Genomic DNA, 243793 nt, shown 5'->3' on the forward strand with positions numbered 1-243793 from the left:
TTGGAGGAGAGGCCTTTGGGAGGTGATTAGGTCAGGAATCTCTCCCTGGTGGTCTACTGGTTTGAATTCAGTGCTCTCACCGCTATGGCCCAGGTTTGATTCCCAGTCAGGAAAGCCTTTCTTCTTTCTCTGCTCCTGCCACCTACTGATCTTCCCAGCATGACCATACCACCCTTTAGCTTCCCTGGGGTGCAACCATACCATCCTCTAACTTCCCTGGTGGCTCAGACAGTAAAGAATCTGCATGCAACTCAGGAGACTAGAGTTCAATCCCTGGGTTGGGAAGATCCCCTGGAGAAGGAGATGGCATCCCACTCTAGTATTCTTGGCTGGAGAATTTCATGGACAGAGGAGCCTGGAGGGCTATAGTCTATGGGGTCACAAAGAGTTGGACATGACTGAGTGACAAACACTTTCACTTTCACTTAAATCAGAAAGGCAGAATCTTCATGAATGGAATTTTTTTCCTGCTGTCCTTAATCTCCACTTATAGTCTGGGTAATGACTATGAAACTAGTTGGAGCTTGAAGGCCATCCTCTCAGGAGGCAGGAGGGAAAGGCACCATTATAGCTAGAAGACTGAGCTCATCCCCAAAGTGTGAGGCAAGTGGAGACTATAGGAATCCTGATGAGATGGTTGGATGGTATCACTGGACATGAGTTTGAGCACACTCTAGGACATGGTGAAGGACAGGGAAGCCTGACCTGCTGCAGTCCATGGGGTTGCAAAGAGTCGGACACAACTGAGCAACTGATCAACAACTCATATCAGCGGACTGGTCCATTGAACAGAAGAGAGAGCCAGAAGCCACAGATGACGAGGACAAGGATCCTGTTCTCCTGGCCCTCCATTCCTGAAACATGGGCAGACACAACTCTAAAAGATGCCTCATGGGCCGAGCTTCCCCAGGGCATTAAATCACAAGTACAGCTTCTGCAGTTGAAGCTGTATTTTGTCACTGGGTCTTGGAATATCCTGGATGTCAGGGAAACTCCCAACGCCTTCTCAGCCAAGAGCAACAAAATGTTCCACTGCTCTTGAACTTCTTGAAACCCTAAGTGCATAGGGTGGTTACCTTCCCAGATGACAGGTCCTCTTTTGTCAAGTTATTTTATCCAGCTTTCAACCAGGCTCCTTCCAGGATTTATTTTCTCTACTCATACAGTGTTATGGACTGAATGTTTGTGTTTTCCTTAAAGTTCATGTGACAAAACACTAACTCCAATGTGATGGTATGTGCAGATGGATCCTTTAGGAGATAATTAGGTTTAGATGAAGTCATGAGGGTAGGGTTCTCATGATGGGATTAGTGACTTCTGTAAGAAGAGGAGGAGACACCAGAGCTCTTTGTCTACCGTGTATTGTAAATACACAGTGAGAAGACAGCCTCTGCAAGCCAAGGAGAGGGTTCTCACCAGGAACAGAATCAGTTGGAACCTTGATCTTGGACTTCCTAGCCTCCAGAAGTATGAGAAATAAATATCTTTGGTTTGAGCCACTCAGTCTATGATATTCAATTATAGCACCCCAGGCAGACTAATGGCTTCCCCGGTGGCTCAGCAGTAAAACTTCCACCTGCAATGCAGGAGCAGCAGGACACTTAGGTTTGATCCCTGCGTTGGAAAGATCGCCTGGAGAAGGAAATGGCAACCCGCTCCAGTATTCTTGCCTGGAGAATCCCAGGGACAAAGAAGCCTGGGGGGCTACAGTCCATGGGGTTGCAAAGAGTCAGACACGACTGAAGCGACTGAGCACACAAGTACAAACGGACTAATAAATACAGTTACAGAAGTAGGTCAGGTAACTCGTGACAATATATTGGTATCTGTTACATTCCTTTTATTTTCACAGATCCATTGAAAATTCTTTTGAGACTAGAAAGAGATATGTGAAGAGCTCTCGAAAGATTCCCTCAGCTCTTAGAAATCAATGCTCTAAGCACTGTGAGGACTGATTTGGGTGAGCTCATGCTCACTAATTTTTCTGGTTCAGAGAGTATATAAGAGGATCTTTGAGAACTAAGCAGAAAAGAATTGTACCAAACTGGATTAACTGGGGCTCCTCAAGTGAGGGCAAGCCCAGAACACCTGCCAACAGTTAAAGATTGTGACCTACAGTCATTGTAACAAATTGCGTAAGACTGATTTGGCAGAATTCCAGGTAACACCTCACTGAGAACTGCTACCAGGAAATTGCTAACAAAATGCCAAGAAAAAGTGGCTGTGAGTTGCAAGTTGCAGTCTCTTTCCTCCAATGTAAGAAATTTATTTTTTATTCCCATACGTGTGTGCTATCTTGGATTTAGAGGTTCAATTTTTTTATCTGTTTGGTAGAATTCTCTCAGAATAAATGTTAAAATCCTTTGCCTCGGAAAGTATATATAAACATATCACCTCCTGAGGAAGGGCATTGAGGGGAGCATGCAAGGAACAGGCTATAATGGGAAAACAAGTATGAACTCACATTCCCACAGACTTTGCAGTTTTAAAACAATTGGCTTTAAGTTTTGTGTTGTTTCCTTTGCCTCAACTTCCTCCTCATATCAGTAAACCCCAATCAGGGTTCTCAAGTGATGGACGGTCAACATGTCAGCATCTATTTGACACCCAAAGAATCTCTCTTGATGTTTTCGTGGTGAGTCCATCCTGGACCTTAGTGTTTCCGGAAGCAGAGGAGATCAGCAGCCACACAGAACATCAGGGGACGTAGTGATGCACAAGCTGTGCATGAAGCATCTTTCATAAATCATCTGCACTGAGTTTCCTGTTCCTGTAGTGCAGGAAGTACTGGTTCCACAGGCCCCTGTGCACTCAGAGATAAGGAAGGTTCCGCACTGCTCAGGATTTTAGAAAGACCATTGGAATTTTGCACGAGAAGAGGAGTAGGCGGTCCTAAACCTACCAGACAAGAAGCGGTTCTTCAGATGTCATCACCCACTGGAACTCCCTATCAGGACCTGGGAAACATGGATAGCTGGGATTCCTCCCCGGGCTTGTGGTGTGTTTGTATAGATAACTGACATCGATGTGCCTATCTGGCCATTGCTGTGGAATTTCATTCATGGGAGCAGTGCCCACACTAAATGAAGCAGATCAAACTGTGTTTGGTTTATTCTGCAGATAAGAAAGCAGGCTTAGATTTGACAGCTCAGCATCTAGTTAGAGGATCAAATGAATCAGTAGATAAATTATTAATCATTTTTCTTTCTGTGACTTGAAACACATTCCCACCCTGAAGCGAGGAAGGATATAAGCAATAAGGTAAAGCATGATGATAAGAGTTGGAATGACTGCATTCTGGGAACCTTTTTTTTTTTTTTTGAGAGTTATTGTGGGGGCAGGGCTGGGAGGATGGGTGGGGACAGGACTGAATACCTACATTATGAAAAGATGACAGAAAACGTCTCAAATGGGATATTCAGAAAATTAAAGTGCCTCTATAACAATGTTCAATAAATATAAAAGCAGAAAATGAGGGTTAAACATATCATAAAGCATGCAATGATGACTTCACTGTAGAAACTGTGTGTTTGTCAACGTGGCTTGAAGGGAAACACAAGAAATGAAAGTAGCTATATTCTTGGAGGATAGTGAGTCCCACAGGACTGTCATACTCAGGAGATACAACTGTTGAAACAGCGGACAATGCAACTTCTGCTTTCTTTGCAATCTCTTTGGATTGTACACTGAGTGTGTTCTGATGTTATGGAATCATTTAGCAATCTGCTGTACAACATTATACCAAGACACATCAATACTGTGTTGTTGTTCACTTAAATTTCTGAAGATGGTAAATCTCATGTTAAGTGCTCTCCTCTGTCTATGGGGTTCTCCAAGCAAAAATACTGGAGTGGGTTGCCATGCCTCCTTCAGGGGATCTTCCCAATCCAGGGATCAAACCCCCACCTCTTATATCTCCTGCATTGGCAGATGGGTTCTTTACCACTACCACATAAAATTAATTAAAAAAAAATAAAATAAATTGAAGGAATACCTGGGAAGCAAGCTGGTTTTCTTGCTTTGCTTCTGGAACTTTTTCATATTGGGAATATCAGCATATTTCCCTCAGCCACACAGCACCCCGCTCCAGGATTCCTGTATCCCAAACACTTCCCTGAAGTGGGTAAAGGAGGTATTTAAATGTTAGCTTTTTAAAAATATTTTCCCACTGATGGACTCAAGGTTTGAGGGGCCTTCTTTGGTCATAGAAATGTGTTCTCACTTCCGCATCCTGTATGGATCTACTAATAAAGGCTATTTTTCTACTCCTTAAGTGTCAAATCAATGCTGCTGAGCCAATTAAATCATATCCACAGCTGAGATTAAATCTCTCAGAGTAATGCATGGTTTCTTTCCATTTCTCTGCTGCCACAGTGTGTCCTTACAGCACAACCTGTACCTTTGGAATAAGTCTGGGGTTTCTCTGGTGGCTCAGTGGTAAAGAATCCTCCTGCCAATGCAGGAGACACAGGCTTGATCCTTGATCCGGGAAGATCCCACATGCTGTGGAACAACTAAGCCCATGTGTCCCAACTACTGATCCTGTGATCTGAAGCCCGGGAGCCACAACTACTGAAGTCCGTGTGCCCATGCTCTGCAACAAGGGAAACCACCACATTGAGAAGACTGCATGCTGCAACGAAGAGTAGCTACCGCTTGCCACAACTAGAGAAAACCTGCACAGCAATGAAGACCCAGCACAGCCAAACATAAATAAATAAATAATTTTAAAAAATATGTTTGACTACTCCTCCCTAAACCTAGTCCAAGTCACCATCATTCATCCCCTGAACTGCTGCAATGGCTCCTAATTGGTCTCCCTGCTTCCACACTTGCCCTGGAGGATAGTCTATGTCTGCAGAAACATACAAAGATATTTTGACCTCTTACTATTACCCTGCTAAAGGCAGGAGAGACCTTGAGAAAATGGATATCTGGAGATTTTGATGCGGACTTGTGATTTCTAAAATGTGTTTGTGTTTGAATATATGTACGTATTGTATGCATGCATGGATTTGGACAAATACACACATTTCCTGGTTCTATCTGCTGAAAGAACCTTAGGAGCAACGACACTCCCAGTAGCAAAATGATCACATTTCCCAGCTAGAACTGGACTTCTGACACCACCTCCATGCAAAGGAATCAGGGCTCAGAGAAATGATTGTTTACTGGGCTGGGTAAGGGAAATACAAGATACAAGTTTTCGCTTCACATGAAAGATTAAGGAAATGTTGCCTCAAAAATGACAAAGACTTGTCACAAGAACAAAGTGAAAAATTTGAAGGAACTTTCCCTGGGACAATTTGAGAAATAGTAAAATAATTCAGAGCTGTAATTAACCATAAACCATTAAACAATAGGAATCCACAAGTCCATACTGATGATAAATCATGAATCAAGGAATAAAGGAGAAGGGGAGTTTTACTAACAGTAGAATGCTGTAAATGTATGGTGAGTTCTAGATATGGAAAACCATCATTTTGAAAACATTGCAGTAAAAAGAAATTCAGACAAGGATCATCAAGAAAGGATAAATCTAGGGAATAAATTTTGATAAGGATACAACCATGGCTGATTCATGTCAATGTATGGCAAAACCCACTAAATATTGTAAAGTGATTAGCCTGCAGTTAAAATAAATAAATTAATTTTTTTAAAGGATCAGTATATCTTCATGATTGCTTGTTAATAGCAAGGAGAAAATGTAACTATACAATGGAAAACTGGATAACACCTTGACTGAGTGATTAAAATTAATATCATGAACAAAGCAGATGGACATTGAGTGTCTTTAAATAGGATATTCTGAGAAGAGCCAGCATTCGTTCTGTGACATTCCTGACAAGAATGCTTAACCTGAATCTAATAATGAGGAAATGTTAGACAAACCTCAAAATGGGGATTGATCTATTAAAAAGGGGTGGTTGGGGTAGGGATGAGGACACAGGTTGGGAGAATGCCTGCTTGCAACCTGTCAGTAGTCATAAAAGCAGAACAAAGGCTGAAGAAGTATTACAAATCAAAGGAATTAAGATGCGAAAACTGAGTACATATGTGATCCTAGACTGGATCCTGTATTGGAAGAGAAAATATGCAATAAGATGTTATCACTGACTTTACTAATGCAATTGGAATACAGATGGTAGTTAGGATAAATGTACTATATTAGTGCTAAACGTTACTTAAGTTGATAACTATTTTGTTGTTCAGTTCAGTTGAGTTCAGTTGCTCAAGTCATGTCCGATTCTTTGCGACCCCATGGACTGCAGCACGTCAGGCCTCCCTGTCCATCACCAACTCCTGGAGTTTACTCAAACTCATGTCTATTGAGTCAGTGATGCCATCCAACCATCTCATTCTCTGCCATCCCCTTCTCCTCCTGCCTTCAATCTTTCCCAGCATCAAGGTCTTTTCTGTATGGAGAATTAGTCAAGGTTCTTCAGAGAAAAAAACTAATAGGAGATACATAGCTGATAGATTGATAGATAGATAAGGGATTTATTCACACAATTATGAAAGCTGGCAATTCCCAAGAGCAAGTCAGCAAGCTAAAAACCCAGAAGAGCTGATGGGGTAGTTCCAATCCAAAGGTTTAAGGCCCAGGAAGAACCAATGGTTCAGTTTGAGTCTGAAAGCAGGAAAATGTTCGTTTAAAGTCCATCAGGCAGGAAAAATCTCTCTTACTCTGGGGAGAGTCAGCCATTTTCTTTTCTATAGTGGCCTTAACTGATTGGATGAGGCCCACCAACACTAGAGAGGGCCATTTGCTTTATGCCATCTATTGACTTAAATATTAATCTCATGCAAAACACTCTCACAGAAACACCCAGAATCATGTTTGATCAAATATCTGAGCACCCCATGACTGAGTCAAGTTGACACCTAAAATTAGTCCTCACAACAGGAAATAGCCGTTTTGTTAGGAAATACACATTGCAGCATTCTAAAGCCATGATGTATGAAATTTTCTCTCAAATACTTCAAATAAAAAATGTTTTTGAGAAGAAGAGAGATAATCAATAATAAAGGAAGGAAATTGAGCAAAATGTCAATAATAAATGAGTGAAATGCATATTCCTTGAACTTCTTAACCTAAATTTCCTGTAAATTTGAAATTGTGTCCAAAATAGTTTCCCCTGCACTCAGGATGAATCTTACTTTCCTTACTTGGCCTGCTGGGCAGGAAGCAGCTCCTAGAAGCTCCTAGAGGAGTCCAAGTCAGAAAGAGAAAAATATTGCCTATTAACTCATATATATGGAATCTAGAAAATGGCACAGATGAACCTCTTTGCAGGGCAGGAATAGAGATGCAGACATAGAGAACTGATTTGTGGACACAGCAGGGGAAAGAGAAGGTGGGGCGAATTGAGAGAGAAGCACTGAAACATATATACATTGCCATGTGTAAAATCAATAGCTAGCAGGAAGCTGCCGTAGGGAGCTCAGCTCGGTACTGTGATGAGCTAGAGGGGTGGGATGGGGTGGGGGTGGAAGGAGGTTCAAGAGGGTGGGGATATATGTAGACTTATAGCTGATTCACATTGTTGTACAGCAGAAGCTATTGTAAACACATTGTAAAGCAATCATCCTCCAATTAAAAATTTTAATTAAAAAAAAAAAGAGTTCAAGTGCATTCTCTCCATAGAACTTCACACTTGCACACTCTTCACACGGCCACGCCCTCTCATGGCTCAGGTGTTTTTATCAGATGTCACTTCCTAGCATACCTCTTCCTGAAGGACAATAGTCATGTTGCACTATTTCACTTTTCTCTCTGAACCGAACCATGGTTACTCACTCCTTTACTTGTTTATTACACCTCACTGGGACATACATTTGAGAAGGGCAATGGCCTCGTGCATCTGTTTACTCCTCTAACTCTGATATCTAAAACACTGCCCAGCATATGGTAAATTATGTGTAAGTTATATGCCTAGCATATGGTAACTGTTCCTAAAAAAGTTTTGAGTAAATGAATAAATGTTTAAGTCCCTATAGCACCCAAAGCTTTAAAAGTAAAATTCTTAACTTATTAGTGATTTGCTTTTCATTCATATTACATAGGCTTTTCTAGTTTGTGACAAGAATTTCAATGGTAAATATTACAATGTTACAGATGAGTATCAAATATAGATTGTTATAACAGAGAAGTTAAGAGCAATTCTAGTGGATAAAGAGAAAGATTTTTAAAGTTATTCTTTCCATCCAAAAATTAAATTAGGCTGACCTAATTAATGTAAAAAATCCAATAGGTATAGTAGTAGTAAGAAAACCTTTTGGTAACAGGTCCTTCAATTCCAAATATCTAGTATAATACCTGGAAACTAGTAAAGTGCCAATAAATTTTTAACAATGCAAGAAATAACCTGTCAATAGTTTATAGACAGATCGCTCCAGGGAAACTGGGGAGAGGGGGCTGATGTCACACGTTCGAACATTAAAACAGGTCCTTTATTTTTAACCAGAAAAAGAGCTCATGATTGTCAGAGGTAAGGTCTCCTCAAAGGAGTAGACATTGTTAGAAATAACAATGACAGCATTTGCCTCAGGATAGGTACCAACTTTTAACATTTTGATTAATTTGGGAGGGTTTTGGGTTTTTTTCCCATACCTATGGTTCAATTGATGACTCATACTTCTCAAGAAGCCGTGTGTTTCTGTAGAAGGCATTCACTCCATACATTCCCTAGGGTTAGATCAGATCAGATCAGTCGCTCAGTCGTGTCCGACTCTTTGCAACCCCAAGAATCGCAGCACGCCAGGCCTCCCTGTCCATCACCAACTCCCAGAGTTCACTCAGACTCACGTCCATCGAGTCAGTGATGCCATCCAGCCATCTCATCCTCTGTTGTCCCCTTATCCTCCTGCCCCCAATCCCTCCCAGCATCAGAGTCTTTTCCAATGAGTCAACTCTTCGCATGAGGTGGCCAGAGTACTGGAGTTTCAGCTTTAGCATCATTTCTTCCAAAGAAATCCCAGGGCTGATCTCCTACAGAATGGACTGGTTGGATCTCCTTGCAGTCCAAGGGACTCTCAAGAGTCTTCTCCAACACCACAGTTCAAAAGCATCAATTCTTTGGCGCTCAGCCTTCTTCACAGTCCAACTCTCACATCCATACATGACCACAGGAAAAACCATAGCCTTGACTAGATGGATCTTTGTTGGCAAAGTAATGTCTCTGCTTTTCAATATGCTATCTAGGTTGGTCATAACTTTGCTTCCAAGGAGTAAGCGTCTTTTAATTTCATGGCTGCAGTCACCATCTGTAGTGATTTTGGAGCCCAGAAAAATAAAGTCTGACACTGTTTCCACTGTTTCCCCATCTATTTCCCATGAAGTGATGGGACCGGATGCAATGATCTTCATTTTCTGAATGTTGAGCTTTAAGCCAACTTTTTCACTCTCCACTTTCACTTTCATCAAGAGGCTTTTGAGTTCCTCTTCACTTTATGCCATAAGGGTGATGTCATCTGCATATCTGAGGTTATTGATATTTCTCCCGGCAATCTTGATTCCAGTTTGTGTTTCTTCCAGTCCAGCATCTCTCATGATGTACTCTGCATATAAGTTAAATAAGCAGGGTGACAATATATAGCCTTGACGAACTCCTTTTCCTATTTGGAACCAGTCTGTTGTTCCATGTCCAGTTCTAACTGTTGCTTCCTGGCCTGCATACAAATTTCTCAAGAGGCAGATCAGGTGGTCTGGTATTCCCATCTCTTTCAGAATTTTCCACAGTTTATTGTGATCCACACAGTCAAAGGCTTTGGCATAGTCAATAAAACAGAAATAGATGTTTTTTCTGGAACTCTCTTGCTTTTTCCATGATCCAGTGGATGTTGGCAATTTGATGTCTGGTTCCTCTGCCTTTTCTAAAACCAGCTTGAACATCAGGAAGTTCATGGTTCACATATTGCTGAAGCCTGGCTTGGAGAATTTTGAGCATTACTTTACTAGCGTGTGAGATGAGTGCAATTGTGTGGTAGTTTGAGCATTCTTTGGCATTGCCTTTTTTTGGGATTGGAATGAAAACTGACCTTTTCCAGTCCTGTGGCCACTGCTGAGTTTCCGAAATTTGCTGGCATATTGAGTGCAGCACTTTCACAGCTTTTCAGGATTTGGAATAGCTCAACTGGAATTCCATCACCTCTACTAGCTTTGTTCATAGTGGTGCTTTCTAAGGCCCACTTGACTTCACATTCCAGGATGTCTGGCTCTAGGTGAGTGATCACACCGTCATGATTATCTGGGTCGTGAAGATCTTTTTTGTACAGTTCTGTGTATTCTTGCCATCTCTTCTTAATATCTTCTGCTTCTGTTAGGTCCATACCATTTCTGTCCTTTATCGAGCTCATTTTTGCATGAAATGTTCCTTTGGTATCTCTGATTTTCTTGAAGAGATCCCTAGTCTTTCCCATTCTGTTGTTTTCCTCTATTTCTTTGCATTGATCACTGAAGAAGGCTTTCTTATCTCTTCTTGCTATTCTTTGGAACTCTGCATTCAGATGTTTATATCTTTCTTTTCTCCTTTGCTTTTTGCTTCTCTTCTTTTCACAGCTATTTGTAAGGCCTCCCCAAAACAGCCATTTTGCTTTTTTGCATTTCTTTTCCATGGGGATGGTCTTGATCCCTGTCTCCTGTACAATGTCACAAACCTCATTCCATAGTTCATCAGGCACTCTATCTATCAGATCTAGGCCCTTAAATCTATTTCTCACTTCCACTGTATAATTAGAAGGGATTTGATTTAGGTCATACCTGAATGGTCTCGTGGTTTTCCCTACTTTCTTCAATTTAAGTCTGAATTTGGCAATAAGGAGTTCATGGTCTGAGCCACAGTCAGCTCCTGGTCTTGTTTTTGCTGACTGTATAGAGCTTCTCCATCTTTGGCTGCAAAGAATATAATCAATCTGATTTCGGTGTTGACCATCTGGTGATGTCCATGTACAGAGTCTTCTCTTGTTTGTTGGAAGAGGGTGTTTGTTATGACCAGTGCATTTTCTTGGCAAAACTCTATTAGTCTTTGCCCTGCTTCATTCCGTATTCCAAGGCCAAATTTGCCTGTTACTCCAGGTGTTTCTTGACTTCCTACTTTTGCATTCCAGTTCCCTATAATGAAAAGGACGCTATTATAACAAAACCCTCTTCTACCCATCAAAAATAAAAGCAAAATTCCAAGTTCAGCACGCTCTAATTAGCAGGCTGTGAGGCGTTTCGGCGCTGACAACGGGCACTGTGCTGTGTAGTGAACACCTAGTGATGAGCCAGTTTGCACCTTCTTACGAGTCTTAACATGGCAGCAGTTGTACCAATATAAAGGGGTTCTCACTGTTTTTACAAAAAGTCTAGACTTTTCCAAGTTCCATGCATTTAGGTAAAAGTGTAGCTTCTGGGAGGTCTTCTTTAGTTTCTATGTCCTGCGTATTTCACTCCCCTGCTACTCACTTTGCAGCATCCCATACTGTCTCCATGGCAAGGACAACATTTACTTACCTGTAACTAAGCTATTTCATAGTTAGTTTTAAAACTTGAAATTATCATTGGATCATGATTTTGTGAGGAAACAAATATACTAATCTTGGTCTTTTCAATAATGGGATGTCTAACATTTCCTAAGCTTAAGAAAACACTGAATTGTCAAGCTAATCTTTCTTTTTTTAAAAAATTATGATATAATTTGTATGGAGTAAAACTTGCCTTTTTAATGTATAAAACCATGAATTTTAACAAATGTATGTATTAATAGTTGTATAACTATTACCATAAACCATGGGCTTCCTAGGTGGCACAGTGGTAAAGAATCTACCTGCCAATGCAGGAGATTCAAGAGACAAAGCTTCGATCCCTGGGTCCAGAAGATTCCCTGCAATCGGAAATGGCAACCATTTCCAGTGTTCTTGCTGGGAAAATTCCACGGTCAGAGGAGCCTGGCAGGCTAGAGTCCATAAGGTCACAACAGATCAAATGCAACTGAGAAAAGTGAGCACCAGCAGCACCACAATAAAGGTATAGAACCATTCAGTTACCTCCCAAAACTCCTTCATGGCCCTTTGAAGTTAGGCCTTCCCTTCACTCCTAGCTCTGGGCAACCGAGTTGATCAAATCTAATCTTTGTACCGATATATGAATACATTCAGGCTTCCCCCGTGGCTGTAAAGAATCCGCCTGCAATGCAGTAGCTGCATGAGACATGGGTTTGATCCCTGGGTCAGAAAGATTCCCTGGAGGAGGGCATGGCAACCCACTCCAGTATTCTTGCCTGGAGAATCCCCATGGACAGAGGAGCCTGGCGGGCTCCAGTCCACGGGGTCGCAAAGAGTTGGACACGACTGAGCAACTTAGCACACACTCACGCATGAATACATACATCATACCTCACTCTTTCACCCTAACAGAAGTAAGACTTTATTAGAAGGAATTCAAGGGTCAAAATGAAATTTCATCTGCAGAAAGTGAGAAAAGGCAAGTTATGTTCTCATCATATGTTATGTTTATTTTCTCTCTATTCTCAATATGCAGAACTCAGTTAATAAAAAAAAGGATAATTTATATGTCATGATAGATAAGCAAAAAAAAAAAAAAAACCATTTTGGTGCCCGTGGTGAGCAAATGTCATTTCCATAACAGTATCTAAATTATTAATTAGCTTATATTAACCTTCTGAAGTGATTGATACTAATTAAGAAACCATTCTCTTAATCAGGGTATATGAAAATGGTCTCAATTTGAGTCCTGACTAATTGCTAGTAGCTGCCAAGAATTGTAGGTTACAAAGAATTCTGAGGCTTAATAGGAAATTTTAATATGAAACATCTAAGTCTTAGAGATTATTAAACATTATAGATATATTATCTTAATCCTACCAAGAAGCCCAGGAGAATGTTCCTATTGTTATCCCTATGCCATGAGAGGGGAAACTGAGTTTAGAGCGATTAAATAACTTAAGTTCTAACAGGGGAGAAGTGATGAAGGTGGGATTTGAATCCATTTAGTCAAATTCCAAAGGTTAATATTTATCAACTTTGCCACTTTGCACCCAAGAAATTAATCACAGAATGCATGTGTATGTCTGGAAGATCATACATTTTTCTAAGGAAGTGAATCTGGAATGAAATTTGAAGTATGTATTGAACAGAGATAGAGGGGAAGCCACAGAACAAGGAATAGCTTTAGGGGCAGAAAGTAGAGCAGGTGCAAGGGCCCAGTAGGTGGAGGAACAAGGAACACTGGGGAAACTGATGTGCCAGTCTGCCTGAGCAGAGCACAGAGGAAGAGACCAGAAGAGAGGTCTGCACACTAGGGCAGTACGGCAGTGAGAATGACCTTGACCTTCCTTCCAAGGGCATTGGGAAACTCCTGCATCATTTTAAGCTGTCTGGTGGTACAGTGACCTTCTGGCTTTCAGAAGGTCACTCTGCCTGCGGGAGAAAGGCTTATTCACATGGGTAAGAGAGATAGAAGAGCATTGCAAGCCATCCAGTCCAAGACAGAGGCTGTGTTAACCAGGTCTTTTCACTTTCTATATTCTGATACTTGGGCATCTGGTGCTGGTTGACCCTGGGGGACTGCCCTTCCCAGGATTAGCTAATCCCTAGAGATTGTCAACAACTAGCCTTCAAGCATAGCTTTATATGAAAACCAAACTGTTCAGAGCCAAATTGCCTTTTTTTTTTTTTTTGACAGAAAATAATTGTTACTTTTTTTTTTTTATTTTATTTTATTTTTAAACTTTACATAACTGTATTAGTTTTGCCAAATATCAAAATGAATCCACCACAGGTATACATGTGTTCCCCATCCTAAACCCTCCTCCCTCTTCCCTCCCCATTCCATCCCTCTGGGTCGTCCCAGTGCACCAGCCCCAAGCATCCAGTATCGTGCATCGAACCTGGACTGGCAACTCGTTTCATACATGATATTTTACATATTTCAATGCCATTCTCCCAAATCTTCCCACCCTCTCCCTCTCCCACAGAGTCCATAAGACTGTTCTATACATCAGTGTCTCTTTTGCTGTCTCGTACACAGGGTTATTGTTACCATCTTTCTAAATTCCATATATATGCGTTAGTATACTGTATTGGTGTTTTTCTTTCTGGCTTACTTCACTCTGTATAATAGGCTCCAGTTTCATCCACCTCATTAGAACTGATTCAAATGTCTTCTTTTTAATGGCTGAGTAATACTCCATTGTGTATATGTACCACAGCTTTCTTATCCATTCATCTGCTGATGGACATCTAGGTTGCTTCCATGTCCTGGCTATTATAAACAGTGCTGCGATGAACATTGGGGTACTCGTGTCTCTTTCCCTTCTGGTTTCCTCAGTGTGTATGCCCAGCAGTGGGATTGCTGGATCATAAGGCAGGTCTATTTCCAGTTTTTTAAGGAATCTCCACACTGTTCTCCATAGTGGCTGTACTAGTTTGCATTCCCACCAACAGTGTAAGAGGGTTCCCTTTTCTCCACACCCTCTCCAGCATTTATTACTTGTAGACTTTTGGATCGCAGCCATTCTGACTGGTGTGAAATGGTACCTCATAGTGGTTTTGATTTGCATTTCTCTGATAATGAGTGATGTTGAGCATCTTTTCATGTGTTTGTTAGCCATCTGTATGTCTTCTTTGGAGAAATGTCTATTTAAAAATATGGAACGCTTCACGAATTTGCATGTCATCCTTGCGCAGGGGCCATGCTAATCTTCTCTGTATCGTTCCAATTTTAGTATATGTGCTGCCGAAGCGAGCACCAAATTGCCTTTAAAAAAAAAAAAAAATCAAGCTCTTAGAGTCTGGGCCAGCATCCACCTACCCTAGTCACCCCAAGGCCAGGTACCGTACAACCAGACAACCCCAGGGCCCACTGAGATTCTGCAACTAGCTAATCCTAAACTTGCTAACCCTGCTTTGCCCATTCCTTCCAGTGGAAATCACAATAAAGGCTTCCACCATGTTCTATCCTCCCTCCTTTGCCTCCTGACAAACCCTGGAGCTTAGCTGTGTGGCCTCCCCATGCAGTGGTATGCCCCTCTTCTGTGAGTATAGCAAGCTAATCTTTTCTGGCAATTGTCTCCTGATCCTTTGGCCTTGCTGAACCTTAATAACAGTAAAACTACATTTTAAAACAGTGGCATATTAGAGAAGAGGACACATCTGAGAGTATTACAGATCAATTGGACATTGATGTGATTGCTTGTATATTCCAGACAGTAGATGTCAAGAAGGAAATCAAGATTTCTCACCTGCAGGCAAAGAGAAATAATAGTAAACGCTTACACAGCATTTGTGTTATTCCAGGCCCTGTTCATTTAATTCTCTTTAAAATTTTATTATTCCCATTTCACACAAGCTGAATCAGAGACATAGAGAAGTTATGTAATCTGTGGTGGCAGAGACTAGCCAACTAATATCCATCTCCTCTCTTTTGCTTCCTGGTTAGGCAGCTGGGCTACATTTTTCAGCCTCTTTTGAGGCTAGGTGTGGCCAAGTGTCTGAGTTCTGGCTGTGAGAGCATGGCTGGGGAATGGTGCACAGCACTTCTGGGCCTGGCTCATTAAATTCTCCCATGTACCATCCATCCTTCTTGTGTAATGAATGGGTTCTGGAAGCTTCCTGTTGAAGATGGTGAAGCCATAAGTTAGATGGCACTTTGGGCCCTAAATCGAGGAACAACAGATTTTCTTCTGTAAAATACCAAACAGTGAATACCTTCGAGGACCAAGAAGCACAGAACTGCAGATATTATGTAGCTATTTATGTCTACAAACAGTTAAAATGGGGTAATTTAAAAACATGATTTACTCATGCTGATGTATGGCAGAGGCCAACACAAAATATTGTGAAGCAATTTTCCTTCAGTCTAAAATAAATAAGATTGGAAAATAATAAAGGAAAATGTAAGAACTATTCTTAGCTAATTTGTTGTACAAAACATGTGCAGCAGGCCAAATTCAGTCACAGACTTTAGTTTACCAAGCTTACCCTAAATCGTTGCTTAAAGGAAAGCCACTTACTAATCTGGAAAACTTGCTATGAGTTTAAAATAGACTACTTGTGCATGCAGCCCCTGAAACTTGGGGGCTGTTTGTTCCAGCAGTTATCCTCCCATAACTTATCCAAGGCCACAGAACTAGGAAGTAGCAAAGCACAGATTTGAACTTGCTGACATTGCTGCCTCTTGAGAAAAAGGACAAGCCTGACTACTGACATCCATCAAGAACTGGAAAGGAGCTGAGGAGACTCACATGCTTCATACTGTCAACCCTGTTCTAAATCTTGAGTCAGACAGAAATGCACAGAGACAAGCAGTGAGAGTTATATGTTACACAACTGTGCCTTGAAAACCCACCACAGGCTTCCCTGGTGGCTTAGATGGTAAAGGATCTGCCTGCAATGCAAGAGACCAGAGTTGGATCCCTGAGGCAAGAAGATCCCATGGAGAAGGGAATGGCAACCACTCCAATATTCTTGCCTAGAGAATTCCATGGACAGAGGAGCCTGGTGGGCTGTAGTTCATCACAAAGAGTCAGACACAATTAAGTAACTAACACTTTCACTCTTCACCCAACTTAACAGAGATCTTGCTTGATGGTGGCAAGGATGATGGCTTGTTTCTATTCCTTCTAAGACTAGGACTAATATTTTGAATCTCACAAATACCCGACAAGTGCTGTTTCTTCAAACTCCGACTCTCTCCCTGCCACCTTCTCAGGAGGGTCCCCCAGTACAGAGTCTACCAAATCTGGAAGCAATGCTATACTTTTCTTGGGAGGAGGTGAGATGGCAAGAAGTATAAGGGTTGGCTCTGGGCCTTCTATACTTTCCAAGGTTTACATTCCTTAGAGATTTTTGATATCTTATTTAATATGACTAAAAAAAAAATTAAGAAATTTTTTTTCCTGGAACTTTACAGAAAATAAAAATGAAAAGGGAGCATTCTGGTATAACTTATCCTAAACATGTCCATGTCCAAAATGTTGAATGGTGCATAGTGGACCTAAACAATTGGCAAGTCTTCCTGGTATAAGTTTGGAAAGAAAGAAACAGGCATTCCAAAATACCACTCCTGCTCATTCTTGCCATCTTTCCCCACCAAGCAGGATTTGTTTACACTGGAGTTTATAGTTACCGGTTGGCCTCAAAATAGATATTTTAATTCTGAGATCTCACTCATGGATAAAGAATGCAAAAAGGAGGTTTCTGTGGTGATGTTTGCATTTTAAAATTAAGGGTGCAGTTAATTAATCTCTCCTGTCCATCTCAGGAAAAAGAGAATGATTAATATGAAAAAAGAGGTTGTTGGAAAAGAGTTAATAAGTATTTATTTTGGAATCTTCCTTAGATTCTGCTTTTTCCTTACACACTGCTTTTTTTTTTTCTTAGACTTTTACTTTCAAAGATGAAAGATGTTATTTTTTTTTATCCTGGACCCCCAATGTTATAAAGAGAAACAAATGATGATCTATATTTGCTCTATTTGTGAATTCTCCATTATTGGTTCTTGTGGTTTGGTTCTCTTACATCAAACTCTAGAAATGCAATACACAGTAAATTGTCTTATATAATGCAACCAGAACTAGTAGTTGATTGCTTGATTTTAAAAAGTCAAAGGAGTACATGACTGATGCTGAGATGTTCTCTCATTAGTCATCGCCAGGCCACGATGCTTGGGGCTGGTGCACTGGGACGACCCAGAGGGATGGTATGGGGAGGGAGGAGTGAGGAAAGTTCAGGAAGGGGAACACATGTATACCTGTGGTGGATTCATTTTGATATATGGCAAAGCCAATACAATATTGTAAAGTTAAAAAATAAAATTAAATTAAAAAGTCAAAGGATTATAAAAGTTAATAATTATACCTTTAAATATTTCCTTTTAACTTAGTTAAAAATGCTCATACATTTATCTTCTTTTAGCATATGGAAATGTACCATCTTTCTTTTGAGTATGAGTCTGTTGTTGGAAATCTAATCAGGTAGCTTAAATAAAACCCAACCATAATAAACTAAAATTCCAACTTTATTTAAAGAGGAGTGAGAATTCAAAGACATTCAAGAATCAGTTGGAGGGCAGAATCATTTTTAGTTTTTATTTTCTTTTTTGACTCTTTTATAGTTGTATCAACCACACATAATTCAATGACAAATTTTAGTGACTCATTTTTTTTAAGTCTTTCTAAAGCATTTAACTTTGTCATCATAAGTACTCTCCCTTTTTGTACTCATACTTCATAGTTTTATGGACATTTAAATTATACAACTTCAATAATCCACAAAACTTGCATAAACTGGTTTGGGATTAAATTCAACTGCATGTAATTCAACTGGTAACAGCAAAAATGCTCAGATATATTGGGAACAGCTTTGAGCATTCAGCTTGGTTTGTGAAGAGAGTAAAGAAATGTTACTTTTATGATTTTATAGGTAGAGGTCAATTTGAAGACCTTTGAATATGTATGTAAAGTAATGTTTGCCTGTTTGTAAATTTTACAAATCTATGTTATCACACTGAATAAACATAGTAATAGGGAGACTGCATGGATGACAATAATGTGATAGATTTGGTAGTGATCTTGGTGTCTAACTTGGATGTGAACTTCATCATTTTAGTAACAGCAGACATAAAGTAGTAAAAAAGTAGTTACTGGCATCTTTTTTTTTTTTCAGGACTATAATTTTTTTTTTTTTTTGTCTTCACCTTGCAGCTGTGGAATCTTCGTTCCCTGACTAGGGATCTAACCTGGGCCCTTGGCAGTGAAACTGCAGAGTCCAATCCACTGGATCACCAGGGAATTTCCTGGCATCACTTAAGTAGTAGTAATCTTCTTAACACACTATGGGTGAATTTATGTGTCAGCAACTATAATTAGAATAGACTTCTAGAAACTGTCAAATGCTTTGAAAAATCATTTCAGATATAAAACTCAAAATGTTTGATTCTGTGATATTGAGGATGAGAATTTTAGAATAAATACGTACATTTCTGTCTGATGAATTTCTATTTATTTCCCCCAGCTTCAAACAGACCAGTGGTTCTTAATTGGGGCAGTATCACATGCATAAACACCCAGCGCCTTTTAGAAATATATGAAGACTTGTCCATTACTGCTATAATTGCAGGATATCATGACCGCAGTGTAACACTGACGTTTAGTAGACCAGCTTCTGGGATGCTGAGGTCCCAGCAGTGTGTAGGACAGTTCTGGACAACTTGCTAATGTTCCTCCAGAGGAGATACTCATTTTTTTTCTTTATCCCAGAGGAGACATTCATGAAAGTGAAAGGTCTATTTAGATTTATGATTTATATGAATCTAGAATCTGTTTTATTTTAAAGACAAATTGGGGATGGAATAGATCTTTAATAAGTCGTTTCTGCTATAAGATGTGCTTCTAAAAATTATCATGCTATGCAAAATCATGCCAAAAAACACAGGGCTTATGAGAAAAATGCAGTTAGGGATACTATACTCAACACATAAATAAAAAGATGGAATCCCAATAAAAATAGCAGCATAGTTTTATACATGGTAAATGGTTAAGAAATATACAAGAACTACAATAAGTACTGGCGGGGGAAAGCCCCTAAAGTTCACTAGTGGAAGTGGGCAACAGAGGAGTCGACCTTTGTGAGTAATTGTGAAGTGGTGGAGGGTTATCTGAAACTGGATGGAAAGCCGTAGCCCCATTCACTACGTGTCCAGGTGTGATGAAATGAAGTAGCTGATCTGTGTCTGGTGTGTTAATTTGTATGTGTGTGTACTCCTGAACATGGATCATTCAGAAGTGCACTTCTCTGGGTCTGCCAAGTGTTTCTCGCAGAAAATGTCCTGCATAATCAGCAAATGTATTATGTTTAGATTGTTCCTTAATATATCAATTGCTTTGGAACAAATTTTAAAGCAAATGTTAGAGGAGAACTATGACTTGTTCTGGGAAGGCAGCTACCGTCAAGAAAAATGTTGGTTTTGTTTTGTTTGGAATTTTCCAAGATTTGTTCACCACTTCAGAACATCATATCCTTTGGGCAATAAGACTTGTGGTCCGTGAACTCCCAACATGATGCACTGGTATGAGCCTGCATTGGCAGCTGTCATATTACTGGTGATCTGTGTAGAGGTGCAGGTACCAAACAATGTCATTAGATCTTCTACTGTAACCTTTAACTGGAATAAAGAGCATTTATCTAATGAATAAATAAAGAAAATTGCCTTAGAGATTACATTTCTGTCATTTCTCCCTTTACATACAGCTAGAATATTATATTGAAAAATTTGAAATGTTATGTAAAAGCCAATTATGTTATATAAAAGGGGCGTGATAAAACATGTATCAGGAAATGAGAGTGGCACTGGGTTTAATAGGACTGTGAACCCCTGATATAGAGAAACTTTAAAAAAAAAAAGGGAAGGTGGCATATTTAGAGTATCCATGAATAGATGAGAGGATTAAATGGGATATTCTTGAACATATGATAGGTTTAAATAAATGATTGGTGGTATTAGTACTATTTTTGATACCGTATTAGAAGACCCACATATCCAGTCACTCCTTGAATCTTTCCTTATGGATGCCCCACAGGGACCCCAAACTCAGGAGACCAGGGTCACCAAACTCGCTAACTGCCCATTACTCCCCCAAACCTGCTCCCATCTGGATTTAGCCTTGTAGTGAAAAGTCTTCATGTTTAACCCAGTAGTAGCCAGCTAGCCATGGAGCATTATATGTGACTCTTCTCTTTTCTGAGAGGCCTATATCCAATAAACCCCCTTTCCCGTAAATTCTAGTCCCTCTGCATATTTCAAACCTATCTGCTTTTCTCTATCCTGACTACTACCACAGTATTTCAGGCTACCCTCATCTCCTATGGAAATAGCCTCCGAGCTAAGCTCAGTTTCCTCTCTTACCTCCTCAGATCTCTCCTCTCTTCACCATCATCCAAGAGAAACACAACAAGACATATATGCAATTTTCAATTTTCTGGACCAACATTTAGAAAAGGAAATGTGAGCCATCAATTTTAATAACAATTTATTTAACTTACGATATCCAAATGCTAATCATGTCAACTGTAAAAGACATGTGGCCTCCTTTTGCCATGTCTTCAAAGTCTGGCATGTACTTTATATTTATAGCACTTATCACTTTGGACCAGCCACATCTCAAGTACAATTTGAGACGATGTTATGCTATGCTACGAGACTCAGTATATACTCTCTGGTAACCAGGTCTGACAATGTGACTAGGCTTGAGTTGAATTGGGAAATACACTACAATCCATCCCTTTACACCTTGGAGAAGGAAATGGGAACATACTCCAGTGTTCTTGTCTGAAAAATCCCATGGACAAGGGAGCCTGGTGGGGTACAGTTCATGGGTCACAAAGAGTCGGACATGACTGAGCAACTGAGCACATCCTTTTACAAATAGGGTTCCATAAGAAGAGTAAGTCCTGATGCCCTAAGACATCCTATGTCATGAATTAACTTCTCTCCTATGAGAGTCCTCAAACTTCCTCTTTCTAGCTCTCCAAACACATACACCTTGAGGGATTTCATCCAGTTCAGGGCTCAGCTACCATTAAGTGACAAGAAGGGACAAATCAGCCTCCAGTTTGGGCCTTTCCTGAGACCACATTCTTTATGAACTGTAGTGTGAAGCTCATTTCCTTACCCGCGTCTCCTAATATAGTATAAATCCAGGCTTTTTCTTGGTTAGCAAGACCACCTCTTTCCACTGCCCTGGTTAAAACTCTGGTCATCTTTAGGTCCTCCATCTCTCTCTCCCCCTGACACCAAATCAGTCACTAGTTATGATCAATTCCTTTTCATTAAGCAAAACTGTCCCTTCTACCCCCCATGACCCCATTGTCTGTCTGGATTGTTGCTGCCCTATTTCCATGGAAACAACATGACTTCATAATTCTCCCAGTTGGTCTGCTTGCCTCCACTCCCTCTCAACTTGATTCTCTTCCTTGCTGCCACATTGATATTTTTCTAAATAATAACAATGACACTAACAATGGCAACGCCACTTTCTTGCTTCGATCTTCCCTTGGCTGCACTCCTCATTGCTTTCAGGGCCAGATCTGAGCTCCTTGGGCTGGATTAGGATCTTGGGTTTTGACCTGCTTTTCCAGCTTAACTACGTCCACCCTGTCATAGACCCAGGCAGCCAGCTACATCTGGCTTTTCCTCCATTCAGTCTTACACAACATGATCACGATTATCTAACATGCCGCTTTGCACTTTATTTTTATGCCCCACCTCTACTGGAATGTAAACTCCATGAAGGCAAGGACCTGCTGTGTTTTGCGTAGTACCGTGCACCTAGCACACAGAACAGTGTCCCAGGGTCCATGGTGAAGTTTATCTATTGAATAAGTCAATAAATTGTTAGGATGAGACCTGGGGCCTGGGACCGTTTGCTCCAGTGCTTGCACCTAAGCAAACGTCTCCTTGAGCAATGAAATGCAATGAAGTTATAAAGGACTAAAAATAACTGCGCAGACAGTTGGGACAAATTATGGAGAACAAGGTGCAAAAAGACCAAGAAGCCCAACGGCCACTTCTGAAGAGCTGGGACAAAAGCAGGGAGTTGGGAGCCAAAGCAGAGTACTGGGCATACCCTCTGTACATGACCACGGAAAGGGCGGGCAAACCAACTAAGCCACCACTCCAGCCCGACCCCCGGACCCACACCTACCCTCACCTCGTACAAGGTACCAGCTTGCTCCCCCTCAGCAAGCGGACAAGCAAAGGCACCTGTTGGTTCTTCTCACTTCTCTGTGCTGCAGCAGGCATCCCCAGTGAAACCTTGCCAGGATTTCTTGTCTGAACTCAGCAATTTCTATTGATTAAGAAGGCCAAGAACCCTGGTTGGTAATGCTCCAGGACCACCTCTGCAAAGAAGCCTGCTCCATCCCTCCTTCCATTCTCAGCAGGGTGGTTGCTCCTTTGCAATTGCAAAATACATCAAATGTACCATTATTTTAGCACTAATAGCATACTGCACACATTTACTCACATATCATCTCTTTATTTGATCTCCTTGATGGCAGGAATACTCTTATCCACCCTAAATGCACATTATAGCACCCAGTTCATAGTAGGGATTCAAAAACTGTTTTATGAGCAAGTGAATACATGCAGTGAATCAGAGGAAGAAGCAGAGCATTTGATTTGACCTGGGATCACACACATATGCACACACAAGTGAGGAGTAAAACACACAAATCACCCTATGCAATTAAATGTTTCAAGGATTCTTCTCTGTGAGAGATGGATATGAGGCTGGCCATGGTGGCCTTTAAATCACCTTTGTAAAACATAGTTTTAAAGAGACGGCCTGGCTCATAAAACATCATAGGTAAGTTGTAAATCCACCAATTTGAGATTTCTGGAATGGAAATACCCATAGATTTTGACCTTTAATGAGCTACTTCCATTATTTAAGATTCTACTCTTTTGTAATAAAAGAACTGTGATTTGTGGATATTATATGGTGTATTGGTTTCAGTTGGCTTTTACCTTCAGTCATTTCAGCAAAAATCAGGAGGTTTCCCAGGTAGTAGAATTTCAGACATGTATGCATGCTGAGAGGGAAGCAGAGGGGAAATGATGATTTGATTTCTTCACGACTCTTTTCAGACACCCATTGCCATGTCCAGGTTCTAAGGACTCCATTTCTAGAACTCACACTGTGCTGATCACTCTCTGTTCTAATCAGGTGACATGCTGAAGCCAACGACTGCCTTCTCACTTGTTCAAGGCATTCATATTCTGCACAGCCTGGGATGGGCAGAGCCTAGGAGTGAAAAGCACAGATGGCATGTTGGTAGCATCAACATTTCTCCAGCAACAAAATTGGGAAATCAAAATGTCAAACAACACATAAAAACTAGACACCTCAAGCATGTAATCGTATATTTATTTCTCTTTTTAAAGAACACTCCTTAATGTAATTCAATATACAAACTTGGTTTCACAGAATTATAATCCACTATATAGCACAAAGATAACCCAGATTTTGTGTGTGTGTGTGTGTGTGCACACACGTGTTTGTGTGTGCCCATGTATTGTACCCCTTCCCTTCCTTCCACTCTTCGCAACCTATAAACAAAGGCTCTGCCCATCGTCAACGCTAACCAAAGCCCATTCTGAATGTTATATACAAAAGACAGCATCCTCCCACAAGTTCTTTTCCCTGGTAAGCTTCTTTTCCATTCCCCCTGAGATAGCCAGGGGTCTGACACTCTTCCCTTCTGCAGTAGGGTCAAGTGGCTTCCCCCAGAGCTGATGTCAACCCTGTTACCGTGCAGACTGGCTGACAGGAAAGGCTGGGGAGCAGGTCCCCATGCCCTTCCCCGCTTCCACACCCACCTCTCAGTCCAAGCGCGACCCCTCCGTAGTAGCCTTAGTTCCAGTCACCATCTCGTGCAGCAAGAACCAAGGAGATTGCTAAGCCCAGGTCTTCTCCACGGGCAGCGCACAGCACTGCCTGCCAAGCCACCGGGCCGGCCGATAACCAAGCTCAACACAGTCCTGTGTGCTCTGTCACTTTAATTTTTAAAGACACCCTAGCATAGGTCTGTGGCAACCTAGTGTCCAACTGAGTTACATCAAATTGTACCAGTGATGCACTTGTACATATTTACATGGGGCGGAATGTTTTCCCATATTTTTAGTTGAGTATATAGATCAACATGTTCACATAAGACCAAATACTTTTAATATTATTTATAACTGATTTATAAAGCTTTGAAAAAACTCACAATAGCACATTGTTTACTTTAATGCTTTACGGTACTATCAGTTTAAAATCACAATCAGCACTTAAGTTATAGTCAATCCAGCAAACAAGAGACAAAAAAATTTACAAGAGTTAAGAACTGACTGATACATCCTTTATCTTTTTTTTTTTTTAACTAATGCATAAGTGCAGAATAAGATACTCTAGTTTAAATATCTTGTTTACAATATACATTTTTTGTTCTAGTTACGCAACAGTAAACCCCATGCTTCACATAGAAAAGCAATCCACAACATTAAGAAAAAATGTACAATTTATGAAACAAAGTAAATAAATATTAGTATTACAGAATCAGAGCTGTACATAAAAGCTGTTCAGTTTTAATCATATAAAAATATGTTTTAGTGCAACCTCACATATATATTGATGCTGTTTTGCTTTACATCATTTAGATCCAAGTGTCCAAAAAAGGAAAGAAATTACATTTATTACAAAGCAGATACACAAATTCTAAAATATGTACAAATTACTGCTAAAAAATGCTTATAAGAATATAAGCAAAGTAAAGAAAAGGCACAAACATCTGTACAATTTTAAAAGTACCAGACCCAATAGGTTAATTTCAAATTTTGTTTTGGTCAGGCTCATGATGACTTGTTAATTTACCTAATTCTTTTGATATAACAAAAGTATATATAATAGCAAACTACCAGTAACTTAGGACAGGCATGCTATAAACTTGATTACCTCTATTTCTAGAAAAACGAAAACAAAAACAAATGGGAAAATGTGGAAATGAAAGTCTCCATGCATCTTAGATCAATGTAGTTGACTCTTTTCTGAAGCCGGTTCCTTGCCTGCCTCTGTGCTTGAAGGTAATTCCTTGCTCTCTTGAAAGCCCGACTGTTGGTCATCCAGACAACTCTTGCTGTAAAACGTGGAGTGGGCGAATGCAGTCTGGGATGTACCAAAATTGTCCTTTTCGCCATCATGCAAGTCAGGGTGGGTAGCTGAGGTACAGGGCTGACCTGGCTCAGGTCCACTAAAGTGTCTAATGCTAGCCTGTGCACTTTCCAAGGGTTTCTGATGAGGCGCCTGCCCCCGAGCTGACTGATCTGCCCCAAGCAGAGCGGCCTCTTCTGTGGCAATCCGGAGGGAGGCGATGGCTTTTGTGCAAGTCTGTATGTTTTCCTCCTGTTCCCGCTCTGTGGCATTCAGGCTGTCTTCTGAAGTGCTCTGTTTCATCAGGAGCCGTGGAGAGGAGGGCGTGCTAGGTGGACCAGATGACTGGGCAGCGTAAGGCGACCGCTTCCCGTGCTGCTTCGAGACTGCGTAGGGATCCTTGGCGAAGGAGTCCCCTGAGGCTCCCCTCTTCTCCTCGGAGCCCTCCATTGGCAGAGGCAATGTAGGTGGAGGGTGTAAACCGGAAAGGGCCGGCGGTATGGAGTGAACCATTTGGATCCCACCAACTGGCACCATGGGGATAGGAGCTCGCACTTGTTGCTGAGAGTGGAGTGGAAGATGACTGAAGACATAGTCATTAGGACCCTCAGGGAAAAGGCTGGAGCCTGGATGTTCATAAGCACCTTCTTGGTCTCCATAGAGACTGAAGTAAGGAACCTGAGGTAATCCTCTTCTTAAATTCTACATCGGGGAAACAGAGAGACAACACTTAGGACCCAGCATGCTTCACGTTTAGGTCAAGCTGTTTCATTCATTCACTCACTCACTCACTCACTCATTCCTTTAAAACACGTGAAGACTCCCTAATCTTTCTATCACTCTTTGATTTCTCAAGACAAAAGAGGTTTGCTCCACAGTCTTTTAGGATTCTTGAATGAAGCAGGTAGGTCTGTGAAAGTTGCTTTTGTTGTTAAACAGGAATGTGATAAAACCTGCAGTGTGTTTTCCACTAGGTACAGAGACACGGTCCAGCTCTGGTGGGTTTTTTTTTTTTTTTGTAAGACAGAATGAAAAGAAAATAATGGATAATTACCAGAAAAACTTTACTGAGCCAAAAAACACTAATAACAAGTTTTTAAATCCAAAAGAAAGTTAAACGATTACCATCTGTTTATATACTGGGCAGATTTTTAATATTTTTCTTAAGTGTTGATGAATATAAATGGAGTGACAAGCTTGAAAATTAGCTCTCTTTTTTTTCTTTTTTAGTTTTCTACAGAACAGATGACAAAATGGTGGTGATACACAAACTGGTCCCTCCAATATGCAAGACACTGCTCTAAAGAAATAGATTTCTGCTCAGGAGGCATCGAGGCAGAAGATCAGCACCCGCATCGCCATCAAACTGTAATTCAAGGCCAGATTTTGTATGGAAACTATGCATCAACGTAGTTAATGTTAAGTATTTCAAATAGTTATAATTTATAATAGACTATGTGGCTGGGAACCAGAAATAACTGTATTTTAATTTTTCTGTGTGATTATTTCCACTTAAAAATCTTCTTGGTAATTAATAAATTAGGACATTTAAGGTTTGGGGCCAGAAATCCAGATTTCATGGTCCCAGTCCTGAAAACGGAGAACCCATTTTGTATAATTGTTTCTATAGCAAAACCTACCCTAACTCTGAGATTATCGGGTTTAAATGAGATGACGAAGCTTCAATTAATTGAGATTCATCCTTTTAATGCATGCATGGTTAGTCACTCAGTCATGTCTGACTCTTTGTGACCCCATGGACTGTAGCCCGCTAGGCTCCTCTGTCCATGGGATTCTCTAAGCAAGAATACTAGAGTGGGTTGCCATTTCCTTCTCTAGAGGATTTTCCCAACCCAGGGATTGAACCTGTGTCTCCTGCATTGCAGGCAGATTCTTTACCACTGTGCCATCATTCTAAGAATGTTTCAGGTCAAAAATGCAAGGTGTGCTCTATACCATTAATGATTCATCCAGTTCTAATTAGATTGTGAGACCAAGTTAGGAATGATAAATTATCCATCATTTCTGCTACTCTGTACCATTCTTGGCCCTTACCCTGTTCTAGGCTTCACCTTATTCAAGCCAAAGACAAATGACTTGTGCTGAAAGTGCAGGAGAAATCATGTAAACATCAATCCTCATAAGCTAAGGACCTCACAAGCTAGGTAAGGGGAGAATTCTATGGTATGAGAAAGAAATCATTAAATACGACTAAAAAAATCCCTCTTGTATTTATCTGCTCTGGTTTAAAAAAGGCATGTTTACTTCATCCAACACTAGGTAAGGTGGAAGATCATAATGCCTACAATAACCACCTGTGAATGTAACCAAATGAATCTTCTTTGGATCACAATGATCACAGATGTAAAGTTTGAAATAAAACATAGCTTGGCTCTTTTTCCATCTTGCCTCTGGTTGCTATTCTGTGATGTCCATGGTATATACCTAATCAGAATGGGGGTTTGTGAGGCAGCCAAAGACAGAGCTGTCCTATTTCATAAGATCTCTGACTCAAGTCCAACAAAGCAAGTGATGAAGTGTCCTCTAAAAATAGGATGTATTCAATCTGTTCAAAAGCCAATAGAATTTTGTGTTAAGAATACAAGTGTTATATTCAGACTTTTACTGACCAGACATTAAATGATTACAACCACAGAAGCAAGTGTACAGTTCCTATCACGTAACCACTTCCATGGCTCCAGATACTGCCAAGCCTTTCACATACTCTTTGTCCTCAGACTCACCCCTTCTTCACCCTCCAAATAACTCTCCAAAAGATTTTTCTACTCAAATTTTTACTTCATTTGCAACCTTATCTTGTTTTACAATTTGAGCCTTACCATTTTAATATGAATAAACTCCCATCTTACTTAAAAATCTTGGCACAGAAATATGAATAACGAATGCCTGTGTGGGTTGTGCTAAGTGTATGCATATGTGTGTGTATATCTATCTGTATCCTATGTACCAGATATTTACCCCAACTTAGCTTTTCAACAGTGTCAGTAGGTCCTCTGGAAGCAAAGGATAAGAAGGAGGTAGAGGTACAGGAGTTCTGGCTGGGGTTGGTAATGGGGGAGCGGGGATATAAGGTATGTGACGCTAACAGGAAGAGGAAGCAAGGGGTCAGCTGGAACTGATCCAGGCTCAGCCACCGATAGAGGTTGCAGGGGAGAATGTGGCCTTGGCTTGAAAACGGAGATCTATCCTGAAGGTTCGAACATCAGGAGGCTGTTAGCTCACTACATTCCTTACAGCTGAATAGTAAGTTCCTTCAAGGACAGAAGTCTACTTGGCCCACCTTCCTGGCTGCCACAAACAGATGAAAAAACTGCCCAAGAGGTTAAGTGACTTGCCCAAGACCACACAGAGAGCAAGGGATGGAACCAAGTCATGGCACTTGTTCTCGACAGTGTTCACGGACGCTCTGCACTGAGGACCAGGACACACTTTCTTTGTCTCCTTGCTATTTATCTACCAAAACTTTAAAAATGGAAAGGAACAATTCTTGTTTAAAAAGGATGAGGCCAGAAACCATACATTTTTTCCGTCATCATCATTGAGCCACATATGATTAAACCCTCAAAAAATATTTACTGAATGAATGAATAAAAGACTTTTCTCTCTTCCTCTTCCTTCCTTTCTTCCTTCTGTCCTTCTTCCCTCCCTCCTTTCTTCCGTCTCTTTATTTCTTCTTTGCTTTTCTCTTTATCTATCCATCCGTCTACCTATCTACCTACCTACCTAGCATCTATTTTAAAATGAAAACTAACCAGAGGACATTAGAGCAGAAATAGCAGGGTTCTAGAATATCAGTGACTGCATATCATCTCCTCCAAACTTGCTCCCTGGAACCTACCACTACAGGCTGAACCAGATCACGAGTGTGCCATGCTTGGCTACAAGGTCCTTTCAATGCCAGAGTCACTGCCCTGTGAGCTCTTGGTCAATGTTAAACCACAGATGTTGCTAACAGAATTTCTATCAAAAATAATTATCTTTAGGGTTATTCCAATTTAATATGTTCATACATAAGACGGCTGGATAGCATCATCTGCTCAGTGAACATGAGAGTTCGAGCAAACTCTGGGAGATAGTGAAGGACAGGGAAACCTGGCATGCTGCAATCCATGGGGTCACAGAGAGCTGGACACGACTTAGTGACTGAAGAAGAACAACATACATTCTTCAGAGAGAGGGAAGCACTCATCTACTACAGCAATCAGGAGAAGTACTCCTTAAAGGATCACGGATTCTTTTTCACAATGAGAATCTTGTCCATACATCATAGAAAGACAAAAATTCTCTGCTGCCCCTCAAAAACAGAGTGCTAAAGCATCAAATGGGAAGCGTCAGAGACCAAGTGTCCCTGCTTTAGGAAGGATTCCAAGGGCTGTTCTTTCCTATCACATGAGCAAAGTAGCATGTTAAGAACTGTCTACAGAGAATTAAACTGGGTAATAGAGCAAAAGCTCAACACTTGGGCTTCATAAATGGTGAAGTTCAACAATTTTATTAAATATCCAGGTGAACTGGTATGAAAAAAAAATACAAATTCAATCACTAATAAAACCAATCTCTTTTCAACAACAACTTTCTGGGCAGAGATCCAAAAATTAGATGAAGTCTTTAAGTCCACTTCTTTGCTTCCTTTGCCCAAAGTGACTGTGAGTTGCTATTATTTTTTAATAACAATACTGTATTGGCACCAAAGCATTATTTTTTATGCCTACAGATGACTGGATATACTCCAACATCTCCCAGATATCAGAGTTTTGACCCACTAGGCCAATTAGAATGGGGGAGCCTCAGCTCACACACTCCACAGCACCATTGGGTCTAACCAGAGATCAAACTGGCAACATCCATTCGATCATAGAAAAAACAAGGGAATTCCAGAAAAACATCTACTTCTGCTTCATTGACTATGCTAAAGCCTTGACCGTGTGGATGACAACAAACTGTGGACAATTCTTCAAGAGATGGGAGTACCAGGCCACCTTACCTGCCTCCTGAGAAATCTGTATGCAGATTAAGAAGCAACAGTTAGAACCAGACATGGAACAATGGACTTGTTTAAGTTGGGAAAGGAGTACGTCAAGGCTGTAATTTTTACTCTGCTTATTTAACATATATGCAGAGTATATCATGTGAAATGCCAGGCTGGATGAATCACAGGCTGGAATCAAGACTGCCAGGAGAAATATCACCAGTCTCAAATATGCACATGACACCACCTTAATGACAGAAAGCAAAGAGGAACTAAAGAGCCTCTTGATGAAGGTGAAAGAGGAGAGTGAAAAAGCTGGCTTAATACTCAACATTAAGAAAACTAAGGTCATGGCATCCAGTCCCATCACTTCATGGCAAATAGATGGGGAAAAAATGGAAACAGTGACAGACTTTATTTTCGTGGGCTCCAAAATCACTGTGGATGGTGACTACAGTTATGAAATTAAAATACGCTTGCTCCTTGGAAGAAAAGCTATGACAAACCTAGAAAGATTATTAAAAAGCAGGGACATCACTTTGCCAACAAAGGTTCATCTAGTCAAATCTATGGTTTCTCAAGTAGTCATGTACAGATGTGAGAGGTGAACCATATAGAAGGCTGAGCACCAAAGAACTAATGCTTTTGAACTGTGGTGCCTGAGAAGACTCTTGAGAGTCCCTTGGACTGCAAGGAGATCAAACCAGTCAATGAAATCAACCCTGAATATTCACTGGAGGGACTGATACTGAAGCCAAAGCTCCAATCCTTTGGCCACCTGTTGCAAAGAGCTGACTCATTGGAAAAGACCCTGATGCTGGGAACAGCTAAGGGCAGGAGGAGAAGGGGATAACAGAGGATGACATGGCATCATCGACTCAATGGATATGAGTCTGAGTAAACTCTGGAGATAGTGAAGGACAGGGAAGCCTGGTGTGCTGCAATCCATGGGGCCATAACGAGTCAGACACGACTTAGTGACCGAACAACAAATACCAGAAAAAGCATTTTCCACCCCAGATGTGGTATTCTGGTATGAAAGGGATTTCTCACTCTATCCTGCAATAGCATGAACTTCAGAAGAGCCCTCCTTTCTTCTTGGTACCACTAAGACACAAAAACCTGTGGAAATGCCCCTCTTTTTCTTAGCTGGCTAATTTATTAGCTCAGCAGCGAGGTTATGTCTTGATTGCTATGCATGTTTCTACAGTCATTGCACCCTGAAGACTATGCTGGTGGCAGGCTTGTAAACAGAGGGTCTTGGGGCCTGGGGAGTAGAATGCAGCAGGGAGTTTTCCTAAAGCTCAAAAATGTGAATCTAAGCGTCTAATTCAGGGTGGTGAAAAGAAGATGAGAGAGGGGAAGCTGATCACCAGGGCCGTGATAAGACGGCAGAGTTCATAGCTGGTAGTGCTTCCTTTGGCTGTGAAGGGCAGTGATGACCCACATGATGGAAATCCAGAGCAAAGACAGAATGGCCACGAATAGAGCCCAGGAAACAAAAGGCACATTTAAAGCAGCCAAACTCCAAAGGTATCCTTCCTCTGTCTATGCTAGGTATGCTAGGTGCCTGCTTCTTTCGTTTTTGTTTTTGTTTTTTTTTTAATTTTACACAAGTTGAAAAAGACATCAAGAGCTATCATGTTGGTGAAGTGAGGCAGGGCTGGTCCTCTTCTATGGATGTGCATTAAGCCCTACTGCCCACATTTCATTCATGATTGCTACTGTTGTTACCTTAATCTATAATGAGGGCGTCTACAGAAATCTCCTCTGATGCTTTCTCCCTTACCTCTTCCGACTGCCCACTCTGTGAGCTCACAATATCACTGAACAAGGGCTCTTGGTAACAGGAGGTGGTGGGACCAGCAAGAAAAGCATGCATGTTCATGCCTTTCATTTATACCACAGGGTTCACTCTCCCCTTTCCTGGTCCCTTACTGGTTTCACACATCACTATCAGCAAAGTAATTAGTTCATTTAAATTTTTTTTTTGATTAAAAGTCAATGCTAATGCCTGAATCAGAATTTTCACCTGGTAGAGAGTTAGATAAATGATACCTAAATATCCCTCAGAGTGTCTGTCTAGGCAGTCATGTCATTCCAAAGACTTTTTACCTTTTCCACTCATGCCAAGGTTTCAACTCCTGCCTATATATAATGAGTTAAGCTTAGAAAGCATTCGGAAAGATCTCACCTGTCATTACCAGATTGAAATGCTCTTCTCTGATGCAATACTACACTTGGGGTAATGCCATAGCCATGTGATTGACAACAGCATGTGATAAAAATGCCTTCCTGCTATTTTCAGTAACCAAGTTCACTCCTCCCCACGAGAGATACCCATGTCATAATAAATTTCACACCCGTGTGTCATCAAGAGGCTCCAATGAACTTGGGCTTATATATTAGAAAGAGAAAGCTAAGAATACTTACAGGAGGCCCCAATACAATTGGCTCTGCTTGCAAATACTGCCCCATGGACAACGGTGGGTTGTGGTATAAAGCCCTTCTGGGAGATGGTGCTCTTATGGTGGTCATGTATCTTCTCTCTCTCCTGGGAGAGAGGTCCCTCCTGGCCATGATTTCTTTCCCAGGTGACACTGGCCTCCTTGGGGACAGATGCCTTCTTGGCGAAACATCTCTCTGTGACATCTCTCTTCTCAAGGCAGCTTCCTTTCTTGGTGAAAGATGTCGCATGGGTGACAGATCTCTCCTAGGTGACAAATGTCTTCTGGGTGACAAATCCCCTTTGGGTATCAGACACCTCTTTGGTGAATTATCTCGACAGGGTGAAGAATCATATCCTGGAGAGGAATGGCGGCTGGAGGGTGAGAAGTCCCGTGGGGAGGAGCCCGGCTCTGAAGACAGCATGCAGTCTTCATCCATACAACTGGGGATGTCTAACCTGTCTTTGTCTGGTTCTGAGTCTGTACTTTTGCTCTGGAATAACCTCTGGTATTCTGTCATCTGAGTATCTTCACATGAGTCACTTGGTGTCATCAGCTGAGTAACCTGAATACTTGGCAACGTAACCAAATAGCTGATCAATGAAGAATGCCCCAGGGAGCTATCGGGAGGAACCCCGTGGGGCACAGCGCCAACATTCACTGGCAAGGAGGAGAATCTAGGAGGCTGGGGACTGGTGCTTCTTGATCTTGTTTTTGGTGTCAAATCTCCTTGGTCATCAAAGTCTTCATCGTCTTCGTCGTCATCGTCATTATCATCTCCATCTTCACCATCTGATTCTTCAGCATCTGAGAACTGATGATCAGTTGAAATGCTGGACATGCTGTGCTTCTCACTTGCCTTGTGCAAATCTTCCATCGTTTCTGAAGCAATTGAACAAAGAGAGTGAACATCAAGATTCAAACAAGAAGGTTAGAAGCTCATTCAGATGCCATCTCTTTGCAAAAGCTTTCCTCAATCCTCCAGCCCCTAGAGGTGGTCATCTCTGAACTCCTATAACATGAGCACTTACCTCTGTGACACTGGTTGGTTCTTATCTTTTTATGTAGCTATCTGGTTTCATTCCCACCTACAATATGGCCTCCAGAGTAGGAATTTTTAGCTCAGGCATCACACCACTCATATAAAACCCTCAATAAGTAGGTACATAATGTTGTTAATGATGATATTAGAGGAAAAAGAAAAGCAAGAACCTGTCTCTACAAGTCAGGAAGTCCAGCTGATCCCCAGATTTTCTACTGAGGTTATTGATGGACATTTTTTTTCTACTAGATTTCCTCTTGATCAAAAAAATAAGACATTAAAATGCTTTGCAAATTTCCCAAAAAGTATCATCATAAGATTTAAATCACCATTACAACTTAAGTGCAATTAGATCTCCTTTATGGTTCTGTTCTAATAATGATAAAATTATTTTCACAGTAAGGCATTTCTACTTCTTCAGCCAAAACTGAAATGCATTTCTTTTCATTAAGTCTCAAGCAATTCAATGCGTCAGACTTCTCTTCTATGTTTAGTATTTAGTAAAATGAAACGTGATCAGTTTTTTTTTTTAATACCTATATTTATTTTACCACTTTGGCCACAAAGCTCCAGCATGCACAGTAAAGAGGTCAGTCGACTCAAGTGTGAATACCTGCTTCCTCGGTTTCAGTGTCATCGACTGATGTCATTGAGACCCCCAACTCCAGGCATTTCTTCATGTGTGCTTTAGATTTCATATGCTTCGTTAGGTTTCCTAGAAAATACAGCACCCCCCCCCCAAAAAAAAAAGAGCAATTAATTGGTTACCAAAATGTGATGACTGCCCCAAAATTCAGTGTGAAATGAACTAACTTGAGATAACACAAATCTGTTCCCACCCCCTGCTCCTTGCCTCCAACTTAAGAGGAACAATTTGGCTTCTGAAGATATGAACCCCTGACAGCTTCAGCCCAGTCTCAGGCTGTCTTTTTTCTAGACCTGTGGAAGTCTAGGCTCATATTATTTCAAGTGTAGACTCAAGTACGACTGAGAATCCCAGACTTTTCTGGCTGAGAGAGGACCTAATACCTTTGGCCCAATTGGGTCTGCCTTCTTGGGCTCCACATAAACAGGGTGACGCAAGCTGGGTCACACATCTCTGAGCAATTTCAGAATAAACTATTGTAATCAACATAGTCCCTGGACCCCAGACCTTCTGTCATCAATCAGATATAGATTAAACTGGCAGGATGCTCACGTGTCAGAAGAAAAAATTATCGCAAACTGATGTTGGGGCCAATCCTGTAAATAAATTCAAAGATCCAGACAAATACTTAGCTAACTACTTATTGGGAACATTAATCTTAGTATTTAGCTTCTATCTATCTGACATATATCAGCAGAGTTTATGACAGCAACTTCTAAAGTTCCAGAGCAGCAAAATTCCTTTCTTATTTACCTTGAAACTCCCACTGTTCTAAGAACAAAGAATGTATTATGATGGTGATATAGCTTCCCAGGTTGCTAGTGATAAAGAACATGCCTGCCGATGCAGGATATAACAGACTTGGGTTTGATCCCTGAGTGGGAAAGATCCCCTGGAGTAGGAAATGGCAACCCACGCCAATATTTTTGCCTGGAAGATCCCATGAACAGAGGAGCCTGGTGGGCTACAGTCCATTGGGTTTGGCTACAGTCCAAACATGACTGAAGCGACATAACACAAGCCCAAACTCTTGCATCTTCCATACACAGATAGTTATATATAACTGTCCCTTATGTATAGTATAAATGGTATAGTATGATGCCCTCTGTATCTGTAGGTTCAGAGTTCATAGATAAGGAGGGCTGATTGTATAATACATGCACCTAATTACGTATGTATGTGTGTTTCTATGTGCGCGTGCTCAGTCGCTAAATTGTGTTCAACTCTTTGCGACCCCATGGATTGCAGCCCTCCAAGCTCCTCTGTCCATGGGATTTCCCAGGCAAAAATACTGGAGTGGGTTGCCATGTTCTCCTCCAGGGGATCTTCCCAAACCAGGGATTGAACCCAGGTCTTCCACATTGCAGGGGAATTCTTTACCATGTGAGCCACCAGGGAAGCCCCCAAAATACTGGAGTGTGTAGCCTATCCCCTCTCCAGGGGAACTTCCTGACCCAGGACTCAAACTGGGGTCTCCTGCATTACAGGCAGAGTCTTTATCAGCTGAGCTACCTGGAAAGCCCATTCCACATCATATATAGAACTAATCAAAAGAAATTCAGGAACTAATTCAGCTATAAGGGCCATGTTATCTTTGTTCTGAGACACTGCTTTAGTCACATAGCAGCAAATGCTTTAAGACTAGGCTCACTGAATCCAGGCGGAAACTCCAGCCTGCTAAAATAGTTTGTTCTTCTTGCAGGAGTTTTTGGCTTACCATTAATGTAATATATGAGCCACAACTCTAAACTGGGCATGGTTGTTTATTATTTTGTTTATATTACTTTATTTTTTAATTAGGGAAAGTGAAGTCGCTTAGTTGTGTCTGACTCTTTGCGACCCTACGGACTGTAGCCCCCCAGGCTCCTCTGTCCATGGGTTTTTCCAGGCAAGAATACTGGAGTGGGTTGCCATTTCCTTCTCCAGGGAATTTTCCTGACCCCAGGGATTGAACTCGGGTCTCCTGCATTTCAGGCAAACTCTTTACCATCTGAGCCACCAAGGAATCCTTAACATGTGGCTTATTTCTTATATACCTACAAATTTAATGTGCTCAATTTGTAACTCCAAACATGGAAATATTTCCTGGCCCATATTGCTCTTACATACCAAAAAATTATACCTCTAATTTTTCTAAAGATCTCAAAAATTCTTATAGACAAATTATCATGAATTTCCCTGGTAGTTCAGCTGGTTAAGAATCCACTTGCAATGGAGGAGAACCTGATTCGATTCCTGGGTAGGGAGGTTCTCCTGGAGAAGGGATAGGTTACCCACTCCAGTATTCTTGGGCTTCCCTGGTGGCTCGGATGGTAAAGAATCCGCCTGTAATGAAGAAGACCTGGGTTGGGAAGATCCCCCGGAGGAGGGCATGGCACCCCACTCCAGTATTCTTGCCTGGAGAATCCCCATGGACAAGAGTCTGGTGGGCTACAGTCCATGGGGTCGCAAAGAGCTGGACACAACTAAGCACAGCACATGATTATCAAGAATTTAAAAATCTGTAAATTAATAGAAATCATCTGCTTCTGTAAGGGTGCAAATAATCTGTGTATGTGGATAGATGTGGAAGTTAGTTACGTCCAGATAGTCTATTTAGATCTTCATTTGTGTTTCTTCTCTTATATTTTTCTTTCTTCCTGTTTCAAGTAAGCACTCAGGCTTTGGGCTCTCATCCTCAGGGTAGGTTTATAGTTAGAAATCCGGCTCAGAAATGACCCTGCCCTGACTTTGGCTTATTGAAGTCTTGAACGTCTGAAGAATTAGAGCAAAGAGAAAGCAGCAAAATGGCAGGAAAGGGTGTCTGGAGAAGTGACACAGGCAAAGAGGAGGTACCAGTCCTGCAAGAGCACTGATTCTGTACTCAGATGATATGAGAAGAGGCAGTTGGCTGGAAGTGAACACCGGCGAGGGGTTTCCCAGGATGATTTGCTCTTTTCAAGATCCTAAGACATTTGTATTTTTCCAAAGGGTGACAAGGAAACTCCGATAATGATCAAGACTAAATTATTGTCTGCTAAAACTCCAAGACAATAGCTCAGAGCCAAATATAGCATGATAGAAATATCTAGCCATGTGACATTTCCGCAGGTACAGTTTCAGGAGGCTATACCCACAGTCAACTCACACGGCCAGGAAATATCAGTTGTAATGACTGGTGGATCAGCTTTATTTCTTAAAACCAAAGTTTATATATTTTTATGCCCTTGGGAGTCTCTTACTGAAGTTCTACATAAAAGGCTTGATTGTGCAAAAGTGGATGGTGTTTAAAGGACCTCATATTTATCTCCTTTGAAATGCAAATGAACATTACCTCCCCCTTTTTGTGGCTTCAAAGAGGCATAATTGTAATATAAATATCTTTTTAATAAAGAAAAAACAGATATGCTCAGAGGCAACATATTTACATTTCTGACAAACCAATAAAGACAATTTTGGATTTGGGGTATAAAAGAAAGTAGGTACACATTTCCCTACCAAAGATAGTTTTATTTGATATTTATTTTTCTTGATGGGTAGTGGAGCAGATTAATTAGTATGCAAATTAAAGTTAAAACATCAGAAAATGTTTGTGTAAGGTTAGTGGTGGGGTGTCTATAGGGTTCCGTTAGTACTTCTACGTGTGTGCATGCGTGTGTGTGTGCTCAGTCATGTCTGGCTCTGCGACCCCATGCACTGTAGCCCATCAGGCTTCTCTGTCCATGGGATTTTCCTGGCAAGAATACTGAAGTGGGATACCATTTCCTCCTCTAGGGGATCTTCCCGATCTGGGGATTGAACCCATGTCTCCTGCATACTTTGACAGTAAGTAGTAGAATATACTTCTATAGAAGTCAATTCATCTCTATTCCACAACTGTTTGTATTCTGAAAACACTGAGTTTATGAATATTTTAATTTTACAAAATGATAGAAATATGACTGAAGCAACATTTTTTTTTTTTAATTTTATTTTATTTTTAAACTTTACATAACTGTATTAGGCTGGTGCACTGGGACGACCCAGAGGGATGGAATGGGGAGGGAGGAGGGAGGAGGGTTCAGGATGGGGAACACATGTATACCTGTGGCGGATTCATTTTGAAGCAACATTTTTGTATAAAATATTTTCAGGTAAGACTATCTGTTAAAAACAGACTTATTTTTTAAAGACAGAATATCATTTCAAGGCAAGTCTTAGTTTTATGAGATTAATAGCTGTGGCCTGAGAGTAAGAAATTGTCTCTGAGCTCATAAATACACAGAACACAAGCGATCAAATTTCTATACATAATTAATGCAAGTGTGGATGGAGGGGCCCACCCGGGACTCTGTGGGTCTCTACATTATTAATAATCTTGAAACTGACCATGGGCACATGTTTTCTTCCCAGCTGCTGCCTTGCTTTTCTAATGCCCCGGAATGGGTTGTCTCCCTGCAGAATTTCAATACTGGTGAAAAGATTCTCTAGACCACATAACATTTCTAACAAGAAGTAATAGCTATGCAGGCAATTCTTAGCCACTTCCTTCGAGACTACTAGCCTGGACCTAAGTCTATAGCTCTTACTTCAGTCATAAAAGGAGCCTCACTGTCTCATACATCCTCAGACCACTTACAGAAAGAAAACACATTTCATGAGTGTCACAGTTTCACAAAGAAAACCATCTAATTGTCTATGACAGTTACAAAACAGTATTCAGAATCTGGAACAGCCATTAAAAAAAAGTTTTCCCTCTTAAAAAAAAAATCAGACCTGTACCTTTTGTTTTGAAGGCGAAGTTACATAACTTGCATACATAAGGCCGGACATCAGTATGCGTGCGGATATGCTTTTTGAGCATGCTCGGTTTCTTACAGCGAATCCCACATTCTTCACAAATGTACTTTCCACGTCCACGTCCTCTGACATATACATAATCTTCATTTGATTTATATCTGTTAAAAGAGGGAAAATCCAGTGTGTTTCCAAATACTTTACATGATTCCAAATACTAACATGTTTCCAAATACATGTTATATATAAAATCAAAAGCTAATCACTTGCAAGACAAAATTTTAGATGGGTCTTTTACAATTATTCAACTTTATTTCTACAGACCCAGTGAAATCTATGCAGTACCTGAAAGAACTTGTTAACAGATTAGGCATTGTAAATAAAAGGGAATTTTTTTCTATGTGGAGTTCAAAATGGAGTTGGCTCTTCCATGAAATGTGCCTATATGAACTCTGTATAGAAGTTCAAATGGGCTTATATAAGCCGCAAAGAGTTGCAGCACTGTGCGCCTTACTGCTTTCAGATTTGGATACCAAGAAACATCCAAAAAGTTATACTAGCATACTTAAATCATCACATATCACTTGTTAACATTACATCATCTAAGATGTGCATTCACAACACATATACCCCTCTAAATTGCTAGAATAAATATAACTGATTATAGAATTCTTCACTGCAAGTTTCTACTCTATTTTTACAATCCTGGCACGAGAGTCAGAAATTTCTAGCTTACACAGGCTGAGCTGAGCTCACCAACTGTTGCCTACAGATTTGATCTGTTCTTCCCAAGGACCGTAATTCTGTACTGAAGTGAAGTCTAAATTTCAAGTGGCTTCTGGAAGGTACTGTTACATAATGAAAACTAGAGATTCTATTTTTCAATCAAATTTGCCTTTGTTTCTGGAAGGGTTTATAGAGAGGTTTGAAAGGATGTCTGAGGTCATCCAATGTAATTAAATCAGTAAGATGAACAAAGTCTTAGGTATTCACTGTAATAATCCTTGGAAGAAACCTACCCAGTGATCACCATTGGTCACATTTTTTCAGAATTTAAGGAAACATGACCCATCATAGAGTATAGCAGCATTCTACTGAATAACTCTGTGAATACAATTATCTCTTAAATCTCAGGCTAGAATTATGGGTCTACTGCCAAAGATATTTCTTTTGAGGATTCTTTTTATAACTTCCAAAGGTAAAGTGACCTACAAACACCCTAACTCAGTGTGGGCTAACTTAAAGGCCTTAGATTTAGTCTTTTTTTTTTCTTTTTCTTTTGTTTGTTTTTAAGTATTCTAAGAGCATTGCAAACTCCTCTATTTTGTTCCAGCTAATCCATTATCAGAAATAAAAGAAAATTCACTTTCATTCGTCCAAACCACTGAAGGATTTTTAGGATAGAAAATCCATCCTATCAGCTCTGCTATGGATACTATTTGATCTTAACATTATCTATTTTTCAGTCAGTATCAATCCAGGTGAGAATTGAGTAGTCAAAAATATGAATAGTCAATTTTATGTACTTTTTAGTCCTTTAAATCTTTCCCCGTTTACAAAGAATTTCCAAAGTCAACTTTTTCTTCAAAACTATTTTGAACTTTATCTTTTATCTTATTGTCTTTTGTAATAAAGGAGAAAGGAACCTAAGCTTGCACAATATGTCACCTTTTAATACCAATATTCTCTGCCCCAAACTGGATGAAACTACCTAAGGACTACAGAATAAAACAAATAATTTCATAGACAGCAATTCTTCTTCAGGAAAGGGTACTTCAAGCTTTCTGTGGTGCATCATTGTACTTGATGCATTTTATTTTCAAATAATACTATTTTAAATTCCTTAGCTGATTAACTTGCTTCCAGAATGAAAATTAAGTTCTGTATAAAATATAAATGTATTAGAAAAATCTGTACAAATAAAGTATTTACCCTTCAAAAGTTTTACAGACCCATAAATCTACTTGATACAAGAATTAATGGATTTTTGAAAAAATATGGCAACCTACTCTAGTATCCTTGCCTAAGAAATCCCATGGACAGAGGTGCATGGTGGGCTACAGTCCATGCGGTCACAAAGAGCTGGACATGACTTAGCAACTAAACAACAACAGAAATGAAATTACTAGGTCTATGAATTAGACAATACAGGAAACATATACACTTAAAAATTTGGTCAGTAATTTTTTTTTTTGGAACTTATCACTTTGCAATGGCAAAATAAGAGGTTTTAACACATTTCTTGGAATAAACAACTGGTTACCACCAGGCAGAAGTTGGATCACAGATTAAGGAATGAATGAGATATATAGTCCATAAAGAGACAGTGAAAGGAAGAGGAAATGAAATATTGGCACAATCCTTTTGGATCATCAAAACACAGTAATAAAATGTTCACATATGCTTTTCATTTGCATCTTTTGTTAGTGGAGAGGAGCTCCCCAAAGCACGCAGAGCTGTGAAGGTCTTGCTTATCTAGCACACATGCACTGCTCTGAAGAAGACTGCTAGACTCTGTCACAGGAACTTCTTGGTCTCTGAAGAAAGATATTATCTGTTTCTCTTGTTTGTGTTAAAAGATGAGGAATGTCAAAAAATACTGAGACAAGCTTCATGACGACAAACAACTGTGGTTTCAGTGGTGACAATACTCAGGCATCCACCTAAAGGGGGCCAACCCTATGAGGGAACCAGCTTCCATAATCTATCTCCAAATGGTAAATCTATGTGAGAAACTGATATCTTGTATTACCAAGGTTGGCTGTGATGGACCACGCATAAGCGTGGCCGAGAGGAGCCACCCCACGCCCCGGGTCAGGGGCGGCGGCCGAGAGGAGCTACCCCACGCCCAAGGTCAGGGGCGGCGGCCGAGAGGAGCAATCCCATGTCCAAGGAGCTGTGGCTGTGCCAGCGCAGGAGGGCTGAGAGGAGCTACTCCACATTCAAGGGCAGGAGGGGCAGCCGTGAGGAGATGCCCCTCGTCCAAGGTAAGGAGCAGCCGTAAAGAGATACCCCACGTCTAAGGTAAGAGAAACCCAAATAAATGGTAGGGTTTACGAGAGGGCATCAGAGGACAGACACACTGAAACCATAATCACAGAAAACTAGTCAGTCTGATCACACGGACCACAGCCTTGTCTAACTCAATGAAACTAAGCCATGCCCTGTGGGGCCACCCAAGACCGGCGGCTCATGGTGGAGAGGTCTGACAGAATGTGGTCCACTGGACAAGGGAATAACAAACCACTTAAGTATTCTTGCCTTGAGAACCACATGAACAGTATGAAAAGGCAAAACGATAGGATATTGAAAGAGGAACTTCCCAGGTCAGTAGGTGCCCAATATGCTACTGGAGATCAGTGGAGAAATAACTCCAGAAAGAATGAAGGGATGGAGCCAAACCAAAAACAATACCCAGCTGTGGATGTGACTGGTGATAGAAGCAAGGTCCGATGCTGTAAAGAGCAATATTGCATAGGAACCTGGAATGTCAGGTCCATGAATCAAGGCAAATTGGAAGTGGTCAAACAGGAGATGGCAAGAGTGAATGTCGACATTCTAGGAATCAGTGAACTGAAATGGACTGGAATGGGTGAATTTAACTCAGATGACCATTATATCTACTACTGCGGGCAGGAATCCCTCAGAAGAAATGGAGTAGCCATCATGGTCAACAAAAGAGTCCAAAATGCAGTACTTGGATGCAATCTCAAAAACGACAGAATGATCTCTGTTCTTTTCCAAGACAAAGCATTCAAAATCACAGTAATCCAAGTCTATGCCCCAACCAGTAACGCTGAAGAAGCTGAAGTTGAATGGTTCTATGAAGACCTACAAGACCTTTTAGAACTATCACCCAAAAAAGATGTCCTTTTCATTATAGGGGACTGGAATGCAAAAGTAGGAAGTCAAGAAACACCTGGGGTAACAGGCAAATTTGGCCTTGGAATATGGAATGAAGCAGGGCAAAGACTAATAGAGTTTTGCCAAGAAAATGCACTGGCCATAGCAAACACTCTTCCAACAACACAAGAGAAGACTCTACACATGGACAGCACCAGATGGTCAACACCGAAATCAGATTGATTATATTCTTTGCAGCCAAAGATGGAGAAGCTCTATACCGTCAGCAAAAACAAGACCGGGAGCTGACTGTGGCTCAGACCATGAACTCCTTATTGCCAAATTCAGACTTAAATTGAAGAAAGTAGGGAAAACCACTAGACCATTCATGTATGACCTAAATCAAATTCCTTATGATTATACAGTGGAAGTGAGAAATAGATTTAAGGGACTAGATATGATACATAGACTGCCTGATGAACTATGGACAGAGGTTTGTGACACTGTACAGGAGACAGGGATCAAGACCATCCCCATGGAAAAGAAATGCAAAAAAGCAAAATGGCTGTCTGGGGAGGCCTTACAAATAGCTGTGAAAAGAAGAGAAGCTAAAAGCAAAGAAGAAAAGGAAAGATATAAGCATCGGAATGCAGGTCCAAAGAATAGCAAGGAGAGAGAAGAAAGCCTTCTTCAGCAATCAATGCAAAGAAATAGAGGAAAACAACAGAATGGGAAAGACTAGAGATCTCTTCAAGAAAATTAGAGATACCAAGGGAACATTTCATGCAAAGATGGGCTCAATAAAGGACAGAAATGGTATGGACCTAACAGAAGCAGAAGATAATTAAGAAGAGGTGGCAAGAATACACAGAAGAACTGTACAAAAAAGATCTTCATGACCAAGATAATCACGATGGTGTGATCACTGACCTAGAGCCAGACATCCTGGAATGTGAAGTCAAGTGGGCCTTAGAAAGCATCACTATGAACAAAGCTAGTGGAGGTGATGGAACTCCAGTTGAGCTATTTCAAATCCTGAAAGATGATGCTGTGAAAGTGCTGCACTCAATATGCCAGCAAATTTGGAAAACTCAGCAGTGGCCACAGGACTGGAAAAGGTCAGTTTTCATTCCAATCCCAAAGAAAGGCAATGCCAAAGAATGCTCAAACTACTGCACAGTTGCACTCATCTGACATGCTAGTAAAGTAATGCTCAAAATTCTCCAAGCCAGGCTTCAGCAATACTTGAACCGTGAACTTCCAGATGTTCAAGCTGGTTTTAGAAAAGGCAGAGGAACCAGAGATCAAATTGCCAACATCTGCTGGATCATGGAAAAAGCAAGAGAGTTCCAGAAAAACATCTATTTCTGCTGTATTGACTATGCCAAAGCCTTTGACTGTGTGGATCACAATAAACTGTGGAAGACTCTGAAAAAGATGGGAATACCAGACCACCTGACCTGCCTCTTGAGAAACCTATATGCAGGTCAGGAAGCAACAGTTAGAACTGGACATGGAACAACAGACTGGTTCCAAATAGGAAAAGGAGTACATCAAGGCTGTATATTGTTCTCCTGCTTATTTAACTTATATGCAGAGTACATCATGAGAAACGCTGGGCTGGAAGAAGCACCAGCTGGAATCAAGATTGCCGGGAGAAATATCAATAACCTCAGATATGCAGATGACACCACCCTTATGGCAGAAAATGAAGAGGAACTATAAAGTCTCTTGATGAAAGTGAAAGAGGAGAGTGAAAAAGTTAGCTTAAAGCTCAGCATTCAGAAAACTAAGATCATGGCATCTGGTCCCATCACTTCATGGGAAATAGATAGGGAAACCATGGAAACAGTGTCAGACTTTATTTTTTTGGGCTCCAAAATCACTGCAGATGGTGATTGCAGCCATGAAATTAAAAGATGCTTACTCTTTTGGAAGGAAAGTTATGACCAATCTAGATAGCATATTCAAAAGCAGAGACATTACTTTGCCAACAAAGGTCCATCTAGTCAAGGCTATGGTTTTTCCAGTGGTCCTGTATGGATGTGAGAGTTGGACTGTGAAGAAAGCTGAGCACCAAAGAATCGATGCTTTTCAACTGTGGTGTTGGAGAAGAGTCCCTTGGACTGCAAGGAGATCCAACCAGTCCATTCTGAAGATCAGTCCTGGGTGTTCATTGGAAGGACTGATGCTAAAGCTGAAACTCCAGTACTTTGGCCACCTCATGCGAAGAGTTGACTCATTGGAAAAGACTCTGATGCTGGGAGGGATTTGGGACAGGAGGAGATGGGGATGACAGAGGATGAGATGGCTGGATGGCATCACCGACTCAATGGAAGTGAGTTTGAGTGAACTCCGGAAGTTGGTGATGGCCAGGGAGGCCTGGTGTGCTGCGCTTCATGGGGTCACAAAGAGTCAGTCACGACCCAGCTACTGAAGTGAACTGAACTAACAATTTAGGGTCAAACAGATAACATTACTTTGTCCTTTAAATATAACTAGAATAAATTCAAGCTCATGGAAAGTTGTAAATCAGATCTGTTGTAGAGATAAGGTAATTACATTACAATCCCCAAATGTGGTTGCTGTCCTTTAAATTTTTAAAATTTTAAAGCAAATATCTGGGCTTTTTCTCCAATGTGACTGGATTGAAGATACTTTTCTATCAAAATCTAAAACTTCACATTACACACATGTGTAATTTTTCTTAACTAGCTAGATAACAAAGTCATTGAACCTTATCATTTGAGTTTCTGCAACTCAGAATTCTTAAAAAGAAATTCCTAAAGACAGAGAAACTATCACAGATCAGAGGAGGCTGGGGAAACATGACAACTAAATGCAAGACGGTGCTCTGGCTTGGGTCCTGGAAGAGAAAGAGGGTAGTGCAGGAACTGGTGAAATCCCATACATCTGGAGCTCAGGTAATAATAAAAGCAATGAAACCAACTAGATTCCAGGTGCATACATGAGTGTGCAAGATTGCATTTTTGTAATGCAAAATAAAAATACGTCCATTAGTAACACAAGTGCTTGTAAAAATAATACTAAAGAATGAATAAACTTAGATGACATCAAAAGTCCAGCAATTTAAATTAAGGTATGAAAATTTAAGGCAGAGGTTTAAACCATATACAATAAGACATTTTTATTAAAAGCAAGTCATGAAAGCATGGGCATAAACTCATTCTCTGTTACCAAACAGACTTCAGAAATGTGTATAGAAAAAGAATTTGCTTTATGCTTCGGACCAGAGGAGATACGATATTTTCCACACAGACACTCAGGACCATTAACTCTGATGTCTAATAGCATAGTTGACATTTGCACTTATGTTTCCTTACCCTCCTTCAAAGATTTTAATTCGAATAGGCTCAGTTTGCTTGGATCCAATATCCTTATCTCCATGAATATCTCCTTTCCCTCTTTCCTTTAAGATACTTCCCACTAGTTTCCTTTCTAGTTTGCTGCCAAATAAAAAGGACGCATCAGGTTTCATCTGCAGGAAAAAAGAGAGAATCATTTTGTATGCATTCCCTAAAACACAGAGGAAGCCCACATATTCCACTCTTTCATGGTCTCTGAAAATTAACCTGAATTCCATACTAAAAGGCCATAGGGTGGCTACATAAAAGAAGGGACAACTGGGGATAAAATCAAAAAAGAATGACAGTTTCTACAGAATAAATTCAACATTCTTTTAAAAACAAGACCCCATTAGCACATATACTGTGCAACACTAATAAAAATGTTAAAAACAAGTGCTGTATTTTGGAAGTAGCAATTCAAGCAATCTCTATGCATTTCAAAAATATTCTCAAAAGTTATTAAAAAGAAATGGTAACTGAAATATACTGTATATTTTATATATTTTATATTTATAAATCCTCCATTTACTTTTTTATTAGCATAAATTCCAAAATGGCCCTTATTAATATTTTTATAATTTTACATGTAAGGCAATAATCGTTCATGCAGAAGCAAACCCACTAATCCTTGGAAAAATGAGTTGAGAGAAAAAATATGTATTATAAATATAAAATAAATTTTAGTAAAAAGTATAGTCAATGGGAACAACTCCTTCCTCAGAAGTTTGCAGAGTTCAGTTCTTACATCCTGTAGTCTCCTTTGTCGACTGAAAAAAGATGCATAACATGAGAGTTGTGAGTTGAGTCTAATTTGAGGCAAAATGAGGAAGAGTTGACTCATTGGAAACGATTAGGATGCTGGGAGGGATTGGGGGCAGGAGGAGAAGGGGACGACAGAGGATGAGATGGCTGGATGGCATCACTGACTCGATGGACATGAGTTTGAGTGAACTCCGGGAGTTGGTGATGGCCAGGGAGGCCTGGCGTGCTGCGATTCATGGGGTCACAAAGAGTCAGACATGACTGAGCGACTGAACTGACTGACTGACTGAGAACTGCAACCCGGGAGACAGCACTTTAGATAGCCCTGAGAAACTGCTCCAAAGAGTTAGTGTATGTGTGTGTTAGTTGCTCAGTTGTGTCCAACTCTTTGCGAACCCATGGACTGTAGCCCACCAGTCTTCTTTGTCCATGGCATTCTCCAGGCAAGAATATAGGAGTGGGTTGCCATTCCCTTCTCCAGGGGCTCTTCAGCCCAGGGATCAAACCCGGGTCTCCTGCATTGCAGGTGATTCTTTACCGCCTGAGACACCAGGGAAGCCCCAGTGGTAGTGGGGGAAGGTCAATATATGAGATTTTGGTGAAGGGGGAGTTCAGTGCCATCAAGCACTCTTCTTACAAAAGATTTTCTGCCAGTCACGAGGAGCTGATGTCACTATGAAGGGATTTAGTACTTTTCTAGAAATGAGGAGATGCAAGGATTGGAAACTACTCATTGGCAAAGACCCTGATACCAGAAAGATTGAAGGCCGGAGAAGGGGGCGACAGAGGACGAGATGGTTGGATAGCATCATTGAGTCAATGGACAAGTTTAAACAAACTCCAGGAGATACTGAAGGTCAGGAAAGCCTGGTGTGCTGCAGTCCATGGGGTTGCAGGGAGTCGGACACAACTGAGTGACTGAACAATAAGGACTGGAATCATGGAATCAGTTCCTGAAAAATATCTAACTATGTAAAGACCTGTTCCACCAGTTTCCCTGGAGTACAGAGTGCCTCACTCTCTACCCTGAATACCCTTCAGGGCATGTCGAAGGTCAACAGCTATAGAAGCACAGGTTCAGATGCAGTCTCTGCAGAGGCAGATGGTAAATGCCCTTGGCAAGCACCAATTTGTAATTGACACCTTCCCGATCTTTCCTCTCTAGTGCTCACTCCTTGTTCTATGTCCTCACTTCACAATTTCCTGAATTCCTCACATCAACAAAAAGTCGATTTCCTAGGTCACTAACCCAGGTCGTTTGGAAAGGGGAGGAACTCTAAGGAATTAGCCCCTGAGGTGGGATTTCACAGCACCTAGCCAGAGAGATACTTTGTGCTTGGCACAGTCCTAAGACCCTCATAACTAAGTTCACGTCAGTGATTAAGGCCTGTCTGCGGAGGATTCTGCCCACCTTGGCCTTCACTTTACTTGTATCTTTTTGGTCGTATATTCTTTACTAGGTTATTCTGCTCAGCAATCAAATCCACAACACAGAACACTTTCAGAAACAAAGTTTGTTACCTGAGCAAACTGCTTCCAAGCACTTGACGATGTCAGTTTGCCAGTTCCAGGCCGGTGCATAGCAGCCAGAGTATAAATTTCTGCAGTGATTTTTTGCTTGGACCTCAGAAGAGCCAGGGTGGTCTTGGTGTTCAATCCGGATGGGTTTGGGTTACAGGAACTAATGCACCATGAAGCATAAACCGAGGATTTGAAGGTGGCCTGCTGCACATAATTGGGTTTTGTATAATTCAAGAAGCACCAACTCACAGTCGTTGTTGTCCGCAGACTGGGGAACTGAAGAATCTGCTGGAAATCTACCATGTCCGTGAAAAGAAGAGTTGAATTCGCCACTTTCCCACTTGGGCCTAAGGCCCTGTGGACCAGCACACCAGCAGGCAGCTTCTGGCCCTTTCCTTGCTCTTCGAGCTGACTGTCCCCAGGTGGTAAGGAGGAGGTCTGAGGGCTCATGCTCATATCAGAGGCTGTCTCATCAATGTCCAACTCATCTGAGGACTCTTTGCTTTCCGACTGCCCACTGGATGACTTCTGCCCCAGGGGGGATGCTCGGGAGCCTGGCATGACAGGCTCCCTTGAGGGCACACTGGAAGAGGGATGGTCTTGAGATGAGGAGGGGGACAGCGAGGAGAAGGAAGATGACCCTGACGCCAAGCCATCCTTTGGCTCAGAAGCACAGCCCTGTCGAACCAGCTGGGGTTTCTGGGGGCGGGAGAGATCCTTCTTGATGTCTGAGTTGGTCAGCTCCACGGCGCTGAGCTCCTCCACGATCTGTCCATACATCTTTTCTTCCTTGACTCTTTTCTGCTGCTTTGTCTCCATGAAGAGTTCTAAGCTGCTGGCTGGAGAAAGCATACGTTTGCTGCCTCCCAGGGTGGCCACGCTGTCAGAGGTGGAAGGTAAACATAAGGGGATTGAGGACTCCAAGCCAAGGGGTAAAGTCTGAGGTACTTTCCAGATGGGGTATTTTTCCAAGCCTGCATGCTGCCCCAACACCTGGGCGATGTTAAATCCTATCCCTTGCATGGCCGCGTTGGTTACCAGGGTTCTTTGGGTCACATTCTCGTCGACTTTGCATATGACAATGGCAGGGCTGTTCTGCCCAAGCATCTGAGAAATGCTTGTGTACATGACACTCCCATAGGATGGGACGTGCGTCTGGATCCTAACAGGAACCACCGTTCCCGGCAAGGACTGCAAGGGCCCAGCGCTCGCTGAGGCGAAATCTTCCTGAAGAACCTGCTCAGAGGGAGTATCTGTTGACTTGGTGCTCTCCCCAGAGGGAAACTTTGGAAGGAGGTTCTTTGAGGGTAGCCCTGATGTTCCTGAATAACCTGGGTAGGTTTGATCTTTCGTGTGTGCGTAATCAGCGGATTTCTTTCCAGTGTGTTCAGCCAAGGGCTCCAAGGGGTAGCTGGGGTGAACTTCTGCCTGGAAAGAAGGCTTGCCATAGCTCTTCGGTGCGTGCTGAGCAAGGGGATGGGGGAAGTGCGCCTGCCACCAGGGGGGCTGTTGGGCTGGTAAGTGAACCATACAGACGGTAGGATACTGGAACTGAAACAAGGCGCTCTGGATTGGAGAAAACGGGAGAGCCTCCTGATTGGGAAACAAATGTGACTGTTCAGACAAGTGCTTGCTTGCAATATAGGATGTCGGTTGTATCAAGGGATTTCTCAGAGATTCCTGACTATCCAGGTGCAGGATCTGCTGCTGGGCCAGGTGGAGGGGGCCTGAGCTCAGCTGGGGGCAGGGACCCACAACTTGCTTCCCTGGGTCCTCGGCCGGGAGGGGAGGGAGCACGGAGCATGCGGCGTGGGGCCACGTGGACCTGAGGCTGGCGTGTAGATGCTCCAGCTGCTCCTGCTTGACACCCAGATCCGCGCCGGCCTCCCCCTGGGAGATCTCGGGAGAGCCGCTGAAGGACGCCTGGCGCACCAGAAAGCACTTCTTCCTCTCCCGGGATGGGGACAGCGCAGAGGCGGCCGACGCCCCGGCTGCGGGCGCGTGGGACAGGTTCCCATAATCAAATGACTTGCTCCGAATTTCTGGGACCTCCGTGGGGTGAGGACAAGGCATCTGCTCGGATGAGCAGCGTCGCATCTCCTTTTGGTGATGGTGGTGGCCGGGGACTGACAATGAGTAGGAACCAGCGGGGACGGTCAAGAACTCCGAATGCTTTCCGAACTCATCCGGCTTGGAAGCCACAAGCTTCATGGTCTCCTCTCGATCAAAAGACATGGAGAAGCTGGAGCTGTGGGACAGGTTACTCTCTTGACTGGGGCTGCGGGAGAGGCCGGTGCCCGTGGACTCGAAGCTGGATTCCCCGGAGGAGTGCTCCATGTCCGCGAGTCGCAGACGCTTCTTTTTGGGCGGCAGCTTCTCGGCCGGGAGCTGGGAGAGGGTCTCGCTTCTCTGGGGCCACTGGAACTCCTCCACCGGCTTCTCTGGCTCTTTGCTCTGCGTTTCCTTCTCTTTCTCCGGCTTGTCCGGCTCCTCGGTCACACGGATCTCCGGCACCTGGATGTTGTGCTGGCGCACCAGCCGGGGCGGCGCGTGGTAGGGCGGCGGCGGCGGCGGGACTTGCGGCGCGGGGGACGGTTTCCCTGCGCCCTCTGCGCCCTCCCCGGGCGGGGCCCACTCCGGGCTCACCGGGGCTTCGGAGATCTCGCTGTCGCACGTCTCGGAGGGTGATGAGGCTTTCTCCTGGGCGCTGGCCGCGAGTTCAGCGGACTCGGACCGCTCGAAGGAATTGGGGCGGCTCAGCGAGTTGGTGTGCTGAATCACAGAGATCACATTTCCAGGAGGCTTCCTGCCCGCTCCATCCGATTGCTTGTCTGGATCAGCCGCCAAGGGTGACTCCTCCAACCCAAGAGAGGGACTCCCAGATTGCAGCGGGGGTCGACACAGGTCAAAGCGCTCCGAGTGCCCATGAGAAGGGTTTTCCTGTCCAGCCAGGCCAAACCCACTCCTCGCGCCTTCCTGCATCTGCAGCTTGGACTCGTAATCTGCAGTCGCGATGCCCAAGGGCGTGCTGCTGCAGATCATGGGGGTGTCCTCCTCGTCCCCCACACTCTTTTCTTTCCGGCGTTTTCGAGTTTCGCAAGTGGTTCCAAACATGGTTGGCATGCCCTGGGATGGGGCCGAGGGATCCATGAAATACTCCCCGCCATGTTTCAAGGGGCTGATGCAGGAAACATCCCTGTAGCTTTGCTTCGTCGTCTCAGAGTCCTCCCACTTCTTATAGGGTTTGCGGCAGATGTCATAGTCATAGCCGACCCTGTCCCCAGGAATCAATTTCTTTTCCTTCAAAGACGGACCTGTGATGCTTTTGGACATCCTGCCATGGTGGTCTCCTTCCAGGTGCCCCTCCTGGACTGAAGGCAGCTCAAAAGCCGCTTGTCTCCTTAACATGCGCTGAGGTGGTATGCCTACTGTTCCTGGGTAGAACACATCATCGGAGCCAGTCATCCGCTCATCAAATGAGTGACTTCCTCTCAAAGAAGGAGGAAGACTTAAGTTAGTTGCTGAAGAAGTTGGCATTGAGTTGCTTCGAATAAGGGGTGAAGAGTCAACTGGAGCTTCGAGGAGAACTGGGTTGCCACCTTGGAAATTGGCTGGATAAAGTTTTCCTTCATTCCTGATAGATGATGGAATCGTCTGGGATTGTCTTGACTCACTGTTGAATTTGGTGGATTTTAGCATGCCTGTCTGACTGGGGTCAATTTCCGCCTTGCTTGGGATCAGCTGTGAAACAGGATCTTCAAACATCTTGACATCTAACCTGGTGTTGACGTGAGGTAATGAGTCCATGGTGCCCTTCCTACCCATTGTGGCGCGCTCCTGACTTGTGGTTGTAACACTGAGTGTATTTCTCGGACTAAGCCGACAGTATTTTCCAAAGATGATTTCTTCATAAGACTTCGCGTTTGTGTTTGGAGGGCTGATCTGCTGCTCTGCACTTTCTGAGCGGGAAAAGTAACCAGAGTCAGTGCTTCCTTTACTGTGCGGGCTCAGAAGGTTCAGAGATGGCTCAGAATCTTGTCCTTTTTTCTCTGACAGTCTTAGTGCAAGTTTCTGTTTAACTGTGTGCGAGTCATCAGCCTTAGTACTTAAAGTCGGATTTGGTAACATATCAGAACCAATATACTGAGAGCTTTCATTAGGTAAAGGAATTCCGCTTTTGGGGATAATCAAAATCGGCACCTTCATTGGACCTCCCAGCGATTCTTCCAATGACCCGTGATAGCCACCTCTGCTGGCCATTTCCAATGGAATGGGTGGGCCAGGACTCATTTTGTCAGAAGCCTCAACAAACAAAGAACTTTCCTCATCTGTGTCTGTACTCTGTTCACCGTCCGAATGTATTTCTGCTTCTACATCAATAAAACCGGCCTCTAGATCCAATTTTGATACAGCTGACTCTGTGAAAGGGACTAATCCTGCCTTAATCGCATGGGCATGTGACTTCCTGTGCTTGTACAAATTGCTCTTCGTCTTAAAAGAGAAACCACAAGGTATACATGGATATGGCCGCTCACCAGTATGGGACCTGATGTGTTTTTTCAGTACGCTGGGTTTGGCACATGCCCTGCTGCAGTAAGGGCAAATGTACTTGCCGGGCTTTTTGGGTTTGTGCTCTTTTTTGTGAGCATCTTCGGACTGTTCGATACTTTTCTGGGAGTATTGGCTATAAGCAGGGTTCAGACTTGAAATCTTTTTTCTAGGATAACCACCACTGTGGCTGTGTATAGGAAAGGAAAATAGGTCCTCAGAGGCAACAGATGGCAAAGGGCCAGGGAAAAGCCACGGAGGGCCTTCGAGGCTCTGGTGTGGCTTGTTGCTGTGCATGACCCCCTGTGGCAATGAGTGCTGAGGGAAAGAGAGTGAATGTTGGCATGAATAAGGACTTGGACGGTGTGGTGGGTATTGCTTCTCTGTCACTTGCTGGACCACTTCGCTAGGTGAGGCCAGTTTCCCAGAACCAAAGAGTTGTGCTGATGCTGTGTTTCCGATATGCTCAGGATCAATTTGTGGTTGCCGCTGTCCTTCTTGACTGCCAAAAGTGCTCATCTTAATAACAGCTGATTGTTCCTGTCTCCATCTACCTGATGCTTTATCAGTTTCTCCAGACCTTGAGGTAGCTTTTTGTCCTAGAGCTGTGTCCCCAGTGTCCATTTTGTCACACAAGGTCTCAAGTGCTAGTTTGCTTGAAAGCCGTGCAGACTCATGGAGTGTCTTCAAACTTTCCCTTTCAAAGCTTGCTTGCTTCCATGTTCCAGGGTGTCTGCAAACTTGCTGAGTTCTCCTTCTCTTTAGAACCTTCCACACCCACCCCGTAGTCTGTGGGCATTTGATGGTAATGTCCTTGGACTGGGGCTATAACACAGTTCTCTCCATTGTAGAAATGTCCATCCAAAAGCTAAGTGCAAATCTATAAAGATTTCTTATGGCATTTGAATATTTTCAACTAGGATGAAATTGGGATGATGAATAGTCTAGGAGAAATTTTGCCCATCAACTAGAGCAAAGTTCAACCGTCAGTTTCACTAAGACAAAATGGTCTGAAAGAAAACAGAATAAAACACAAAGAGATTGTCAATAACAGATATCAAGTAAGAAACTAAAACCAACCCTAAATATACAGCCTGAAATTAAATACAGTGAAAATATGTTTATTCCAAGAAATCCTTTTTATATCTGTTACACTAATTCCACAATTAAAGGTTATTAATTACAAATTTAATATTGTCATAAGCATAAATCTCCTAACTTTTGGTCACCTTTTTAAACCCTCCTTAATCTTGATAAAATAAGAGCATTTAAGGGAAAACTTTTGATATGTACTACTTATAAAATCATAAAAATTTTAAAAGTCTTCATTAAAATAAATTTAGAGCTGTTGCTAACCAAGTTTTATGACTTACATGCTAAGTGTACTACATATTTCTCTATTTAGATATGTTAAATGTATAATATGATATAATTTACAAGTATATAATAAATGTTAACATAAAATGTTATATGTATTATATATAATGTTAACATAAAATATAAGTATATTTTATAGCTTAAAAACATTGATTAGACTAAGGCTGGCTGCAAGAATTAAAGATTGTCACAGAGCTTTGGAAAAGGCAGAAAAGTGCATCTAAATAAAATAGTTATAAAATCTTCATAATATGGATGACAAAATATATTTTGGGGAAAGTTAAAAAATATAATGTTTACCTGAATGGTTTAGAGTTCTCATGGGCATGATTGTCTTGTCGCTTCCTGGGTAGAAAATAAATACAGTTAGGAAATATTGTTCCATTAAGCTACAACATTGCCAATTACAAATGTCAATTTAAAATTCATTATATGTAGATCTCACAATGTTATGAGATGTAATGTAAGGAGACGGCAAGAGTAAACACTGACATTTTAGGAATCAGTGAACTAAAATGGATGGGAATCAGCAAATTTAATTCAGATCACCATTATATCTACTACTGTGGGCAAGAATTCCATAGAAGAAATGGAGTAGCCCTCAGAGTCAACAAGAGTCCAAAATGCAGTTCAGTTCAGTTCAGTCACTCAGTCGTGTACACCTCTCCATGACACTATGGACTGCAGCATGCCAGGCCTCCCTGTCTATCACCAATTCCCAGAGTTTACTCAAACTCATGTCCATCAAGTCAGTGATGCCATCCAGCCATCTTTCCCAGCATCAGGGTCTTTTCAAATGAGTCAGTTCTTCGCATCAGGTGGCCAAAGTATTGGAGTTACAGCTTCAGCATCAGTCTTTCCAATGAATATTCAGGACTGATTTCCTTTAGGATGGACTGGTTGGATCTCCTTGCAGTCCAAGGGACTCTCAAGAGTCTTCTCCAACACCACAGTTCAAAAGCATCAATTCTTCGCTGCTTAGCTTTCTTTAGAGTCCAACTCTCATATCCACACTGCTACTGGAAAAACCATAGCTTTGACTAGATGGACCTTTGTTGGCAAAGTTATGTCTCTGCAGTCTTAAAATGAAAGAATGATCTTGGTTCATTTCCAAGGTAAACCATTTGATATTATAGTAATCGAAGTCTATGCCCAACCACTAACGCCAAAGAAGCTGAAGTTGAATGGTTCTGTGAAGACCTCTTGAGAAATTTGTATGCAGGTCAGGAAGCAACAGTTAGAACTGGACATGGAACAACAGACTGGTTCCAAATAGGAAAAGGAGTTCGTCAAGGCTGTATATTGTCACCCTGCTTATTTAACTTATATGCGGAGTACATCATGAGAAACGCTGGACTGGAAGAACACAAGCTGGAATCAAGATTGCCGGGAGAAATATCAATAACCTCAGATATGCAGATGACACCACTCTTATGGCAGAAAGTGAAGAGGACCTCAAAAGCCTCTTGATGAAAGTGAAAGTGGAGAGTGAAAAAGTTGGCTTAAAGTTCAACATTCAGAAAACGAAGATCATGGCATCCGGTCCCATCACTTCATGGGAAATAGATGGGGAAACAGTGGAAACAGTGTCAGACTTTATTTTTCTGGGCTCCAAAATCACTGCAGATGGTGACTGCAGCCATGAAATTAAAAGACGCTTACTCCTTGGAAGGAAAGTTATGACCAACCTAGATAGCATATTCAAAAGCAGAGATATTACTTTGCCAACAAAGGTTTGTCTAGTCAAGGCTATGGTTTTCCCAGTGGTCATGTATGGATGTGAGAGTTGGACTGTGAAGAAGGCTGAGTGCCAAAGAATTGATGCTTTTGAACTGTGGTGTTGGAAAAGACTCTTGAGAGTCCCTTGGACTGCAAGGAGATCCAACCAGTCCATTCTGAAGGAGATCAGCCCTGGGATTCCTTTGGAAGGAATGATGCTAAAGCTGAAACTCCAGTACTTTGGCCACCTCATGCGAAGAGTTGACTCACTGGAAAAGACTCTGATGCTGGGAGGGATTGGGGGCAAGAGGAGAAGGGGATGACAGAGGATGAGATGGCTGGATGGCATTACTGACTCAATGGACGTGAGTCTGAGTGAATTCTGGGAGTTGGTGATGGACAGGGAGGCCCGGCATACTGCGATTCATGGGGTCACAAAGAGTCGGACACGACTGAGCCACTGATCTGATCTGATCTGAAGGTTCTATAAGACCTTCTAGAACTAACACCAAAAAAAAAAAAAAAAGTCTTTTTCATCATAGTGGACTGGAATGCAAAAGTAGGAAGTCAAGAGATACCTGGAGTAAGGCAAGTTTGGCCTTGGAGTACAAAACGAATCAGGGCAAAGGCTAACAGAGTTTTGCCAAAAGAACACATTGGTGATAGCAAACATCCTCTTGCAACAACACAAGAGACAACTTTACACATGAACATCATCAGATGTTCAATACCGATATCAGACTGATTATATTCTTTACAGTTGAAGATGAAGAAGCTCTATACAGTTAGCAAAAACAAGACTGGGAGTTTACTGTGGCTCAGGTCATGAACTCCTTATTGCAAAATGCAGACTTAATTGAAGAAAGTAGAGAAAACCACAAAGTCATTCAAGTGTGACTTAAATCAAATCCCTTACAATTATACAGTGAAAGTGCCAGATTCAAGGGATTAGATCTGATCAACAGAGTGCCTGAAGAACTATGGATGGAGGTTCAAAACATTGTACAGGAGGTGGTAATCAAAACCATCCCCAGGAAAAAGAAATGCTAAAAAGGCAAAATGGTTATCTGAGGAGACCTTACAAATAGCTGAGAAAGGAAGAGAAGTGAAAGGCAAAGGAGAAAAGGAAAGATATACCCATCTGAATGCAGAGTTCCAAAGAATAGTAAGGAGAGATAAGAAAGCCTTCCTAAGTGATCAATGCAAAGAAATAGAAGAAAACAATGAAATGGGAAAGACTAGAGATCTCTCAAGAAAATCAGAGATACCAAGGGAATATTTCATGTGAAGATGGACACAATAGCGGACAGAAACGGTATAGATCTAACAGAAGCAGAAGATATTAAGAAGAGGTGGTAAGAATACACAGAAGAACTATACAAAAAATATCTTAATGACCCAGATAACCACAGTGGTTTGATTACTCACCTAGAGCCAGACATCCTGGAGTGCAAAGTCAAGTGGGCCTTAGGAAGCATCACTATGAACAAAGCTAGTGATGGAATTCCAGCTGAGCTATTTCAAGTCCTAAATGATGATGCAGTGAAAATGCTGCACTCAATATGCCAGCAAATTTGGAAAACTCGGCAGTGGTCACAGAACTGGAAAAGCTGTTTTCATTCCAATCCCAAAGAAATGCAATGCCAAAAAATGTTCAAACTACCACACAATTGCACTCGTTTCACATGCTAGCAAGGTCGTGCTCAAAATCCTCCAAGCTAGGCCTCAACAGTACATGAACTCAGAATTTCCAGATGTACAAGCTGGATTTAGAAAAGGCAGAGGAACCAGAGATCAAATTGCCGACATCTGTTGGATCATAAAAAAAAGCAAGAGAGTTCCAGAAAAACATCTACTTCTGTTTTATTGACTACGCTTATTCCTTTGACTGTGTGGATCACAGAAAACTGTGGAAAATTTTTAAAGAGATGGGAATACCAGACCACCTTACCTGCCTCCTGAGAAACCTGTATGCAGCTCAAGAAGCAACAGTAGGAACCTGACATGGAACAACAGACTGGTTCCAAATTGGGAACAAAGTATATCAAGACTGTATATTATCATCCTGTTTATTTAACTTATATGCAGAGTACATCATATGAAATGCCAGGCTGTCTGAAGCACAAGCTTGAATCAAGATTGCCGGGAGAAATATTAAAGACCTCAGATATGCAGATGATACCACCCTTATGGCAGAAAGCTAAGAGAAACTAAAGAGCTTCTTGATGAAAGTGAAAGAGGAGAGTAAAAAAGTTGGCTTAAAACTCAACATTCAAAAAACTAAGATCATGGCATCTGGTCTTATCACTTCGTGGCAGATAGATGGGGAAACAATGGAAAAACTGACAAACTTTATTTTCTTGGGCTCCAAAATCAATGCGTGATTACAGCCATGAAATTAAAAGATGCGTGCACCTTGGAGGAAAGGCTATGACAAACCTAGTCAGCATATTAAAAAGCAGAGACATTACTTTGCTGACAAAAGTCTGTATAGTCAAAGCTATGGTTTTCCCAGTAGTCATGTACTGATGTGAGAGTTGGACCATAAAGAAGGCTGAGCACGGAAGAATTGATGCCTTTGAACTGTGGTGTTGGAGAAGACTCTTAAGAATCCCTTGGACAGGAAGGAGATCAAACCAGTCAATCCTAAAGGAAATCAACCCTGAATGAAAAATCACTGGAAGGACTGATGCTGAAGCTGAAGCTCCAATACTTTTGCCACCTGATGGGAAGGGCCGACTCATTGGAAAAGACCCTGATGCCGGCAAAGACTGAAGGCAGGAGGAAAAGGGAATGATGGGATGAGATGGTTGAATAGCATCACCAACTCAATGGACACAAGTTTGAGCGAACTCTGGGCGATGCTGAAGGACAGGGAAACCTGGTGTGGTGCAGTCCATGGGGTCACAAAGAGTTGGACATGACTGAGCGACTGAACAGCAAACAACACCATATTATGTGCTCTAAAAAATACAGCAAGTAACTGCTTTAGAAAACACTAAAGTAATAAACATAATATTGATTGTCACTATGCCTAAGGATAACTCAAGGAGAAAAAAATTTTTTAAACTTCAGTCATATTTTCTAAAATATAAGATTAACATATTAAAACATCTTAGACTTTTGACAGAAAGTCTTGGCTTTAATTCCTTAGATATTAAACAGTTGAGAAGAGTGGGTTTTTAAAATTTAATCTGTAGATTTAAACATTTTTTAAATAAATACCCTTTTTAGGAAATTTGCATGACAGCAAGGTGAAAAAGTCTTCCAGATGACTATGAATGGCTCAGGAAAACTTGACGACTTAGAAACTATTAGATATTAAGTGAATACTCAGTTTCCATAAGAGAATGGCCAAGGTAGTACAACACAGAATTCTGAGAATGTCAATGTTCAATTGTATCAATTACGATGATATCTGATGTGTTTCCTTAATAGGCAATATAGCAGTGTTTATAATAGAAAGAAAGCTCATATTCTTTGGTCCAGGAATTCCATTTCTTGAAATGTGTCCTTACAGATGTACACAAGAGCACAAAGATGTGTGTACAAGGATTACTTAGGTCAATTAAGGCTCAGTCATAAGACAGCCACTTAAAGAAAATTAAGTGTATCTATAAGTACTAATATAAAAGCTCATCCAGAAGGTAGTAACATTGGATGTAAAATAGTTTATTGGGCCCTAGAATGTATTTTATAATCCCATTTGTGTAAAAGAGAAACAGGCAATAAACAGAAAATTTCTGTAAGGATGCCAAACAGCTTTTACATTAGTTAAATCACAGAAATGGAGCCAGGGAGTCAAAAGAAGGGACAAAGGAAGGGATTTCTACCTTTAACCTTATGACTTCTGGTAATCTTTATTTTTCTTTCTTTCTTTTTCTTTTTTTTTTACCATGAGTATGTCCAATGCAGGAGACATAAGAGACTCGGGTTCGATTCCTGATTTGGGAAGATCCCCTGGAGGAGGGCTTAGCAACCCACTCCGGTGTTCTTGCTCAGAGAATGTCCATGGACAGAGAGGCCTGGCAGCTACAGTCCATGGGGGTCACGGAGTCAGACACGACTGAAGTGATTTAGCATGTACTCATGGATGTTCACATTTTAAATAAAATATTTGTTAAAAAAGATGCCACTGTGTAAATGTACTGTAATTTCCCAAACTAAAACTCAAACACTGATTTTATTTCCATGACCAATTTGGTCCCTAATATAGAACGCTACTGTGATGATAACAGGTATACTTGGAAAAGGGGGAAAAACATGGAATAAATAAATCTTTTGGATGAGAAATCAGAAGCCCCCAGGTATCTGAAGCAAGATATCTGTAATCAAGAAGTCCTTCTGGGGACTCCACCAGTTGCCCAATGGTTAAGACTGTCTTCCATACTTAGGATCAGAACCAGAATCAAATCCACGTTTGGCTGACTGCCAAGCATAAGGGGTTCTCACCTTCCCAACCAGCATCCCCTACTCCCAGCTCACCTGTTAAGTTTTATTACAATGTAAAATAAAACATGGGCTTCCCTGGTGGCTCAGTGGTAAAGAATCTGTCTGCCAATGCAGGAGATGCAGGTTTGACCCCTGGGAGAGGAAGATCCCCTTGAGAAGGAAATGGTAACCCACTGCAGTATTCTTGCCTGGGAAATCCCATGTACAGAGAAGCCACCAGACTCAGTCCATGGGGTCGAAAAAAAGAGTCAGACACAACTTAGCAACTGAACATAACAGAAAAAATAAATCTGCAATAATGCTTTCTTCTAAGTATTTTCACTTGACTCTGATACTTCCAGTGCTTGAATTTTTCATAGTCCTGAGAGAATATATGAGTTCTGTATGGATTTCAAACAAATCCACAATTTAAACAATGTTAAAATCTGTATATTGAAGTATTAATGAAGACAGCCCCTTGTGAGACCATGATTAAGTCTCATGACATTCAACTGTTTTACTTTGTTCCTTGAAAAGCATTACTTTTAAAAAAGTATTAATAAGAACCTCACAAGTGAAAATTAGGCATATGGTCACTTGCCATTTCTCAGTTTTCACAGAATATATAATTTTGCTTAAAACATGGACTTGAAGTTAAACACATACATAAAATTTTATGAAAAACAGGACTGGGATACTATATTTAATAATTAAATACAATATAGTGTTTTTGTGTAGCAATGAGGCAATAACTTTTAAAATCAGATTTAATTTTTGTGGTTTACAGTAAAGAATTACATTTATCATGGGAAATAGATGGGGAAACAGTGGAAACAGTGTCAGACTTTATTTTTTTGGGCTCCAAAATCACTGCAGATGGTGACTGCAGCCATGAAATTAAAAGACGCTTACTCCTTGGAAGGAAAGTTATGACCAACCTAGATAGCATATTGAAAAGCAGAGACATTACTTTGTTAACAAAGGTCCGTCTAGTCAAGGCTATGGTTTTTCCTGTGGTCATGTATGGGTGTGAGAGTTGGACTGTGAAGAAGGCTGAGCGCCAAAGAATTGATGCTTTTGAACTGTGGTGTTGGAGAAGACTCTTGAGAGTCCCTTGGACTGCAAGGAGATCCAACCAGTCCATTCTGAAGGAGATCAGCCCTGGGATTTCTTTGGAAGGAATGATGCTAAAGCTGAAACTCCAGTACTTTGGCCACCTCATGCAAAGAGCTGACTCATTGGAAAAGACCCTGATGCTGGAAAAGACCCTGATGCTGGGAAAGATTGAGGGCAGGAGGAGAAGGGGACGACAGAGGATGAGATGGTTGGATGGCATCACCGATTCAATGGACATGGGTTTGGGTGGACTCTGGGAGTTGGTGATGGACAGGGAGGCCTGGCGTGCTGCGATTCATGGGATCGCAAAGAGTTGGACATGACTGAGCGACTGAACTGAACTGAACTGAAACCCTAAACCAGATATATACAATTCTTATCCACTAAGGACATATAAAAATAAAAGCACCAAATAAAATTCAAGGAAACGTAATAATATTTTGCTATTAAAGAACAGACCAGAAGATGAAGAAAAGTGATTTACACAAAATTCAAAAGTAGATCAGAAATAATACATTAATGGTCAGAAAAAAATTATCTGGAATAGTTATTTAATTATCAATGGGTTTAAATTTTAAAGGACAAATCAGAAAAAGTCACACCTACTTTTTATTTTTAAAAAACAATCTTGCTGATACTAATAGAAGAACATCCTATATTCCAATAGCATTTATTATTCAGAAAATGATTTAAAAATCACAACTTTGATCCCAGTAAAAAACACATTGACTCAATTATGTAAATAGCTTCAGTCAGGAAAGTGTTGTTAGTTGCTCAGTCATGTCTGACTCTTTGTGACCCATGGGCTATAGCCCACAAGGCTCCTCTGTCCACAGAATTCTCCAGGCACAAATACTGGAGTGTGTTGCCACGTCCTATTCCAGGGGATCTTCCCCCAGGGATCGAACCTGGGTCTCCGGCACCGCAGGCAGATTCTTTACCACTGAGCCACCAGACTTCCCTGAATCAGTCAGGAAAACCTCCTCCTTTAAAATTTCTAAGGTAAACCCACCCAAGATGTCTTACCATTTTATCATAAATTAGATAAACCTAGTATCATTCTCCCTACTTCTGTCCAAGAAGAGGTTCTGTCCTTCTGCCTGAACTGAAGATCCCAGTAGGACTTGGGACATCTTCTGGTCTACATTCTTTTGAACTAAAATATCTAACTTTTCACTTCAGTGACAAGCTTATTAGGGACTATTACACAATTTTGTGTAATTAGACTATTATTAGGGAACTGGAAATCACTTCTAGTTCACATGTACTGTTTACATGAGATTTTAAACATATCTGAGGATATAACTCTCTAACCCATCCTTGGACAGACTTCAACTAACTGCTATCCATAAAACCACTTTCCTTCTTGGAGTTTCTGAGGCACATTGAAAGGTAGATGGGAGAAAACAGGAGTGACGGATCCTTTGGGAATTTACTGATCCTATTCATGAACCATTTGGACTCTTTTCGTTAATCTCTTGTCTTCGATTGCTTTATCTTGGAGACTGAAAAAATTCTGCAATGCAAATGGTTTGCACCATAGATCTATTCCTGGGCATGCATGGCATGTCTTTCTGGACTTCAAAGTCTCTTTGCTGCTCTCCTGAACTTACACTTAGGAAAATAAATTCACTTGAAAATCCATAAGGCTTTCAAAGTTTAATAATGACATTTGTCTTTTTTTGGTGATACTTTTAAAGGATACTTTTACTTAGCCATCTAATTATACCAACAATGGTAGAAATTCTTGAGCTTGTGTTGTATTAATTAAATGTATGAAAATTCTTATAAGATAGAGAAATATCTTCTTTGTATCTCAGAATATTATTATAAACCATCAAATGTATCATTGTATATATCTGTAATTTTAGTATAATTTTCTCAATAGAGATCTACTTGGAGCTATGAAGATCAGTAGTAATATAGTTAATTATAGCTACATTACTTCTCAATGATTGTATAGATTGATTTCATTTTTCAAATTCTCTAATTATGTGTTGAAAGTATATCTCCAATTTCCCCAATCAATTGATGTGTTAAAAATGCAATATTAGAGCAATCCTCACATGGAAAGAAAATAGCTGGTTATCATTTCATTCTCTGAGGTTTCTTTTTATGGTAACCAAACCCACGCAAATTCACTTTTGGCACCCACTGCCAACAAAGGAACAGTATTCCAAACACAGCTTCACATTCACATTGAAATTTTTCCCTCATGCCTTTGAGTGCTCTGAAAGGAGTAGGATAATTTGCAGGAGGATATGACTTTGGGGTTTCCTGTGGATGGTGCTCTAGCCCATAGGAGTCCTTCGGTTAGTAAAGAAAGACAGGCATTGTCTTGCAGGCTCTGTGCATTTTTCTGAGTGGAGTAATATTGAAAAAGACACTACCTTCTGCATGCTGTCTCAGTGGTAACAGAACTAAAGTAATTGAGCAAAAGAAAAGAAAATGATATTACTTGGAAGAGTTGCCATTTTTCTAAAAGTGTGCCCACTCCTTTGGCCATGCTTCAGTCCCACTCAAATAAATTTGGCACCCAGTTAAATAATTTCCTCAGACAGGCCCTGAGAGGAAAGGCACAGAAACAGCCTCCCGTGTAGACCTCCACAGAGGTCTCTTCAGGATAACAGCTGGGTGGGATTGGCAGCCGGGCAGCCCAGCTCTGTAGATGAATAAAGGCCTACAGTACCCAGGGTTGTCAATCTGGGATCTTTTGCTTAGAAAAACAGTATCTTAGAAAAAAACTTTACCTCAGGAAATTAATCATTACTTGAGTGGTGGCAAAAGTCAAGTGAGCATTAAATAATAACATCCTAAATAATAATGGTATAAAATGACAGGTTATAAACACTACTTCTCTACTTCCAATATTTTAATAATAGAACATTTTTTAAAAACTAAAATGGTGACTTGGTCTTTTTTGAGGCATTGGTGGAATTACACTTGTAAATAAAACAGATGTCTTCTGATAATAATTACTGGACAAAAATTTAGAGGCCATTTCCATGTATTTGCTTTCAAAATGTCATAGATCAACTGCAAAATAGTTTAAGAAATACACGAGCATCTCAGAGCACTGCTGCTTTAACACAGACGGACGCACAAGTCATACCACCTATGAGTACCGGATGAAGGAAAAAAGGATCTACCGAAAAACCAAGAGCAGTGCCAGAGTCCAGCTGAATACAGACTTATTTCCACAGGATGATTAAAAAAGGGCACCTTTCTGAGAGCCAAATTCATTATAAATGCTTCTTTTATTAGTCAAAATTCCCATCACAACCTTAGTTCTCCTTAAAAGGAGCAAGTAGCCAATATGAGGAAGGTACTGTATACTATATAAAACCTTGCCAAGCAGTTAAGAGAACTTCTGGAGAAAAAGTAAAGAGATTGAGATGATCACCGTCTAGTTTGACATACATTAAAATTTAACTGGACATTTCAAACCTAATGGAAAACTGAACGGTATTTTTTGCATGTTGGTTACAATAACTGCAGATAGTTGTACAGTTTGCATGTCTGGCCAAAGTTTTTATGACTTATGACTACAGCTTACTAATTTTAATATTTTGTCATAAGCTTTTTGCAAATTTTTTACAATTGTGATTTTGCTCTCCTGGTGGAATGTTTTCATATTCTGTAACAAAAGTTATTAGGTTTTACTATACAGAATTTTGTATGAAAATAAATTCTGCCAGAAAGAAATTCTCTTAAATGAAGCTGCTTCAATTAAGCAAATTATAATTAAAACTGGGCTATTATGAAAAACAAAACAAAACCTTCACTCACTAAATAGAATATACATTGTTTCTTCCCAGACTGGATGATAGTCAATTCACATATGGGTGGGCGCACAGTAAGTTAAAAGTTCTCTTCAAGTTAAATGTAAAACTCATAGAATAAAATAATAAATGTCAGCTATTAACCTGTTATCCTCATATCAAAAAAGTGCATCACAGCCGTCTTTGCTTTCAACGATGCCAACTCCCTCCACAGGAACACATGCACAACTTCTGGGAATCTAAAAAATAAACAATAAGATCTTTTAAAAATGATGAACCTTGTAGTGAATTTAACCGACACACTACTCATAGAAATGCTCTCCTTGAGAAAAGAAAATTTGGAACTGGATCCTTCAAGACTTTTTTTCTTTCAAGAAAAAATTTCCTGTCTTTTCACATCTTTTGAATAAGTTCTTGCATTAAAAGAGAATCATCTGTTACAGTAAACGTGGAAGCAACGTGGAAAATAATGCTAGAGTTAAATCAATGTATTGGAACTAGAAATTATGCCACTGCAATCCATGATACAAATCTTACTTAAAGCCGATTCCCACTAAACTTCTTTGGTGTATCAGCAACTAAACTCCCCAGGACGAAGACTCAGATAACCTCATAGAAAATTCTTTTCTATAGTTTATTTCAGCAATGTTATGTTCCATGCTAAAATTAATTTCTGAAATAGGAAGCCAAAACCAACCAAAGTTAAATCCTGAGACATAACAAACTCTGAAAAGTAACGAAGAAAGGAACTTTCTCATACTTAGAATTAATTTATTCAAGCCTGATCCAAAAAAAATGCATAGAAGATCAGTCAAAGTACATAATCCAAATAGATTAATCAGTCACCATCTTTAGATGGTTTATCTCCCAGTATAAAAGGCCCATATAAAATAGTACTACATATCTATAGATATCCACTGTATATTTGTTCATTTTTAAAAACATTGCTCTTTCTTCCAGACAAGTTATGTCTCATAGAAAGGACTAAAGCATCAGGACATGAGAGTTAAAATGTGCCTTAATCCAGTACCATTTCATGTGACTGTTCAAAATGCTTAAAGGAAGCAGTTAGCTTTAATTTTCTCCACCTCTTTGCATATCACTTCAGGACACCCTGTGCACTTTGCAACATGAATCATTATAAGCACGTAGGCCCACTCGGTTCCTCAAAAGACACAAAAGGTGCAAAAATAGCTTCTGCAATTGAAGCAAGAACCACGTCAGCAGCCAGATGAATGTGGGTGGTCAGATAAGATTCTGTTGCTGCAAAGGGCAAATTATTAAGCGAATGCTAGATTTATTTTCTTTCTAAACTTTGTTCTTGCCTCAAATCAACCATTTTCTGGCACTTAAATGACTCTTGACAAGCTCCACCATTCTCAAAATTGAAAGCTTCATCAAAGCCAAAGAGCATGACTGATTAAACACTGAGGGAATAGTGATGGGGTCCTTAAAGATATGTATGTATGTATGTATATGTATGCTGCTACTGCTAAGTTGCTTCAGTCGTGTCTGACTCTGTGCGACCCCATAGATGGCAGCCCACCAGGCTCCCCCGTCCCTGGGATTCTCCAGGCAAGAACACTGGAGTAGGTTGCCATTTCCTTCTCCAAATGTATATGTATATATACATATAAAATAAGGCATCCCTATTGGCTTAGAAGGTAAAGAATCTGCTGGCAATATGGGAGATCCAGTTAATCCCTGGGTTGGGAAGATTCCTTGAAGAAGGGGATGGCTACCCACTCCAGTATTCTTGCTTGGAGAATTCCACAGACAGAGGAGTCTGGTGGGCTACGGTCCATGGAATCACAAGGAGTCAGACACTGTTGAGGGACTAACACTTTCACTTTCTTCATATTAAATTATAGTATATATATTATGTATAGTATATATATATATGGTATAATTTTATATGTATATATATCCTTAAATATATATATATATATATATATATACACATATAGATGCTTTTGAACTGTGGTGTTGAAGAAGGCTCTTGAGAGTCCCTTGGACAGCAAGGAGATCAAACCAGTCAATCCTAAAGGAAATCAACCCTGAATATTCATTGGAAGGACTGATGCTGAAGCTGAAGCTCCAGTACTTTGACCACCTGATGTGAAGAGCCGACTCATTGGAAAACACCCTGAAGCTGGAAAAGATTGAAGACAGGAGGAGAAGGGGACAACAGAGGATGAGATGGTTGGCTGGCATCATCAACTCAATGGACAAGAGTTTGAGCAAACTCCGGGAGATAGTGAAGGACAGGGTAGCCTGGTGTGCTGCAGTTCATCAAGTCACAAAAATTTGGACACGACTTAGCAACTGAGCAACAACAACAACAATATTATAGCTTCTATAACTATACATATATATTTATATATTTAAACCATATCCATAGTAACAAACCAAAGAGTACCTCTTTTGAAAAGAAAATCAAGTTCAAGTGCTAAAAAAACAAAATTGTACACTGGCAATATGACCTAAGCTAAAGCATGGCATCTCTCAGATAAAAAATAATAAATCACTGAGCTATTCACACTCTGAGACGAACTCATCCAAGATAGAAATAGGCCAAGATTCTATAGAGACAGCTATTTACAGGGAACAACAACTTGTGGCATCCAGGGACTACCTGTGATTGGCGACCCCATGGCCACTGAACTAAAAGTTAAAAGACAAAAGGAGAACTTCAGCCTCAGAACGCTGGCACTGACACCCACTCCTTCCAGCTATCTGGCAGCTGCACACAAGCACCCAACCATCCCCTAACCCAGAAAAGCGTCATTCCCACCAAGAGCTTCCACAGGCGAAAGGGAGCATGTGAGTCCTCCAGACCAGATGTGTCAGGGGCAGTGTTCCCAGTTCTGACCCTGCTTTTCCAGTCTGACTCTCCAGGACTATGGCCACGGGAAACAGGAAACAGTTGTCTCATGATATGCACATGTAACTGGAATGTTAGATGATAGAAGATTGCTTTTTTCACTCATTAAGAGGGTTTGAAAATTGTTTCTATCGTATGAAACTGCTACGCATGCCCTCTTCCATGATTGGTTTGCCCTTGAAGAACAAAAAGCAGTGGTCATAATATTGTACTGCTGTTTTACCTCACAGAAACTTCCAAGTAATTAGTGTGATTTTAAAACAAAGATCTAAATGATAATAACATGAAAGATAGGACACCAAGTTTGGAGATTTTGCGCAAATCGCTTTGTTGCAATTGGAATCAGTAATGGCCTCTACAAGGGAGGCAATTGTTGTTACTATTAAAATAGAGACATAGAGATAACCATCTCAGAAATTTGTTTTTGCCTTAATTTTAATTGAGTTTTTGTGCCTCAGTATCTTCTTTGAAATAAAAGAAAAATATTTCCTCAAACAGTTCCTGAGAATGTAGTATTACAACTTATGCTTGTATTTCCTAGAAATCGGCAGTTCACACAGTATATTTTGTAAAAATGGAATAAAGAAAAGAGAGATTTTTCATTTTTTAAGCTTTACTTCTAGGTTATTGGATTCATAAGAAACCACTCTGCAATGAAATACTAATATTCAATAAAACTAACAAGTTTTCAGAAAATTGTGTTCACAGATCTTGTTAAATATCCCCAAGTTATTTAAAATTCCTTCCTAAATATGAGGCAAAATTATCTTTCACTTTACTAACAAAGTAAAGACTGATTTTTCGTTGTTTATAGGCTTACAGAAGAGTTCCTTAAAAATATTTTCCAAACCTCCGTCGCCTACTTGTAACAAACACTTGGAAAATTTGAACATTATTGTTTCTAATCCAGTGGTTTCTCAGACTATTTTTAGAAAAAAATCATCCTTGACATTAGATATTTATTCTTGGAAGCTTACAGGTTGTTATTACTAAGCTAAGTGAGGGTCATGTTGATCTATGATTAGATAGGTAGGCAGGTATTAATAGATAGATAGACATGTAGACGTATCTAAAATGTCCATTCCTGGTAAGATTCTTTAGTATTTCATTTCTCTATTCTTCCAAATTATTTTAAGACAAGTTATGGATTAATAGTTTACTGTGGTTAGCACTTCATTGGCAAACTTCTCATGCAAATACAAATGTTATCAACCTTTTTTCTGAGGTTAAACACATACACACTAGATCATAATTTTAGTAGAAGAGCCAATAAAATATACCAGTTACACTTTAGATGAGAGCTGTCACAATTAAAAACAATTATTATGTGCTTCAACTCTATGGAAGAAGTGGCAAATAGGACCTGGAAACAAGATATGATCCTTATATTGCTTGGTTAAAAGAAACGTTTAAAAGAAGGAATACCACTCTTCATATATTCAGTCGTAGAAAAGAGATACATACCTCTTTTATTTTATAGAAGGGAGTAGAAGAGATTCAAAACTAGTAGGTAAAGATGGGAGGAGAGTACTGAAAGATAAATGTATGCTTAAATACTTTATCAGAGTGTACCAAAAGTGTACCAGAAGCAGCAGCTTCTCCTTGCTACAAAAAAGAACTTTGAATGGGGCCACTGTTCCACTTGGAGTGTCTAGAGGGGCAAAACAAGAGGCACCTGGGAGGTGGTAGAGAAGATAGTTAAAGGCTGGGAAGATAAACACACACACACACACACTCTCACACACAGAGATAAGTCTGATTACAAGCTCATATTTTTAGAAACAGTTATGATACGAAGCTAAAGGTTGGAACTGGGTTCGGAATGTAAAGACAAAAAAGGGATAAAGAGTAGGAACAGGAAAGAGTGCTAATTTGGGAGCAGGGGACAATTCATTGCTGGGACAACTACACAGAAGGCTTTGAAAAGTGAAAAGTGTGTCTGGAAAAGGGGAGTTTTCACAAAAGGAGGATGGGACAAACAACCAAAATTCGATTACTCTGCCATTGTGTTTAGGGGGCTGGTCCTGGAAACTGCTGGCGAAAATGATCTGAGAGTGCCACTTCTCGGCAGGTTGTCAGTGCTGGAGCGTAGGAAAGATACAAAATAAAAGCATTGTGTGAATTAGAACTACCAAAAACATAAAAGAGTAAGTACCTGTGAATTCATGATTATAACTTAAGCCTCCTTAATTAGGGTTTCTGGACTGTTCCTGTGACACTTTTAGACATTTATAGAATGTCTATACTCATCAGAAAATGAGCTAAGTTTACAAAATACATATATGAAAAAGCAAACTCTATAGAGCCTAGAAGGGAAACATTTGTGAACAAGTAAGTGCTGCAAAGTGTTTTAGGTGCTTTGACAAAAATATAAGCACAGTACTGGGCACAGCACAAAAGAGGAAATGGCCAATCCTATCAAGACAAGCACAAAAGGCTTGAGAGACACAGTGATACTAAGTCTTTAAAGAAAACTGTACGTGCTAACGGGCTTCGCTGGTGGCTCAGTCAGTAAAGAATCTGCCTGCAAAGCAGGAGACCCAGGGGCCAGGAAGATCCCCCAGAGAATAGAATGGCAACCCACTCCAGCATTATTGCCTGGGAAATCTCATGGACAGAGAAGCCTGGCGGGCTACAGTTCATGGGGTGGCAAAGAGTCTGACATGACTGAGCAACTAAACACACACACACACACACACAGTAATATGGGACTTCCCAGAGGCCTCAGGGGAAGCATCTGCCTGTCAATGCAGGAGACTCAGCAGATGTGGATTCAGTCCGTTGGTCGGGAAGATCCCTTGGAGAAGGAAATGACAACCCAGTCCAGTATTTTTGCCTGGAGAATCCCATGGACAGAGGTGCGTGGTAGGCTACAGTCCCTGGGGTCACAAAGAGTTGGACACAACTGAGCATGCATGAATGCTAACATACAAAAACTTGCCATTTCCAGTGTTAGATTTAGAGATAAATAATCAGATTAAATAAAAACATAAGGCTCTATCATTCCTGTTTCTCTCTAGTTTCATCTATTTGATTTTACTGTGGTCAAAGTCTGGTTCATGGGGAAGCTTAGGGAATAAGGTAAATGTTCTAGTTAATACAATCTTATGGTTAGGTAAAGACCACAGAGAAATAATTTTTGTTTTAACATCTGCTAGTGGTTATTTTCCAAAGTACATTAGCCTTCTCCTTGAGTTAATTACAGTCTCCTGAACATAATTTAATCTTTCTTTGATGATTCAGGATAGTATAGTGTTCTCTGGTCCTTACTCTGCATCTGGGCTATGATTGTCTGGTGTTGGCAATGCAAACTTCTCCCCCACATGTACTCTTAAACACATGTCAAGTTTTCCAAGATCAGGGTTGTAACTGAGATTTTTCTTTTTTCTTGACCACATATTTGACATGAGACTAACTTATTTTAGGAGCAAATACATAATCATTCACTTCTATCACCATTATTTGTTGAGCTTATTCTAAATCATATAGGGAGTATTTAGTAATGTGAAAGATTTTAGAAATCATCGACTCTCTCAGCCAAATAACAGGGGGAAAAAAAGCTGAGAACCAGAGAAGTTAAAACACTTGCTTAAGGACTCATAGGTCATTATGATGACCTGGGCTATATATAGTTTAGGTCTTCAACCATTCAAGTCAACTATTTTCCACTATCCATATTACTATCTTATTACAAGTTTATTAACCTGACCCCACTGCAGAAATTGATTAAATGAAAAAAGGAATAAAAATGAGGAATAAATAATATTGAACTTAGAATGAGCAATGACATTTACTGCCCATACCTTAAAGTTAATAAGTCAAATGAACAGAAAATTACAGTAGCTAAAAACCAATGTTTCATTAAACTGTTTATCAATTTTTATCCAATAGCAAGAACAGCTCATTAATTGACAGTTAATGGAGGTAAGCCCTTTGGTTCATAAAACCGAAATTTCACTAACAGAGCCTATAGAAACACAGGACCCCACCTTCACAGGTACTACTTCGCTTGCAGAATGCTCTTTGCTGCTTTGTTTTTGCAAAGGGGCATGGCCAATTAGATGTTCTGTATTAATTAAATTTTTTTTGTTTTCTCATATGTGATACATTTTTATATTTACATTCTCACTGTAAGTTTTTTTTCTCTTCTTTTCAATTCCCTCTATTCTATCCCTAATAATATTATGGCAGGTAAATAACTACTGCTTAACAAGTTATTGTAAATATTTATTCTTTAACTAAATACCTGAAGGATAAAGCCAAAGGAGGACTATTTGACTAGTGTACTCTAATGAGAAGTATGACATAACAAAGTCATACATCCAAGGTATTGTTTTCTCCAGTCTCATCTTTTACAGAACTTATGTTTACTATTTGGTTACAATTTTGGTGTATCTAAATAAGGTCATAACTCTTTCTCTAAATCTCCTTTTACTCCTGGATATGCCAATATTAGCATAAAAAAAAGCCAACGTTAATTTTGGATTCTGTAAACAAAGAAAACAGAGAAATAGAGTGGTAAAATATGCATTATATTCATAAGTATGCATAAACAAGCTGACCTTGCCTGAAGGAAAATCTCTCTCTTAGGGAAGAGCCTCCCACATCAGTCGAAATAATACCCAAAGTAATGAAAGCACAGCTGAAAACCTGAATTGCATTCCAAAATTTCATGCTACAACTGATTCTCAGATGTAATGAATAAAACTGTTTTCAGTCTCCATATTCTAGGTCCGCACACAATAAAGATCCTTCAAGAAGAAATCAAGGCAAAGCCTATGGCATATCTTACAATCTAATCAGATGAGCCCTATTCAGTTAGTAACTGAGCTGCTGAAATAATCAATTCTGTCTCTCTTGAAAATTTTTACAGTCAATGGGGAAATGGGGACTCATGTGCCAGTGTAAAGGTACACAACCTCAAACCTTGATTCCACACTGTCCAAGGATTGATTAGGCAAACAGAAAAAAAAAAAACAACAACAAAAAAACAGGGTACAACCCTCAAGAGTTTGGAATTAGACATAAAGTTAGGAAATGACAAATAATCTGAATAGCAGCTATTATCAGAGCTTAACAAAGTATATGATCAAGAAGGGTTTGAACAACCAGGTATGGCAACAGTGGTAAGTGGTTCAAATGGAAGTCATGCTTTATCCAAGTGAAGCATGCATAGTTGCTCAGTCGTGTCTGACTCTTTGCAATCCTATGGACTGTAGCCTGCCAGGCTTCTCTGTCCATGGAATTTTCCAGGCAAGAATACTGGAGTGGGGTTGCCATTACTTTCTCCAGGCGATTTTCTGGACCCAAGGATCGAACTCGGGCCTCCAGCATTGTGGGCAGACTCTTTACCGTCTGAGCCACCAGGGAATCCCTTATCCAAGTGAGGTAACCAGAAAAGCTTTATAGTCACCTCTGCTATGTAGTTATTCAGGTACTACCCTGGCACTTTGATAATCTCTGGGTGGCATTCATATTTTCAGCCTCATCCTGGAATATGTCATCACCTGCAAAGTTTAAGGCTAGAAAAATGTTCAAGTTTCAAGCAGGTGCCTATAATATCCTAATAGACAAACTCTGTCAGATAATTCCAGAATTTCATCTATTGGTTCATTCACTCAATCATATGATACATTTTCCAAAGCATATATATCTTAATGTGATGACATAAAATAGTATTGAAAATCAAATTTCATATGAAGTTTGAATCTAGATATTATTGTCTCATTTATCTATTAACTTATATCAATTTCAATGACATCGAGTATGAATTCAAAATAATGTACACATGTGGAATTCAAAGACAGATAAGACAAGAATCCTTTCAAAGAGCTTGCTGTCTAGTGTGTAAGAAAACCATATAAACAAGTTGTAAAAGCTACAGAGGCATAAAATGGCCTTATGGGAGTACAGAAACAAGACACTGATTGGGCATGCAGCAATTAGGAAACACTCTCTTAGGTCTTAAAAGAATGCTAGGATTTGGCAAGTACAGATGCAGAGAAAAGGCATTTAATATGTACACATCATTATGCATTAGAGAAGACCAGAGGATGTTGAAGAAAGAGCTGGTCTGACTAGAACACTTGGCACATCGAGACAATGGACGTGAGGCTGAGAAGGAAAGGTCGTGAGGGATGGTAAGGGAACTCTGGTAGACAGTGACTGACATTAGAAGTTCCAAGCAGACTACCCCAATCCCAGAGACACTACAGAAAGTTCACACATATTTCACCTCTTTCCATCTCTTCCTGGACAAACTACAAATGTGTAACCTGAAAAAGAATCAATTTTGAGAAGTTTGTTAGATAAAGAAGACTTGAAGCTAAAGGGAAAAAGAAGTGATAAGAGAATTAGGGAATAAACTCTTGGAAAAGTGGGAAAGAAAAGGGAACTCAAAAGCGTCAATTAAAAGATCAGTTTTAGAAGAAAGAATGAAAACTTTTGTTTTATTTATTTATTCTATATTTATTTGATTGCACCAAGCAGCATGCAGGATCCTCCCCAGTCAGAGATGGAACCCATGTACCCTGCATTGGGAATACGGAGCCTTAACCACCTCCAGGGAAGTCCAACTTTTCTGAATTAAGACTGGAGGAAAAGAAGAAATAATGAAGCAAATCAACATTTTAGATAGAAAAGAAACTGAGAATTTTCCTTAAGATGTTCTTAACTCACTCAGAAAAGTAGAATGCTGGTCATCTGACGGGCATGAAGGAGCTAGAAATCGTTGAGGGGCTTAATAAGTTTAAACAGCTATTTTCCCTGAGTAATAAATCACTTGACAATCTTAAGAACACTGTTTCTTATTAGGCTATTTAAAAAGAGTACTTTGCACCAAAATATACACAAAACTTATCTAAGTTGATCAGTTCAGATTAGTCGCTCAGTCGTGTCTGACTCTTTGCAACCTTACGGACTGCAGCACGCCAGGCCTCCCTGTCATCACCAACTTCTGGAGCTTGCTCAAATTCAGGTCCATCGAGTTGGTGATGCCATCCAACCATATCATCCTCTGTCGTCTCCTTTTTCTCCCGCCTTTGATCTTTCCCAGCATCAGGGTCTTTTCCAATGAGTCAGTTCTTCACATCAGGTGGCCAAAGTATTGGATAAATATATCTAAATACTATATCAAATAAAATATAAAAATTTCTTTTATTTTTCAGGAAAACTCTAAAGATGATGAACTATTTAAGACATTATCTATGAATGCTATGCTATGCTATGCTAAGTCACTTCAGTCGTGTCTGACTCTGTGTGACCCCATAGACAGCAGCCCACCAGGCTCCCCTGTCCCTGGGATTCTCCAGGCAAGAACACTAGAGTGGGTTGTCATTTCCTTCTCCAATGCATGAAAGTGAAAAGTGAAAGTGAAGTCGCTCAGTCGTGTCCGACTCTTAGCGACCCCATGGATTGCAGCCTAACAAGTTCCTCCGTCCATGGGATTTTCCAGGCAAGAGTACTGGAGTGGGGTGCCATTGCCTTCTCCATTATCTATGAATAGTAGATCTAAAACAATCTTTAAAAATTTATATATTTCTTATCTTTTATTTAAAAGAATAGCTGTGGAGATCTTTTACTATAAACATGAAAACTTATCTATTTTGATTTTAGAAATGCTGAGTTTAAAAGACTGAACTATTAGTTAATATCTATGATATAGATCCCTTACCTTATTGAATTAACTATATATATTCAACCACAATGAAATGTATTGAAAGTTAAAAAGTCATTTGAATGTCCCACAGGACATGGGACAGTAGCTGGCAGAATAGGAAGTCAATAGATATTTGTCAGTTGAGTGAAAGGAGGAATAAATAAATGTGAATAAGCGAATGAAATAATGAATGATTGTGAATATACCACATGTGTGTGCCCAGCACCTGAGAAAACACACTTCTTGCTTACTGAATAAAAAAGAGCTTCATAGACTCTCAGACATAGAACACAGATGGGATCTTGGTTAGTCTACCACCATATCCAATAATTGAGGACACAGAAACCCTTCAGGACTAAGTGACAGACCTAAGTGGACTTCGGGAAAGTTGAGCATTCCAAAACCCCTAAAAGGGTTAGTTTTTGAATTTCTGGCACTTTTTCATCTACTAACCACAAAGAGAAATTTTTTGCAAATGTTGCAAGGTGCAGACAAGTTAGATGTTATTTAAAAGTTTAGGTAGAAAAAAAGTTAACAGAAATGTGCATTTTTTTTTAACCAAATAATTTTAAGCATCCAATCACCTTATCGTTTGTTAAGAATCTCATCTCAATACAGTAACTAAAGTAAGTAAGAGTTAGGCTTAAATCTCTTTAACTGAAATGTAAACAATAAAATATTAATTTTACATGGTTTCTCCAATTTCTCACTCTTTCTTTCCTGCCTCCGTACTGATTGGAGTGGTCATTTTAATTGCTAAAGACCTGTGAAGTCTGATGCTGATTCTATCATGCATGCATGCTCAGTCATGTCAGACTCTTTGCGAGTCAATGGCCTGTAGCCCGCTAGGCTCCTCAGTCCGTGTAATTTTTCAGGCAAGAATACTGGATTGCCCTTTCCTTCTCCAGGGGATCTTCCTGACCCAGGGAACAAATCCTGCATTGGCAGGAGGATTCTTTACCACTGTGACACCTGGGAAGCTCTAATTCTATGTATACATATGCCAAACATGTAGATGTGAAAAGCACTGAAAACCAGGGGAAAAGAAAGATCATGCCTGATTAGAACCTGAAGCATGTTAGGATAAGAGAGAAAATGTGCAAATGAAAAGAATACTGCATTTTAATTCAGGAAATTCATACCCCTGCCTTAGTTCTAGGGCTTCCCAGGTGGTGCAGTGGTAAAGAATCTGTCTGCCAAGCTGGAGAGGCAAGAGATGGAGGTCAGGGATCTAAATCTTATAACTGCATAATATCGGACAATTTATTTAACCTTTTTGATACTTCTTTCTTCTGTGAGAAAATGAAAACAATAATTCCTCCCAATCAAGGTTGTTGTATCCAGGTGTCTGTCACAGTAGGTACTCAATAAATTGATTTTTGAAAGATAATAAGATTAAGGGGGAATCCTGTGAGGAAGAGAATGTAATAGATAATGATATCAAATCTCGTAATTCTATATATCACTACCTAAAGCAGAATATTGCAATAGTCATGCTGTGCTTCAGCCCATTAACATCAAGGATATATTTATTGATGGCCTGAATATTCATTTCTTATGGTATTGTTAGTGATTGAGATGATTTTTGTCAGTGTTTTCATCAATTTATCAAAAAAAGTGATGATGATCCTATGCCATGTTTTGGTTTAGGTAACAAATTTAGGTACACGTCAGTGGTAACAAAAATATGTATTGCATGCTACTATGGATAAAGCAAGGTGTCTATTTCAGTTCATTTAGCAATTAAAAGGGAGCTGTGCAGTTTACAATGTTTAATTGTCTTTTTAAAGTGAGGACACATCAGAGATATGTATGTGGTATCAATATCAAGGAGAATTTTGTTTTTCCTAAAAACTGGCTTTATAGATTACATTGTAAGCTATTTAGTGCCCCTTTTTAAGTTGACTGCTAGAAAGCTAACATCTACATTTGGGGCCTTTCTCTAGGAAGTATCTAGGCTTTGTTTACATGTTTTTTGATCATTAACATCATTTCTAGCTTCAAGTACTAGTCCTACCTTTGTTTCCTATTGGCTCATGCTCATACTCACTAATTTATACACATATACACCTCAATAATGAGGACTATTACAGAAGACATAATAAATGTAGCTGGGAACTGTTTCCAAAATTAAATCTATTTGTATGTTTCAATAGTGTTTGGGCAGCACAACTCTGAAAGCTAACTGGTTCCAGGAACATAAAAAGTAATGTGGAAACTCCCCAAATATTTTTCTTTCCTCCAGCCTCCAACTGTATTGATTCCAAGAAAAGAAAGGATTTCATAAATACAACCGAAAAGGTACATATAACACAACTCAAGAAAAACATTAATTGTTTTTCCTTCTCTAAGAAATTGCATATGAATAATATGGAAATAATATGGTCAAATTATATTATCTTTGAGACATGGTCAAATTTCCAGCTACTGTCAAGGCTCAGCGGCAGACGTGGTAAATGCATCTGACATATTCTTGGACACAGATAACTTACACTGGCAGATCCTACACGCAGATCCTGTGCAGAGTATTCCAAGGGTTGGATGAATGTTTTTTATTTGCTGAACATCCATAGGGTATAAAATCAGATTTGAACACATGTACTTTAACAAGTTTAGAATCCATTTGATCAGAAAGCATTTCAAGTCTCAAATCAACTTCTACTTTAAAGGTAAAAGCATCATCTATCATAAATGTTACTAAAATTCTAAACAATGAGTTAGAATCCCAAAGCCATTTTCAGTGAGGATTTGATTAGCCCATCATACGTGATTTAATTTTCTCTTTGTTTTCAAATAAATCCAAATGCTGGAGAATGTGTATTTGTATCCATAATTTGGGTTTCAGTCAACATTGACTAGTATCCAATATGGGCATATTAGCTTGATTTCTATATTGTTCACACCTATATAAATAATTTGAGGAACACAATTTAAACAATGCAGCCAGCAATAAGTCACCCTGAAAAAAATTAGAATAAGTTTTTAAAATATGCTTTGGTTTCAGCTTTAGAGCAGTTTGCCAAAATCTGCAGACCCACGAATGATCTTCATCACACACTATTCATTGACTTCACGTATACTAAAGTTATTTGGAATCTCACTTTCATTCTCTCTGATATTTCACTGAAGGGAAAATAATTTGTTTAGAAATCTTATTAAGGATTCTTCCTTAGCACAGATTCTCATAAAACAAACAAAAGTAGAGAAAAATAAGCAAAAACAATTAAGCAAATAGATATACAAAGATTACAAAATTAAATATTTTATCATATTGTCTCATTTATCAGGCTTTCTCTGATTTCATTAAGGGCCTTTAGACTAGGTGCCAGAACTAATTTTATTGCAGCATCTGCTCTTTGGTTTTAACATGGGTATACAAGTAGATTATAATATTTCTTTTAATTGATAACTAGCAATATAGAGAAGAAAATGTTTTAATAATGCCTTGAGTACGTGTTATTATTTTCTTTTTCACAGCTTACCATTTCATCTTCATAATATCCTTATAATGTGAGAAAAGCATGTGGAAATAGAGGCTCAGAAAGGTTAAGTAGTTGTCAAAGCAATCTCTCCAAGATTACACAATCAAATCAGTGAGGAGTGACCTGGCTTCCTCTCGCCTAGAATAAGGCTACTTCCGTGGACCACAGAGGATGCTATAAGCCAGCTTTAAGAAAGGTTTTTAGAAAGCGTGTATGGGATTCATGGGCAGGAGACACAGGTTGAAGATCCCCTCTGCCATGGACTGACATTGGGTGTGGTTCCTTTACCTTCTCTGAGCTTGAATTTCCTCATATATAAAATGGAAATATAAGTCAATTTGTACTGCAAAAAATAATAAGATAAAATGGGAATTATTAAAGTGCTGGCCCTATTTATATACCACTCAGTTGGTGAGGCCAAAATTGAGATGACGTGACATGTCAATTGACATGTCAATTTTAAGTCACCAAATAGTGTGTGTGTGTGTGTGTTAGTCACTCAGTCGTGTCCGACTCTCTACAACTCCATGGGAAATGCCCGCCATGGGATTTCCCAGACAAGAACACTGGAGTGGGGAGCCATTCCCTCCTCCAGGGGATCTTCCCAACCCAGGGATTGATCCCAGGTCTCCCACACTGGAGGCAGATTCCTTACCATTTGAGCCACCAGATACTCAAAGACCAAACCAAATTTGTTGGTAAAGAAACAAAAAGAGAAGGAATTAAAAGGCTTGAGCCTTAACTAATACTTCCTATTTCCCTGAAGGCCCTGAGCAAGTTCTGTCAGCCCACAGTAATGCATCAGAAAGCTTTCCACACAATAATGTGACCACTCTGCGGTTAAGAAAGACCAGCCAAAGCCTTCTGTACACATCCACCGGCAACAAATTTACACTCATTGTATGCATTGGTGGGAAATCTCTTTAGCATCCACCCAATGTGAGATTCCATGACAAGGACCTGCAAAGGCCAGGAAGGCTTCAGACATGTGAGTCCTGCTGGGCTGCAGTGGGAAGATGTGTCCATGGAGGGAGGGTGACTGTTTGCCTAGTGCAGGCCCTGCAACATCTTCACCCCAGAAACTAAAAATGGCATAATTTCATCTGTGCCTGGCACAGTCTACAGGAAGCATCAACCTTTAGTTTAGTAAATGGGAAGGGACACATGAAAAAAGCAAATATCAGCATCACTAGTGTTCTTAACTGTAGGGACCACTGATACCCTTAAAAGCCCTTCAGGAGGTACATCTGCTTAGTGATGCCTCGTCCATAAAAATGACAGGGCTCTGCACTTGAAGACACATGGCCTATTCACCCTTGATGCTTTTCTATATTTGGACCATGACCCTTTTGACTATTATAGTCCTTTCTCTTCATATTTGTTACAATAAAATCCATTTTTCAGAACCTAGAAATGAGTGAACAGGAGGGCAGAACCAGTATAATAAATAAGCCTGTGCAAAACCTTATTTTATTACCTGCTCCCATGACCTGTTTCATAAAATAGATCTTCCTTTCTTTTCTCCTCATGGAGAAAGGGGCACAGAGAATGGAACTCTTTACTCACAAGAAAAAAAGTAAGAGAAAAGAAACAATATAGGCATAGTACTCAGAACCAAAAAATACAAGTACATCATATGGAAAATATTTATAAATAGTGCCTCCTCACCAAGGGTTTGCTATAAATGGAGGGTTTCCGTATTCTTGTCAGCTTATTTTCTCTGACAAAAACATCTCAAAGAAAAGTTCAAATGACTGTGTTGCAATGTGGTCTAATTTCCATGAGATATAAGGTTAGGGTGTAAAATAGGTATACTTAATAGTTTTGGATGGGAAATATGTATTTTTATTTTTATTGGGCATTAGTTAAACTTGACCTACACAAGGGAACCCAAATCAAAATAAAATATTTAGTTCTAAATTGTTTCACAGCCCTTTCCTTCATGGGACAAAGAAAATAGGTGTAACTCATCAAAAGCGATAAATGTGAAATACTTTCTTCAAGGAGACAGCAATTAGGAAATTTAAGCGAAAATTGGCACACATCATTTAGACAGTGAAGGGAGGCAATGTCATCCAAAATTGCAAACAAAGAGCTATTCTTTTGGAATAACAGTTTTCCTGCTGTGTACATATGTGGTTGGTATGCAAATGTCATGTACACACATCTCTAAAATCCTTCCCTTTGTTTCTAATGTGGTGATATTATGTCAAGAAAAGTATTATAAGTAATTATGAATTGAGCTTCTAGGTAATAGCAGGTAGTGCCTGTCAAACATAAAAGAAGATTTTCATCCTGAAAAGCCACAAGAAATTATCTCCTCCTTTGATTTGTGCGGTGAGGAGAGGAAGTCAGGAATCTCTTCTGTCATTGACACTACCATGAAGGGAGTGAGTCCAGTGACAAATCTGATACACACAGGAGGCTCATTCAAAAAAATCCCAACAGAAGAAACCACATCCTGGAGGCTTCGCAAGTCTCTGGATCAAGCCTAGCCTGAAAGCACACGACCCCTGAACAACTGGGGACTGTGAGTCAATAATGTGTCCATCTTTGCTGTAAAGAATTTGAGTGAGGTTCTCTGTCCCTTGCTATCAAAGGAATCACCAAATAGTATGATTAAAACACATGGGCTCCTGTTTCTTACTTCCTAGATCTACCTGCCTGCCCATGAAGAAGGCATGATGCCAAGGAAGGTTGTAGTCTTTCACCTGGGTTGCAATTTTCTGCCCAACACATTCTCTCAAAATAAGAAGTACTGAGCTGACTGAGCTGCTTGTATGTTTTGGAAATTAATACTTTGTCAGTTGTTTTGCTATTATTTTCTCTCATTCTGAGGGTTGTCTTTTCACCTTGTTTATAGTTTCCTTTGCTGTGTAAAAGCTTTTAAGTTTAATTAGGTCTCACTTGTTTATTTTGTTTTTATTTCCATTACTCTTGGAGGTGGGTCATAGAGGATCGTGCTGTGATTTATATCATAGAGTGTTCTGCCTATGTTTTTTTTTTTTTGAATTTTATTTTATTTTTAAACTTTACATAATTGTATTAGTTTTGCCAAATATCAAAATGTTTTCCTCTAAGAATTTTACAGTTTCTGACCTTACATTTGCGTCTTTAATCCATTTTGAGTTTATCAAAATGGGTCAGAATGGACATCATCAAAAAAAATTTACAAACAATAAATGCTGGAGAGGATGTGGAGAAAAGGGAACCATCTTGCACCGTTAGTGGGAATGTAAATTGATACAGCCACTACGGAAGACAAGACGGTATGGAGATTCCTTAAAAAACTAGGAATAAAACTACCATATGACCCAACAATCCCAATACTGGGCATATACTCTGAGAAAACCGTAACTTAAAAAGACACACGTACCCCAATGTACACTGCACAACTATTTAGAATAACTAGGACATGGAAGCAACCTAGATATCCATCAGCAGACGAACAGATAAAGAAGTTGTCGTGTATATATCCACACACAAAGCAATATTACTCAGCCATAAAAAGGAATGCATCTGAGTCAGTGCTAATGAAGTGGATGAACTTAGAGCCTATTATACACAGTGAAGTTAAGTCAGAAAGAGAAAAACAAATATCGTATATTAACACACACATATGGAATCTAGAAAGATGGTACTGATGAAGCTATGTGGAGGGCAGCAATGGAGATGCAGACAGAGAGAACAGACTTATGGATATGGGGAGGGGGGAAGGAGAGGGTGGGACGAATGGAGAGAGTAGCATGGAAACATAAATATTGCCATATGTAAAATAGATAGCCAGTGGGAATTTGCTGTCTGACTCAGGGAATTCAAACCAGGCCTCTGTGACAACCCAGAGGGGTGAGATGGAGTGGTAAGTGGGAGGGAGATGCAGGACAAAATAAAAGAAGTAATTGTGCTCCTGAGCTCAATGTCACAGGTGACTCCATGAAGACAGCACTGGCATGATGAAGTCCAAGGATTCTGGAGAACTGGGCCTCAATTGTAACACACCCACCAGCTACAAGACCTTCATTGAATTACTAATGCTCCCAACATCTGTTTCTTCATGTAAAATGGGGTTAACAGTAGTCCTTACATGAGAAGATTGTTGTGAGTATTAAATGAGATACCACATATAAAACTCCCAGACAATATCTGAAACTTATGAACATTCATAAAGTACTGGCATTCTTATTGATATACTAGCAGAGTTCAATTTCCTGCAGCTGTAAATATAGGCAGACATTCTATTTATAAAAGTAGACACTTGATTTTTATTATTTGAGATATATGAATAACAAGTGTATCAAATTTGCTGAAAATGGTTATTTAATTTTGCCTGTACCCAGCCTCTTGAGAATATATTGTCTCAGTGCAAGTAAATATTCAAAAGGCAAACTTTTAAAAATTGTATTTCATCAAGTAAAGCTCATTAAGTAGAAAACCAATGCTGTAATAATTTCTGTTTCTCTCTCTCTCTCACACACACACGGAAGAAGGGCTAGCCATCAAATGTAGTTCATTTCTTGGCTTGTCACAGGAAAGCCATTCAGGCCCTCAATTCTGACCATGAGGGACATCTAAGTATTCCTGAAAAACAAATGTGGATATGCATCTTGTCAGTTTCAAAGAGAGCCATTCCTTCACAAGAAGCTAAAACACTAAGGAAAAGGGGACAGAGAGAATCATCTTTTCATGGAAAACTGGATGTTCATATTGCTGTTCATTGTTTCCTCTAGTCCTATAGAATTGATATGATATGCAGTTAGCTTCTGTGCATGCAACCTGAAACTGTAATGAAAGTTCCAGGTGGTGGAGGAACAAACTAGTTATGTCAGAAAGCAGTGAGGGGCTTCCCGGGTGGCACAGTGGTAAAGAACCCGCCTGCCAATGTAGTGGACATGGATCAGATCCCTGATCCGAGAAGATCCCACATGCCACGGAGCAACTAAGCCTGTGCACTGCAACTACTGAGCCTGTGCTCCGGAACCTGGGAACTGCAACTGCCGAGCCCCGTCACAACTACTGAAGCCCGCACACCCTAGGGCCCACGCTCGGGAACAAGAGCAACCACGGCAATGAGAAGCCCAAGCACCACAACTTGAGAGCAGACCCCGCTTGCTGCAACTAGAGAAAAGCCCGCATAGCAACAAAGACCCAGCACAGCCAAAAATAAATAAATAAAATTAGTTTGAAAGAAAAAAGCAGGGAGACCCTTGTGAACTGAGATCCAGTTAGGGGAAGCAAATAGTCCCTGTGCAGGCTGGCCTCTGACAGTGACCCAGCACCACTGAGTAGTTTGGAATCTATCCGATTCAGCTTATACCTCAAAATCCACATATCACTGAACACCAGTGAATAATGAATTCTCTTCAAATGCAGGTCAAATGGCTAAAGTCTCTCCCACCCACCCCACCCCCATCCCTGTATGTTTCAAACCATATTGTTGCCCAAGAACCTCCATCAGAAATTAGATTCAGCAGCACATATTTCCCCTTAACTTCAGACTCAGTGCTTGGGTTGCAGCACAGCTGGGTGGCAGCAAAAACCCCTGAAAACGTCTGCATCTGACTGGCGAGAAAAAACCCTGTTAAAGCTCACAAACAGCTGAGGCATGAAGCTGAGGAGCGAGAGCATCACCGCGCTCAGCTGCTGAAGTGTGGCTCTATTACTGCATTTTGAGATACTTATCAACATTCAATTAACATCCATGATATGATATTAGTCACTGTTAACACTTACTAAGCACCTCTGTGCAAAGTGCAGAATTCAAGTTTAATAAGGTAGGACTCTGGCTGCCAGATGGCATCTTCATTTGATTTATGCTTCTCGGCGAGAATCTACTTCCATTCCAAGTGAATCGCCTCAAGTTTCAAAGTATTTGCCCTTCACTTTTATAATATGACCAATATGCTGAGGAACACGAAACGCACGGCTGATTAGCATGAGTAAATGTATATATGAAAATTTACAAAAGAGCACATTTCCCACTTAGGATATCTAGTTGATGAGAAAGATTTCAATTTGTTGAAGGAGATTAACATTTGAAACCGGAAGATAAAACTCTTAGCAATGGCTTCCTTTTAGTATCTTGAGGGATGATAAGCAGAAGAAAGTGGGGGGAGGATTGGGAAGATCTAGGAGGAAGACGTATGGAAAGTATTAACGGCGATGGAAATAAAGAACTGATTCCCTTTGCTGAAACTGGAAATATCCGTTTAGAATGGAGTGTTTCTCCCTGCGAACGACAATGTAAATGGTACCAGACAGCAGCCCTGGAAGCATCTCCACTCTATTCTTTGCTGCTTCTTGGTGTTAATGGGTGAATGCTGGCTTTGCTTGACAAAGACTGGTTAGATAATGACAATCGTGTAGCAACCCCTACATTTTGAACAGATCAAGGAAGGCAGGAGTCTCCTCCATACACGGCACGGAGAACACCGTGCACTTAAGAGTCTGCATGGGGAAGGGGGGCCAGGATGGCTCATTCAGCTGCTCAGCCTGTTCCGCCACTCCGTTTCCATGCTTCGCAGATAGCAGATCTGAATGGAGAGCGTCTTCCCTGAGGCCTCCCAGCGTATGGATGAGGTCGAGTAGTGGCCAGTATCAAAAACAACAGGAACAAGGGGTACAGAGGCATAGGTGTAGTTTAGAGGTCTCACGATAACATGAAAAGAATCCTGGATTAAAGCAAGCAGCTGTACACTTTATAATATCCAAATTCATTGAATTTTCATGATAATGCTGAAACACAACATTTTTACAGTTGAGAATGTTAGATAAGGCCAAAGATCACCCAGATGGTAAAAACTAGGCACAGGATTTTAAGCTAATTCTCTTTTTCTCTAGAACCCCAAACATTTCCACTCATTCATGGCACCTCTCAGTCCATGAATTCAGCTCTCCCGCTTATGTGTCCTCAGATAAATCACTTAAAATCAGTGGGCCTTAATTTTCCCCCCTATAAAATGGACACCATAATTCCCACCCTGCTGCCTTCCTTAGCATTTTAAAAACTATATGAATCTGTACATTTGAAAGCAATAATAAAAATCGTCGGAAGACATGAGAGTTAAATTCATGGCGCTTCTCAGTCATAGTTTAGTAGATGACCCCATCACAGGCCTTCTGTGTCATGACTCAAGTTCAAACGGGATTTTGATATTTCATGGATCTAGGGACACATCTGGTTTATTCCTATTCATCTTTAAGTCTAAGGATGTCCTGTGTTTCTGAAAGTATCCCAAACCCTCCTTTGTGATTCCCACAGGACAGACATCTACTAATGGACCATCACACCGTGCATAGTTTTGACATGTGTATCTCTCAGACTACAGTAGGAGGCCCTTGGAGGCAGGAATCCTATCTGTATTTGTTAATGTACTAAAGGAAGCTGTAACAAACAAAATCCAAAATGCATCATGGCTCATTCACAGCAGCCATCTAAAATGAGCATCCTAACAGATGGTGTGTGTGTGTCAGTCGCTCAGTCGTGTCCTACTCTTTGCGACCTCATGGACTGTAGCCCGCCAGGCTCTTCTGTCTGTGGAATTCTCCAGGCAAGAATATTGGTATGGGCTGCCATTCCCTTCTCCAGGGGATCTTCCCGACCAGGGATTGAACCCACATCTCCTGCATTGCAGGCAGATTCGTAACTGTCTGGGCCACTAGGGAAGCCCCTCACAGATGCTGTTTCCCTTCAACTCAAGAACCTAAGCTCCTTCAACCTTACGATTCGCCATCTGAAGCAAAGACTCTAGGGCCACCATGATTATCTGCCTCAAGCTGGCAAAGGAAGGAAAACAGAGGGTTAACCTATAGGAGGGTTTATGAGTCAGGCATGGATGTAGCACCCAGCACTTCCTCCCACATTCCATTCACCAGAACTCAGCCACGTGGCTCCTCTAACTACACAAGAGGCTGGGAAATCAAGCCTAACTGTGAGCCCTGGAAGAACAGGACCCAGGTTTGGAGAAGGGCCAGTCACTCTCTGCTACACTCATACTAGAATCTTCAGAGATGCTTCCTCATGTATGAATGACACACTCAAGCAAAGCCCAAAGTTCCCCAAATCAGAATCACCTCATGAGAAGGAGATATTACAAAGAGGAGAGAATCATAAACAGAGACAAAATTTACTAGCGATACATTAAGAAAAGATAGAACGTGACAGAGTCTACTTGCTGTGATAGAGTCTACTTACTGCAGAATTTTACATTTTTATAATACTTTGAGGTAAGGTCCTGTCATGTTTCCATAGTTAAGCTAGACTTTACATCATAAAACTCTGACGTTACTGCTTTTAACTGGTCTTAAAATCAACTGAGTTCAGAAGTTGACCAAAAGCACAGATGAAAAAGACACTTAAATTTTTTTGTTTTCATTTAAGTAAAGTTACTAAGAACAGCAAGAATGACTGCGTGGTCTTTTAAAGGCATCATAGAAACTCTGTAGTGTGTAAAGTACTTTTTAAAAGTCTATTTGACCAAGTCAAAATCGCTAGTACATTTAACTTTCGCTAAAAGAAATCTATCAAGTGTAAGTTTAAGCTCCAATAGGAAACTAGGTGTATATTCCAGCACTGCATCACCCCCGGGAACTTTCAGGTGATGAAAGGCTATGGGCGATGCCAATCCAGAGGATCTCTTTACTTTAGTGGAATTTGCCTCACCACACAAGCTCTCAAAATAGGTGTATTTCTGCTATTTTTATGACTGTATTTTAACAGAAAAATGACATAGGTTTTGTAGATGCTGGAGAAATAATTACAATTGCATAGGCAAGGCATATAATTAGTTGAAGAGGGTAAAAAAAGACTTCACCTACACTACATGGGCATAAAGAGTGAGGATTAGCTGGGGAACAACTGCTGTCTGTGTCTTGCACAGCTGTAACCAATCCTGAGGCAAAAACAACAACTACACACACACACACACACACACACACACACACACGCACGGTAACAACTAACTCAGAACACGAAGAGAAGATAGCCTTCTGCACTGAAAGTAAACTCAGTGGTCACCTTTAACCCATGGGTGTGAAGCAAATTTCAGAACATGGAGCAAAAGGAGGGAAAACTATGAAGTAATTCTTCCTTTTCTATAATCAAGGCCAAGTACACTTGCCTAATTCACAGAGTAGAAACCTCTCTTCTGGGTGCCCTGGGTGTGGGAATATTGCCTCTTCATGCACCCACAGTCCTCAGGGAAGACAGGCTAGAAGAACTGGGAAAGGAGCCAAACTCTCTCATTTCCATATAAACCTTTGTTGAACTCCAAAGCGTTTCAATTTCTAAGCCAAAGGAGTTCTTAAGCATGAACATCAAAAGCTATTTTTACCTGTTTTCACAATCTCCTTTAATTATTTTATGAAGCTTGCAAGTAAGTACAATGATACAATACAGCAAACTCCAGTTCAAACATTACAGAAGCATGATACCAGTTTACTTTTACCCAAATGTATAAATTCTAATGGGAGGAATTTGCTCACAGCTTCAGTAGCCACATCTTATTGGGAAAGAGCTCAAACAAATTGGGAATAATTACAAATGAATACTACACATGGCTAGCCTCATTCACTGTTAGAAAAAATTGCATCAGTATTGAACCAGATCTACTGTCCCACAAAGATTGGGGTTTGCGGGCACTTCTCTGGAGGTGTAGTGGTTAACAGTCCACACTTCCATTTCAGGGGGTTTGATCCCTGGTCTGGTTGTGGAACTAAGATCCCACATGCTAAATGTGTCTTGATCAAAAGAGTAAAAAAGAAAGAAAGAAAAAAAAAAAAAGATTGGGGTTTTGGAGGGTATGTACAACAATATGTTCACACTCTCCTGTTCTAGCCTGACATCCCAGGATACATTTTAGAATATCAGGGTTCACAATTCTAGTCCCTTTGGGGCCAAGCAGATATTGAAAATGAGCAGGGTGTCCTGGTGAAGACAAGAGGAAGTGTAGTGTCCAATAATCAGCTGAAGAATGAAGGTGAATTTCAGGTGAATTTCACTTGAGTGGACTGAGCATGTGTTTCCCCCACACCCCTAGAATCCATATGTTGAAATCCTAACCCCCAGTGGGATAGCATTAGGAGGTGGAGGCTTTGAAAGGTACGGTCATGAGGATGTAGTTCTCCTGCTGGGATTAATGCCCTTAGAAGATGAGACACAAGGATGCTCGCATCCCCTCTCTCCCCATCATGTGAGGATACTGAGAAGATGGCCATTGTAAGCCAGGAAGATGGTCTTCACTGAGAACCTGACAATGCTGGCACCCTAATCCTGAACTTTCCATCACCTCCATAACTATGAGGAATAAAAGTCTGGTGTGTATACCAGCCTATAGTATTTCTGTTGTGGCAGCCCAAGATGATTAAGACAGATGGCCAATGGAAGAATAGCAAAGCTGACATTCTTTTAAGAAAATAGGGCAATCTAATAAGGACATGTGTCTGTGTATAAGGCCATTTCACCTCAGCCTGGAGAAAGGTTGAAAGAATCAGTACAGGAAAAGTGTTAGATTAATATTTTAAACAGATTTTTAAGAAGATGAATGGGAGGATGTCAGTCCTTTACATTTGACTCCATAGGGTATGACCACTAAAATTTCAGCCCATGTCCAAAAAGCAAAAACACATACTCAGCAAATCGCTTAACACTGCACTAACAGAATCTTGTTTTGTGTACTGCTAAGTTGTGAAGTAACTTACCCTTTGAAAATGTGGACCAGGTAACTGTAAGAAGAAGGGTAATTACGTGAATTCCCTTGGGACAGCAGGCATCTTTAGAGAAACAAAGAACCAGAGGAGTGAGATGAACATGGCCCATGACCCTGGGCCACTTCTCCTGGCTGCCCCAGCATAGAGGGCACAAGCCTGTGCTCCCCAGGAGGGAAAGAGAAGCAACTATTGCCAACATTCCTTTGAAAGGAGCCCTCCAACTCCTCCACATTCTCTGAGATTCCAACAAGCCTCAGAGAGAATAATGGGAAAAAGTCAGATCTCTCTCCACCTAATACAAGAACCTCGTGTACCACAGAACTCACTCTTGTGCGTGTTGGGAGAGAGGAGCAGAGAGGCAGAGGGACCTTGCCTTCATCTGATTTTCATCTGCTCTCTTATCAAGTAGGCAGACTCTTACAAAAATAAACCTTCCACTTTTCTTCTAGAAAAGGAGCTTATTCAGAAAACAAACAAACTCTACATGGAAACAGTTTCCAGAGAAGGTCTGAGAAGGCGCGCTGTCTCCTGACCTAAGCTTACCCTCTCATAAACTTTCTGAGCTCATATGTAGGCATACCAGAGCACTTCAGCCTCTATATATACTGTATTCTGCCATCTGCAAAGGACCCAAAAGGAATCTGGTAGAGACTCAAGAAACTCTAACATGTGGGGTGCCAAGATCCTCACCATTCATTAGTTTATTCAACAAATATTTATTGAGAACATAACCATGTTTTGGGTGCTGTGCCTGGTGCTAGGTCTATAGTGGGGAAACAAATAGACATGACCTCAGCCCTGGAGAAATTCTGTCTAGTGAACAACCCTCCTACTACAGATTAGAACGACTATTCTCCACTTATATATAGCCTAATACGTCTACACCTTAGCTTACATCTTCATTTAAAAAGCAGCATTTAGATCGCAGTCAATGCCTATATGACCACAGCATGAACTGGATCACAGTAGATTCACTCTGGTTCCACTGCACTGTCAGAACTCCCAAAGCCCTGGTATATTTGGAGAAATAAGATATGAAACGGTATGCATCCTCAAGTAGCTTACAATCTCCTTTAAGAGACACAATTATCTATGTGAAAAATAACACAGTTGGAAAAGTACCATGGACAATTCAAACATGCAAATATTCCATAAATAGGGTGTCCATAAAATTTATAATCCAAACCATCACCACAAAAGAGGGTACTTTTAATACTTGAGACCAGGTTTTCTTTGGCAAACCAGAACCTAAGGTCACTTTTTCATAAATCCCTTCTTGGCCAGTGAATTCTGCAATTTAAAAATCACATTTATTTCCTTCTCAAAGAAATATTTATGGAATATTTGCTGTATTCGAAGCACTATGACATTGTCTTGTGAAGGCAGGCTTTGGAGAGGAATTCACAAAGATAAGTAAGACACAACATGACCTCAGAACTTACTCTGAGAGGAGAGATGCAAAAACTGCTAACACATTCTGAAAGACATACCACATGACAGATGCTAAGCTTTGCACATATATTATCACATTTAATCATCAAAACAATTCTCAGAGGTAGGTGGTGTTAATCCCATTTTATAGATGATGTTTATACTGGTTAAGTAACTCGTCCAGGGTCACACAGGTTGTAAATAAGGAGCTGGCACTGGAAATAGGTACATCCCAATGCAATGTCCCAGCTCTTAGACTATGACAAGTATATGCTAAGCACTTCAGTTGTGTCTAACTCTGTGTGACCCCATGGACTGTAGCCCGCCAGGCTCCTCTCTCCTAGGGATTCTCTAGTCAAGAATACTGGAGTGGGTCCTCCAGGGTATCTTCCCCACCCAGGTATCAAAGCTGCCTCTCTTATGCCTCCCACATTGACAGGTGGGTTCTTTACCACCAGCACCACCTGGGAAGCCCTATGAACAAGCAGTACATGAAAAATCCATGGGAAGTAAAAATATACTTATGGCTGGAATAATTATGAATGGCTAAATGAAGGAGAGTGATATTAGACACGGACCTTGAAGAGTTAGAAGGATTTTAAAGGCAGAGATTAGAGGGTAGGGCAGCCCAGGGACATGAGACAATGAACTAACAGCCTGCTGCTGGTGGGCAAAGTACTTGGCTAGTACTTTGCAGTTTTGTATAGAGGAATTGAGAGTGGGAAGGCTAGAAAGGTCAACTGAGGCTGATATCGCCTTCATGTTTAATTTAAGCAAATATGAAACTCAGTTTGCATGCCCAGAGTACACTCCATATTTAATTTGCATTGAGGGCAACCTGTGTATCCAGATATAGATATCTTGTAGGCAGAGTGCCTCATGAGGCTGAACTGAGGGGACAGCTAGAAGGAAAACAAGCAGACACACGTTTCATCCAAAGACAAGTAGGGGGCTAACTCTGGGCTGAATGCAGTCCTGGGAAGTCCTTGTAAGTTGAAATGATATAAATCAAATCTCATTTTTTCCATAAAAACAATGTTATAACAAGAGTGACATTTCCCCTTAATGTTAAAATTAAAAGCATCCCAATTCTAATATATTCTCCCCTCACAAATTAAATTGTTTCCCCAGCAACAATTTGAAGTTTCAAAAATTATTAATTTAAAATCAACATTAATATGGCTCTACTTATTACATTATTATTTTTTTCTTCTGGACGGCTATCATTATCTTAAATTAAAGATTTGGTAAAAATTTTAGAATTCTTAAAACATATTATGCCTAGTAAATAAAATTTACTAATTCCAAAAAAGAAAAAGAAATCAGAAAAAGTATCCTAAATACTATTAGTAATACTACAGAAGACAGAGGTCTATAGTTGGAAATTAATTTACATTAGAGGTAATCAAGGTCATGGCCTTCTACTTCTCCTTCAGGACACCACTCTGGCACCATGTCTTCCTTGAAGACTTTCTGAGAACACTGTCTCCACCACACTCCCCACCAGATTCTAGGTCCGCCTCTCCATGCTCCCCAGGCACATGCGCACGCACCATCAGAAGCAAGGCTGTACACCACTGTGTAACTGCTGCCCCCTGTGTCTCTCCACTGGGCAGAGGCAGAGGCTTTGCTCATCTCTATAACCCATTGTCCCGAGAACAGGATCTGACACACACTGGGCACTCAATAAAAGTTTCTTAATAATATTCTATTTTAGAAATATTTAGTTAATGTTCTGATTTTTTATCTACCAAGTATACTCACTACTGTGAACGAGCCTGGGATATGTTGCTTAATCTCTTAGAGTAGTAAAACTTAGCCCAACATCAGCTCTGCTTCTGACTAGGGATGTGGTCTTGCACAAATCACTTTTACTTCTGAGTTGATGCCTGCATGTCTCCCAAGGGGATAACAGTACCCACTTGGTAGGCTCTAGTGAGGACTAGAGTTTATGTACATAAGTCACCTAACAGAGTTCCCAGCAATTGGACAGTATTCAAGAATGACAGCAATTGTAAGTACCACATCAAAAGGACAGGTGAAAATAAATGTTATTTTTTCAATGAATATATAAAAATTCCTTTCTATAAATCCCATGCAGACACAGTCCATATCTTTGGGGCTATGAATTATTTGCCATGTTTCTAATAAGAATCTTGATTCAACTGACAAAGAAAATATAATAGAATCTATAGAGGCCGCATTGAGTTGACAGAAAAACATGAAAGACATGGCACAAGAAGTCAGGTTATAAGGCCTGTCTTTAATCTGATTGCTATGTCACAGTTTGCCAAGGAGAATTAAAACAAAAAAAATCAGTGGGGAGGAAAGAGGATGTTTTCTCAACATTAAATATTTAAAGTAGATCGATAAGGGCACTTCATATCAGGAATTCTTCATCAGTCTTCCAAACATTAAATATGTAAGTGGTTCACATGTAGGCCATATTGAGAAAAAACAATGTGGAAATGTATTTCTGAAACAGTCTCCAAAGAAAAGAATCCAGTGTCTAGCTTCCTGTGTAAACAAATATCATCACATTCAAAGAACAGTACATCAGGAAGTTCTCTGGAAGATGTCTCTATTTTCGTGTGTGTGTATGAGAGAGAGAGAGAGAGATCTGACAGTCTGACAGCATTCCACCGCAAAATGACCTCAGAAGCACTATAAGACGAATCATGAAAAATGCAACACATCTAAACTCTCTTCCACTGTAGATGAAGAGAGGTTACTGAAAGCAAAATGATCACTTAAGATCAATTTAAGAAACCTGGCTTCTTACAAACAGGAGTAAGTAGGTGAATTGGTCCAAACCATGCTATTTACATCTTCTAAACCCTATCATTTTGTGCTATGGCTAAAATTTCATTCCTGTCACAAGTCTTTCTCCTCCTCCCCTGCCACACAATGTGGCTACTTTTAAGGACGTCAGGTTGGCAATAAGGAGAAGAAAGAGACATTATTTTGAAATCTCACAAATTCACTACTGGACTTAAATCACACAACTTTTAGTTTATTTTAAAATGGTTCAAAGGTTTCAAAAGGAATAGCCAATAGTACTTTTGCCTCGTGCTATGAAAACACCTCCTAACACATTCTCCAACACAGATTTCACAGTCTTAACTCCCTATGTTAGGTGTGTACGTTGGGTTAAATTACTCGAATTTAGCAATTATCTAACAGTACCTTGAATTCTTCAGGTTGATGAATATTATATAAATGAGTAAATAATAACTAAAATAGGCCTTGACTAAACCTCAGATCAACATGATGTAGTAGGAACTGGATTTATTCTCCTGCCTGTAAAGCACTATAAAGATAAACAATAAATATATGATGATAGGGTTTTCCAGGTGGTGGTAGTGGTAAAGAACCCGCCTGCCAATGCAGGTAAATGTAAGAGACATGGGTTCGACCCCTGGGTTGGGAAGATCCCCTACAGGAAGGCATGGCAACCCACTCCAGTGTTCTTGCCTGGAGAATCCCATGGAGAGAGGAGCCTGTGGGCTATAGTCCATAGGGTTGCAAAGAGTCAGACACGACTGAGCAACTTACCATGCTCGCACATATGATGATAGCCTCTAAGAAACTGAACAACTGGCTACAAAGGACAGTGATCCTTGAGAGAAAGCAGACAAGTGAGATAAGCCCTAAAATTGCCCCAGATGACACCTTGGAGAACATTTTCACCATGTCAGGAAGGGAAACTCAGAGGCCAGTGGTCTCCCTGAAGTGCAAGGAACCTAAGTGTTCAGGGATGACAGGGCATGATGAGGACAGCACTGGACAGACAGAACTTGGAAGACCTGTAAATAAAGTGCTCAGGTGAATACTGACTAGCATAGGCATATGAGGAAACCACCCACAGTCAGGAGAAAAACCACTGAAACTATCAGAGACAACAGTGCCCAGTACTCACAGAGGGCCAAGAAGAGTGCCCCTTTCCAACAGCCAGGTTGGGCAGCCTCATAATTTACAAGGCATCAGTTAGAGTATTAAGAAGGGTCTTGCTTTAGTAGGAGGAAAAAAATTAAACCTAAGCTACACACTGCCCTGGTTACCTAACAAAGCTTAAAAGCAAGATCTGAGAAAATAAAACTATTGTCAAGTATCTTAACTACATCTAATAATAATAATAATAAAAACCTCAAGGATATTTTTAGGAATACAAAAGTCTTTGGTACCCACAAAGTAAAATTTTACAATCCAATCAAAAATTACCAAGTCTGCAAAGAAACAGATAAATCTGATCCATAATAAGCCAAAAAATTAATGAATCAAAACTGACCCAGAAATGACACAGATGGCAGAATTAGTAGAAAGGCCATTAGAAGTTATTTTAACTATATTCCCTATGTTCAAGAAACTAGAGTAAAGAATGAATATGTGAAGTGGAAGCAATATGGAAGATATATTTTAAGAGGCCCAATTTGAACCTCTAGACAGGACCATCTCAAAACCTGAGAGGGAAAATACACTGGGTGGCAGATTAGACATTCCAGAAGAAAGGGATAGTGAACTTGAAGACACGGTAATAGAAACTATCCAAAATGAAAGAGAGAGACAAAATACTCAGCCCTACTCAAAGTCCACAATTCCAAAAGTGTGTCTGAAAGTTAAATGAGGGCAGTTGTCTTGAGGCTGAGACAAAATTCACTATATAGTTGAAGATCTATTTAACACTGTGAAAAGAAAGGTATTTTGCCTATTGATAAAAGTATTTGACATTAGGACTTGTCTCATTTTATAACCCTTCTGTTGATGGTTATACCCACTTTTAATAAGACCTGCCACTGTTACCAAACCTTAAATGAGGACTATCAAAACTTATAAATAACTTTACAGTTTTAAATAACTTGACTTTACCAGCTACATATATATTAGCATATGTGGTGATAACAAAAATTCATGGGCAGGCCACTATTTTTTCATAATTGTAGACAATTATATTAATCCAGTCAAAATTGTTGGGAGAGTTTATTTTACTTTAAAGATTAATGTTGTTTTTCTGGTCTAATATCTTTTGGTTCATCTACCTCTCCTAGTTTTTGTTGTGAATCTTCTGGATTCTGAAAATATTCACATTCATGGTTTCATTATGCTCTACACATGGGTAATATACATATTTAATTAATTTTTCTTAAATTTGTCCCTCTAGTGTAATATAAATATTATATTGTTAAACCATTTAAATGCAATAAAATTTATAAACTACAAGACATTTAAATCTGGATGCCTCATCATCAGTTCAGATATTTTATAATAGAAAACTTTTTCAGCTTCTCTTCACAACCTTTCCTTTATTACTTTACAGACTGCTTAGCAGGCCATGGTGGTTACTAGAAATAAAATGATAAATAAGACACAACCTTCATGGGAAATAGACGGGGAAACAGTGGAAACAGTGACAGACTTTATTTTTGGGGGCTCCAAAATCACTGCAGATGGTGATTGCAGCCATGAAATTAAAAGATGCTTACTCCTTGGAAGGAAAGTTATGACCAACCTAGATAGCATATTCAAAAGCAGACACATTACTTTGCCAACAAAGGTCCATCTAGTCAAGGCTATGGTTTTTCCAGTGGTCATGTATGGATGTGAGAGTTGGACTGTGAAGAAAGCTGAGCGCTGAAGAATTGATGCTTTTGAACTGTGGTGTTGGAGAAGACTCTTGAGAGCCCCTTGGACTGCAAGGAGATCCAACCAGTCCATTCTAAGGGAGATCAGTCCTGGGTGTTCATTGGAAGGACTGATGCTGAAGCTGAAACTCCAATACTTTGGCCACCTCATGCAAAGAGTTGACTCATTGGAAAAGACTCTGATGCTGGGAGGGATTGGGGCAGGAGGAGAAGGGGACGACAGAGGATGAGATGGCTGGATGGCATCACTGACTCGATGGACATGAGCTTGAGTGAACTCCGGGAGTTGGTGATGGACAGGGAGGCCTGGCGTGCTGTGATTCATGGGGTCGCAAAGAGTCGGACAAGACTGAGCGACTGAAGTGAACTGAGGACGCAACCTTTGGAGAGTTTATGGTCTAGGGTCAGGCGGGTGAAAAATAATCTTATACCATATGTTTCAAGGATGGAGAAAGCACAATGGGAGCAGAAGTGAGAAGGTGAATAACTGTGCTGGGGGTGACAAAAGAGGGAAAGGGAAAGGGGGAGTGAGAAAAAACTCCACAACCCAGGCAACCTTTATATCTCGAAGTATCTATGGAGATGGAGAGAAAATAGCAACTGTAAATGCATAGAAGCAAGAAGAAACAAGGTATATTCTGGGAATGAATAAATTTGGGTATTACTGAAGTATTATCAATTTCATGACTTTTTATAGTGAGATGAGAGAAATGATATAGGAATTACAGAGTTGGTCGAGATAATCAAGCACCTTTATGATATGGTAAGATTTTGAACTTTATCTTAAAGCAGAAGGAAGATTTCTTTTTTACAAACATAGCATTGGAAGCAGCGTAGAGGGTGTAAGGGAGGTGGGTGGGGCTTAAGGCCAGGACCCTAGCCAAGAGGCTCCTGTAAGACCTCAAAGACATACCATGTGGAATTGAATGGGGGCAGAGGTAGGGGGCATTGATCAAAGAGATATTTAGGAAGAAGAATCAGCAGAATTTGTCCACTGGTTATGTGTACAAAAGCTCAGTACCTTTTAAAATTCTTAAAAGTATACTGAATTCTTGCTATAGGCATGACTTCATATTAGACCACAGAAAAGATTTTTTTTTACACTGTCAAATTTTATACAAGTTTAGAAGCTCACTCAAGAGACAAGACATGCAGGTGAAAAGTTAAATTCGAGCTTTAAATGTCAATTAACTGCCACTGCATTTACAATGGGCTTCCCAGGTGGCTCCAGTGATAAAGAATCCGACTGCCAATGCAGGAAACCAGGAGACATGGGTTCAATCCCTGGCTTGGGAAGAGCACCTGGAGGAGAAAATGCAAACCTACTCCACTATTCTTGCTTGGAAAATTCCATGGACAGGGGGGCCTGGCAGGCTACAGCCCATGGGATTTACAATAGTTCTATATAAGCTTAGCAGAAGAGCGACTGCTATGAGCTAGTGTTGGGAAAGAAATATTTATGCAGCTGGTAGAAGTTAAGTAAGGGCTTGAAAATTCTGACAGGCAGAGACAAGGCTTTCCAGGAGGTGAAAATGCTTCAGTAAAGGAATGGTGTGCATCTCACAAGTGCCAAGAATTCATGGCCAATGATTTATTAGCAAAATCTTCAACTGTATTTGCTCCCAATTCAGTCCATATCCAACAAACATTTTACTTTTACTATTACTTCCCTATAGTCTAAATTCAACTCTTTATCTATATCTCATGGGCTTCCCTGGTGGCTCAGATGGTAAAGAATCTGCCTGCAATGTGGGGGACCTGGGTTTGATCCCTGAGTTGGGAAGATCCCCTGGAGGAGGGTATAGCAACCCACTCCAGTATTCTTGCCTGGAGAATCCCCATGGACAGAGGAGCCTGCTGGGCTACAGTCCACGGGTTGCAAAGAGTCGAACATGACTGAGCGACTTAGCATAGCATATCTATATCTCACAGGCACAAGCCTCTGCTCATATTCTGTGTCAACTACAACAACCACTTCATTCCTCAACTCAGCACCACTGGCAGGCACCTCTATGGATCCTCAGTTCCATTTCTGAAGTTCCTTCCATTGGGCCTGATTCATCTGTTTACCCCAGCCAGTGTTCTACCCACAGTTTTCTAGTACTCTAAAGGTTAGGACTAGTCTGAGTGAACTCCAGGAGTTGGTGATGGACAGGGAGGCCTGGCGTGCTGCGATTCATGGGGTTGCAAGAGTCAGACACGACAGCGACTGAACTAAACTGAAGGGTTCTTTCTTTGCATCAAAACCCTTCCCCAGACCACCAGACATCATCCTCTACTTCCAGCATCTTTCCTTCTCCCCTCTCAACTCTCTTCTTCTCCATCCTAAGTCATTGCTGTCTTTCCACACTGGTGTGCTCCAAGACTTCCAGCAGCCAACTAGGCACTGCTCTCTTCCAAGCCTCCCAGGACTCATGAAGTCATTCTTTATGCCCAAGGCTCTAAATCATAGTTTACTGCTTGGAAACCATTCATCACATATAGAAAGAACGAAGCTGACTGCTACTGAGTTATTCAAATATTAAGACAATGTGGTTTGATATAAATTTTTTTAAGTTGTCTTTAATATATTTGTAACAGTTGCAGGATATACGTGTGTGTGTGTGTGTGTGTGTGTGTACAGAGAGAGAAATGAGAGCGATGGAAGTTGACAAATGATCAGCTCCTCAAAGAGCAGGACATTTTTGTTCAATTTGAATTGAAAAGTATTAGCAAGGGCACGTGAGGACTTAATCCAAAGAAGGTCAGATCAGATGTCCTTCAAGATATTGTTCAACCCCAATCCTAAATAATAAAGTTTGAATAAACAAATAAACTTCTAAAACTAAGGCTTTGGGAGCCCACATTTTCCTCTGAGAGTCAGATAATGTGTAAGAAATACATTTGAGTAATGTCATAACATCTCTTTTTTCCCAATTACCTGGTGATTGACTTGATTGAACACTCTGGCTCTGGTTTAGAATACACTCTGGAGGTAGCCAAAACTAGAAAAGACATACTTTCCATTCAAGGTTCTGTTCTCTCACTAAATTTCACTTCAGCTGTACATGGATCATTTGACCTCTCTTCTGTGATGACTAGCAGTCACATAAGCATGATATAATTATAAGCCCAAGTCCAAATTATTTTATTTCTAATTAGCATTATACTATTACTACTAATGTAATAAATAGGGAATGCTTTTGTCTTAAGCACTAGGCTGGACGCAGCATGCACAAACATAAAACAACGCTAATAAGACAGAAGAGTCTCAAAACACACATCTTTAGCTGTAACCAGTGAATGACGACACAATTTTAAGAGTAATGAGATTTACAAAGCACAATGGCACCCCACTCCAGTACTCTTGCCTGGAAGATCCCATGGACGGAGGAGCCTGGTGGGCTGCAGTCCATGGGGTCGCTAAGATTCGGATACGACTGAGCGATTTCACTTTCACTTTTCACTTTCATGCATTGGAGAAGGAAATGGCAACCCACTCCACTGTTCTTGCCTGGAGAATCCCAGGAACGGGGGAGCCTGGTGGGCTGCCGTCTATGGGGTCGCACAGAGTCGGACACGACTGAAGTGACTAAGCAGCAGTAGCAGAGAAACACTGAGGGGAAAAGTAAAAAAAAAATCTGCCTTCAGAAATTGCAAAGAGACGCGTAAAGTGGCATTTAAGCTACCTCTCAGAGGAGGAAGCAAAGAAGAAGAGGGGAGGGATACATATTGAAAATGGACTATTTGTCATCCCTGTTGCCACCATTTTAGAGATGGCGAAACTGAGGCAGGATACCTCAGGTCACTTGCTAATATGTCACCCATGTATGCTAAGTCGCTTCAGTCATGTCTGACTCTTCGCAACCCTATGGACCACCAGGCTCCCCTGTCCATGGGATTCTTCAGGCAAGAATACTGGAGTGGGTTGCCATGCCCTCCTCCAGGGCATCTTCCTGACCCAGGGATTGAACCGGCATCTCTTATGTCTCCCTCTTTGGCAGGCAGGCTCTTTACCACTAGCGCCACCTGGGAATATGTCACCCCGCAGGCTTCAAAGCCAGCTTTGTATGTTCTGTCCAATGTATGCGCTCCTTTCCAAAGACAAGGAAACACCTTCCAGGTGGAAACAGAAAAGAATTATTACTGCTACAGTTAAAATTTCTTAAAAAGTGCCTCTTATAAAATCTTTACTTGAAATGAATAAACATTTTCACTATATTTTTCTATCTGTCCATAAAAAGCTTTATAAAACTAGAACTAAAAAAAAAAAAAAAAAAATCCTGGCATCCAAGCTCACTTAAGATAGCTGTGAAACTTTAAAAATTGTATGTAAAATGTTGTGAATATATGCATTTTTCTGGGAGAAAGTGTCAGGAGGTTTTTTCAGAGTCCTAAAGAGATCTGTGAACCTCTCCCTGCAAAAGGTTAAGAACCTCAGATTCATAGAACGTTTTGCAAGGCTTTTTAATGTTTTCCAAAGAGGAAAATATATAGGTAAAATCTAGTTTCATATATTAAGAAATACATTTCATGTGTAGTAGAATATTAATATAGTTTATTAATAATGTAACAACTTGATAATGAGACATGAAGCCACCCTTGCCCATGTTTCTAATAGCTACTCAGGATGTTAACAGTGAAAGGATCATTTAGAAAGCTAATTTCCTTTTCATCATGTTTGTTAAGTGTTTACTCTAATTCACATCCTGTGTGACCCTATGGGAAAATTTTTAACTAATACTGGGGAAAATCCCATAGGGTTACACAGGATGTGAACTGGGCTGGTACTGAAGTACCTTTGGCTTGAAAAATAAAATTAGATAGGTGAGTTTCACTTTCTGTTTGTCATAAGTTCCACTTTCTGGTTCCCAAAGTTTAGATGCAGAGCCTATCTGGGTTTTTGAAGTGGCAGCTCAAGAAAATCCCCAAATCCCGACTCTCTGTTTTCAGGAATGGCAGAACTAAAGCATTTCTGCAGAAAATGCAAATGGGTTGGTCATGCCCACCAAGGAGCGCCTGGTGGAGCAGCCATGGAGAGCTCCTCCATACCTGTGCTCACAGAGTTCAGCTGCCGTTTTCCATTTCCTGTGGAGAACACACATCATACCACTTCCCCTATAGAAAAAAGAAAGCAGCCCAGCTTAATTGCTGATGGAAACACTGTCATACTTTCCACTGGCCAAGCTTGAAACCATTACTGATCTAACCTTCATTAATTTTTCCACAACAATTTGCAGAAATGTCAGGAAGCAGCTGCATGAAAACTGATTAATTGTCCTTATCACCGCTATTTCGCCAGGCTATATATATCTTTTTTTTTTTCCAGTTTAAAAATAAGATTTGGGATTTTTCTGTTTGGATTGGTACTGATGGTGGTATATCTTAGTCTGAAGAACCCAGATCTATTTTTGACACTTCCAATGGCCCAACATTTTCAAATCTGGAGGAGACCCCATAAAATCTGAAAGCATCCAAGGAGGAAAACATTGCTTCCTGCTGATTACTCAGTTATATCTGCTTAAACAGAAGTTAATGAATTCGAATCTTAGAGCAACACTGCATTTATTAGTCAATCACAGAAACTAAAATTCACTTCCAAAATGCGAGTTAGAAAATCAAGTGCCCTTTTTCTATTTTTTTCATTTTCTCCCCTCCCTCATCATTTTAGCTTAAGCTATACCATCTGTCTCAACCTACCAAATAATGTGCTGTGCATGGCTGGCAAAAACAAGCGGAACAGTACACCTCATAACCCCAAGTATGCAACCAGTGAGCATCTATAAAAGTGGTACACAACGGAATCTGGCCATCTGGGGATAACTGGTTACAGCAAGCTCAGTTTCTCAGCCAACACTCAGATTTGCAGACGTTTAACTAGCTGGCAAAACATCAACTAGTGTTCAAGAAGAGAAACACTAACAAACATTTTTTTTTTTTTCTCAAAATACAAGAATTCAGATACAAATTTTCAAAGGTGTATTTGCCAATGTTGCTGACGAGAGGGCTACAAAAGCAAAGATCAAAGCACTGACAACATCCTTGAAAAGAAGACGAAGTCAATCCAAATTAAGCATTTTGTACCACTGCTAAACCTTTTGAGTATGAATGTGTTTCTCCTTCTCCATATTGCCCGCATACATACAAGCAAGGGATTAAAGCCGAATGGACTTGGAACCAAATGACACAGTACCTTTCAGAGACAGCTCTGAGAAACTGGAAAGAGTCCTTCCTAGAACTGCATCAAAATAACCCCAAACTAAGGGAACAGAGATTGGGCAGTGGTGGTGTGGGGCACTGGGATAGCAACTGGACACGCGGCCCAGCGGCCCAGATCAGGGGCTCTGGACCCAGAAAACCTCTTTCGAATTCCATCTCCAACACTTAGTAGACAGATAGATAACTTCAGGCAAGTTACCTAACCTTCCCGTGCCTTCGTTTTCCCATTTGTCAAACAGGGATAATGATAATAACATTATAATAGGTAAGAGAATAATACAGTGCTAAGAAATGGCACTAGGAAGTGAAACATAAATATTAGTAGTTAAATCTCTATTTCTCTGTTGATATTTCAGCCTTATGCTAGTCTAAAAGAGGAAGAAACTATGTGACAAGAGTTCCTCAATTAATTTAACAAAGCCCACTGGGTTGGACAAAAGATTTCCCTTGCTGGGGGGCGGATATCAACATTGCCTGAAATACCACCACTAAAATGGGGTCAAGCAATCAGGATTAAATTTTGTATTCTTTCTGTTGACTTGCTCAGGTGTCTCGGGACAACATGCTTTGTGATGACGTGGGCCGCAGGGCCAAGCAGGGCCAAGCTCAGCTGGAGATGACCATCACCTGCAGGCCTGGAAGTCAGAGATGAGGGGAAGGCCACCACAGAACAGGGAAGTACAGAGAAAGAAGGAAGCCGACTTGGCCTCCATCATAATAAAAGGGCTTGCTGAATAAGACTAAGGCATTCATTCCCCTGGCACCAAGATGGGGATGGAGCTGCCAGGGGGCCACACACAACAGGAAGGACACTACTTTTAATTCCTGTTCCGGGTAACCGTAAGTAACTCACTACCCTCTCCAAGGCAGTAAAACAGGAGATTTTACCTAGATCAGAACTTCTCAACCTTCTCATCACCATGAAGCCCTTGGACAACCTGATGAAGCCTGGGGATCCCTCCTAACACGGTGTTTCCAACTACGTCAAATAAAACACACAGAGCTATAAAGGAAACCAATTGAAATGAAATTCAGCTACCTCAAAATATTTTAAACACATCCATTGACAGTAATATATGTGACTATTAAAAATCAGAAACAGGATACAGTGCAGGATAATATTCACCATCATTTTGAGTAGTCACAATTATAAAGATACTGTGAGATATTATCTACAAAGTAAGGTGACATGAAAATAACTGTGACTTCTACTGGTGCAAAGTCACAGAAACTGCTAACATTACTGTCTGTTGCCTACATTAATAATGGAGGGAGTGCCAACATTCCATTGGATGTTTGTGAAAATAAAGTTTTGATTCTTTTTCTCAACCAAATTTCTCAGATCCTCTGAATTCTATTTGTGGTTAAGGTTCTCAATCTAGGTAAATAATAAATCCCTTCATCATTCCAATGACCTAGGATCAATGATTTAATTGTTTCCCTAGCTCTCTTCGGCAGCTTGGGGGTCACAAAAAGTCCGACACAACTGAGCAGGCACAACAGGAGCTAGCTCCCTCCACAGCGCATATTCACAAAATGGAAATGGAACTATCCTATCCAAATGTGTGGAGAAAACGGATTTATGGGATGGAAGTGTCTCTCCCCATCCCTATGGAAGTGAAGGGTGAGCTTACTGACTTGGAAATGAGCTGCCCCAACACTTCCAGACCCTCGCAGCCTACAGGCATATACAGATGAAGTGGCATCAACACCAATTAACCATAGCTCCTTTTCCAGCCCCACCTGCTCATAGAGGACCTCCAGTCCCCTCGAAAAGTCCCAACCAAGTATTTCTAGGATGCCAGCAAGAAGGACTTACAAAAGCCCACGGGGAGTCTGACAGCAAGTCACAACAGCATCTGCTACGCCTTCCTCCACCGGCTCCCCCTAGTGTCCTCAGGAAGGAGGCGCTCTGCTGTCTCCGCAGATGGCGCCCCTCAAGAGGATGCTAATGCCCAGATACAATAGCAGAGTCCACACCTTAAGGCAGGAGGAGTTCCTGCCTTGGGTTCCATGCCTTAGAACGCCCCCATACCACAAATACACAAAAGAAATGTGCTAACAACTATATGGGCACCTCTATCACTGGCATCCAGTTGTCTTATAGCCTTAAACATCCCAGCTCCTGACTACAGCTGTGTTAGGCCCAGGAAATGCTTTTTCCTTATGCCGTGCCCAATCTCTGTGCTCCAATCCACAATCAAAGGAGTTCAAATGGCCTGAAGGTTTGTGGCCTGTGACACTGCAAACTGTGGGGTTAGACAAAGGCAATCTGCTTCATTTTATAAAGCCCGAAACAATGAAAGTAAGCAACCTTTTATTAAGCATGACCCATATAAAATTCACTAACAGGGTATTACAAATTCATTATTTGATGAGGATTTAATTACTATTCAAAACAGCAAGAAGGAGCCAGAAAATTATTCTCACCAAATCCACAACTTAAACTGGTCAGATAAAATCCCTGCAAATTCACATTCTTTACAAATAAAGAATCACTGACTCATTTAAGAAGAAAGCGTGTGGGCATCCATTTGAACTCCTGCCCTGGAGGCCTCACAAGTATTGGTGGCAATAGCCGAATCCTAGGTTGTGTGTACTTATGTCCAAACCAAGCTTGGCTTCTAATCAACTCTCCCTCAAGATTGTCATGAAAGCAAGCCACCGGGTTTTTGCCTTCCAACTCTTCTTTAGAATCTCACAGAATATTATTTTAAACAGAGGAAGACTTTTAGAGGTTTTGCAGATGTACATGAATATGCAATTATATTATATATATATAAATTAAGAGGGTGGGTAGTGGAATAAGGGAAGGTTGAATTACTTGCACAAGATCCCTAGTCTATGAGACCCCCAAGAACCTCAACAGTTTCTTGACATTTCAACCAATGAATTTTCCAACCAATCACTGTTCCCTACCTACCACAGTTATATGTATGTGTGTGCTCAGTCACTCAGTCATGTCTGACTAGATGCGACCCCATGGACCATAGCTTGCCAAGTTCCTCTGTCCGTGGGACTTTCCTGGCAAGAGTACTTGGAATGGATTGCCATGTGCTCCTCCAAGGGATCTTACCAACCCAGAGATTGAAGCTGCATCTCTAGTGTCTCTTGCATTGACAGGCGGATTCTTTACCACTGGGATGCCCCTACTACAGTTTATCCACATATTGTTTATGTGTTGCCATGTAACATTAGTATTATTAAATTCAGAAATCACTCATTAAGGTTTTGATAATGTTACAAAATAAGACTTAGATACCACAGAGTTACCAAGAGTCATCCTTCTCATAAGTTATGTATATTATTACTAAATGTACAAACTCAAAGATATCTATTTATAATAGACATTACAAAATTTATACAGAACATTTCCAAACATAATTCTCTAAGATTTCTAAAAGAGGGTTTAAGTGATAATGCTATTATGAGTAAAAAGATTTTAAAATGTGTGCTTCAGAAAAATGTTAACTAATTACATCTGTTCTGAAGAATAATTCACAGTGCCAACCTTAAAATGGAATTAATTTATTTCAATTTAAATTTTTATCAGATTTCCAAACTGCATCAAACATATGTATGTAAAATGGGGCACATTAAAAATGTGATTATAATCCTAGCAATGTTTAAAATAAAGTAATATGTATATCTTCAATTAAAGATTAAGTTTTCTTTGTCCACTGGCTCATCTCTAAATTCTAAGTAAAATCATAAAAAAAGTGAACAAATATTATTTCTCACATACTGTATAAGACAATCTTATTTGTGTCAAAAAATACAAATATAAAATATCTGAAAAAAAATAAAATAAAATATCTGATATGGAAAATTTTTAATATCTGTAGCTAACTGTAAAATAAAATGTCTTATCATAAAATTCTTAAGGATAAATTTCCATTAGGTATATGTTTAAACAGCTTAAGAATAAAAGCTTAGACGAGTGCCCTGAAGAACTCTTCTATTGTAACTAGCATAAAATTTCTTTTTTTCCCATATAACAGATATTTATTGAGTATCGACTCTGCACCAGATACATATTTATCTTTCTAATTCTTTTAATGTTCTTTTTTTTTTAATATAGCAGAAAATTTCTTGATAACTAAGTATTTCAAGTCTTGTTCCTGCCACTGGCAAAGGTTCACAGCACATAAATTTAAAAGCATGCATACAATTCTAGATAATTTGAAAAGAAGATATCCCTTTTACCTGTAGATGATCAAAGAGAATTTTATAATTAATCAATAATTTATTAAAATGATGCTATTATGTATTTCCTGACCAGATGGCAGTTTTCCATCCACTTACAGCAACCTAGAGTGTGACATGTAATTCTTCACTCTCCATTAATACTATATTTTCCAGTTAAAAACATTTATTTTACTTGCATTTATTGAAATGGAAAATATCAGTCACTGATCAACATCCTTCCATCCCTATTCTGGATGAATGAATAAATGAGTGAATGAATGAATGATCTAGGTACACACACCAGACCAGTCCCTGTCTTCTCCATGGCCACAGATTTAGAAAACAGTATAGGCAGGCATAAATGCATACTATTTAGAAAATAATACCAAAGTGAAATTGTTTTCTCTCTCTCTAGAATAAAAAAAGTCCACATAAACATTTTATTTTTGTCAATAAATACTCCCAAATTTGGGTTAGTGCATTCTTTATGTATAATAAAACTTTCAAGTTAACATAGTTTAATTACAATATTTTAGTATCTCTGCAAAAATCTATGTTAATATGTTAATCAACTGCAAAAACTCAAAATTTTGTTTTGACATAAAAAATTGCTGCCACTTATAATGAAAATTATTGCCATTTATGGAAATATGACACACATATATTTTTTATTTTACTTGAAAACAAAAGAACTCAGGATTAAGAGTTCTGGGACGAAAGTGCCATAGGTTTCTTAGTTCACTTTAAATTTTTGACCATTTAATAGAGTTAAAACATGGCACCATGTTATATCTGACCTCAAAACATGAATATATGCTGAAAATGAAGGTCTTGTTTTCTTATGCATCACCAAGCTGATAATAAAACAAGTCCTGCCAGACACAAACCTATTAGCTACAGTTGCCAGTTGGAAAAAGAGCAGAAAATTATTAAAATGAGGCAAGGAGGGGTAATTAAAAAGAGTAAAAAGAGAAAGAATTAGCTGGCAAGGAACATATCACTAACATTCTCAGGTTTACTGTGCCCTAGGAGACCAGACTAAGTCAGACTTAATGACTGCTGGTTGTAAAGATCTTGTCGTGTTTCAGAAGGTAGATAGTGACCCTACGTTTGGAGGAATTTCCTGAGGACATTTCTATGGCGACACAAAAAAGCTTATTGACCCTATCTAGCCCAAGGCTTTTGATAAGACAGAGGAAAAGCAGCCTGATTAATCATCCTGCTGACTGAATTCTTAAGGAAAAGAAATTCCAATTTTCCTGTAGTAGGTAAAGTCTGATGAGAACACACGACAGTTTCTCTAGAAGTTCTGACAAGTCCCACAACCATTAATCGAATAGAGCTGGACTACTGCATTGTAGCAAGTTGAACCCATTTTAGGATTTACAATGTCAGAAAGTCAGCTTTGAGTGGTAAAATCAGGAGTATACAATACTCACCTCATAAATGTACTTCTATCAAGCTGTGGGATTCCCTAGTAGCACAGAAGGTAAAGCATCTGCCTGCAATGCAGGAGACCCAGGTTTGATCCCTGGGTTGGGAAGATCCCCTGAAGGAGGAAATGGCAACCTGCTCCAGTATTCTTGCCTGGAGAATGCCATGGACAGAGGTGCCTGGCGGGCTACAGTCCATGGGGTTGGTCACAAAGAGTCAGACATGACTGAGTGACTAACACACACTAATATTAATAAAACAGGGAAACCTACTTCTATTGGCTAGTTTCCCATAAGAAGGATGTACTGTATTTAAAATGTTACATTTTTTCCCCCTCTACTCAGTTACATTTCCCAGCACTCAGCTCAAGACACGATAGGAAGTTGGTAAACCTTTATTGATTGAGTGATCAAGTGGGTGAATGGATAAATGAATGAATGAATGATAATTAACACACACCATTTGAGGGGTGAAGAAGCAATTGCTTCTTGCTCCACTCTACTACTCCTTTTAAATTCTCTCCTTTCGTTCCTTTCAAATTACAGGATGGCCTGATACAATTTAAAATTCCCCTCTGTAGTAATATGAGAGCCTCTGCGAAAATTCTTTTATTGTGTTCAATTTACTGTACTAATTGATTTTTTAAAACTCCACTAAACATAACCTTGACACAATGTCATCCCTTCACATTCTATAGTAATGTGTTACTCCTTTAATTTTTTCTCTATCACTGTTCCTAAATGCTGTCCCCATTACCTCCTACTAGATGACTACGTTCCTGTCCTGTTTTCTCAGGGTGGATGTGACACAACATGCCTGTAAGTGACGGTATGTTTTGTCTGTTTACTGGCACATGAATATCTTGAAGGACAGGAAAAGAACCGGTGTGTGTGCGTATGTGTCTCTGTGTGCGTGCACTTCCCTGGATTGTTCTCTGTCGAAATCTCCTTCCACTTGGGAAAAGCGCCAAGGAGAGCCCGAGGACTTCCCTGACCTCGAGCCAAGGGTGTGGCAAATGCGCGCACCCTAACCAGCTGGGTGCTTAAAAGGAAGGGGTGGGAAGAAGGAAGTGAGGAAGGGAGGCTGGGAGTCAGTGTTGAAATCTCCGACCTGTGAGAAAATCATCTAGGAATCCAAGACGCTTGCAATGTACAATTAGCAAAGACTTCTCAGGAGTAGGTGGCTCAGATGGTAAGGAATCTGCCTGCAGTGTGGGAGACCCAGGTTCCATCCCTGGGTCGGGAAGATCGCCTGGAGAAGGGGATGGCAACCCACTCCAGTATTCTTGCCTGGAGAATCCCATGGACGGAGGAGCCTGGCCGGCTATAGTACGTGGGGTCACAAAGGGTCAAAACGACTGAGCTACTAAACCGCTCAGGATTAACACATTCTCAAGGGGGTACCTCGAAGACCACCTGGTGCAATCAGATCTACTGTTTCTGTAAACTTGACCTGTCAAGGATAAAGCACTGAGGAAAGCTCAGTCTAGAGTTTACTTCTATCTTCAAGATTGCTGTTGATGTTCAGTCGCTCAGTCATGTCCAGCTCTTTGAGACCCTATGGACAGCAGCATGCCAGGCTTCCCTGTCCTTTGCTTTCTCCTGGAATTTGCTCAAACTCATGTCCATTGAGTCAGTGTTACTATCTAACCATCTCTTCCTCTGCTGTTCCCTTCTCCTCTTGCCCTCAATCTTTCCCAGCTTCAGAGTCTTTTCCAGAGTCAGCTCTTCCCATCAGGTGGCCAAAGTACTGGGGCTTCAAGACTAGGAATAACCTTCAGAATATTTCCTTCCCTACTCAACTGAGTTAGTCGCTCAGTCATGTCCGACTCTTTGTGAGACCATGGACTGTATGTAGCGCATCAGACTCCTCGGTCCATGGAATTCTCCAGGCAAGAATACTGGAGTGGGTAGCCACTTCCTTCTCCAGGGGATCTTCCCAACCCCCAGACTGAACCCAGGTATCCTGCATTGCAAGCGGATTCTGTACCATCCGAGCCACCAGGCTAGTCTCTATCCAACTGAAACCTCTTCAAAAAACCACTCCTAATCCTGAAATTGCTGAATGCAGGGGCCCTTCCTTAGATAACATTGTTACCGCTCTGCAGTACTGTGAGCACTGTGGGACCACTCCTTAAACACAGAGCTCCCAGCTCAGAATCTGACATACCAGGGGCAATAAGTAAGAGCTCCTCTGTCTGTAAGGTTCTTCCCCCTCAGCTTCTTTGATACTTGTCTCACTTAGTTTTTCCCACTATGTTTCTGAGACCTAAAATAGCTTGGATTCCTCTATCTGATCTTTCAGGCCCAAGTGTCCTCTCCCCTAGATGTTTCTCCACTTTTCCAGCATCAAAATTAACACAAGCACCACTCTCTCATATCTCCTGTGATCACACTAATCATGATCTGCTTTGGATTTTAGTTGAGTACATTTATCTCCCCAATCAAATTTTCAGCCATTCAGAGACAGCAGCTTTCTCATTTTCCTTAGTACATAACTCTAGCACGGAGTACAACGTCTTGCATATGACTTTGGTTTTCCACAGATGTTGACTGGATTCAAAAACTGCCTAAAGTTGTTGAATGGAATTTTTAACTCTTTCCTCTTTTCTACTCATCATGTAGGCAATCATGTGCGAAACCTATAGACAAATAATTGTACCATCTCTCCCATCTGGGCCCTCCTTTGTATTCTTATTATCACCAACTTAGTTCAGAAATTTATTACCTCTCATGGAGACAATTCCAATGGCTCTTTAACTTGTTGACCTCCAAGTTTTCTACCTCTTACCTACGAGGTGAGGTATATTTCAAAAATATAACCCAATCACATCATACCTTAGCTCAAAAGTAGTTCCTTAATGTCTACCAAACTGATGTGCTAATTACTCACTGAAAGCCTTCTATACTCTCTAAATCTCTAGGTATCTCTCTTTCCTCTTCTTTCACGTCTCTTCACTTACCAATGTTGTGTTCCAAACACACCAAGCTACTTTTCGTTCCAATGACATCCACATTATACATCCCAACTTTTTGCCTATGTCGTTATAATTCTCTCCATCTGTCAAAACCTTGCCCATCTTAAAAGCCTTCCTCAGGGAACAGTTCTTGATCTCCAAACTCTTCCCTCCCTGTTCCCATGAAAAAATGCATGTGATTTCTTTCTCCCCTGAATTTGCAACAAATTTTATTTATACATTTCTGAGGGTGCTACTTAGGCCTTCTTATATCCAAGTCATGTATTTACTAATCTTGTCCCTCTTTTAGGTGTATAAACAACTTAAAGACTAAAATGAAGACTTACTCATCATTGTAGTCCTCCAACCACCAGAACACTAAATTGCATATGGCAGAAATGCCATAAATATTCATTGAATTTAACCGAATTAAAGCTCTTATAAATAGCCAAAAAAGTTCAGGTTCCATGTAAGGAGGATGGAGGCTCAAGCCAACTTAGTGTTGGCGTCTGTTATGATTGGTGTTCTCAAAATTTCCACTTAAGGCTGATGACAGGCTCAAGCTCTGCTACAGTCAATGAATAATTTATTTGTGCAAAAAACATTCTGTTAATGGAAATCTTTTTATGGCTCAAGATCTAAAATATATTTACTGCCCTTTGGTTATTAAATGTTTGCTTTAATCATTAGTACACAAGGTAATGACAAATTATAATTACAGGATCATTATATGCTTTTAAACTGATTGAATCAAGAATATCTCTGCTGAAATTCAGAAACTCCTCAGTGGATGGGGATGGGAGTGTATTACACTGGGACCAGCTGGCTCTCTGCTACCGCCAAATTTAAGAGCCTAAGGATGTTATTGTTAGAAATACCACCAATTGAGAGAACAACTTTTGATTCGAATGGCTAATACACACTGATTTGAATGGTTAATACACTTCGAGTTTAGTGCTCAAGTAAAAATGCCCCTGCTTCCCTGAACTAGACTGTCTCAGTTGAATGCCTCAAGCAAAGGGAAGAGGAAGTGCCTGTGTTTTTGCATTCCCTTGATTTTCCAACCTGCACGAAAGTGTTCCTTTGCTGTGCTATTTCAGCAAGTCGTAAGGTGACAATGTTCATGCTTGTCAAAAGGAGAGGACAACTATATTTTTCCCAAATGTTTTTATTTTAGGAGGCTGAAAGGTACACTTCTGGCTGCTGTGAGTACTCGGACAAGTACACATGTTCCTGGAGAGATGAATTTGTGGGGGATTTTGGCAGGGGTAAGGTTGAGAAAACCTAAAACCATCCTCAGCTCTTGGGAAATATTTAAGGAGCTGGAAGAACAGCAAAAAGAGGAAGAAAACTCAAGTCTTCCAATGATTTCCTGTTTCCAGCTATAATTCCTCGTGGGTAAAAAAAAAAGTCAAGTAGTAGAAAGTACATGTTTTTATCTACTTTTATCTCAAACTCATCTGGTACACAAATTCATCATCCTACAGCCCAAGCCAGCTTCTGGATTCACTTCCCTTTTTCTATTAAAAATCCTATTCAAACTCAAAGCCCAGTGTCATCACTGACAGCTTCTTCCTGCTCCCCGCCCCCGGAAGCACATGTGCACGCACACACACACACACACCTCCTACATCCAATCAGGCAGCCCTATATGGGCCTCCTGCACATCCTCTCTCATCTTGTCTGTGTCCTGTCCACCCGTTGATTTACAATATTGCTGTCACTGCAATTCAGGCCCTCAACACCTATCTGAGCCTCCACTGCACAAAGTCAGATCAAAGGTGCTTTGGGCACAACTGTCACATTTTCATAGGTCAGGTCTAGGCACTGTGCCCTTGGGCATTGGGTGTATGGACTCCAGGGACAATTCTCAGAAGCAGTCACTTGTGGAGGCATCAGCAGAGTCTTAAAGGAAATACTTTGAGCTGAAAGTAGCCACAAAGGCATGAGGATGCAGAACCAAGAAGTGAGAAGCTAAAGAAAAGACTGGAGGAAGTTAAGTCAGAATTCCAGCACAGGGTAGTATAGCCATGCTAGATGGAGTGTAATCTATACAAATAAAAACACTGAATCACTATGCTGTACACCCAAAACGAAGGCAATATTGTAAATCAACTATACTTTGATACAATAAAAAAGAAAGAATTCCTTGAACCTGGGATTTAAGTGTTCACTAAGGTTTTCTTAACAGTGCTTTCATCTGTGATGTATGTGTGGGAGGCGAGGGAAAGGGCATAACAGGAGGTGACAGCTTCTTGTGTGAATTAATGTTAAGTGCTGCCTAAGAGGCTTTCAGGGACTCTTGCACCCACTCACCCCACCCTCACCTCTACCCCCACGCCATCCAACACAACCCAGCCTGATTCAGTTTCCTAAAGTGCAGCTCTGATGACATCACTCTGGCTAAAAAATTTTCAGGGGCTTCCCAGCAACGCAGGCCCAGTTAAATGCACATCCTTAGTGCTAAGCCTGTGACGGCTATGCTCCACATTCACAGCACAGCTACACCTGTACTTCTAGGAAGCCTCCAAACACAGCCCACCGTTATTTTATCTCAGTAAGTCTTTGCGGAGATCAATTATTTTTGTTCTCATGGTCAAGACAGGGACAATAAAATACCTTTGTAGGAGAATGTATGGAGTTTTGTTTTGTTTGCGGCTGGAGGGGGGGTTTGTTATTTTACTTCAAGACAAATTTTTTGCATTTGAAAAGATCACCTACAAAGCATATAAATCTGTTCATGGCTCTCTGCTCAGGGGCTTTCCTGGTGTCTCATATGGTAAAGAATCTGCCTGAAATGAGGGAGACCCAGGTTCGATCCCTGGCTGGGGAAGATCCCCTGGAGAAGGGGCATGGCAACCCACTCCAGTATTCTTGCCTGGAGAATTCTATGACAGAGGAGTCTGGCAAGCTATAATCCATGGTGTCGCAAAGAGTCAGACACGACTGAGCAACTCATACACACAAAGACTTACTAATTCATCTCCCTACTATGATTAAAATTAAATCTGTGCCTAGGTACCAATCTGAAGCTCCCGAAATGAATCTTAGATGAAAGCTCATAATCAAATGTTTTCATTAAATTCAACACTTATTTATGGAATATCTACTACTTTTTTTCAACCACTATTTTTAAGGCTGAAGAGGACACCAATGAAATAAAGATGCAGTCTTTGCCTTCAAGCAGCTTACAGAGTGGCAGGTGTGATAAAAGTCCTACAGGTATCACTTTACTAAAAAGCACAAACACAAAAATATATACAAAAACATGACAGGAGAAAAATACAAAGTATTAATGGGACTCCAGGGTTTCTCAGCTGGTTCAGTGGTAAAGAATCTGCCTGAAATGCAGGAGAATTAGGAGATGCAGTTTCAATCCCTGGGTTGGGAAGATCCCTTAGAGAAGGAAATGGCAACCCACTCCAATATTCATGCCTGGGAAACCCCATGAACAGAGGAGCCTGATTGGCTACAGTCCATGGGGTAGCAAAAGAGTAGGACACCACTGAATGATTAAACGACAACAACAAGGAGTTTCAGAGAGAAGAGATAAAGCATGAAGATCTCCCTAGTGGGTGATGCTCTCCAATATCCAATCTAGTAATTCACAGTGAAAACTGTAACTGCCAAAAGAACCAGAATTCCAAAAGCCATTCTTAATCTACAAGGATGTTGCCTGGAGTCTATGAGATTCTCAGAACAAGGGAGTGATTGGTGAATTTCACAGTATCATCAAGGAAGTAAAGGTGCATTGCCTTCACGATTCCTTAAAACTGTGAGATCTGGTTCTTCCCCCAACCTCCAATATGGCATCTACTCACACGTTTCATGCTAAACAGAATATACAGATGATATCAACAAATCTCTGGTATTTGAACACTCCCAGCACACAGCACAGCGCAGTCAACCAGACTGGTGACCTGGCATCGAATGACATGCTGTCTGAAGTTGGGAGAACCAGGATTGAATCCTGCTTTTATGACTCACGAATGCTGTGACTTGGAGCAAATCATTCCACTGTAACCCCCAGAGCCTCCGTTTCCTCACACACAAAATTAAATGTAAGTAGTAGCCACACAATAGCTCTTGATTTAAGTGAGATCATCCAACGTGGAAGCCACTGGCAAACTGTAAAGCATTACACAAATAATTATTCAGGCTATCCTAGAAAAGGCATATGACTACTCAGTTCCATTGTGCAGGTTCTCTGTGGCCAATACAAGAGAAGGGGTCCTGCCACACACAGCCATCCTACATTGCAAGTTAAAGGAAGGGGCAGAAAGGAGAGGCAGGAGGGAGTACCATGAAACGAGAGAAAATAAGAGAAAATCAGTCAGTCTTCCAAATAGCTATAGAATGTTCGAGGAACAAAATGTGCTCTGCTCAGACTACTGGTTTAATTAATCTTGCTGATGATGAATAAATGAAGGGTAAGGGACTGAATGTATGAATGAATCTAGGCATAGTCCAGTGACGTGCTTGAAAAACAAAGCAGGAAGACTGAAATTTTATACAAGAGGTTAAAAAATAATTTTGAAAAAGTGAAATTCTGTAGCCCGAGAAGCTAACAGTAATGAGCTCCACTCACACAGACTGTAATGACCAAACAAACCACAGTCTGTGGAAGAGTTTATAAGTCCATAGGTTTCATATCGGTTTAGTAAAACTCTCTTCAGCTAACTTAAAACATAAAGGACCCAACAGAACTGTAGGCATCTGAAAAACCTATAAAAATGGCTCCAATTAAAGTAAATATTCTGAAGGCCACAACACATTGAAGTTCATAAGGTTTGCTCCGAATTATATGTAATAGCAGGAAAAGCTGTATCAAACCATAGAGAACAGAGTGCAAACCTTATTTGAAACCTCATCAAATCTTTATGTATATGCATGCATGCTCAGCCATGTACGACTCTCTGCGACCCCATCGACTGTAGCCAACCAGGCTCCTCTGTCCATGGAATTTTCCAGGCAAGAATACTGGCGTGGGTTGCCATTTCCCACTCCAAAGGATCACTCCAATCCAGGGATCGAACCCAGGTCTCCTGCATTGCAGGCAGATTCTTTACCATCTGAGCCACCAGGAAAAATGTGTCTAAATAAAATGGATTAAAAATCTTCCGTTTTATTTTCCATATTGGTATAAGTAATGACAAAAATAACTATAAAAACATATAAAGGAGCAGATGGATGGATGAAAACTGAGTCTGGGGAAATCAGAAAATATAGCAATTTCTACAGGAAATAGAATTACATAGTTTGGATTTTCTAATTCAAAGTAGGATTTTGATAACTTCTGACTCTGAAAATTACTATCATAACTGTAGAATTCTCAACAAATTAATTACTTCTCTGAAATCCGATTTCCTCAAATGAATATAGAATCCTTTATTCTTACTTTTCAGAGATGAAGCAGCTATAGCAAAAAACCTGACTCTGCAGAACATATTTGGTGAATGCTAACAATTTTCACCCTCCGTCTTATCTTTCCTTAGCTTAAAGAAGACATACTACTTATATAATTCTGAAATAATTGCATTCAATGCAATGAGAGCATATAACTCTGTGCACCTGATTTAAAGGTCTATATAGTCCAGCTACTAGTACCTGAAAATGAATAAGGTCAAGATCAGTCAAAAGCACTGGCTTCTTGAAGGACAATGGCAGGACATGAAAAGTCACATTATTATAAAGTAATTTGTATTTATTATCTTTTTACAAAAAATATCATAAAAGGAAGACCATCCTAATGATGACAGTTTTCTTTTTTTATCATGTAAAATTTTATCATGCAAACTTTCCCTTTTTATTTACCCTGTTTTCTATTACTAGCAATTTTGAGTGGGGGAAAATGGACACATTTTAAAAATTTATTATTTGGAAAAAAAAAAAAAATCCTTGCTTGAGTCAATGGACAAGACCAGGCTCACAGATAAAGTGATTGACAGCTTGCTGATAATGTCATATATGGCATGAAAAAAGCTGACCGGTTTCATATGCTGTGCTTCTTACCAAAACAAGCATTTGTTTTTATGGAGTATTTCAAAAAGTATTTGGTTTAATGGAGAAGAAGTACTCATCTCTGTGAGCTATGTCCACAATGACAGGCTAAAGAATCAGTCATGTGATTAATAAAATATAATTACTGTTACGTTTAAACCGTGATTGTGACTTAACCACCGTGAATCACCATTGTTATTATTATTACTAGTTACTGAGTCTCTACCACCTGCCAAGAGTTTAATCCTCCTGTAACCTTACGAATTATGTCCTTATGTAACTCAAAAGAAAAATTATTTTAAAACGCAGTGACTGACTTAACCAAAGATCTGACTTAACCAAGGTGCTCAGAATTCACAGTGAGATAAGCAGGAAGGCCAACGTCCATTCTCACGAGGCACTTACAGAACAGTTTCCTAAACATAATTTAAATTAGGTCCCACCAACCAAATTTAACTGTTATACTCTGGGCTACTTTGGGAATAACTGTATAAGTCAATCCTTGTGAGCAGATGGAAAATGAAATGTGGCAGACAAAGACATTTAAGTGAGTAGTTCAGAGTATCAATTTTCATCTTCCATTATGGCTACTGAAGAAATTAAGGTTTTGCTTTTGAAACTTCTTTACCATTTCTCTTCCTGATGGGTTTTTCATCTGCTTAGCTGTTGTTGTTGTTGTTGTTCAGTGACTAAGTCGTGTCCGACTCTTTGTGACCCCATGAATGGCAGTACGCTAGGCTCCCCTGTCCTCCACAGTCTCCCAGAGTTCGCTCAAATTCATGTCCACTGAGTTACCCTAAAAAATTTCCCAAATGTACCATGTGCCCATAACAGTAAAAACTTGGTCACAGATGAATCTTGGGTCCATGAACCCATTCAAGCCACATGAAAAGGTTCCCTGGGTTTCCACACTTAATATCTCTGCACTCACTGGATGCTCAAAAGCTATACAAACAAATCAAGTTCCAGGAAGGTTGCCAAAGGAAGATTATTCTAGACAAAGCTGAAGCAATTGTTAGCAATGCATAATCCGCATTCGACAGTATCCCTGAAAAACCCCCTGACCCATCACGTCTGAAGATGCCCACAGGTAAAGCAGACACTGTTAGTTTGGTTTTGAAGTCTGTTCCCTGAATGGTTAGACACTTTCTTCTCATTTACCATCATTCATCAGATTTTTAAATACCTTCAGTTTATCCAGAGGAAAATTAAGTACCAGGCTGCACAATTTAGAATCATGAATAAAACACAGAATTTCAGAAAGTCAAATCTTGTGACCTGGACTAGGAATACAAAATTTTCTCCACATTTTCTGTTACTGTATAAACAGTAAGCATTTGCCCGGTTAAAACAAAAATTACCAAACCCTAAAACCAGTATTGTTTAGATTTCTGACTTTAAAAATCTGTTTGACAGAGCAGGCTTTCCTATACTGACATCTTAACAGTAACAAAAGTCCTGTTCCCGCTAAATTTTGGCTTGGCAGCCCCAAAATTTGCCAAAAGCCTAAACTTCCTGGTTAAGAATTCTGTACCTTAAGAGCATTCTGAAGTAACACAGTGCAACAAGGAAGCTGGATTAAGCAAGTCCTTCAGATTGCTATTCTTATCACAGAAACCAAGCCTTCTGCAAAACGAGAATAAGGAGAGTTACTAATTTACTCAGGGGGTTCCCAGGTGGTGCAGTAGTAAAGAATCTGCTTGCCAATGCAGAAGACACAGGTTCAATCCCTGGGTTGGGAAAATGTTCCTTGTAGCAGGGGACCCCAACCACCCTCCCTGCACCCCTGGGCCACACAGCAGGAGGTGTGTGGAGGGCAGGCAGGTGAGCGAAGCTTCATCTGTATTTACAGCTGCTCCCCATCACTAGCATTACTGCCTGAGGCCTGCATCCTGTCAGATAAGCAACAGTATTGAATTCTCAGAGAAGCTCAAACCCTACTGCTCTTGAGTCATCCTGAAACCACCATCCCCTGCCCTCAGTCTGTAGAAACACTGTCTTCCACCAAACCAGTGCCTGGTGCCAAAAGGGTTGGGGACTGCTGCCTGATACCTTAGATTTGAATCTGATACGATACAGTACCGAATATCTCACTAAAAGTAAAATCTGATATTCTCACATTACCTCAGATTGCAACAAGCAAATAATGATTAGAACAGTAAATGAAAGGATCTGGTTTCAAACTATAAATGACAACATTTTCTAATCTTCTCATCTTTCTCATCAGGTTGGTTCTGCTGATGTGGTGAAGTTCATTTAGATAGCATCCTAGACATCTTTCACAGGTTTTGAGGGCCTCAAATTATGAGTGTCAAAATTTCACATAAAGCTTAATATCTGGCTTGAGATCATTTCAATAATTTTGAAATCAAACCACATAGAAAGTACTTGACTCAACTTACCCAGTGGCTAAACGTTAAAGAATTGGTCAAAGAATGTTCCAAACAAATCAATTCACTTAATTTTTCAAGTAGATCCAATTACTGTTGTCTTTTAAAAAATCCAAAGACTCCACCTATTGAGGAAAGAGAAAAAAACACAACAAAGTATAGCATTTAAACCAGAGGAGCATTATATGATCTATATATTAGTAACATGGAAATCAAACCAAGATTATTATTATTATATATTCTAAGTTACTGTGCTACTTAAAACTGTAAAACAACAAAAGCATCTGGCAACTAGATTAAATTTTCCAGTTTGAAAATAAAAAGAATGTTCAGGCACAGAAAAAGCAATAAAATAACAATGTGTGAGAGCAGAAGAGTTTATTTTGAGTACTGATTGGCACACAGAAGTGATGACTATATAATGTCAGTTACGATATGTAAAATTAGAGATGAGGAAAAGATGTAACTGACTACTTTGGAATTCTATTCATTGATTCTTATTAATTTACTGATGCAATGAAAATGTGGAGGTTGCAGTTCTTTATAGCAGGTAAGTCCTAGTTATAGGCAATCTCTCTTGAGGAATATAAATGAATACCCAGATAGATCATTTGGGAGAATTCACTAGCATAAATTTCCAAATCATTCTTAGACTGTTACACCCTGTCTCCCACAGAAAGTGTTTACTAAAGACCCATAAACAGCTTGATTACGGTTCATAAGTAATATCAGTTAATTCTATTCATCTTACCCATAGATGTGTATTTTCTGAAGCTCAAATATTAACTTGCTATCTTAGCTTCAAGAGAAAGTTTGACAGAAGGCAAAGCTATATCTCAATTGACGAGAACCTAAGATAAATGGGAATCTGGGAGGCTAGGCAGAAGAGTGAGAAAATTGGACAGCTTCTAGCTACTTCTGAATCAGGTCCTCCCAGGGTAGATTAAGTAACTTTAAAGTTCTAGGACATAAGACCCAACTATATTCCAATGAAAGTTAAAAACCTATTGCAAGGTCATAAATATATAATTTTTATAATGCAATTTGGAATTAACCACATACTGTCACTCCCCAAGTCCCACTACACATATTGTTAACAGAAAAATTGAGTTACCTCAGTTGTAAAAAAAAAAAAAGGTTTAAATAGATTTGTTACCCACTATTTGAAGATAGATGTTCCAACAAAACAAAACAAAATTGTTCCTGCTAATGGAGAAGACAAATAGTAATAATAATACTACGTAGAAATCCCCAGTAGCCATGGGAAATATGTTTTCACTTCCAAGACAACCAATGTCTAGATGCTAGTCTTGCTGCCATTCAAGAAATAGTTATCTAGGAAACTCATGTGGATATGGTCCTCATTAATGGTGATAAATAGCCTTAATTATTATTCTAGGGTTCTTGCCATAACTATGACAAGACAAATGTCAAATAGTTTGGTTATTTTAATTACACTGGACCATTACATTGTTTAGGTTTAGAGCACCTAAACAATGAACTGCAAAATGGTACAATGCACATAATTTTCACATTGAGTATCTAAGAGCTGTGCAATATTTTTTTGGCACTTTTCCAGGCCCTTTATGAAAGAGTTAGTTATACAAAGGTGCTTTCAAACAATGTTCAGTAGCTAGCGTCCTATCATCTCTGGGTTCTTACACGATGGTTTTGTGCTATCATACTGTTTAGGCTAGTAGCTTTCTAGGAAAAATCTAGGGCACTGCCCATCATGATACAGAATGACTTGAAGACCCTAAGAATCCTTTCCTCATTAATGCTTCAGTGTATAATGTGAAACTGACCTGTACAAGTGTCTAGATCTACCACTGCTCTGTTCATTATTTAGATGAAATATTGTTTTCTTAAATTATGTATTCATAGTTCTTGCTTCACTTCTTGCATCATTTCATGGTTGGCCATCAAGCCAGAATCTTATTTAGGTTTTTCATTCACAATATAGCAAGTATGCTCTAGTTTCAAACTAACTAGGACTCTCTGAGTGGTCAGTGATTTCGAATTATTTAGGAATTTTTCAGCATGAGTGCTCCCTACCAGGCTTCAAAAGCAGTAAGTACAAAATATATTAATTATATGTATGGATGATTTAGTCAAATGATTGCCATAATTTACACAGAAGGTACAGATATGTTGCCTGTGTTAACAAGTGAGCCCCATGTTTGCAAACCACGATACAACATTCCCTAGAAACGTTCATTTCCTTAGAAATGACTAACAACTGAGAGATGATGGTTGATTCCCTGTAATTCTTACACCCTGCAGTAGTACCTATCTAAAATAACTTTGTAACCTGATGAAAGCAGTTGAATCTACACCTCCTTACATTCATTTTGTTTTTATTGCCTGCCTTACCACACTAGGAAAAAAGGGAAACAAGACCAAAAATAAAAAACAACCCCACCTCAGTCAGTGGTATTTGGGCTCCATCAGAAAATCTAAATACATTTGAACTTTGTATTTCTGTCAAGTATGTGGTCTAAACAATAAAGTAATTTATCATTAGCTAATATTTGATTGCGCTTGTCACCAATTGGCCTAGTTTAGTCATTTTTGTGTAATAAATCCATATATCTACAATGCTGGATTAGAGTGCCTTTCTCTGGTTGAATGGTTCCCCATGTAATAGACAGGAACCATGCTCCCTGAATTGACCAGGCTACTCTAAGAACACTTCAGCTGTCCAAGCTGTTGCCACAGTGAACACAGTAAATTACTCTCTCAGGAGCATGGAAAACTACCCTTGAAGAGAATGAAGGGTACCTTGGAGTCAGTTTGTGAACTGTAATGTCTTCACAGCCCTGTGCTATGGATTAGTGGTCATGGAGATTCCTCCTTGCACTGAGGACGAGGGTGAGGCCCAGAAGGTTGCAGACACTTGTCCTGGGCCACTGCTGGTAAGGAGGTCTCCTGACTACTCTTCCACCATTTTCCCCTTTACGTCACAGAGCTTCTTTGCTTTCCGTAAGCAAAAGTCCAATAATCTTGACCAGGAGCTTACTTCTCAATTTAGGAAGAGAAGATAATGGGCGCAAAGTGAGCGAGAAGGCCCACAGATGCCGCAGGTGTCACACCACCTCTTGAGCATAGTTATAGTCAAACTACTCCTTTAAAACTTAATAAAAAACTGGCCAAGAAGAATAGAGAGACTGAGAATACCTTGAGACTCTTACATACCCAAGATATTTGGGCATATTTTGGCAGAGCTCCAGAATAACATTTAGAAAGCAGTGTCCTAACAGCCAGAGTTATTAGCACAGCTGCCTTACTGGGTCATAAATATTATTTTTCCTTATAAATACATAACAACATCGAAGACGTTTTCAACCAGAGAAGCACCCTTAATCCTACCACGCAAACGCAATCATAGTCATTAAAAAAAAAAAAATCTAATCCAGTATTTATTTGCCCCCATGCAACCCGCTTCAGTAGTCTTGCCTGGGAAATCCCATGGACAGAGGAGCCTGGAGGGCTTACCATCCATCGGGTCCCAAAAGAATTGAACAGGACTTAGCAACTAAACGATAACAACAAAGCATATTTTCACAAAGATGCTCTCATAACACTCTCATGCATCTCACGCATAATTACGCATTCTTTTTTTTTCATTTAACATTTCATAAACACAGTCTATATTTCCACATAAGTCACAAAGTTCACATTTTCATCAGCCATACAGTATTCCATCAGTACAGTTCAGTTGAGTTGCTCAGTCGTGACCGACTCTTTGTGACCCCATGGACTGCAGCACACCAGGCTTCCCTGTTCATCACCGGATCTTGCTCAAACTCATGTCTATCGAGTAGGACATGACATCACGGTCCATAGGGTTTGCATACTTACTTAGCCATTTCCTTAATCATTCCTATATGTGGGAGTATTTTAAATATTCTCATTTGCTTTTTTTTAAAAAATTTTTAACACCAAAAACATTTTGTATTGGGTTATAGTCCATTAATGATGCTGTGATAATTTCAGGTGACAGTGAAGGCACTCAGCCATACATACATCTCATTTACTTTTAGCACTAGAAACACAACGTTCCCCTTAAAACATTAACAAAAATGCAATTATTAAATCAAAGGGTATGAATATTTTATGGCCTTCATACAAAAGCCTTATGGATGTGAAGAGATTGAAATGACCTACAAAGTCACCAGCAACATATGAGCATTCTACTTTCACCAAACCTCCTCACCATGGCATGTGATTAATTTTTTTTGATTTATTTAATATAAAATGGCATTTCAGAGTTACTTTTCTATTTTAATGGAACTCATAATTAATCTCATATTTTAAGACAATTTTATTATTTCAACTTTAATATAAAATTTAATATAATTCTATTCATATAATTTGACTATTTTTAAGTTCTATGTTTTATATGAATTTAAATGGTCTTCAATATAATAAATACATTAATTGTCTACAAATTGTCCTGTAAGTTTATTGTTGGATATTCACCAGTTAATATGTCTGGCGTGTATTTGGATTCTTAGTGTGAGGTATATATTCAAAGATTTTTGACAAATCCCAGGCTCCCATAATCCTGCTTACTAAGCTTGGTGTGTTATACTTTACGTATAGATTGTATTATTATGGGTTCGTTTCTGGCTTCCTCAATCTGTTACCTTGATCTACATATTTAAAAGGGAATGTTTGTTCACACCTAGCAAGTGATATGTGATTGGCATTGAGCAATATAGTTTTCATGTGCATTATTGCATGAACTTGTGTGTGTGTGCATTAGGTAATTTTAATTATTGTTACTGTTTCATAGTATGTTTGAATATACAGTAGGCCTACATTCTATTCCCTAGTCTCTTTTTTTCAAATATTACTTGATATTTCCTTGTGTGAACATGTATACTTGAGAAATCCTCACCTATTTTCCCAGATCATATTCTTTGATTAAGTGCATTTTCCACCCTCTATATTCAGCCATACCCAAACAATTCTCATTAACAGTCTGAAAAGAATTGTGTTGAATCACAAATATAAACATCTGTTCAATATTTTGTTTTCTCATGTGAAAAAAAAAATAGTATATTATATGCAGCTCTCTATCTACTACCTTTCAACCCTTATATTGAGTAAGCATTTACATGTCTTTTCCTGTTGTGTCTTTCCTCATTTCCACTTCACTTGCTTGGAAATATTTCATTCTCAAGTCTAGCTACTAAGCTGCATTAATTCCTCACCAAGTCCCCTGAATAATACCCTGTACGTGTAGGTGAACACTGATGAAATACAAGACAAGTATTTTAAGTCCTATCTTAAATAAAACATCTTAATTGTCTCAAGAAAAATGAAAATAACCTGTCTGTAAACGAGACAAGCACCACAAAATAATAGCTCCAGCAACCACTTTATTTTCTTAGTATATTTACAGGACAAAGTCCTGAGTTCATTTAAAATGAAGCTGAATGACTGAGGTTACCAAATACCTTCCTCTTCTCCCTCCATCTTAACCAATATCTCTGATTTCTGTTCTCTGTGAAATACGTTTGGATTAAAAGAGAGAGGGAAAAAAAATAGGGAAATGTAAATGACTTAAATTAAATAAAATATTTTAAATGTAAACTTGACTGAGAATAGTCCACATGTTGTTCTATTAATACATCATAATTAAATCCACACATTATCTTCCTTGGTTTAACGAACCTAAATTTTCTTAAAAAGTCTTCTATTTTATGAAATCTAGAACTGTAGATACTATGGTGAAAAAGGGGGAGAAGGAATGGGAGGGGAGAAGGCAGAAACATCTGTCTTCTGAAGGTAGGCAAATAAGGAGAGAAGCCATTTTCCAACCGCACTTAGAAAGTCACACTTTGTGTCAAATTGAGTGAAAGCATGAATGATGTGCTTCTCCACTTTCCTGAAGAAAAAACACGTAGAAAATGTGGCAAATATTTAATCTGAGCCTTGTTTCCTAAAAGACTGCAAGATGCCCACAAATTTTCTTTCCCAGAGTTCAAAATAGCAAGCTGAGTGGGTGTAAGCACTTCAAGTGCAAAGTAGAAAAAAAAAAAAAAGGTAACTAAGGAAAAGGAAGTCGTACTTCTTGCTCCTCAGTTGGAGAATTTTAAAAGAGGTCCTTTAAAGGAATTTTAAAGATTTGGATCTAGCATCTGCCTGGAATCAGAACACAAATACAGTCCTGAACACGTAAACGGAGCCCTTCGGCCACTTTTAAATGGTACAGTGTCCATGTAAAGACCATATTTACAACCTCATTGTTACAGTAAGAGTGTACAGTTGCTATTCAGTTACAACCAGATCCCTAAATACAACAGTGACAGAAAGGGAAAGTTCGTTGAAGGACCATGGGGGTCGCTGCCGAGGCACCTTCTTCAACAGCACTAAGAACACTTTATGGTGCGTATGAGTCACCGGGGAGCTTGTTAAAATGCAGACCCTGATTCTACAGGTCTGGGTGGGGCCAACTTTCTTAAAGTTCCCAGGAGATACTGTACACTTGCCCGAGGTCTATACTTTAAGAAGCAAGGCTCTAGTCAATCACAATGGCTTACTGACTGTCAGTGGAGAAGGCAATGGCACCCCACTCCAGTACTCTTGCCTGGAAAATCCCATGGACGGGGGAGCCTGGTGGGCTACAGTCCATGGGGTCGCTAAGAGTCGGACACAACTGAGCGACTTTCACTTTCACTTTTCACTTTCCTGCATTGGAAAAGGAAATGGCAACCCACTCCAGTGTTCTTGCCTGGAGAGTCCCGGGGACGGGGGAGCCTGGTGGGCTGCCGTCTATGGGGTCGCACAGAGTCGGACACGACTGAAGTGACTTAGCAGCAGCAGCAGCAGCAGTACTGACTGCCAGACGACAGAAACAATAATCAACAACTACAAATGTTTGCAAGGCACCTAACAATGGTTACGTGTTAGAGGTGATAACCAAGTGCATATGATTAGCCCTAAGCTAACCCATAAGAAAGAAAGTGAAGTCGCTCAGTCGTGTCTGACTCTGCCACACCATGGACTCCTGGGATTTTCCAGGCAAGAGTACTGGAGTGGGTTGCCATTTCCTTCTCCAGGGGATCTTCCTGACCCAGGGATCAAACCCAGGTCTCCCACATTGTAGGCAGACGCTTTACCGTCTGAGCCACCAGGGAAGTTCTATAAGAAACCATAAGAAACGATTTTTTTAAAAGTTAAGTGACAAATGCTAAAGAGTGTGGTAATGATTCTAGAATAATAGGAATTGAAAACAGGAGGCGATCAGACAGGGCTGGAATAGTGGCAGGGGGTTTCAAAGAGCCAGGTAGACTTGGTCGAGCCTGCGGTTGGGAGGATGTGGATAGAGAAAGAGCTGGGGACTAGAAAAGGACATTCTAGAAGGGAGCTACGTGCCTGGAGTTCCAACAAGAGAAAACTGTATCACTTGCTTTCCAGCTGTAAATATTATTAGAAATTTTAACCAGCATTCATTTTCAACCAAGTTTAGGGAACTTCTGACTTTGTTTAAAATGTGTACACTTGGGACTTAACAATGCTGTTTTGGGACAGTAAAGCAACAGGAAATCCTGTTTTAATCTTAAATTTTCTTCATTGGCAATACCATGTGTCATTAATGACATTTGATAGGTGTAAGCCTGGTAGCACAAAGGTCCCATTTTTGTATATATATTTGGCCTTCCCTGGTAGCTCACATGGTAAAGAATCTGACTGCAATGCAGGAGACCCGGGTTTGATCACTGGGTTGGAAGGATCCCCGGGAAAAGGGAATGGCAACCTACTCCAGTATTCTTGCCTGGAGAATTCCATGGACAGAGGCGCCTGGTGGGCTACAGTCCACGGGGTCACAAAGAGTCGGACACGACTGAGTGGCTAAACACATATTTATGTAATGTATGCCTCTGATTAATCTATGTCTTTAATAATGAATGATTTTAACAGCATTAGGATAGAACTTTTCACTGTAATAGAATTAATAGTTTTCTGTTATTCAGAGTGTTTCCTGTTATTCAGAGTCCACTTTTATTATAAAAATAAACACTTTTTTCTCCTAGAAGATACTTTTGGATGGCACATACCCACACAACACCCCCACTTCCAGCAATATTCTTCCTTTTTCTCCCACACTGGCTGACAATGGGAAGAAAACATATCCAGAAACAGAATGAAATTATTAATGAATTACATCTGAGGGCTTTGGGGTTTTTTTTTTTTTTTCTTTCAAAAAAATCTCCTTAAAGAGATTTTTCTCACCAACCCCCAGTAGGTCGGATATATTGATCCAACAGAAAAGGAACAGAGCATTACAAGGGTCAATATAAACATGGAAATTTGAACTCTAAACTTTTTACTGAAGAAAACTATAGGGAGATGAGGGTACCTGTAAGCTGCGGGAGGGAAGAAAGCATTTGAAAGAGAAACAGTGTCTTTTAGTCTCTAGGCAGGTTAACACTCTCATCAAGTTCCAGTTCTGTCTTTGGCACTATCAACCTTATCGTGTGTGCACGCCAAGTCACTTCAGTTGAGTCTGACTCTATGGACTGTAACCTGCCAGGCTCTTCTGTCCATGGGATTCTCCAGGCAAGAATACTTGAGTGAGTTGCCAAGCCCTTCTCCAGGGGATATTCCCAACCTAGGGATCGAACCTGCATCTTACGTCTCCTGCATTGGCAGACAGGTTCTTTACCACTAGCAGGATGGGAAGCCCTTCAACCTTATCACCTTATCATAAAGAGTAAGAAAAGATATGTGGGCTACTTGCAAATACTACACTTCATGTGAACATTAAAAGCCGTGACTGGTTTAATTACAACTACTGAAAGAGGAGAGTGAAAAAGTTGGCTTAAAGATCAACATTCAGAAAACGAAAATCTGGTCCCATCACTTCATGGCAAATAGATGAGGAAACAGTGGAAACAGTGGCCGACTTTATTTTTCTGGGCTCCAAAATTACTGTAGATGGTGATTGCAGCCATGAAATTAAAAGATGCTTACTCCTTGGAAGGAAAGTTATGACCAACCTAGATAGCATATTGAAAAGCAGAGACATTATTTTGCCAACAAATGTTCGTCTAGTCAAGGCTATGGTTTTTCCAGTGGTCATGTATGGATGTGAGAGTTGGACTATACAGAAAGCTAAGCCCTGAAGAATTGATGCTTTTGAACTATGGTGTTGGAGAAGTCTCTTGAGAGTCCCTTGGACTGCAAGGAGATCTAACCAGTCCATCCTAAAGATCAGCCCTGGGTGTTCATTGGAAGGACTGATGCTGAAGCTGAAACTCCAGTACTTTGGCCACCTGATGTGAAGACTGACTCATTTAAAAAGACCCTGATGCTGGGAAAGATTGAGGGCAGGAGGAGAAGGGGACGACAGAGGATGAGATGGTTGGATGGCATCACTGACTTGATGGACATGGGTTTGGATGGACTCTGGGAGTTGGTGATGGACAGGGAGGCCTGGCGTGCTGCGGTTCATGGGGTCGTAGAGAGTCGGACACGACTGAGCAACTGAACTGAACTGACTCACTGTGCCTTCTGTTTCTGTCCTATAAAACTTCCCTGTGCTTGCTGGAAGATGAAATTTAGGTAATGGATTATGGCAAAACTCTCCAAGTTCAAAATCTGTAAACTTGAACATGGTGAGATACATTCATAACTACTGCGGTACTAAATAAGGCCCTGGGTTTGCTTCCTGAATCAGGAAGATGCCGTGGAGGAGGGCCTGGCAACTCAATCCAGTATTCTTGCTGGAGAATCCCATGGACCTGGTGGGCTACAGTCCACAGGGTCACAGAGTCAGACAGGACTGAGCAACTGAGCACGCATGCTCGCGCGCGCGCGTGCGCGCGCACACACACACACGCACACATTCAGGATGCACCAGTGGTTACCTACTCCCCCAACATAACCCACATAGGAGTACACTCATAATGACAAAAAACAGAGATTACTATGAGACTGTTAACCATGAATGGCTGCAAAACACTAAGAAGAAGGCAAACGGACATGCCCTAATAAGATCACGAGGTTTATCTTCTACAAATCTCTTCCTCTTTCTATTCTGAACCCTTTCAGGTGTCCTCCCCTAACTAGGTCAGGGATCGTGAAAGCAGCACTCCCCATCTACTGCAAAAAAAAAAGAGCTAATAATCTTTTTCATACGTGGCTGCTGAAAATGTAATACGTTCTCACTAGAAAAAGAATTTACTTTATGAAAACAAACAAAAGTACTTGGGACAGGACAAAACTTATTACAAACCAATAAAAAATGGCTGGCGATGAGGTTTATTTGGGGAATGCGTTTTACTAGAATAAAAGTAAGAAACCTTCCATCCCTTTGGGAGATGCTGTTATTAATACCTTGAAGACCCTGTGCAAGGTACCGTGTCCTCTAAACCACCACAAGACATGGTCTGCTTTCAGTTTTGTCAGACCATTGCTCTTTGAACCGAAATGGCCCTTCTGAAGACAGTTCCTCAGTGAGACATATCCTCGCCCTCTCCTTCTCTCTTCCCTACCCCCCGCCCTCTGGTTTGGATCTAGCCTTTTGCTTAGTCATAAGACATAGCCCCACGTTTTCTTCTCTCATATCTCTCCCTATAATGCTCTGTGTCCACCTACTTTTAGAAACACCCACCCATATTTATCAGCAGTTTTAAGAGTTAACTTTACAGCAGCACAGACTTCTAACTGCAAGCCTGCGACCACTGTGGGAAAAGGTTTGGTGAAAGAGAGATTTCCCAAGCCAGAACTGATGTCCTCACTAACCGGGCTGCCAGGCCTAGATCAAATGAAGGTCGACGCACAGTCCCCAGAGGAGGCTGTTCAACTCGTCGGGTCGGTTCCCCTGAGCCCTGCCAAGGAGGCCCTGCAGACTGACAGCCGACCTGGCAGAGCTGGTGTCTTCCCCTGGGCGGGCAGAGAGGCCCTCCCCGAAGGACGGGCACCAAGAACCGGCAGAGGCTGAGTCCAGCTGAGCGGCTGGGGGCAGCCACTTGGGGCGACACAAAGGCAGTTCCCTCTGCCTCGAGAGGTTTAGAAAGCCCTGATGATGACTTGGGCTGTCGAAATGTGTACTATGAGACAGGCCGTCCCTCCTGGCACTGTGGGTGCATGAAGCCCAGGCCAGGGCAGCAACAACAGCCTGGCCTGAGGACAGCCTGCTTCTTACATCAAAGCTGGAGGCCCTGGGAGGCTGGCGAGCAGCCAAAGACGCAAAGAGCAGCAGGGGAGTGTGTTGCCTTAGGATAATAGCAAACTGGGACAGGGTAGAGTCTGTGAATTCTAAGCACAGGGGAGGTCTGCTCAGAGATTTTACCCTCTCCTGTCAGGGATGTGATTTAATTTCCTTTGAAGAAAAAAATAAAAAGAAAGAAAGGGAGAAAAAGAAAAGAATATACATTCCCAAACCTTCTGTCTGCAAAAGCAGACACCACAATGCAAGTTAATGCACTCTGGTCCTTTTCAGCTTGCAGCCACTGTCTAAAACAATAGGGCTAAGTGAGATGTGACATTCTCCCGTCCATCGTAACAGGGCATTAAGTCGAAGGGGTAATTAAGATCATTGAAATGCAAACATCACTGTTCCATTGCTAATATCCTCCCAGATATTTCCCATCAATTCTGTTTAATTAGAGGAGCACCGCATGTTAATTATAACCTGACAGTTTTATTTATTTGACAGGACACAGCATAGAGTCTCATTTTAAGTAACAAGAATGAGAATTTACGTTGAGGCTTCGAACTCTGTCACAAAGATGACTCAGCTCTCGGTCCTAGAATGTTCTATCCAGAAAAGTTGATCCAACTTGCTCCCTGGTGGCTCAGTGGTAAAGAATCTGCCTGCTAATGCAGGAGACATAAGAGACATGGGTTCAATCCCTGGGTCGGGAAGATTCCCCTGGTGGAGAGGGCCTGGCAACCCACTCCAGAATTATTGCCTGGAGAATCCCATGGACAGAGGAGCCTGGCGGTCACAAAGAGTCAGACATGACTGAAGTGACTTAGCATGCATGCACGCACACGCAACAAAAGTGGGAGTTCATTCAGGAATTAATTATCTTCTCTCTTCCTCACTTTACTGTATAGCTTTTTGCATAAAAACATACAGAAAACAAAGTAAGAAAGAAAACTCTGAAAGGGAGTAAAGAAAAATATATCCATTACTCTCCCTTCTGTAATCTTAAAATGTGATTCCTCAGGACCAGGATAGATGCTGTGAATGAACGGAAGCCCTTTCAAGGAAGCAAGCATCACAAGGGAACATGGCACCTATGGGCCAACCAGTGACTGGGTGTCTCCGTGAGAACCCGCACTGAATAAATCCTCTTTAGAACAGAGAGGGCCTTGTGAGCATTCCTCCAGAGGAAATGAATACGAGTTGAGGTCACTCAACCCTAATCCACCCTGTACATCAGGGTGATCCTTCCAGCCACACATGCTCCACTAAGGCGGTAGTTCGTCAGGGCCCAGCGAGTCACCCCTAGTGGCATGCTGGGGGTGGAATAACTTACAACTCCTTGCTCATCCGGTGTAGGGAAGGCCAAGGTACAGAGTTTTACCTGACTGCATAAAATGTAGAGCTATTTTCAGCTTCTGAATCATCGCTCTGGCTCTTTTACCAGTCCTAAAGCCATAGTACAACCCTATTCAATTTTAACTTATTTGAACAGAAGCAAACCCTTCAACTTAATCCTGAGGAATTTCAAAAAAAGATGAAACTGTGAAATGGAAGAGGGAAAAAAAAAAACAACTAAAAGAGTTTTACAAATATTTGCAATTTAAAATGGTCACCATTGGGATGCAGTGGTTCCCTTCTATTATCTTGGAACTCAATATACAAACCCTGAACAATTAACACTGAGCAAGACTTGGGTGCCTGAAGACACAAAGCAATTTTGTTTTAGTTACACTTCTAAGACTTCGAAGAGAAACATTAAATAATGGAGATTTTTTTTTAACTGCTAACTGATATAGGAAGAACCTTAGCTATTTCTGTAATAATTCCACTGGGATTTGTGCTGGATATTATGAAAACAGGATGTTTTGTTTGTTGTTTCTCATAAAAGACTATCAAACCAGTTATAAAGCTACAAAAGACAACAAAAAGACAAATCTATGTGAAGTATTTATGAAGCCTGATGGAATTTTTATTCGTGTATTTAAAATTTTTGCTGAATGTGGGATGACCTCTAGAGACATATTTCTTGATTTTATGAATGCCAAAAGGGAAATAGTTACATAACATAATCCTGCAGTGGTCCAATATCAGAGTGCAGAGAACTTAATCTTAAATACAGGACAGTCAGAGATGAGTCTTCAACGCTAGGACCTTTTAGTTTTAAAATTAACATGGATTAACCCATTAATACCTGTCCCATTTAGATAGAAGCTGATCCCAATAATATAAAGATTCCAATAGCAAACTTTTTTTCTAATACTCCTTCAAGGCAATGTGATAAAGCTACTGGTACTAAAGGATAATATTAGTGTATTTAGAGATGATTTTGGAGAAGGCAATGGCACCCCACTCCAGTACTCTTACCTGGAAAACCCTGTGGATGGAGGAGCCTGGTAGGCTGTGGTCCATGGGCTCACTAAGAGTCGGACACAACTGAGCGACTTCACTTTCACTTTACACTTTCATGCACTGGAGAAGGAAATGGCAACCCACTCCAGTGTTCTTGCCTGGAGAATCCCAGGGATGGGGGAGCCTGGTGGGCTGCTGTCTCTGGGGTCGCACACAGTTGGACACGACTGAAGCAACTTAGCAGCAGCAGCAGCAGAGATGACTTTAAGTAGGTATGACCAGCACACCCAGATACACAATCTTATCTGTGTGTATGAGGGGAAAGAAGGAGGATGCAGCAGGGTTGCTGTTGTTGTTGTTCAGTTGCTAAGTCATGTCCAACTCTTTTGCAACCACATGGATATAGCCGCCAGGCTCCTCTATCCATGGGAGTCCCCAGGCAAGAATACTGGAGGGGGTTGCCATTTACTTCTCCAAGGGATCTTCCCTTGGAGGGAACCTGAGATGGAACCCGAGTTCCTGCATTGCAGGTAGATTCTTTACTGCTCAGCCACCAGGGAAACCAGAGCAGGGGTCATCACTCTGTAAATTAAATCATGATTTTCACTACTTCTGCCTAAGTAAACAGAAGCCTACATATCATCCCCATATCCTGACCCACATAGCTCCACTTAGAAATGAAGAGTAAGTGGAGAGGAAGTGCATCTAGGAAACAATTACACCTAAATGTTCTCCAGGCAGACAGTAGAGTTCTGCACTGTTCATTCAGAAGCCTTTTGAAATAGCTGGAAAACCCACTCAAAAAACTATACCTGCTACCAGGACTCTATGAATGAGTCTCCATTCAAGCCAAGTCCAAATACCTGGTTGACCATGAGTCTAGGAAGGAAATAAAGGCTTCCCTTCTCTTCTTTTAGTTCTAGGAGCCATAGCTAATCAACAAGGTTTCATTTTCTATAAAACTATAAGGAAATGTCTTTTTAATATCCAGCCACTTACAAACTATTCTGTCTGGTGAAATAAAAACTGTTTCCTATTTCAGTATCTATAATTTGCAGTTTCTGTCACCTGCTAACATACTCAGCAACCATTTTCTCAGCAGCTGTCACACACCAGGCACTGTGCTACATCCGAAGGTCCACACATGTGTTTTCTGACCTCAACAAATACCTGGTGTGCAGGTAGGAGGGACAGTGCCATAGTCCAGGTTACAGCAGCACCCACAGGAGAGTGAGGCACAGGGGTCAAAGAAGGGCTGAGAGTGAAGACACTTGAAATGTCCTGGAGTAATAGCAGAAGCTTGTCAGGCAGACAAACAGAAAACCAGGTTTGGGAGGAAACAGTATACTTGGTTTTAGAACAAACTAAGGTTTGAGGTTTTGAGGTGCCTTAGGAATATTCAGATAGGGACTTTCTTGGTAGTCCAGTGGTTAAGATCCCATGCTTTCAATGCAAGGGGTGCAGGTGTGATCTCTGGTCAGGGAACTAAGATCCCACATGCCACATGGAGTGGCCATAGAGAAAAAAAAGAATTTTCAGACAGATATGTCCAAGCAGACAGCAGGACATATAGATATAAAACCCACAAGAATATGGGAGCTGAAACTCAGTTTGGAAGACCACTAGCATCATCGGTATCTACGATAATATGAAACAATGGGCCTTGTCAATCATTTGGGAAGCTACAGACACAAGAGGCCTAGGGGCTACACTCTGGGGAGAGCCACAAAGACTGGGGAGTAGAGAAGGGGTTGAGGACAGAGGTGGGCACCAGGTCACCAGCATCACAGAGCCAAGTGGAGAAACAATTACATGACAAATAGTGCCAAATACAAATCAAAAAATAGAACAAATAAGTCAAAGATTTCACCAAATTTCAAAATTAAGAGGTTACTGAGATTCCCTTCTAAAGTAGGTAGTCAAAACTGTGATGGAGTTGAAAGGTAACCTGGGAGGTATAAAATCCATTAGGATTATTGATTTCAGCTTGCTTGTTTGTTTACTTCCAAAATGTAAAATATTTGAACATGCTTAATCTTTCAAGTTGGGAGAGCTATTTAGAAGCCATAGCCTTGAAAAGAAAAAGTGTTCTAACAAGATTTTACTGAATTACACTTTAGCCACAGTGGAGAGACAGTTAAAACTTGACTGTGGGAAAGTAAAATTTCAAATTCTCAACAATTAATTAATGACTTACAATATTTTGGAGAACCAAAAGGAATCAGTAAGAAATTACACAAAACTGGGAATACCAGACCACCTGACCTGCCTCTTGAGAAACCTTTATGCAGGTCAGGAAGCAACAATTAGAACTGGACATGGAACAACGGACTGGTTTCAAATAGGAAAAGGAGTACGTCAAGGCTGTATATTGTCACCCTGCTTATTTAACTTATATGCAGAATACATCATGAGAAACACTGGGCTGGAAGAAGCACAAGCTGGAATCAAGATTGCCAGGAAAAATATCAATAACCTCAGAGATGCAGATGACACCACCTTTATGGCAGAAAATGAAGAGGAACTAAAAAGCCTCTTGATGAAAGTGAAAAAGGAGAGTGAAAAAGTTGGCTTAAAGCTCAACATTCAGAAAACTAAGATCATGGCATCTGGTCCCGTCACTTCATGGGAAATAGATGGGGAAACAGTGGAAACAGTGTCAGACTTTATTTTCTGGGGCTCCAAAATCACTGCAGATGGTGATTGCAGCCATGAAATTAAAAGACTCTTACTCCTTGGAAGGAAAGTTATGACCAACCTAGATACCATATTGAAAAGTAGAGACATTACTTTGCCAACAAAGGTCCATCTAGTCAAGGCTATGGTTGTTCCTGTGGTCACGTATGGATGTGAGAGTTGGACTGTGAAGAAAGCTGAGTACCGAAGAATTGGTTGGAGAAGACTCTTGAGGGTCCCTTGGACTGCAAGGAGATCCAACCAGTCCATTCTAAAGGAGATCAGTCCTGGGTGTTCTTTGGAAGGACTGATGTTAAAGCTGAAACTCCAATATTTTGGCCACCTCATGCAAAGAGTTGACTCATTGGAAAAGACTCTGGTGCTGGGAGGGATTGGGGGCAGGAGGAGAAGGGGATGACAGAGGATGAGATGGCTGGAAGGCATCACCAACTCGATGGACATGAGTTTGAGTTAACTCCGGGAGTTGGTGATGGACAGAGAGGCCTGGTGTGCTGTGATTCATGGGGCCGCAAAGAGTTGGACACAACTGAGCAACTGAACTGAATTGAACTGGAGACATTTAAAAAGTAAAACCACTAAAAGGCAAGGGTAAACTTTGGTCATAGGATTTTTCAAGCTGAACAAAACTTTACAGATCGGATATCCACTTAAATCACTTATTTTAAAACAGATTTTAACTCCATGCAATAATACCAACTTCCACTGGGAAATATCAAAACCATATTTAAAGTATGCAAGATGGAAGGAATTGGTCATGACAAAAAGGAAGTAATTCCTAAACCTGGCAGTTTTAGGATTCAAAGTTCCCAGTGAGTGTATCAGAAGGATTTCTGAAAGGGTTCCCTCAAGAGTCCACTGACATCCCATACTCCTAGCACCTCATGACTAACTCATCCTGCTCAAACTGGTGTCATGTCCCTCAGGGGTCAGTCCTCACTCTGAAAGTTACTACATGACCAAGAAATCCTGAAAAGAGTAAATAAGAATTTATACCAAGGTAAAAAACAGTAGTGTCCATGTGATGACTTGTGTTGTGGCATGACTGTAACTAAAAACCCAGTTTCATTCATGTGATGAAAAAGTCAGGAAAAAAAGTTTCTTTAGAACTTTGGAAATGACTTATAAAGTCAGTTTCTGGGAAACATAAAAAATAATAGAAGCGCTTTTGTACTTCTTTTATAAGTTTAATTTATAGCTTTCCAACTCCCTCAGTCTTTATGTTTTAAATAAGAGATGATAAAAACAAAAAAAAAATCACCCAGAGGAAGCATCTTTATCAGGCCTGAAATAAATAAGGCCTGGTAATAGGATTTACGCTCCCAGCAAAGACTGGGATCCACCTGCCCTCAGTCTGGCAAGATTTAGGATTGTGGTTCTTTCACATGGAAGCACACGCATACACTGAGCATTACCTTATTTCTTAACAAGAAGTAGCAGACAGTTTTGGCAGCCTAGACTCTGTTTAGAGTCAGACTTTCATAAAAAGAAACTTAAAAGTTTGGGCTCACTGCTGAAAACATTAAGAAAATAAAAGATCTAGAAATAGTAACGGAATTTGAAACAATCATCACATAGAATGATATAAACATTTTATATCAACATTTACTGAGTCCTTGCGTCCCATCAGCGTACTAAGTGATTCATGTGTATTTTCTCATTAAATTTTTCATGAGGCAGGCACCATTATTGCCTCCCTCAGAGAGGGCTTAAGGATCCAAAAGTTTAAGAAATGTGTCCGTGGCCCCATAGTAAACGCTGAAAATGCCTTTTTAATCTAGGGAGTCTGACTCTAAACCAACGCTCTTGAAAAGATATATATAGTGGCAACATAAAAAGTTTCTCGAGCTGAAGAAATCCAAGTACCTTGTAATTGTGTGTGTGTGTGCATGTGTGTGTGTGTGTGCGTGCACACGCATGCGCACTCAGTTGCATCTGACTCTTTGCAACCCCATGGATTATATCCTATATGGCTCTTCTGTCCCTGGGGATTCTCTAAGCAAGAATACTGGAGTGGGTTGCCATTCCCTTCTCCAGGGGAGCTTCCCTATCCAGGGATCGAACCCAGGTCTCCTACGTTGCAGGTGGATTCTTAACCGTCTGAGCCGCCAGAGAAGCCCACCTTGTAGTTACCTGCACTCAATTTTCAGTTCCACTTATGATTTTGATCTGGCAAATGGATCCTAAGTGCCAAACCAAAAAAAGTTTAATATATTGAACCATTCCTAATTATTCACTATCTATGTTGGGACTACTAAATCACATGGTCACAGGAGTTTCAGGTGAGTCAACCAGGTCTACATATGACAATGATGGAAATACTTTCAGGTACAGAATGAAGGTCATTACTCTAAATTTGGCAACAAAATCCAAATCTTTCTTATACAGCTCAAGAGTATTCTTTTACCCAGATCATTGTCCTAATTTACTTTGGCACTAAAAAGTGTTTATTACTATCAAGTATGACTAAAATTGATGGGTCTAGAGGACTTTATATGCCCATGTTCCACTAGATTAATTTTGGAGGGCATGCCATGCTCTCCTTCTCTAGAAAATACAATATTTCTTTGTTCTTAAAGAAAAGCCAAAATTTCTAAAAAGAAACAAAATGTCACAGCATGACATTCTTTTCAATTTTGTTTTAACTTCATTATTGGAAAATTTCTATATTTTACTTTTCTATCAGGAAAAGAACTATGCTTTTCTTATAAAATATTCATGATGAATTTTTCCCCCTCATTTATTCAATTTTTTGTTCAACAAAAAACTGTGTCCTCCCAAAGCCATGATTCTTGTCCTCAAGGAACTCAGGGGCTAGTGATGGAAAGACACTGAAAACAGATTGTTGCTGGTAAATCCCTAACAAAAGGCATGCTATGTAATCAAGACACTATGTAATAGTATTGGAATAAGGCAGTGAGTGAGTGAGAGTCGCTAAGTCACGTCCAACTCTTTGCAACCCCATGGACTATACCCTGCCAGGCTCCTCTGTCCATGGAATTCTACAGACAAGAATACTGGGGTGGGTTGCCATTTCCTTCTCCAGGAGTAAGGCAACTCTTGCCTAAATGTACAGTATTTAAAATTGGGGATCCAAACATCCCTCCTGTCATGATCTGAAGGCTCAAATTTAGGGGTGATTAAAACTGACACATGTCAAATCCACCACAACTATATATATATATATATATATATATATATATATATATATATAAACTTCCATATGTTCCCAGATACCCTGAATCCAACTTGAAAATCACCGGTATAGATTTTTAGAAACTTTCCCAGAGACGTCATTGGCCACCATTCTCATACTCTAGTTGCATAGATTTATCACTCAGACTCATTGGAAAAGACTCTGATGCTGGGAGGGATTGGGGGCAGGAGGAAAAGGGGACGACAGAGGATGAGACGGCTGGATGGCATCACTGACTCGATGGACGTGAGTCTGAGTGAACTCTGGGAGTTGGTGATGGACAGGGAGGCCTGGCGTGCTGCAATTCATGGGGTCGCAAAGAGTCGGACATGACTGAGCGACTGAACTGAACTGATAACATATTAATATGTGCAACTTGACAAATTTAGAGGGAAAGTGAAAAAAAGCCCATATGATTATCAGAATTGGAAGACCCTTTCAAATCTTGGAGTCACCATATTTTACATTGGATGTTTCTTGTACAAAATGAAAAGGATTCCTATCTTTAACAAATTTAGTGTAAACATTTATGATTTGATATAGATACAAAAAATAAGGTCATTATTGTACTTATATTTTAATTATCCAAATTCTTCTTAGTGTAATTGCATTCCTGTAAAACATATATCTTTTTTAAATTAAACCGTTTATTTTGTGTTGAGGTACAGTAGATTACGACACCACCTTTATGGCAGAAAATGAAGAGGAACTAAAAAGCATCTTGATGAAAGTGAAGGAGGAGAGTGAAAAAGTTGGCTTAAAGCTCAACATTCAGAAAATGAAGATCATGGCATCTGGTCCCATCCCTTCATGGGAAATAGATGAGGAAACAGTGGAAATAGTGTCAGATTTTATTTTGGGGGGCTCCAAAATCACTGCAGATGGTGATTGCAGCCATGAAATTAAAAGACGCTTACTCCTTGAAAGGAAAGTTATGACCAACCTAGATAACATATTTAAAAGCAGAGACATTACTTTGCCAACAAAGGTCCATCTAGTCAAGGCTATGGTTTTTCCAGTAGTCATGTATGGATGTGAGAGTTGGACTGTGAAGAAGGCTGAGCACTGAAGAATTGATGCTTTTGAACTGTGGTGTTGGAGAAGACTCTTGAGAGTCCCTTGGACTGCAAGGAGATCCAACCAGTCCATCCTAAAGGAGATCAGTTCTGGGTGTTCATTGGAAGGACTGATGTTGAAGCTGAAACTCCAGTACTTTGGCCACCTCATGTGAAGAGCTGACTCATTGGAAAAGACCCTGATGCTGGGAGGGATTGGGGGCAGGAGGTGAAGGGGACGCCAGAGGATGAGATGGCTAGATGGCATCATCTACTCCATGGACATGGGTTTGGGTACACTCCAGGAGTTGGTGATGGACAGGGAGGCCTGGCATGCTGCAATTTATGGGATCGCAGAGTCAGACACGACTGAGTGACTGAACTGAACTGAAGTGACAGTGGATTAATAATATTGTGATAGTTTCAGGTGAACAGTAAAGGGACTCAGCCGCACATATACATGTATCCATTCTCTCCCAAACTGCCCTCCCATCCAGGCGGCCACATAACATTGAACAGAATTCCATGTGCTATACAGTAGGTCCTTGTTGGTTATCCATTTCAAGCACAGCACTGTGTACACGTCCATCCCAAACTCCCTAACTGTCCTTTCGTCCCATCCTCCCTCCCAGGAACCATAAGTTCGTTCTGTGAGTTTCTTTCTGTTTTGTAAGTAAGTTCATTTGTACTGTTTTTCTTTAGATGTCACTCATAAGGGATGTTATCCAATATTTCTCCTTCTCTGTTTGACTTACATCTCTTGGTCCAACATATATCTTTCTTTTCCATTTCTAGGCTTGCTAAGATTCTAGCTGCTTTCTTATTGATTTCCTTCATTTAGCATCTCAACCCATAGACGAAGGTGCTCTTCTTTTCCTCTTTTGGCAAACTTTGGCAGCCTAAGTACACTTGGCAGAGGTTAGACACAAGAGCACGTCCAAATGGAATCCAAGGAGATTGCCAGATGCCTATTTTTTCCACATCAGAGAAGCAAACCCTAGCTGGCGCAGTTTGTCTGCCCGCCAAGTCTGGGACTTAGGGTGGGAAGGTTCCGTCCCGCTGGAAGGGAGAGTCTGAGCCACCTCCCCAAGCGTCTCTTTGTGGTTTGGGGGGAAGAACGTATTCAAAACAGGTGCAAGTTGGATGACTGCATCTCATCTTCCGGCCTGTCAGAGCAGTTCCACTTAAAGTAAACTGTGTTCTGAACATTTGCTTTGAAACCTACTATTTGAAATTTGGAACGTGTTCCTTTGTAACCAGTGTCACAAACAGTGGTTGGCATTCCAGGCTAGCCTTCAAAAGTTTATATAACCTGATTGAGAAGTAGCCTAAGGCAATGTAATAAGTGGACTCTAGGGCCTGCTCACCATGTATGGCATAGCTTCTATCAGGAAAAAATAGTCACACTGGGGACTGGCGTCCTTAGATACAAAACTGCTCCTCACTGTTCCCTACACAGGCTGTGAAAATCTAAGTAGAATGCAAAGAGGTAAATAATGAAGACAGAATAGCCAGACGTGTTCCCCAGGATCAGAGGGATGGCTCAAGGTCATCGGAAGGTCTCAGTGGCCCTAAGCTTTTACAGAGGTTCCAGGGCCGGACCAGTTGCTGATGGCAACAGACGTGGCAGAAAAGTGGAAGAGAAAGGAGGACGCAGAAAATAAGTGAATCGGAAGCAAGGGCAGTCCTGAAAGGGAGCTCCCTACAATTGAGGGTGAGAGGAAGAGAAAGGGAATTCCTGCCACAGCCAGCAGGGGAAATCCCCGGGTTAGGTTGCTATTCATTGTGTCACTGACAAGGAATGTTCATTATTTTGCAATTTAACCCTCCCAGCCCTTACTTTCTTACACTGTCTTCTTAGAGTCAAGCTGTATGTTGCTCATGACAGTGTGCTTCAGTCTGGTAGATAAGCCATCCTCCTCAGACTGACTGTTAGCCTACAGAGGTTCTCAACCCTTGTACACAGAGGGGCCATGTCTTGGGTTCCTTCTGGTTATCGTGACCAGGGAGGAGTTACTATTGTCGTCTAGTGGGTAGAAGCCAGGACGCTGGAAATAGCCTACAATGCACAGGAGAGTCCGCTCACAGCAAGTATTATCCATACTCTGATGTCAACAGCGCCAAAGTTGAAAAGCCCTCTAAACTTTGTGCTGCAGTAACTTTTGTTACCTGTGAACTGCATCCCTGATGTGTTTAAGCAAGTGATCTTAACACAAATCCCGCCGACTACACTATCACTCAGACTGCAGTGTGAAGACTAAGTTTCCACTAAGAGAAATTCTGCAAACACTCAACAGCGCTATTCAGCATTATGAAGCATGACATTTGTTTTTTCACTGAAGCAATTAGAGAGAAAAGAGTAAGAGAGCCAAACTTAGAGAGGATGGCAGAAAGAGTCTGGCACAAACTTGGGATAGATATCACCTGGATCACACTGCCGTTTTCTACAGTGGTGTTTGGTACAAGCTCCTATGTCAATGTAAACCCTGCTACCAGTGCCACACCCGGCTTCTTAGGCATTTCCAGGAATAGCAGCTGTATTCCTCCCCAACATCCGATGACAACCCAGGAGCATCAGCTACTTCCTGAAACGCTCACAACTCCCCAGTATTAAAGTAATCATCTCCCCCAGGAAACACCTCACTGGGCTGTCTATGTGAAACATAATGAAAGCAGAGCCAATAATGAGGGCACAAAGAGTTCCACGACCCGGGCAAGCAACATAACCTCTTTCTGGCTCTCTCTTCAACTAAGTGAGTTTGACTTAGTCATCTCCAACCTCCCTTTCGATTCTCACCACCATGATTGTTTTCTCTCCAGATGGTAATGAGGAGAGGAGGCTGCTCCAAAGAAAAGTAGGTAAAGCCACGTTGTGAAACCCTCCACCGTGAGGGCTCCAAAAGGCGGGGTGCCTGTGAACAAGAAGCACATGAACTACCCAAACAGTAGGCAGTCCCCACAAGAGAAATCTTTTGGCCCCAAGCTTGACAGAGAGAGTCTCTGTTTATTTCAGAGCTATATTAGGAATGGGCCTTCCCAGGTGGTGCTGGTGGTAAAGAACCCACCTCCCAATGTAGGAAGAGACATAGGATCGATCCCTGGGTCAGGAAGATCCCCTGGAGATGGGCATGGAAACCCACTCCAGTATTCTTGCCTGAAGAATCCTATGGGCAGGGGAGCCTGGCATGCTATAGTCCACAGGGTGGTAAAGAGTTGGACACGACTGAAGCGACTTAGTGTGCACGCATGTTAGGGATGATGTTGGTAAGACATCAAGGGACAACCTCCACGTGTACACAGTGAAAAAGAACTAATCATTACACATTGACCTCGTCAGCCTCTGCCTCCTGCACAGATAAGTATCACCTCCGAGCACCACTTTCTCATTAGGAAGAAGAGTACAGTGTGTTTTTAACCGTGTCTTTGTCAGAACCATTGCCAATGAAAACAAAATGGGAGGGACACAGCAATAGGAATTTGAGGGCCCTTTAGTAGTTAGCAAACACATACTTTACTTCTTAATAACCTTTTGGTAGGCACCCAAGTTAGTTCCAGGGAACCGCTCAGCATTTGCTGCTTGATCTACTGAGCTTGTTTTCATTCACCGCTCTACTGCAAGAATGAGTATGGTTTCCCCTAGTCTCTCCCCTGAGATTTCTAGTCTGTGTTTTTTTCTGTTCATATGCTTAGTGAGGCTATTTAAAGTAATAACGTCAAGGAGAGATTGAAGCTCCACCAAGTATGAAAAGCAAAAGGTTATATTTCTAGTTCTCAAGATTTTTTTAAAAAATCTGAATATGAATACATAATTAAAAGTGCACCAGGCTAGAGAGATAGATGAGAAGAAGAAATAAATAAAAAGCCATTTTTCTCCCATTTCAACATGATCACAACTTCCCAGGGCTATGTTTTCCCAACTTAAAATGAGTATTTTAATATATGTTTGAAATAGGAGGCTTTTCTGATAAAGCATGTTTGTTTGCTGGGCTCGTTTGTCATCTTGTTTTTCTCAGTAAGAGCTGGTACTTTACAGAAACATCTGTCGTGTGCATTTGCGAGTACTTGACAATGGCTGTCTCATTACTTTTGGCCACATGCTGGCAAGAGGGGAATGGCAGCTACTCCCGCCCCATCACACTAGGAAACAGCTAGCAAGGGGTTAAAAACAGGGTGACTTTCACACTCCTCCGTATTCTACCTACTGCTCCCAGGCACCACCCCCCCCCCCACTGAAAAAGGAGTGACAAGAATCCCCCTGGACTCCTGTTACTGCCACCGCCACCGAGACTGAAACCTCGGTAGACAGTACTTTTGTGGTGAAACAAAAGGGCAGATGCAAGGAGCTGACTTCCCTTTCGTTGCAAATAACTCTGATAGGACCAGCATGCTACAAAAATCAATAGCAGTAACGATTGCCTTTTCTGGAGCAGCCTGGGCAGTCAGCTGGACAGGGGGCATTGCTAAGCCCAGGCACACCGCCTGGATCAAGCACGGCAAACAAGCTTCACCGGAGAGAAGCGTGAGTAATTTACTTATTAAAGAGATAACTGTAAAGTCTGATACAAACAGACAAGCATAAATCCTTCAACACACAGACCAAATGCTTGACTTGGCGACCATAAAATGCAATGAGCGATCGAATCTAGGTTCCATTACTCCACTTCCAGAAGTTTAACGCCCTCCCTTTCTCCTTAAAAAGATGACATCTCCACGTGCACAAAGAAATGGCCTGCAAGGGAGTGCTCTGGTTTAGAGGGGCTCCCCGATTACACTGAACCCACACAGGAAGTGAAGGGAAACCTCAGTGACTAGTCTGTACTAACCTAGTCTTCCGTGTACAGAGCAGATAAAGGGAATTGCTCTTTTTCAGTCTGGTTCTAAAATAATAAGTATTTCACCTCATTCCAAAGAACACAAAGCTAATCAATAAGTGCTCAAACAATTCCTTCTGTAATTATTTTTCCTGTTTCACAAATGCAGCAGTAAGCATACATTTGTGACAGTCTGAGAACAAGAGACATCTCTATGACCTCAATGATTTTACTTTTTAAATTATATCTAACTGCCACCAACCAGCAAATACAAGCAAAAAATAAAGAGGTCTAAAACACTGTTAGAAAATGGGAGCTTGAGTTAACAAGCAAATTAGAAAAAAATATTATGTCACTTGCCATCCAATGTCATCTGTCAAGTTTTTTAAAAAATCCAAGTATAGAGAGAATTTAAACTGTCCTTCTACAATAAGCTATTGTATGGTTCACAGGTCTGGGTCATTCACAGCTCCCGGAAATAACTGCATGGTGGCCAAATGCTCTTATTTTCTATGTTCTCACAGGCTTTCAGGACCTGTGCAAATTGTTTTCCAAGCACCATCCGGCCATAATGACCAGGTTACTACTGATAATTATGCTTGCCTGTCTATAGGTTTGTCAGCTAAAGAAATCCACAGACGGCTGTCATAATGAGCAGAAATCAACTTCTGGCACAGCTGCGCTGACCACAATGCATTAGAAAAACAACCCTCTCTGCAATAACCAGTTCTGGGCATCACTGGTTAAAAAAGACTAGTTTCCTGTTTTTCTCAAAAACTTCAGAGTGTGGGTATTGCTATTTTTTAACCCCACCCACACCTTTTCTCTTTAATTGTTGAAGATTCCGTGCTGTAAATACCTAATCATGGCATATATATATATATATGTATATATACATATATATATATACATATATATACACACACACACACATATTATAGTTACAGGTTTAATTTTAGATCACATGCATGGTTTCCAAGCCAGGGCCTCCCCTGTACCAAGGCCCACAGGAGGAGGAGCTGAGACAAAGGGTCAGGACCTAGGGAGGAAGAGAGGCACCCCTCTGGAAAGGGGATCACAGCCTAGGCTTGGGCAACACCCCAAGTTTACAGCCTTGCCCAGCACCTGGCACCTCCAGGGTGGCTGAAGACTACAGATGGAACCTGGTGGCCTGCACATGGCATAAAGCATCAAGTGTCCTGCCTGATACATTATCTCATTTATACTAAGCTGCCCTTCTTCCTCACTTTGAAATGTTCACTGCTCTCTTTCAAGGAGAGGTCTAAGTGTCTGGATGCAGCCCACACTATTACAAGAGCCGCTGTTCCTCTGCCTGATGTGTCAGGTTCCTGCTCAGTGTCACCTCCTCCTGTACCTTCTCGTCTCCCTACCTGAGTCAATCACTCTCTCTCTCTCTCACACACACACCCCCCATAAATACTAGGAAGGTTGGTATATTACTTTATTTGTTCCCACACTAGGACAGAAGCTTCTCAAGAGAGGTCATATTGTTTCATCTCCCTGTAGCCCGGACACCCTGAATAGTGCTTAGAAAACAGCAAGCGATTGATTAAGATTGGCTCAGAATGAATGCCCCTTTCCCTATTCATGACCTCCCCCTTCTGTGCTGGCCCCTCTGGAAACCCTCACTTATTACACTGTAGTTCCTTTCCATCCGCCTTTCTTCTAAATGCTCCTGGAGGTGGAAACTCGGCTGAACACTAAGCACGTAGCAGGTGCTCAGAAAAACATCGGCTGAGAGTTGTTAAATGAATCACTTGTGATTGCCTACTTTGGTGCCAGCAACCACGTAGATACCGTAGAGATATTCAAAGGAGTAAAAGACAGATTTCTGTCTATAGTTTTTTCTTTTACTGATTCTGTAATTTTTGGTCATGACCAGAAAAGTCTGAGGCATCTTCACAGCCAACAGCATCCTCTCAAAGGCAAGGCAGTAAGACTTAATCCATACAAATTTGTCAAAACAAAGAGCAGAGAAAGAATTTTTTTTTAAGGAAGTTGAAAATAAAATGTTTATTGGTGTCCTGCTAGGCAAGAGGTTGAGGTAATATCCTTTGAAAGTCACTCAAAGGGAAGGATCCTAACCAAAATTAAAATCTTCATTTGGGTTAAACTTCAATATAGGGAAAGTGTAAACATACCCCTACCCCCATCCACCCTGCTCCTCCAAACTCTCCTTTTAAAACTCTCCTTTTATTCAACAAAGAGAATAAAGATCCTCTCAGACCTTCTAATTGTTCTGAACTGTAAAAGGGATAAGACAAATTCTGAGCCACAATTATGCTTAAATGTACCTATTTTACATTTGGGATTCATTCACATGAATCCCACTAAGAAGAACCAAGAGGATAAAAACTTAAATGAGCTCCTGATGTGAGGGAAACATGTACAGCACTTATCATTCGTTTCAAGATTTTAAAAAATCACGAATATGTTCACTCCCATTATACAATGTTCCGCAAGCTATCCATTACTGTCAGTACTGGCCCTGGTAGAAGGCCTTATTCCTAACAAATTTTGCAAGCTGTCTAAGTAACAGACTTTTTAAAATGAAGTAAATCCTCTTTAATTCCTAGGAGCTTTGTTAAACTGTGGAAAAAATAAAAGAGAAATAGAAGTCAATTAACATTTCATAGAAAACTGGATCGATTTTCCAAGAAGTTAAAAATCTACTTAGAGGGTATCCGCATCAGATAACTGGAAAACACCCCAACAGAGTCAATAACAACAAGAGACAAACGAAGGCAGCATAAGCAGCATGTGCAAATGCCGAAGTGCATTCATTACGGCAAATGTTGGCTAGAATAACAAAGCCTCTCTGCTTCTGTATGTTTGGAGATAAACACCATCACTGTGGTATTATATTATGAAGCAGCAAAATCCTTCCCTATTCACTGACAGATCATGTACAATGGCCTTCCCCAGTAGTAACACTCACATGATTGAATGTGAGCGCTAATAACGGTGCGCTCTAACAAATGTACTTTAGGCTTGAGATGAGTAAACTTTAGTTTCTACAAGGAAAAAAAGGAAGGCCATGTCCCACGTAAACCAAATATCTAATGCAGTAACACTGATGAACTGTGAGCAACACAGTCAGCCCAACAAAATTATTGTTTCTTGGAAAAAGTAGAATAGCACCACACAAATAACAGGAATTTATAAAAAAGATACAGTGACACACAAAACGTACACATTTTGCAGTCAGGCTGATGTCAAAATTTTAATATTACAAAAAACATAAGATCTGTTTTGGCTTTCTTTCCAAGTCCATAAATACCCTCGAAATTAGTCCTTTTCTTCTGAACAATTTCCTGTCTTCTTAGGTTCTAAGTTGTCAGGCCCACCCTTTCAAAGTATAAATAGGTAAAATTCAGTGTATGGAGCTTCTATTTAGAAAAGGATTCCATTTCAAAGTGGACTCCTAAGAAAGAAATGGTAAGTAAGCAGGACAGACAGTGTGACAAGCCTTACTGGAGACTAGAATTTAGTCCACCTGCAAGAGCAGATGGTTATTATGGACAGCTGCAGGAAGATGGGGAGAATAGTTTGAGAGCTATTGATTTCTGTAGTGATTAAAACCACCACCACGACAATGAAACAGCTTTTAGATTTTTATAGTGTTACTTAAAAATTTTTTCAGAAAATTTTAGGATTATAAAGTTAAGGAAGCACATCAGTCCAGCAATCACTCTAAGACTCTGTTATCAATATTTTATATCTGGACCTTTTTCTAGCCCTAGGTTCTTTTTTCCTACTATATAAATCTTCATAACAATGAAACACTAATAATGGAAATGTGTCTGTCTAACATAATTACAAGAAAAGCGTGAAACAAATTTATGGTACTAGATTTCACATGTGAAGGACAAATGTCACTTTTTCCTCAATTTCTAATCCTTTCAACAGTTAACTATATTGAACAAAGGATTTGCTACTGTAGTAAATGAAATATAGAAACAGGACAAAAACAGATTTTGTTATATTTTTCTTATAAATGCTCTGTCCACAGCTCCATATACAAAATAGTTCCACAAAATTTAACATGAAACTTCAGAGAGCAGAATTACAAAAGGATAAATAAACTCTGAATTCTACTAGTTTTTCTTTAATATAAATTGTTTAGAGGCGAAATTTTTTTTTTCTCAGCCTTGTCACTGTTCCTGATATTAACACAGACATTATTTTTATTTTAAAACCTAAGGTCTTTTTGGAAATTATGAATTAACTTCTTTAGACTATTAATGTCTATTAATGGTTATCATGTATAAAATTCTTTCTAAAATATGGCTTTCTGAAGAATCAAAAAGCATATAAGGGGCTTCCCTGGTGGCTCAGTGGTAAACAATTTGTTTGCCGGTGCAGGAAATACAGGTTCGATCCCTGGTCGGGGAAGATTCCACATGCTGCAGAGCAACTGGGCCTGGAAGTCACAACTATGAGTCTGTGCTCTAGAGCCTGGAAACCACAGCAACTGAGCCCATGCGCCCTAAAGCCCATGCTCCACAAGAAGAGAAGCCATTACAACAAGAAGCCCGTGCAACATGACTTGAGAAAAGCCCACACGGCAACGAAAGCCCAGCACAGCCAAAATAAATAAATAAATTAAAAGCATATAAGATATATTACAAAATACTTCTAAAGATAGTACATGGCAAATATCAAGTTATGAATCCTTCTGAAGATTTAATTGAGTTCTTAGAAGGAAAGAGGAAATAAGTTTAGAAAGTCTTTTCCCAAAGAGGTCAAGTTCAACAGTAAATGTCATGCCAGATTTAACGCACATGAAAAATATCAAATTAAAGTTTTCACAATAACTCACATTTACCTTCATCTAACCGTGCTTTTACATGTCACACATTTTGAGGGCCTGCAATTTATCAAACTCTGGGACAAGAGCTAGGATCTTATCAGATGCCTATCTTTCTATGGAAAAGTTCACATTCCACTGAGCGTTGGTTCAAGGAATATTTATAGTCCACAGGTCCCTAAAACACATGTTTACACAAAATCTTTATTTAAATCTCATTCTTATTATTTTATGCAGTTTTTGTTCCAGTATGGAGAGATGTTTATATTGCTATAAACAAAGACTGTTTTAAAAGGATATGTATGTGTTAGCAATTTTCAAATTTAAAGTACATGATTCACCTTTGGCTCTTGCCCTGGAAAGACCACCCAGTAAGCAACCAAACCAGCAAAAGGACTGCAGGGGGGTTCCTTTCCCCTCCACTACATACACTGGGAATACCACTCTTGCCTTCCTCTCCCCCTAATTACCTGCAGCCTGAAACCAACACCGAAATTAATGGTTCTCTCCCCCATTTTCCAGCCTACAAGAGTGTCAGCAAAGGAGCCTCCTCAATCTCTTCAACCAAGAACTCTAAGAGAGACACCGTTCCCACAACAGTAGATCCCCAATATGTGATCCCCAATATCATTCAGATTTTTGCAGAGAAACCGATACCCAGTTTGTAACTTCTTGTTACTAATACTTCAAGTACATTACAGGTCAACTCAGCTTTTGTGACTCAGCAAAGGAATATAAATGTTATCCAAGAAAACTGTTTAGAAGTTGAGGATCTCTTATATGCACATAGAGGGGCAAAGAAACTGGAATCTTTACACATGAATCTTTACACGTGACTAATTTCTGTTTAGCCAAGAGTCGTTGGAAAACCTAGTAACTTCTAGACAGATACATTTGCTAACACATAGCTCAATTAAATGCCTTTATTGTGCTCTTGATCACCTTTTCTTTTTTTAAGGATTGCCTCTTTTGGAATTATAGCCTTCAATTCAATCTCAGCCCCCCAAAATTTAAAATGAGAAGGGCAAAATTCACCACATTTACAATCTGTCACTCACATGAATGACACCCGATCATGTTTTTCAGTATTCTCCTTTTCCTGAACACCCAAATCCCAAAAGAACAGATTCAGCCAATTCCATTACAAACTGCAATTAACTTCCCAAGGGGCTGAGCTACCTATCTGAGTTATCAATTCTCACCTCACAGAATAAATATATATACATATATATATATAAGCTAGAGCTTAGAGTTGAACAATAGACTCTTCAAAAATAGTTTCCTCCAACAAGAGTTTAATTATACCCTATTTGGTTTTGGTCTTTGTTGCTGTGGGGTTTTTTTTGTTTTTTTTTTATTCCTTAATAAGAAAATGAGCATCTTAATAGTCACTATTGCTCTGGTAAAACCAAATCTCCTCTAAATGATCCCAGGTATCTAAAATGCTACCATTTTTTATAATTCAAAACAGAACTTGGACCACTATATATAACCCATGAATTTAAGTTTTGTTTTCTATTATATTTCTAATTGCTTCTTCCTTTAGGATGTGGGATGGCATGTATGAATGCTACCCAGAGAATAATAAGGGAAAGCTAAGAGAAAGACATAAAATCCTAATTCATTAATAATTACCTCCCCAAAGGAATTAGGGCTATGCTACTAACTAGTGAGAATCTCAAATTATTGAACTGAGAAGAGCAGAAATAGGAAAACTTTTAAAGACTGGTACCGTTCGTTTTCTCTTTCACTTGGTTCTAAATCCTTGAATAATTAATACAGCAATACTTAATAAATGCATATGAGGCTACCACCTCTCTTCTCTTACAGTTTAATTAGATGATTGACTTCAGGCATACTATAAATTATAATGACAATTTAATGACTTCTGTAATGTGTACACTTAAAAGATTTATAAACAGGAATAGAACAGCCCAGCACACTGAAAAGAGGCACACCAAACAAAACGAAGCACAACCCAGGCAGATGACAGAGTCAGTCCATTCTGGAAGAGCTGAGCCAGAGGGGTGTGTCTTGCTTCAGTGCCCGTCTACTCTATGGCCATACGACGAGTTATGAACAACCGACACAGGCTTCTCTATAACCTCAACCGTCTTTATCCGGAAGGAGTAAGGCCTCCCATACTTGTGTGTGTATGTGTCAGCTAGGCCACTGAGCCTTCCCAAGAAGGCCTCCTCTTGCAGTGAAAAGGCACAGACCTTTGAGAGCGTCAGTTCTTGTTCTTGTTCAGTCGCTAAGTTGTGTCCGACTCTTTGCGACACCATGGACTACAGAAAACCTTCACTACCTGCTGGAGTTTGCCCAAACTCATGTCCACTGAGTCGGCGATGCCATCCAACCATCTCATCCTCTGTCACCCTCTTCTCCTCCTGCCCTCAAAGTTTCCCAGAAATCCTTCTTTTGTCATTAGCCACCAGTGACTTTGACAAAGGTAACCTCTCTGGGCTTCAATTTCTTCAATGTGGAAAGTAAGGAAAAATCTCTCACTTGCAGGGCAATGGTGGAAATTAAATTACATAGACAGTTGGGTGCATTGGTTAAGAGGCATGTTCTGCCTCTTATTGCTGCTAGAACCTTAAGCACATTATCTAGTCTCCTTGTACCTCAGTTTCCTCATCTAGAAAGTGGAGATAAGATTAACTTTCAAAATCTTGTTGGAAAACTAAATAAGTTAGTACAGTTAGCCATCCATATCTGTAGGTTCTACACCCAGGCAGTCAACCAATGGAGGATTAATAATCAAAAAAAAAAAAAAAAAATACTCCAGAAAGTTTCCAAAAGTAAAACATAAATTTGATGTGCAATGGCAACAATGTACATGGCATTTACATTGTATTTACAATTTACCTAGCATTTACAATGTACTAGGTATTGTAGGAGGAGAAGGCAATGGCAACCCACTCCAGTACTCTTGCCTGGAAAATCCCATGGACAGAGGAGCCTGGTGGGCTGCGGTCCATGGGGTTGCTAAGAATCGGACACAACTGAGCGACTTCACTTTCACTTTTCACTTTCATGCACTGGAGAAGGAAATGGCAACTCACTCCAGTGTTCTTGCCTGGAGAATCCCAAGGACGGGGGAGCATGGTGGGCTGCTGTCTATGGGGTCGCACAGAGTCGGACACAACTGAAGCGACTTAGCAGTAGCAGCAGCAGCAGCAGGTATTATACGTAATCTAGAGCTAATTGAAAGTAGAAGACTCTGTGTAGGTTATATGCAAATTCTACATCACTTTATATAAGGGACGTGAGCATCCACAAATGTTGCTATCTGCAGGGGTTCTGGAACCAAATCCCCAGGGATACCCAAAGGGTGAGTGAACGCATAAAGATGCCCTCCTGGCACAGAGTAAGTACTCAGTAACTGTTAGCTATTAATAATTACCAAGCATAACCATCGGCACATACTTCCTTTTCCCCAACCCCCAGCCACACAGAGACTTCCAGCAATAAAGAGTTCCTGAAATTCCATCTCCACTGTGAAGCTTTCTTTCAGAATTAGGTAACAGCTAAGTCCTTTATTATCTTTGTCCAACATACAAGTATCCATATCTTGAATATGTATGTGATTACATAAACATGTTTATTCAAATCTTTGATATGAAGTATTAATATTATATGATATAGGTATTATATAATATCTAGGAGGCTGTCTTCATAAGGCACCCGTAGCCTTAGGAATCTGTCTATGCTATCAAGTACTTACAAAACATGTGGACAATCTCAAAAGCAATGTGTGTTCTGATGTTAATGAGAGCGAGGAGAACTATTGGGAGGTCTCACATGTTAAGCTGTAGAAAAGGCTTTCTCTTAGGCATCTTTAAGGTAAGTCTGTCCCTTAATTGATTTGACCATATAAGGATTTATTTTAGCCCAACAGGGTTAAAGAACAAGGAGAGATAGCCTCATATGGCTAACTGTCCCTTCCTAATGGCTAAAACATTGTTTCTCTTTCCCTTGAACTGTCTTTATAAAAAAGTAGAAAAAAAGATAAAAATCTGACTACAGTGTTTTGATGAGGATTTTCAGTTTTCTTCTCTGACCTCATGCTAAACTGGAAAATGGGAATGATGGAAGATGGGGACAAGTGAGATCCAGTGGGTTAAGAGAAATCTTGGACAGGGCTATACTAAGTCCAGTATCCTAACCAGCTCTAGTAAAGTGTGGTATCAACATTCTTCTAATTAGCAATTGGTGTAAATATTTACTTGAATCAAAATACATTTAATTAGAAAGCACATTGCCCACTTATAGCAAAAAACAAACATTTTACTTATTTGCTATTATAGATTTTCATTTGTCCTCCTTTTAAATTTTGCATGCTATTAAATATCAAGCTTTATGTTAATAACCTTACAGAAAGGCTGTAGCCAAAATTAATGAATACCTCACATTCATGAGTATTTCCTACTGTACAAGTGAGAAAATCGTATATACTCAGTTTTTTTTTTCCCTTAAGCTATCAGTGGTATTTATCGCTATGGCATCCAAGTTACTATACATTTGGTCAAAGATAAAACAAATATCTGGCTTTATCTGCCTTCTACAAGCCAGTTGTTATCATCACAGATTGACTGCAACAGATATGCTTTTGAAACACAGAACCTGAACACCGCATCTCTGATTCTTTCTCCACCCACTTCTGTGACAGCTTTGGTCAGCAACAGCTGCAGCTGATATATTACTCGACTTGTTTAAGAATGTGGCATAAATATAGAGATGAGATGACATAAAGCTGTGAATACTAGATATAGCTCTTTAAAAGTTTTCCTGAGCTAGTAAGAAAAAAAAAAAAGGTATGCAATGAAAGGATTTGTATGTGCCATCAGTTACTTTATGCTTTCAGTAACTAACACATAAATAGTGGAGAAGCAGCATCCAAGAGCTGCAAGACACCCTAAGGGATTTTAGGATCCCATGTGAAATTCTTGAAATTTTGTGCTAGGTCCTTTCTGTCTGTTTATGTTCTTTAGTTTTTTGGTTTTTCTTTCTTTTTTTTTTTTTTTTAAAGAAACTCAATAGTCTCAGGGTCATCCATGTGAATAACCCTACTTCAAGTCTCATATATTATCATCTTATACCTCTAACTGGCACAATTAGCAAGAGAAAGGAAACATGTGTCTATAATCTTAAAACTAGAAAGACATCTCGTTGTAAGACTGCTGTGTCAGTAATTTCCGTTTTCAAGAGTTACACAATGCTTAAACAATAGTTATCCTCCTGAGCCACAGTTCACTAACCTCACAGTGCGGCTGATGACTGATGAAGGGTCAAGAGGGTAGCAGACTTTGGGTGCACAACACTTCAATCCTTTATCAACGATGGCGAGAGGCCATGGAGTACAGTAACGGAACAAATATTTCCTTTACCCTGTAGTCCATTCCTTCCTCTGATTGGCTACAGCTTCAGTCCACAGTTCACAAGAACAAAACTATGCTCTATCCTTAACAAAACACATTTTAAAAAGCAGTGATGTAATTCACAGGCCAAGCAAAATGTCTCTATCCCTACGGTAGTTAATATAGTAGTTATAGGTGTATCTGCCTCCTTATGCTAAAATAGCTACTAAAAAGTCCATAAAGGGATTCCTGAAACTTAACTTCAGCACCATTTGCACAACTGCTTCACTAAGACACATGCCCATCTCTAAAGGCAATTAAGCCTTTCAGTATGTCCATGAGGAACAAACTGAATGTTCTTATCAGAGGAAGCATTTAATATATAGCAAACTACAGTATTATTTCCTGTTATGTGAAGTTAAATCATCAAGTCACTTTATAAATTAATTCAGAATCAAAGAGATACATCTATTTTGAAAGAAAACAAAGAGAGAACATTAATCTAAACGTCTGGAATTCTGATAAACTAGATGTGTCATGGTAACTGAGAGTTAATAAAAAACATTTCAATGCATATTGAAGAAAAATCTTATTATACAAGTCTGTTGCTTCTATAAATATATTATTTTCTCCTTTTTTGGTGTGATTCTGAACATCTACTCAAATGACAGAATAATGTAGATTTAGGTAAGGTAGAAGATTTCAGCATATATTGAAAACTCCAGATCAGTGGTCCTCAACTGGGGTAAGGCTGCTCTCTTAGGAACCTTTGGTAATGTCTGAAGACATTTTTGATTGTCAAGACTGGGAACAGGAGACAGGTTACAATCAGTGAGCCCTGGGGCTGCTGTTGCACCTCCTATAACACACAGAACAGCCTGCCCACAGCCAAGCACAGTCCAGACTCAAGTGTCAACAGCACCAAGGTTGAGAAAACCTTGGTTTAGTTGTTTAGAAAAGCCAAGTTTAGTGGTTTAGAAAAGCCAAGGTCTAGTTGTTGCTTCGGAAAAAAAAAAAATGCACTGTTACCTACTTCTTCTCTAAAAAGTAAAGTGCATATAGACAAAAGACAATTGTATTATGGCTAATTAAAATTTTAGTGCATTAAAAAATTATTTCTTTGACAAACATATTGTACTAACTATATTAAAATTCTTATTCAGAGTAGAAAATGATTTCATAGAAATAATGCATTCAAACATAATCCTAAAATCAATTCAATCTCTACTCATTCCATGCATAAAATAATTCTTCCAATTTTAATTTGTTCTCAATGTTTTTAAAATTTCAAAGCACTATACTGAATTTTCTCTGATCATTTGATTTTTAATATGACAAATAGGACAACCAGGATAGGGAGAAAATCAAACTTTTAAAGCTGTGTTTAATCTCAGAATATCCGACCCCCCAAAGTAAAATACATATTATGTAACAACCAACATTTTAAAATGTACAGTTGAATCAACTCACAATGGGAAGACTTACATAAATCAAACTAAGGTTCAGATTATATATATTAGTCATTTTACTTACTAATTTCAAGTTTATCAACACAGTGACCCCAAAAAGGCCTGGCTTAAATGGTATTCATACCACTAATCTCGCATCGCATGTGTCTGACCACTGAGTAGGTGTACTGTAGGTGTACTTCCTTCCCAACAAAAAAGACAGACTGACAAATTCTCCCACAGAACACTGATCCAAAATGGCCCTTCAGAGAAATGAGACACAGTCTTCACTCAAGGCCAGGAAGAGCCTGGGGTCGCTTACCACCCTCTAGCAGCAGCAGCCAGGCCAGTCCTGAACAGCAGCAGGTTAGTGCTCTGAGGGTCATGGGAGGTGCACCCCCACTGCCCCGCTGGATCTCCACCAACACCCTTCCCTTCCAATCAGCATGTGACCCACAGCTCCTCTGGGATTCAGCACCAAGGTTATCATGAACATAAACCCTTGTATACAGCAGAGAAGGACCATGTCCTGGAAGGAAGGACATCACCACCCAAGTCCAGGAATTCTGCTGTGCCCCTCTCTGGCTTCTTGTCTGGGAGCCAGTCAAGGAGTATCTCCGAGGCACGGTTCCCATTTCTGTAAAACAGGGGTTGTCGTGAGGATTGAAGGAAAGAAAGGTGTTAAGAGAACTCTGCAAGGTGCCAAGCACCGTGGAGCATGTGGGCTTGTGTCCAGGAAGGGCCACCTCAGCCCCACACCTTCCTTCCTGTCCCTCCACATGCATACTCTGTTCTAACCACCCTTCCCTGGCCCTTTCTCTTCCTCTCAAGAGACAGAGCATCAGACTCAACCCCAAATTTCATCAAATAGAGCCTGAAAGAGTATAAGAGACAGTACATGTCATCACTTCAACACAGAATGTTTATTTCTTTAATCTGTGATTGAGTGCAAACTTTAACCCAGGCCTTTTTGGGGTCGCTGTGTTGATAAACTAGCAGTTAGTAAGTAAAATTACTAACATATATAATCTAACCCAGATGCATTACTCCAGTTAAGCTTCCCAACAGCCCTACTACGTAATGAAATTAAGCCCTATTTTACAGTTTAGAAAACTCAGCACAAAGAGATTTAAAAGCTTTCCCAGTTTTCACCCAGCTGGAAATGAAGGAACCAGGACAAGAAGCATGACAATGTAACTCGAGTCAGCACTCTTGACCACTACCAAGAACAGTCTCTCATTTTAAGAATAAAGTGATAAAATCAATGAGAGTTTTTGTAAAGTAAACCTCACAGGGTGCAGATAGCCGAATAATGCACAATCGACATAAATAGACTGAATCTTTTCTCTTTATCAACCTCCCCATCACCTCTTTTCCCTGACAATCTCACACTCTCAGTCAGGACACCAACAGAACAAAGGTCCCACCAGTAAACCAAATTTTCTTAAATTCAAGCAGAAAGTAGCTTCTCCATTGAGATAGACACAATCATCTCTGACACAGCAAAAGTAAATTGCTGGTGTGTTTGGGGGACAATGCAAAGCAGTGAATACATGAAAACAGTAACAACGATAACAACAACAACAATAATAATACATGCTTACTCACAATACCTCCCAGCTTACAGATTGCTTCCATATATATTATCTCAACAGATCTAGATCATCCAGACATGAGGGTAGAAGATTTGCAAGAATAGGAAAGAAAAAGGCAATTCAAAGGTCAACATAACTAATAAGAGAGAACTACTATCTTATTTTTCCAAGGCCCCTGGTTATTTCAAGGTCAAAAGTACAATTCTGGAGCTTCTGAAAGGCTGGAAAAGAATACATATCTTTTGATTTCAAGATAATTTTGAAAATTCTTATTTTTCATTTAAGGAAGACAAAACAAGGGTTTTATAAAAGTAATTTCTATGCAACTTTATATTGCAAAATTAAATTCTAAAAATACAAAATTTACCTTATGGAACACAATATGTGATAGATTCACAAACTAAAATCACAGAAACATGTATTTATAAAAGTAAAATTGAATATGCTTACATTCACACCCTTTGTGGCCCCTCCATTTTGATCTATCTCCCCAATTACTGCGAGGGCTTCCCAGGTGGCACAGTGGTAACAAATCCACCTGCCAATGCAGGAGATGCAAGAAGCATGGGTTTGATCCCTGGGACAGGAAGATACCCTGAAGAAGGAAATGGCAACCCACTCCAATATTCTTGCCTGAGAAATCCCATGGACAGAGGAGCCTGGCAGGCTACAGTCCATGGAGTTGCAAAGAGTTGGACACAACTGAGCTCATACACACAGCCCCCTCCCCACCGCCAATTATCACATCCTCTTGAATGTGTACAAATGACTACCTTGCCAGAAATGACTTACATTTGCCTGTCTCCCCCAAGCCTCCAATAGGACTTGGTACATAGTGGAAACTCAACTAAGGCACAAACTGGTTAACTGATAGAAATTAGGCATTAACTCACTACTATAAAATAAATAGTCTTTAAAAATATATGTTTGTATGGAGACAGTAACATGGAAGGTTACATTGCCATATGTAAAATAGATAGCCAATGAGAATTTGCTGTGTGACTCAGGGAGCTCAAACAGAGGCTCTGTAACAACCAAGAGAGGTGGGATGGGGAGGGAGACAGGACAGAGGTTCATGAGGGAAGAGGACATAGGTATATCTATGGCTGATTCACGTTGTTGTTTGGCAGAAACCAACAAAATTCTGTAAAGCAATAATCCTTCAATTAAAAAAATAAATAAATTTTTAAAAAAGAAAAATATCTTGTTGAAAGCACACAAAGAAGTAACCCTAAACTCAGATGAAACGCAACTTGGAGCAAAAGCAAGAAAGTGTTGGTCATTCAGTCATGTCCAACTCTTTGTAACCCCATGGACTGTACCCCCCGCCCCCCTCTTAGGTTCCTCCATCCATGGAATTCTCCAGGCAAAGGGCAGATTTAATGCGGGCACAACAAAAATGCTCTTTTTGGATTTGACAGCTCCTAGTCATTCAGCCCAGTGTTACACACAGGGAGCAGTCCTCTAAAACTACTGTGGTATCTTCTGAATCACTGCCATTACCTGAGAAAACCCCAGGAAGTGGTTTGATTGAGTAGCTGGACCAGTGTGAGGGATCAGCTGATGGGTCTCACACATACACACAAGCCAGTAACAATGGGGACATTGTGAAACCAGGAATAGCCTTCTCTTATCTTTAGTAGTTTGGGAAATCATTTCTAACCCAGTGAGTATATAACCTGGGAACAGGTCAGATGGTTAATTATTCACTGAGAGTTTAGTAATTAATCTGCTTTAGACCAAGCATGGTGGAACCTGAAAACCATAAAGATGTCCGAGATCTGGAACCACGAGTCTTTGAAATCATGTCCAAAAAGCAGCAAACTTCCCTCAACAGTTATGACCCAACCAAGAACAAAGCCCCAGTTGCAGGCAGCTGCTGGTAAAAATTAATCAAAATGGACTATGATTTCATAAAGTCTTTCAAACTGTATTTTACAATGCAAAACGATGCCTTCTTATTTTGTGCAAGCAAACGGGTGGTGAAAATCACACTACTACTTGGTGAAACACCAGCTGCTGATGAATCGGGATGACAGTGACCTCACCAGGGTCACCTCAGAGCATCACAGGATATCAATTAAAGAGAATTTACATCTTTACCTGAAAACACAAGGGAAAAGTCCAAGTCATCCTACCAAAACATAACTAAAGAGGTGTTAACAAATAAAGTGAAAGTCGCTCAGTTGTGTCCAACTCTTTGTGACCCAGAATACTGTTCTCCAGTATTCTCTGGGAGAACAACATTCTCCAGGCCAGAATACTGGAGTGGGTAGCCTTTCCCTTCTCCAGGGGATCTTCCCAGCTCAGGGAACAAACCCAGGTCTCCCGCATCGCAGGCGGATTCTTTATCAGCTGAGCCACCAGGGAAGCCCAAGAATACTGGAGTGGGTAGCCTATCCATTCTCCAGCAGATCTTCCTGACCTAGGAACTGAACTGGGGTCTCCTGCATTGCAAGAGGATTGTTTACCAACTGAGCCATCAGGGAAGCCCTACCTAAACACATAGGTCTGAATGAAATATTTCCTCTTTCCCTGAAATTGAAGTCAGCCCCTTTATGGTCAATTTTGAAGGGTTGCAGTAATATTTCATACAGTATTGTGTTTCTTTGTGCATGCTCAGTCGCTTAGTCGTGTCTGACTCTTTGTGACCTCATGGACTGTGGCCCATCAGGCTCCTCTGTCCATGCGATTTTCATGCTGATGCATAAATTTCCCATGCTACATTTTCAGTGTATTACCCTGATGGTTCCTACCCTTTTTGATTGAGGTACCCTGAATCTACTGTTTCTCTATATTCTCAGTCTCCCCAGTCCCAGCTTCTGTAGGTATTAATTCCTGAGGGATCTAACTGGGTCACACCAGCAGCCACAGGACACAACCTTGCCAACATTCACATCAGCAATGCTCCCCTAAAAGGAAGAATTTGCAATGCCAATCCTAAAGCATTACATAGCAAACTTTTTTCCAGATACCACACAGCTTGGACCCAGCATGAGGCTGCTGTGTAAGAACAACAGAATAAGATTCACCTGCCTTCAACGCTCAGCAGTGCATCCAACAAGTGTTCTCTCAGTTCTCCCATGCAAAGCTGCTGCTGCTGCTGCTGCTAAGTCGCTTCAGTCATGTCCGACTCTGTGCAACCCCATAGAAGGCAGCCCACCAGACTCCCCCGTCCCTGGGATTCTCCAGGCAAGAACACTGGAGTGGGTTGCCATTTCCTTCTCCAATGCATGAAAGTAAAAAGTGAAAGTGAAGTCGCTCAGTCGTGTCCGACTCTTTGCGACCTCATGGACAGCAGCCCACCAGGCTCCTCCGTCCATGGGATTTTCCAGTCAAGAGTACTGGAGTGGGGTGCCATTGCCTTCTCCGCATGCAAAGCTACAGCAACCTTTTGGAAAATCCTTTGCGTTATTCACTAGGAAAAAAAAAAGCTATTTACCCCAAACAAGATATTTATAGAAGCAGACTTTTTTCCTCATCTCTACTTTTCCAAAAGAAATGGATGCCTTGAAAACAAGCTGTTTATGCAAAACATTAAATTCTGGGATAGACTGAGAATTAATCCAATCACAGGCATTATCTAGAATAATGCTCTTCACCAATAGTTGATGTACACACTGATTACCATGGGCTACTAAGTGCTATTTATGTCATTAAAAATAAATTTAAAATACTGTCGGTGTATTTGACTGAATTGTTTGAAAACAGTTAATCCCTGAATTGAATAGATGATTACTCTTAAATTTGAGCACACATTTTCCAGCCACTCTGGATTAAGAGGAATTTACCATTTGTGTATGCACACCAATGTACAGCATTAGGTTCACACATGAAATGAAGAAACACACCTGTGATTCTCCCCAGCACTAGCTCTTCCTGTCCAAGCCTATGAAATTTGAAGAACAGCCTCTAAAAAAAATAATAAATCAACATGTTTATAAAAAGAATAGATGAGGTGCTTCCTAGCTTCAGAATTTAAAAAAAAAAAAATTTGACCAATAATTCTTCTTCTTGCATAACAATGAATAATATCCTTCTAAAATACTGAGTTTTCAAGGATCTGGACAACAGCAAAAAGCAAACACATTTGCACCAAATCCCTGAGCAGTTAGCATGACTTCTGCATGGGATGGGAGGACACACTGTACTTAAATTTACTCACTACAAATGGTTCCCCTCCACTCAGCCATTTGCTATTAAAAGAACCAAGCTGTTCCGAAGATAAGCAGGAAGTGGATATTCAAAACGTGTAGGCGGGATATTTTCATAGAGCTCCTCTAAATTCCTAATACCTGAACAAACCAAACCAAATTAAAAACCCAGCTCAAGCTTTAACCCAGTTAATAATTAAAAAAAAAAAAATACCCATTTATTCCTCTTTTCAAATATATACGATTATACATTTTTTCAAAACTTTTTTAGTAAGATTGCTTATAAATGTTTGCAAAATTCCACTTCATCATAAGACTAAATTTCCATTTTCAGATTTTCTTCTCCAGTTCAGACTTAAGAAAGATACACCTATTTGGTTGCTTTTTCAAAATCTCTTTTGTTTCACGTAAATTAGTAAAACAGTTCAAACATTCTTATTGTTATGAAATCAACGTTTTGGGACATGATGCCCTCATTACTGAGTTATAAGGCATGTACTGAGTATGCAGTATGAGCTAGCACTCTAACGGCTGCCATGGGATCCAAAAGTTAAAGTTAGAATCCCATGCTTAACAGCTAACCATGTAGTAGCAAAAGGCAAGATATGCAGACACAAAACGATTACATTCCTCTCTAAAGTGTACAGACAAAAGGAGAAGAAGGGAAATCCTTAAGGAATTTGGCAGGCACAGAAGGGGGAAGGACACTGAGGAGAGAACAGAGGGAGCAATGGCCTGAAGCCTTGAAAAAACACAGCCCATTCACAGAATGTTAAGGAGGTAAGTGGACTCCATCAGAGAACTAGAGACACGATGAGAATTAAAACTGTCTGGGGAGGACAGGTTTGGCAGTCACCTGTCCTGACACCTTCATTTAATAAATAAGAAACCGGACTTAAGGCGGTGAATGAGCCCACAAAAACTCTGAAGCAGCCACTAGGAGCTATTGGCCGGGCTCTGAGATGCAAAGGGGCTTTGGTGAAATGTCACTGACCTCATGGAGTCGAGTGGGGAGAGTCAGACACAAAAAAAAACAAACACAAAAACAATTAAATTGATCATTTCAGGTTCTGATAAGTTCTATCACAATGGTGTGCTGTAAGATGCATTGGAGAAGGAGAGAAGAAACTGCTCAAACTTGGGTCACAGATGGCCTGTCTGAAGAAGGAATGCTGGAATTGAGATTTGAACAAGGAAAAGAAGCCATAATTCAGAGGACGTGGGTTAACAGCATTCCAAGCAGGAAAAAAACAGCTAAGTGCAAGAGGAGAACAGCTTAGCAAGTTCAAGGAACAGAATGAAAGCTGAAATGTTGAGCCTGATAGGCAATGGGCAGTGTAGAGAGATGTGCTCAGGACGGCAGTCTTGCGGAACACAATGAGAAGCTTGCATTTTAATTTTAGTCTAAGCGTAACGAAAATATACTGGAGAATCTGTGGCAAGGGAATGTGTTATATGATTTATACATAAGAGGCTACTCTAGGGAATGTGGGGTCAGGGAAGTGAGCTAAGAGCTTTTGCAGCAGACTAGGCCAGATGCTGGGGTCTTGAACTGAGACTATGGCAGAGGAAACAGCAAGAAGACTTCTCCTTCAGCATTTATTTTGGAGAGAGAGAACCAAGGGACTTGCTGCACTGAATGGGAGGCCAGACAGAAGGAGATGAATTCTGGAATTTGGGTCTGAGCAATGGTGGGCATGGCAGTTCTACTTAATGAAATCGCCCAAGTACGGTGGGGGAGCAGAGCTTTGCAGACGGACATCAACAGCTGCTTTTTGACTTTCCTAACTTGGACGTGTTCATCAGACAGCCTAGGGCACATACTATGGAAATATTTAAGTTGGGAACTTAGGAGAAGACCCATTCACAGATATAAAACTTTGAAAATTACCAATGTATAGATGATATCTGAAACCATGCAACTATTGAGATCTGCTAGAGACCGTAGATAAAGAAGATAAATGGATTTAAGGCAGAGCTACAGGGAACTGCAACACATACGTGAGGGCTAGCGAAGTTAACCAGATCATGTACACGATCAGTCTGAGGTGGGAGATGCCCTGGTCTCCAGCTGCTGTGTGATGAAAGCCTGCACTGCGGGGCAAGAACAGGGGTGAATGCACCACAGCTCTAAAGAACGAACAGCACCAGGGCAAGTGAGAATGACTGTCAACTGAGCACCACTAATCAAAAGTCATTTAACTAGGTAGGAGAAAAATACTGTATGAAATACAGAAAGGCTAAATAGGCACTTTTGAAAAATCCTACTATAGGATATGTCACATGACATCTCTACTTGAAAAGATGGGCATAAAGATATCTACAAAATATCCATTTTCCATATTGTGTTCTTCTTATTAAATATTATAATCAGCCTTTCAGTTTTGCAAATACTTAGAAGTCTTCCTAACCATCTTTTACCTTATTGTACGTTCCTCTTGATGAAAGTGAAAGTGGAGAGTGAAAAAGTTGGCTTAAAGCTCAACATTCAGAAAACGAAGATCATGGCATCTGGTCCCATCACTTCATGGGAAATAGATGGGGAAACAGTGGAAATAGTGTCAGACTTTATTTTTTGGGGCTCCAAAATCACTGCAGATGGTGACTGCAGCCATGAAATTAAAAGACGCTTACTCCTTGGAAGGAAAGTTATGACCAATCTAGATAGCATATTGAAAAGCAGAGACATTACTTTGCCAACAAAGGTCCGTCTAGTCAAGGCTATGGTTTTTCCTGTGGTCATGTATGGATGTGAGAGTTGGACTGTGAAGAAGGCTGAGCGCCGAAGAATTGATGCTTTTGAACTGTGGTGTTGGAGAAGACTCTTGAGAGTCCCTTGGACTGCAAGGAGATCCAGCCAGTCCATTCTGAAGGAGATTTCTGGGATTTCTGAGATTCTGGGATTTCTTTGGAAGGAATGATGCTAAAGCTGAAACTCCAGTACTCTGGCCACCTCATGCGAAGAGTTGACTCATTGGAAAAGACTCTGATGCTGGGAGGGATTGGGAGCAGGAGGAGAAAGGGACGACAGAGGATGAGATGGCTGGATGGCATCACTGACTCAATGGACGTGAGTCTGAGTGAACTCTGGGAGTTGGTGATGGACAGGGAGGCCTGGCATGCTGCGATTCATGGGGTCGCAAAGAGTCAGACACGATTGAGTGACTGAACTAAACTGAACATTCCAATAGGTATACTAACAATCTCTAACAGTACATACATGTCTAATTATTTTTAACCAAGAATGTCCTCTTTAATTATTCAATTTTTATTACCTGGCCAGTTAACTATAATAAAAAACCAATGAAGATTATAAGGTCACAATATAAATCAATATTTCCCCAGGGACGGGGGAGCCTGGTGGGCTGCCGTCTGTGGGGTTGCACAGAGTCGGACACGACTGAAGCGATTTAGCAGCAGAGGCAGCCAATGAGTACCTTAATAAATAAAACTTTAAAAAATTACCCAGATGGTAATAACACAACATTGAGTTCAGAATTCAAATTCCATTTCAGAAATATTTCCATTCAACACCACTTAGAATTTACATATCTTGTTGGTCTCCCTAAAACATTTTACTACCCAAGTCCAAATTGTACTTCAATCCAATATTTGCATATCATAATACCTTTGGTAAAATTAAAGAAAGTTAAGGAAAAAAATACAGAGTTTGGTAGTTGAATCCTTCGTATTCCTACCCTGTACCTTTGAAAAGTGTTAGTCACTCAGTTGCGTCCGACTCTTTGCGACCTCATAGACTGTATCCCACCAGGCTCCTCTGTTGATGGATTTCTCCAGGCAAGAATATTGGGGTGGGTAGCCATTCTCTTCTCCATGGGGATCTCCTTGACCCAAGGATTGAAACCGGGTCTCCTGCATGGCAGGCAGATTCTTTACCATCTGAGTCACCAGGGAAACCACCCCATACATTTACTGGCCCCTTAATGCCAACATATGGAAAGCACTAGAAAAAGTTAAATACATATCTCAGCCTCCTGAGAAGTATACTATCATCTCAGGAAGCATGTACTATTATAAGGGGGTCAAAAATAATGAGGATTATAAAAATACTTTATTTTACAAAGTAAAGTAAAATAATAAATGTTGCTTAGTCATGTCCGACTCTTTGCGACCCCATGGACTGTAGCCTACCAGGTTCCCCCGTCCATGGGATTTTCCAGGCAAGAATACTGGAGTGAGTTGCCATTTCCTTCTCCAAGAGATCTTCCCAACCCAGGGATTGAACCCAGGTCTCCCGTGTTGTAGGCAGACGCTTTACCATCTGAGCCACCGAGGAAGTCTCTTTTATTTTACAAAAGAGTATTGCAACTATTCTTCCAAAGATTTTGTCATTGGAAAGATGCACCCTTCATCACGGAAACCCAAGTTAAAGGACTCAGGGTCACAATTTTCAAACAGATGCCAGATTTGTGTGTGTGTGTGTGTGTGTGTGTGTGTGGCTTAAAGTGAAGCCCCAAGGCAATGCAACACTCTTGTAATACATTATTTAACTAATCCTTGTGTATGTATTTCCTACATCAATTTTTATAGGAGTGGAGGCAATTCTTGATATTCTAGACAATCGTCAGGCATATTTTTTATGTCATTTAAACTTCTGCTACAGTAAACTGCCTCCCCAAACTGTCAAAAACCAAATCACACTGGCTTCAGTACAATGAGAAAATGATGGAAACAAAGTGTACTCTCAAATCACGGTAACACAGACTCATTAATCATTGCATTGCTCACAAACGATCTTGATTTTAACAAATAGTTCAAAGCACAGCTTTACCTCCTTCTGTATACAGCATTTCCCGGGAACTATTTATGTCTAAATGGTAACAAATCTATACATATTCATTAATATAACAAATAAGGAGACATTTTTAAGCAAGTTTTTAGACCATTAGTTCCTCTGGGTGAAAAAGGAAAGTGTGTTTCGGCCACACCTTCTTGGAGAGAGTGTTGGTCCTGCCAGTGGTCAAAAGCCCTCCAGAAACCACTGCAAAACAAGTTTCTCCAAGTCCCAAGAGACGAGCAGGCATTGAGGGTGACATCAGGGGAGTACAGAGTGTTTTCTGTGCCTCCTCAGATGTCCTGGCAGGAGACAGACTTGTCCCAATCTAGGGGAAAATCAGCCAGGAAATGTGTCTCCGTCGACAGCTCTAGATCACAACTTCTCAGCAGTTCTCAGCAGATAGAAGAGTGACTGCAAGGAGGCCGAGAGGCCTTGGTAAAAGCACACCAACCACATCATCACACTAAGTACAGAAATCACGGCGTTAGGAGGGAGATGGGGCTCCATGGCCAGGTAAGGCCATGGTATACTACAGAACACCTTGCACTTGAACTCAGAAGCCCCTGGTTTCTATTCCTGGCTCAGCCATCCATGAACTGTGTGACTCTGGGCATGTCTTTAACCTGTCTGATCCTCTGTTATGTCAGTTATAAATTTAGAAAGAGAGCAATATCTGTCCTGTCCACCATATGGGTTTTGTAAAAACTCAGTAAGGCTATGTATATGAAGCTCTTGGTCAATTATTAAGTCTTGTGAAAATGGACATTTCTTATTTTATGGAGGGGTGCATCCTTTAAACTGCAGGCAATGGGTAGCTAGTGAAGGTTCTAGATCTTCACAGTAACCTATTAAAAATGGTATTTTAAGAAGATGAACCTTGCAGTGGACCATGGAATGAATCACAGATAGAATCATTTGAGTTGGAGTTCCACCTAAAACTGGAGAAGGAAATGGCAACCCACCCCAGTATTCTTGCCTGGAACATCCCATGGACAGAGGAGTCTGGAAGACTCCATGGGGTCACAAAGAGTTGGACACAACTGAGCACACAGGCATGCACCACCTAAAAGGCTACATAGTAGACTAGGTGTGATGTGGCAAGGCCATTCTAGAGTAGTGGTGGCTGAAATATACAGTAGGAGATTTTTTTTTTTTTTTTTTTTTGGAAGAACACAAAGGTTGAGCATCAGGAATAATATAGATGGGTAGTCCGTGAGTTGCCATTAAAATCAACTCAGTCACTCAACCTTTTCAGCCCTCCACTAACATCTCAGATTTAACACTTTCAAACCTTCTTCTTTCTCCTCTATCTCAAACTCAGATCTGCACTTGCTCATGCCAGACTTGTTTCTCTAAATGTCTTTCACTTCCTTCCAAATGCTGAGGAGCCTCTTTGCCCTCATGTTGACTTCTGGCCTCTTAATCTCACCCTTGCCAGGCCATTGGACTTCAGCTATTTGGGCAATCATGGGCCACAGAGTCAAACATTTCAGTAACACTCTCTTCTCCTCACATCCCTCCATCTCCCTTCTCCTTCCTACACCTCTCCTGACCTGACTCACCCCAGAGGCTACTTTCTCTGTCTCCCCCTGGGTTATACTGAAAGATCAGCAAAAATCATTCAACAGTGCCCCTCAGGCAGAGGTCTCTGGCTTCTGATGACTTCTTTGAGGACAAGGACGATGTCTGGTTCACTGCTATATCCACAGAGCCTGGCACATAGAACACCCTCCAGTATTCTTGCCTGAAGAATCCCATGGACAGAGGAGTCCATGGGGTTGCAAAGAGTAAGACACAACTGAAGCGACTTAGCCCACAGCTCAGCCACAATACACAGTGAACAAATTTTGACAGTATTTGGAAACACTATAATCCATCTCTCCTATTACTTTTTTTCTTGGCTTCTACCTACCCCCTTCACTGCTCCTCTTTACTAGATTCTGTTTTTCTTCCTGTCCTCCATTTAAGGCTATTTCCCTGGGAACTAAAGTCAGATCTCTTATAGTCCCGTTTTGTTCTCTATCCAACGGAGATCCATTTCCACCAACATAGGAGAACATCAAGATATTTCAGACAATTATCCTCATTAGAACCCAAATTCAACACTCTTGCCAAGATTCCCGTAATTTCAACAGCTCCAGGAGGTAAAGCCTTACCAAAAAAAAAAAAAATGACCAGTGAGAAGGAACAAAGGTCAGAGAGGAATCGAACCCTCCCAGTGGGGACAGCTGAGCCTCAAGTGGTACTGACACGCAAGCCCCTGCCACCAGACAGTCACCAATGTGTCCTACATTAATGACAAAGAAGACTCTCTTCTCAGAGATCATTATTGCCTTTCCAAGTCCAGGCTCTCTGAGGCCCGAGGATTCTACACCTTCAGAGGCACTTGCTGCCCTTCCTTGAAGACAGTCTTCGACATAAAAGAGAAAGGTTTGCTTCAGTACTTCATTACAAATGGGGAACATGGACCCACTCCGCTTCCCCGTTCGGCCAAACCTGTAAGAACAACATAGCTTTGACTTTGACTACATCCCCAGGCAAAGTTCAGCCTTCAACTGGGTTCCATCCTGATTTCTCTTTCCCATCAATGCCAGGGCACAACTCAAAGTCACAGTCAAAACAGCAGGTTCCTCACCCATTTATTGGACAGAGCAGTTCTATAAAGTCATATATGTCTTCACCCCAATGTGTCTGCCTTCTGTTGTGAAGACCCCTCCTCTTTGTCCACCCAACTCAAACCTCAGACACCTTTGATGAGTCTAGCCCTCTGTTTGGATCAAGCATGGGACATATCCCACTTTCTTCCCATATTAGACTCAAGCTTCAGAAGACAGAGGTTTTTATCTTATAAGTTACGGTTAAAAGGCCTTTCTCATGGTTTGTACCATATACTCCTGGTCTTTCTTAAACTTATTCCCTCAGGAGGAAAATAAGTTATTTATTGGATTATGCTATGTGACCTTACGAATACCTCTCTACTCACATAAAACTAACTTAACTAACAGAAAGAAACTATTTTCAATATGACCTTACCTAGTTCACACAGGAGTTAGGCTGCAATTTTATAGAAAATGAGGCACTTGTGGGCAATTAGTTATTTAAATACCTGTAAGTCTCCATGTCAAGAATTTTTAAACCTCCAATAAAAAGTCTAAATATCTGGAAAGGGAGATATTTTTAGACAAAATTCTGCAGCAAGTGAATGCTGAGAAGGTGAATGTAGATAATGATAGCAACCTGTTTAATAGGCAGCAAGAATTCCCCTACATGGGCTCTTAGAAGACATTCCTAACCATCCCTTAATTTGGAGGCAATCAGACAGTGTCACCTAGCTTTAGTGAGTTAGAAGAATGCCTTTGATGAAAAATCCTTAGACCTGAGTTCCATCATTTGTATCTAAAAATACAGCATCTGGGTTCTTCCTTTTATAGCAAATAGATCTTCTTCCACACCAACTGAAAAGAGTAGAATAAAATATTTCCACAAGAAAATACATTTATCTCCATCCACCATTGTCCACAGTGATCTGCATTTACCACTGAGCTCCTTGTTCCTGCTCTACAAGCTGCCATTCAACAGGAACCTCCACCCTGCTGACTTGGGTGATGGTGCCTTGCTGTAGGCGCCTGAGGACCTCAGACAGGATCCACTCAGCAGTCACTGACATACACTGGCAATTTCTGTTCCAGGGAAATCAAGACAAGACATTCAAAGCTGCAAACATTGCCCTACCTAATTAACACAGTTCTGTTACCCTTGTCAGGGCTGCAGGAGGACTGGGCCGAGTGTCACCAAGCTCTCTCCTGACACCACACCTAGGAGATCTGAGCCTTCCAGCTCCTAAGCCCCAGCAGGAAAGCTTCCAATGAAGAGAGCCTGTAGCTTAGCTGCTGTCAATACAATGTGTAACTTGGGGTATAAAGCTCATCAGTTTACTAGACCTCAGGGTCCTCATCTGTAAAAATGATGACAGTAAAATACAAAGCCTTTTAAAACTTGGTAAATCATTAAGAAGAATTCATAAAACTAAGGAGTTCCTTCAATGTGATTAACATACTAAATTATATAGGCAACAAGTCAAAGAATCATTTACCGAATGAATTCTTTCTACATCCTCCCAGAATGAGCTATGTATGTAGGTCATTCAATTGTTCTCACACTTCCATTTAGGTATTATCCTAATTTTACACACTTTTGAGGGTTTCACAACATCGTTTCCTTGTGTAATATTGGAGTAACACACCTATAAGAAGGTAAAATTAAGTATCATATCACCTCAATGTTTTAGGTGGGGTTTTCATTATTTGCATCATCCCCTTGCAACATAACAGGAAACTTAGTGAAAGGATCACATATTAACCAGAAAACCCCATCAACCGCATGGACCCAAGCCAACACACCAATCACTCCTACTGTATTCAAGTTGTTCTGATCATCCATAAGTAATAAAAGTGTTTCCATAGAAACCAAGTATACAGCAGAATCCGCTCACAGTGAAGGATCTGCTTATCAAAAAGACTTCGAGGCAAGATATTGCTCTAAGTTAGGTTTACACACCATCATACACTGGCATAATTAGATAGTACCCCTTTGGAATTTCACAGTCTTGTACAAAAAGCTCTACACATGGAGAGAAGAGGAGAAAATCTGGAAGAAAAGATGTACATACATAGTTATAAAAATACCAAAGTAGATTCCATGCTAAGCTCTGCCAAAAAGAGAATAATTACTGTGGACCATTAGCATGCAGCCTTGGAATTATATTCTCGTCTTCAAGCAGAAGCCATCATCAGATTATCAAAATGAGGTTAACCTTTCTAAACTCAAATAGTTCTCACACGGAATAAGCACAATGCAATCAACAGACAAGCCGCTATTTCCCTCCCACACAAACTATAATCTTTTGTGAAATATATTTTTAATGAAGAATGCATAACCCTCCTACATGTTGGTTCTTCTTTTACACTCCTCCACATAAAAGCATACATGCATTTTAAAGAGACGGAGAAGAATTTTACAGCTTCTAATAACATCCCCTGCAATGTATGGCCAAAAAAATAAAAAAATCTCAGCATCTGAACGAACAACTATCTTTTTCATATAATGCTACTTTTATAAAAGTAAAGCTAGTCACTAATAGCTCCTGGGGGCAGTACAATGATATAAACAATGAATCTTATCAATATTTTAATGCTTTCTTTCTAATGAGATACATTATGGAGCCTTAACTCATTCAACTACTAATGACTCAAAATTCCTAGAGTTCTGAATTTTAATCTTTCACAAATTTCAAATTATAAAATTGCTTGTCATGAGTCACATTGCTTATCAAGAAGCAGTTTTTTGAAAGAAAAGTGGGGTTTTTTTTGTAGATGAGGTTTACAGTGGTTTTCTTTTGTCTTTCTCCTTCAGTCATCTGAATTTTCAATGTTTAAAACTGAAACAATATAACCTGACAGTTGAATACTTTTTTACCAGTAGGACAGCTATTTGGAAATGAGACTATGAAAGTAATTATGCATGTCCATATTCACTCAGTAGCATTGGATGAGATACGAAAGACAAGAATAAACATCTTTTTTTTCCATTAGGATTTTTTTTCACCCCACACAGCACCTGTTTCAGGCTACTAGTGTCTAGGATCTAGCTCAGAATATGATTCCTAGGAGGCCAGCTGTCAAGAAAGTAGTGACATGAATGCTCACCTTGGCAATCTGTTACATGAAGGAGATGTGGCTTCAGTTTGGGGGAAGAAAGGGGGAATAAAACTCAGAAAGTCAAATCAATAAATGTCATATTTCCATAATGAATATAGTCTTAAAAGATCAGAAAACCAATTTTGCATAAATGCTTAAATGACATAATTGCATTACACTAAAATAGTGTAATTTTGTTTAAGTGTCACTTAAAAAAGCACTGAAAGGACAGCCTGCAAACACGGGCAGACCAGCATGGGTTTGAATCCACATGTGCACCTCACTCATCTGTGCAGAACCTGGTTTTAACTCAGCAAAAGGTCCGGAACTGCTTTTACAAACAAAATAACATCACGGAGAGAAAGAGAGGGAGAGAAAAAAACAGGATGAGGAAGAGGAGGAGATGGGAAGGCAGAGAGGAGGAAAAAAGTTTAGGAGATGGACACGGTTATCCGAAAGCAAATGAAGCTGCAAAATGCTGGTAACTTTCATTCTAGGTTCAGAAACCTTATTCACCATGTGTAAAAGAAAGAGGTGGGGAAAAGGAACGAAATCAGAAAACATTTTTGTGAATTCAGTTATAATTCATTTCCACACACATACACCAATGCACCGCTCTATTCCCCCAAAACTTGTTGATGCGAGGTGCAGGTTAACTTTTCCAAATCACCTCCAAACACTGCTAGGTGAAAGACAGCACTGGATTCCTCTGCATCACCACAAACACTGGCACACCTTTGATTCAAAGCCCCTACTTCTATCCAGGACCAGAGCAGTCCAGTGGCTCATGGATCAATCCAACTGATTGGAAAAACAAAATCTTAACTCATGAAAGAGGACTCAGTGCCTTCCCCAGCCAACCCCAAGGAGTCACTGGGTGCCTCCTTCAAGGGTCTGACTATCCGCTTCCTCCAGTTCAGGAAATGCACCTTTCCCCACAGGGCACATCCTCTGAAGGCGAGGATGAAGCAGCCGGCTGAGCCAGAATTGCCTCCGTTCACAAAAGGAATTCCCCCTCCCTTCCCCTCCTTCTTCCTCCCCTTGTTCCTCCTGTCCCTCCTCCCATCCTCCGCTGGTGAATAATATCACTGCTACCTGCCTGGATCAACACCGTGAGCCCCTGTCTTCAAGCATTCAGAGAATGTAACAGCCTGGAAATTCCTGTTGTCCGTTCGCTGAGGTCACAGATAAGCTGAACAACAGCGTGGTTCCCATCAATCATAAGCCACTCACTGATAGAATGTATGGTAGGAGACCTGATGTAAGCAAGTCACCAGAGAAAATACCCACTGATGACGCATATCCAGGCATAAAAATAGTTACAGGGCCCTCAAAGGGATTATTCAACAGCCTACATTTAGACTTTCTTACAAGAGACCTGAAGTCACTGTGCTGCAGTTAAATGGCTGGAGAGAGTTTAAGTTTAAGCTTTCTCACCAGACATAACCACAAAGAGCTGGTTTAAATAAGCTCCTGCAATAACAGGCTGTTTAGTCCATTTTAACACAACTTTATAAGCATTAAACAGCACCACCAACTATCTTATAAAATGCCGCATAACCTCTCCTCTTAGTCACGTTCTCCTTCCTATAACCATTCTTCTTTTTCTCAAAGTGTGCTCCCCAAACATTAACACTTAATTGATCCAGAGAAAAAGAACATTAGCTGCTTTCCAAATAAACATTAGGAAAATGACACAGACTGCATTTCTGCAGTTATCTTCTTTTAAAACGTGCTTTTAAGTAGAATTAAGCTTAACTATCAGTTTCACCCAAGAAATGGACATTCTGCATACCATACTTGCAATTATATCTCTCCTGAATTGTTTGATCATTTACAGAAGTAAATCTCCCATGTATGAAATACACCTACCGCAGTATCTTACACATAGTAGGCATATTACTGTTTGCCAAAAAAGTGAATGAATGAATCAATCGATCGATGAAATGCAATACGCAAACACTTTTATTAAGTGACAGTAAGATGTGAACTCAGACTGAAATCCTGGTTTTTTTTATGAGGAGGAAAATAACTTTCTACATGTGTAACAATTTTAATAGTTTTCAAATCATCTGTTCTTTTTCCTCCCACTCAAACATATGCACAGTTACCCTGCAAAGGAAGGTCTTTTCACATAGCTTTCCTATCAGAAAATGCTGGATTTTTGCACATTTTAATATCTGGATATCTAAAAATGTACCCTCTCCAGTTTCATTTAAGCAACTGTGCCGACACAAGGAACCATAATGGCAAATGGATTTAACAGAACCCAAAATTCTGCCTCAGAACGTGAACACTTCCTACTTGCATGCCCTATTTGGAAGTCTTAATTACCAATCTTTCCTAATAGTGGACAGGTTTCTATTGTTACCCAGTTGATTATTAGCCACAGAACACTTCTCTGTGATAGACGGTATCTCAGTACTTAATGGCATTAACTATCCAGCCCATGCAATTGGCAAAGACCTGTGAGCAGCATTGCTGTAACTCTGGACAAACTTAAGGGCTTAATTCTAGAGGGCAGCTCTCCAGGAATGGTAACAAGATGACATTTTTCTTCCTATACTGGTAGGTTCCACATCACTTTCGTCAAGTATGATAATACTGCTATAAATACAGGTGGAAATTATTTTTAGTACTGAGATTTCGCAAAGCATTCAAGTTTCTCTCCTGTGCATATGTGTCAACAGTATGTGGCCTAGTTTACAGAACTCAGATGGAAATGTTCGCTGGTGCCCTCTAGTTGATCACCGTTAAGCAGCTTTGAAGAAACACACACATCACTCTCTTCGTAGAAGGATGGCAAAGTTCCTAATTCATAACAGTTGAGCAGTTAACTCCTAACATAAGATGTGGGATAATGAAACATTAAATCTAGAGTCTGTTTTATTTCACAAGGTTTTATTATTCATTTTGAAAATGAATAGAGGGAAAAAACATTAAGAAAATGGGGGGAAAAAATCTAAAACACAAGATAATGAGACACGTCCGCATTTGTCCAAGAAGAAAGAAATACTTAAAGTTAACTGACTGGAAACCAAAGATGTTTCACGAATTTTACAGAAGCTCCTGCTTTTAAGTAGCTTGAAACAAAATCAGGCACCCAGAAGTCATCAGGTTTCAGCCGGCATCGTACTTTTGACAGCCTTCTGTCACGGTGGTCTATGCTGGTCAGGTCTGAATTGAGGATCCTCAGATAATTATAAAACAATGCTAATCTCCAAAGCAGACACTGTTTCAAATTGCACAGACATGACTATCAATCCAGAGACTACAAGATGAGTTTCAGAAGAAATTATTTCCATCAGCACTCCTGGTTTTGGTAATTCCACACCTGTTAAATGTACTATCAGCAGAACAATTGATTTTTTTTAAGAAAATGGAACTTCCTTACTCTAGATTGGAACCTATGCTTACTCTAGATTGGAACCTATGCTATCATTATAATTATTTAAACCTATGAGGTTATTTTCTGCTACAACACAAGTAAACACACCACTGCTCAAAATTAAGGACTGCTAAAAACCATGTTAGGGAACACTTGCTAATCTTTATCTTTTAGAAATGTCAAATAACATAATTACCTGGTCACTAAATTAAAAACAGATTGTTTAATTATATAAAAAGAAGGGGGGCATAACCAAAAAAAAAGTGGCAAAAACCTGCCTTTTCAACAGGAGGCTCCCTAGAAGCCATACTTAAATCCATTATCTATGTTACTATTGGAATCTCATGATGATAAGTACTTTTACATGTTGTGACTATTTAGAAAAATGGGAAAATACATCCCTAGTTCACTATTCTGTGCCCAGCCTAGGACAGATGTATCATATTTAGACCATAAGGTTAAGTTTTCCCTTTTCAGGTCAGTTCAGTTCAGTAGCTCAGTCGCGTCCGACTCTTTGCGACCACAGCATGCCAGGCCTCCCTGTCCATCGCCAACTCCCGAAGTTCACCCAAACTCATGTCCATCGACTCGGTGATGCCATCCAGCCATCTCATCCTCTGTAGTCCCCCTCTCCTCCTGCCCCCAATACCTCCCAGCATCAGGGTCTTAGTCTCAGTATTATGGCAGGATTCTGTTTGATTTTTCATTTTTTAAATTACATTCCTAAAAGATGTCATTGTTTCACAGCAGCCTGGAGAAGGGAATGGCAACCCATTGCAGTATTCCATTCCAGTATTCTTGCCTAGAGAACTCCATGCACAGAGGAACCTGGTGAGCTATAGTCCATGGGGTCACAAAGAGTAGGACACAACTGAGTGACTAACACTTTTCCACTTGGCAAATAATACTGCTTTCTGGATATTTTATGGGCTTGTGGTCTATTAAGTCATTATCTTCACCCCTTCCCACCCTGCAGTTCATCTACTTAAGGATGCATGCTCACAGACACAAACACAAAACACACACCACATACACAATAAACACAACACACACTCATGCACAACTTTTTCCACATAGCAAATCTCCTTTACTTTAAAGAGGCCAAACATTCACCAAGCACCCAAATATGAGAATCATCTTTAATTGCTCCTTACCCTCAGCTTTAATCACTGAAACCTGACAATTTTACAAGTTGCTTCTCTCTCATCAACCTTCTAACGCCACGGCTATGATCTTAGTTCTAGCCATCAACATTCCTTCACTTAGGTAAATCTTACAAGATTACAAATAAATAATACAAGAAGTATCATAGGTTCTCCCTTTCCTCTCAAAACAAGGCTCTACATGATTACAGTTGCGTTTACGAAATATAAAATGACTATGGCACTCATTGGACAGAACCCTTCAGTGGCTCCTGGATGCATCACGAGGTCTTGGGCCACAGATCATCCTCCACTGTCTTTATGCTTTATGACCTGAACTCTCTGTTTGACTGGAACTCCCTACGGTCAGAGACAGGGCTGCACTGATTGCTGTACCTCCTGCTCCCAACAGAGTGACTGCCTGGCACGCTTGCTGAACTGAAGTGGACTGAATGATAAGACAGTGCATTGAGAATGTTAACTCCTGATGTAATCCAACTAGGCTACGTAGAAAGATAGCATACTAGAGCAAAAGAGTGTTCTCTTTGAAATCAAAGAAAATTGGTGTCAATCCATAGCCCTATCACATCTTAGGCAATTACATAACCTCTTGAACCTCAGACTCCCAGTATAAAACATGGTGTGAGGATAAAATAAAGTAACATAGATTATGTGCCTACTGCTTATTGAGAAGGTGCTCAGTACGTGGTAGCTATTATTATGTCTCAGGTAGAAATGTATACCAGAACAATTTCATTTCCAGTGTGAAATTATAGACAAACATATCAGACACCAAAATTATCTGTATCAGTGACAAACACATATCTATATATCTATACTGTCCAATAGAGTGGCCACCAGTCTTAGGTGGCTATTGGCACTTGGAATTTGGTTAGTGTGACTGAAGAACTGATTTTTAAATTTTAATTAATTAATTTTAATTGAAAGTAAACGCCCTGCGAGACTAGTGGTGGTGGTTGAGTTGCTAAGTCGTGTCCGACTTTTGCGACCGCATGGACTGTAGCCCGCCAGGCTCCTCTGTCCATGGAATTCTCCAGGCAAGAATACTGGAATGGGTTGCCATTTCCTTCTCCAGGGGATCTTACCAACTCAGGGATCGAACCAGGGTCTCCTGCATTGCAGGAGGATGCTTTACCAACTGAGCCACCAGGGAAGCCCCTATGACACTAGAGGACTACTTTACTGGACAGCAAAGATTTATTTTAACTCTGACATCCGTATTTCCCCATTTAAGGGCCTGTATCCTCCCATCCCTACTCAAGTATTTACGCAAGGTTCAAGCATCTGTGTCACTACTTCTCCTTCAGTTAAAGGAATCAGACATATAACAAACAGTTTTCTCCAAAGAAATTTAGTCCTGGAGTAGGAGATGATATGACAGAGTTCACATAGAATATTCACACTGAATGAATGACTGTATCAATGAAAGAAACCAAAGAAGAATACAGTCTACAAAATAGAACCCCCAACACAACACAAGCAGACAAGTTACGAGTACACAGGATTTGGGACCAGAAGACATTGTTTCAAATCCCAGATCTTCCATTCACATTCCATGAACTCTCGGGAAAATCTTTTGGCCTCTCATTCATCAGATAATGATAATAGTAATTACAACCCACAAATATTCTTTAATAATCAAATGAGATAAATCAGACATAAATATTAGAGCAAACAGTGTAACTGAGAAAGTTGTATAAACATTTAAATCTCCACCTTCTATATTATTACAGTAGCTAATATCCTATAAATATGAGACACTATGGATGTCCTGACAAACTGGGCAAATATCTATGGGAAAAGAGTAATAATTAATGGATGACTACACTTTGGTTTGGAAGCTATAATAAATACTTATTAATTCATTGCAATCATTATCTATAAAGTTTTTATCTGACACCAAGGTCAGATAATGTTGAAATCTGCTTTTGAATATATGACTTATCTCCTTAATCATACCTCATGTGCTCCCTGGACAGGCTTTGTGGGCCTCAGCAATATTTGGCAATAATCAATCATTTCTGTGCTTTACAGTTCAAGAAGTACTTTCACATGTATTCATAAAGTAGTCTTTAAGACGACTTAAGATAGCCAGAAAGCTAAGAAGAACTAAAGAGCCTCTTGATGAAAGTGAAAGAGGAGAGTGAAAAAGTTGACTTAAAGCTCAACATTCAGAAAACTAAGATCATGGCATCTCGTCCCAGACCTTCATGGGAAATAGATGGGGAAACAGTGGAAACAGTGTCAGACTTTATTTTCTTGGTCTCCAAAAGCACTGCAGATGGTGACTGTAGCCATGAAATTAAAAGATGCTTGCTCCTTGGAAGAAAATTTATGACCAACCTAGACAGCATATTCAAAAGCAGAGACATTACTTTGCCAACAAAGGTCCATCTAGTCAAAGCTATGGTTTTTCCAGTAGCCATGTATGGATGTGAGAGTTGAACTATAAAGAAAGTGGAGCACCGAAGAACTGATGCTTTTGAACTGTGGTGTTGGAGAAGACTCTTGAGAGTCCCTTGGACTGCAAGGAGAACCAACCAGTCCATCCTAAAGGAAATCAGTCCTGAATATTCATTGGAAGGACTGATGCAGAAGCTGAAGCTCCAATCCTTCAGCCACCTGATTCAACGAGTTGACTCATTTGAAAAGACTCTAATCCTGGGAAAGATTGAAGGTGGGAGAAGAGGACGACAGAGGAAGCGATGGTTAGATGCCATCACCGACTCAATGGACATGAGTCTGAGTAAACTCCAGGAGTTAGTGATGGACAAGGAGGCCTGGTGTGCTGCAGTCCATGGGGTTACAAATAGTCGGAAAAGACTGAGTCACTGAACTGAAGTGAAGATAGCCAGATAATTTTATTATTCCCATTTCTCAGAAAGGTAAAGTAATGGTAATGCTAGTAGGTAAAACTGTCAGGTTAATAACTCGAAGTATAGAACTTTTACCATATGTCTGGAAATTCATGGTGCTTCAAATTTCCAAAGAAGAATCCAGATTTTTGTTAAGATCTCCCACATGAAGAATTTTAGCAAACTATTAGGTATCACATTATACATATGTCTCATCATCATATATGTGTGTGCATATAAATATATAATTTACTATTTTTAAAATATTTTTTGATGTGGACCATTTTTAAAGCCTTTATCAAATTTGTTAACAATATTGCTTCTGTTATTTTTTCACGTTCTGACTTTTTGACCACGAGTCATGTGGGATCTTAGCTCCCAACCAGAAATAGAATCTGTACCCCCTGCATTGGAAGGTGAAGTTTTAACTATTGGACCACGAGAGAAGTCCCTATAATTTACTTTTAATTGATATCAATATAAACATATCACTGAATAGTTTTTAACCGTGTTTCTATCCACAATCATTTAGCAGAGCCTTACAATACCCTACAAAGAAGACATCCCAGGTGGGAGAATTCCCATTTCCAGGTAAGGAAATGGGGATGTGGAGAGAACTTGACTCTTTACAATGTCTATGTAGCATGATGAAGAGCAATGATATATGTACTTGGGCTGCGGGTTGAAATCTACTACCAAGCAGTTGAATGACTTTAGGTAAGTCACCCAAATGCTCTGAGCCGCACTTTCCTTCTAGGAAAAGTAAAGACTGTGAGTCACTCACAGATACCACTTAATCTGTGACAAAATTCTATTTTTCTGCAACTCAGCGAATTCAGTAGCGTGGCGGAGACAAGGCCCCAGATGGTCTAAGTCCTGGCTGGTTCTTTGCCTCATCCCATACTGTACCACCTCTGAGGAGCTCTCCCTGCTTTTCACAATTGAGGAGTTTATTCCATTTGTTTGTACGTTTATCTTTACAGAGCCTTAGGCCCTGTATAGTCTTTGTTTCCTGGCTTATGGACAGCCAGTAAAAAATTCCTTTCAAGAAAGGTTGGTGAGACAGACACATGCACGTACAGGGCTTCTGGAGAAAAGGGTGTGTTCTCCCATGACCTCCCTTCACTGCACGGCCACGCTTTGGATTTGGGGATGGGAGATGCATTGCCATCTGATGACTTTTGATGTCATTTTCATTTTTCAAAGAAACAATATAAAATTCACAGTTGATAGGAAAGACAGGCTCCTATGTCCAGATCCAGGGACAGGGTCACTTAATTGAATGCCATTTAAATGGCTCGATCAAAACCTTTCTACCATGAAGACTGGGTCACATCCAGAAGTTGGAGGTGAGGATTCCAATGCCCAGATCCACCCAGAACTTCTCTGCTGGAATATATCAACTTCTTCCTACATCCCTGCTGAGGCAGGTGCCAGAGAAAAAAGCAACCTGACCCCCTGAAGAGTCTCTGGAGCCCAGCAGTAACCTGAGCTGCTCTAGGTTATTTTTTGCTGAGGGCTAGTGGTTCTTAAAGGGACTGCGCTCTGCATGCACATATCCAGACACAGGATGCAAATCAATGAAAAGACCAATACGATGTGCCTGTCTTCACCTAAGGTAGTTGATCAGAAGTATGCTCAACTAGAAGGTATGTGAGCAAATATTTTATTGCCCTTTCAAGGGGATCAGTAGTAATGTCTTGTGATATAACATCATTGGATTACAACGTGGGAGTGCTGAATAACAGAGAACTCCATCGGTTTAATGTAGAAAAAGAAAGCAGGCATTCCCCAAGGCTCTGTCCTCAGTGCCAGACTGCTACTTAAGAAGGGAGGGGGGCCCCGAGATTAGAGCTGGAGATGGCTGCCAGGAATGGGCTCTCCAGTTATCATCCCCCTAAATGTTCACTACAATCCTGACAAGTATAAAAAAGTACAAAGAAAGAAAGCGGCGCTCTATGAGACTTCGGAACACACACACAAGTTACATGATTTACGTGTTAGGTGAGTGCTTGTCTCTTCCAATAGTGTCTTCCTGAATGAAGACTGTGAAAGCAAATACTCACCCAACTCATAAAACAATTCTCGTGAAACAACTAGCCCTTTCATTCTCTGTCCCACATCCCTAAACTGGCCAGGGAGGAACAGGAATAATCCAGTAACGAGGAAAGTGGGATCCAGAGTCACAAGTGCACAGATTTGGAAACCTGCTCCCCTACCAACTCACTGTGTGACCTTGGGTATGTTAGCTACACGTATGGAGCCTCAGTGGCAATAACAGTAATACTCATATCATCAGGCTAGTTTGGAGATTAAGATACTCATAGGCGTAGTGTACTTGGACTTGTGCCTGGCACATGGAACCCTTCAGTTAAACAGTTGCTATTATTAGTTGCATTAGTATTCCTATTCAGCAAGGGTGTAATTCAAGTTGCCTTGAAATCTGGCCACGTATAATCATGAGAAAAATAACGTATCAGCTAGCTGTCGGGCAGGTAGCTTGCAGACGTAATCTCTGTTGCCCACAACTCTGCCAGGCAAGTGATGCTAACCCCTGTGCCGAATGACGGACGTGAGGCTCAGAGGTTTCGTAACCAGCCTGAGTCATAACTAGTAAGTGACACAGCAGGGATTTTAACTCAGGTCTGACTTCAAAGCCTGTACTCCTTCCATCCAACTGAGAAATAGTTGGGGAGCGGCGTGGAAAGAGGAGGGGAGGATCCTCCTGGTCAGTTTTTATTCCACAGCTTGTGAACTATTCCCTTAGGTCAGCCACATAACCTCTCTGTCCCATTTCATCTTCCAGCTGTGATTTTTTTGGGGGGAAGCAGGATCTGATTTTTGCAGCAAGTCACCCATCTATTATTGATCTACAGGTAATTCTACAGAGAATAATAAAGTTCTCTGTAATCCTATTAAAACTACATTATCCTAAGTGGTCGTTTCTGAGCCATTGATCTTTAGAAATCCACAAGCTCTATATAATATAAATCATGCAAAAATACAAATGCCCAATATCTCATAGTTCACAAGCACTGGCTCAATTAATCAAGATACTCAGCAAGGTGGCTACGTGCTGGTTTCTTAGGTGAAGAAAGAGAGACACAGGTTAAGTCAACTGCTCAGAGTCACATAGTCAGGAAATAGCATACTTAGCACTTGAATATCCAGTTTTTCTGATGACCTATCTCTGTTCTGTCCATTTTACTATATCTATCTCTGAAAGAATACCAGGATGATCTGCTATGCTGAGAAATACACTAAGGTATGATCTATTATTAGTATTCCCTTTTGTCCTTCATGCACTACCTTTTACTTATGCTATAAAACATAGTTTCAATTAACATCTATGCTGCTCTCCAACATAGCAGAGAAAACCAGTCAACAGGATAACTTCCCAAGGCTGGAGTGGCTGCGGTATAGGGTCATGTTTTACTTGTCACAATAGAATTTGAAGTGTCTTAGGGATAGGTGTTCAATAATTTCATCAACTAAAGCTCAAGATAAATATTACTTTATAAAATCCTATGTATATCCCTATTTTGAATAATCGTTTAAAAAAATGTAGGTGCTCTGAACAAGAGAATGACAACAGATGTTGTGTTTCAGAATAACATTTGTTCAATGTCTACCACATGGCTTGCACTGTCCTAAATGCTGTACATTTACTAACTTATGTATTCCTGGCAACATTTCTAGAGGTAGGCACTATCATTATCCTATGTTACAGTCAAAGAAACTAAGCCACATTAACTTGCCCAAAGGCATAAAGCTAGGTAGTTGCAGAGCAATAACTTGAACCCAGCAATTCTGGCAACCAGAGTTCAGATCTCATGTAATCTTCACAACAACCCCAGGCTCATCATCTTGGAGACTGAAGGTTGTCCTTGATGATTCACTGATAATCAGGAGAAAAATTGGCTTCCCTTGTGGCTCAGCTGGTAAAGAATCCGCCTGCAGTGTGAGAGACCTGGGTTCGATCCCTGGATTGAGAGAGTCACCTGGTGAAGAGAAAGGCTACCCACTCCAGTATTCTGCCCTGGAGAATTCCATGGACTGTATAGTCTATGGGGTTGCAAAGAGCAACACGACTGAGCGACTTTCACTTCACAGAAGAAAAATAAAAGAATCCAGTTTAATTGTTTATAATAGCAATCCTGTTCTATGACCAAAATTTACCCCAAGTAATACACCCACCATATTACAATTTAAAAAGTTGTTGGAAAACTAAAATTTATTGCTACATTTTCATTTTAATACTTGAAGTTTGAATTTGTAACGAGTTTGGCTCTCCATGAACAATATCTTTTGACATTTTTTTCCCACATAATCTTGCATACTTCACACTGCTTTCCACTTATAATCTTAAAATCATTGTGATTCTATCACCCTTTGAAATCTATCTTTTGAAACACAGAAATTTGTAGAGGGATTTCTTCAGGACTTAAATTCTTATCTCTCTTCTTGCCCTCATCAAGCTTATCATCTCCTTATTTTTTTCTGTTCTACTTTCCCTTCCTTGTTGTTTATTTCCTTGTCACATGACTTAGGGTGTTGCCCAGTACTGTAGCCATCTTCCAAAACTAAAACTAAAAAACTCTTCCATAGGATTCTCAAAGTTGAGTGTGCAGACAACTGACATCATTATCTTCTTAGGTGGGTCCCCAAGTCTACATTTTCAGCAAGCTGCCCTGGTAAGTCATACACATACTGGAATACATTATAGGATTTGCACTCTGCCAATTCCTAGATACAGTCCTTCTACTGAAGCCTTTTTCATTTAGCAAAATCTCTCTGCTAGTTTTAGGAAAATGTAAACATCACTGAAACTTCAGCTAAGAGCATCATACAATATGCAGGTCAAGAAGCAACAGTTAAAACTGGACATGGAAAAACAAACTGGTTCCAAATCAGGAAACGTGTACGTCAAGGCTGTATATTGTCACCCTGCTTATTTAATTTATATGCAGAGTACATTATGAGAAATGCTGGACTGGATGAAGCACAAGCTGGAATCAACATTGCCGGGAGAAATATCAATAACCTGATATGCAGATGACACCACACTTATGGCAGAAAGTGAAGAAGAACTAAAGAGCCTCTTGATGAAAGTGAAAGAGGAGAGTGAAAAAGTTGGCTTAAAACTCAACATTCAGAAAACGAAGATCATGGCATTGGGTCCCATCACTTCCTGGCAGATAGATGGGGAAACAATGGAAACAGCGACAGACACTATTTTGGGGGGCTCCAAAATCACTGCAGATGGTGACTGCAGCCATGAAATTAAAAGATGCTTGCTTCTTGAAAGAAAAGCTATGACCAACCTAGACAGCATATTCAAAAGCAGAGACATTACTTTGCCAACAAAGGTCCATCTAGTCAAAGCTATGGTTTTTCCAATAGTCATATATGGATGAGAGAGTTGGACTGTAAAGAAAGTGGAGCACTGAAGAACTGATGCTTTTGAACTGTGGTGTTGGAGAAGACTCTTAAGAGTCCCTTGGACTGCAAGGAGATCCAAACCAGTCCATCCTAAAGGAAATCGGTCCTGAATATTCATTGGAAGGACTGATGCTGAAGCTGAAGCTCCAATCCTTTGGCCACCTGATGCGAAGAGTTGACTCACTTGAAAAGACCCTGATGCTGGGAAAGATTGAAGGTGGGAGGAGAAGGGGACGACAGGGGGTGAGATGGTTGGATGGCATCACCGACTCAATGAACATGAGCTTGAGTAAACTCCAGGAGTTGATGATGGACAGGGAAGCCTGGCGCCCCATGCTGCACTCCATGGGGTCACAAAGAGTCAGACACAACTGAGCAACTGAACTGAACTAAGTGTAAATCAAAGATTTTAGCACACTCTATTATTTACTTCAATATGTAGTTATGAGGCAACAATACAAATGAGTGCTGAATCAAATGAGGACTCCAAATGATCCCAATCTAAGTGCTTAAGAAGACATGCCCACCCTGTATTGGTGGAGATTGCTGATGCAATAAGTCTTTATTTTCAGCATTTTACTTAAGTGTAAAACCTGACACTTGAGTCCCTATATTTACCCTATCTAAAATCATTTTTATTGAACCAATTAAGAACCAATGACTGGTATGGGGGGAAAACCCTCAAACGAAACTTAATGAAGTTACTTAATGAAAAATATTTATTGACTAATGGTCCCAGTGGTAAAGAATCTGCCTGCCAATAATGCAGGAGATGCAAGAGGGTTCAATCCCTAGGCTGGGAAGTTCCGTTGAAGAAGGAAATGACAACCCACTCCAGTATTCTTGCCTGAGAAATCCCACAGACTAAGGAGCCTGGCGGGCTATATAGGGAATGGAGTGCAAAGAGTCAGACACAAGTGAGCACACACATGCACGCATGTGACTAGGAGCAACCCACCCCCACCTTAAAGGGGGAATCCTTGCTCAATGAGCATCTCATACACAATAATGCACTTTGCTTAATTAAGTGTTTGATCATTTTCCACAACACCTTACAAGGAGGTCAACAGGACAGGTATTCTAGTCAATCTCATCACATCACCTAACCTGTCACATTCCCACACTACTGTTTTCCAGCCTCACAAAGACCCTCAGCCCCTCCCCTCCAGGAGTTCAGGACCTCTTCTTCCCCATCCTCTCTCCTCCCAGCTCCTTCCTCTCCTCCTCCAGGCTCCTTTCATTATCCTGGCTGGATCCCACTGGGAACCACTTTGCCCTTGCCCTTGCCAGCATCCTCTGTCACCTCACCCTTCGGTGTGCTCAACCCCAAACCCTCCTTTGGATCATGGTCCCTTTGGGTCCTGTAGCCCCTCCTTGGAGTGGCTGAGAAACATCAATTGCTGAGACACAGCTACTTCTGCTGAGCCTTCCGCAGGTCAGGTGAACATAATCACCTCTGAACACGAAGGTCAGCTCACGCTTCCTCTAGAGGCAGCTCTAAATGTTCCCCGTTTTCTTCACTATCATCCAGTTTTTACGGACAAATGACTTTGCCTTCTCCTTCACAAAAACCCCAAAGAAAATGGAAGGTACGAACTATTCGGTGTAAGTTAGGCTACAAGGGTGGACTGTATAACATAGGGAATATAGCAAATATTTGGTAATAACTGTAAGTGGATTACAACCTTTAAAATTGTATAGAAATAAAAATAAATAATACATTTTAAGTAAAATAATGAGTTTTTCAAGGAGAAATTTCATCCACGTATAGTTTTTCCCATAAACTTAGTAGTAGACATTCCTATCCCCCCTCCTTCTGCCCCAATCAATCCTTTCTAGAGCTGGGAGCACTCTGGCTGCTCGGGATTCTACTCAATCATTGGTCATCTTTCCTTTACATCATCCACCTTTCTCTCTCCAGTGGCTCTTTCTTGACACAAGTTCACATCTATATAGAAATGCTCTCTGGGTCTCCACCTCTATCTATCATCTCACTTCTCCTGTGTACAGCCTACAGAACAAAGCAGAGATAATAATTTGCCCTTTATTTAAGAATGGGCTTGAGTCAGGAGCTTTACATAGATTCTCTCTTTTGTGCCTCACCAAAGGGCTTCAAGTCAATAACTACTGTCTCCATTTAAGAGACCAGGAAACTAAGGATCCCAGAGGTTATGTAAGTGAAGAAGTGAAGTAAAAGTCACTCAGTCGTGTCCGACTCTTTGCGACCCAATGGACTATACAGTCCATGGAATTCTCCAGGCCAGAATGCTGGAGTGGGTAGCCTTTCCCTTCTCTAGGGGATCTTTCCAACCCAGGGATCGAACCCAGGTCTCCCGCATTGCAGGCAGATGCTTTAACTTACCTATAACTACACAGGTGATAAATCAGAGAAGTACAATTGAAATTCAGGTTCTTTCTGATCCCCAAACCATTTATCCTTCCACAGACCACACATGACCATAGTCACTGCTTTTCTCAAAGGCCTGTTCATCTTCCTGTCTTTCTCTTCCTGGGCAATGCCTTGTAGTCCAGCTAGAGTCCTGAAGACTGCCTTCCCTTTCCCTCCTCCTTCATGCTGGCTCAGTGACTACCACTGTTTTCCAAGCTTGAGGGTCCATCATGTGCTCACTGTTCTGAACATCCCAGCATGAGTTCAAGCCTTCAGTTTCTTTCTTTTGAAGATTACTGTGCGTGCATGCGTGCTCAGTCGCTTTAGTTGTGTCCGACTCTTTGCAACCCTATGGACGGTAGCCCGCCAGGCTCATCTATCAATAGGATTCTCCAGGCAAGAATACTGGAGTGGGTAGCCTATCCCTCCTCCAGGGAGTCTTCTCAACCCAGGGATCAATCAAACCGGGGTCTCCTGCATTGCAGGTGGATTCTTTACCATCTGAGCTACCAGGGAAGCCTGAAGATTATTGTAACTGTCTGCAAACTATGTCTCCCAACACAAGCTTGGGTCCTTCTAATTCATTCTTGTGATGCTGTCTGATGGTTCCTGGTAAAATGCAAATCTGAATGTGTCTCTCCTCCTTGCCTACAGGATAAAGCTCCAACATGGCAACATGGCATACCATCCTTGACCTGGTCCCTGCCAAAATTTCCAGATCTTTCCCTCGCGACATCCACTCCTCCTCTTCCTAACCCTGTAGTCCAGCCATACGAAGGTTTACTTGTTGGTTTTATGTCTTTGGGTCTCCACATGCCAGGGCTCTGTCTTCCTGGAATGCCTTTCCTTGTGCTGTCTTCCAGGCAAACTGCCATTCAGCTTACAAGATGCAGCCCTGGCATTTACTCCCCTCTCAAGCCCCCTGCAGAGCTGACTGATTCCTTTTTATGTCACAGCTGGGTTTTGTGCCTTTTCTCTTATAGCCCATTTCACCACCTATTGGAATATTTTACAGTCTGCACTTACCTTCTAGAACACTAGCTCCTCAGGAGCAGATACATGCCTGTTCTGTTTTGCATGCTTAAGCCAGCACACAAAAGTAAGTCAAAAGCAGTTGCATATGTTAATTAATAAATTAAACTGATGTTATGTGGGTATATGTCTTTGGAGCTACAGATCGTTTATTTTTAAGAGTAAAGCCAAAAAGAATGTTCTAGGCAGAAACAATGGGGGAGATAGAGTATTTCTTTGTATGAAGAAGTGATAAGTGTGGCCCCAAGTCTAAGCTGAAAACATTTTGCTGCCAAGTCCTCAGGCACATAAAATCCTCAGGCCTCATTCCTCCACCACAGGAGGAGAAGGTGATGACAGAGGATGAGATGGTTGGATGGCATCACCGACTCAATGGACATGAGTTTGAGCAAACTCCAGGAGTCAGTGAAGCACAGGGAAGCCTGGCGTGCTGCAGTCCATGGGGTCGCAAAGAGTCAGACACGACTGAGTGACTGAAAAGCAACAACCACCCCCACGGAGCCATCCATGATGCTGGGCTCATGATGATGTTCAGGAATGAAAGGAAAAGAGTAACGATCTGTATTGAAGAGGGTGTTACCTGGATTCCCTAATCTCTGAACCTAGTGCGGATAACCATCCAAATTCGACCTCAAATTTCAAGTGGCACAAAAATCGTCTAAGGCTTATTAGAGAATATTCTCAGAGCTAACCAACAGAGAACAGAGCATTTGACTTATCCCACAAATCAGCTAAATTGAATCAAAGCAAAAATAAACATTTTCCAGACTGTTCTATCATTTCCGAAACACAGGGCAGGGACATGGACATATGATAAATAGTTCAGTTGTGAAGTTACCTCTTCAAGTGACAAAACTAACCAAGAGACTGAGGCGGTTGTGGGGGGCGGGGGGGGGGGGGTAGGGGGGAGGGGAAGTAACTGATGCAGTTGAGTGTGTCTGTGAGGAATGAGTGCGAGAAGGGACTTGAAGTTTCAGAGTTGAGACAGACGCCAGTAACTGTGGGCCGGGAGACTTCATTCACCGATCACTCCATGCTGCCCCTGGGTCCTTAGAAGACAGGACACCAGCGCACCAGAAAGCACCCTTCCCCACAAAGGGGGAAGCTGATTACAGCTTTCACGAGCCCCCATGTGAAGACTGCAATTCAAAGGCTTTGCCTAGAAAAGGACGGTGGACAGAAGCAGCCAAGGATCCCTAGAGACACACAGAAAAGCAATAACTCCGTCGACATTCCAAAAAGAGAAAGGGAGAGGGGCATTTCCCTTCCAGCAGCATTCTTTCATTGCCTTTTCTTGCTTCTTTTCTGAGGAGAGAAGGGAGGTGGGTGATGGTAGTGAGACCTTGTAAAAGACCAGGGGGCAGCGGACATGAACTTCTATCTGGCTTCCCTGCACAAACGCCTTATTATAAAACACACATAAAAATGCATGGGCAAGACTTGGAGGTTGGGCCCCGCATCCCTCCTCCCCCAAACTCACTCCCAAGCCCATGCTTTGAATGCATTTGTGTACACACACCCTCCGACAGAACAGGTTCTTCATGTTGCCATGGAGCTGAGAAATCACACTGCTTTTACACTTCCAGCAGCAGAGGTAAGAATCACTACATGATGTTAACTCTGGTTGTATTCCTGATTTTCAGTTGTTTCTCTTCCTGCTCTCATGAACTTGATTTTTTTTTTTTTTTTAAGCTTACTCTTTGTAAGATTGCTGCAATGGAAGCTGCTGGCAAACTGATGCTTGCTTTTATCAGCTCAGCATGCAGAAAGTAGAGCGCATTTGTGACTGGGAGCTTCCTCCTCCCTTCCAGCAGAGTTTATGGCCTTACTGCATCTTACGGGAGTTGATCAGAAATGCAAACTAGAAATCAACACTTATTTAGTAAATATTCTGTGAAACACATAAAACCTCCTGTAACCTGTAGCTGTTTTTTCTTACAAGATAAATCTGCTTATTTCTACTCCATTGAGTACTTCTCAATAGGCCTCAACAATCAAAATCATATGAACAAAAATTTTGTAAATACAGATAGCCTTCTTCAAGGTCCCCTTGGATTTCATTTCAAAGCTCAGCTATTACCTTACTGTGTAAAACTCAAATAAAAGAATCTAAAAGAGGAACACAACATGATTTGCTAATGCAACCTCAGTATTCATGCCACCCCTCCTTTTGGAGTTTTGCATCTCACAAGAAATGGTGATTTGACTTCTACAAAATCAAGTGCCAAGGAGTTCAAGAAAATCATTTTGATTTCCTACCTGGAAATCTGCTTCTGGTCCTAGTCACACATCCTCACGATCTTGAGTCTCAGTTTCTCAGGTAAGCTCGCCAATCTGCTGACAAGAAGTTTCATGTTATGACTTCTCCTTCCACAGTGCACACATTAAGACGTAACTATGAAAGTGACCTTAAGTACTAACCAGAGCAGCAAAACCAAATCTATTGGTTTGAAGAAAGAATGTAAACACGTGGAGGTGGGAGAGGCCAAAATGTCAGGTGATGAATGTGGCACCAAGCTACGTACGCGGGATATCAGATGGCTAAGCAAAATACAATTTTAAAAGTTTAAAATCAGCTTGCTAGCAACAAAATAAAGAGTGATTGGCATTGGATGATAACCCCCAAAATAAAATAAATACCCATGCCTCCATACCAAAAATAAATAAATCATGTAGGTACTCCCTCCCTCCAAGCTTAATTATTCTCCCTTTAATTCGGGCTGACTTCCAATGAACAGAATATGGAAAGAGAAAAGTCGTAACTTTACAGTGGAAACCCTAGCAGACTATCCCTTAACTAAGGATCAAGTTCAGCATCACTGGTGACCAGTTATGTTGATAGGACACAACTGATAACACAATGAAATGAGGAGTGCACCTCCGCAGTCTTCCTCTCCAAACCCATCATTCCAGCTTACAAAATTTCTGGCCCAATACTCTTCGAAAATATCCATCCCTTCAGAAACAAGTGGAGTATGCCATGGTATGCTACGCTGTTATTACATATCGTATTGCATTTGTATTCTGTAGATGATATTAAATCTTTTAAAAATGAGCACCCAATTAATACCAAATGAAGTTTTCAGGAAACCCAGACAAGTCTTTAAAACCACTAACCAAGCACTCAAATGGACTAGCCTGTTTAGGTAGTCATTTTGTTTAAATAGTCATTTTCCCTTTTCTTTAATTCTAATGTTTCCACAGCACGTCAGAATGACATCTCCAAATGCTGGAGACCTCAGGTTTTTCCTCGCCACAAATAGCACGTATATTTTCACCATGACTAGCAACAACATGCCTGTTATTGGTGATCCTGGTAATTATTTAAATAGGCTGACTCTACATTGATCTCAATGGCACAATACTGTCGACAGTTCAATGTTAGCCAGTCACAGGGCCTCGTAAGCACCCTAGCCAGACGCCCCAGGCTGCTTGTGGATAGGCATTCCCCAGCCTCTTGGCTGCGTGACAGCAACCACAACAGCCCACAAGGCGGGTGGAGAACCGATGAATAAAATGATAAATATTTGTGATGAAACAGGATGTTGGGGAGGGGGAGAGGGGATGGAATATCTCAACTACTGAAATACTGAAGCTACTCTGGAAATTTAACAGTATTCCCTTGTTGTAAAACTGGGAGCAGTACACAGATAGATCTTTTCTCTTGTGTTTTCCTCTTTATTGTAAATAATTTACAAAATTACTACTGTACAATACAACATCCACCCAGGCACAGGACTTAAGACTTTGAGCCACTGAACTATAAGTGCTATACACTGAATGAATGCTTCAAATTGTCCTTTGAAAATGATTCGAACAATGATGTGAAAATATAATTTTTTTCAGGCCAGAAAACACTTTTAATAGATCGTCCCTTACTATTGATTGAATATATAATTTAAATGATTATTTAATAAGTTCAATCTCTCATTTATGCCACTTAGTACCAACAATAGTAATAATTTACAGGCTCAGGGGCATTCTTGTCAAGAGTAAATACAAGAAATTCTGAAATAAAACAGTGCTTCATTTATAGAGTGCTAAGACTGAGATGGGGGAGCCTGGTGGGCTGCCGTCTATGGGGTCGCACAGAGTAGGACACAACTGAAGCGACTTAGCAGCAGCAGCAGCAAGACTGAGATATTTCACTTATACAGAGTCTCCATACTCAAGCAGATGACTCAAGTGATTCCCATTTACTCACATACTGATTCTGATATCCAACACCAATTTAAAGAACAAAAAAAAAAGAGCTCAACTATGGGGGGCACACTTTGGGGCTCGCTTTTTCAAGATAGTGTTATCAACCAACAATACCTTCTTAGAGTTCACAGTATTCTCTCTTTCATCTATTCTAAGAGAGGAGTGAAAACTCCTCTCTCACCTTCTTGCTGATTATTCCACCAAAAAAGTTAAAAAATTGCCAAAACTAAAGCACATCTCTATGACAATTTGCTACTTCAAATGATTCTCTGAGCCTCTCTTTCACTGATTGGTCATTTTGTTACACAGTAAGGAAACAGGATGATGGCCGGCTGCTGGGGAATGAGGAGGGAAGCAAGAATGGAGCAAGACGTACAAGCTTTGAAGACTAGATATAAATATAAGCACTTATATCAATACAAAATGCGAGCTTCTCGCAGTTTTTAGACTTACAATATCAATTCGTCCTACTAGGATTTCAACTGATGTATTTGACAAGTACCCTCAAAATGCTGAATTAGGAAATTAGAGAGATGAGTTCGAAGACACATGTTCTACTTTTGTTTTCCATCTGTTATACTGACTATTCCCAAATACAATTTATCAATCCTTTTTATGCCAGAATATCCCTTTGATTCTCCTTAAAAATAATGTCACAGAAAACTTAGTAATTAACATTTGAAAATAATACTGGAGTCGAAGGTCACAGTGTCACATATACTTTCCTTCAATAATAGATATATATTTCTGTAAATCTATTGTTTAGCATGGGCAATGGGACAGCAAACTTAAAATGAAAAAATAAAACCTATGAGAAAATACAGTAGGTGCAGGATCAGAGATGAACGTCATATTTCATTCCAAACACTATCAGAACTGACAAAGTTCCCTTTAGTGTACTTAGATCTAAATTGTAACTCACTATTGATATTAGTCCTATCCTCTTTGTGAATGAAAATAAGACAACCCAAAGAAACTGATCATGTGATTAAAGAGGATAAATTGCCCTTTCTTACCCCACAAAAGAAAAAGAAAGTTCCACAGTAAGAACATCTTTACCAATACTGAAAATATTAAAAATGTAAAACCAAACCTACAATATTCTGTAAGCATAATTTATTATTCATTTGTTCTCATCTGTCAATCTTAACTTGCCTCAAACTTCATTCTTAGTCTTTCTAATTGAATTGGTTCGATTTCACATCCCGCCCCATTATTTATCAGTTAAGTAACCATGGGTAAACTGTGGTTTTTATATCTACTGACCCAGGATAAGAGTAGGCTGATATGTCATAAACACACAACTGGCATGACTCTTTCTCCTCCATGACACATTAAAACTGACTTAATTACTGTTTTGATGATTTTGTTTGCCCATTATAATACTTTTTTGCTGTTGTTCCTATTGCCATTTTCTTAATTGTTTGGGGTTTGACTTTGTAGATCTTTTTCTTCTCTTGTATTTCTTGACTCTATAAGTCCCTTTACCATCTGTTGTAAAGCTGATTTGGTGGTACTGAATTCTCTTAACTTTTGCTTGTCTGAAAAGCTGTTGATTTCTCCATCAAATTTGAATGAGATCCTTGCTGAGTAGAGTAATCTTGGCTGTAGATTTTTCCCTTTCAGTACATATATATCCTGCCATTCCCTTCTGGCCTGCAGAGTTTCTACAGAAAGATCAGCTGTTAAACGTGTGGGGTTTCCCTTGTATGTTACTTGTTGCTTATCCCTTGCTACTGTTAATATTCTCTCTTTGTGTTTAATCTTTGTTAGTTTGATTAGTATGTGTCTTGGCATGTTTCTCGCTGGGTTTATCCTGTATGGGACTCTTTGCACCTCTTGGACTTGATTGACTATTTCCTTTTCCATGTTGGGGAAATTTTCAACTATAATCTCTTAAAAAATTTTCTCATACTCTTTCTCTTTCTCCTCTTCTTCTGGGACCCCTATAATTCGAATGTTGGTGTGTTTGATATTGTCCCAGAGGTCTCTGAGACTATCCTCAGTTCTTTTCCTTCTTTTTACTTTATTCTGCTCTTCAGAAGTTATTTCCACCATTTTATCTTCCAGTTCACTGATTCGTTCTTCTGCTTCAGATATTATATGTTATTGATTCCTTCTAGAGATTTTTAATTTCAGTAATTGTGCTGTTCATCTCTGTATGTTTATTATTTAATTCTTCTGGGTCTTTGTTAATTGATTCCTGCATTTTCTCCATTCTGTTTTCAAGATTTTTAATCATCTTTACTGTCACTATTCTGAATTCTTTTTGAGGTAGTTTGCCTATTTCCTCTTCATTTATTTGAACTTCTGTGTTTTTAGTTCGTTCCTTCATTTGTGCAGTATTTCTCTGCTTTTTCATTATTTTTTTTTACACTTATTGTATTTGAGGTCTCCTTTTCCCAGGCTTCAAGGCTGAATTCTTTCTTCCTTTTGGTTTCTGCCCCACTAAGGTTGGTGCAGTGGTTTGTGTAAGCTTCGTATAGGGTGAGATTTCTGCTAAGTTTTTTTTTTGTTTGTTTTTATTATATAATACTTTTGATACAATAATTTATCTTCTAAAATTAATTAAAGGAAACAACCTTTCATTAGCTTTTTAAAATCTTCCTCCTTGTATGAAATAATGGGAGATATATTGAACTTCTATTTCTAAATCAGTTGAGAAACATACTGCTCAACTACTATCCATAAACTAAATATTTACCAGATGACTGAGATTATTTTTAAATGAATACAAGATCAATTAAACCAATGAAAAGAAAAGGATGAAATGCTTTATAAATCCTAAAGCATACCCCAGATACACAATAGGATCTGAACCTCAAAAGAAAAATACTAACAACAAGGCACAATTTAGATAATTAATAAGAGGCCACTAGAGGAGCCCCTGGTGGTCCAGTAGTTAGCTTTCACTGATGAAGGTCCAGGTTCAATCACTGATTAGGGAAACTAACATCCTGCAAGTAGAGCTGTGCAGCCAAAAATTAATTAATTAATTAAAAAATAAAAACGGAGAAAAAGTTTTTAGAGACTGATAAAGTGATTCTCACAAAGGACCAATGATCTGAAGAAACATTTCTGAAATTATATTTAAATTTTAATATTCAGACATTGGAAGAACATATCATAAATGTTCAAAAACGTATGGAAAAACTGATTTCTAAACAGAGTATTTTTAAAGTGTTTTATAAATATGATACAATTTTTAGCTATTAAAATCTGAAGTTAAATGTATTTCTTTATTTACCAGTCCTTCACTATATTCAGGCCTTAAATGTAATTTTCATCTACCTCCTAAACACTCATCCATAAATCTACATTTATCTATAGATATAAGAAATATGATTTGTTAGATCCTCTAAATATTAAAAATAAAAACTGATAAATGCCCTCTTGCTGATCATTGTATGATTCTAAAATATACACGTCTATAAGAATCCAATTGGCTTAACAGGAGACCAAGAAGCAAGACGAATAAGCAGAGAACTGCACTATTTAAAAATTATCTTTATGAGTATAATTTTTAAATAATTTTTGAAACATTCATCAAATACTAATCAGAAGTAGATAAACCAGATAAAACTAAGCTAAAATTGTTAAACTTACAAAATAAAAAAACAAAATTAAATCTTAAAAATATTAGAACCAAGTATAAAATGACAAGTATTAGTATTTGTAATATATAAAAAGTTCATAGAAATTTATTTTTTAAAAACCTAGGAAATAAATTAGAAAATAGGACAAACCAATTCAGAAAAAGAAATATAACTAATAAAGAAGCTTCACTAATTATTAAAGAAATACAAACCAAAATAACAATGCAGGCAAGACTTTCACTTTTGCACAGCTATGATGAAAATGGGAAGTGACCTGAAAATAGGGATCATGTATAATAAAAATATTCAAGTACTTTGACAAATAAAATTGTGAATATTCAGAAATAGGAGAATTTTAAGGAAACAGGGACCATTAAAATAAATCAAAATTATATGGCCATTAAAAGAGTACAGAAGTGAGCAAAATGGAAAGTTTATGTTTTGAAAACAAGGGCTACATCAATATCATGATTATAACCATTTCAAATGTGTGAATTTGAGCAAAGATCAGGAACATACAAGAAAAAATTAAAAATCAGATCAACAGATTATAAAAGGTGATCAGATAGTTATGTCTTTTATTTATTTGTGTCATAGTAGTGCATGTGGGATAAAATTTAAAGCTTGACAAGAACAAAAGAACACATTAATCTAATGAGTCCCTAAATAAAATCTCCCAAATGCATCAGTCAGTACCTACCACGAGACAACGACTATTCCCCCAGACAAGTTCACCAACGGCTGGATCTCTGTACCCAAAGCAAGTCTCAAAATTTTATACAAAATGAGACTATGAAGGATCCACAGCACATGCCCTCTGAGCCATTAATCCACACCCAGACCTTTAAATATTTACTATATAGCTTGTGATGTTAGGAATGGTTCACTGTTATCCTTTTAACTGTACCACATCCATTATTTCTACAGGAGTTCATGACATGCTACCAAATCACGTTGTTTGAATACAGGCAGTTCTCAACTTACAAACACCTGACTGAGGAAAACCAAAAATAAAACCAGCTGCTGCTGTCCCCGGGCTGTCGCCTTCTAACACTACCAGAGGTCTTGCTGATACTCCCAGAGAGACTCAGCTGTTGTGAAAAAAAATCTTAAACTTCTTAGAGCATTGGAAGGGAGGAAGGGTCAAAGGAATGAAAGCAGGACTAACCAGGGGAGCCACACAAAGCTGGTGCTTACCCTCCACATGACTCGATAAACATCTGATGAATGAATGAATGAATTTCCACACCCTGCACTTTGAGCCTGATGACTCGGCCCCTATCCTATTCCAATAGCCTGATGATAACAGCCCTCTTTCTTGGGCTCCTGATTCACAGAGCTGGAGCTAAAGAAGGGAATCGAAACCCGGTAACAAACAGCTGTGATCAACAGGTTGCCCACTAAGGCAGTTCACTGGACAGAGTCCAAGCGCAGGACCAACCCAGGAAAGTCTGCGTCCAAAAGCACAGCCAAAGAGTACGTGATTCACAGAGAGACAAGACGAGACATAAATGGTGAGAGGAAAATAGAAGTTGAAAGTCCAGCAAAGGTTATTAATAATGATGCCAAATGAGCTCAAAGAAATGAAGGCTAGATGTGATAGGGAAGAAGTAAAGATGGTGTCAAAGTGAGGGTGGGCTGGTTTGGGAATAATGTTGTGGCTCCACAGAGCCCCAGTTTAATGTATGATTCACTTCCCTCAGATGACCGTACAGAAGTAGGACTACTTTATACACATCTCAAGTCTAGTAACTTATCAATTCATTTCACCCTTTGCATATAGTCATCTTCTGAAATTTTAAGGCACTCCATTGCTCAAAAATCTTCCTCAGCTCCTCTTACCAACTGAATTAGAGAAATCACAGTATCGCAGAGTTTGGGATACTGTGAACTATAAGGCCTAAGATACTGTGAGTTTTAAGGCCTTTAAACTCACAGTGAAAGAGGTAAAACAACTTCACTCTTTAATGGAAGATCTATCACAAGATAGCCCATAAGGAATCATATTCCTTATGATTCTCTGATCTTATCCTTGCACATTTCTTGACTCCTGGCTTTCACTCCCAGGCACCATACTGAACGTATCCAACTCTTTGTGACCCCATGGACCGTAGCTTGCCAGGCTCCTCTGTCCATGGAATTCACCAGCCAAGAATACTGGAGTGGATTGTCATTCCCTTCTCCAGGGGATCTTCCCAACCCAGGGACTGAACCTGTGTCTCCCACATGGCAGGCATATCCTTTACCGTCTGAGCCACCAGGGAGGCCTGAACAACTATAGAGGGCGCCATTTATACCACAGTCTAAGTGAACAGTGCCCTCAAAAGTTTAAAAGTATTCAACATGTAGGCAGCCATTTGGGGTGCTCCTCCTTTCATCTGGAACACTCTTTCTGCATGGAATGCCATCTCCCAATTCCAACTTTGCTTCTAAAGATGCTAGTAGTTTTTCAAAGTCCATGTCTTCCATGAAACCTTTCCTGGTTCCCACAATTGGTTGTAATCTTTTTCTTTGCACTTTCACTTGGTTTATGTCACTTATTTATGTATATCCTGTCTTCTAGTATAATGAGTTAATTATGTATGTCTTATAACCAATCCTAGATTGTATGCATAATGTCCAAAAACGTAAATAGCACAGAATTCCCCTTTCTTTCTATACAGTCCCAAGCCTATTGCCCAAATCACAACAGGTACTCAACTACTGGCTGGGACATTTGTACAGGGTGGAGACAGATGATTCAGGAACTAGAAATGTTAGAGGAGGTAGTTTAGACTGGAAAGGAACATAGCCACAGAAAACGTGGGACTAAATTCTGATAACCTGATGCCTTCGGGCTCACTGGTCTGGAGAGGGTGCTAAGTGGCAGGATGTCACTATCAAAGTCACACTTTTCCTTATTTCAAAATTTTGCCTAAGGCCAAACATGTATTGCACTTACAAAAAAAGAGAACCTCCTCCTCACCTCTAAGACAAAACCTTCCAAGAAAATGAATTTCCAATTACACACAACCAATCAAAAACACAGTTTTGAAACAAAATACAATTTAAGCACAATTTAACCTATTTCACATAGTATCAAAAAATAATTTTCCTTCTTCAGTTAACAAAAACCTACTAAAGAGCAAGTTTAAATGCAAATTTGAAACACCTGGAGAGCAGGTGTACCATTTCAGAGGGATCTAAATACGATTTTTTCTACTATATGGCGGAGAAGGCAATGGCACCCCACTCCAGTACTCTTGCCTGGAAAATCCCATGGACGGAGGAGCCTGCTAGGCTGCAGTCCATGGGGTCACTAAGAGTCAGACACGACTGAGCGATTTCACTTTCTCTTTTCACCTTCATGCATTGGAGAAGGAAATGGCAACCCACTCCAGTGTTCTTGCCTGGAGAACCCCAGGGACGGGGGAGCCTGGTGGGCAGCCATCTATGGGGTCGCACAGAGTTGGACATGACTGAAGTGACTTAGCAGCAGCAGCAGCAGCTACTATATGGAGCCCATGTTTCTGCCTAGCACATAATATGCATTTTCTTAATTAGTATGCATGCTACCATATCTATTTTAATAGATGTGTCATGCTCCAAGGAAACCATTATGATATATCAAAGGCTGATTAGCCATATAAAATATGATGTGGCATTAACTATATAAAGAAACATCTTCAAAATGGTATATTCAGATTTCTATCTATATACAGAAATCTATCTGAATATTTCTGAAGACTTTAAAATATGTTGTGCTCGTGTGGCATTGGTATAGTGTACACTGGTTGATGATTCAAAATATTTTAGTATCTATCTACATATACGAACATTTATAATCTGAGAAATAAACCAATATGCTCAAGACAATTTAAACATGAACAGGGCAGAGGAAAGAGCAACAATATGAAGACTGAGCTAGGGAATGAATTACATACCAAGCATGTAGAATAAGACTTCAGATACCAAACATTTTTGAATTTGGGGTTTTTTTTTAGTATATATCTAAAAGGTTAAAAGTACTTTCAGCCAAAAAACTTTCATTGATCATTGTCACGAACACAGATCACCCAGAAAAACTATGCATTTATTTATATAGATTTACTAGAGTTATTATCATAAGTATAGATTACTATAGCAAATGTCTCTTTATACTTATAGCTACACACACACACACACAACACGGAGCCTCTCCTGTAAGACCACGAATACATTATCTGGAAATGTTGTACCAGATGGAACGAGCATGGTCTCAACCCTGGTAGAACTCAGATTCTAAGAAGAAAGATCAACAAATAGTTACTATAAACTGGGGTAACTCAGTAACGCCTTCTTAAGCTACCGAGATGTATGCATTCGCTTACTCCTTCACTCTGGCTTCCCCACTGGCCTACATTCTGTTTGCCTTTTTAGATCTTCTGTCTGATTTCTATAGCTTGTCTGTTTCCTTCTTCACTTTCAGGCTGTCAGCTATCACTTCTGCAATCAATGTGCCATCCTCTACTGGTGACACCCTTCTCCTTCCATCTAATATACAGCTCCTCATCATTTCTAGAAGACTGAGACTAAAACAAGGACAAACAAGCTCCAAGTGATGGCTTAATAAGTGTTTCATATCATTGTGGCTTGATGAAATCATGGTGTTCTTTCAGATGTGATATTTCTATTATCTCACTAACCCAGGCAGACATTTGAGAAAACAGTTAAAACAAATGTTCTACCCACAAAATTTCCCACCTTTTCTCCCATGCCCTTCTAAAAAAACCACAAAAACATTAAAAGGCCTCAAGAGAGAGGGGACATATGTATACCTATGGTTGATTCATGTTGATGTATGACAGAAACCAATATAATATTGTAAAGCAATTATCCTCCAATTAAAAATAAAGTTTTTAAAAACATTAAAAACCCCACATTTTTGCTTAAAAGAAATATACCTGCTGTCAGAAAAAGGTTTAAGTAGAGTACTTGGAAACGGTATCATAACACACAGACTATGTTTCCCAAAGAGTGGTCCTCAGATCACCTGCATCAAAGTTACCTGATTTGCTTCTTAAAATGCAGATTTCCTATACTCCTCCTCAGATGTACTGAATCATATTTTTAGAGCCTAAGACCTTGAACTTTTTAAAAGCACCTTAGGAGCCTGTTGAGCATGATAAAACTTGAAAGCACCAATCTAAATAATCAAAGAGTGTTTATTGAAGATGTCAGGCTGAGCCCCAAAGACTCAAGTCTTATTTCACTATCAGCTTATAACATTTACTGAGTGCCACCCTCTACCAAACACTGGATAAAATTAAGTTCAAAAAGCTTGAAAAATAAAGTTTAAAGGCTGCCGCTGCCCCGGAAGCTTCCATTGTAACCAGGAAGACAAAACAGACAAATGAAAAAGCTTTAAAATAGGCACATGAAGCATTCAGACGGGGAGGATGGGGGCGATGCTGCAGTCCCCTGTACGGTGGGCAAAAAGACACTGAAAGGAGCTGAGTTCAGGACTGAGCAAAGTATCACTGAACTCATAATGGAAGACTCCCAAGACAAGCCTTCGGCAGAATCAAAAAGGAGAGCTTTTCAAACGCAAATCTCTGAAGAGGTGTGGAGGTTGCCAGAGGGCATTTAAGATCAAGAAGAAAATACCTATTATCATATCTCCTGCTGCCATAGACAGAAAGAGAAATGCCTGTATGCAGGGTTATTAAAAAACCTCAGACATTGTTTGGCAAAACCTTAAAGAGGCAGACAGAAGAGGCGCTGTTATGCCCAGTTTACAGATGAGAAAACTAAGAATCAGCCAAGGCTCTTTCCAGAGCTGGTCCTTTCCTTCCATCAGCAATTCTCTGCCCTGCCTGACACTGCCCCAAGTAGAAAAGTCATTAATTCATTATGTCCTTCAAAACAGCAAGCCAGTCAACACATTATATCTCTCCCTCCCTCCATTTCAAAAAGCCAGCCAAAAAAATATGTGTGCACCTGTGTGCGTATGGCCATATATGAGCATACATGTATGCACAAGTGTGTGTGTGTGTGACTAATTTAACTAACCACTCATTTTTCTTAATAGCCATTACATTTTGGCATCCACAAAGATACTCCAGCAGCACTAGCATTTATGACAAATTATACTGAAAATAAAGTCTCTTTGATTTGTGATCAAAATAACCACCCCAAATCACCATACTGGGTCAGTGATACACATCTTTCCACTGGCTATATTCTCCAATATGACAACCACAGGTGACTGTTTAGCATTAATATTAACATTAAATAAAATGAAACACTCAGTCCCTCAGGTACTCCAAAGCCACACAGAGTTAGTAGCTACCCTATGGTCAGTGCGGATACAGGGCTTTTCCATCATTGCAGAGTTCAATTGGATACAACTGTCCTAGGGAACCAAGCCTCCCAAAAATACAACTACACATCTCAATATAAACAACAACTGTCATTTACCTCTATTTCTAAACCTATGATGACACCAGTGATCAAATGTGTCCCCTTCCACTAAGCCTGTCCAAGTCCCTTGAGTAGAAACACACGGCTTCCTCCTCAGACATCTCAACTCCTTCTGCTCATCACACTTCTCTTTTCATGGCTGTTTTCATCACAACCTGATAGTTATATGCACACCATCCTCCGTACAGCAAGCCCCTCCAGACCAATGGTTGTCATGTGAGCACTCTCACTACCTAATTCAGTAACAGTTCCATAAATACAAGGTATATTCTTAATTAAAAGATTACTAGGTAGAATATCGGCTCCCCAGGTAGTTCAGTGGTAAATAACCCGCCTGCCAATGCAAGAGCCCTGAGTTCCATCCCTGGGTCGAGAAGAGCCCCCTGGAGAAGGAAATGGCAACCCACTCCAGTGTTCCTGCCTAGGAAATCCTATGAACAGAGGAGCCTGGCAGGCTGTAGTCTATGGAGTCACAAAGAGCCAGACACAACTCAGGAAATAAACAACAAGGTAGAACATGATACTAATGGAAACATCCAGAGAATAACGATATAGATATGAAAGGAAGAAAGAAAGAAGTCCAAAGCACAGTAAGGTTTTGTAATCATCACCAAGAGGTAACTGCTTAGATGGAAACGCTGCTTGTGCCACATATTTAGAAGGAGAAGAATGAGATTCTTTTAGGAGTAGGTCCAAAAATGTCCTTAGCTGACATACATCACAGGAGGACTGGGCTATCTGACACCTACCCTACGACAGTGTCATCAGTCAGCATACAGAGACTGGCCCCAAGCCCTGTGCTGGGGCACAAAGCCAGTGCTCCTGGTGATCAGTGGGAACCAGACGGTTAGCTCAGGAGAAGCTTCTTCAGGAAAGTTTGTATCAATCTGATTCTCATTTATGCAATTACAACGTCCTCAAACACTTAAGCCTTGGGATTCACATGAGGACCCCTTCTTTCACTCTGAGAACTTTCTCTGGACCAGTGAAATAAAAAAGGCAAATTTCCTTCATGGTATCATTTGGATAGTTTCAAAGTATACAGCGTATGAACAATATTAGCGGACGAGATGGTTGGATGGCATCACAATGGACCTGACTTTGAGCAAGTTCCAGGAGAAGGTGAAGGACAGGGAAGAATGGCGTGCTGCAGTCCAGGGGTCACAAAGAGTCAGACACGACTAAGCAACTGAAAACAACAACAAATGAAAAACAGCATCTGATATTTTTGAAAACTCTGTTGGCCATGTATCAGGGCACACTGCATACGTCTATGAAGACAGAAAAATTACAAAGGAAGAGAAAAGTCACTCCATTTGTACTTCACCACTCAGGGCCTTATTTGGCCAACTTTAATGCAGCTTCCCTTTCTTCAGTAAGCTCAGGGACACTTTTCCACAAGCCATGGAAGCTAGAGGTACCCTTGAGGCCACCTTAGGCCCGGGGAAAGGTAACTTCACAGGAAATGAAAGTAGGCAGAAGGGGGAGAGCATGAGTGATGACAGTCAAAGAGATTCGAGATAAGCGCTGGAAGGGGGCGCTGAGGTGGCCTGTAGAGGAAACGAAACTTCAAACCCGCGGAGACGCATCATTTTCCACAAGAAAGTCACCCACTCTTGCCCCAACCTCACCTTCAACCCTGGCCCCACTGCTCACCATGATGGCCTTTCTTCATTGTTCACATTTTAGGTGGATGAAAAGGGCCAACCAAAAAAAAAAAAAACTCCACGTCTAATGCTTGACTAATCAAATCACCAGCGGCAAGTTGCTCCACTGCAAACACCTTTCCTGTCACAGCATCCCCCAAACTTGGTCAGACTGGGGCCCTGAAACACGACCAGGCTCTCAGCTTAGAAACTAAGACACTGGGGAGGTGCTTGGACTCTGTGATCACAGCACAGGTGACGGAGCAAGATGGCGAAGCCCCCTGCATTAGAATCCGGGGTCACTGTGTATCCGTGTATAACCCTGGGCAAGCTATTTACCGTATCGGTGCCTCCATTTCCTCAGCTGTCAACTAACAATGATCACCACATGCCAACCAATTTGATATCCACCAAATTCTCAGTCATTTCAACATATTTGAAACATTTCATGATTTCAACATTTCTGAAACCTGACTGTAGTCTTACTTATTATTAAGAGCATCTTTCAATTAACTGGAGGCTCTGTTGTTCTTTCTTCAGTTCAGTTCAGTCACTCAGTCGTGTCCGACTCTTTGCGACCCCATGAATTGCAGCACGCCAGGCCTCCCTGGCCATCACCAACTCCCAGAGTTCACTCAGACTCACGTCCATCGAGTCAGTGATGCCATTCAGCCATCTCATCCTCTGTGGTCCCCTTCTCCTCCTGCCCCCAATCCCTCCCAGCATCAGAGTCTTTTCCAATGAGTCAACTCTTCGCATGAGGTGGCCAAAGTACTGGAGTTTCAGCTTTAGCATCATTCCTTCCAAAGAAATCCCAGGGCTCATCTCCTTCAGAATGGACTGGTTGGATCTCCTTGCAGTCCAAGAGACTCTCAAGAGTCTTCTCCAACACCACAGTTCAAAAGCATCAATTCTTCGGCGCTCAGCCTTCTTCACAGTCCAACTCTCACATCCATACATGACCACAGGAAAAACCGTAGCCTTGACTAGATGGACCTTTGTTGGCAAAGTAATGTCTCTGCTTTTCAATATGCTATCTAGGTTGGTCATAACTTTCCTTTCAAGGAGTAAGCATCTTTTAATTTCATGGCTACAGTCGCCATCTGCAGTGATTTTGGAGCCCCAAAAAATAAAGTCTGACACTGTTTTCACTGTTTCCCCATCTATTTCCCATGAAGTGATGGGACCGGATGCCATGATCTTTGTTTTCTGAATGTTGAGCTTTAAGCCAACTTTTTCACTCTCCACTTTCACTTTCATCAAGAGGCTTTTTAGTTCCTCTTCACTTTCTACCCATGTTCTTTCTTAGAGGTACATTAAATGCCATCTTACAAGTAATGGCACCTTAATGTCTATGAAGTACTGTAGAACCTACTTCATAGGGTTTTGGTAAAGTTTCAATCCTTAAATGTGGTTCGAGTATTGAGAATAGTGCTTGGTCTTGAGTAAGGTGTATAATTATTATTAGTTATGATTATTAAATTCATGACTCTAGAAATGGATGCAGTCATAAGATAAAATCCTATTATTAACAAAAACTGTGTGTTAGAATGATGGTTAATGCAGAGGTGTTGGGAGGGATGGTGAAATACCTCATTAAAATCTGATTTATCCCCAGCCCTTGGCTTCCCAGGTGGCTCAGTGGTCAAGAATTCGCCTGCCAATGCAGGAGATGCAGGAGGTGCAAGTTCAATGCGTGGGTCAGGCAGATCCCCTGGAGGAAGAAATGGCAACCCACTCTAGTATTCTTGTCAGGAAAATCCCATGGACAGAGGAACCTGGTGGGCTAGAGTCCACGGGGTTGCAAAGACTCGGACACAACTGAGCGACTGAACAGGCAGGCACTTGGCACTGTGCCTGGCACATAGTAAGTTCTCTCAGTAAGTATTAATAACTGTTGACTAAAGCAACTGAAAGTACAACCCAGCCTTATTCATGCCACAAGACTCCCTGAAACATACACAACATCCAATACACTTTATAGGAAGGGAAACAGCTAGGTGCATGGCTCTTCAATGCTATGTTATTATAACAGATCCCTACTTCTTAAAGGCTGGGGACATTTTTCCAAATCAAGATTTTGTGCAGATTTTGTCCCCAATAATTCTCTCCCAGATTTTCTCAACTGTTCACAAATATAAATCCTAAACCCCATCTGTCAAGGCACACCTTAAATTTCATTTTTCTAAGACGCTTTCCCCATCTTAACCCCCGTTCTTTCTATTCCCACCCTCACATCACCTCAGCTACCGTATTCACTTCACTTGGACCTCACTGGACAGAATAATACGACCTGTACCAAAATACTATGTAAGAAAGGGCACTCTGTCTTGATGGTCACTGGCTTCCCTGTAAGGTCTTACATGGGGTCCCTATGTTCATATTTGAATTGCTACCCCTCCCCCCAAAAAAAGATGTTGAAGCTCGAACCCCAGGATCTCAGAATGCAACCATATTTGGAAATAGAGTTGTTACAGACATAATTAGTTAAGATGAGTTGATAATGGAGTAGAGGGGGACCCTAATCCAGTATGACTAGTGGTCTTATGAGAAGATGCCATTTGAAGACACAGAGGCACTGAGAGAACATCATGTGAGTGATACATCTAACCAGCCAAGGACCCACAAGAACAGGAGGCCTGGACCAGAAGCTAGGAGAGAGGCATGGACCAGATTCTTCCTCTTGGCCCTCAGAAGGAACCAATTCTGTTCACACTTTGACTTCAGACTTCTAACATGCAGAGCTGTAAGAAAATAAATCCCTGCTATTTTCAGGCACCTAGTTGGTGCCACTTCACTAACATTCAGGAAACTAACATCTCTCCTCATTTAAGAGGCTGTGACACTGGGGTCTCTTCACTGCTGTCCTTCTACTTTGACCAGCCCTTTCTAATCTTCTCTGTGGGTTTGCCCTCTGGTCTCAGGTCTTTAAAAGTTGGCGCTTCTCAGGGGGTGGCCCCAGGACTTGTTTTCTTACTAAATGTCCTCCTTTATATCCTCTCATCTACCCCAATTCAATTACAGTCTACCTGCTGATGGCTCCCAAATTTCTGGCTACTTACAAGTCCACTTAGATAACTCAAAGCCATGTTAAACTCAACAAATCCCAAAACTAAAGTCATGGCTCCCTCAAACCAGGCTCTTCTCATGCCAATGGATGGCAACTCTGCTCCTTCAGGCGCACGGGCCTCACACAGGATTCATTCTTGTCTATTTCCCCTCCTTCATTCTCCATATCCAAACTACCATCAGATCTATTTCTCCCCAGGGAAATTTCTCAAATCTCCCCACTTGTCCCCATTCTCCATCATCATCATTCCACTGTAGTACATTAATCCAGTGTAACAATACACTCCCTAGATTACTGCAATAGCCTGTTAACTAGTTCCAGGTCCATTCATGGTGTCCTCCAGTTTGTTCTGCAGGAGACTGAGTAATATTCATAAAGCAAATCTGACCCTTTCATCTTCATGCTCAAACACCCTCTAAGGCTTTCCATTCCATTCATCTTAGGATAAAGACCAATATCTTAAACTAAGGCTCTGCATACAATGGCCCCACCAACTCTCCCAGCTTCACCTGCCCTGCTCTTGAAGGTACTCCAGCCATGGCAGTGCTCCATTGATTCTGAGGGGACCCTTGGTCCCAGCCATCACAGGGCCAACATGCAAGCTGCTCCCTCTACCTGCTGGTGACGGTTCAGTCGCTAGCTCATGTCCGACTCTTCCGACCCCATGGACTGTAGCCCACCGAGGCTCCTCTCTCCACAGGACTTTCTAGGCAAGAATACTGGAGAGGGTTGCCATTTCCTTCTCCAGGGTCTTCCAGACCCAGGAATCAAACCTGAGTCTCTTGCATTGCAGGCGGACTCCTGCACTGCAGGCAGATTCTTCACCGAATGAGCTATAACCCGTGAACTTCCTTCACTTAGTTAATGTCTCCTCATCAGTCACTCTGGGCTCAACACACCCCACCTTCAGAAGATCGTTCCTTGACTTTGCCCAAAAGACAAAGCTGCCCCATTCCCCTCTCTCCTCACACCTTACTCATCTACAGCGTAGCACTTAAGCATAGTATATAATTATAGATCCATATGAATACTGGATTAATATGGATGGGTGTCCCCCACAAAGGCTGAAACCATGCCTTTCTTATTCCTGGTGTACTTCCAGCTCTTAGAACAGTGTCTGGCATATAACAGACACTCAAAAATATTGGCTAAATAACTTAACAAACAGTAAACAAACATGATATATGTGTTGAAAGAAGCTACTGTATTTTAATTGTCTATCATATATTAATGCAAATTCTTTCTTAATACACAGTGTTTTTTAATTTTCTAAAAGCTTCTATTCTAACATAGTGGACATACAAAAATATTGGCAATAGTTTAGGTACACTAGATTTCAAACATATTTCTTCTAATATCAGAGAAGGCAATGGCACCCCACTCCAGTACTCTTGCTTGGAAAATCCCATGGACGGAGGAGCCTGGTGGGCTGCAGTCCATGGGGTCGCTAGAAGTTGGACATGACTAAGCGACTTCACTTTCACTTTTCACTTTCATGCATTGGAGAAGGAAATGGCAACCCACTCCAGTGTTCTAATATGCTATTGTTAACACTTAGGCTGCCATAAACAATGATTAATATATGTCACTAAAAATTTCACCTCTAATTAGCTGATAACTTCTTTCGTATGCTTATTCTAATTGTCCACATATGAGTAAGTGAAAGTAACGGTTCTGTCTGTGAAATACTCTCAGTTTTGCCACCAATTTCTTTCTTCTCCAGGATTATTGATCTATTTTACATGAAAAATAAAATATGCTTAATAGAAAAATAAAGTGCTGATGTTACATTACCAAAATGAGTGACTTATCACTCCAGCCCTATTAAAACATTTTCCTCAAAATTTCCTGAGTGCATGCCTTGATGTGGTGCTGAGAAGGGACAGCAAATGCCAGCTGAAATGGCTTCCATGTAACAATCACCTGCAGCAGATGGCAACAAGTATGAATGCGTGTGAACTCCAAACTGACAAATTTCATTCTTGTTAACAGTGATGATAAAAGAGAATGTAACATATCTTTTCTAAATGATGGGGAAATGTTAGTAATTCAGATTTTACTTCATTTAGTGGGAGTCTTATATACAATTTCTAGTGATATGTGTACCCAACAGCAGCCTCAAACCTTGCCCATGACTGTACAAAGGACAACGCTAAGCAATATCCACCAAATAATCATATCTGCACATCAAATAAATTCTGTTTCTCAAACAGCTTCATGCACATTCTGAAAACCATACTATTCTTCTATAGTTTTAGCAAGAACACTGTTAGTACTGAAATGAAACTATCACAGTAGTCTCTCTCCTCCCCTTTTCAATACCTTCTTCTTTCAACCCCCTCTGCCCTCCTCTTCACCTTCCTATTTATTTCTTCTCTTAAGCAAACTCAGAATTAAAACTGCAACAGTACTGAGAATTTTCACGGATGCAAATCCTGCTTCCCACTAGCTACATCCTCCTGGGTCTTACCCTACCTGATCCTCTTATCTTTGGATTCAGTTTTGAATTTAGATGCTACTTAAAAAACAAACTACTGAAGCATTAACAGAGTCGATGCCTCCCGACTATAGCATTTGGGTATTCTGCATTGCCTTTCAACTCTGCAGGCCTGTGGCTGTTTCAGAATTGTCTCCTCAAGATTCATGCCCATGAGGTCATGCCCAGCTGACCTCTTTGGAACATGATACCATGAAGCACAGCTGTAAAAATAGAACACTCTATAAGAAGTCCTTATTCACCAATAAACACAATGTTCTTTCAATTTTAGAGAACTAACACCTTCTTATATTGTAAGTATGGGGGAAATAAATGAATGAAAGAGCCTTAGCCTACAAAAATGTTTTTTCCCACGACCAAGCGATGTAAAAACAAACTGACACATACAGGTTGCAGTAATTTTGAAAACGATGACGGCATAAGAGCAGTTTAACTGAGACAGCCTGAAGTCTCAGATTAAGTCATTCCTACCATGATTTAAAAATATATATATAAATATCTGTAGTTAACACATTCATGTGTTTCTTCAGGGTATATAATTCCTTACATATTATTTTACTTTTAAGTCATACAATTTAGATTGCTTTATCTTTAAAACATGTTCTTCTGCTTTGATTGAAATGTCTTTGTTAACTCCAAGTCACTGATCTATCCCAAATTCTACCTAGTTTAATGACATTTTCATTCATTCACACTGGATTTCTTAATTCTAGTGTATTTGCCATATTTAAAAAAAATTTAAGTCTATAAAAACACAAGCAAAAAGAACTCTCAAAAATTATAAAGTAAGTCAGCTCAACTCTTTTTTTTTCATGACGAAAGATCTAAATAAATAAAAGGAAAACTAGAAAAATAATAGTATTAAATGCACTTTGTGTGAAATATATAAACATCCTCTATCCTCTTCCTGATGACAGTGCTTTGATTCACCCATTTCAGAGCTTTATGTTTTAAGAGTTGATTCATAATTGTGCTTTAAAAAATCAAAAAGTGAATCTTTCTAGAGTCTCATCGGTGAGGTCAGGGATGCACTTTATTAGTGGCAGCTCAAATCAGGAACTGTCTACAAATATCTCCTAAGTAAATCTAGGTCCACAGTAATCTCACAATCTCACATACAGGTCTTTTTTTTCAAGTCACACTGCTCTTAATAAAACACATGTTATAATGCAGTTTATAGGATGGATAAGTTTATTACTCTTCTATTCAAAGACCCAAATTTATAAATTTCCTCTTATTTGCCTTCTATGAATAACTCCATGTTCAAACCTATTAAGTTTTAGAAAATAAAACACAATATCCATCATCTATGCGAGGACAGTAAAGGTACATTTTTAAATATTGATAATCAGATTTAGTGTAAAAAACAATACCTTGCCATACTCCTCACTCTGTTCCTTTCATATTTTAGAATGACTATTCTTAAGATTAATAACTTATCGATAAATGTATGCCAGCTCCACACTGGTCAATAATGTTAAAGAGCAAAGAATCTTGGTCCTCAGTGGAGGCAGAAATGTCTGAAGGAATTATCTATTCACAGATGAAATCACAGGAGTTAAAAAAACCCGTGCATGCTAAGTCGCTTCAGTCGTGTCCAACTCTTTGCAACCCCATGGATTCTAGCCCACCAAGGCGCCTCTGTCCGTGGGATTCACCAGGCAAGAATACTGGAGTGGGCTGCCATGCCCTCCTGCAGAAAAAAAAACCCTCTACGTGTTCTTTATTCTAGATAAAAATCAGAGACCTTTCAAATACATTTTTATATCTTTAAACATAAACTTTTAAAAAGTATTCCTATAGTAGGAGATTAAGTTTCATCCTATGAAACTATTCTGTTTACTGTAAAGACACAGGAGGCAAATTTTCTGTTGGGTCCTGCAAATGCTTTCCTTTCACACTCATTTCATCTCTAAAAGTAAGAATGATAGACCATTTTGCATAACTGCTACATAAGGTCAGAGAGCTACAGCTAAAAAGAAAGTCACAAACAAAAGAATAATGTCCCTTCTGTCACATTCTGCTACTTATTTGTCACATCATTATCTTGGTATCTCCAGAGTCCTGACTTCCAAAGCTCAGGGCACTCGGAGCTGGCCTGAGGCCAGGGGCTCACAGCACCACCACTTCCCAGGGAGTTCCAGTCTTGCACGACCCAGATAGCATGATCACGTTCTGGATTACCACCACTAACAAACTGAGACACCCCCCCCCCCACCCCGCCCACACCAAGACCCAACACCAGAAGAAGAACTCATTTGGCTATTCCCCAACTACCAAGAAACAAATTCCCAAGTACATCTTAAACTTCCAAGACTTTACCAGACAGATTATTGTTTGAAATAATGAAAGAATAAACTTCCCTTAGAAAAAAGAAACTTACCACTAACAGGAAGAAAGACTTCTTAGTCAGATTGACTAACCTAAATAAAAGTAATTATCAATCTATCCTTTTCAGTAATTCATTCATTCATTCACCCATGTATCCAGCAAACTGTGCAACGAGCCACAGTAAGGAAGCAGGAGGGGTAGTCATGATAAAGGGGTGTGTCTGAGGTTTGAATTCAGACTGTCTGCTAAACAGAAGCTCCAAAGCACACCACTTTGTGACCTTGGACAAGATACTTAATCTCTCTGTCCTTCAGTTTTATCACCTATAAAATGATGAGACTAAAAGCCCTGCCTAACTAAAAGAGATAAAGATATATAGAAATAGATTAAATTAATTAATACATAGAAAAGTGCCTAGAAAAGTGCCTGGCATTCAATATTTTTATTTTTTAGTTACCAATACGAACTAAAAACATGATTAGATTCTAAAGTTAGAACAATAAACAGGCTCTATTGCCAAGATGACAATGGAGTGGGGCCATGAACTAACTATGAGCTTGTGGTTTATCCTAATTTGAAAACATTAGAGAAAAAAAGATTGTAAAACTTCTTTTGGTAATTCAAGGATTTAATCCTCTTTAAGTCAGAAACTTCTGTGTCTAATTTAAATGTCTCCCCTACACTCACCAATACTAGGGGCTTAAATAGTCATTCACGCTACAGAGTGAATGACAGACAAAAATAAACACCAGCCATCTCGTAGTTATTAAATCACTTTTGAGTTTTTATCTTCCTTTGAGTGTCCACAGCCTTTGGTACTGACACTCTCTCTCTCTTTGAGAAAAGCCTGGCTCCTACAATGAGATTTTTCTGGTTGCTCTCCTGTGTCTCTGGTCCACATTTTCATGGCCTGGTTCAGCCTACCATGTTTTACATGGTCTCCCAATTGTCCTTTAAACTCCAGTCACACTAAACTATTTGGGATTCCCCACACTCCCCCATGCATTCTCAAACCCTCCCCATACTGTCCTAGTGACCTACTGACCCCTGGAAGAGCAGCTGAGAGAACAGTCCCTGCACCCCTGCCCCAAGGACGGCTTAGGGCTCCTTCTAGACTTTATCACCCTCTACTTCCTTCTATTTTTACATTCATTCCACAATATCCTTATTCTTAGATTATAAGTCAGTTCCCTCAGAGATCAGGATGTCTTTGAGGGTATCAATGTAAGCTTTCAGTTATTATTTGATAATATTGTAAATAACATTAAATAAACAAGGAAATAAGTAGACTTTTTAAAATTTCCTCCTGTAGACCAAGTACTTTACATATATTAATTCACTTAATCTTAGAACAACATTTGAAATCCATTTTAGGAATTATCCTTGTTGTACAGGTGAGGAAAACTGAGGCTAAGAAACATGAGGCAACTTGCCCAAAGTCATACAAATAGAAAGTCACTGAGGCAACATTCAAACCCAGACAGCCCAGCTGTGAAACCCCCACTCCTGGTCATGCTCTATACTGCCTCTTTTCCAGCCATAAATCTGATTAAGCAACAGAACCGGCTCTCAACAAAAATGATGCAATTTACATCCCTGGAGAGCTTTAAATATAGATTGTTTTTTTAAAACCAACTTGCTTCTGGAGGCAAAGGAAGGACCAGATGACCACAGCATGTTCCTCCCACTATGATGTACCTTCTTCCATTATTTTATATACTCATTCATACTCTCCAGAGAACAAAGAAACACCTTTTAATATAAATTCTGCCCAATATCTAACATACTGAGTATTATCAATAAATCAATACTCATGAATAATTGCATCATTGATAATAGGGACAAATAATTAAAAGTTAATAGCTGGGACATCTCTGGCAGTACAGTGATAGAGACTCTGCACTTCCAGTGCAGCAGGCACAGGTTGGATGCCTGGTCAGGGAACTAAGATCTTACAAGTCATGCGGTGTGGCCAAAAAATAATAATAACAATAATAAATAAAACTACACAAAGAGCTACTTTCAAAACAATAAAAAACAACAGAAAGCTGAGTTTAAAAAAACACAAATCAAAAAATAGCTGAGACTATAAAGAAAAGAATAAAATACAAAGATGATACTACCTATTATATTTCCCATTATGTGAGCTTCAATTTCCACATTCTATCAGAACTTTTACTTAGCTCAACCCCACCAGGAAGTTATACTGAACACCTTGGAGAAGAGATTTTTTTTAATATTCTAGTTGAGATACTTTATTGGATGGAATCCAGTCTGTTTTTCATTCTCTGCACCTCAGACAGACAGGGAAACTAAAATTCACCATCAAGCCAATGCTTTCAGGATTAAAATATCTAAATTTCCAAATCCTGTAGTCAAGTCACTCATTCTGTCATAAATATTTATTAAGCACCAAGATCAGCTACATAATTTGCAAAGCCCAATGCAAAACAAAAATACAAGGTTCCTTGTTCAAAAAGTAAGAATTTTAAGACAACAGAGTGTTAAACCAAGCCGGGGGCCTGGGGACTACACAGATCACACGCCTGCCTACAAAGTTGGTCCTCTGGAGCCCATAGAGTCTATGCTGGGCACCATCCTAGGTACTGAAAGTAAAGCCATGGGCTTCTAATCCACAATTCCCATTTCCAGAAAGGTTCAAACCCAACATCAAAGATCCTATTATGCAATGAATGGTCAAAGAGAAATTATGTTTAAGAGCTCAGAGAATCTTTGGATCTCAAACTGGTATGTAGCGCCTTAGCGTTAAGTGCTAATAGTGAGTGATAGTGACTCAGTTGTGTCCGACTCTTTGCAGCCCACGGACTGCTCTGTCCATGGAATTCTCCAGGCAAGAATACTGGAGTGGGTTGCCATTTCCTTTTCCATAAGGGCTAATAAAAATGGTTCAAATTCAAGTGGACTGATCTTTTGCTTCACTAAATGTCTTCATATGTAAATCAATAGTCAATAAGCATTTTAAAAAAATGATTCTCCTTAGATGGAAAAGGAAAGCTGCAAATGATTAGAACAGTAAACAAAGCACGCAGGAAGACAGTATTGCTTAAACACCATGCTTCTTTCAACGTTTTTCAACTTCCTAAATGCCTATTGTGCATCTACTCTGTGTTTTTAATTCATTGAAAGAAAATCAAATACTGTCTCATAATCGCTGAATTCAAACCACTGAACAAAAAGAGGACTCTGAAATTATGACCCAGGGACAGGAGACAGTGTCTAAAACATGAGAGGTAGCGATAGCATCTTAGTATCTTCACTGGGCACCCATGCCTTGGGCATCTGCCCTGACTGGGGCACTGCTCTAGGCCTTAAGGAAATCAGCAGGGACAAGACAAACTCTGCCCTGGCTGGTGAAACTCACTGGGAAAGACATACAGTACAAAACCAGTTATTTTAAAAATACTTTTCAAGCTATTTCAAATCATGATTCTGAGATATAATGGATCGCATTTAGTCTAGGATATTCCTCCAAGAAGCACAACCTTCTCAGCTGAGAAACATTTTATTCTTCTACCCACCCTACTCAGAATTATAGTTTTCGTTACTATACAGACACAAAATTCTTCTGCCACAAAAAAAGTAGAATGTACCCCAAGTAGATCTATTTATAACTCCTATATGAATCAAGTTGTACATCTGTATCAGAATCACAGATGACGTGTTGATTTGATGTGCTGATATTATAAAAATGCAGATTCTATGTACAGTCCATATGAATTCTTCACACAGTGGTTTTTAGAAAACAGCAGGCTAACCTCTGTGTTGTTACAGGATTTAATTAATGTGTCTAAGGTTCCGACTTAGCACCTCCAATGAGATGCTGAATAAAAACTGAGGATTATTTTTAATACAGATCTGGAGTAATTGATCCTTATATTAATAGTGCTAAATAAATGCATTCATAATACCAGTGCTGTAAATGGCCAAGCTGGGTTTTAAAGCTGTTAAATCTTATTATAAAGTAAATAAGCATGGTGAAGAGGACCCAACTATATTGTGGCCACAAAAGTTTGAGACTAATTTCCAGTTTAACAGTTGTCCTTGTTATATCAAAATTTTCTTCTGTGTAATTTTATTATTGGGGAGAGAAGGGAAAAAGAACCATATAAAAAACCCAATCTTGCATTAATGTATTGCTTTTCAGTTTTACAAGACACTTTCTCTCACACCATCTCCTTTGCCCCTTGAATCCATTTAGTCATTGAGAGTAAATTTTAATGGAGTCCACTCTCTTTGGCATAATACTGAACAGTCACAACTTCTCTGTTCTTAACTTCTAACTTTATTTCCTTTACAGAGTCATTGAGAATATCTGTACAAATATTTTTGCACATCTCACCACCAAATAAGAGAGCTATGAAAACAACTTGAATGAGATTCACATGGTAAAAAGAGAGGATATTTATGTTATATTCTGTCAAAGCAACAAGCTATCTAAAAAAGATATAATGTTGCAATCTACCGCTCTTCTTCCAAGGGTACTCAAATACTCTGCAGTTTCCTTATTGCATAAATCAGCTGAAAGCATCTCAAGGGAAATGACATTGTACCATATACACATCTAATGACCCCATGGGGACTTCTTTTACAGGAAAATATTCAGGCAACAATTATAAAAGCATAGGTCAGTCATTAGCCTTGTGAGTCAGTTTAACTTAAATATGTTAACAGTGTATGTCCCCATTTAGAGTGATTTTCTACGTTTACTATGAACTACTAAATCATATTTTCATCTGTTAAATCCTTTCTCTGTCAAGTCTTTGATATAAGAAACCTAAGCAGACCTCCCAGTGAACTCTGGCATTTTGGCTGTGGAGCCAAAAGAACAATCTTCCATTACAAAGCCTATTCATGAGTCAAGCAGAGAAGTAATCTCAATGATGACTGCCCGGCTGATATTACCCTTCTTTATCATGCTCATTAGTATATAAAATACATTAAAATTCATGTTACTAAATAACAGACTATTAATACTAAACATAGATTCTAAAGTGTAACTTGAAAGATCATTAATGCAAAGTAAAACACCTGCTATTTAAAAAGTTGGATTTGCTTGGATTCAACTTTTTAAACTGAAGAAAAACAGTGGGGGGGGAGGGGGGAGAACAAGCATCTATAATTTGAGCATTGTAAACCCAGGGACACAGTACTGTTTCCAAATTCACAAGATCGTAAGCATTTTTTCAAACAAGATTTCACTACCTACAAAACAACGATTAAAATCTTGAATACTGAGTTGTCTTGTAAGGACAGGATGCCCGTGCTTTGCACTAAACAGTCACATCTTTGCTTCCACAACAAAGTAAACAGGTGACAGTTAGAAGGAGGGTGAAAGGAGAGGTTTCCTGTAGGGCTTTGTGAAAAGAGAGTTGGTACAGTCTGTCAAGCGATGAACAAGTCGGCTCAGGCCCTCTGCAGCCAGCATTATTCAGCACTCTGCGCCGCAAGGCTTCGGGTCGGTGGGTCCACAGGGCTTCTCTGTGATGCAAGCGCCGTGATCTCCCCAAGGCCAGTGATGCCCGACCTCCCCGCCCTTCTAGCACAACGGAGTCCCCCGGCAGGCTCCTCAGAGGGAGCCTTGGCAAAAGTCAGTGTCTTCTCAGGGCGCCCCAGAAACTAGGTCTGGGCCGGCGCGGCGGGAGCACGAGCCCCACTTTTCTCTGGGCAGGAAGGGGGGAGGCTGAGAGCATTTCCTGTTGTGCAGCTGAAGCCGGCGGAGACGTCACGGCATTCACCCTCCCTCGCCTGTCAGCGACCCGGGGCCCAGGGTTCAGCCCCTTCCCGGGCGAGTGGCCCGGGGCTCCCCGGCGCGGGAAGGACCCCCGACTCCGGGGGTCGCTGCGAGGATCCGCTCTTCCGCTTGCCCGGGTCAGCCTGGCCGGCCCGGCCGCCGCTCCTACTCCGGCTTCTTCCCCGGGGTGAGGGGAAAGGCCTGGATTTCCAGGTGTCAGAGGAAGCACTTTCCTAGGGCAAGTTTCTTTGCTTAATTTTTAACGTAATTTCCCCCAAGATGACTCTTTTTCTCCCCTAGGATTATTTTTAAACAATCAAAAGTGAAAAAGCATTTCAGTCTTGTTGAGATTATGCTTTCTCCTCCTTTGCCATCTCCTGTTGGTGGACTCCTTAGCTGTCAGATATAAGAGGAAAAAGGCCATTTCTCTCCAGCATAGCTCCAGTGAGGACAAAGGGGGCAAGAAGACACTCCTTAGACGTTTCTAAAAGCCTATTCTATACATTTTCATTATTAAAACACCCACTGCACAACATTAAAGTCATTTTACTTATTTGGTCCTAATTTAACATATCTCAAATGTCTAATATTTTAAAAACTCAGAGTCTCTTAAGAATCAGTCTTGTACATATACAGTTTGATGGCACTGGATTTTGGCCAGAATGTTTTAAAATTTAAATTACCCATTCATATAAAAATAACGGTGATTTTTTAAAAGTTTCCTTTATTTTAAATTTCCAGCCTTCCATTTAGTTAAGAAACCATAAACCAGACTATAACCATGTGTAATTCTAGAGAAGCAGTGGCTTAAGGTTAATAAAGGTTAAAAATGAGACCATAATGTACTGTATAATCATTTTTTAAATAAAAACTAAATGAGCTTAAGAAATTATAGATTCTATTCTTCTCCTGGTGAATCAAAGTTCCAGATGTCACATTGTGCTGCTGTCTCTAACACTGAACTAAGCAGTGGCTCACAAAAAGACGTGAAATTTACATATTTAGGGCTTTACATGGACTTTGGTTGACTGTGACATGTCAACATAGGTTCGTTGATTGTAACAAATGTACCACTCTATGCAAGATTTTAACAGTGGAAGAGGCTTACTAGGGGTGGGGGTGGGAGGTGGGGAGGGGGAAGAGGTAGGTAGAAGCCAAGGGGATATGTGGACATCTCTCTTCCAGTCAATTTTGATGTGAACATAAAAGTGCTCTTAAAAAATAAAGTCTGCTTTTAACTCTAGATTGCTAAAAGAATCATGATATTTAAAATGTGCAGGGCATTGTAACCTATGGATTCACAAGTAAATGCACCTGAAGAATTATAAAGAAATCATCATCTTGAAGCTTTGAAGAAGTTCATCATTCAGGTCTACCTCTCCTTGATAAAGAAGTTACTTTGGGGTGTGGTGGCGGGGTAGCACTGTGTAGCTTGCTCCAGGATCTTAGTTCTCAGATCACAAACTGAACCTGAGCCCAAGGCACTGAGAGCCCGGAGTCTAACCACTGCATGCCAGGTGAACTCCCAGAAGTTACATTTTTTTTTTAATTTACTAATTTTTTAATTTTTTTCTTTTTTTTACATTTTAAACATATATAAAAGACTTCACAATCGGGTAAATACTTCTTGTCCTCTCCCAGCATTTACTACCTAAGGGCAGTATTTAAGGTAACCTTGGCTTCCACTCCAAGTGATCCAAAGCCCCTGAGAACCTCTGTTGTTTTATTTTCTAAACTTCTGAATAACACAATGGGATATTTTATCATGTAATAACATGAAACTAGCATAGTTTGTTAAGGTTAACATTTGTGCTCAGTCCTATCTGACTAGCCCGCCAGGCTCCTCTGTCCATGGGATTTTCCAGGCAAGAATACTGGAGTGGCTACTACTTCTTCCTCCAGGAGAAATTCCTGACCCAGGCATCAAACCCACATCTCTCAAGTCTCCCGAGTTGACAGGTGGATTCTTTATCACTGAACCACCTGGGAAGTCAGGCGTTATTAACATTTACTTCACATATATCCTTGTCCCCATCTTATCAAGAAATCAGCTCAGAAAACAGAGGACTAACATACATGTGTGAACCTCAAATGGACTCCTTCCAATCTGTTTGAAAAAAAAATAGCACCCTTCCCATCCCATACTCCTAACTCCAGACTAAAACAACCCCTTCTGTACTACATAGGATGCTCTGGGCTAGCTTAGTAGCCACACCTCTGCAGTACAAGTGCTGGGAAGGTCCTGGGAAATAATCCCGTCCTATCGCTTTATTCATTTAGTCTGAACACAGCAACTTTTAAACAACTTCCCTGGGCTTCCCAAGTTCTGTCAAAGGATTCTTGATCGTAAAAGTGATTCCGAATGTGTTCAATTCTAGGAAATGCTGCTGTGATTGTCTGTCTCCTGGGTGATTCTTGTGTTTTTGATTAGAACATACTTTTACTTATTCCTTCAAATCATCTGTCAGTGGTATATAATTAACACTCCACAAGCTGCAAATGACTGCCCAAATACTGTCTAAGCTTACTGAAGATTTTATTCAAAGTTCATGCTCTCTGGTTTATATTTAATTGCTGATGATGGCACTTGGAGAGAACAAAAGAAGGACGACTAAAAACTATTCTGTTTTATAATCCTAATTACAGAATAAAGGGAATCAGTACTACTGTAAATTAATATATATGCAGAGTACATCATGAGAAATGCTGGGCTGAAGGAAGCACAAGCTGGAATCAAGATTGCCAGGAGAAATATCAATAACCTCAGATATGCAGATGACACTACCCTTATGGCAGAAAATGAAGAGGAACTAAAGATCCTCTTGATGAAAGTGAAAGAGGAGAGTGAAAAAGTTGGCTTAAAGTTCAACATTCAGAAAACTAAGATCATGGCATCTGGTCCCGTCACTTCACGGCAAATAGATGGGGAAACAGTGGAAACAGTGTCAGACTTTACTTTTTTGTGCTCCAAAATCACTGCAGATGGTGATTGCAGCCATGAAATTAAAAGACGCTTACTCCTTGGAAGGAAAGTTAGGACCAACCTAGACAGCATATTCAAAAGCAGAGATATTACTTTGCCAACAAAGGTCCGTCTAGTCAAGGCTATGGTTTTTCCTGTGGTCATGTATGGATGTGAGAGTCGGACTGTGAAGAAAGCTGAGCACCGAAGAATTGATGCTTTTGAACTGTGGTGTTGGGGAAGACTCTTGAGAGCCCCTTGGATTGCAAGGAGATCCAACCAGCCCATCCTAAAGGAGATCAGTCCTGGATGTTCATTGGAAGGACTGATGCTGAAGCTGAAAGTCCAATACTTTGGCCACCTCACGCGAAGAGTTGACTCATTGGAAAAGACTCTGATGTTGGGAGGGATTGGGGGCAGGAGGAGAAGGGGACGACAGAGGATGAGATGGCTGGATGGCATCACGGACTGGATGGACATGAGTTTGAGTGAACTCTGGGAGTTGGTGATGGACAGGGAGGCCTGGCGTGCTGTGATTCATGGGCTTGCAAAGAGTCGGACACTACTGAGCGACTGAACTGAACTGAACTGACAATATGAAGACCAGTATGAGAGCAGAAACATAAGTCAACTTGTGAATAAACATAATTGAAAATATAAATCATCATAATAAACTATGAATTCTTCAGGTTCCTGGTGCTATATTCAAATGCATCTCTTTTATATTATGAAAGAGAACAAGTAAACTATGAGGATGAAAGGATGTTTTGCAGGATAGCCTATTTTAGACTTTCTCTTTAACAAGTGCTGGAAAAAAATTTAAATGCTCCAATTTTGTGCTTTGAAGCATGTTATGAGAGTGCATGATTCCAACTTAATAAAACGTATTATCACTTCATTCAATAGAAAGAATAGAGACTTGAATTTCCCCAAGTTATTCTTTTAAAGACTCATTATTTCATTCAGGATTGGTTTCCCTTAGACGCTCAGTGACAATATGAGAATCGTAGTGAGTTACAGCAGTAATTATCTGGGTCTCCATGTTTCTGAGATCCCAATTCACTACCACAAGAGGCTCCGCATTCTCTTAGACTCTGACTAGTCTTTGATGTAACTTGACTGTGAGAGACTGGTGTGCCTCACAAGCTGGCATCTCTAAAAATACTCAAGCCTCCTAAGTTTGTATTCTTCTCTCATAATATCCAATATTGAGTCTTTCTTCTGAAATGAGCATCTGTAAGTCATTTGCTGTGTTTCCAGAAAACCGGCTCCTAAGAAATGCCGTGACCAGATCATCAGGACACTCTTCCTTCTCTGGTCATGTCCTATTTCATGACACACTGTTGGGCTGCATGGTTCCTCCAAAGCCAGAACTTCCCGGGGTCACAGTCCAGCTCAGAATGAAGCATCTTAAGTATAGTCCAATAGGGATGACAGGCAGCTCACCGAGTGAATGGGAAACTACAGAAATAAATGGAGAACTGCATTTACACACACACACATACACACGTGCAAGTATGAATAAACTTTTCATGAAAAAACCTACCTACTTCCATGCTTCACATTCTGGTTCCAGTCAAACCATTTTTCTATTTCCACTTTTCCAAGTCCCATGATTTATTTTTCTTACAAACCACTTCCCAAATTATAAACTTCTTTTTATCAAATGGTCCTCACCACAAATGATGAGTGTCTTGATCTCTCGGAGGCTGGATCACCATACAAAGGGCAACTGCACCCGTCACTGAGGCAGGCCCTGACCTCCAGGTGCTTCATTCTCTCTAGACCAGCGGTCCCTAAAACTTTGGCCCCAGGGCTGGATGGTTTTAGGATGACTCAAGTGCGTTACATGTATTGTGCACTTTATTTCTATTATTATTCCCTGGGGCCTCCCTGGTGACTCAGACAGTAAAAAACCTGCCTGCAATGCAGGAGACAGGGGTTTGATCCCTGGGTCAGGAATATCCCCTGGAGAAGGAAATGGCAACCCACTCCAGTATTCTTGCTTAGAAAGCTCCATGGACAGAGGAGCCTTGCAGGCTACAGTCCATGGGGTCGAAAAGAGTCGGACACTACTTAGCAACTAACACACACATTTCTATTATTATTACATCAGCTCCACCTCTGATCATCAGGCATTAGATCCCAGACCTTAGAGCATTAGGGACCCCTGCTCTAGACGACCACAAGAGGAAGCACTGTCCCCCCTCATACCCTTCAGGCTCTGGGTAAAAGTCAGTGTCTTCTTCCAATGGAAACATATTTATGTATAGCATTCAAGTGCTTAAGAACACCCCCTCCTTTTCCACCCTCTGTCTATATTTAATATTCCAGAATTGGCCCTCAATAAAGTCTAAATAATAGCAAGTGCCCCCATGGCCTACCATCAAGCGTTTTATTGAGACATCAGCGTTCCCACATGCACTAAAGTGAGATTAAAAATTAATGAACTGCACAAATTATTTTATTACGATACGGTATTTTTTATTCTCTCCTAGTTCTTCACAATGTCCTGTGTACTTCTCCAGAGACTAAAAGTGCGCTTAGAGTTAAATCTAAAATAGGCTACTTTCCACAGTGGTTATAACCAGGGTTGCAAGGTCAAAGTGCCCACTGAGGAAATGATAGCCTTTGTTTTGGTAACTTATTAACTTTCAGTTATTGTCTTATACATCGCTTCTGCATAAAGGGCCTCTTGTGCTGTGAAATATGCCCACCATCTAGGTACCTATCTTCTCTCCTATTTATTAGGTGGATTAATAAGCAATCATGCAGGCAAATTAAAAGAAGAGAGTTTTCTCACGGACACTAAAGACCTTCCAGACCTAAAGTAAGAATATTTTTCCAAATTGTGATTAAGATGCAACAGAACTCATTCAGTTGCTATCTAAATAACATTCTTACAAGTAAGACACCTGCATGGAAGTATCTCCCAACATTTTATATCCCCACTTTTAACTAACAATACATAAGTTGAAGGAAAAAAATTTTTTTATGTTAAAGTGGTCTCCATTTGTGCTAAACTTAGTGTATGGCATGTCATTTCTATGGCCAAAAAGTGGGAAGTAGAAAAGTTTTGAATAACTGGCACAGGTGTGAATAACAGTGCGTCCACTAGCAATATATTTGCTTTACTTTTATGATTAAAGTCATTATCCTCGAGATTTCTGGGTTCCTGGGACAAAGACAGCAATAATAATATGCTAATTCAAAGTCAATATACCTCCTATGCAAAATACACACACTTCACACTAATTATAAATGCAACAGGATTTTCTGCATAGAAGTTTTCACAGACACGCCTTTCAACTCTTTCATCTAACTGTGTTTGCATGGAAATGCCCAGACCAGGGACCAAAGTCTCCACGTGTTACAGACGTGTACCCTCCTCTCTCTAGTGTTTTAGGTTCACAATCTTTATGCTGAAATACAAATCCTCACAAGATGTATCCCAACCTTTCTAACTTTTTCACTAACATTCGATTCATATGCATTTTGTGCTCTCCTCAAATCAGATGCTTCTCTGAAAGCACCTTGACACTTTTCAGGTTGTGTGCTAAGTCGCTTCAGTCATGTCCAACTCTTTGCTAATCTATGGACTGTAGCCTGCCACTCTCCTCTGTCCATGGGATTCTCCAGGCAAGAATACTGGAGTGGATTGCCATGCCCTCCTTCAGGGTATCTTCATGACCCAGGGACTGAACCCATGTCTCTTATGTCTCCTACATTGGCAGGTGGGTTCTTTACCACTAACACCACCTGGGAAGCCCCCTCTTCAGATTGGCACCTATTAAAATCAAGGCCCACCTAAAGCACCTCATTCTCATAGGAAACTCTCTCGATATCCCCACCCAAGGGTGATGTTGCACCTTAATATTTCATATATTCCTGACTTGTGATCTTAACCTGCTTTTTTAATTTTTTGTGATAAATATTTTATTTTTAACATTATTTTATTTTTTATTGGACTATAGTTGCTCCACAATGTTGTGTTAGCTTCTGCTATACCGAAAAGTGAATCAGCTATACATAAACACCCTCTTTTTTGGATTTTCCTCCCACTTAGGTCACCAGAGAGCACTGAGTCGAGTTCCCTGTACTTACAGCAGGTTCTTAGTTATCTCTTTTATACATAGTAGTGTATCTATGTCAATCCCAATCTTCCAATCCATTCCACCTCCCCTTCCCCCCTTGGTATCCATATGTTTGTCCTCTTGTCTGTGTCTCTATTTCTGTTTTGCAAATAAGTTCATCTATACCGTTTTCCTCGGAGAAGGCAATGGCATCCCACTCCAGTACTCTTGCCTGGAAAATCCCATGGACGGAGGAGCCTGGTAGGCTGAAGTCCATGGGGTCGCTAAGGGTCGGACACGACTGAGCGACTTCACTTTCACTTTTCACTTTCATGCATTGGAGAAGGAACTGGCAACCCACTCCAGTGTTCTTGCCTGGAGAATCCCAGGGACGGGGGAGCCTGGTGGGCTGCCGTCTATGAGGTCGCACAGAGTCGGACACGACTGAAGTGACTTAGCAGCAGCACCAGCAGCATACCATTTTTCTAAATTCCATATATATGCACAACCTGTTTCTTTTAATTATAGCTTCCTTTGCATAGTTCTTTTCCTTAATATAGTAAACTACAAAAGTTTTGATGATGCCTCACAAGGGCAGAAGAAAACTTTCGGCAGTAAGGACTATGTTCACTCTCTTCACTGTCGTGACAGTCCCACAGTGTAAACAGTTTGAAATCATGCCCCATAGGGTTAATAGAACTGGTGACTAGCAGAAGAAAGTCTTGAGCTTGTCTTAAAGAACAGCAGGTAAAGGATCTGCTTGTTAAAAACTCCTCTACTTCTAACCTGCCTTCACTGACCGAGCTCACCTTAATTATTATTTTTAATTTATTTCACTTAAAAAAAGTTTTGATGAGAATAGTCCGTCTTCTTTATATTTTATATACTATTTATACTTTATTTCATATTCCCATACATTTTACACATACGAGGATCTCCATAATCATCTATGTTAAAATAGATTTGTATTATATTATTGGACATTCCAGCTCTCTTCCAGTTGTAAGCCTCAAAAAGCATGTCTAGACCTTGTCTGTAAAATGCTTCTAAACCAGCTGGCAAGAGGATATATTCTGAAGAGTAACTGGAGGTAAGTAATTTTTTTGAGGATTCATAAAAAAATAATAGCCTGAAGTAGATTTCAGACACGAACAGCCTGATCCCTAAAGAAATTAATAAAATAAAAAATGAAAACTACATAATAAGAGGTCTAATTGAAGGAACCAGGGATATTTAGCCTGGAGAAAAGAATACTTAGGGTGAACATGATCGCTATCTTTAAATAATGATATGATTGTCATGCAAGTCGATGAGCAAACTTGCTCTGGACAGCGGCAGAAGGCTCAATTGATGAACTGAAGTGTCCAAGAGTGGACAGGCCTCCCTGAGAAAGGAAGAGTTGTGTGTGTAAAGTGAATGCAGGCAGTCCTTGGTGATTTGTCCTGAGTGATTGCTCCTCACTCAGTTGGGGATTAAATGACGCCTCCAGTGGTTTTCTCTAAGCCTGAAATTCAGCGAAAAACTTCACACTGCAAAGTGTTCTGTCATCCCTGGACAAATCAATACATCAGACCCTACCCTTAAGGATAATCAGCATAATTCAAATTAAGACACTTTAAAGGATGCCCTAAAAAAGTCATCACTGCAGTGTTCCACATTGTATCAGAGTGACAGGAAGAGGCAAAATTACCCACAAAATGCTAAACTAGTACTGGAGGCGCAGCTTGTTCACACCCAAGATCTGACCTGTCTGGAAACTAGCACTAGGAGAGGTTCCTTTGAACAAGGAAGCAGGCCATCTGCAAATTCCAAAAGAGTCTCAGAAATCCATTTCCCCACGCCTAACCCTCTCACTGCCTCACTTTTCAGAAACACTTACATGCCAGACATAAGAACAGTAGTTTGATTTACACAACAGTGTGGCATATTGTAAAAATCTTTTATGAAACATAAACCAAAACCAGTTGGCTTAAAGGAGATGTCAACCATTAAATATATTGTTAGACACTGTTTGCTTTTGTAAGAAGGGTTAAAATAATCACAGCAAGCTTCAAAGCCAGGAAAACTTGTTATTAATTTCAAAATGTCTTCTCTTTGCTTCTCATTGCTCCCATTCTACATAAGGAAAAGGAAGAATATAGGAAAAGAAAGACAAATTATCAGGATAATGTCCTCACAATCTAAGCTCCTGGGATTACTAGCTAGAATGTACAATTCTTCCAAATCTGTTACTAATATTTAGGATAACTATTCTCAGACGACATTAGGTTTGACATTAGTAAATTCTCACCAAACATGGACAAAAATCATTAGCATAACTATTCTCAGACGACATTAGGTTTGACATTAGTAAATTCTCACCAAACATGGACAAAAATCAACTGATGACTGAACGAATTTGAGTTTATCCATTAAAAATCTAACCTCCACATAGTATCCAGTTTTTTGCTACATTCTATACTGCCGGGTGATTTATTTTTAAAGGTCATTTTGAGTACTCTCAGCCACTTGGCCCATTTTAAAAGCTACACTTGATTAAATTTGGGCAACAAGTTCATCGCAATATCACTGAGGTCATCTGAAGAAGTAAACAGACTATAAATTCAAAAACAAATGAATTTGGATTCCTTTTTCTTTTGCTTGACATGGGTATAACTATCTCGAAATTTTGGTACACATGTTCATCTGTGACCCGTCCAAAATTTAGATGCATTAGGGATATGACGCTAAGCTGTGGAGCTGCTGACCATTATCTTTCTGAAAACAATTACATATGCCTGTAATAAATTGCATCAATAGCAGTCAATTATCTCAAGAACACTCTACTAACCCTTGTCACAAATGTATTGCTGTGCATCAGATTTTTTTCCCCCAACAATTGAATTATTCTCGAAACTTAGTATTGCTTCACATCCTAAAAATAGCCACTCCAGTTCTCTTGTGTTACCCTGCTCTGTTCCCAGGAGGTAGGGCAGTGCTATAAACAACGCTTCATTTTTTACAGATGAAGAAACAATGAAATGTAACGGAGGTACAGCCACTTGGCCTGAATCATTTTGAAAATCAATAATGAGGCAAGCAATGAACTAGTGGGCTCAGGATTTACCGTCAGCCCTCCTGGTGTCCTCTGCAACCCTGGTGTGAGCTCTAATGAGCACATCCTCACAAAATGGGCACAAAAGAAATGTGAAATCCTCATTTTTACCCCCCAGATCTCTATCTCTCCCAACACAACCTTGACATATGGCAAATACATTGAATGACAAGAAAATTAATTGAATGTTTCCAACCCTGGATTCTTTTTTCCCTCGCTTAGAGAAATGGGGATTGTTCGAAATGGAAGCATCAGGAGAAAAAATAATAATAATAAAGCCTGATAACTGTTCCATGGATAAAAAAGAAGCTGAACTTCCCATGACCTGTCCATCAAGTGCTGGGGCCAGCCATTAGGACTGTCCCATGGGGCGCCCCTGAGTTGCAAAGACAGATTTCCTCACTCGCTTCAAGTGAAAAGAAAAGACTCACCCCCAGCTTCTTCATTTTTCTCTGCCTGCATAGGGCAAGGGTCTTCAGTGGAGAAAAGGCGCATCCTCCCTCTTTTCTGCCTAATTCATCCAAGCAGGCCCACCAAGAAACAAGTCTTTCTCAAGCCCCACCGCCCTGAGCCATGACCACCCCCATACAACTTTCCTCCTAAGAGCACCCTAACAAAATATGGCCGAAGAAAACTGTTCTGCAGAGAGGAATCCGGGTTCGACACTAAACTTCTCTATCCAACCGCAGGAAAAAAACTTCCTCAAGATGACTCCATCTGTTCCCTTGCTATAAAAATAAGCGGGAAGTGCAGAACCCGAGGAGAGGCTGACTATGGCTGCAAGAAGTGTCCGTGACTGCTGCATGGAGAAGTGAGGGAGCTGTTTCCTGGAGGACTTAAAAAAAAAAAAAACTGAAGAAACAGTTAAGGGTGAGCAGATTGATGTGCCTGTGGGAGCAAGATTTCATCCCTCATGTGGTTCTGATGACGCCTTTGCTTACAGTGGGTCAAAGGTCTGTTCTCACCAGGTAAACAGTAAGCGTCTTGAGAATTAGGACTTCAAAAGCATTTACCAGATCTCTACTGTGCACCTACTGCACACCACGCCTTGTGTCTACCACACTTTTGTGAAAGCGGAAACCATCCTCACCCATTAGAAATTTTATAAGAAAAATCACGTTAAAAATGAAAAATTCATTTAAACAAGATTTAAAATACATTTTAAAAATTAATTTAAACAAAATAAAAACAAAATTAAAAATCCAAATATTATTTGTGGTAATCACTTTAACAAACTGATCAATGTGTTTTACAATAGTTATGTGTCACTTGTAAACCATTTTTTCCTCCGTCCCATTTAAAAAAAAAAAAAATAGCCAGGACATGATTCTATAAGTATGAAGGGTTGTAATGCTAAAGAGGAATTTTTTAAAAAGCTAGTGTTAAAATCTTTAGTTATATACAAACAGTACTTCTTTAAAAACTACCTTACTGCGAAAAATATTTCAAGCAGCTACCTTACTAGGTATTTGTATTACCAGAAATACAAATACATATGTATGTGTGTGTGTGTGAAAAGTGAAAGTGAAAGTCCCTCAGTCGTGTCCGAATCTTTGTGACCCCATGGACTATATATAGTCCATGGAATTCTCCAGGCCAGAATACTGGACTGGGTAGCCTTTCCCTTCTCTGGGGGATCATCCCAACCCAGGGATTGAACCCAGGTCTCCCACCTTGCAGGTGGATTCTTTACCAGCTGAACCCACAAAGAAAGCCCAAGAATATCGGAGTGGGTAGTCTACCCCTTCTCCAGCGGATCTTCCCGACCCAGGAACTGAACCAGGGTCTCCTGCATTGCAGGCAGATTCTTTACCAACTGAGCCATATATATATATATATATATAATGGGATGTTTTCGTTACTGATTTAGTAAGATTTTACAATGTTTCTTTAACTGTTATTTGGGTGGAGTGACTCAATATAAAAGCAGAGATTCCTAAAAACACTAGAAAGTAGTACAATGGCTGAATACACCATAAAAAGTTTCTAAATTAGTCCACTAGAATATAAACACCATGAGGACAGGAATTTTTTTTTTCTTTTTACTATTTTGTTCACTGATGAATCCCCAGTGTATAGTACAGCACTTTTTCCAGAGTAGGTGCCTAATAAATTTTTGTTGAATTAATAAGTGTTTGTTTAAAAGTCAGCAGTCTCATAAACACTTTAGCTGGTCTCCTAAGAAAGCCCAAGGCCCCAGGAGTAAACACTGGTTCTCTGGCTCTTGCAATTTACGGAGAAGTTCAAGTTGGGTAATTCTGGCCCCAAAGGCTATTTTTAGATCAAAAACTCAAGAAGGATGATACACAGAGAACCACATAATTTACTTCACTTCACTAGTGTAGCACTGGCTGAGTTAAAGGAGAAATATCCCAAATTTTAATTGCTATTTCCATTTGCTAATTATGAAGAAACAAGTGTCTTCTGACATCACTTCTTAAACCATTTCAATCAAAGTCTAAGAATTTTATTGTCTTTTCTTTTGATCTAACCCCTTCTTTGGAGAAGGAAATGGCAACCCACTCCAGTATTCTTGCCTGCAAAATCCCATGGATGGAGGAGTCCGGGAGGCTACAGTTCATGGGGTCGCAGAGTCAGATGAGCAACTAACACATAACCCCTTCTTAACAATAATCTTGCCTGCGTGTGTGCATGCTCAGTCACTAATTTGTGTCTGACTCTTTGAGACCCCGTGGACTGTAGCCCCCATAGGTTTCCTCTGTTCATGGGATTATTCAGGTAAGAATACTGGAATGGGTTGCCATTTCCTCCTCTAGGGAATCTTCCCAAACCAGGGATCAAACCTGTGTCTCCTGCATTAGCAGGAGGATTCTTTACCACTGAGCCACCTGGAAAGCCCCAATCATAGCTACGAGGTATCAAGTGTTTACTGTGTATTGTGGAGAAGGGGATGGCAATCGGCTCCAATATTCTTGCCTGGGGAATTCCATAGACAGAGGAGCCTGGTGGGCTATAGTCCATGGGGTCACAAAGAGTTGGACACAACTGAGCGACTAACACTTTCACTTTCATTGATACCAGTGTCCACATTCTCATAAAAATTTCACAATGACCCTTAAACAGAGATTACCATTCTCATTTTGTAATTGCAAAGAGATTAGCTGGCCTTCCTAAATTCCCCGAGCTGGTCGTGGAACTGGAATTCACCCAGGTCTGAAGTGAAGTGAAGTGAAAGTCGCTCGATCGTGTCCGACTCTTTGAGACCCCATGGACTATAAAGTCCATGGAATTCTCCAGAACACTGTAGAGCGGAGCTTTTCCCTTCTCCAGGGGATGGTCCCAGCCCAGGGATTGAACTCAGGTCTCCCACATTGCAAGTGGATTCTTTACCGGCTGAGCCACAAGGATAGCTGCCCTCAAACCAGTTCTTAACCCCTAGGCTACCTGGGTATCCCACTGGCAGATGTGCATAAACTACTGGGGAGAACAATGCAATAAAGAGACAAAATGGTTGATGATTTCTTTAAATTTTTGAAATAATTTTGATGTGCAAACACTACCTTATGTGGTGTGGAATGGTGAAAAGACCACAGGTTGCTGGAGCCAAACGGCCCTGAGTTCAGATCCAGCTTCACCAACTATCAGAGCATCCTTGCAAAACCACTTACCCTTTCTGAGTCTCGGTTTCGTTAAGTGTAACCATGAGGAGTGTGCCTGCACTGAAGCCTGCACAGAGTAAGTGTTCTTAAAAACCTAAATTCCCTTCCTTCTAACGGATTTGCTAAATTGGCACCGGGCTGATTTTTTTAAGTGTTTGGTTCATCCTTGTAATACCATAATTACAGAATATAATGACACTGCATTCTCTATAACTACAAAGAATTTATAAACTGATAAAATATGAGTTGGAAGAGCCTTTAGAAGCCATCTGTTCCCATCTTTTCCATTTCCAAATCAAGTCCAGAGTTTAAAATGACCCATTTCCAAGTTTTTACAGAAAGTTAATTGCAAAGACACAACTAGACTTTAAGTCCTCTGCCCCAGCTCCCACTAACCCCCCAGTTTTTGCCTCACATTACACAGGCATGGCAATGCATGCAATTTTCAGACAATTAAGCAGTATAAAATAACCTCAGTTTAATTGCATCCAATTAACAAACCAAATTAGTGTTTCATATGTACACTATTAAACTAGTTGTCTGGCTTCCAAAAGAAATGAAACACTGTTTCAAATGAATCTAGCATTTTAGTGAACAAAGCTACTTACAATTTAAATTACCTTTCCTATAATCTTCTTTATATGGAATTAGACCTAATCTCCATTTTAAAAGAAATACTCTCTGCAACTATCAGGATGAGAATTACTACACTGCATTCTAAGTATCAAATTTTCCTTCTCACTGTACACATATGATTTTCTAAGATTAGTGTGTTTGTGCACTTGCATGTCCATACACATATGCATGCCTACAGATCCCCAAGCAAATACAAATGAGGGTGTGTCTACATTTACTTATTGCCTAGTTTCAAAAGTCCCATCTTTCTGTTGAGCTTCTGAAATGCAGTGAATCTGCCATAGTGCAAATAATAAGTTTCAGAGACCTCCTGCTTTCTTTATCAGAGAAAATAAAACCACCAAATAAATCTGTCAAAGGGAAGAAAAAAAAAAAACCACTGCTTTTCAAGCACACTGCACTAGGCTACCTGTCCAGTATTGCTGTGAATTAGGTATAAAAGTTATCAATGAAAAAGCAGTATTTTAGGGTTTCCCTGGTGACTCAGTGGCAAGGAGTCTTCCTGCCAATGCAGGAGACACGGGTTTGATCCCTGGTCCAGGAAGATCCCACATGCTGCAGAGCACCTAAGCCCATGTGCCATGTGCTACAATTACTGAGCTTGTGTTCTAGAGCCCAGGAGCCGCAACTACTGAGCCCTCCCACCCAAGAGCAACAAGAGAAGCCATCTCAATGAGAAACCCACACACCATAACTAGAAAGTAGCCCCTACTCACAACTAGTGAAAGATCTATGCAGCAAAGAAGACCCAGTACAGCCAAAAAATAAATAAATAAAATTTAAAAGCAGTATTCTAACGAACCATGAAATGAATCATCTATTCATTTCTTAAATACTTATACCTAAAAACATAAATACCTTGTAATTCTCAGTATAACCATTTTCATAAGTTGGTCAACTTTAACTATTAGTATTTATGAGTATTTTCTGGAGCAAAAAGTTCTACAGAGGTTAAAATAATAATGCAGTGCTGTATTTAAAATGTAGTTCAAACTGACAATCTGTCATACCTATTGGGCCATTTTTATCAAAATATTTTAATCACTCTTGTTACTATTTTACAAGGTGCTTTTAAGATGTCCATTAACAAGATGACAGAATCATATTGTTAGGCAGTAGTGTCGATCTTTGTTACTTCTCTTTGGAGCATTACAACAGTTTTACTGCTTCTCAGCTACCAAGATATCCATCCCATATACCCTTATCATCTTTCTAAAACATACACATCATAGTATCACTCCTCTGCTCAAAAACCTAAGTGAAATCCAGCTCAGAAGGGCTGTAGAGCCCCACAGATCTGGAAACAATGTATCTTTCCAGGCTCACCTTATTCTTTTTCTCCCATTACTTTAACTCTGCCCCAGAACTCCAGATCAAATTATGCTGGGCCTTTCCCTTCCCCTTTTGTTTACTGAAATCCTACCCAATTTTCCAAGGCCCCAATTAAAAATCACATCCTCCCAAAAATATTTTCTAATCTTTCCTGCTGGGGGAAAATAAAAAAAGTGCCTCCATTCATACATTGCTTTCACTTGTAAGCTTAATAAGTTTACTTAGAAACCATCTGTCTTCTCTAGACTGTACAATTCTTGCAGTCAGGGATCTTTGTCTTTCTATTTCTCAGTTATTCATTCTGATCTCCAGTATGACTCCATAGACCAAGCTTGGACTACCTACAAATACTGACTCTTTCTACCACCTAAATAAAATTTTTTACATTATATACATTTTAAAACAGGAAGCAAATAATCAAATGATACAGCTGACAAAAGGGAACGTGAGTCCAAGACTACATAAAAGAATGTTGTATTTTAAGAACCTCTTTGCCTTCATATTCTCTTGTAAGTATTACACTGACCACTCATCACACAGAAAGCAAAAAAAAAAAAAAAAAAGTCGGATCCAAATTTCTCCAAAATTTCTGAAGTTTGCAAACATGTAGACAAATTATCTGGGAAAATGAATGTTTTAGTAGCTATTTAGAATCATATAGATCCAGCTCATGCAGAGCTCTAAAGATTAATCGGTTACTTCACACAGTGACCTTGTAAAGACTTTTGAATTTGCAGTTATTCATTAACTGAATCAATGATGCCAGCCAATTAGTTAACTAGAGCCCCAAACAAGTATATTTTAAAACAAACTACTTATTCCTAAAAAAAAAAAAAAAAAAAAAAAAACAAAAAACCTGTTAGTTTTCATACAACTAACCCCCTCAAACTGAAGTCAGCATATAAAATTATAACAAATTTCCAGGAGAGTCATTTATATGGAGGTACTATGAAAAGACACAGGTTATACACAAGTCTTCTCCAGGTTCTAGGCCCTGCCTCCCAAATTCCCTCTCCAATGAATGTCTCTAACATGGCCAATGGTAGGGTCATCATATGCCTGGATTTGTCAAGGACAGTCTCTATTTATGCCAAGAAGGACAATCATTCATGTAGTCAACCTGCCCACATATTCTGAACTCATCTTGCATTACCTCTCCTGTTACCCGCCCTCCAGCCCCACTGGCCTGCTTCTAACTCTTCAAAACACTGTCCATCCCCCAACCTCGGTTCATTTGCATTGTTCCTTCATTGAAGGATACTTCCCTCTCCCCATCTATCTTCTTCTCCTCTTATTTGTTCTGCAGTCTCAGCTCAAATATCACCTCCTCAGAGAGATCGCCTCCTCACTCCCAGACAGGGATGACAGACCTCTTGTTACACATTCCTTTATGTTTCTTCCATAGCACTTATAACAGACCTAATGATTAGGACTGGTCAGCCCCAGCAGATCAAGCTCCTTTTGTGATCTGGTTCATCATTATACCTTTGGTATCTAGCACAAGGTCTGACACCTAGTATATACTTGTTGAATGAATGGATGAATAAGTTGCAACTGATCAAGACAACCAGGGCACCTGTCATAACACTGTCATAATACTCTAAAGAAAGGGCTAGGATTTTAAGTGAATGACAAGGCAAAACACTGGAGGGCCCTGAATACTTCCTGACTTTACATCCAACCGTCTTGTGACCAAAGGAGCAGGTCAAACCCCATCTGCTTTCTGCCCAGAACTGTCTTCAGGCACACAAACATCACTTTCATTGCTTCTTTCCAAAGCTACAAATTTGGAACCTAATTCTTCATTCATTGCTTCTCTCCAAAGCAAGCAGTTTCCTCAAATACATCAAATGGTTAGATTCCAAATTTGTAGCTGTTAGGAAATCTAAAGTTATGGACACTTGTAAGATCACATGGCAGTTAATACATGTCACATGTCAAGTGATGGGCAATGAAAGTATATGTTAAGATTAGTGGCTCATTATTTGACCCAGAACAATAAATGACACAAATTATCAAGCAGTTCTGATTTTATTCTAAATGTAGTGGTTAAAACAGTATAGTCCTAGGTCTATATTAATGCTAGTAGCCATGATCTACCTCAGAAACCAAAGATTTCACAGATCAAGTAAGCTGTGTCCTCCCCTTGTACACAAAGACCTGGTGTTGCTCCACAGCGATAGATGAAATGCTGAAATATTTTTCCAAATTACTTAGAGCCATCTCATAGCTACAAATACTGATCTATAACCTCCCTTTTTATTAACTTTGTCATAAACAGCATATAGAAAGCAATGCTTTTGATTGTGATCAAATACCAGGAACAAGCAGAAAATTACATGACTTACACAATTTCCTTCAAATAAGCACAATATTATTTCCATAAAGTTTCCCATTTTCCCTCCATCCTCTGTGTTCATCCACAGCTTCGAACATTACGAAGACTGACTCACTGACTTAAGAAGATTCACTGCAGTTTTACTCAAGATTAATGAAGACTCTGCCTCTGAGGTTACAGCAAAGCCATACACATGGTCTGTTCCTTATGAAATCTGAAATCCGCTGAGTTGACTTAGCAAACTACCTCTGCTCCTTTTTCTAATATCAGTTGAAAAGGCACAATACTTACATACCAAGTTTTAGCCAAACTATGGATTCACAATGAATTAATATATAAATACATTAACCAGAAGCATATCACTGGAAGCTTCAGGTGGAAATTTAAATTGTGAACCATTTCTCCACCTACAGGACCAGTGCATAGACCTACAGAGAGTACTGCTGAGGCTGGCTATGAACCAAAATGTGAAAATGATGTTTAACAAACATAGGTGATTAGTTTGATGCACAACCATCCATCCAGTTGATCTTAGCCACTTTCCCCTTATTATAATATTTACCACATCAGGTTATCAATATTTCCCATCTTAATGGATTACACTTTCCTCGCTAAATAACATTTTCTATAGGTCTTTACAACTACTTTTCCTATGTTGAAGCTTTCTGATTCATTTCAGCTAAGTACTAATAACTCAAAAATCTAAAACCAACACAGAAAGAGTACATGTTATTTGTAGCTGCTACTGCTGAAATAAACCCTGCTTAAAAAAAAAAAAATTGGCAAATTCTTAAAGATTCTTCATTTTGATTGAATCAGCATAAAAGATTCAGCCTGATTTTCTGAATAGTGACAAAGTGCCAAAACCTCAAGCAGACACATGTACCATTATTCCACAAGGAGCACCTGCAAACGTGTTGCTTCTGTTTTGTTTTCATAGTAACAAGAACATCTATCAACACATCTCTCGTAAAAGGAGCCTGATCAATCAAAAGATTTTGCTGGCTAATCTTTCAATGTAGTCAAATAACATGATCTCATTACATGATAATATACACAGTAAATTCACTTTTATGTTCCATGTTTAAGAGACATATAAACACGTTTTATCTACTCTAATGGTATCTTTCCAAAGACTGCTACAAGGATCTAACCAGTTGAAAATCAGTTACATCTTAATTTGTAGCATCATTAATATATTATCATGCCCCAAATTGCACCCCAATTAATTTCACATTGGTTTAATCATAAATGCCCTTATATAAATAAAAGCAGTCTCTAATAAAGTCAACTACATAAAATACAATCACCATCACAGAAATATAGGTGCCAACAAGCATATTTTGTTTTATACCTGACCGATGTTCATAGCACGAAACTCAGACAATTTTCTAACAGTTTCACCACTGTAATACAACATTTTCCTATATTTAAGAAATATACTGCATTTCAAACCTAGTGGTCAAAAGGGATTATGACACTTGAAGCACACTGTCATTAAGGAGATACAGGTAAATCCCTTTCACCTCAAAATAAAAATGCACACTTTTCATCTGGAACCATGACTTCTTAGTGTTCCACAGGAATTTTGTCTGAATAATGAAAATGATATCCTTTCTACTCAAGTGGAGGGCATTTCTGTCTTGATAAATTATTTGGCCTATATCCTAAAAATCAAAACCAGTCTATTTATTATACAATCTTCTTGGGTAAATTTTTGCTTTGGCACTGTTATATGGAGAAAAAGCACAAGACATTCGCAAATTCTAACATATATGTGCTATATATACGATATATGTAATATATATTTAAGTACATATAACACATATGTGCAAATATTTTAAATAACTTGATTTCCTCAAAGACAAACAGCACCAAACATTACTGTATCACTAGAGAAAACGTTTCTAATAAAGTTAAACTTTTTTTCTAGGAGGACAGATCATAGCAAACTTAATTAAAATGGATCTTATTAATATTTCAAGTAATTTCTGGGCTTGATTATGCACTACAGAAGAAACAACTGTACTGAAGAGAAAAATCAATAGCCCTTGACCAGGGCTCTGGGTATGCTAGAAAAACACAGTTCTCTCCTGTCTTACCCAGGTCTAGCCTTTGGGGGTGGGGGAAGAGTACCAATAACAATTTGGAAGTCAACTGAATTATTTTTAACACGGCAAAAAAAGGAAGGAGGAAAATCAGTTCAAATTTTCCATTATAATGAAAGTACCGGAAACAAGCCTTTTTATGTTCATTTTAGGCCCAAGTAACTGTGCAGAGAATAGGGCTTTTGCAATGTCAGTTGCACACTCTGCTTCCTGTGCGAATTCTCAACCATTACAGGTGTCCTAAACCCTCCAGTGAAACCGATCTACTATCAAGGGAGTCCTGCGGTCCCCTCGAAGCCATCCCTACTGCCCCCTACCCCGCACGTATGACTGCCCATTTCCTGCGAGTGTCTCTATTAAGGACCCTCTCTCTTCTCTGCACTCCTGCGGTTAAAGTACCCACTCTTCCTTGGCGTGGCATGTAAAAGCTTTCCCATTAGAGAGGACTAGTTCCTGCAGTCCTTTCTACTTAGATGCTTTCAAGTCAGAGAGGAGCCACTTGAAAACCCTCCTCCCCCTCTCCTTTCCCCCCACCGGAGCCACGTCCCTGAAGGACAACACCAAGGGACACTTCCTGACCTTCTACCCCTTCGCCCGATTTCGGCTGGGAGGGCTGGGGTCGCATTTTCTCGTGTCCTCTGCTGCACTGGATGTGTTATGTAAGACGGACAGGACGCGGGAGGCACATGCGTATAAAGCGCACGGATCTGTGATAACAGCTGGGGTGGCAGAGCAGATCTGGAGTCTCCCCCACCAAATACGACAGACACCACACACACACACACATACACACACACACACATCACCCCCCCCCCCGCCCGCCGCCGCCCCCCACCCCCACCCCCAGCAGTGTTTTCCTGTCTCGCCCCTACCAGAACCAGACGCACAGAAAGGAAAGGCGGGGGGAGGGGTGAAGGGAGGTGAGAGAGGAGGAGGAGCGGCCGCACGTCTGCTTTGATAGCAGCCGGCAGAGCCGCCGCGGCAGAGAGCCCCTCGTTAACCCCCTTCCTGTGGCTGCACCACGTCATGGAACATTCCCGGAACGGGCCAACGTTCCACCCACTTCAGGGAACAGACATAAAGGCGCAGACCCAGCTCCCCACAGTGCACAGCCCAAACACACATGTCCCTTTCCCGGTCCCCCGGCAGACGCACAGACGAACACGCATGCAAGACGCCCCCACCGGTCTTCGCGCGCCCCCGGCCAGCCCGCCGCGCCGGGAGCCACTCTGCGGTCGGTGCACCCGCAAGCCGAGGGCGCCTCCGCCTGAACCTTCCATCGAGACAGTCCCCTCCTTCCTCGCTTCCTTCCTTCTCTCCTTCCTTCCTTCCCCGCTGGGGAGGAGAAAGGAGTCGCCGAAATGCCAACAACAGCCGGCTCCTCCGCTGCGCTCGCTCGGCCGCAGGCCGGCGGCCCGGCCCTCGCGCGGCCCGCCCCCGGCCCCGGCCCGCGCCGCGCGGCCCCCTCCCCCGTTACCTGACGACGGGCGGCCAGCGGCCGCGGCAGCCGCAGCGGTGGCCCGGCGGTGCGCGCCGGTGCACGTCCCTCATTAGTAACCAGGCACATTCCTGCTTCCAGCGCTCCCGCGCCGCCCCCTCCCCCCAGGACATTACGCAAAGCAGCCTCCCCTCATCTGCATAGATCCTCGGCCAGGGTATTCCCCGCATTTCCCAACGCGCCGGACCCCCCCTCCCGAGGTCTCCCCCATCCCCGCCCCCTCCGACCCTCACCCTCCGGACGCCGGTCCCGAGCCGGGGGCGCGCGCCGGGAGGGGCCAGAGGGGTCCGGCGGAGGCGATTACGGTGTAAAGTGAAACAAGCTCCCAATGCTAAAGAAGGCAGGAAAAAAACACCGCGCCGAGGCCACTTACCGAGCCGAGGGACCTAGATTCCCGCCGCTCTGCTCGCCCGAACGGTCGGTCCGCCCTCCACGCACCCCGAGGCTGCACCCAGCACCCCCAAAAGTCGAGACGTGTAGGAATATGGTTAAGGAGCCAGGAGACCCTCCAAGTTGCTCCGGGCTCCCGGGAACCTCAACGTCCAAGACACAACTTGGCCAAGACTTGTGCCACAGTCACCGGAGATGTTTCTGCGGAGACCCTCCTCGGGCGGGCAGAGACAGCGCTCGGCGGCGCCCCGCTCGCCTCCTCTCCACCCCCTCACCTCCAGCCCGCCTCCGGCCGGCCGCCCGCCCCCGGGCCGCTAGCCCCTCGGGCGGCTGTCAGCTCCCGGCCGCCGCCGGGTGACAGGGGCGGGTGGAGGGCGCGACGCGGCGGCCCGAGCCCGAGCAGGCGAGGGGGATCCTCGCAGCAGCAGCAGCGGCGGCCGCTCACCTGGAAAGTCACCGCTGAGAAGAAGGAGGAGGAGGAGGACGGAGAGAAGGAGGAGGAAGAGGAGGGAGAGGAGAAGGGGGAGGAAACCCCCCTGGTGCCCTTGTTCTCGCTGCCGCGGCGGCCGCTCCTCGCCAAGGCTGAGCGTGTCTGGTGGGGGGTGTCTGGTAGCATTTCCTTAAGGACAGAGGGAGGGCGGGTGCGGAGGGAGGGAAGCGATCCCGACCGCCTGCCCAGGCTCCTCTTTCCTTTTATTTATTTTTCTGACACTGTACGGAGATGGGCCCGGGGCAGGGGCCACCGGGCTCGGGAGGGAGCCGCGAGGCCCGGGCCGCAGCCGTCTGCGTGCGGGAGCCGCAGCGGCCGCCTCCCCTCCCGGTCTGTGGACGCACCGGGTTATTCCTGGCAGCGCCTCCCCGAACAGAAGTTACTAGGAGGAGTGCGCGGCGAAAGCGGGCGGGGGGGAGAGGCGGAGAGAGGGAGGGAGGAAGAGGGAGAGACTCAGCCAGCGACGTCATCGGATCCCCCAGCGCGTCCCAGGGAGGGAGGCTGAACCAGAAAAACCAGTCTGGAGCCGGCGAGCGGAGTGGGTTGAGCGGCTCGCGGGGCGACGGGGCAGGGAGGCGACCGCTAGGGCAGGGCCGGGCCCCCGCGCGGCCGCTCCGGGCGGGAAGACCGCGGCCGCGCTCTTGCTCGCTTGGATCGGGGATCTCCCCCGGAGGGCTGGTCTCTACTTGTCATGCAGAAAAAAAACTTGGGCGTCTCTGGGAGCCTGAGAATTTCCTTTAGGGATGTGGAAACCTCCTCTCCCCACCCCCATCTTCCCTATTTCCCAGATGCTGGTTCCCGGTCTTGAACACGCACGGGATTACAGAATAATGAGTATTGTCTTGGACGATTCTGGCCGGTTCCATCCTCTGATCCCTTTCGCTCACCCCGCCTCTGCTACTCACATTTCTGTTATCGGTCAAGAAAAACAAAATCAGACTGTAGCTGCTGGCTGCGTTTCTGGAGCTTTGCAAAGTGTATTAGTAGCACTTTCCTTGCCCGCCCGCCCCCACCCCCCGCGGAAGCACGAACTTTTCAGGCGCCCGAAATGCCCCAACTGCCTTCCCTGAGGTCACTCACCAGGGCGCCCTGGGCGCACCCAGTTCGGGGAACGCGGCCCGCCCCGCCGGGGTATTCAAATCGGCTGGGGCAGCGGCGCAGGGAGCAGCTGGCGGCTTCCTGGTGGGCCGAGCTGGGACCTGGGGCGAGCGGCCGCCCCTAGCCTGCGCGAGTCCCTTCCTCGGAAGGGACGCGAGTGAAATCACACACAGCTCAAGGAGAGCGGG

General features: G+C 40.6%; 1 protein-coding gene and 1 non-coding gene across 16 annotated transcripts; both read right to left on the reverse strand.

Annotated features, from left to right (window-relative positions):
* Positions 1–14646: 14646 nt before the first annotated feature.
* Positions 14647–14753, reverse strand: LOC129620288 (U6 spliceosomal RNA). Its single transcript, XR_008698476.1, has one exon. It is a non-coding gene; the product is annotated as a U6 spliceosomal RNA (small nuclear RNA).
* Positions 14754–24906: 10153 nt separating this feature from the next.
* On the reverse strand, positions 24907–243508 carry HIVEP2 (HIVEP zinc finger 2). Of its 15 annotated transcripts, XM_055535791.1 has the most exons (14): positions 241607–241807; positions 214267–224389; positions 192690–192764; positions 167373–167540; positions 163365–163425; positions 121017–121129; positions 66186–66280; positions 55294–55338; positions 49069–54626; positions 46762–46916; positions 39560–39735; positions 34787–34888; positions 33118–34013; positions 24907–26396 (listed from the first exon to the last, which is right to left on the reverse strand). In XM_055535791.1, the coding sequence occupies exons 9-14, from the start codon at positions 54238–54240 to the stop codon at positions 25572–25574; spliced, it is 7326 nt and encodes a 2441-aa protein (XP_055391766.1). In that variant the 5' UTR covers positions 54241–54626; positions 55294–55338; positions 66186–66280; positions 121017–121129; positions 163365–163425; positions 167373–167540; positions 192690–192764; positions 214267–224389; positions 241607–241807; the 3' UTR covers positions 24907–25571. The 15 variants fall into 15 exon arrangements, with proteins under 15 accessions (XP_055391766.1, XP_055391765.1, XP_055391768.1 ...); XM_055535790.1 differs by lacking the exons at positions 167373–167540; positions 214267–224389; XM_055535793.1 differs by lacking the exons at positions 167373–167540; positions 214267–224389; positions 241607–241807 and adding an exon at positions 192852–198923.
* Between the last annotated feature and the right edge of the window lie 285 nt (positions 243509–243793).

The sequence above is a fragment of the Bubalus kerabau genome, chromosome 9 (genome assembly GCF_029407905.1).
Source record: "Bubalus kerabau isolate K-KA32 ecotype Philippines breed swamp buffalo chromosome 9, PCC_UOA_SB_1v2, whole genome shotgun sequence".
Classification (NCBI taxonomy): domain Eukaryota; kingdom Metazoa; phylum Chordata; class Mammalia; order Artiodactyla; family Bovidae; genus Bubalus; species Bubalus kerabau.

Excerpts from the sequence above, each read along its gene's own strand:
- HIVEP2 (XM_055535788.1), bottom strand. The coding sequence starts at position 54,240 with ATGGACACTGGGGACACAGCTCTAGGACAAAAAGCTACCTCAAGGTCT. Across the intron at positions 39,736-46,761 it reads ATTAAAATCTTTGAAGGAGG|ATATAAATCAAATGAAGATT; the intron begins GTAAGGAAACAT and ends CTCTTTTAACAG. Across the intron at positions 26,397-33,117 it reads CAATTGTATTGGGGCCTCCT|AATTTAAGAAGAGGATTACC; the intron begins GTAAGTATTCTT and ends TCCCCGATGTAG.